We start from the raw sequence: 288,358 nt of genomic DNA, 5'->3' as shown, positions 1-288,358 counted from the left end.
CTTTGACAATTCTCTTGCTTTCCCCATGACTCAGAATCCAGAAACGTCACTGACCTTTTATACACACACACTTATTACAAGCAAACAGATCGCAGGTGAGGGTGGTTACCTTTAGTAGCCATTCAAACCCGTTTATGCCAACTTGTGTGCATGTTATCAGGCCAAAATCTCCAGGGTGTGTAAACTTTTGATCAGGGTCATTTGGGTAGTTTCTGTTGTCATTATGATTTAAAAAGAGTTAACACAGTTGTTTGACAATAAATGGCTTCACCCAACCACTAACCATGAGTGGAAAAAAAAGTTTTTGTGTTATCATTCATATTCTCTGAAAAATGGCCAAAAAATCACAAATTCTGCCAGGTATGTAAACTTCTGAGCACAACTGTATATTGATGTTAGGAGAAATGATCATTTTTACATCATTATTCTCCTTTTCTTTGAAAAGCATTAAAATGATTATCATGTGATATTTGCAGCGATCTGTACAAAACAAGATGTTTTCTTAATTATGAGTATGTGCAGGCAAATTTATTTTGACACACATTTTGCCTTTATCAAATATTGTGCCTCCTGCCATATGAAAATTGCAATTCCGATACCTTGTTCATCCCTAATCAAAATGGTTGCAATTTTAGTTTTTAAGTTACAGCAGTGCAGTGCTCCCATTCTTGTCTCCTCACCTCTGTTTGGTGTATCTCCATCGGTTACCTGCAGAAGATGTTCGGCGTGTGTGTGCATCCGAGGTTTGGGGGCTGGTTTGCCATCAGAGCCCTGTTGGTGTTTGGTGGTGTGACGATGGGCTCAGAGATGGAGCAGCCCGTTCCTCCGGACTGCGTGCCCTCCAGAGAGGGCAGGATTCAGCTGCTGGAGGCGTTTAACTTTCACTGGCAGGTACATGACCTCGGCACCGTCAGCCATAACAACTGTGACGCGCACATTAAACAGACACCAAACTGTTTCATGTCAGAGACCTCCAGACAGATGGCCTTTACATGAGAGACCCCCCATCTGTGGAGGTTTGGTTGTCCCGTGGGCCCCCTCCAGGGGAGATTTAAGCTGTCTGTCCACGCTAACTGTACTGTAGGTGGTGTGATGAGAATAAAGAGTGAAACCTGTGCTGTTATACTATCTCTTTCATGATAATATTAAATGATACTGGATATAAATTTTAAAGCCAGACAGATAAATTAGTCGGCTGATATTATTGGCCAGATACTTGCTTATCACAGCTATATCAATCTATATCAATATCAGTGAATGTGTTACTAGTGTAATTTTGGATTTCTTATATATAAATAAAGAATATCAGCAGATATATTGATATTGGATTGAAATGTCAGGATGCCCTCAAATGTCTTGTTTTGCCCACAACCCAAAAATATTCAGTTAGAGGAGTAAATAAACCAGAAAATATTCAACATTTAAGCAGAAGAAAATTACTTAAACCGATTAATCGATTATCAAAATAGTTGGCGAATACTCTAATGATCAATTAATGATAAATTAATTGTTGCTGCTCCAGACATTTTTTTTGATCCTACGTTGCTAAAATTCAATTCATGTTTGGTTCAGTTGCACTTTCAGTTTCTCTCTCTTATTTTTTTCACAGTACCATTGTATGTTTGAATGGGTTCTCATCATGTGCTTAAATATATGGTAAAATGTTAATCTGAGAACTTTTGCCTCATCAGGACGGCAGCTACAGAGAGATCGTCCGTCCAGTTCAGACATACTCTCAGAAACAGAGTGACTACTTTTCCACACCTCCTGCTCAGCGGTTTGCTCTGCTGAAGACTTGGGGCTTCCTGCCGAGGGAAAATAATCAGACTGATCCGAACTTGGACACACCCAGCCAGTTGGACGGACACGGCTGAAAGAGAAGAACGACTGCAATTTCCATTCTCTGTCTGGGCACAAACCCCCACTGCAGCAAAGATTTAATGACATTTTGATTCAGCTTTGATTGAACTAAGGTTTTGGTAAAAACAAGTAGAGAAGGGATACTTTTCATGCACTTACAAATGAACATTTACCGCTTTATAGCCACTACTGAGTAAAGGCAGCTCCTCTCATGGTGTCATCTCACAGAAACTTGAACATACTCCAATGGATGTAAGCTATAAACCACTGGTTCCCAACCTTGGGGTTCTGACCCCAACTAGGGGCCGACTAAGTTTCATGGGGGGGTCACGAGGCCTTTAAGCATTTAATTCATTCAAACTAAATGAAGTTATTTTTAAAGTTTAGCTTATTATTTAAGGTCACAGAGTCTTCACTTTCTGCTAAACATCAGAACCAAAGACAATCAAACAGCTCATGTAACAGTTCCTTTGTGTCAGGGAGAAGAAAACACTGTTTTTTTTAAATAGCCTATTGTGTATATATGATGGTAAAAAAATTAATTGCTTAAAAAATTGTTAAACATCAGGAAAACTCATCTCTGATACAATATTCACAGGAAAAACTCAGTTTAAAATTCATCCAAATCATTCATTTTTAGTTTGTTCATAAATTGGCTTGAATGTACAGTTTATCAGTTGGTCTGTACTGTTATGTCATTATAGAGTGATCCCTTAAGGGAAAAGTTTGGGAACAGCTGATTTAAATGTTAGTGCTGCTGTAACAAGCCTTGTGTGTTTAAACCACTTGTTCTGAAGAATGCACTTTGTATCCTTGCTGCTTGTACCATACTGTAACACTCAAACTGTAGACAGTGAGGTTGTGACGGTAACTTTCACGCCGTACTTCGTATCATTTAACTCACTCGCTATCAATACGAGAGTCTTCAAGAAACCCTGCATCACCAGCCTGTCTTAAGTTTGTCATCTGTGTATTTATGTGCCTGTACTTTATCACAAAGAGAATAAACACTCTTGCTTTTTAAATCATTTATAGAATATTTCTTTTTGGTTTAATAGTGTAGCCATAGAAGACAATAAATCAAAATAATAAGAAATGTGTGACTCCATGGATCTGATTTAAACGAATGGAAAACGCTGGACTCAGTGGCTCAGGGAGGTGATGCAGCATCTCAAACTTGAGAAATAGACCTTTTTCACAGCAGCCATATTGATAAGAAATAACAGTGCAACAGGTTTCACAAATGATACTAATTAAGGTCCTACTATTTCATATCAGTATGGCTGAAAAAGGCCTATTTGGATTCACATTCTGTGGCTCCTCTGATATCTTAATAAAGAAGATCACATTTATTTATTATCTTACGTTATCTATCTGTGTTTGTAGCCCCTCACAATGACAGGAGCCTTGGGCATTTAATTTGTGCAACAGCCTGTTTGTTAGCATGTGCGCTTATTTTTCATTTTTTCTACATTGTTTGTGTCGTTGTGTGGATGTGGCTTAAAGTTGCCAAGTAATAGTCCTTTGTGTATTAAAAAAAAGAGCATATAAACAAAATGAGGAAATGAACGACCACGATGCTAAAGAGGAAACCTTTAAACTTTAACTAACTTTTCAAGTTAAAACTGTTAGTTCCCCATTTTCCAAGAAAAAAAACAAACACTGGAAACAATTTTGTTTTCTGCTTACTTCCTTGTGGCATGCAGCCATGCAGATATCGTTTGTGTAATTTGAACAGATTTCAAGTATTTCATCTCTGAGATTTCCTTCTTCAACCAACACAGTGGAGCCATCAACAGTTTTAAATGTCAATACTGTGTCCTCTAAATAGAGTTTTAATAACAATTAATGTTTCTACAAATAAATGTTGGTCATATTTATCAGTGGTTTGGTATTTTGTCCATGTTATTACTTCAAAACATTGATCTGTTGTTGATGCATTAGATATATATGATTAGAAGCTGCATTTTTATTTGGTGTTTTAAAAGTATTTGAGTTATCCATCCATCCATCTCATCTGTCTCCAGTATTTATTGGTTCCATTGTTTTGTCCTTGTCTCCAGTTTACCTGCTGACACTCAGCTTGATGCATTATTGATGTGTGCTGCCTCTGCCCCCCCCAGCCTGGTGACAGACTGACTACTTTCAACTGTGACTAACCCCTTTGTTAGTGATTCAGCGCCCTACACAACACTGAGACCCAGCACACACTCAAACACTTTTTCAGGGTGTGACACTTTGATACATCAGTGCTGCACTCTGCACCTTCACTAAGCAGGGAGGGCTTAATTGTGCTCCTCTTCTTCTGTCTAAAGAAGACAAGACAAGACAACAGAATGGCTGACTGCTGCTTTACTTAGACTGTGCTCCCCGCTCAGAGAACGGAAGTTCAGGGAACTTCTCTTGACACAATTCAACCGATCGGAACACCTGCAACGTCACCAGCTTCATTCCTTTGGTCATTAGCCTGTTAACATAAGCAGTGGTGGACAAAGTACTCAACCCCAGTACTTGAGTCAAAGTATAGATACTCCTGGCCAAATATTACTCAACTACAAGTGAAAGTTGCTCATTCACAATTTTACTTGAGTTAAAGTACTAGAGTACTTGGTTTTAAAAATACTTAAGTATTCAAAAGTACGTTTTTAAAAATACTTTAGTATTCAAAAGTACAAATTACAAAGTACATTTTCTAATATCAATACATGCTATATTGTTTTCATGATGCATTTACAGAAGCTTGTAACTCTCTGAAACCATCTAATGATGCACTGACGCTTGTAGAACCACTCTGCTACACAAAGCCTATAGAAACACCTATAAAACATTTAGCATAGAAATACAATCAAAAACAAAAAGGACAGCTGTTGTCATTTTCTGATGTAACTGTATTAAAATCACATCATAAAAGCAGATTGAAGCCAACTGTAAGGAGTTCTCCAAGTCTGTTAAATAACTGAGATTTCTTTCTGTCTTCAGAGGCAGTATATATACATGAATTATGTGGTATTTTTCACCCCGATAAAAACCATCCAACTTTAAAAGCTACCTGGAGTAATTAATAATTATAATAACATCTTAATTTTGTCTTTCTCCGCCTTTCACCATTACCGCTGTTTGTTTGAATGAAAGAGGGAGAGCTTGCTTGTTCTTGTTAGTGCGCCTGGATGTATTTCTGCTTTTACATCAGTCCCATTTGAGAGGAGCTACTGTGATTGGTTTCCTTCTGTGAGGAACACAGCATGTGACCAATTGCATTTTAGAAAAGAAAAAACAGCAACAGCTGACTTCAACGATGTGCTCAGTCAAAAAGTAACAACAACCTTTCTAGAAATGTAGTGGAGTCAAAAGTACAATATTTGTCTTTGAAATGTAGTGGAGTGAAAGTCAGAATTTTCCAAAAACACAAATACTCAAGTAAAGTACAGATACTCAAAAAATGTACTTAAGTACAGTACTCAAATAAATATACTTTGTTACTGTCCACCACTGAACATAAGACCTTTAAAAAATTTGCTGCAACTGTGGAAATTTAACACAACTCGAACAAACACTGAGTGAAACTAAACAAAACAAAAACTGATACAATACAAAACTTATTAACTTAAATGTAGGCAATGTAAGTTGTGAATAAATATGATTTTAATTTACAAGATATATGGTGAATTTAAAAATACATTAATATGCAGATTATTTATAGATTATTATGTATGTACATATATACATATGTACACCTACACATACATACATATATATGATATTTAATGTATCTTGTCCTTGATAATTATGACTGGTAACAAGACATACACTATGTTAAAATGTAAGATCTAAATATAAAATGAATTACTTAATTAAACATTATTTATATCATACATTATTAAATCAGATTTTAATTAGTTAATTAGTTAAATTATCATTTTAAATGACCAGAAATCCAAAAATATTTATTGGATATAAAACTTTGATTTTGGTGCAATAACATATGGTGTTGGGAAAGTTACTCAGGAAGTGTAATAAGTTACTTTTTACTTATTACTCGTTTAAAAACTAATAACATTACCTATTACTTAGTATCAAAAATAATTAGTCACATAAGTAGTTCTATTACATTTGTACCTTGTTGGGAGCTTTGTTGTGCTCTAAAGTTGAACTTCTGATCCTGTTCGCTGTCCAGATGTCAGCTCTGGTGGAAACAAAGTCTACATCTCTGAGTGTGACCTTCAAGTCCATCACCACATATTTTCTCTGGAGGAGCCAAACAAACTCAAAATAACAATAATAGTTCCACCCGCGGAAAGTTCGCCTTTCTCCCTCTCCCTCATCCTCCAACCTTCATTTAGGTTTTTGGCGAGCGTCTGACGTGACCTGCCCTGACCTGCTGCACACACAAGTCTTAGCATAGCCTACCTGGGACAAAAAGCAACTCAGTTAATTGAAATAGTAACTGTAATATAATCTGGAATTGGAATTAATTGGGCTATGGAAATTGTAATCCCTTGTATTACTCATTAGTGGTAAAAGTAATAATAGTTTAAAAAGTATATTACTGAATAATATATGACTGCCCAACACTGCTTCTGGGTAATCTTGCTTGTCAACTTTCCTCAAAGTGAAAACTCTGCACAGTTCATAGTTCCCTTAAAACTGAGCATGTTTTACTCCCTACAGTTTGTAATCTTACTTAACACGGCTGAACACCCTGTGCAGCCCACTCCACAGTGAACTTCCAGGCAATCGGAACGCAGCCAGAATCTATCAGCAGCTCTGCAGTAGAAATTCAATGCAGGTCTAAGCTTCCTGTTCCACCTCTAGATGTCACTGCTCTCTTGATAACGCAGTGCGAGCGAGGTTTTGCTGCTGTCTCTGAAGCATTTTCAACTGTTCAGCGCTCAATAAAGTGAACCACTGACTGCAGATAACCTGCCTCACATCATAAACCATACCATCGACCCACTGCAACCGCTCAGAGAGTCTTTAAGAACTGATCTCGAATGTTTTACTTTCATTTAAGCGGCTTTACTCTCACTCCTGCCTTCTCCATCAGTTCATCTTTTGTGACTTCTTTTTGTCCCACTGAGCGATGTATTGCTTCATTTCACGTTTCTTCCTCTCTCTCTGTGTTACTGCATCCCTCTCCTAACCCCCTTCTCCCTCCCGTTATTCTCTCTCTATCTGTGTACTGAATCAGCATTTCAGAGCACTATGCCGCAGGCCTGCAGAGAGGCAGACCATGGAGTTAATTATACTCCCTCAGACACTCGATCTCGCCCCTATCCCCCTCCTCTGCTGCTCTATACCACCTCCTTCTCTCTGTTCTCTCTCTCAATGTATATGTCCTGAACTCAGTTAACTCTGCAGTTGACTCCCCCCTCACTCCCACCACAAGCTTCTGTAATATTCAACATAACAATCACATCCAGATAATTACCATTAATTGTTTATCTCCTTCCACTGCATTCATATTTCATCATTACAGGATATGATGCATTTTTCAAGAGTCCAAGAAGCAGAATCATACAACTGCACTCTTGGAAATAAAAGTGCCTTTAGTTCCTGGTAGTTCCACTTGGAACCCTTTCAGTGGGTTCTGCCTAGAACCCAACATAAAGGGTTGTACCTTGAACCATCTGTGAAAGGTTCCACCCAAAGTCCCCTATGAGAGGTTCTACAGAGAACCCTTCTATGGTGTAACAGTTCAATTCAGAACCCTCATTGAGGGTTCTATCCAGAACCTTTCCATCCACCCTTTTACTTTATGGTACACAGAACCCTTGACCAACCCTTGATGGAAGAGTTCTTCATGGATTTCAACAATTCTTGAAGAATACTTTCTACCAAAAAGGTTCTTTGGATGCCAAATGTTCTCAGTGGAACCCTTAGTCTCACAAAAAGAATCTTTGAGGAACCCTTTTTTTTCAAAAAGGGTGATAACAAGTATTCACCAAGGGAGTTCTACCACGAACCTTTTTAAATTCTAATGGTTCCATCTAGAAGTCTTCAAGTTCTTCAAGGATTTCAACAATCCTTGAAGAGCACTTTCTTACGAAAAGTGTTCTTTAGATGAAAGGGATTCTTAATGGAACCCTTATAAAGAAATCAACCCTTTCTTCTTCTTCTTCTTCAAAAAGTGTTTTTCAAAAGCAAGTGGTTCTTGGTAGAACCTCAGCCCTTCATCAAGAACCTTTTTGGAACCCTTATTTCTAAGAGTGCAAAAGATGACTGTGTTGTGCTGAAGCACCTTTTTCCAGGCTGTTCACCACAGGAAACATATTTGGCACAAAACTAGACAAGAGCTAAACAGGCACATAAAACTTTGTGATTCTTTGTTCCTCGCTGTTTCTCTTTGCATCTTTTCCTCGCTCCCTTGATGCCTCTGGGAAGGTGGAGGGATCATTTTCTTTGGAGAAATCTGGCAGAGCGCGGAGTCAACCCTCTAGTAGTTCTCCGGGTTTGCTGCAAGCTTTGTCCTCTGAGGTGAGTTCAGGATGCCTCCTCAGCTGTAGCTGGGAATACACTGATATCCACTGTAGTAATTGAACATTTCGGTTGCATGTCAGAGAAGAAGACACAGGGAGGTGAAGGAGGAGGATGCTCCATCTTTTCCCCTCGGTTCAGTTTCCTGCAGGACTCAATTTTCTCCACAGTGCAGATCTGAGCTGCACTGCTGAGTTTTCGTGGTCCCTGTGTTTTTGACTGCAGAGGCAGTTTTGCATTTTGACTGTTGTGGGACAGGGTACCTGCATTACACTGCTACAGACAGACACCAGCACATAAACATCAGAAAATATCCTGTTACAAATTACAAATACTTGCTCATCAAATGTATTGAAAGAAAACACAAAATAGAATAGAATAGAATAGAATAGAATAGAATAGAATAGATCAAACAACAAGACTTCTACCCAGGAGACCGGGCTTTGTGTCCTATGCGGAACCAAAAATTTAATAATTTTGACTTGTAAAGGAGAAATCTGTAATATATTTACTATACTCATTACATTTTGAAATTTCCATGACATGTCATCAGTCATTAAGGAAACATGCTAAGGTGAAACACTGGCTTCTCCAACAACAATGCTACAGCCAGCATGTTCCTTTGAATTTATGTTCCCTGTCAGAATAGTTGTTCTTTGGTTGCCGTTTCACATTTGATAGAGTTAAAATTACTGCCAAAAGTTCACTGAATGAGTATGTGTGTGAGTCGCAAAAATCATCAATGATCTAGAATCTAGAAATCTAGAATCTAAGAATACATATTTATAACCGTTAAAATGAGCAATATGTTAATATTTGAGTAATGTGTTAAGTCTGACAAACAGTGAGACAGGCAGTCACTGAACACCAACTCCAGAGTGTGTATTTTCATAGCAGTGGGCTTTTGTTTTCAGAATAATGGGCTTAACCTCACATAGACAGACAATGGATGGTTATAAACAGTTGATCACTTATAGTGTGGGACTCGTCGTCATCTCTCATTGTCAAAATATGTTGCACTCGTCTTGTTGTCCTGTATTAAAAGGGATTCAGCCCATTAAATATATTTTCTGTGGTAAACCTAACCAAAATGCAACCATTTCACAACGTTAACCACATGTGACATGACTTATGCTGCTGGTGCTCTCTGTCATATATGTCATTTTGGGAGTCAGGCGAACTTATTTTGTCATTAGAACATGTTGGTGGTTTCTAGCTAGTAAGTAGAGCGAATTAATTGTTGATTACCCTTTTTGTCTGTTGTGTTTTATTGCCAATTCAGTAAGCAGTCTTAGCATGGGCTATCAGATCATATTTTAATTATATACTTTTATCTGAGGGAAATTATGCACCAAATATCAAAGCAGCTTTTTTCTATAATCCAGTGGTCATGAGGAACAGGACTTGACAGGATACGTCACATCATTCACCAGCATTTAGCTGAAGACTGTGATTTGGCTAATTGTTGTACAGTTTTTGTTCTATACAGTTCTGGGGGAGTGAAAAAGTGTTTATTTCTTTGCGAATGAGGTGATACAATGTATTGCAAGTATTTCAAATACATCAATACAAGCTCTTAAAGTATATTGTTACAAATGACATCTTATTCTTTTCTGTCCATAAAATAACAAAAGTACACTTAATTGAAATAAACCCCATCTCTGGCTACAGACAATAAACTACAAAACCTAAGTGATTTTCTCCACATAATCCACACTGATACACACAAAAGAGTCCTTACACAATGAACCAAAAAGATGACACATTCAGATTTATGTCATATTTTGTGCTTTAAGAAAACACGGCACTGAGCAGTTTAGGAACTACTGGTCCCACAGCAAAGGCTTGTAAATCCAATAAAAGCTGGCACATGGCTGCTGATCGTAAAAGAAAATGAGTTTAGAATCAGTCTGTTAGGAGGAGCGATGTTAAAAGTCCAACGGGTGCTGCTGCTGTCGTGACAAAAAGTCCTAGGCCAGTAAGGTCTGGGCTTAGTGCCACAACACCTTATCAACCTTATTAAAAAAAACACAGTTATCACCCTTATTTCAAAGTTCAGACCATCATCAAAGGAAGAATCAGGAAAAATCACTGGAGGAGCAGCAAGTTCTGCCATACAAAGTTTGTTGATCTCTCTGGTGTAGAAAAATCAACAAGCATGAGGTTAGACTGAAGAAAGGGGCTTAACGCACTCTATTATATACCATTTTGAGGCATCTGAGAGCCTCCTCCCTCTTTTAATATTTCAACTCACATCCAAACATACCCATGTATCAGGTGTTCTTGTTTTTTGGCCTTGGCCTAATTCATAGCACCGCCATGTTTTTAAAAAAAGCAGCTGACCTGTGGTGTGTCACTTGTCAGAAATGCGTGTCAGATCGAATCGTTCTAAGTAAAAATCCCCTAAGAAAGTACCAAGGTAAGGACAATGCCAAATGAAGCACTACACGGTGAACATCATGATGAAAAAATGTGCCACTACACTGCTCTCTAAAATCCACGCTCCAAAAACAGAAAGACAGTAATGACATATTTGTGCACAGCGAGAATAATCGAGGGCTGAAACTGTTTTGGGCAGAGATGAAAAAAGAAGAGAATGAAATAGAAAAAAAAAAGAGTGGTATTTCATGAGTTGTGGATCAGTGAAGCAGTGTTATCCGCCCACAGACATCAGTTAACAAGAAGAGAGGGGAAAGGCCAGCAGCACACCAGCAACAGAGCAGGAACTGAGCAATGCTGAGTGGGGGGAGGAAAAGTCCAACAGCCAGAGAATTTATAATTTTATACGTGACTGTTTGAAAAAGAGTGAGTTCTCAAATATTACACAGTGATGAAGATCTCTGAGAAAAAGGAGAGAGCTTAATTATAACTCTGTTCTCTTTCTCTATTTGCTGAACCTCCTCTCTCTGCTTACTCTGACAAAACAGTCTCATATTTTCTCACAGAGCCTGTCTCTCTTTCTAAATCACATGGCCTTAGTGTGTGTGTGTGTGTGTGTTTCCAGAGGTTTTAAATTTTTAAAACCGTCTCCTTATCAGTTTCTTGGATTAGCATAATTAACTAGTCCTCCGCCTCACAATTCCCCCTGCAGCCAATCGCTTGTTAGCTCTGGATGCAGAAGCCAATGTGGAGGCCAGTGGACGGGAGTGTGAGTGGTCAGCCAAGGACAGAGGGGTCTGAGAAGACTGTCCGATTATCTTATGATGAGACTTTTCAACACATGCACAAACACTTAACATCTGTAGAAAAAAATGTCAAATTGATTGAAACAGGTGTCTTCTTCTTTTTCAGGTCGTGGACCCCTCAGCTGAGAGACAGATGGAGCCAGGACCCGATATTTTCGAATCTTCCCTCTTTTGCACTCACACACAGCTGCTGTTGTAGTGTGGCCAATGTTAGCTGCATTAGCATCACCCTTTTTTTTTCTTTTTACAAATAGGCACATCACATGAAATTGGGTATACAGAGCCCTGATTTAAAGGCCCACTAAGACAGGGTTACCCCCCTGTCTACAAGCGACATTATTTGTCAATAAGCGACAAATTAAAAAGCAACAGATTATGATTAATTATTTGTAGAGCTCAACGGTGAGGTTCAGGATTTGAAGATCCTGTTCATATTCTGAATAGAGGATTTAGATTATGAGTCATAATTTTGTAACCATCTATGGTGAACTGACCTTGAGCTATCAGACTGTCAAACAATGCTTCTGTAGAAGCCACAAGTCTGTATGATATCAACCTTGTTTTAAGAAAAATTTGTTTGTTTTTTTTGTGGTGTCCTGGAGAATACCCACAATCCTACAGCATAACAGCAAAATGTTGCTGTACACATTTCTAAACACAAACTACAATATATTACAACACTGTTATTAACAGAATAAACACAATAATGATAACAAAAGAAGAAGTGATGTCATTCGTAATGGTTTATGGGATGAGTAGTTCCTTCACTCTTAAAGTAATCAGGTACACATACATTTGCCTTTTTTCCATGTTCCGAATGACTCCAAATGAAACGTTTTATGGTCTTCTCATAGTTGTTTGAATTGATTCCAGGTTTAAAACTTTTAATTTAAGGATTTTTAAAATGTCGATGGAGTGAATGAATGGGAAATTAATTTCCAAAACCAACGCAGCTCAAAACAGTGGGCGGTCACTGTTGAGTTTTATTTGGCTCTGCCATCACAAATGGTTCCACAACTAGACTGGGACTGGACTGTTGCCAAACAACACAAACATTTTCCTAAAGTTAGCTTGCTTGTGTGGGTAGTAGAGCTCACTTTTAGTAGTTCAGATGGATCAGCTGCCTCAAGACTATATTCAGCTCATTGTTCTTAGAAGAATAAATTCTCGTGTTTATATTTTTGAGACTCACCCTAGCTAAACCCTGACCCGCAATCAGCATAGGAGTCAGTAGATAATGACTAAATTTTCCGTTTTGGGTGAACTGTCCCTTTAATCTGACTGGACTCAGGCAGAAATCATGTTCATGAGCGAAGTAACACTAAAGTTTTTTGTGCCAACTTTCTTATCCACGCTCTTATTCATCCATCATATACTGGGTTTTCCTGGATGTTATAAAAGCTAGAAACTAGCCACTAATGTCTAGCAAGAAACACACCATTACCTTGAATAAATGTCGGTTTTCTCTGTGTTTGACCTTTGTTGGAAATATTTGAGATAATGTAAGTGCACAACTGACCAAAATATATAACACGAGTCTTGCATTTTTAGGCATGTTAATGTAGAAAAGTTACTTTTTTTATAGCTTAAAGTCCATCTCTGCTTGTTAGTCATTGTAACATTAATGTAATGGTTATTAGAACACATGTAAAGTGGAGTGATATATTATAGGTCACAGTGCTCAGTGTTTTCTATCCTCATTCCTCCCTCTATCTCGTGAACATGCCAACATACATGTAGTCTGTCAAACAGAGAGACATGACTCTCATTCCCATGATTAGTAACTGATGTGCAGCAGTCAGTGACAGGGCAACTCATCATGGTTGTTCATTTAGTGGAAAATGCTGCAAGCAACCTCCCAGCTACAGGGCTGCTCACATATAGTCTTACTCACTTGCATAATTAAAATGTTGCAATAATTTCTCCATGTGAATTACATAATATATTTGTATGGGGACACATCTGACATAGTTTGTCAATGCTGACCATGAATGAAAAGCATTATTCCTGGTTCTCTCGGGGCCATAGCAACGAAACATTAACCTGACTCCCCATCATCACCATTATCCTATATGAACCAAGCATCAAAGAACAGTGTGACAGTCAGACAGGAGGGAAGGATTAGCCCGAGCTAAGGTTCCCGTTACATAATCCACCCTTTTAGATTAGCTTCATCCCCCTGAGAACGTGACACATTTAACCCTTTGAAAAAGATCCTCGCAGTATAGATCTATAGCAGAGACAGCCCTGTCGCACCTCTCTGCATTGTTATTATTTTAAGTTTGAAGATTACACAAGAGACACAGAAGATGGTTGTCATTTATGACAGGAAGTCTGTTGAAGTATGCACTACATCTTGTGGTTCAGTTACAGCCTGTGGGAGCTCAGCTAGAGTTGTGCCGTGAGTAAATTACTTAAAGTGAGCTTATGTAACTTTGGCTAAACAGTGAGCACAGTGGCCACAAATTAGAATTACAGGATAATTGTAGGGACAACATAGTGTAACAGTAGCAACAAACTGACTCATTAATGTCCTTTACAAAGCAACCTAAAATTAGCTAACATCTGCTAATGTTATCCACCATAAACTGCTGATCATACCAGACCTAGCAGCACTGTGTTAGTAAATCCCCTGAGTTTATTGAAATGAAAGATAGATAAGAGTTAGTGTAAACAGATTGTCCACTTTATATGGTAAATTTTCCATTTCTCCCACTTAAAGTAATTGACCCTTCTTAAATCCTGCTCACTGCTCCAATAACAGTTCAGCAAACTTGCAAACTTGGTATTCGCGGGAGCCTCGGTCAACTTTCTCCTTTTCTGTTTGATCTTTATTTTTCCAGGATGGTGAAGTCATGACCCACCCCTCTCTGCCTCTGACTGGCTAGCACTCGTTGCTTTTGTTGGTTTGGGTCATGTAGGCTGGGTAGTTTTTTTTAATAGGTTTACACATGAGGAGTGTGATTGGATTAGGTTAGGGTAAGAATTATTATGGCAAGCCAGTCAGAGGTGGAGTAGGTCAGGACTTTGCACTCCTGGGGACAGAAATTCTTCCTGTTTCTTGTTTGGTAATGATTGTTGCACATTAGCAATAGTTAGCTCACTTTTTGCTAACATTAACTAAGTTAAGATGTGACTGTATTTTGCTTTTTAAATACAGTTTAACCATCTTCAAAATTAGTTTCGCTTCTCAGCACAACATAACACATAGCATATCTAAGTACAGGAAACAGGAAAGAATAATGTTGACTGAGGTTCTGCCTGTCACTGGAGCCAATTTAAAAAAAAAATATTTAAAAAAATGATTTCTGTATTCACTCATTTTTAAAGATAATGCTGATTCTATGCACATCCAGTACCTGGGCTGAGCAGTGTTCAACACATCTACAAACTGCACACTGCAGAAAAATAAGAAATGCATCCACTGACTGTATATGAGTAGTGAAACACTGCACCAAAACCACACATGTATGCATGAGAAGGCGACTGGTGAAGCTTTGTATGCACTGAACTGACTGAGACTGTTGATTGATTGTTTGTTTATAGTGAAGAAAATACTACAGTGCACTTACAGTCACTGTAGAGGGAGGAGGGCTTTCTCACTCCTTCCCGCCTCTTACTGAATGATTGTAATTAGCTCTAACCCCTGCATGCCTGCTGGACGGCTGGTGGTAAAGCCCCACATGTGCTATGAGCTAATTTACAGCTATGCATTAAGTATTACATCACAGCTGCCGATGAACTCTAAATCTGCCACTTATACCAGATTAGCTCCCCACTACTTTGGCTCTGCCTACGAGAAACTGTGAGGAACTGCATTTACATTTTGTTCTTGATGTATTTCTCTTTCTTTGCCTCTGTCTTCTGTTCTTATACCCACAGAGGATCACTAATGACGTTTTTCTGCTTCATGTCTTGTGGTCTCTTACCTCCCTCCCTCGTTGTTTGTCTCAGTCCCTTTCACTTCTCCTCTTCACAGGTCTCTCCAGCCCCCCAGAGAGAGGTTTGTTGTGTCGTGCTGCTGGGCTATGGAGGAAAATTATGCTCACTCTTGGTTATCATTACCTGTGATTACTCTCTGTGGGGTCTATGGCACTCTCTGTGTGAGGGTGTGTGGGCTCAAAGTAAGACAGAGTAATAGCATGGTTCACAGAGGCAGGGAGGACATTTTTCTTGTTTGACAATGTAGTTAGTAGACTTGGTACACTTTTCCCACTCACTAACTTTAGTCAAAGCGTACTCTACAGCAACAGTGAACATTAAGAACCCAGGTAACACATAATGTTCCCTTAACATTCCTAGGATGTTCCCTCCATGTTGCTATTTGTTAAACCTCCAGCAACATTTTAAGAAAGTCTTGTAAATGTTTTTGATCAACAAAACATTCCCAAAATGTCCCAGTAATGTGCCATATATTTTAGGCAAGTCTCCCACAAAATTATAAGAATGTTGCATAAATGTTTTGGTTCAGTGTATAAGCATGTGAGGTAATACCTTTTACATTACCAGAACATTCCTACAACATTTTGGGAACCATTTTTCTTAGCAGGGAACAGACTGTGTGCAGTGGATGGAACCATTTCAGACTGAACATAAACTAAAAAAAAAAACAAGGAGGATCTTGGGAAATCAGGGTCGAATTACTTACTGGCTTTAAGCATAAAGCATGAAGTGGTATATGTGTGTGTACCATCCACCCACACCATCATGCATCCCATGGTGACCACAGCATTATTATAGTGTGCTGCAGGCTTAGAAAGCAGTAAATATACTCTATAGGCACTTTGTATGTGTCTACGCAAGTTGATGTATTTTTTATGTAAATTATCTCCATCCTGAGAGCTACATAGCCTCTGCATTTTATGGCTACTATCCAGTTTTACTGAGTTGATATTTCATGGACAGGCACATTGTATAGTATGTTATAAATCCCCTTAAATTAAGTAAGTGCTTCTCCTGTTCAGTCTCTGACCTTAAAGTCAGACATCGGCTGGTGTGGAGCAACCGGGGACGGGTGATTTAGTCTGACTGGTAGTTTAGTGTCAGTGAGGAGTAAGTGAGCGTCACTAAGTAAAATATCCCTTGTAATGGAGATGGTCGGAGGTCAAAGCCCCATCCAAGCCAAACACTAAAATATTCACAGGCTGATGTGGATCTGGGAAAACAAGAAGAAGCTGCAGGCTTTGCTTTCAAACCCTCGAGCACCCAGCGCACCTGTCGTCCACCGTTCAGCATCGATAAGTGTAATGGGAGAACAGACAAATTCATTAGGCTCAGATTGACCTGCTATGACGAGCAATTTAGTTTCAAACACAGTTAGGCACCTGCGGGAGAGAGGAAATTAGCATTTTAAATAGGGACGATTATAGGCCAGGCCACTGTGTGTGTGTGTGTGTGTGTGTGTGTGTGTGTGTGTGTAGCTACACACACAGACGTCTCCTTTCTACTCACTTACTTGAGTAACACATCGCTGTGGTTTATGCCATCTGAAATATTGACACAACATAATGCTCTCCTCCCACGCCTCAGCGCTCTTTTTATAAATAGCGTGCCGGTGCTGAACGCAGCTGGAGAGCACTTCTGAGAGCACTTGAATCTGACACAACACAAAGAAACCACTCTGCCCTACTCCTACATTTAGCTGGCAGGCCTCGCAAAATAGTTACCAGTGTGAGGATTTAAATTACAGATGGCTTTGATATGATAGTTACAGCATATCAGCTTTGAAGAGACACTGACTGGAGGAAAAAAAAAAATGATTATGTTAGGATATGGACATGTGGTTTAGTTGATCATTTACTAACTCCAGTGTTGTTGTTTTTGGATGTCAATGTCAGACGACAAATTTGGTCCTGCTATCAGATAAAATTTGGAACAGATATTCATTTCCCAGAAAATTAATCCTGATGACCTTGGTGTTCCCCTGATTCTTCCTCCGGGGCTACCATGAGGCTGACATTTGTGCTCTTGGGTGAAATGTCTTTACAACAATTAGATGGACTGTTATGAAATTAGATACACACATTAATGACCCCCTCAGGGGGAATTATAATTACTTAGGTGATCCTCTGACTTTTCATCAAAACTTTGTTTTTATCACCAGATTACCTGCAAAATTAATAATATTTCCATCAGCCTTTGTGTTTTGTGCTAATTAAAGGTCAACATAAAGGTCAACTTTTTATTTTCACATACACAGTCATACACAGTACAAAATACATCGGGATTCAGTCTCTGCATTTAAACCACCCTGAGTATAGGAGCAGTGGGCAGCCGCTGTGCAGAGCCCAGGGACCAACTCCAGACCACTGACAGGAGAACTGACCTAATATACCTATATTTTTTAGCAACTGTTGGCATGGTAACACAATAAACTAAGATGGTGAACATGGTAAACATAGCTGGTGAAGGAGCAACATGCAAAATATGGCCACCTGTTGGAAGGAAACTCCAAACACATAGGGGGCAGCATGTCACCAGAATAATTGCTAACTGCAGCTCAATAACATTTCACTCTTTGTTGTAAATATCTTTTCGCCGTAGCTAGCCTACTAGCTACTTAGCTGTGCAGCTAGAGGTTCTATTATGACTCAAGCTTGGAGCATCACCGTAGTATTTATTTTTACACCATGGGCAGCAAAACTCTGTCAGTTAACATCAGTCTGGGGGCACAAAGTGACAGGACAGGACAGGACAGGACAGAGCTAGCTGGATAGCATGCTAACTAAGGTATTTCTGCAATATAATACATAGACATCCATGACATAAAGTCACAACTGTTTCTTCATCACATTCTGTTGATAATCTTTTTTTTAACATTATAAATTAAAATTCTGGTCATGTTTTACAAATTGTTCCTTTAAACATGTTAGAATGTTAGAATGTCAGCATATTGATGTAGTATTTACCTCAAACTGCTGCTGTACAAAGTTGCAGACTCTTAGTCTTAGTTAGAAACAGTAGGGTAAACACAGGTGTTACCAACGGTATTGATTAAGTTCCTGTTCCATTTTGTATAGCAGAGCTTTTCTAGTGAGCCAGCATGCAGGATAGCAGCATCCTGACTCGGTTTGACCTGAATGGAACTGACCCTTAATTAGTATTATTGGTAACAGCTGTGGTTTGTAGGATAAAGGCAGTTTAAGGAGTGAATTATGTATTTGACCCTCTCTTTATATGAATAACATCTAGTTTTATGTTTTTTGGTGTGATTTGTTTTGGTGCTTGTAACCTATCAGAGAGTGAGAGTGACTGTGCATATGTATTAGTGTTGAAGGGTGGGTGAGTGTGTGGGGGATATACGACAAGGTTGTACTTACAAAGCAGATTCACTCCAGCATGCTAATGCTCTCCCCTGTGATGGCTCTCACTGCGTTAAATCCATTAGCACTTTTGCTTACAGGCATGACTTATCTCTCTCTTATCATTGGAGTGACGGAAGAGAACTCATCTTTTTGTGACAGGCCAACAAGCCACACTCAAAGAATGACTTAGGATAAATGACTAAGCTTTTTTTTTCTCCTGATAGCTTAATATTGCACCTTGTAAGAGACCTCAGAGAGTGATGTGTCTGACTCAGGCGCTATTTATATGCATCATCTGAAGAAGAGAGATGAAAGATATAGCAAAGCATTTTGCATCTACCAATAAAGTGTGCTTTTAATTTGTTCAAGGAGCGCTTCTTACATCTGCTGAAAAGTGTCAGCATAATTTTAGCGTGTCGTAAAAATAGCTTCTGAGAGTGACACTAACTTCTTTGAAAGCACTTGTTGTTGAATGGATCACTCTGATGATCCTGGATTTCAAACTCGCCATTCTAAGTTCAAAACGAGAAAAAACAGTCAGCAACTACACTGGTGTGGATCTGATGAGAAAGTGGGTGGGGGGTTTGGGATGAAGGATGTTCAGTTCACAGTATTACTTTATGTAGCTAGTTATCTGGCCAGTACTGTCAACACAGAGTACAGTGTCTTCATATGATGTTAAAACAAGTCTAACTATTGTGCACTCACACTTGGCATTAGGGGTAATTGGTTGATACTAAAGTTATTGTGTACAGATACCCAGCACTAGACACTGCACAGGAAGTTCAATATTACAATTATATGTTAACATATGTTTCATATAAAACAGGAAACACTGACAATCTGGTAATTAAAATGGCATGGGACCAATAATCAAGTGTTGAAGAATTAGCACCATGTAAGAGTAGTAAAATATTATTAAAAGTAATGATCCAAAAAGTTTATCATAGTTCTGTAAATCAAAGTTGGGTTTGAAGTCCTCAGAATAATAATTTGAGGTGCAAACAAATTTAGGACTAATTAAAGCCAAGAAGAGACAAACCGGACTGCTTACAGTATCAGAGACAAACATCAAAAGACTACAAACAGCATCACAATGCCAAAACATATGCATATACAGCAAGTGTTACATTTACTCATCCTGAGCTGGTGCATGAGATACTTTGTGTAAAAACTGGTGGGTGAGGTTTTTAGAGGAGAAGAACAAAGAGGGCCAGCACCAGGCACAGACTGAGAGAATCTCCGTTTCCCACAGGATTTAGAAATAAGAAGAGTATCAAGGGGATGGACAGGTGAGAATACATCCAAGGGAACTCCAAACGTCTTTAAGTCAGAACTAAGTCTCAAATAAGAGAAGCTGGGGGTGAGTAATCTTCCTGCCGGTCGTGGCAGTGGAGGATGCTTTCATCATCACCTCAGGAGCGGTGGAGGTGAGCGGGGAGCCATGCGAACCCAGCTTGGACATAAGGCTGCTGCTTTCTGATGTCCACAGGAGGAGAGGAGGAGGACTCTGTTCTCTCAGTTTTGTCTTGTTCTGTAATTTTTTTGTCTTGTTACATTTTATTTTTGTCTTGTTGTGTCTTTTTTGTTTTGTTACATTTGCTGTATGTGAAATACACTGATGGATATGCCAAGGAATGGTGTTTTCTATGTCTTATCTTTTTTGTGTAGTTACATCTTTAATGTAGCTTTTTATCCTGTTACATGTTTTTTAAATCTTGTTTATGTTGTTATGTAGTTTTTTTTCCCCTTGTTCTAACTTTTTTGTCTTGCTCTATCTTTTTCATCTTGATAGTCTAGTTTTTTCATCTTGTTATGTATTTTTTTAAATTGTTATGTCTTTGTCTTGTTATGTCTGTCATGCATGGTATGACCTGATGGATGGAATTGTCTTTTCTTTCATTTAGGTTGAAATCAGTCTTGACGTTGGTAAGGCAGTACACAATTATGCAAAATAAAAATATTCAATCATTCAATCATGTGAAGGTAGAAAGTACAGACATTTGTGTGAAAATTTAGAAAATAAAAGTAAAAAGATGTCAGAAAAATAAAACTTAAGTAAAGTACAGATACTTGAAAAATCTTAAGTATTTGTACTTAGTTACATTCAACCTGACAGAAATAAAAAAAAAAATGCAGTACAATATGTCCCTAAATAATTGTAGATATTTTTCATTTTATTTTGTGTTAGATTTTGCCCTGTTTACTTTGAATTTAATTAATTAGCTGTATAACTGTTGTCTCTGTAATGAAGGAACTACAGCTCTCATTTTGTTGTGCAACCCTGTGATAATAGATTGCCTTGAATAGGAAGGGAGTGAATCCAGGCTGCAGCAAATTGTTGTTCCAAATTGGTGATAAGTCGTGAAGAAGACAATAAATGTTTTTCCGTTTGACGCCACACAGACAATGTGTGAGACATTGTGGGCCCCAGGGGACAAGGTCCTGTAATTGAATGGATGCACAGAGTGAACAATCTGTTCTTTACCACAGAGTATCAGACAGAGGATCAATACAAATTTTAAAAGATCCAGAATGAAAAGCCAGATAATGAAGTTTGACCTTAAACAGGGATATACGACACATGTTTTTTCTTAAGACTCTACAAAAAGTTTCTACAGTAATTGTCCAGATCTTTAGCATTATCACAGAGGGGGCATGAAGAGGAGACCAGTTACTTAAAGGTCCAGTTTGTACATTTTACGGGATTTATTGGCAGAGTGTGGCAATGACAGAAATGGAATATAATATTCAGGGTGTCTTCATTACTATATAATCACCAGAAAATAAGAATCGTTGTGGTTTCATAGTCGTTTATATGTACGGGGGTGCGGGTCCTCTTCCACAGTGGCGACCATATTTCATTGCCATGTTTCTACAATAGCCTAGAATGGACAAACCAAACACGAACCAGGAAGATGACACCACTAAACACCAGTAAATCATACACACTGGTCCTTTACATCTCTCTTAAAAAGACATAGAGATGTCTGTCTTCTCTCTATTACCACTGACCTGGATGACACTCAGCTTGTGGTGATCAAAGCTCTCAAACAATGCATTTAAAAAACTCAACAGCAGTGTCTCTTTCCAGAAATCATTACCCAGTTACTCAGAATAATCCACAGACTTTGTTGTGAGCAGTTTCATGTGGGAACTCCTTTCTTCTTACTTCAGAAAATAAGTAGTTCCACACCAAAACAATCATTGAGGGACAAATAGCATTGCAGGAAAAAAAAAAATGTGTCTTGGGGTTGAACAGCTGTTGAAGCTGTTAGATTTCATGTTGGAGTTTCCAGAGCTGCAACAATTAACTGGTTATTTGATAATTAATTGATGATTCAATTAATTGATTCATAGTTTTGAGTCAAAAAACGCCCAAATTCTGTGTGTTTAGCTTCACGAATGGGAATATGTCTCTTTTATGACAGTCTGTGACAGTAAACTGAATATTTTGGGGTTTTGGACAAAAGGAGAAATTTGAGGACGTCACTATGGGCTTTTGGAAATGCTGATCAATCTAATAAACAATTAATCAAGAAAATAACTGACAGATTAATCGATGCAGCCCAAGTACACACACACACACATACACACACACACACACACACACACACACACACACACACACACACACACACACACACACACGCACACACACACGCACACACACAGATACATTAGGTTCAGGCTGAGTCAGGATTGTCAAGAGCTACAAGCATCTGCTCTTTCTGTCACACTCTCTCTCACACACACACACTCACACACATGCACACACAGTTGTTATGTCAGATCAATAGTGAAGCGTCTTGGTGAAAAGAGGGAGGCCCGTGTGGAGGAGAGGAAACACATATTGAACCGTATCTCTTCCTCTCCCTGTCTTTCCATCTTTTATCTGTCGTATTGATCCAAAAATGGCAGTTTTTAGCTGCAGCCTCCAGCCTGGTATCTGACCCTGCTTTTTCTAAGATCTTCCTCTTTTCCGCTCTCTGCCCTCTCCCCCCTCCCCCCCTCCTGTCTCTCTTGAATTCATTAGAGAAAGTTTATCAAAGCTTTTGTCACTAATTGATGTCAATCATACTTGCTACTTTAAGTGATTTTGCCCCAGAACATAAGCAAAAAAGTGCAGTTGCTTCTTAGTTCATTTCAAGTCATGGAACAGGGATTACGTCATTGTGCTGGAGTGGGAGTTTGTGTACATCCCTTCAGGGAGATTGTTAAAGATAGAAAAGTACAAGGTAGATAGTAGTGAGAGACAGTGTAATCTGCTCTTTGTGTTCTCCTGGGAAGCAATAAAGATCACAGCCAAACTCATCAGCCCACCACAGACCTGGGCAGCAGAGAGAAATGGGCTGGAGCTGCACAGTGCTGGGAGTTTGCTGGTGTCCTCCTGAGACACAGAGGGAAACTTTACATAAGGAGTGTTGAACCGGTTTTTCAGATGTTGCAGCTGACAGATGTGCAGACTCCCTTGTAACATTCGTTAGCCGTGCCTGCTTCACTGTGTGGAGCTTCAGTGATCGTGTGTGTTTCATGCGAGTGGGTTTCTCTCCTCAGTTATATTCAGTGTCTCCTGAGAGGACTCAGACTACACCTTTACCTGGAATAGGATCAAGAGGCCATCCATCACACAAACACGGCTACTATAACCAGGTTCGCAAAGTGCTGAGCCAGCGGTTTCTGAGAAAAGGGAGAATTTCTCCTTTACGTGTGTTTTGACAAAAATGTAAGGTAAGCGTAAATGCTTTACATTTTCCTGAGATTTAGCAGGTGACCCTCACTGCATGTACTTTTTCATGCACAGGGACACTTTTCAATCATGACACCGTCTGTTCCACAATTAGGCCTTTTCGATCCTGTCCCTGTCCTCTATTTCTTGTCCAAACTCTCGTCCATGTCCAGGCCTCCTGCTTCATGTCTGAACCTCGACTCAATAATTAGGGTCCGTCTTTATGACGGCTATATAAACACACTAACAGATGCAAACACCACTTGATAGAATGGACACAGTGGAAACTGGTTATAAAGATGACAAAGTGAATTCTAGATTCCTATAATACTTCTTACAGATTTGACTTTGTCATGAACATTCAAGCTTGTGTTGTTAAATTGTGTTTTTGTTGTATTAAGTCATCCATTATTCCATAAGGACATCTGTATTAAAAAAAATAACCACAAGCGAAATCTTTGAGAAATAGTTTGACATTTTGGAAGATTTGCTTATTGTCTTTATGGCATTGAGTTGGAGATAATGAGAGATGAGAATCCCAAGTTTGATCAGTAAATAATTAGATGAAGCCAGGTTAGCTTAGCTTAGCACAATGACTGGAAACAGGGGGAAACAGTTTTAAATGAACAAAATCTACCTACTGACACGTCTAAAGCTAACAAATTTAAGATATAGTATGAAATTTGGCACCATTGGGCAAAAATCCAGAATAACCTTTAAGCATTTTATATTTCAAATAATCTGAGAGAAAACTAGAATTCTGCGTCCCCTCTTGGCTCTGTTTTCAGACTTAAGCAAATCTAGCCTGTGAAGACAGGGTGTTCCTATCAGCTGTTTTACAAATGCATACATCCCTTCAGATTGGAAAAGCTTGATTAAATGGCAGGAAGTCCTGCAATTTGTGGTGAATTTCCAATAACTCCTTTGCCTACAATGATGTACAGTAAAACACGTGTGTGAGCAGGTCACCGCTCCACATGGAGCTTTAGGCTCAGCATATTTGATGCCATTGCACTTGTATCAACGAGTGGCAAAGAATCATGATGACATTGGGGAATAACTTTGAGTGGGGACGGTGCTGTATGCTTGTGTGTGTGTGTGTGTGTGTAGTGCACTAGCCTCTCATCCCGCTATTAGATGGCATCGCAGCTGCCTCTGAAGCCTGGGCGCTCTGCCCTGAGGCCACGAAGCACTGAAGAGGAGTCTTTAAGAAGACAAGGTGCAGTCTTGGGACTGTGCCCTACACAGCACGAGGTTTCACAAGGCACCCGACTCCTTCTGCTGCCATTTGAGCTTGTAGATTTTGGGGGAGGGGCTTAGCAACACAAGCAGCAGAGAGAGACAGCAGGTTTTTCATAGTCAATTCACCCTTAGGAAGTCGTGACCCTTTTTGCTCTGTGCTCCAGTAACAGTTGTGCTCGGTACCCAGCTGGACCTTGGACAACTTTTCCTTTCCTGTTTCCTGTACCTATGTTATGTGCATGGCACGTCTATGTCAGAAAGGAAACCAATCACATCTGGCATCTAAATGCAAGCTAACTGGCCAGCTAATGTTTCATTTACATTAAAATCCTTGTTAGCTAGTGTCCTGCTAAATTTGGCTAACTTAAGATGTGAATAAATGTCACTTTCGCAGGTGCCCCTTTTAACCATCTTCAAAATTTGGTTTTCCTTTTTAACATAGATAATTCCAGCATATAGGATATCTAAATACAGGAAACAGGGAAGGAGAAAGCTGACCGAGGTTTCATAGCAAATAAACGTTTTTCCCAAAATGTCACACTAATAATTGATTTTACACTTGTGATTTGTCATTGAACTTTTAATTTATATCCTATCCTGCAACAGACAGTGGCTGCTTCCTTACATGCTGGCTCCTCATTCCCGAACCCTCAACTCACTGAGAGGATGTACTGATGTCCTCACTTAAACATGACTGTGGAAATGATTCCAGGATGCGTCAGACAGCAGATGTCTCTCAGTGTGCCAAATCAGATGACCCTTGTTGGATGTACTTTACCTTTTCATGCAGAGGCACTTATTTCAATCATGAAAACCTCTCCTCCATGATGACGTGTTCTCCTTCACAACCAGGCCCTCTCCTTTCCTGAGACCTTTTACTGCAGATGAAGCCATTTCCAGGACTCACACATGTATATGGACACAAAACCCATTCATACAGACGCACAGACACACACATACACACACCTCTCTTTTCTAAACTTTATCACATCCTTGCAGTTCAGACAGAAAATAATACACTTTGTATTCATGAAAAGACCCACATATTGATGACTTCACTGACTTGTTTGTGTATGTCTTTGAAGAGTCTCAGACTGTCAAAACAGGACTCAGAGAATAGTTTATTATGTTCCAAAAGGAGTCCAGTTCTTTGTCTCAGCTAATGTTTTAATTTGACACCTCAATACAGCAGCAGAATAAAAATCATGACACTGGACTAAGAAAAACAGAGAGACGGAGCAGAGAGAGGAGGTGAGAAAGTAAAAGACATGATGAGACCTCATTAAAGCAACGACGAACAAAGCAAGCGTGTGCGCGCTCATGTGCCACTCTGTGCCGCACAGCGAGCATGATCCAGTCATTTTTGTGTGCGTGTGTCTGCGTCAGTGTGCGTGTCAGTCAGAGCAGATCTAGGAAGCCCCTGGGAGGGTTAAGTAGGGAAACAGCAGAGATTGAGGTGGGGAATTCTCATCAAAAACGTCCAAATCAGGAAAGGTGTCGACAAGTGCCACCCTGCGAGGGGACAGAGGGGAACAGAGGCATTGGAGGGGTGTGTGCGCGCATGTGTGCGTGTGTGCACGTGTGTGAGATGGTTCAGTTGGAAGAAAGATGGGACAAATCTCTGACGAGAGGCGACTGCAGTGATGGTGGAGAGGAAGGTAAAATACAAAAGCAGGAGGAAGAAAGTGAGTCACTTTAAAGGGATAGTTCAGATTAATTGACGTAGGGTTGTATGAGGTACTTATAGAGAGTGTGATGTGTGTAGATGCCGATTGACGGGCTGTCAGTTTGGAGAACCAGAGAGGAGCAGCGCGGAAACTAAGCAATGAACTGCTGTGCACAGGGTCACCAACAAATTGTATTTCAGCCACTTAAAAAAAAAAGTCAACCTAAAAAAATCAGTATTAGTTTAATTGTAGACTATATTTAGAATATTTTCACCACTTAATTTTGCCATCAGACAGCCTTTTCTGGTGGTAAATTGCCACTATATAAGCCATATATTGTTCTCTCCAAAGCTACCAAACTCCATAAGAAAAAACATTTGACCTCCAAGAACACAGGAGTTGCTGACCTACTTCCCCAGACTATTAGTTTGTTTGTCTTATTATGTGACTTTGATGAATCTAAACTATATGTTTAAAACATCGAAGTCACATAATACCATAAATGAAGCAAACTAAACAAACTAAAAGATCATGGCAGTGGTAGACCAGCAACTCCCATGTTCTGCAAAGTAAAATGACTGCTTATTAATCGGTGGTTTCTTCTCAGAAAAGGCTATCTGATGTACCCCACTCTGCTTCTCTGAACTGGGACTGTGCTGACTGGCAAGTAGCTCATACAACCACACATCAAATAATCTGAAATAAATAATTATTCCTTTAAAATTACTAAGATTAGCAGTTTATGGAGTGTGAGGGGGGCCTATGTTCATAGATATGTGTCATGATGTAGGGGCTCCTTCTCAGGGGCGAGGTCGTGTTGAGAGGGGTGAGGTGCGGGTGGTGAGAGGGGGGTGGGGGTGGGAGGGTCCTTGGGGGCAGTCCTGTGGTAATGAGCTGTTAGTCTCAGAGGAAGACGAGCTCTATTACAGGAACGCTGAGCTGCTATTCTGAGGTTTAATCTGAGGCACAGCGGCTCATTCACCTTCTCATGCCGCTCAGCACAGATACACGTTGCTCTTCCTTTGAAAACCTGCTGAATGTCAAAAAGAAGAGAACATTGAGAATCAGAATCTGGAAAAGAAATCTGGAAAATGTTCCTGTTGTGTGTCAGATCTGAGCTTGAATGGATGGCGGCTGTCACTGTGACACAGTTTTGTCTGAGTGCGATGTTTCCTTCACATCAGTTCCTCTATTCTCTCCCTGTCAGCCTCCTCTCCCCGTCCTCCTGTCTGTCCAAAGCAGGTGTGGGAATCGTGTTTTATAAGTTTTCTAAATAACACTCACAGGCACCATGCCAGTCCTGTTTCTCCACAAATTCAGAGATTGAGTCCTGGAGGGAGATTCCCCATCAGACAGTCAGTCAGCAGGTCAGTAGGTCGAGCTCAGAAAGCCAAACGTCTGCTGGGGACATTTGTCCATCATTTTCAGTTGAGCTTGGGGCACAAACAGCACTGTGTCTTCTTCCATCATGACTCACTTGTCAGTACAGTGTTCAGTGTTGAGGTGCAACGATTTGCATAAAGTTCTGTTTTTATATCTCAAATACATATTTTTTTAGTAATTCTGTTTATCAGTGGATAGTCTGTTGGGACTAAGGTTTGATACTGAACTTATCAGGCCATTGACCAAATTACATTGGTACGACTGAGTACTGATTTACGTTAAATCAACTAAAACCAAATCTTGGTACCTGAGAGCACATTTGGGAGAAAGAATGAGCAAGAAAGCCTGCAGCTTGTTCAAATCACAAAGAAGCAGGGCAACGGTGAGCCGAAAGCAGCTGCACGTGGTTAAACTTTCCAAACACTGCAAAATTTGCGGTGTGAAATACAAAGCTGGAGAGGGCAATATATATAACCTGTGGGAACACCTGGTCACATACAAAACATATCTAAAAGCTGAGGAGTGTACTATGTTTAATAGCCTGAAAGTCAAACCCCTCATAGCAGCCGCAGCTAACATTAGCATGCCTGCAGTCAGTGCACATTTAAACCTTCATGGATGATGAAATTTTAGGTGAGGCATCTTCATCACCATATTCAGATGATCAATTAATTAGTTGGAGAGAGCTGGGCTTAGTTGATGTTGGCTTAGCATTTTTTTTTTTACTAGCGTAAGCCAACTCACTGAAACATGAAATTCCTTACCTACATGCAATAGCATGTTAAAACAGATTGGTTCAAATGTAAATGATACCCAGTCCTTGATGGGACATTCGCCTTCAGCTTGGTCTTGAGACGGTGAAACCCATGTTAGAAACAGAGATTGTGATGTTCCCAATTAGTGTTTTGGAGACGAAAGACCATATTTGGATGAGAGGGCGGAGCAGGGGAAGATACACATTGTTACGCCTCTATCCTGGATCGTTAGATCTAACTGATTTAGATCCTTGGGTCTAAATGAGCACCTGAGAACACGCCATGGTGGCGACTTGTCAGTCATGTGGGAGAAGATGGTTACACATTTGTAGCTATGATGCAAAAAATAATGTTTTAATACTTTACCATTGTCTGGACAGTCTTCTTCAGGGTGTTGAAGGACACATCACAAGGTAGCCACACCCTACAGCATACCTGATTTATCATCTATTTTTACTTTAAATGGGCTTGAAATTTGCAATTGAGATCATAAACTCATAAAGAAATAGTTTCCTGAGGCCATAACTTCAGTGAGAAGCAGGGTCTCATAAGGTTACATACAGTCAAACTTCTTTATGCAACCAGTGGAGTCGCCCCCTGCTGCCCTCTTATTATACAATCTGAGACATTTAGAGGCGGGAAGAATCTAATGAAAGATATTACTGAATTGCACTATGAGAAGTATAATGTTTTCGGAGCATGACACTATAGCGACTAACAAAATTTCTCTTCTTCTGCTTCAATTTGGACTATTTATTCCTTAAACATGTCTCTTGAGAGTCCTCAAACTTTTCATACTAAATTAGTGGAATATCTTTTTAAACTTAAATACAAATAGAAATCAAGTTAAATTTAATTTAATGCTGACCCTTGATATTATCTTATTTTGTATTCTTTACTTTAGTGGCAAAACAATCTGCAGTAAAAATCATTTATATTGTAAGTTATGTGTTAAATGCAAAACCTGCTGCCGTTGCTGCTGCTGTAGAATGACTGGGAAGGTTTCTTATGAGAGAGCATGAACATGAAGACAAGTTGTCAAAAAAATCAGTCAAATAGTGAACTGACCTCTTTGCAGAAAGAAGAGGTGAATTTGATTTTTTTTTTTTTTTTTCAAGATAGTATGTTCTGCTTTCTAAGCTCAACAAATATGCTGCAAAAAATTTGTTGTTATGATAAAATTGATAAAAAAAAAAAAATGTTTTTTTTTCAAAGAAGACTGCAAGACTTGGGTCTGATATGAAAAAACATAACAAATAGCAGAAGGTGATTTTTTTTTTCTGTAAATATATTTCAGAGTTGTGATCAATAACTAATTTTTTTGTTGCTGCCCAACTCGTTTGGATGAACCGTATCAAAAGAATTTCCAAACAAGCCGAGACGGACAGTCACACTATCAGACATTTTTCTGTCTGAATGGGAAGGCCTGGGCTTCACGGCTGGAGCAGAAAATACAGAATAAAGTCATGATAAGGACTGCTGTAAGTATGCAAGCAGGATTTGATGCATTATTTGGCTTTCTAATTCTTGTAATGGTAAACGGTAAAAGCAGGGGAGGACATTTTAGCTGATTGGAGTGCTTCCTTGTCCTTGTTTTTCTGCAGTGTGACCTGGTGACACACTGAGCTGTCAGGATCGATTGAGAGCTCCTTGGAGCTGGCAGCAGAGACTGGGCCTGGCATTCTGGCATCGGCGTGCCATGTCTGGTCTACCGTCCCTCCTGAGAAAGCCCACAGCCACAGTGACGCACCGCTAACCAAGCGGTGCTGCAGCACGAACACTCTTTACCTACTTTACATCTGCAGAAACACAAGCATAAATGCACATTTTTGCACCATCAGCTGCCATAATGAACCTTCTCACCCACACTCTTAGAAATAAGGGTTCTTCCTGAAGTGCTGAGGTTCTACCCAGAACCATTTGGTTGTGAAGAACACTTTTTTGAAGAAAGGGTTCATCAAGCATTCTTTGTAAGATTAAGGATTCCATTAAGAACCCTTTTCATCCAAAGAACCCTTTTTGGAAGAACGGTTGAGAACCTCGAATAACTCTTTCACCAAGGGTTCTTAAAACCATAATATAAAAGGGTTCTTAGTAGAAACACTTGGGTAGGCACTAGATAAAACTCTTGGAATATAAAAGGAATCTCAGTAGAACCCCCTGAGTGGATTCTAGTTAAAACTCTTGTCATATAAAAGGGTTCTCCATAGAACCCCCTTCGTGAATTCTAGATAAAACCCATGGAAAATTAAAGGGTTCATGGTGGAACTCCCTGGGTAAGTTCTAGATAAAACTCTTGGAAAATAAAAGTGTTGGTAGAACCTCTTGGGTGAATACCACATTAAAAAAATTATGTAATACAAAAGGGTTCTCAGGAGAACCCCTTGGACGGGTTGTAGACAAAACCTTGGAATATAAAAGGGTTCCTTGTAGAACCCCCTCAGTGAGTTCTAGATAAAACCCATTTAATACAAAAGGTTTCTCAGCAGAATCCCTTGGGTGGGTTCTGGGTTAAACCAATACATCATGCTCTCTGTAGAACCTCTTTTAGGGGGGTCACAGATGGCTCTAGGTCTAGGTCTTAGGTTCTAGGTAGAACTCTCTGAAAGGTGTCCAAGTGTAACATTTCAAACAAGGTGTTACTAGAACCCAAAAAGGGTTCTCCAATGGGGATGTGCCGAAGAACCCTTTATGATTCTAGTCAGCACTTTCATTTCTAAGAGTGCACAGTGTACTGGATACACTCTGAGTGTCACTCTTTCTACCTCCCCCAGCTGTGTTTTTTTTTCCCTCTCTCGGCTACATTAAGTGCCAAGTGAAGACGGCTCCACTGCAGTATCTGACCCATCCTGGCAGAGGTGAGGTTGGATAATAAAACCGCTGTTCCTGCCAAAAAGACGAGAGGAGATAAGGGGGGGAGGTAAAACGAAGGAGAGCAAAAGACAAGACAAATATGGAGAGAGAAGCAGAGGAACACCGGGGGCACGGAGGAGGCGGAAAGAATAGAAAAAAGGAAATTAGAGAGGATGTGAGATAGAAAAAGACACTAACAGACAAGAGAAGGGAAAGAAGAAGTGGGTTGACAAGGTTTGAGTATAAGGTTGCAGGTACAGGAGTGTTATGTACCTCTCCTTTCATTCCCTCCCTACCGCCCCTCCATCCCTCAATCCCATCTTCGGTGCCAGGGCGTTGGTGCAGAGGCTAAATCAATCACCTCTCTGCCCTGCTTCCCTCCGCTCCGTCCCTCCATCCACACTTTGTGCTGACAGAGTAGGTGTACTTTTACACAGATCGCTGTAGGACATGGAACACAGGAGAGAGCCAAAGAAGACACATTTCAGAGAGAGTGAAACCACAGGCATCGGTTAAACATCACTATCATTTTTAATAATAGTAAAAGATAAAATGTTACTTAATATAAGTTACTGCAGTTTTTAAATAGCCAGAACCGCGAGTCATACAGAAGCAAGTTCTGTGGAGATTCATACAATAATAGTCTGGGTGTTTTCAATGTGTGTGTGTGTGTGTGTGTGTGTGTGTGTGTGTGTGTGTGTGTGTGTGTGTGTGTGTGTGTGTGTGTGTGTAAGAGTAAGTAAAGCCAAAGATGAGAGACTAGAAAGAGAAGAGCTACTGTAAGTCAGACAACCAGCATTATAGGCCAGTGATTGTTACCAGGCTGTGTGTGTGTGTGTGTGTGTGTGTGTGTGTGTGTGTGTGCGTGTGTGCGTGTGTGTGTGTGTGTGTGTGTGTGTGTGTGTGTGTGTAAACCCTATACAATATAGGTCAAAGACCCTCAGGTGCATTGATGTTTGTTGTAGTGTTTGTGTATGTGTGAGTGCATATGGTGTGTTTAAAGTATGAAAGTGTGTCATGTTCACATAATCATGAAACATCTGTCTCTAACCCTCATGTGACCTCTGACCTCTGTGTCTCTGTGTTGCTAGTCACAATCAGGGTGTGTTGAAAAAGGCGCTTGTTGTCACTTTTCACACCTGATACTGTTTTTATTAAAATCACCAGCCTGAAACCTTTTAAACCACAGCATAAAGCATGAACAAGAACTATAGCTCTGGCTCATTTGCAGAAATGTTTAGCTAATAAATATAGAATTATATAAATACTGTCTTCACTTCAAGTTTTAATCATACTATGTTGACATTTCTAGGAAAGACAACTAGTCTGACAATTATTATGTTTTCTTTTTAGTACAGCTACCTACTGAGTGGCCTGTTACACACACAGTCGTCTCAGCATCTAATGAAAGAAATGTCTCTTTTGGATTAAGTTCTTTGAAAACTCCTCATAAACACAGGATGACCAAAATTAAGAGAAAAATCCAGTATTTTTCAGTCTGGGTTTTATCATTGTGGCCATTTATCTTAAGTTGTGTTTCCATACAAAGTACCCAAAAATTTTAGTCCTAGGAACTACTGTATAAGGACTGAAAGTTTCTCGTAGCCAGTTGTTGTCTATATTTCCATTCTAACGACAACAATGGCGATTTTGTCCCGAGCATAAATGATCAATAAGGCCTGGACTTCGTTGTTAGTCCATCCATCATATACTTTGTTCTGTAATACTGTGTTGAAGTGTTGAAGCACAATGAACAAAACACAAACATATTTTTTTGACTACAGATTTTTAAAACTTGTGGCTGAAATAAAGTGCTCCCAGTCAGTCCCAGAGTAAGAACTTTTTAGGTAACTTTGCACTTGCCATGCTACCGCTAGCTTGGTAGATTCCCATGGCACAGCTGTAAAAACTGAGGGGCTGCTGTTTTCCTAAGTCCCGCCCCTTTTCACTCTGTGATCAAATAACAGTTGAGCAAAATTGCCTGAAAGAACCTTGGACAACTTTCTCCCTTCCCTGTTTATTGTATATAATGTGTTTGGCTCTTTTATGTTGAAAATCCAATCAAATTTTGAAGGTTGTGAAAAGATGGTACTAACAGTTGATGCAGATTATCTAGCTAGTTAGTTTTGCTAACATTAGTTATCAGATGTAACTAGCTAGCTCACAATTTATGCAGATTAGCTCACAGGTAGGCTAGCATTTTGCCAACATTAGCTATGTGACCAGATTTCTAAAATGAAAATCAGGACATTTGTCTTGTCATGTAACATATTATTTCACTGTGCAGTCTGTTATTAATCTACTGTTAAAAACAAGGAAATTTCTGCAGACAGATAAAGCCAAAGTACAGGCTGAATGTCTAAAATTAGCTTACTTGACTTGACTCTAGCATAAAGTATATTGAAATCCAGCAAACAGGAAGAGGAAAGAAGACAGTTGACGGAGTTTCTGCTGCATACCAAGCTTGCTCAGCTGTTATTGGAGCACAGAACAAAAAAGAACAGGACTTAGGAAGGGTCAATTATGACAGTTGCACCCAGGTTGAAAAACACTAGAATCTCCCTTTAAGTCTCACAACCCCTTCAGCATGTCCATCTACTGATTGTGTTGTCCTTTATGGTACAACCATGTAGTGAGTCCCTGCTCTTCTCTTCTCAGGCTCCACTTAACGCCATTCAAGGGCAAGCAAGCAGAGGGAATCCTGCTGACAGCCACACTCTCCTCTGCTCCCACACAATGTCATCTACAGAAGGGCTTTTATGCTAGAAAGTGTGTATGTGTGTGTGTGTTTATTCATGTGTATAAGCTTTCGAAGTGGGGTCACGCTGAAAGTGATGCACACACAGTTGTTGAGTTTTGACTCTTCACCTCACCTGCTTCTACTTGAATATTTCAGACATGTGATTTTCACCTCATATTAATGAATGAGACAAGAGCGTGATCTCTACTACTACTCCGTCCATTGCAGCTCCTGCTGTTAATAGTGAGTACAGAGGACGTGGAGGAGAATCTACAAATATGAACTGGCTCAAAAAGAAAGGATCCACAAAGAAGAAAATGCTTGTCTTTAGCCCTGGAAGGCTGTTTTGTGCTGCGTGTGTGTGTGTGCATGTGTGTGTGCAATGATGGGATGTATTATTGACTTATTGCATTAGATGGTCTCTGTGCTTCATGCTCACGCTCTAACATCGCCCTCAGAGAAATAACGGGATCAGACTGAGCACACAAACTCAAGCACACACCCACACACACCACTCACACACACACACACACAGTAATGGCTGTTTGAACACAAAATGTTTTGTCTCTAGCGTTGCCATTGTGCTTCTAGGGTTTTGTGTTCTTAGTACTATACATTTCCCATTTCTGTCTGTCTCTCTGTCCGTCCCTGCCTGTCTGTCTGCTATCCCTCCTCTCCAGAAGCTCCAAAGCTGTAAGATCCAGCCGGCCAGTCGAGTTTCGAGGACTGTGTGAAGGATTAGTGCCTGCTCTTTGCCGGTGGAGTGGCTGAGCAGTTGGCAGCACAAGCGAAACGACGGAAGGGGGAGAGTGGAAAGACAGGGAAAGTGGAAGGGTGGAGTGCTGTGAGCCAAGCAGGTGGGAGCGGGGTGTGAGGACAGATAAAGAGGGGAAAGAAAAGTTGTCAAGCGAGTGAGGGGAGTGAAAACATTCATGTGTGCATTCACTGAATTCATCTCTGAGCCTCTGCTTCCTGCTCTAAGCCCCTGACCCTGTCCCAGTGCACACCGTTTGTGTAAAGGCGTGTTTTTGTGGTGTGTGAGCAGGGGGTCAAATCTTTGAGTAATGTAGAGCCACACATGACAGACAGATTGTGTCCAATCCACAGGAAATCGATTTATAGAAGTGGACATAGCTGTACTCAAAGATTACCGAGGTCAGTGTTCAGTTTCTCTTTGCCCTGTGTGTGTGTCGGCTTCTCTAAGATTGCTCTTACTATCCTCACAGATTGGAGGTTATCTGTGAAATTGAGCCTCAACAGGCTACTGCAGCAAAATACACACACATACATACCTACCCCTGAACACACACACACACACACACAAACAAACACACAGTACAATCAGAGTATCAATATCAGTGGACACCACTTAAAGTTATAATCCTTAAAGTCCAACTGAAATGAAATTGCATGTCTTTGGTCCACTACACCATACTGTGTCTGCCCTGTAAATCAATTATCCTGTGTTCTCCTTTGATAAATTAATAAATTAATTAATTTGACAAAATGCAGTTACTCCCTTTAAGAAAACTGAGACTTTATCTCGACATAGTCAATCAATTGTGAACATTAGAATTACTTCACTCGAATTTGCAACAGTGACATTTTTCATCGTCTCCGATGTACAAATAATAACCTATCATTAGCTTGGACCTTCACTAAGAAACTACATTAAAATTTCTCAGTTGAAAGACAGAAAAAAATACTTCACACGCAATCCAGTTGTCTAGATGAAAGTCCTTTGTTCAACCCATTCATCCACCACATCCTCCTGTTCATGTAAACTTCTTTGCACTACATAGTAGCTGAAGCTGTAACCAGTACATCTTACGAATGCATACCAACACATGCGTGTCAGACTACGGCGAAAACACACTTTTCTTTATTGTACATTTGCTCACTAGGGACAGTCACACTGAGCCAGACAGCAGCTACACCAGAGCCACAGACTATGACGAACATCCAACATTAGCTTTCCTGTTTAAGTTCCCTTTTTATTTACAATGAACACACATCTTGTCCTGCATCTTAGCTTGTTGAATGTGCAAGCAAGTATTCACTGGCTAAAAGTGCATGGCTAATGTCAGTTTGCAGGCTAAATAGCTAATCAGCTGCTGGTTAGATGTTGATGTGGTCCATATGCTGTAATACCACTAACAAAAGCTGTCCAAGACATGTAGGACAAAGTAAGTTTTGTGTCTCATTCCCCTGCCAGGGCTCAGCCTGCAAACTGCTGTCAATCAACGACAGACACTGACAGGCCTCTCCACAGAGAGAATATTTCTGATATTGTTTGTCTGATATGTATTTCTTCATTTTAATAATAAAAAACTATTACCAGTATATTTTTAAAAACACAGTGACATTAATTTTGACTATAAAAAAAGATTTCAGTTGGACTTTAAGATTTTTGTCCTAGTTGATTTGGCAACAGCTGTGGTTACCATGGTGACATCAGTACTACTGCAAACACTCATTGAAAAGCTTCTCTGTCAGAAATACCAGAAGAGCTACTGCTGTATCTGTTTACAATGCAGCCAAATAAATACGTTTGATAAAGAAGTTGTTCAATAAGCCTTCACAATAAAAGCCACCCCATGTTTCAACAATTAAATGCTTTTAATGTAAACTAGCAGCAGTAGGAAATATTCAGTTAGCATTAGCAGTAACTTAAATACAGCTCTGATATGGTGTTAAGAGAGTGAGGCTAGATAAAACTGAGATAAAATTGCGTTGGATTACATGCATAAATCGTTTTCCTGTGAATCTCTTGTGCTTATAGGCAATCTGAATGGCGGACTCCGCCACTTACAGTAAAAGTTACCATGTAGGAATATAATTACAGAATATAAATATATGGAATAGCTATTGCTAAAAAAAATTATGGCCATATATGTTATCAAAAATGAAGTTTGATTTCTTGAAAATCTTAACAATTAAAACTTTAGGCTGATGAACTGATGACACTGTTAACACCCTTGATGAATGCATTTGATCCAAGACTCATTATAAGCACTTATGTATGTATGTGTATAAGAAAAAGTGTTTTGAGACAATTAAAAGATTTCCAGTACTTGTGGTATAAAAATTCTTACAATATTTAGGTTTTTTTTTTTATTCATGTAAGAATTCCTGTTCTATTGCAGCACAAGAACTCAAATCACTTTCTCACTATTAACAAGTAAAGTCTTAGAAAACTACTTTTCATCCATTCTTCATCCTTATGTTCTTTATTGCTTATGATCCATGATGTACAAAACTAAAGAAAACTCTAAAAGAAACAACAAAGAAAATACATAATAATATACTGTACATCAGCAGGTATATCGGGGTCTGTATCAGTATCAGAAATCCCATATTGGACAAACGCACATACACTCACTCACTCACACACAAACACATACAGTGAGGACTGTTCGGTCTCTGCAGGTCTGTCGCCTTTGAGGACATCTGCAATCTGCAGCTCTAACAGTGAGCCAACACAGCACTATCTCACCTCTAATCAGTAGGCTAACAATGTTTTGTTCTCTGCATAATAATGTATGAATGTACCAGACACACATACACACTCACGCATAACTGCACACACACATGTCAAGAGATGACAAGAGGAGGGGAGAAGTTACAAAGCAGCCCCTCCCTCTTATTCATCACTTGCTTGCGCCAGCCACATCCAGAACACCGCCCTCGGCAATGATTTTCTGAGAACAACATGTCGATTTTTCAGAACTCCTCAGCCTGAACACTTTTCTCCAGCGGGCACGGATAAAAGCTGCAGTGACAAATCCTCACAGATTCACAGTACCACTTTACAATGAGACTACCCTTGTAAATGATTTATGAATGCTTCATAATTAGGTTCTAAACTTTATAAATCATGAATAAACAATTATTAACAAGTTAGAGCATAATTTTCATACATCGATGTGGGCTCACTATTTGTCAAGATACAGTTACTACTTACTACTAAGTACTAAGTAAGTCTTGCTAATGAGTTATTAACATCTGGGATTTAGAGTAAAGTGTACAATGGTGCATGCTGAAAGTATCAAACAACACTGCAAACCATTAGTACATGAATCTGGTACCTTGATATGAAATGAAAACAATGAATATTTTTCAACATGAAACATGTATGTTGAAAAATACTACTTGTATTTTTTACTAGTACTGAGCCCACGTTTATCTGCACTGTTACTTATCTTACTCTGTCTTCTTCTTCTTGATCAGCCAGCATTTATACTTATCATCTTCATCAGATATTTGTTAATAAGTTACTGGCATTTAACCACCATTTAACCAGATTTATTCACTAAGGTTTTGACAGTATAGACATTTTTAGCAGGCACTGTTTTACACTTTATAACGAGGCTCCCTTTTGGCACTTATAAATGTTAGTAAATCATTGATAAATCGTGTTGTATTTTACACATTACAACAAGGCTAATGCGGGTTTGACGTCACAACCTCTGATTGGTTGACAAGCCAGGAACTTAGCCTCTGACTGGTTGATGGACTCACCCCAAGGCATATTGGGATTGCCAGTGGGTGACAACATGCAGACAACAACAACAACAACAACAACACCTGTTTTCAAGACAGCAAAATGGATAAATAATCATTTACAGACATTTGGTGTTAGATTTATCTCTATAGACTCAAAAAAGACCCTGCAGTTCGGGGCTGGATTACAGAAGGGAGATGATTGCACCAGAGATATCATTAAAGGTACAACACTAGCATTAGCATTAGGATTAGCTTAAAGTTAGCCTTTTCTGCGTAGCTTATTCCGGGGCTAATCCTTCACTTTTGGGAATAATAGACAAGACTTTTCCTGGTCTTGAGAAGCTGCAACTTTTGTTATCTGACACACTGAGCATGTACTGTACATTTACAGTCAGAGTGACAACTGTGAAGTTGTGTGCTTCAGCGAAGTCCAATAAAACCTAATTATTTTGGCAGTCACAGTAAACTGCCATTTCACTAGAATGTGTTGCTTTGTCTTGTCAAATAGTGATCCCACACCGATGTACAGAACCTGTGTTGTTACTTACTTACAACTGAGTGTTAAGCCTAATTTATTACCTAATCATAACACATTTATAAATAATTTACAAATGTAGTCTTATTGTACTCCGATGCAAATGTACTGTTTCACTGGCAAACACATGTAGTTAATGTATACGCTCAGTCCAGGCACTGCAAATATCTGTTTATACAGTTTTCAGCCTCTTCACACATGATTACACCCTGCACCCACCTCTTAGATCAGTGATATTTTTACTCTGTCCTGTGTTCTGTCCTGTGACGAATTAACACCAGTATAGCGCCACACAGACACACACACACACACACACACACACACACACACACACACACACACACACACACACACACGCGCGCGCGCACACACACACACACACACACACACACACACACACACACACACACACTCTCTTTTCATCCTTTTTGCACACTTACTGACTCCCCTGTCCTCTGACCTCCTGCTGGTAAAGGACTGACATTTTCTGTCTGTCTGCTAAACAGCTCTATATTTGTCGACAGCGTAAGAAAACTGACATTCAGCCGAGCAAAATAGCTGCTTATTCCAAACAGGAAGTGCTGTGTTTAAGGATATGTTCGGGTATGTAGCGGTGAGGTCATGCTCTTGTGAGTCGAATGTCTTTTTATGAATGTGATGTAACATAAGAAGGATTGACACCAGCAATCTGCGGGTCATCTAAAGCCTGCGTGCCTCTAAGCTTCCCCTTGAACAAATGATCTGATAATGACAGCCTAAAGATTTAACAGATGCATTATACGACCAGGTGTGTGTGTGTGTGTTTGAGTGTGTGACTGCATTGTATGAGAGCTGATGACAGTGTCAGATTGAGGATGGAGGGAGGATAAAAGGATGTAGTGATGCATGGTAAGAGAGACCAAAACAGGAGTGTTAATGTTCTCGGGCCTGTGGCTCTGACTTTAGCTGTGCCCTTGAGATTTATTGTGCATGCGTGTGTGTGTGATAGTGTGTATGTGTATGAAAAGGTGAGTGAGGGATTTATAATCTGTAATATTTATATTTAGATATTATTATATTATTTAGAATATTATTCACATTAATAAATAATTGGCAGCAGATGTAGATGCTGCAGGGTGGTAATTTTCATTACTTTTAATCCATTATATTTTCATCTTTATTGCTAAAACACATACCACCTATTTCAAAAATACACTCATAGGCATTGGAGAAGGAAGTGTCAGGTTTGGATTAAAGAGCAGCAGACCTTAAGAAGATCAACAATGCAATGCAGTCGGCATCTTTCAACCACAACGTCAGATCGGCTGGATCACCAACGTGGACCATCCCAGGAGGAGTGGAGGTGAGCAGGGACAAGAGCCACGCTAACCCTGCTTAGACTTAAGGCTGGTCCTGGCTAATGTCTGGTAGGCTTGAGTGGTATCTATTTTTTTCGTACGTTGTACTTTCCTTACTTTTAACTGGGGTATATGGTATAAGAGCAGCGTGTAAAACTTGTGTAAAGCTCAACTTGACTGTACTCCACTGTACTGTAGTCCTCTACGGCTCAACGTAGGCAGGACAGAACAGGAAGATCTGGTCAGTTTTCAAAATAAAAGACCCCACGCAGACTTGCAGTCACAAAAACAGACAAATGAAGAAACTATTTAACTAAGTAGCCTACAAATCACTGGTAGTAGCACAGAAAAATCAAAGAAAGAGGACCAAGTGAAAAAAAAATTCTGAGCAATTAAACATAACCAGGTGGGCAAAACGCTCTTGGTGGGGCATGCAGCTATGTGGAGGAAGGATACAGAGGGCTGCTCCGCCACAAGATCAAGCTGTTTCACTTGACTTTCAGATCATGCTCAATTTTATGTGAAGATGTCAACCATGTTATCATTATCTTTTTGCTGCTGTTTACATTCAACCTGATGCAAATTAAAAAAATGGACTACTGAATGATTTCTTAGGTGTATGTGTATCTTTATGCATGTCAATAACAGTATATATTGTTTTATTTTCTTTTGGTTTTATCCTTTTCTACTCTTGATTTAATTAATCATCTGTATATATGTGGTTGTGTGTAGCCTGTAATGATAATAAATGACCTTGATGCCTTCTGTGTTTGAGTGACGGAGGAAGTGTGTCTATGAAGATGTGCTTCATCAGGCTCCAGTGCGACAGATTTTGATTGCAAATTACCCTCCTGTAGTAAAAACTCTCTTCTGCATCCACATAAAGATATACTGTCACCATCATAAACCAAGCTGGAAATAGTCATAAACATGCATGCATGTAAGCCCCCCTCACACACACACACACGCTGACACACACACTGCCCTCTGGAGAGTTATCATTTAACCATGCCCATTCATCCGGGGCATTTGAAGACACTCAGCTCAGAAAATGAATAAAAGCCCGACTATCAATCAGTCTTTCAATACAGCTGCTAAGTACATCAATCAGGATGAATTCCCGCTTCTGATGGTGACCCCGCTCCTTCTCCACCCCACCTCTATCCACAGTTTGTCGTTTATCATCGCTAACCACCCATCCGTCCCGTGACGGACACGGCGGAAGCGGAGCAGGATGGAGGAGGAAGGGTTTGGATCAGTCTGGGCTCATGAATCACTCGTCCACACTGCTCACAGAGATGCTCTGTGATCGCTCTGCCCCACTTTAACACACAAACACAGTCACGCATACATGAACACACACACTACTACTACCCCAGAGGAACACTTCCACACTGACAACTGATCTATAGACTGCAGCCTGTATGTGCACGGTAATTGTAACACGAGGGCAACCAAGCGAGGCTTCCAGTCACATAGTGTAGAGTCATCGTTAGCTATATGACTGACTCGCTGACTCTGTCTTCATGTGCAGCCACAATGAACCTGCTCCACTTCTACAACTACACAGGGCTGGAGACCACGTAGAGAAACTGGCTCACAGCACAGGAAAGCATATAGACACAGAAACATGAAGATAAACACACGTACAGTACACACAAGATATGATACAGTCACATAGTGTCACTATAGGTAGACGTCTTCTGCCTGTCTTTACAGGGGAATGAGCTCAAAAAGTAAGTTAACACCAGGCTGAAAAGCAGAGTTTCACTGTCCACTGCCCTCTCTGGTTGAATATGTCAGGTCTGTTTCAGCTCTGATCACATCCTGCATCAATCAGTAAGTTTCCATCCAACTGTTTTCGTGCCGCTCCCATCAAATAACACGTGCCAAACTTGCTCTTGCATTTTGTTGGGTTTGATGCTCAATGATGCTCAGGTTGTCAAGTGACTGTTTTTGTTTGATTCAGAGCGGGTATTTGGTTTGTCCATTCTGGCCTACTACTGTAAAGATGTGGTGGCCCAAGATGGCAGACGCCATGGAAGACAACCCGCTGTTTATGTAGACAGAAAGGTAAAACAGCAATTCTAATTTTCTGGTTATTATACACTAATGAATATTATATTCCATTTCTGCCAATAAATGCTCCTAAATGTTACAGACTTAACCTTTAAACATTGTTAACGACATGCAAGGGTCAAAATTTGTTATTTGAACCAAAATTATTAGTAAATAAAACTGCAGCTTTAATAGCATCTGACCAGAGGATTAGCACCACCAGCTGTTTAACTCAATTCACCCAAATATGTATCGGCAAAAAAAGTAGTGGACGAAATGTGCCATAATTTGCATTTTCTTCTGCAGGAAATTTGGGTAAAATCTGTGCAATATTTGAATGGAAACTTGACTTCTGATGGGTGTGGTCAGAAACGTGCTCTGTTGCACTGGTAACCACACCCAACAGTGATGTCATAATGTACTGACACATCCCAGACTACACCACTACATCACTGAAGATTAAAAAAAACCCACTGGACATCAGCAAAATCAAGATTTTCAGGAGGGTGTTAAGTTGCTCTTTAAAGGTACTCTGTGGAGTCAACAAAGACAATTATGTTTACATTCAGAATTTATCACATAAATGCATTAGTTTGTATCCTTAGCGCCTACAAACTTGCATTTCCTTCCTTGTTATATTTTCTGAATCCTGCAGCAGTTTCTTGGTGAGTTATCTGCACCAGCTGTCAGTCAGAATCGTATCACCAATGTGCTCATGCTACAAATATAAAGGGGACTCACTTATCAAAACATTGCTCCATAGTGCCATTAGTGGTTAAAAAAACTCCACAGGGTACCTTTAAAATTCAAAACTTTAAGGTTAATCTCACCAGCAGCAGGAGAACCAAGTCTCCAGTCTGTTATGGTTATTTATCTTTAATCCATAACAGTGAGTTGTAGACGTGGTTCATTCTTAATTTTTACATTCAAATGAATTGATCATATCCCAAACTGTTTGTGGACAGATTCTGTCTATAGGAGACAACAGTGACTGTTCACTATTTCAAGTGAGTTGCCTTAAGGCATTCAGGAAAATCACATCTTAATACTGAAATGTACGAGTTTTCCCTTTTTATTGTAGCAGAGATAAGGCATCACTCTCTTTGTGACCCCCAATACCTTCTTAAGTGTACTTGTGTGTGTGTGTGTGTGTGTGTGTGTGTGTGTGTGTGTGTGTGTGTGTGTGTGTGTGTGTGTGTGTGTGTGTGTGGCTCACATAACATGTCTCGTTATATTCATCATTTACAGGATGTTAGTTGAGCACTTCACGTAGTTTGCAGGTACATCCGCCCACTCAATAAGACCAGCAGCTCCATAGAGTATTGGTCCTGAGCTGAGCAGTGTGTGTGTGTGTGTGTGTGTGTGTGTGTGTGTGTGTGTGTGTGTGTGTGTGTGTGTGTGTGTTTGTGTGTGTAGTTGTGTGTATGGGGGTTATTGCTCTCAATAATCTCAGAGGTCATTCTGTACTCCTGAAGTGAAGGCATAGTCACCCTTATTGCTGTCTCTGTCTGTCTCTCTTTCTCTTTCACAGCCACACACACATGCTCACACACACTCACACACTCACACACACACACTTTATGTCCAATATGGTGAAGAGCATATTGCGATATCTAAATCTGTAACAAAGAGAGACAGTCAGATCTTGGTTCATTGCTGAGCCTTTGGTCTCAGAGTCCTCTTATCACTTCTGGCTCTTCCTCTCTGTCTTTCCTCCTCTCATGTCATCCCTCCTCACGTTCAGTCCGTCACACCTGCATGCCGGGCTTGCTCAGATCCCCATTCCCCTGGTTCCCTCCTCCCCCGCCACCTCCTCCTCCTCCTCCTCCACCCATCCCTCCCCTATCGTCCTCGTCATCGCTGTCCAGCTCCTCGCTCTTCCTTTTGCTGTAGCGCTCATACAGCACCATGAGCACGCCCATCACCCAGGCTGACACCGTGCCGGCTGAGAAGATGACAAAGCCGATGGCGATGAAGAAAAGGTAGTCCCAGTAACCCAGGCCTTGGTGGCAGTCTGCCCGCAGCTGCATGCCGACCTCCGCCAACCGCTGGCCCGCCAGCTCTGGGGGACTGTGGCAAACTGTCTGGCCCTCGTCTGGAGGTGAAGGAGAGAAATAAGGAGATTAATTAGGAAAGATATTGTATCAAAGAGGTATTTCAGAGTTTGTCCTTTCCTGGAAGACTAAAAAATGTTGATGACGCATCCTGTCAGTCCAGGGCGTGTACTACATTTGCATCCAATGAAACACTTTCTTTCTTATGACGCTGCTGGAGCATGGAAGGAGAATACATCCATTCACCAGAGTGGCTTTGAATGTCACCTGCAGAATGAGGCTCACTGAACAAAAACACCACTTTATAACTTTATTCATGGATTTGAGTGAAACTAGATCATATTTTATAGAGAAAATATCTTCTGTTTTCCCTCTGATGTTCTCCGGCTGCTCAGCCTCAACTCTCGATGACTTAATTTCAGACTTTCCTGATGGACAGATAGCTTTTTGCTTCTCGCTAAAGTAGCTAATTGGGACTGTTAGCTGCCGTTAGCAGGCAAGAGAACCGGTCTCAGCAGCCTCACAGTGAACACGGCCAGTCACCGGGACAAATACAGCCTCTGAGACCAACAGGGAATATAGTACAGACGTCATTTCCTGATGGAAAGTTATCTCTACATGTTACTAAATTAGCACATTGTGATTGTTGCCAGTACCAAGGTTTTCCATTGGAAAGATTGCTTTACTTGTTCCTAAAGTAGCTAACCATGACTGTTAGATACCATTAGCAGGTAATGGAACCAGGCTCAGTAGCTTCCCAGCAAGGACAGCCGATCACCAGGACAAACACAACCTCTGAGACCAACAGGTAATACAGTACTGTGGTTGTTTAAGGAAGTTTCCCACACATTTAGGGCCATTGCCTACTGTAAACGCCAATCAATATCTGCAACAGTTCCCTCCCTAGCTGCCTGTTTTTACAGGAAACACATAAGCAATAAGGTATTTCATGGGAACTTGAAAGGTGAAGGGCAGAGTATCAGGAGAGAGAAGGAGGAAAAAATTTAATTACTCCAGAGAAAAAGGTGTACAACAAACACAAGCCAGGACACACACAGACATACACAAACAGCCGCTAACAATGCAGTGATAACCTTTGTGATAAATGATCCCGAGAGACATTATAGTACTACTCCTCTGAGTAATGTAGGTCTTTGGTGTCTAGGACATGGCAACATTATTATGCTGCACACACACACATGCTGTACACACACATGCACAGAAAGGTGACTAAACTTGACTGCAAGCCTCTGACACATCAACCCTCCCACCCCCTCATGCACATCATTATACACTAACAAATCACTCTGCAGCAGTGGAGAGATAAGGAGATGAGTGTTTTCCCTGACAAAACATCTGCTGCTCATAATGAGGAATATGATAATCAGCCGGAATGACTTCAGACCACACAGGCAGGCGGAAACCCTGGCACGAACAGGATTTGAATACTGTAAAATGTTTATTTATGGCGTTTGATGCTCCGCCATGTAGAGGTCAAAGGTCAGGGATGGCTACAGAAGCCGTTCAGGATTCAGGGTTTTGTGCAAGAACGCTTCAGCTGTGTTTTTCATGCCCTGCTGCGTGTTTCCATTCTGCTATGGTGACTTTGCAGCATTAGCATATACAGTACCCTCACGTATATTAATTAGTATGAATGCAGACTGTTAAAAAGAGATGAGAGGCTTGCTCTGCATGTATCTAATCTGATCAGTAAGAGGAGAGCAGGATACAGCATGCGCTGCTTCCTATCAGTTCATCTCTTGTTACAAGCGGCACTAATTCCCATGCTCCTTTGCTCCCACCCTCCCTGCATGCTTAATTGCACTTGTACTCCCCAAAAAGAGATGAAGGGAAGTTTTTTTTTTTTTCAAGCTGGGAACAATGACAGAGATGAGAGAGCTGAAAGAGATGAGATTTTAATAAGAGTGACATGACAACACACTAAAAAGGAAGAAAGGCAAACAGAAAGTCGCACAGAAAGGAGGAACAATGTGGAAATATCTGCATCCACACACACTCAAAAGGTAGGGATGGATGCAATGAGGCTGACCCCAGAAGATGAGGAAGAGAGAACAGTATCTGGCTGCAGGCCTGTCTGCTGATGGATTATTGCTGTTAACAATGTTAATTAAACTGCACTCATCTACCAATAAAGCCAAAGGTCTGAACATGGAGATGAACGATTGGCGAAAGATGGCGAGAAGTCAGATATGATCTATACGTACTACTTTGACTACTTGCCAGGTCTTCACAAGAGCAGCAGCAGTTTGAGGATGAAGGGATAATTCAGATTACTTGAAGTCAGTAAACACAGTAGAGGATGGTCAACGCATCACCAGTTTGGAGAAGCATCAGGAGTGTAGGAAGCAATGAACTGCTGAGGACAGGATCAGCAGCAAAACATATTCTAGCCACCTAAAAGAGGTCAAGCTAAAAAAAAATGTGTCCATTTAAGCGTACTCTATATTTAGAATATTTTCATTGCTTTACCTTGCTGTCAGACAGCTTTTTCCAATGGGAAACCAAGGCTATGTAAGCCTGATATGCCTCATCTTGGGGTCAGCTTGGGGTTACATTGAATATTAATAGAAGAAAGGAATTTATGAAGAAGGATTTAAGTCAGTTTGTGTCATCTCTACCATATGTAGAGAAACCAAACTGAGTCCTGGGTTTATAAATCATCATTTCACAACGTCATCCTCCAGCTTTTAAACGAATAGTTCAGAATATTTTAAGTGGGGTTGTATGAGGCCCCCCCCCCCAGTTTGGAGAAGCAGAGAGGAGCGCCAGCATGGAAGCTAAGCGATGAACTGCTGTGGACAGTGTCAGCAACAAAAGATATTTTAGATACTTAAAAAAGCCTAATCTAAAAATATCAATATCAGTTGAAGTGTATGCTATATTTAGAATATTTTTACAGCTTTTCTTTGCTGTCAGACAGCCTTTTCTAACGGGAAACCACCCTTATAAAAGCCTGATATTGCTTTCTCAGCCAGACTCCACTGGCAAAATCAGTCATTTCCTCGCATAGCTTGTCTACCACTGCTTCAATCATTTGTTTGTGTGCTTTTTTGTGAATCCGAACTAACCTTTTAAAACACACAAGTCAGATAATAAAACTAACTAAGTAACCAGCCGAGGCAGTAGTAGACCAGCAAGGTAAAATGATGGTAAAATTTCCCCAATGGAGTCTGGTTGAGAGAGAGAACGAGATATTTATCTTATATAACAATGGTTTTCCCCTCGAAAAAGGCTGTCTGACAGCAAAGTAGAGTGGTGAAAATAAATAAATATAGTGTACACTTAAACTGATATTGATTTTTTTAGATGGACATATTTTAAGTGGCTAAAATACATTTTGTTGCTTAGCTTCTGTGCTGGTGCTCCTCTTTGGGCATGTCGACCGCTGTCTACTGTAGCTTATACACTGACATGGTTTAAGTACCTCAAACAACCCCACCAATAATCCATTCTATCCCTTTAAAAGCTTGAGGTAGAAGTTGTGAAATGATGCCTTATGAAAACTAGGGCTCAGTTTGGTGTCAGTACACACGTAAACAACACAAATTTAACAGACTTAAATCCCTCCTCACAAATTCTTAAGAGCTTTATTTTCCTAATAACTGATGTGACCCAGAACTGACCCCGAGACAGACTAGCCTGCTGATTAGATTACGGAGGCTGTCTCTCTGAAAGGGTTAAAAATACTCACTAAGGCTAAACCTGGTGTTTGGAAAAGGTTTTTAAAGCCTGCTGCGGAAAACATATCTGCAGGGGTTTGATAAGGTTCTCGATCAATACTTAACGATCGCCTCACCAGGGGGACTTTGTCTCAGGCCTGAGGAGACACGCCGTGCTGATGCTGTTGTCATGTCTCCGCAGCGACGGTTTGAGACTGTGTTGTGACATGATGTGGTGTGTACAAAGTTATAGCAGGTCAGGATTATGCACACTGTTGACAGAATTACACTGAGTGGATCAGAGAGCTGTTTTAGTTTGTGTAAGCATCTGTCTGTCTGGCAGAAATAGCAGGTAAAGCCAGAGTAGTGGGTTATAGAGTTAGCAGGAAACATTATGCAAGTCACTGCGGTGATTAGTGATTAGTGCTAAGATTACTGACAGTTATTCAGCAGTAACAGATAAACTGAGGACGAATCAGGAGACGCATGTAACACACTCAGCAGACACACAATCTTACCCCAGTTTTAAAGGGATAATTCAGACTATTTGATTTATTGTATGAGATTCTAATCAGTGTTTAACCTTCTGTAGATAGTGGTTGACATGCCCCCAGTTTGAAGAAGCAGATATGAGTACCAGCATTGTGAAGCATAATATATTTTGGGTGCTAAAAAAATGTCCACCTAAAAAAAAAAAAACAATTCCACCATTATAGAAGTCAAGTATCAGTCTTTCCAAATCAACCAAACACCACAGGTCAAATCAGTCACCTTGCAGAACATGGGAGTAGCTGGTCTGCTTCTGCCTCAGTCAATTAGTTTATTTGTGTTAATGTGTAAAACTTTGGTATTAGATGGATAATTCAGAGTCACACAATCCACACAAAAAAACTTACAGATCGAGGCAGCAGTAGACCAACAACTCCTGTGTCCTGCAAAAGTAAAATGACTGATTTTTCCTGTGGAGTTTGGTTGGTTTGGAGAGATCGATACTTGGCTTATGAAATGGCAGCAAAGTAAAGTGGTGAAAATATTGTAAACTTAAACTGATATTGATTTTGAAGTGGCTAAAATACCTTTAGTTGCTGACCCTGTCCACAGCAATACATTGCTTAACTTCTGAGCTGGTACTCCTCTCTGCTTCTCCAGACTAGGGGTGTGCCAACCAACATCTGTTGTAGGTAATGCATTGACTCCCCAGTTCAAAGAATCCAAACTATCCTTTTAACTGTCCCTGATTAGTAGGAAGGACATGCAGAGACTTCCCAAAACTGTCATTTTATAACCTCCACCCCTATCTCCACTCATTTTCTCTCTTTCTTCATGCTTTAAGCACAAAAGGGGAACAAAATATTGTTCCGTCTAGCGCTGATTGTGCACAGGAGGGCACGGAAAAATTACAAAATTATTCACAGGTATCATTATACAGCTTCAAAACAGTTTGAAGTATAAACATGAAGCAGGTCCTTTCCTACATTTAATGTGGAAATGCTCTTTTGTTTCTCCTTGCAGTAGTGGAGAGTGGTTGCATGAATTATTCCCCAGCTGTGTTTATTAGCTGACAGGTCTCTCCTAACACCAAATAATAATTTGGACTTCCATTAGCAGGCTTTATTGGTGCTTCAAGGATTGTTCTCCACCACTGGGAGAGTCAGACGAAGCCTTATTTTGCTGAACGGATGAAACTAATGATGGACGGTGTTTCTTTTGAATCTCTGATTGCAAGAGAAATTAGTTCGGTAACAGTTTCTATCACTCTTTCTTTTTTGAATTAAGGTTTTTATTGTGTCCTTAAGAAAACGTCAGCAGCAACCTAAACCATAGCAAACAGCGTAATAACAGATAACAAAACAGATGTATATTGAACAGCAAAATATTCCAAAAATAAGGGTGTAAGACAATAAAAATAAAATAAATTCCCAGTGTCTACTTCCCTATGATCCTGTTCTCACGTTAACTCACATGGACAGGATGGAGACTGTGTACATAATGTGTGATTATAACACGTTTCAGGCACAATTGGAAAAGAGATTTGCAACACTTTCTATCTCATATTAATGTTCTACATTATAAGAACATTCATATGATATTATAATACAGTCATATGGCTTCATAAAACTCTTCATACATGTTGACAATAGTGCATAAAAACTTATAACAAAGTTTAAAAAATATTATAAGTTGTGGACATAATATATTTTAAGTTCAGCATTCATCATGCCTTGTCCCTCTATGCAAAGTGAGGTACGCAGAGGGTTATGACTACCATGACTTTAGCCAGTTATAAAGACACACAGAGAACTTATTATAGAAGATTATAAATTCTAAGTTTCCGAAATGGAACAAAGCCTTATAAACATGAATAACACAATGTAGCATGACTTAGTGAGCTTTAGTGACAGCACTGTATCAGGTTTTTATTAGCAACTGTATCATGACCACTTATAATGCTTCACAAACCTTGTTATGAATTGTCATGCATGATTATAAACATTTATAAAAAAATTTATAAAGCCTTATAAATGCATTTTAATATCTTATATATATGTGCTTATAATGTGTTATCGACATGACTTTCATAGAAAGTGTTACCATTTGGTCTATTTTTAAACCTAGAAGGAAATGTATGATGACCATTTACAATATTCTATAAACCCATGAATGTGTTTATAATGCATTATATACATGACCTTCATAGAAAATTGTTAATTTGGTCTATTTTTAAAATCCATTTAAAGAAGGAAATGGTGGAGGACGCAAATATCCTTACTATTTTTGTTGTGACAATGTGCTGCCCCAGTTTTGTTCTATTTTTGTTGTTTTTCTAATTGTACATGTGTTTTTTGGTTTCTTCTGTTATCTGTATGAGACACTTTTTTGTGCTCAGATTTGTGCCAGTAGTGTTTTTCTGTATGTTGTCTTTACATGTTGGAAAAAAAAAACTTAAATGAACCTTCTTGTGTCTCTCTCTTTTTTTTATTTGTCTCAGTGCTCTCTGTATTTATTTTTTCCTCATTATTTCCCTTTCTGCGAGGCCCATCGGTTCTCGTGGCTGTCCCTCCGTCACTCTGTCACCATCTGTGGGCTGGATAGCTGATCTGCTCAGTCTCATTACCCTGCCAAGCTTGCCTCAAGCCAGGTGTGAGCATTTTTTTCTTGCGCACATGTGTGTGTGTGTGCGCCGTGAGGTTGCTGTCTATTACCTCTTCCAATATAACATTCGTAGCTGGGTGCTGGAACAGTGAGGTACAGTCGGTGACTGTACAAACACATGCAGCAGCAAACAGGTCCCTCAGGGTGTTTGGGTCTCATCTGTCCTTTCTCTGTCACTGTTTCCTGCACCTTGCATCAATCCAGACTTTTCACACAGTTCTTGGCTGTGTTTTATTGCTGCCTGGTCTCCTCTCAAAGAAAAGTGAGATGACAGCCAAGACAAATCTCTAAAACAACATTCAACCAGAAATTGGCAGCTGTAGATGAAATAATAAAAAAATTTCAAGTCCAGGTTAAAAAACTTGTCTCTCACCCAAGTGTTATTTCTCTTCTTTACTCCTCTTGGGTTGTCCTTGAGACACTTTCTCTTGGGTCTTCACATGCAGCTTAGGATGTCCCAAACTGAACTTCTGGATTAGTATTAAGGCCAGTTAAGCCACATTTTATTGATCGCTGTCACCTATATCAAATAAATCAATCAGTTCTCACTTTGCCTTTATCTCAGTGACATTTTGCAGCACTACTGTTGGTTAAAAGCTGCATTTAAAAGTCCATTTGAGCATTTACATAACAATGCAGGAAGTAATTACTGTAAAGGGAATCTGTGATGTAAGCAGACTATATCCTTTAAAAGTGAGACTAACTTTAGCTAGAGACCTAAACAGCTGCAGCTACAAATGGCATTTATGAGATAATGAGCTAAAATTCTGCTGAAATGCTAAGCTATTGTAACAGCAGCGGAAAAGAGTCATAGAATCAGTGAAGTGACTCAGCGATGTGCCTGCTTTCATGAGGAGTCATCTCGAATCATCTGAAAAATTAGTTCAGTACACCACTTTCAAAGTTGGTGTCTGTCATGTTTACAGAAACATGGTGGATGAAAGTAAATGTTTGGTTGATAATCCACATATTGTATCAGTTTTTGCTCAACTGTAATTTGTTAAGTGTCAGCTGTTAGTCGTTATCCACATAGAGTGACCTAGATTAGTTAGAAAAGTTATTTATTAGCATTAAACCTGATGATAACTCTTAATCACAGGGATGATAGCCTTAATCGACGAAACACCTATATGCTGCAACAGGTACAACAGCATCCCTACCCTTCAGCATCCATGCTGTCTCCACATTACGACTCAACAGTTTGTGAACACTCTGAAGTCGGGAGAACAACTTCCCAACTCAGGAAATGGGACCATTTAAAGGGTCATGTAAATGCACCCCTGTACAGCAATATGTAAGTTTGCTAACTTTAGCAAGCATTAGCCACTATAAGCTACTGGTTATATCAGACCAAGTAAGGCTGTAGCAGTTGAACCAGTGAGTGTTATAGATCGAACAAAGGTTGATGTTACTGCTAATAAATTTAACTTATTATTTGTAAAAGGAAAATTCTGCTATTTATTCCTTCAAAAATGAGTCTCTCTCTTTAATGCATATATTTAGCTGTAAAACATACTGTGTTATAATTGTCCATTCCTTAGTCCCGCCTCTTTTTGGTTTGTGATTTGGTTAAGCAAGCTTGATATCGAGTGGAAGCTCAGTTAATTTTTTCCTTTCTTGTTTCTTGCACTTAGATCTGCTATGTGTAAGGCTGGTCTTTATTGAAAACAAAATCAAATTTTGGAGATAGTGAAAGGATGTTGCTATGGGACCTGTAAAAATTGTCACATCTTAATTTGGCTTATGTTAGTCAAACACTAGCTAAATAGCTACCTAGCTAGCTAATCTACATCAATTGTTATCTCGCTAGATACATCTGATTGCTAACTAACCAGTTAACTAACCAATATCAATCTTTAACTAGCTACTTGGCTTGTGTTTTGCTAACATGAGCTAATTTGTGACTATATACTACCCATCAGTGAAATTTGCCTTTCGTTTCAACACAAAAAAGCACCGGACAAAGCATACATGACTACAGGAAACAGGACAGGAGAAAAGTTGACCGAGGTTTTGCCAAATGCTCAATTGTTATTGGTGCACAGAGCGAAAAGAGGCGCAACTTAGGATGGGTCAGTTGGACTGATTGGGACTTATGGCTGTACCATGTTTGTGTTAAGTGTGAACTGAGCAGCTTATTATATGTGCAACATATATGTTAGATCACAACTAAATATCAGCAGATAACATATGAATAATTATATAAGGTTTAAGATTTGTTTCTCTATCAAACCCAATAGAGGAAAAGGCCTCACACTGCAAATATATTTTTCCTTAACCACCAAACATTTGTTGCTGCACTTTAGAGAGAATTCATGACTGGCTTCTATAATCAGAGATAAGAGAAAATAATTTGAGTATTACTGGAGAACACAGGAGAAGGTGGCAGCCGGGATGATTCACTCTCTGTTCAGTCTCACTTCACCGTCTGTTTCTTTGTCACTCAGTGTTTTCTCACTCATCCCATCACGCAGGGAAACCACTCAGACATCATTCTGGCAGAATGCCCTTGACATTTTCAGTGTTTGTCCTTGTGTTTTTTTCACCGGCCTGATTTCTTTCACCAAATGTATGCCTTGGCACATTTATTTAGGGATCGTAATACTCATGGATTATAATATCTAAGATCTGATATCTAAGGAATTCAAATTTCCTGGAAGTCCTGAGTAAGGTCTGTTTTGGTGTGTCTGCTTATGAGGCACTTAATCAGAGATGCTATTTTATTGAAGTATGCCATTTTGAAAATCTATCTTAAAAATATTTCTAAGAGTCCAAACTTTTTAATCAAGAGTTTGGACAGTGTCTGGTCCAGCAGCTGCCAACTTGAGCTAAAAATGACCCTTATTTGAACTTGCCTTGGCACTTAACATGTCTACAGAGAATTAAAACACTCATAAACTCAGAAGTCTATGCAATTTCATTCTGTAGATACCAATTTAGAAGACGACGAGTACTGCAGGAACTAAACCCCAGGACATTTTCAGGTTAGAGAATGTGTGTATGTATGTAGTTGAGTTAGAAAGGCAGAGAGATAGAGATGTGTGTGTTCTCTTGAATGTGCAGTCTTATTCACTACAGTGGCTGCAGCCAAGAAGAATTCAAAATTTGTTGCATGCTGCATGCTGCACTGCAGTTTCTTTATTCCTCCACCTTAAACAAGCACTGGCAGGGAAATCCTGCAGCATAAGATGGATGCAGAATGGCCCCCACTCTGGCCTCTTATGATGAGGTAGTCTGATCTGAACGTTAATCTTTGGCAACAAATTTATTCTCTTGGCCTGCGCTTAGATACTGTCATCCTGTCAGGATGTCACTGTTGTCTGGTCCCTGCCTTCTCCACTAAAAGAGCAACATCCCTGTCAGCCTGGACTCTCACCAGTTTGCATTCAGAACCAAAAGATCCACAGAGGATACCATTTCCACTGCCCTCCGCTCCATCTTTACGCATCATGAGGAAAACAGCACCTAAATCAGAATGCTGTTTGTCAATGTAAGCTCAACATTCAACACAGTCTCTCCCAAGAAGCTGATTGGCAAAGTGGGCTCGAGTACCACATTCTGTAACTGGATATTGGAATTCCTCACAAAAAGACCCCGGGCAGTTCATATTGGTGGTCTCTGCTCCTTCACTCTAGTGCCCAGAATTGGAGCACCTCAGGGCTGTGTGCTCAGCCCCCTCCTGTTCACAATGTACCCCCATGACTGCAGCCCCCAACATGGAGAGAAGTCTATTGTGAAGGTCGCAGATGACACCACCATCATTGGACTGATTTCAAACAATGACGAGACTTAATTTCAGGAGGAAATAAACAATCTTGCAGAAAAGTCACAGAAAGCAACTTACTGCTCATTTTCACCTAAACTATGGAGCTGATTGTTGATTTTTGGGAAAAGGAGGCAAAGATGCGCACCTCTGTCAACATCAGTGGAACTGAGATGTAGCAGTTCTAGGTTCTAGTAAATAAACATCACAGAGAACCTGTCATGGACATCACACATCTCCACCCTGACAAAGAAGGCTCAGTAATGGCTGTATTTCTTAAGGAAACTTGAGAAGGCAAAATTCATATGCCATGTTGTTAAATTCTACAGATGAGCAATTGAAAGCATCCTGCCCGGAAACGAACTGGCATGGGACGTGCATGGCACGAACATGCACGACCAAGGACAGAAAAAAACGCTACTGTAGGTGATTAAAAGTGCACATCAGAGGTACTCATCTACCAAGCATCAGTGATCCTGCCATCTGACAAGACATACAGAAGTAGCAGGTGCTATAACACCAGTCTACATCTACAGCAGCTTCTTCCATCAGGCTGTGAGACTATTTAATTCATCCTCAGCACTCCTCCAAGTAAAATAATTTTTTATGTTTATTATTATTATTATTTTCATCTCTTCAACCAATCTGTGGTATATAATTTAAATGGTTTTTTTTTTTATGAGCAATAGGACACTACATCTAAATCTTGCTACACAACCCCAGAGATGCGAAAGTACTCATATTCCTTACTTGAGTAGAAGTATAGTTACTTGTGTAAAAAATTACTAACTCAACTTCTTTATTCAAGTACAAGTGAAAGTACAGACACTGAAATGTACTCAAGAGAATAAAAATAAAAAGTAACCCTCTGAAGAACATTTCTACTGGCTGATTCTGAGCAAAGCTAACTGAACCTCACCTCCTCTTGTCTGTTTGTTTGTTTAATCTTTTACGTTATTTTTAACTCTTTACGTCTGTCGTGTAATGATACGCACTGATTGATACACCAAGGAATAATCTTTTCCATGTGTTGTTGTTGTGGTGTTTACTCCAATGCGCCGAGCACAAGATAGCAAATGTTCCCGGCCACAACTTTGTTTTGCGTTCGTTTTTAGACCTCCCACCCGTGGCCACACAGACCAGGTGCAAGTGCATTAGCTATCTTGCAAACTTTGCGAAATGGCAACTGCGCTGGTGTAAGAGCGAATCCACCTGCGCCAAATTTCAAAGTGGGATATGGTAGCTGGAGCGTTGACTTCAGAGAAACAAGTATTTCAACTAAACATGCTTCCTTGATCTCTGATCATGGTCCATTTATGATGTATTCCACTAAATATATCATAGATTTCACCTTTAAATATTGTTTAAATGTATTAATGAATAGCAAAGAGGGGACTACATCTAAATCTTGTTATACAACAACCCTGTTGTGTAGTGATAAACAGATCAATTTGTATCTTGTAACAGCAGAAGAGGAAGCACAGCATGTCGGTCACCTGTGTGTCCTCACTGAGCTAAGTTCCATCTTATTTCTGCTGTGCGTGGCATGATGTCACTGTGTTATGGTAATATTACCAGGGCTGTGGTCAGTGTTGTCAGTGTGACACTATGCGGGTCGTGTCGTGAAGCATGCTGCTGACTGGATACAAAGCCCCGCGGCCCCATGACACACCACAGTCCAGGGGTTATGAGGACAAAAATAGTACTGAAAGAAATAAACAGCAGTAATCAGAGGAATATACACACTTTTCTTACAGGGAGATATCAGAGCACACATCATGAGGATACACACTCTCAGACACTCCAGAGCTTTCCAGGAAATGTGAATATTTTTCCTATTTCATTTAAAAGAGAATGCGCAAGTAAGCAATCCAGTGAGCACAAGTGTTTATGTGCATACATTTGTAAGATTTGTGTGTGTGAGTTGCCACCACAGCGGTGCGATACAGTCTCCGTGTCAAATCATCAGCTGGATGGTTTCCAAGCTCAGCACTGACACACTGACAGAGAGCAGGGCTTATCACCTCCCCGGAGGAGGGGCTAGTGTAGGGCCGAGGATGCTGCTGAAAAACACCACTGACTCTTTTATGAACTTCACTCTGTTTTCCACCGACTCCATCCCTCCTCTCTCTGCCGCTCGATACATAAAAGAGCAACGAGCTCCGGAATAACAATCATTTTCCAGGCTTTTTTGACCGCATTGTGAATGCAAAACACATCCACACTCACACAGCTGTAAAAAAGAAAAAAAAACTAGCTGAATTTATGCATTTCACACACATCCATGCATCTACACAGCGCGTTTCACATTATACACGTTCTGATGATCAGAGCTGTGGGGTATTAACCTGCGAGGCACAGAGCCTGTCCTGTGAACTGAGAACAGAGCTGTTTATAAGCAGATTAATTATGTCAATGCATATGGTAATCAGTATGGTGGTGGTCTCATATAGAGGGGGAGGTGAAAGACACAAGCATCCCTTCATCCCCTCAATCACAGGGGATTAACTAAAGCCTACTGTTACTTTTCTGACTATACAACATGTTTTACATATTAGTGATTACTATATATATATATAAGCATATAAGGAGATCATCATTCAGCCGGACGACCTTGGGTGAAGCCTCTTCAACCACCCGCCATGCCGAGGTGTCCCTGTTTGTCCAGAGCAGCCGCTCTGTAGCTGACCTTGACCTCTGACCTCCCTGTGGAAGCTGGCTACTGAAAATAGGATCTGAGGTATTATTTATGAATACGTATGAGCATAACGAGCTGCCGAGAGAGCCCAGTGAGCATGGATTTGGTGTTTTACTCATCAAAAGACATCTGGAAGTCGACTTTTAAAACAGACTTTAGCTCTGCGTGAAAAAACAAAGTCCTTTCATTCATCATGGAGACAGACTAACAACGCAGCAGGGGCCTCGACGCAGTTATCTAAAAAATATATATAAACAAAAAAAAAAAAACCCACATTGTTGTCTGGAAAAAAGTTGAGCCTGGTTCAACACAACATCATCCTTCAAGGTACTGTGTTGGCCAATCAAATATGTGCAAGTACACATTCCTGGTGGATTACTTTGTAATGATAATATCATGTCTCTACTGTTTACTTCACAATCATCCCATGATACCTTTCCTCTCTCAGTATTAAAAAAACACCACTGCAGCCTCTTGTGTAGTTTTAATGCAGAGCAGATTTTGGTCTGAACATCGGCCCAGAAGTTAGGTTGAGACATTTTTTTAGGCGTCTTCATGTAATAGTTCTGTGTTAGAGGTACTATGTAAAGCCATTTACATGCATTTGTGGCTTTTGCAGTGCCAGTGTGTGAACAGACTGTAATGGAACCTAAAAATGAGACTTACCCTGACTTTCTTGGTTAACAGCCTGTAGACTGATTTCCATTTAAAGGACTGGTGCTTCTGATTGCCTTGCACACTGCACACCGTTGACACGACATTAGCAGAACAGAAATGGCCTCTGCCAAATTAAACAGACAACACTGCAGTACAAGCCTAAATTACTTAACTCATCTATTTACATGATATCAGTCAATCATGTTTGGTCTCATGTGTGTCGTGTCAGTGTTTTGCAAAATGCCCAAAAACACTTTTTTTTGGATTTTGTGAAAATTCCACATGGTACCCGTAAATTTCTATATTTCAGGTTCTACTGTAACAGCATGTGGAAATGCTGGGCTGGTTGCTCAGTTGTTGAGGGGTATTATGTCATTTTCAGTTTTAGGGACACTGAAACTGGTTTTCCTGTATAGTCTATTTGAACTCTTGTTGAGCATCATAATTTATTTTGCATTAGCAATCTAATCATTTCTTAAAAAGAAACAAACAAACAAACACATTTTCTATTTCATTTCTATTTTCATTTGTATTCTATGGAATTTGACATATTTTGTTTGTCTTATTTTAATCTGCCGGTGTTGTAGACACTATTCATAAAAAAAAAGGTGTTTTTTCAATTTCATCATACATGCATGATCAAATATTGACAGAAAACTTCAAAAGTAAATTTTCTCATGGGTCCACGCACTTAATTAGATAAGACATTAATGTTTCCATATGGTTCATCTCAGCAGCTACAGCTCAGTCGACCCCACATCTATTCACACCTCGCTCCTCCCCACTTGCCTTTTGTTGACAATAAGTGACATGAATACATTTACAGCAACTTATTTGTCCATTTGACTGAGCTGAATGGGTCATTTTGTCATCTTTACACAATAACTACCTTGTGCAATCACTTTGAATGACCAAAACAATTTATCATTCAACAATTTCTTAGTTTGTGCTTTTCACTTTCTTGTTTTCTGTTGATTTAAGAATACCTGGCATATGTACTACTTCCATAGGATTGTAACGGAGTTTGTGCTGAAAACAAAAATATGAAACATTTTGGAATCACTGATGTTGCTAAAATTAAGAAAAATAATTGATTTGATTATTGTTTCAGGTTTTTAAGGTTTGACTCCTCTTTTCAATGGTTGTTACAGCCTGTGGTTTTAGTATAAAGATGTTGTTGTTTCATGTTGTGAATCTGATCCCTGAAAAATGTCCAATGATGAAACTTAATATGCTCGATTCAACCTTCTCTGTCATTGTCCACCTGTCCACCAGGTGAGCGTTAGACAACATTTAGTTTGAAGTAAAGTCATTAGAATTAAATGCTGAAACTATGATTATACAATATGAGGTAGACATTTCTCAAATTTTCACTTTTCAACCAAACTTGAAAGACGTCTGCTCACTGGAAGCCTGTCATATAGGATGTAAAGACTTTTCGGGCCCTTTCCTCTCACAGCGCAGCTCAAGTATCTCACCGTTTAGCCAGCTAAACGCATCATACTGGGGTTGGCTAAGACTAAGAATAGCTGACCTTTTCTCCATCACATCCACTAGGGCTGAATAACACACGCCTTCTCACTCCTCTCCTCTCAAATACGGCATTAGTCAGATTACCACCATCCTCTTTTCCATCATTTCTCCATATGATCCCTTCTTCCTCTGGCAGAGAGAGAGTGAAGGTCAGATAGCAACAGCTCTCTTTCTTTCCTTCCTCTTCCCTCTATCGCTCTTCTTATCAGCTTTTATCACCTCCCACTTTTCATTCCCACTCCGGCACGTTCGCATTTATTCTCCCTCTGCGTCTCCCCTTCAGCCCTTTATCAGTCCGTTTCCATCTTCCCCCTCTACGTCCTTCCATTTCTCTCAGTTTTGCTCTGTCATCTTCGCACTCTCCCCTCTTCTCTTTTCCAATTTTATTCTCTTGGCTCGAATATTGGTTCGGACACACACACACACACACACACACTCATGCACACGCAGACTCACACACACCTGAGCTACTTCCCCTCTGTGCCTCAGGTGATCACATCACAAACACACCCACACAAGCATCACATCAATCTTGGTTTCAAGCTCACACCGCAAAATGCACAGACATAAAAATATATACAGGCTACAGTACACAAGTAGGCCAGTTGAATTCGATATGCTTCTCCGCACCAGATGGGTCTGAGGAGGAATCGTTCCAGCTGATAAATAATGTAGCGTCTACCTGTATTAAATTGAATCGATGCCTCCTTGTCATAATGAATGTTTTAATGCACTTGAGTGACAGATCTGGGGCACAGACGATTGGTAACTCCTTTATAGTCTGACGTTTTTTTCTTCTCTTTCTCCGTGTCGCTCCGTTGCAGTCCATCTTAATCTGTTTGCCCAATTTCACAGCCCTCTCTGTCTTATCTCATCTTTTTGTCCTCTGCTCTTTAGTCACGCTATTTCACTCCTCCTCTCATCTCATCTCTCAAGTAATCTAAGATTCACTTTCATTAAAGATAAACCCAATTGGTGCAAAAAAAAAAAAACCCACCTGACTTCTTTCTTTCATTCTTCCTCCCTGTGAACCTGTGCACCTCTGTTTCTCTTTCTCTTTTTATGAATATTTAACTCTTGCCCCGTGCGTGGCCCCTCTGCCTTGGCTCTTTGCCTCTGGTCCGTGAGCCATCCAGGGCAACGACCAGCAGCCAGAAATACTTTCCCCAAACGCTGGAGCCACAACACCACCAACTCTGCCAGCCCAGGACAAGCCACTTATGTGCCGTGTAGTTAGCTGAGGCTCTTGTCAAAATCGACCTACACCGAGTACAGCAGGTCGTTCAACAAGCTGAAATTCCATTACGACAAGACGGGAAAGGTAGGTATTTTCCCCTTGTATGGAGAATTGATGATAGAGGATGTTTAGGTGTCGAGGACAGGAGAGTCAGAGTGTCACAGAGGACAAATACACAAAATTATGTAAAAAACTCTCATGGAAAATAACTTTAACTCTAAAATGACATCATGAACGAACCGAGGTCATTTAAGGAGGAATGCAAACCAGCAGCAAAGGATCCAAATACATTTACCCACAATTTTGACATATTTGTATTTTATTTGAGTAGTTCTAATTTTATGCTACTCAATAATTCAACTGCGTTTCATTTTAAAGCTAAATATTGTACTTTTTTCCTGTACATTTGTTTAACACTATACTATATAACTTATGTACCCCAGTAGTTTCTTAGGTTGGCTCTACACTGATGAACCACAACATTAAAATACTCTAACATGTATTTCTCAGTGATAAAAATAGAATAATATGATATTCTGTACAGGCTTGGGGAGTAACAGATTACATGTAATGAGATTGCACACTCTGTAAGCAAAAGACATGGAAACTATTTCATTACACTTATGGATAAAACCAGCACAATCAGGTTACAGATACATTTAGTAAAAATGGGGTTTACTAGTTGGATTACAGTTTCAAAATAAAGGACAATATACTGTCATGCACCATGCACACACAGTTGCCCATTCATTGTCATGGCCTCTAGCAAAAAAATATTTCACTGGGTGGAAATTTCAATCTTTAATTCAATAAATCAATCAATAAATTGCACACAACAAAGTAAGGAACAACTGGGCAAACTAATAAGGCCAACAACATTTATTTTGATAACTAATTAATTGTTTTGGGTCACTTTATAATAATAATTAAAAAAAATCTAAATTCTGTGCTTTCAGCTTCTTAAATGTGAATATTTTTAAAAATGATAATATTTTTGAGCTGTAAACAAAACAAGACATTTGAGGATGTCATCTTGAGCTTTCATCAACATTTTTCACCATTTTCTGACAATTTATGGATGAAAGAACTAATTGATTAATTGAGAAAATAACTGATTAATCAATAATGAAAACAAACTTAGTTGCAACCCTAAAAACACTGTATTAGGGTAAAGAATTTCACCACATTTTATATTTTCAGAATCCAAAAGTGACAGAAAGTAAGAAAGAAAGTTTTTAGGTAATTAGTAACTGTATCAAAATTAATTTTTACAGCCCTGATTCTATAGTAAAAACACATTATTTTTATTTTTGACACTTCAAGCACATTTAGCTGATAATACTTAGGTGACATTATGTAACATTTTGTAGTTAGAGTACCTTTAGACTATATTATTTCTATTATTTCTATATATTATTTCTACTTTTACTCAAGTAAAAGATGTTAGTTCTTCTTCCATCACTGCAAGGAACTCTGACAATTAGCTTCTTTGACAAATGAATATTCAAAGCCACATAAAACTTAAATTAACAGAACTCCATAAATCTGCTTGATTTAATGTATTTATTTATTTTTTTCCACTGGTGCGCAGAAGTCCAGAAAAAATCTCATGTTTTCCCTACTATGGCTTTGTAAAGTATGTACTTTGTATTTGGAGTCGTGCTTCTGGCCATCTGGCAAGTTTAAGTCCAATATTCACACTCCTTTAGCTCAGTTTTGGCCTCTACCAACTCCTGAGGGAAATATCTGGCTGTTTTGCTAGTAAATGCGTCACTATGTTCACATGGGCCATGAAGTGAACAGAAGTGTTTGTAAAGCTTTTTTGCTGAAAACAGCTGCCTACTACAAATCAAAATTACACTATGAGAGCGGGGAGAGTGAAGAAAACAGTAAAGTTGTGGGTCGGACAGCTGAACAACGAGCTGAAACTCATTAAAAAGGGCTGTAAAGCCAACTTTGGAGCTGCAGATTCAAGTGATAATTCTTTGTAGGTTCATCACAACCAGAGGCCTCTTTCACATTGTTTTTATAACATAAAGTTGATTGATTTTCACCTTTCAACAACACAAAACCACATATTAAAAATCCACACAACACAGTCCCCACACAGCACCAGACAGGGGGAAATGTACCGGTGAGATACTTAAAATTGACTGATACTAAAATAAGAAAAAAACAAAAAGGTACAAGACAATAACAAAATAGATGATAAACAACAATTAATTAAAATGACAGTATTCACATAAAATGTAAAGAAAATCTGACCGATGCCCACAGTACCACTGTTATGACTGTTGGGACAGGTATTAGAAAAATGTCCATGTAATCGTGTCCATATATTTCTTAGCGCGGTGCCATCAGCACATCTGACCTCATAACAATCTTACCAAGACACACAGCAGAGTCTCAGTATATTTATAAATGCACATAAATAAATAGATAAACATGAGCCTACTCTGTGTATTCTGTGAGCCATTCAACATATTACTCAGAAATGTGTGTGAGTGATCATTGTATTTATTATCTTTGTGATGTATTCGTCTCTTTTACATCGTTTTCACATCGTCATTGTAATTATAAGAATGATCAATTGTAGTTAAACAAATTTCTGTCTGTGATTATGACCTAACAGCTGTTACACAATATTTGTTACTGCCCTTTTGAGCTTGCTTTTTTTAATATCATTTGTTAAATGAATGTGTTATTCCCCTGTAGGTCAGGGGGATGTTGCACAGGATCAACATACAACCACTGACCTCCACCCTCCACCAGCTCAGACACAACGCACTGAATGTCATTCAGAATATTTTGTCTTTCTCTCCCTCTTTTCTCGCTGATTTCTTTCCTTTTCTTGCAGTTTGCTAAAGAAACCTGTCCACTCTGTCTGTCTATCATTTCCCATTCTCACTTTCTCCCTCATGTTGTGTTTGTTTCTTATGGACAGGCTCTACTTAAATGCACCTGCCAACCTTGCTGTTTTCCTGAAGCCACGCTTTGACTTTGGTGGCTGCCAGAGTCACATCACGTCAACCTTTCTCAGTGACACACGCCTGACACAAACACAAACACAAAAACAAACTCGGTGACGTATTTGAACACAGACAAACAGCAGCACAAAGAAAAAGTGAATACGAACCAACAAACCGCCCCGTAATTGATGCACTAATTAAATCCTACGCAGTCAGCAGCAATATCAAAGTCTCCTCAATGAATTTCTGTGTTAAGAGGTTGAACGCAGATGTAGAAACAGACTCACTAGTAGGCACCTGATTCATATTCATACTGAGAGTTTGTGACAGCTGGAATCTCTGTACATTAGACTCACAGGCCTGCAGTCAGTTCGGAGGGCATTCATAACCACAGAAACACACACGCTCTCTCTCTCTCTCTCTCTCTCTCTCTCTCTCTCTCTCTCTGTCTCTCTCTCTCTCTCTCACACACACACACACACACACACACACACACACTCACTTGACCCCTTTCACTCTGTTAAACTGGTTACTGTGGTTGTTCATGAGCGCTTTATCAATAAACAACTTGTCAGTCTGAGAGACAGAGAGTGTGTTCATGTGTGCTCCTGGGAACGTACAGTAGTTCGGTCACAATTATAACTTTTTAAAGTATAGTTTGATGTGGACTGTAGATGTAACTTTGTGGTTATCGTAATAAACTGGTATTTTAAAGGTGCAACATGTAAGAATTGAACTGTTGAATTCATACTCCAGACTGATGAGGGGCAGCATGCCTAGCCTTTATCTAGTTAGCAGGCTTGTGGAGTAACAAAATAAAAAAGAACTAATGAGATTACAGATATGTTTAGTGGAAATGGGTATTATTAGTAGGATTACAATTTTAAATACAGGACCATATACTATTATGCACAGTATACACACAGTTGACATTTCATTATCATTGCCTCTAGTACAAAAAAAAAAAAAAAAAAAAAGCTTCACTGGGTCAAAATTTCACAATTTTTTGTCTTTAAATTAATCAATCAATAAACTAAAACAACAAAGGAAGGAACAGGAACTATTAAATTACTAATTAATTAATCATTTTGAGTCATCAGCAAAGTGAGACAGATGATACCTTGTAAACAGTGTGGATATTTTGGTGTAGAAAATGAAAATAAAGTTGACATAGACTGTGTCAGAATAAACAGATCATAATCATTCGACAAGAGCAACGTGTGACCACATCACAGACATTAACCTGCAAGCAGAGCAGCAGCTGCTGCTACCACTGCTAATGTTAGCCACACCGTGTGGCTGGCTGGCTGGCAGCTAACGTCAGCTCTGGGTAAACAATGTGATCCTGTTTGGACTGAAAAGGTGAAGCATTTAGTGAATTCATAATGCACAGCACGAAGTGGCACATCTCAGCAGCATTTAAAACATGATTTGGTCATTGACAAATGAGATTAAACTTCAGTGGACGTCTCTGCAGACTATTATTTCTTCACATTCTGTAGATAATTTCAGTGAATTTTTGTATGTTGTAAACTCACTTTCTTACATATTGCACCTTTAATCAGTACAGGTGTGTGTGTGTGTGTGTGTGCGTGTGTGTGTGTGTGTGTGTGTGTGTGTGTGTGTGTGTGTGCGTGCGCGCGCAAGTGTGTTGAAAACACAGTAGCCAGGCTGTGGGTGTGTTGTGTTGTATCACTTAGGGCTCAAAAGCTCTTCTGTCAGTATGCTTGTTCTGATGTTTTTTTTGCAGAAATGTGTTTGTGTAAGGACCAGGCTTTTGGTTGGATGAAAATGAGTGTGTGCCTGTGTGTGTGTGTGTGTCTGTGCCAGTTTTTAAGTGTACTTCAGCGCTGTCTGTGAGTGAAGGTGGATAACAACTTTGGGGAGCTGCTGTCTTCGAGTAGCCATCCTCTCAAGCTCCTTGTCCCTTAATCTCATTCCTGTTTCCGGTGGACCCCGGCCTTAGCGTCTCCCCTAACCTCCAGACCACACACCGACTCACACACACTTAAGTGCAGTGAGTCACTTGCACACACACACACACCACACATACACGCTGTCCTTAATGGGAGCATAGGAGTCCAGCTTTTTTGAGCACCATCATTAACCATCTGGACTGAGGGGCCAAAGCATACGACGGTGGGAGCGCCAGCACACCCAGGTACACGCTGTGTTTGTGTGTGTCCAGACAGGAGGGAAAAAAACAGGTACAAAAGGACACAATCATCCTCTCATCATTATCTCTGCCTTCAGGACCCACAGAGACAATGCCGTGAGATCAATGGATGCACGCTGACCGCTATTATAAGCAAGGCCACATTGTTACAAGGCCTAACCTAGTTCACCTGCTTAAAGCTAAGCTCAATTAACATTTACGAGCGGAGATCATCTGAGCTTGCCCTCCCTGAGAAGGTCACCAGGCCCATTGTTGGTGATTTCTTGGGTCGCTCTAATTCAGTCCCCTGCTATTTAAGGAACGGGCAGCTAAGGTGGCTTTCCGAGTAACTGTAACACAAATCTGCGGATTTGTTGAAGTAAACTTGAGGCATTATTGAGACGTGAAGGGCAGTTTGAGGGGATTGTGCAGCAGAGAGGAGTGGCCAGGGAACGAAATCTTCAGATTGCTCTGACTCTGAGGTCAAACCATTAGCTCTGGAGTCTGAAAAAGTGAGAGAGAGAGACAGAGCGAAAGAGTGTGCACACGTGGTGGGAGTGCACATGGAAGCGTGTGTGTGTGTATACATATCCGGAAAATAAAGGGAGAGCAATAGTGCAATAAGTGGCCTGCCATCAGGGACTAAATTGACCACGCGCCCGCAATCAAATTATCTAAATGAGCTGATGTGACAATAACAAATGATGAGACCTTGGAGCGTCTTTGGCTCATAGTTTTAGCAGAAAAATAGTTTGTTTACTTGCCAGGAAACTGGCCAGCAAGATGATCCCTCTACCAGAGCCAAACAAACAAGACAAGAGACCACCTGCAAGAGATCTGACTGCTGCCACCTGAACAGGAACATGGCACAGGCTTCTATTATTTTGGCAAAGGATGCAGGCAGTTTTTCTTTTAAACCATTTTTCTTGGCCCTTATTACAGAAACCTCTTAAGTCTTAATTTAAAATAGTAAGAGTCTAAGACAGGGGTTTCCCACTTTTATATTACTGAAGCAGATCTAGCTAAAGCTAACTTTAGGAATCCTATCCTATCTCAGGTTAGAAAATTCTGAACACTCAATCCAACATTGCTTATAGACCTTTATGTCTGCAAACAGCATTACTTATCTCATCTTGCCTAACTCAACAAGTTTTAACCGTTGGTTTTATTTTCATTGGGACAAGCTGAAACACAACATAACTTCAAGGCAGATGATTTAGAGGGTAACATCTGTAAAAACAAAACAAAACAAAACAGAAAGATGTTCTTTTTGGGAAATTTACAACAATGCTAACTTTGGAGATAAACTAAAGAGAGCAGGCGAAGATGGCAGACACATTCTGCACCGTACCCAGCATTCATGGGGTGAAAGCAATAAATGAGCAGCCATATGAATTCAACAAGATAACTAACTCTACTGTTAGTCTACATTAGTGAACCATGCATATTAAAAGGAGAACTGGATACCAAGTGGAGCGGGCCTTTGTTCATTCCCTGATGCTCAGTGGCACATGAAGCCAGCTTCATTCAGCTTCAGTATTGTGTGGCCCATACAGCACACGCAGTAGAGACTTCCTTCAGCCAAGTGGCTAACTTCCAGTTCAACCCTCTGCTAACTTGAATGGAAGTAAAATCATTTAATCATGCTGCTTTTCTAGACTTTCAAAATGTTATCAGACTGAACTGAATTAATCCTGAGAGTGAAACAAATTGTTTTGTGGGTATTGTGGCTTTTAACAAAATATATCCAACATTTTACAGCCACTTCTTTGTCAATAAAAACAAATGAGGAGAGTATGTTTGGGCCACAGTGCATCACGTGATGCTGTTTAACAATTTGGCCATGATTTGGTAAATTATTAATTAATTAATTAATAAGACCATTTCTAAAATTAATTAGGTAACACTACTGTAAGATAGTTAGTGAGTTATATGTACTATTACAGGTAGGAAAGATGAAAGTCAGGACAGCTTAACAGGTATCCTAAAGTTGTGAAAGTTTATTTTAGATTTTTGGGAAGTCTGGATGCCTGTGTGATACACTTTTCCTATCTTAAGTTATGGCAGGAACATTGTTTTAGGAACTGTTCATGTGTCTTTTCCTAATTCAGGTCCTAATCCTAATTATTACAGCTGCCAAACAGTTCTGCAAGTCAGGAAGTTCCTGTAATATGGGAGCTGCCACTGCCATAAAAAGTCTTTAATAGTGATTTAAAAAGTAAATAAGCTCTGTTGTGTTCGTGTGTGTGTGTTGAATCATCTTCCATCCATCCTCACCTTGGAACTTGAAGCCCTCTATCTGCACCCAGAGGCAGAGGTCCTCCGTGTCACAGTCGCAGCTCCAGGGGTTCCCGCTGAGACCCAGAGAGCGCAGAGCCGGCAGGGCGATCAGGCTGCTGATGTTGAGGGCCGTCAGATTGTTCCGGCTCACATCCAGCACCTGCAGAGCCATGTTCTCCGAGAAGGCGTCCGGGTGGATCTCCCCCAGACTCGGGTTATCCGTCAGCCGGAGCATCACCAGAGACGCCAGGGGCCCGAAAGTCCGGTCCTCGATCTGCAGCAGGGTGTTGAACGACAAGTCCAGGTAGGCGAGTTTCCGCAAATTCCCGAAGGTGGACTCGGAGATCTCGGTCAGAGAGTTGTTGCTGCAGTCCAGATAGACCAGATCGGACAGGTAGTTGAGCTGCAGCGCCGGCAGGTCCCCGATGCGGTTGTTGGAGATGATGAGCTGCCGGGTGGCCAGGGGCAGGTCATTAGGGAACAGGGTGAGATCCTGCCCGGCGCACTGGACCACCAGCTGGTCGTCGCACACGCATCTGTCTGGGCAGCCGGCTGTGAGAGCCGGGGAAGGGGTCACCCCCATCACGAAGATAAAGAGGAAGAGGAGCCGGAGGGACTGGGCGCTGGGCTCGGGCAAGAGACGCATGACGAGACCGCCCAGAGCGTCATGAACTCGGGCTGAGCTGGACCAGGACTCCCCGGCGCTCTCCGGGCATCCTGCATGGGTCTGAGGAGCTGAGAGAGAGGCGAGATGGCTGCTCGGAGTGTCTGCTGGCTGTCGCTGCCTGCTCAAAGCCTGGCTGCTGTTTATATCCAGCCTCTTTTTCTTTCTCTCTCAGAAAGACTATCGGTCAGTCACTCACACGCACTCTGGAGAGCGCCACGCACGTCGCCACAAGACATCATTTCAGAAGGTGACCGAGGGACGCTTATCGCTCCGTGGGTGAGAATCGTGCAGCTTACCGGACTTTGTCCTGCATGAGAAGACCACAGAAGCACTGGATGTTGTCCATCACCCCGTCGGTGACTCATCTTCGTGAATTAGTTGTCGCCAGCAGAGCACATTGTTTATTTACTTTCCAAACAAATGCCATGACTTGCGCAAAAAAAAATCCCCCAATCCTAGATGTAGGCTCCCCGAAATCTTCACATATGTCCTTGACTGTGTTCGTCTTGCGCGTGTGAGTCTGTGTTGGACCACTGTCCAGCAGACAAGTCTGGTTTTCTCAGGAGCGCGATGGAAAGTGCGTCCTTCCAGTCAGCTCAGACGGCTCTTAGAGACTGTGGCTCTGTGCTGCGCTGTGCTCACACTCTGCGCTCCCTCCCTCTCCGTCTCTCTCCATCCATCCGCGCGCACTGCAGCTCTGCACACACACAAGTACCGTTTGTGATGTGTGTGTGAGATGGTAACGATGTGATTAGTAATGGTGACGTCACCAGGTATTGCCCTATTGAGAAAACCAGACATCCACAGAGCAGCCTGTCCAGCCACAGAAATAAGGAGTAAGAGGAGGACAGGCAGGGCCGGTCCAAGCCTTTGTGGGGCCCCTAAACAGAGCTTGAGCTGATTGATGCCCCCACACTGCCTTGGCATACGTCCAAGTGCGCCACATGTTTGGACCTATTTTGCAAGTCTTTATTGCAACAATTATTTCCATGGTTGATTAGTTTGTCAGTAATTTTTCTTGATTAATTGATTAGTTGCTTGGTCCATAAAATGTCAGAAAAGGGTGAAAAATGTTGATAAGTGTTTCCTGAAGTCCAAAGTGACGTCCTTAAATGTCTTGTTTTGTCCACAACGCAAAGATATTCAGTTGACTGTCAATGAGGAGTAAAGAAACCAGAAAATACTCACATTTGAGAAGCCAAAATCAGAGAATTTTTAGTTTTTTTTAATTAAAAATGATCAAAATGATTAATTGCAAAACGATTAATTATTGCAGTTTCAATTAATCATTGCAGCTCTACATCCAGCACACCCATTACCAATTTTATCATCATCCCAGTGTCAGCCTGGCATGTTTTAGGCCAATGATTTTCAAAGTGGGGGCCTCAAGAGAGAATTTATATGTGAAAAAATCCACCTCAACCCAGACAGTCCTTCGTACTAACTTTACTAACTAACACTGCCCGCCTTGGAAACTGTGTCTGTCTCCTTTAGCCAAATAGGTCCAAGTAGATTGTGATTACGTGATGTGATTTCAAGCAAAAAACTTGAACTCACATTGTCTTTGGTGCTTTCCACAAGGCACAGTGTGTCTCTGTCACAACACAACCATAAGATTATACAGACAGGAACACTCTGCAGAGCCTTTGTTAGATTTAGAAGTGGAAACTGGCTGGAAACCCCTGGAGAAAAATCACAGATGTCAATGTTCTGATTTATATTTCTGGTTCAGGTTATTGTTGACAACTTAAAATACAGTACAAAGCTCGGGAATTTAATTTCCAATGTTTTGATACACAAGGGATGATTCTTAAATGACAGGCCCCCCCAAAGAAAAAAAAAAACATAGTGGCCTCTGGTGGCCACAGGGGCCCTAAGAAGTGGGTGCTTACTTAGCTTATTCATCAGCCCGGCTTTGAGCATAGCTCTCTCTCTCTCTCTCTCTCTCTCTCTCTCTCTCTCTCTCTCTCTCTCTCGCTCTGTGTGTGTGTGTGTGTGTGTCTGTGCATAAAAAACAAGTCAATCATAATCTTGCCTGAAAGCAGCAGCCTCTTAGCCATGCACAGATTTAACGGGCCTTATCTCATGTGGTCCAGTGGCTAATTTCCCCTCATTCTGCCCCCCCAGCAGCTTGTTGACAGCATAATGCATTCAAATTGGATTCTGTGTGTGCTCACTTATTAATTTGTTGGCATACTCCAAATTTTTAATTTGGGAAGAAAATAGAGTGACACATTCAGCTGTCCACATTTGTGTGCGTCACTCTTTTGTCTCAACGTTGGACTTGGAAGAAGGCTGACAGGATGTTGACTGGCTCCTGCGTCTCTGCTGCCTGCCAATGTCTCGTTATTCTGTCTCTTAGTGGAACAAAAACAGTTAAAGGTAGACTCTGGGTTAAGATGATGGATGAAATTAAGGCTGACAAGTGGTGTGATGGCTGCCATCCCAACCATACTGTAGAGCTGCCATGCTATTATATTGCTGTGTGTAATAAATATGAATGAATTAGTGCGTCTACACAAGAATGATTAGGGATAATTAAAGTCATTAAGAGAGTAAAGATTGTGAGCATAATTATAGATCATTTATTACTAGTTACACTTTCTGTACCATACAGTATGGAAGCATTTCAAGCTTGTTTGCAGGTCAAACAGAAGTCATTTTTCTGTCAGTAGCACTATCACTACAGCAAGATATAATATCTGATATATTTCTCATTTAGACATAATGAAAATGAGATTTGAAGAATAGGTTGACATATTGGGAAATGTTCTTTCTTGCTGAATGTTAGATGGGAAGACTGATCTCACTCCTAGACATGAGGTATCAGTATTTTCATCTTTTTCATCTAACTATTGGCAAAAAATGAATAACTATTCCTTTAAAGTGACATTAAATCAAATCAAAATTACATATTTTCCCCCTGGCTTGTAGTGCTGTTTATCAATACATCTAAATGTTTTGGGTGTGAGCTGCAGAGTTTTGGAGATATCAGATGTAGAGATGTTTGCTTTCTCTCTAGTATAATGAAACTAAAAGGCACATGGCTTGTGGTGCTCAAGGCACCAAAAAAAACAAAAAAAACAAAAAACTGAAAAACTCAAGAGTAATGTCTGAGAAATCCTGACCCGTTTACTCAAGGTAATTCACAGACCTTGTTGTGAGCAGTTTTATATAGGAACAACAGAACAGTACCAAAATGAATACACAAACAAAACAACAGCAAAATAAATAAATAATGAAAAATTAATTAAATTATTAGGTAGTCTCAATGCTATTCCTGTCCCAAAGGTGATTACATATGGCATTCTATAAGAAAATATTACATGCTTGCTTTTTGTTAGGGTGTCTCCAATGCTTCAATTTTCAATTGCAATGTAATAAAAGGTTTCCAAATTGCCTCAAACATTTGTTGTCTATTTCTCGTTTGACAGTTACAAAGTGCACCATTTGTATCAGCTCAGCTTGCTTTAAACTTTGAGCGAGATGATACCAAGCAAAGTACCAGGTACTGTCCTCAACTGTTACCAATACAAAGCCAAGAAAAAGCAAGTCGCCTCAAATACAGCCGTACCATGCAGTGGAAACTTTAAGCATTAAGGGCAGTGGTTCTTTGAGTTAAATGCTAATGATGGCATGCTAACATGCTCACTACTAACATGCAGATGTTTAGTAAAAATAACTTTTATCATGTTCCCCATTTCAGTACAGCAGGGGCTGATGAGAATGTCACTCGTTTTCCAGCTGAGCTGATGATGATGCTTGATGAATAGTCAGTATATATCAGGATATTTAAGTCTGGTCCAAAAAGAAGGATGGATGGACAGACAGACTGACTCACTGACATTCCAAGATAATCAAGACAACTGAATTCATGACAGCTCAATCATTGGACAGCATGAATGTATAATATGTTGATTGTGAAAAGCAGCTCAGCTTTTCATTTCAGGGCTGTTGTGGTCATACAGAGACGTCTATCTTCAGTCTGACGTATCATTATTGAAGGAAACCTCCACTGGGTGCAGAGCAGCCTGGAGGAAAATGAGCCTATTTGATCAGTGTCGCTTTCTGTCGGCCCGTCTGCTCCCTCTGTCACGGGTTTTCTGTCTAAATGGCCCCGCTGGATCGTGTTCGCAGATAACCACCTTGGTAAAGCCTGGCGATCAGAATCATTAATGTAACTTTCCTCCCTGACTGCTCCAAACAGTGTCAGCTTCCACAGGGGCTTCTGTTTACCCATGTGCATGTATGTGTGTGTGTGTGTGTGTGTGTGTGTGTGTGTGTGGAGAGAGAGAGAGAGAGAGAGAGAGAGAGAGAGAGAGAGAGAGAGAGAGAGAGAGAGAGTTTACAGTTGGATACATGATATGTGGAGGTCTCATGTTGTATGATCATGTGTGTGCAGCACATGGGTACGTGTGATACTTGTCTGCATGGATGTTCTCTGCCTTTGTGACAGTGTGTTTGTGAGTGTGTGTGCATGTGTAGAGTGTGTGGGCCAGCAGTGAAACATCCTTATTTTTTAATAAGGGTGTATTCAGTGTCAGCTGTCAACTGCCAGACAGCTGATCTGATCGCTGACCTGAGGGGAGGCAGGGCCACCTCTGCCATCAGAGGTGTCACTCACCTTTGCTTCACACCCATTACTGCACGTCTTTTAGCTTCTCTTTGGAAACACACGGTGAAAAGAAACTATTTGTTTTAATTTAAAAAACTTTAAAACACTGGTGTCTGGGCTGCCTTTATTGAGGTTGATTGGATGTGAAAAGACAAGTTGAGTGAATTTTGTAATGATTTAAAGCAAATAAATTTTTCTAGTCTAAAAAACTTGATTCACTTTTTTTTATCACTTATATATTGCACTAAATGTTACCTATATGTCATTGTCTGGCACAACAAAAACAAAAAAAGTCATTTTGTAGATATTTTCAGGAATTTGTAATGGTATTTCAAAGTTTTTCTTTTCCTAGAAAATTATTCAAAACGTGACTCATCATGCACTTGGGGGCATTTATAAATTTGCACCCAATAAAACGCTTTCTCAGAGTGTCAGGAGAATACATCCATTCATTGGAGCAGACTGGAGTGTGTCTGGAGGCCTCACTGTACAACGGCACAAAGTTATAACTTAATTCACTGAAATTGGATCATAGTTTAAGGAGAAAATATTTTCTGGTTTTGCCTCTGATGTCCCCTGGCTGCTGAGCTTCAAGTCTCAGTGATTTAATTACAGAGTTTCCTGATGGACAGGTGGCTTTAGTTGTGTTGCTAAAGTAGCTAACCATGACTGTTAGCTGCCATTAGCTGGCAACAGAACCAGGCTCAGCTGCCTCTCAGTTAACATAGCCAGTCATTGGGACAAACACAGCCTCCGAGACCTGACACCAACGGGGAATACATCACCAAGGTTGTTTACAGGTTTCCCTGATGGAAAGATAGCTTGACTTGTTGCTAAAGGTGAGTTGGCAAACTGCTAACTGCCGTTAACACGGTTAGCCATGAGCGTGACCTTCAAATCAGACTCCATCACCACATATTCTCTCTCAAGGAGCCAAATAAACTCAAAATAACAATGAAAGTGCGCCTCTCTCCCTCATCCTCCATCCTCTGTTTAGCTTTTTGGTGAGCAGCTGACGTGACCTGTCCTGACCTGCTGCACGTACAAGTCATAAGATCATCTACCTAGATCAAAAGGTAACTCAGTAACTCACAATTACTTGAAATAGTAACTATAATGCTGTAATTACTGCTTTGGAAATTGTAATTACTTAGACTACTCGTTAACAGAAAAAGTAATAACATTACCGTGGTATATTACTGAGTAATATATTACTGCCCAACGCTGTCCGTTGATCTCAGAGGATGTTTCGGTCCCGGTCCTGCCATGTTCACCGGGAGCCAATCAATGTCTGTGACACGTCTCTCCCTTACTACCTGTTTTACAGGAAACATGTATGTAATAAACACTCCGATAGCTCTTTCATGGGAACTTAAAGATATAACAACAACTTTAGTCACACTGAGGAACATTACAAACAAATATGATTTCCATTTTCCTTTTCTCAGTTTGTAATGTTAGTTCTTCATTTCATACAAAGAACTTACAGCCGCAGCTGCTCCTGTTGGAGCGTCTTTGTTCCAGCACTGGCACAAAGACAATATGTGAAACTGCTCCCAGTGAATTTATTAAACTGTGAGGGTGTAGAGACTGAATTCAGTACTACCCATCATGGTTTGGAGTGCTGTCATTACATCACCCACAACTTATCTTTAAGTGTATTAGAGATACAGGAAGTTTCCATAATATCTGTTTTCTTTAAACTATGAAGAAGGAATAATGCCTGCTACGAAGTCTACTGATATGCTGATCAGGTTGATGCTGATGTCTTTGGAAACTTAATTCGATGAGTTGATTGAACTCTGTACATTTAATCAACACATATTTTCATGTTAGAAGAACTAATGCTCATAAGTTTGGAAAAATTTGTTTGTTTGTTTTTTTCAATACATCCTCTTGACTAAATGATGACAAGTAAAAGTTTCTCATACCAGCAGAATATTTTGGATGCAGGCTGAGCTCAGGCCCTTTTTCTTCTTCCATGTGTAGCTATAACTCCTCTTTCCCTTTCTCCTCCTGTGGCTCGGTGTGGCCATAACTCCTCTCCCTTCTTGCTCCACTATCTTTCAGGCTGTAAGTCTGAGGCTCTTTTCTCAGCACATAACCAACTCCATCATTCTAATGTAATTGAACCAAGAGTACGATCAGTCACCCTGACTGCCTCCGTACTGGATGCTGTGGTTGTGTGTGGGTGTGCATAATGCCTATATGCCTCAGTATTACTGTAAAGAAAACTGATCTGAAATTGGTTGAATAAAGGGTATAATTTATTTTGTGAAGTGCTGTGCATGGAGAATTTACTTTAAACATAACTGCACAGTACATGTACAAATCTTAATGGATAAGGCAGCTGATATTGTGTTTGTTATTGTCAACAAATCCCATAAAACGACCTAAACCAATTACTTTCTGGCTTTCCAACCGCATTTATGGCTCTCAGCTTCAAACTAAGTCATTCCTACTGAAGATGTAACTCTTTAAAATCGGTCACAAATACATGTTTGAAGAAGGCTAAATAGTTTCGTAACAGGTGTAGCTACTAGGCACTGTTGTTTTTAGAAAACATTACTCAAACTGGGGCCCTATTTTCTGTTGTGGATGAATACACATTAAGAGAACTAGTGAGTATATGTCAGCAAAATTGTACTGCTAACAACAAGGAAGGAGGAAGATTTATTTATTTCAAATTAAGTTGTTAACAAATATTATATAGTATACTGGTTGAAAAAATAATAAGTCATATAAATAAAAAGAAAAGAAAAAACAGTTTTGCATTGTGGAGTGTTGAGTATGAAACTGGCAATTGAGTATGAAAACTGGCAACTGGCAAGAAGCTGTTCTGTAGTCTGATGTACGACAGCGGACACTTCTGTATCTCTTGTCAGACAGGAGCAGGTTGACTAGGCTGTGGCTGGGGTGGTCACTGTCTTGATATTGTTTACAGTGCCCATGTTTATCGTAATGAAGCAACATGTCAGTTTGTGCATCAGTGCGGCTCACTGACATGTTTCTAGCCATGCTAACAGCATGCCTCAAGGGATGGTAATGTCAGCTTGGTCCACCACTGGGATCAGACTGAAACACAGGAAAACCCAAGAACTTGTCGTAGAATTTGTGATTGGTAATTGTTTATATTATTGTTTCATAATTGTTTAACATCTCAATTAAACTCCATGACCACTGAATTCACCTGTTTTCAGATAAAGCAAATCAGACCACCTGTCCCCTGAGGTCAGACTTAACTCATTTGTCCTGACACCTCCGTTTCCCCTCAGCCAGTGTTTTTTCTGTAGTGGCACACTGGCATTATTGATGGAATATATTTCCCATGATTTCCTCGTGTTGCCATGCAACCAGTAACTTTCTACAAGCTGTCACTGTTAACCTGACAGATTCTTGTTAGGGGGGCACATTTTGACGCAGTAGCCGAAGAGTGTATTAAATGTAGGTTATTGAAAGTGAAACTATTGAAATAGACCTCAGATGGTTAAAATACAGTATAATTCAGGCATTTTATGTTGGGTTCATGGAGCTGCACAAAATGTTTCTAAGGGCTGTTATTGACCTATTGATCCATGGACCACACTATCATCACACAAAATTTAGAATAGCTCCAGACTTATCCTTTAATGTGAAGATTTTTTAAATAATTTATATTGATCAGTAATAAGTGAATATTAATAGGTGGTTGGTTCTATCAGCAGAGTGTTTTAATCCACTCTGTCCTGCTCTGTTCATTTTAGTGGAGTTATTGTAATGTGCTCATATAATGGCAGCCCCGAAATATTGCTCTTTCACACACACTCATAACATACACACACACACACACACACACACACACACACACACAGACACACAGACACACACACACACAAATCTGTATCACCCTGATCATTTTGCAGATGTTCTTTATCTCCGTCACTACTCCTCCCACTACAAACACTCACACACACAGTGTTGCACAACTCTTGTTTCGGTTTCATAAGTAAATTAGCTCCTTACACCAGTTAAAAACAGCCTGGCCTGAGGGATGTGTTTTTTCTAGGTGAATACAGACTGAGCTCAAGACAGAGAACTATCTGTGTTAGTATTACAGTAAAACTGTGTGATAAAACATCAGACACAAAGGTCAAACACACTGTACACGCCCTGGGCACATCACTGTGCTGTCTCGCTCTTTGACGGACAGCTCCAGTAACAGGACGCCACTCACCCCCTCTGACTCATGCCCGGCCTCCTACCCCGTCACCAGGTCTCGCTAACTGAACTCAGCCGCGGGCTCTGATGTGGCTGAGGCTGGAGGGCTGTCTGCTACAGTCTACTCACGACTCCCCCCACCCCCGCTCACTTCACCTCCTGCCTGTGACAGGAGGAGAGCAACAGGAAGGAGAAGGATGGAGGGACTAGTTCATGTGTCTTTGAACTACAGTAGTCTGTCACTGACACTGTCAGCTGAACTGAAGGGATGATGAAGGAATCAGCCAGCACAGACCTGCAGTGAAATGACAGGAGCAGTGGGAGCAACAGGATTACATCCTCCTCCAATCTACCCTCTGATACAAGACTGACCCCCACAGGATTGGAGGGGAAATGTCCTCTGCCTTCTCCTCTGTCCATTTTGACGACATTAAAGGAGAAATCTGTAATATATTTACTGTAATAAATCTTAAAATGACTATGATATGTCATTAGAGATTAAGGAAAAATGCTAAGTTGAAGTACCAGCTTCTCCGACAACAACACTACAGCTGTTTTGTCTGTAACTTGTGCTATTATTCGCCTGTTTTGCATTAATTAGAGTTAAAATTCATGCAGAATGTTCACCAAATGAGAAAATGTCTGTTTATGAGTTGTAAGAAATTTTAATTAATAATCTCTTTGAAGGTGTAGACGTTTATGACGGTTAAAAGTAGCAATATGTTAATGAAGGCAGTCACTGAAGTAAGTATAGAGTGAAATATAAAATATAAAGTGTATAAGTAATGCAAAAAAACAGTGTCTAATAGAATAACAATTGAAGAAAGTTAAGTAAAAATGTTAGCTAAAATAAACTAAATATAAAAGTAGTACTGGCAATGACATTGAAAGTAATTTAGCAATAAACTTTAAATGATGTCAGAGCACTGAAACAGTAAAGTTTAAAGAGACAGTAAAGACTTTCACTTTTTAATAGTTATAAATAACTAGTAAAAAAAAAACACACACACACAAATAGAGAAAATGATATGCATATATTAAACCTGAATGAAGAAAAATAATGAAATGTGCATAAAATACTGCACACAAAACTAAAAAAAATCCTCAAATAATCTGCATTATGTTCAGTTTGAAAATAAGTTTTTGTGTAGGCACATATCAGACAATATATACGTTGATAGCAATATAGACCAATGTAGCTGTGATAGACCAATATCAGGCCAATAATATCAAGTGATATATCAGTTGAGCTATAATGGCCTGTGTGTGTGTCTCTCATAGAGTCCGTGTTCCTGCTGTGACATGTGTCCATCCTGCATGTGTTGTCCAGGGACACACTGGCTGTCCGTCACAGCCCATCAGACTCAGTTTCTGTCCTCGCACTCAAAAGGCCGAGTGTCATCTACCGTCAGTTTTCCATCTCAAGGCACACACACACACACGAGAAGAGGAACACACACCTGCCAGACATCAAGTCTGGACAGCCTGTTCGCATCCAAACTAGAACCTTAGAAACCCATCTGGTGACGCAAATCTGAATGATCTCTCTTTACCTCACAAACGACGCCGTGACAGTCACGCAGTCCTGTCTTTGTCCTTCTTTCATCCTGTTTCCAATCCATCTTTGGTAAGTGGTCAAATCTATAAATATGACTGATTAGAGTGTTTGTATTAATTTATGGTCATAGTTTCAGTTTCACTTGAGCCACTTAACCCCGCTCACCCTCCTGACCCAGCACCCTGCAGCACACAGCCACCCACACTCTACACTTGATGATAAATTTACATCTCACTTACAAATTAATATGATTCACTGCTCAGAGTCACCCGCATCCATGTTAATTAGGAAGAGTAAACAAAGCCAGACAGCAATAAAATGGACTATAAAAATGTGCTCGCTGTGGCAGAAGGGAAGGCATCTGATCAATATAAATGTAATCTGATGTACCTGAATGCTAAAATAACTTTGTAATATTTCAGAAATGGTCAATTTATATTGCAATGTCTGGATGATATGCACATGGATATGCACAGACACACACACGTGCAAAGACCAGGCTCTTTGTTCAGACTGTTGTGCCATCAGAGTCACTGTCTGACTGTGTAATTGCATAACCTGTAAAGACCTGCTCAATAATGCATTGTCAGACTAGACATGGGCAGCCTGACGGAAAACCTTACCTCAACAAGCCGCTTTGTCTGGCCAAAGACCGGACTCTCCAGAGACAGGACACGAGGCTGCATGGAGGACAGTGTGTGTCTCGGATTCTTTAACTATATTTGTGGGGTCCAACAACCAGGGGGCCACTATACTTGTGGGCAACGTTAGAAAAGTACTGAAAATGTGTAATTCATTACATTACTGACATATTACTCAACTACAAGTAAAAGTGCTGGTGTCAAAATAATTAAGTGCATTGTATTTTTCTCAAAAACTGCTCAGAGTATTAGTTACTTTTTGATGTTTGATGCATTTTCAATAGCAGGCATTCAATCAAAAGGGGTTTCTGTTTCTCCAAATCTTCAGTCTAGATTACCAGTAATCTGAATTGTAGGCCTGCTCAGAATTTAATCATAATTTTGAAAGTAACTAAGTAGATTACATGGTGCAATGCAGGGATACTCAGCTTGCTTTGCCTGGATGCCAAATCTGCAATGACAGGAGGCCAGTTAATAAACAAACATTAATAATAATGACATTATTTATCAAATTAAAATGATAAATAAAATGTTATTGCTACATTGAGGTTGACATGTTTTGACTCGAGGCTCACTGACTCATTTGCACAGTGGTTTAGGATTGTTAAGGGGCAGCAAAATTAATGCAAATTCATCTGGCCATGTTTTAACTGAGTTGCTTTTTCTTTATCTTTTTTTTTCTTCTAATTTTTCATTCCCAGAAATCAAGTGTCCCCACAGTTACAGTGAAAACCACCCAATCAACTTATTTTCATTGTGAATTAGAAAATGGTCAAAGGGCCTACCCTACAAATGACTAGTTGCAATTGGTTACTTCTACCCCTGCTTGTCAGGTATCTCTAGCTTTATGGGGGCCAGAATTATGGACCTCGCAAGTTTAAAGGGTTAAGACTTGATATTTAGCATTAGGCACTTAGTTGTGATGGGTAGGGTCAGGGTTAGGGGCTACAGGGAATGCATTACGTCAGTGGTGCCCAACCCTCGTCCTCACTGACCACTGTCCTGCATGTTTTAGATGTTTCCCTGCTCCAGTACACCTGATTCAAATGATCAGCTCATCATCAAGCCTCTGCAGAAGACTGACAACAACCTGATCATTTGAATCAGGTGTGGTGGAGCAGGGAAACATCTAAAACATGCAGGACAGTGGGCCCTGAGGACCAGGGTTGGGCACCACTGCATTACGTCAATGATAGATCCCCACACATATAAAAGCACAGTGTGAATGTAGACGGATTTCACAATTGCAAAACTTTCCTGCTGAGTGAAATAGCAACTAATTTAAGGTAGTGAAAAATCCCCTTTTGCCAAACTATCACACTGAAACTAAGTCACTTCAACATTTCAGGCATAAATGAAATAAATCATGTTTTAGCTCTCTGGTGTCTTGTATGAACCAGTATTTTATTTGAGAGCATTAGTCCCTCCTCTCACAGGAAGGTACCTGCACCAAACTTCCTGCAGCTTCTCTGGAAAAGTCTTCCTGCTTCTAAAAAACTATCCAGTGAAGGAACAGCAGCATGACGGCGCTTATTCGCAGACTGGCAGGGTCCCGGTGCTCATCGAGCTGGTGTCCGGGTGTGATCCTGCGGGAAACCCACGTCCGAACTCCTCCTCTGCTCCCCCGGAACGGAGCGCGACTGCTTGCCGGTGTCAGTCGCCCTCTGACGGCGTATAGCTGCTCACACAGCCGCGGGCAGCACACGGAGGCGGCGGAGCCTGTAGAGGTGGACTTAAAGCGGTTAGAGGGGGAAGACGATGGTAGGGACACACTTCACCATTGTTCAAACCCACACAAGGTTTTCTGCAAAAAAAAAAAAGCTCCTTCTGACAAAAATGTTGCTATTTTAACCCAAAACATGATTTTCTCCTCTCTAAACCTAACCAAGAGGGGCTTTCTGACAGAAAACCTTGAAGGCTAACTTCTGCTCATAATTTAACATACACACGTGAGCCCTCCAGTGACTTATATTAAGGCCTGAAACTCTTTAACTGCACAAATATGTGTATTAGACTTAGGCTAGACTCCACAGGTGCTGGTATTTTATGGAAAATGATTAAAGTGGGATGTTGCATTGAGGGAACTTGTTTGATTGAGGTTTGCTTACGAAAAATCAAGATGTGCAGGAGGACCAGTGGGCCTATCTTTTTCCACATAGTCCTTTTTTTTTCTCTCACATGAAATAGAAAGCCAGAGGTTTATTTCTTTGCAGTACCACAACAATGCCCATTCTTGTCAAGTAAATAAGAACACAGTTGAAACTTACGATAAAATAAATGAATACATAAATGCATTTATAGTATAGACCATATAGTATAAATGATATATACTCTATACTAATATGCTTTCTCTCAGTGAGTCAATTCAATGACAGGAAATAGAATCAGTTAAAATATAGGGCAGCTGTAACTATCTCATTTTTGGCATTTGAATAATTTTCCTGTTGATTAACTTATTAATTATATTACTTATTTAATCACTATTAAGTCGTAATGTAATTGTATCTTTCTAGGTAATAGTTAGGAAATATTAGGGAAGTAACAATACCAAAAACTCAATGTACAATAATAGCATGATAAAAAGTCCAAACAAAGAAAAATGACAACATGAAAAAATATTCTTTATTCAATAATAAATCTGATATGTACAACATTTTTTGTTCAAATGAAATATGTTTTTTTATGTCTTAAAGTGCTTCTTCTTTTCTTCTTTAGTAAATTAAAAGTAGCCAGCCACTGACCAAAGCATTACAAAAAAAATTAGCATGAAGTGTCCCTAACCCTAACCCTTTTTAGATGAATGCTTGAATTATGAATGTGCAATGGCAAAACAAAAACAATGCAGCTGTCAGTAGCCGTCCGTTTATACAATAAAATAGAAATAATGAATTAAAATAATTACCATGTAATATCACAGTACATATCGTCCCAGTCTAGTTCAGTATTGACACATTTTTTTTATTGCGACATTGTGATATTCGACATATTGTTGCATCCCTATTATTATAAGTGCATTTCTGTAAATATAATGCTAAAGGTTAATTATGAAGGTAATCATAAAACATACATTTATGCTAATTTTCCTTTATTTATTTATTCATCTGACAGTAACAGGTTTCCATACTGACTTAACTGTAGAAAGCCATGGAGTTGTGCATAAGGATGGCAGTGGGAGGCCTGAAGTGGGGACATCAGATACTTGATAAATCCACATTTTTGATTGGAAACAGTTGACTGGTTAAAAACTGAGCTGTGAGTTGCTGCTCTCTGTCTCTCCTGTTTCTCCCTCCTCCTCAGGGATAGTGGAGGTGTTGATGAGCCGAGTCAAGGCAAGAAACGCTCTGGGCCATGTGTTTGTGTCACAGGTGAGCAGACCTCGATGTCACAGCTCACACACACACACATACGTACTGCACACTGACTGAGACATTGTGTCCTGTGTGTGCAGATGAGGGAGCTGGTGTCCACCCTGTCCCATGACTCAGCAGTGCGTGCGGTAGTCTTCAGAAGTTTAGTGCCAGGAGTTTTCTGTGCAGGTAAGGTTTCTTTTTCCTGCCAGGTGTCTCGATCTGTAATCACAGCCTGCCTGAATGATGTGTGTGATGGTGTATCGTCATGACAGGTGCAGATCTGAAAGAGAGAGCTCTGATGAACAACACTGAGTCTGATCTGTTTGTTCACGGCCTGCGATCCCTCATGACTCAGATAGGTAAGAAAAAAAGCAAGTTATGTTTAGGGTGAGCAGTTATTTTTCCAAAAGCCAGTGCCTGGTTGCATAAATCAGCGTAAGTGTCAAACTTAAATTTGTCTTTTAAGCAAAATATTTCCCTTAGCTAAGGAGCTCACTTAGGAGCGTTGCATAAAGCATCTAAGGTTGCCAAAGTGTTTGGAGTAAAGCATCGCCCACACCAAGAACTATAACTGGTTAACTGATTATAAGTGGTTTTATGCAACCAGGCACAAGCCATGAGGGTGAAAAATATACATTTGTGAACCTTCTTCTCTTCATCGCAATACCCCCGGCAGCATCGTTGCCCATGCCGACCATTGCAGCAATGGATGGCACTGCCCTTGGAGGTGGGCTGGAGTTGGCGTTGGCCTGTGACCTCCGCACGGCTGGTGAGTGACCTCTGAACCTTCACCTCTCAACTCCGAACAGGATGAGTCAGCATCATGCCTGAGTACATGTGATACTCTTCTTTCCTTCCTTCAGGTGATGTTAATAGGGTATGAGAGGGGATGTCATGTGCTCTTCACAGCTGTCACCAGTCCAGTCATATCAGATCAGTGGTTGGAGGATAACAGCACCCACTTAGGGCCATTTTTGTGGACTGACAACTCCCTTATCCCATCAGTGTAGATTAGAGCAGTGGCTCTCAAACTGGGCATCGATGCTTCCCAAAGGGTCGCAAGAAATACTCTGAGGGGTCATAAGATGATTTTAAAAAGTTAGGAAAGAAGAAGAAAGATTTTTTTTTTTTTTTTTAACAAAATTCAATTCCAAAAAAGTTGGGACACTAAAAAATGTAAATGAAAACAGAATGCAATGATTGGCAAATCTTTCTCTTTTTGGCTGCGTACAATAAAATACAGTGCAGTACAAAGACAAGACAAGCCTGTAACATGTTCCAAAAAAGTTGGGATAAGGGTAACGAAACACTGTGAAAGTTGTGGAATGCTCAAAAAACACTTGTGTGGATCATTCAACAGGTAAACAGGTTAATTGATAACAGATGATAGTAACGTCATTGGGTATTAAAGGGGCATCCTTGAAATGCTCAGTCGTTCACAAGCAAGGATGGGGTTCAGTGTTCACCTTGTCAAAAACTGCTTTGGCAAACAGTTTAAGATTTCAAGAACAACACTGATCAATGCACAATTATAACAAATTTAGGGATTTCACCATCTACACTCCATGATATCATTAAAAGTATGAGAATATCTGGAGAAATCTCTGTATGCGAGGTCATCATTGAATGTCTGTGACCTTCGACCCCTCAGGCAGCGCTGCATTTGAAAAACAACATGATTGCATAAAGGATAGTACCACATGAGCTCATCTGAGATGGTCTGACTACATATCAAATTGGTTTTGGAAATCATGGACGTTGTGACTAAAGGAGAAAAGAACTGTCCATATTGTTACTAGTGCAAAGTTCAAAAGCCAGCCGTCTGTTACTGCCCATGGCATCATGGGTAGCTTGCACGTCTGTGAAGGCCCTGTTAATGCTGAAAGGTGCAGACAAGTTTTTGAGCAACATCCGAACAGCGTCTTTTTAAGGACGTCTCTTTATTTCAGCAAGACAATGACAAGACACATCCTGCACATGTTACAGTGTGGCTTTGTAGTAAAAGAGTTTGGGTAGTAGACTGACCTGCCCGCAGTCCAGACCTGTCTCCCACTGAAAATGTGTGGGAATATGACAACAGAGACCCCTGACTATTGAGCAATTGAAGCTGGATATCAAGCAAGAATTTCGCTTCGAAAACTTTAACAGTCAGTGTCCTCAGTTCCCGAACACTCGCAGGGTGTTGGTAAAAGTGAAGGTGATGAACCACAGTGGTAAACATGCTCTTGTCTCATCTTTTTTGGAACGGGTTGCAGGCAATCAATTCAAAATCAAGGTGTGAAGGTAATTTATGATCATTAGACAATACAGTTTACATAACAAAATGAGAGCTGTGGTCCCTTCATGCTTCACACACATACAATACAGATAAGTTTAGTGAAATAAAATAAAATGAAGCAATTTGTACAGTTATTTCCATTTGTACACATACACACATAAGTTGATAACATAATTATTGTGACAGGCCTAGAAACATGTTAAACAATTTACAGGACATATAGAATATATCCATTTGAATGGCTTATTAATATTACCCTCAGTTTAATCATCACATCCTCTACTGTCCATGAAGAACTGGAACAAGCCAGTTCAGAACATACTGTATATGAAACTGGCAGACTGTAGAATAAGAAGATTTTAATTGTCTTTCTTGAGTGTAATCTAGAGAAACATGTCTTGAAGAAAATGCATGTAAATGCTGGTTTTCTTTTTTTTTCTTTTGGACCATTTCAAAGACTGTAGAGATAAATACACAGCGGTCAACTACTAATCTGTTGATGCTCCGGAGAAGTTGATTTGTTTTTCACTGAGCACCTTTAATGATCTGCTGCTGAGCTCAGGGACTAATGATTGCTGCTGAGGCCAGACACATCTGCCCAGCTGTTCACGCAGCTGAATATACATGTGATTGGTTAAATCAGTCATGGCAGCTCGGCGATTGGCCGAGTGCTGACGAGCTAGGTGAGCAGGTGTTTGCGTCGATTGCTCTGACAGAGGCATCAGTCAGACTTTACGCTCCTCCCCGGCTTAATGGCACTCAGTAGCACACACAGACCTTCAACTGTCCTCTGTGTGTGTGTGTGTGTGTGTGTGTGTGTGTGTGTGTATGTGTGTGTGTATGTATGTGTGTGTGTGTGTGTGTGTGTGTGTGTGTGTGTGTGTGTGTGTGTGTTTGTGTGTGTTTCAGCATATTCGGCACAGATGGGTCTGATTGAGACGACACGGGGGCTGCTCCCAGGGGCGGGTAAGACTCCACAGAGGTCACACAAAATAACAACCTTGCAAATTGTGTAAGTACACTCTGAGAAATAAGGGGTCCAAAGGGGTCTTTCCTGAAGGCCTGGGGTTCTACTTAGAACCTTCTGAAGAAAAAAGGGTTTGCCAAGGTTTTTTTTCTAAGACCGAAGGCTCCTTTTTTGTGGAAAAAACTTTTTTTGAAAGAAAGAGTTCTTCAAGAACTGTTGAAATTCTGGAGGAACTTTTTTATCAAGTGTTTTTTGTAAAATAATGTAAAAGGGTTCTTGGGGGAACCCCTTGGGTTGGTTCCAGATAAAACCTTTGGAATATAAAAAAGTTCTTGGTAGAATCCCCCTGAGTGGGTTTTGGAATAAATAAAGATTTTCAGTAGAACACCCAGGTGGGCTCTAGTTAAAAAGTTTGGAATATAAAAGGGTTCTCAGCAGAACTACCTGGGTGTTTTTTGTTAGCACACAGAAGATGGAAAGAATAGAAGGATAGAACCCCCAGAGAGAGTTATGGGTGAAATCATTGCACCATAAAAAGGTTCTCTGTAGAACCTCTTAAAGGGGGTTTTGTGGGAAACCTTTCATAGATGTTTCTCAGATTAATCCTTTGTCTTGAGCTCTAGGTAGAACCCCTCAAGTGGAATCTTTATAAAAGCTTATAGCAGGAACCAAAAACGGGTTCTCCTATGAGGACAAGCCAAAGAACCCTTCATGCGTCTAGTAAGCGCCTTTATTTCTAAGAGTGTAGAGAGACAAAGCGGCTGTGCAGGAGTTGACCTTGATGTGCTCGTCCTGCAGGGGGCAGTCAGCGGCTGCCGCGGATGGTTGGCATCACTCTGGCCAAAGAGCTCATCTTCACAGGTGGCATTACACAAACGCTGACATGTTTCTATAGGGTGCGCGTCGTTCGGCGAAGGTTTTGTGCATCTCACTCTCTGTGTGTGTTTGTTATCAGGTAGACGTGTGGGAGGGCAGACAGCTCTGGAGATGGGGCTCGTAAACAGAGCTGTAGAACAGAACCAGACAGGAGACGCTGCCTACAGAGAGGCGCTCAGCCTGGCCAGAGAGATACTGCCCCAGGTTAGAATACAAACACACACAGCTCTGATACTGATGCATCCTCCTCCTCCTCCTCCTCCAGGCCAACGACCTGCTCATCCTCCCTCATTCTCCTCCGCTTCCTTCTTGTCCGCCTCTTTTCAATCTGCCTTTCTGTCTTCCTGGTGTTTTCTTCCCACCTTCCCCCCTCTTCTTCCTCTCTCCTTCTCTCCAGGCCTCTGTCGCTCCATATTTCTTTCACTCCAGTTCAGATGCCCGCAGTTGGCAGGGCCAGAGTGGCAGTCAAGTGGAGAAATGGACCACAAATAGCACCACACACATACATGAACACGCACGCACATTAATCGACACGTTTGTGTTGGTGTGGATTCAGTGATTGACAGGAGTTTGCATTGAATGAAAGTGAGGATGGATGGAGGAGATAATCAGCTGTACGAGCACTCCGATCTTTCCATTAGTGTTGGTGTGGCTTCCTGGGAAAATTTCCAGAATTTTTTAAGACACGGAAAGTAGTCTCTGCAATCGACTGCTGAAATGTATGAAGTCCCTACAGCTGAATTTGAGCACTGTTTAAATCAGCACTCCAATTATAAAGTTGGAGGATTTGCAAGAGTCAGATTAAAAATAAAACTAGAATTACCCCTGTGCGGTTGTATGTCTCTGCCACCCAGTCAGGTTGTAGTTTACTTCCATGTCTGTCCAGACTCATATGTAGTGAAGACTTGAAGAAATTTAATAAAAGTTATTAACAATTCTTTCTCCTGTTAAGACATTTGTGGTCAATTTTGCATGTCTGTATTGTTGAACTATGGTCACACATGGTCACAGTGACTTTTGTCCACAAAGATCCAATCAGTTAATCCTCGGGTCCAAGTGGACGTTTGCACCAAATTTGAAGAAATTCTCTGAAGGGGTTCTTGAGTTATTGTGTTCATGAGAATGAATGGATAGACAATATGAAAAACATAATGCGTCTGGTCACAGCTGTATGCATGGAGGCATAAAAACAGTGGCCAAAATCTGTGCTGCAGAGCCAGAGACATCCTGAGCTTTAGGGATCATGCTCCAAATAATCCTGCAGTTTTCATAATGCAACTTTTGCATTTCAGTGAAACTTTTATTAGGTTCCTCCTGCCCTGCAAACACCAACATCTTTCACACTCCACATCCACAGGCTTCCTGTTACACATAGTATGTGTGTTAAAACCTGTTATAACATCACTGTGACGTATACAACTGTTTTTACAGGCTGAGCCGTACTCCTCATGATGAATAAACCGATTATCATGCAACACTGATGTTCCCCTTAACTATGTTTTCAGTTTGTCCACACTGATCAGCCACAACATTAAAACGACTGACAAGTCAGGTGGATAACACTGATTATCTTGTTACAATGGCTGGAAAAATGTGAAAGTGTAAGGATCGGAGTGACTTTGACACATGCCAAATCGTGATGGCTAGAGGGCGGGTCAGAGCATTTCCAAAACAGCAGGTCTTGTGAAGTATTCCTGGTATGCAGTACCTAATAAAATAAGTGTCAGAACACACAGGGCACCACAGCTTGTTGCTTAGCTACAGACCAGTCAGGGTGTCCATGCCGACCTGAAAGCCCCTATAATGGGCGTGGAAGCGTCAGAACTGAACCATGGAGCGATGGAAGAAGGTGGCCTGGTGTTAACAAGGTGTTCACTTGGCCTCCAAATTCCTCAAATCTCAATCCGATGAAGCATCTGTAGGATGTTCAGGAGAATACATCTAATCCATGAAGGCACCAGCTTCCAATTTACAGGACTTAAAGGACATGCTGCTAATGTCTTGGTGCTGAATATCAGTCTTTTCAGGTTTTAATGTTGTGACTGATCGGTCAGTGTATGATGTCTTATCTAACTCTCTCCCATTTTGGTTGTCCAGGGTCCCATCGCTGTACGGATGGCAAAAGAGGCAATGAACAGAGGTGTTGAGGTACATCATGATTCACAGATTAATTTAATTTTTTGCACATCAGTGATACTGCAGTCATTACTGAAATCTGTCTCTTCCAGGTTGACATTAGTTCAGCAATGGCAATAGAGAGGATGTGTTATGCTCGGGTAAGAATTCCACTGCTTACTGATTGTTAAAACACTATAATGTTGTATGATTGTTGTGAGTCAAACATCTTTTTACCTTAACTCTAAAACAACCCATGACATTGATGATGCTTTGTTAGCCATAAAACTTAAGTCTCTCTCTCTCTCTGCTGTTTATGAAACCCTCTGAGGTGGTCTCCAGTAAGATCATCTGCCTTTGTCTTTTCAGGTCATACCCACACGGGACAGACAGGAGGGTATGGCTGCCTTCATCGAGAAGAGACCCCCGCAGTACACTGGGGAATGAACTCTGTGGAGCCATTGAATTTCTCTCTGACACAGACGTGCCTACACAGACGAACACTGGTCTCTGTGACCACACGTCTGATAGGCAATTAAATCCCATTGATTCTGTGTGTGCTCTCTAGCCAGTGTCGATACATTAGTTAAGGTCAGCAGGAGTTCTCAGAAGTTCAAGTGTTTGCTTTTGTGACTCAATGTAATGTGACAAAAAAAGATCAAGTTTTCTACCGTTTTATTTTTTAAATAAAAACACCACACAAGCACCATGTCCAGTTTATGGGAATGTACATTCTTTTATTTCCAAACTTGAAAACGTGACTCTCAGCAGCAACATGGCACAGTCAGAGCAGACATACAGTATCTTGACTTTTTGACTCTTCTGTCCGTTTTAAATTCTTGTGGGAAAATTAAAACTGGACTTCATCCAGGGAGATGTTAAAGGGCCCAGCTAAACAAGCCGACATTATAAGGAGCAACAGAAAAATACAAAAACAGATTCTGCGTCATCTGCTGCTTTTTGCCCTCATTAAAGCAGATGAGATCAGCTCAGGACACATGCATAATTAGCAAGCTCATACAGCAACAGTTGATTTACAGAAAACAATAAGGCCATAATTCACTGAGCAGATGAGGTGAAGTATGTTTTCCCAACAGCTGTTTTAGAGTACCATACAAGTCATGTGACCTGTCACTGTTCCTGCTGAAGCCTCAAAAATGTTTTGTCCAAGAGTCATTGTGGTTATATCGGGTTTGACGGCAGTTTGTGAGAGCGACATTAGTTATGATTGCATAGAGAATGATGATGGAGCCTTAATGAGAAGACCTAAAATGAAAAAGGAGAATGTGGGTGTTTGCCGTTGCAGCAAATTGAGGCTTCTCTGGACAGCAGAAGCGTACCTGGTAACACATTATAGACATATATACAAAGATGCAATGTTGGCCTTTGGCTCATACATCAGCATTGCTGCCATATAGGTAAGAGTCCATCCAGGTAGCGGATCAGTTGCTTCCCCAATTATTTTCAATAAATGATAACGTTGTGGTGGGGATGGGGCATGAACTTTTTTAGGCTTCTAAAGAGAGGCCAGAAGAAGGATGTATTTCAGACAACTGCCACTTTAAGACACTATTTTGTTGTTGTGCTAATTTGTTCTTTCTGTAAACTAATTTCATCTGTGGCAACGTGGAGCTGCTGTCTTTCTTTAGATAGCCATTTGTGCTTAATACAAGCAAGCATTTACTTTGAGCAGAGAGAAGTAGAAAACATTACAGTAGGCAGGTCAACTCATTTAAATTATTAATCCTTTTTTCCCAGTGGACTGGTAAATCAAACTCCATTCTAAAAGCAGGTTTTTTATGGTAGGGTCATATTTTTTCACAGTTAAAAACCTTAGCAACACCATCACGACGACTATTTTCTCATTCAATTTGATCTACAGGCAAAGTCTGCACACGTCATTTACTCAGAAGCATTATTAACTAACTTTAGTACGATGAAGTTTTTGCCACAGACACATACTGACTGGCTGGGTCTCAGTTTACTGTTTTCATCCTCTTTGTGGATGGCCTTGTGCCACACATCTCTTCTTACTGTCCTATTGCTATTTAGAGAACTGCATAAAATCGTAAATATTTTTTTTTTATTGTTTGATTTCCAAAAAGTGATGCAGCAGCTTTTAGGCATGGTGCCGCTAGTTTTTTTCCTATTGGCACAAGGCACTTTAACAGCGCTTGTTTCCACTCAAAGGTGGACATGGTCGCTCTCAAAACAGGGACATGAGGTACAACTGCTCTCATCCACTGGACAGAGAAAGACCTGTAAACAAATTCATGGAAAAGGGGGAGCTGTTTTTTTCTGGATAAAAATCACTGTAAGAATAATACTACTATTACCTATAATAGTAACAGAGTCTTTTTTTTGTACTCCATATGATTCATTTAAACCGGCTGTAAAATAAATGTTATTGAAAAATGGCAGCTCCCCTGTTTACATGTATTTGTTCACAGGCCAGTCTTTTCCTGGTCCAATATGGCAGCTATGTTGATGAACTGCAGCAAGAGGCTGAAGTGGTCAATGTGGCATCTACATATATATATGAGACTATGTGTAGAATCCTGGTGGATTCTTATGTCACATGGTGACGTGTTTCAGAGCAGAAAAACACTTAAATATTTTCCAGAAACACCCCCACTCTCCTTGGGTAAACCCCTTCTTTGTTCTTATCAGAAAACAAACAATAGAACATTTCGTATAGTAACTTTCATGCAGCCCATTTTAAAACAGTTCTGAATGAACGGTTACTTTTTCCTCTTTCATTTGCTATTATGTACAATTTACATACACTCTTTAAGATGCAGCTACTTGTACAGATGTACATACACACATGCTCACACCGAAGTGCCGTCTTTGTCTTTAAGACACTCTGACGCATTGGGAAGCACAGCAAACATACCAATATATACATGAGCTTCTCAAAGAGAAAACAGCTTTAACTCAATACACATGTACATCCATCATGATAATACTGACCTCATCATTATTGCCATTTGTGTCCAGAGCATTTTTTTGCACTTGACCAGACATAATTTATGGTAACATTTCAACTTATCATGTGAATTCTACTCTGAATCTTGTAATTTACAGCACTACTGGGTTTGCCACAGAAACATCTGATTTAGGGGCTGGTAAGTGTTTAGAAAAGAAAATGCACTGGAGCTTCTCAAAGAGATGTAACTTCTCTATAATTTAGGTTTTTGTCTTTAATGTTCAGAACATTTGAACCCACTGAAGTGAACACACCCTTGGCAAGCGTCCTGTCACATCAAATCAAAGGCATTAGCCGATAGAAGACTAAATGAAGAGGAGAGCAACGGCAGTATTGTGGACCCAGCGGCATGGGTTTCAGTGAACAGAACACTGCTACAAACAAACAAGCAGGCATTCCTTAAATGAACAGTACAAGCATTCATACAAACTCCAGCATGCTTGAACTCACAGCAGCGTCATGCGTATTTCTAATGAGCTAATCAAACAGTTCGGACAACCAGAGCCCTCAGTAATGTACAGGAGCCGGAGCTTTTGTGGGGTCAATCCCAAACTGAGAGTTGTGCGTGTGCACACGTTTTTGGTAAGAAAATCATCATGATGCCAATGTCAGACTAACAAGAACGAGCGCGGACACAAACCTCAGGTTGAGATTTGAGCTTAAAACTGACCAACAGTTCTACTCATAATTTAATTTTTTTTTATCACAAGATTAGCACACACAAATATTTTTGTTTTGAAACAAACACAAAGAAAATAAATAAAGTTAGTGTGTGTGCAAAGAATTGCGTAGTCTTTGTCCTGGGGATTCTTGATAAAGTGTGTTTGTGCGTGGGATACACACATACGAAATCCCCTTTGTGGTGGGACCCAGTTGACATCCTCCTCTTGGTCAGCGAGCCTGAATTTCTGAAAGCGAAAATGTAAAAGAATAAAAAAACTCTTCAGCCACTGAGAGACTGATGCAGTGAATCACCACTGGTGCGTGAGTCTTTACCTCTGTGAGGTTACTGAGGCGGTGCCCGGCGACTTGTCTGTGACGGTGCAGGCTGGCCAGTGCGGGCTCTGTGGTTCTGCAGGCTCTCCAGAATGCTTTTAGCCAACTTTTTGACGTCTGCATGGGTCTGTGGGTGTGTGTGAACGAGCTCGAGCTGCTGCAGGCCACCCTCCTCCAACAACATGCTGCAGTAGCGAGCAGCTGCAGAGACACAGAGTGATACAATATCAGATCTGTTAGGTGAATAAATAACTGCTGAAAGGGATGTCAGTAAAGGAATTGTAAGTTGGTAAATGTATAAACCTAGAACATTTGTTTTTTTTTTTTTTTTTTTTGTGTGTGTGTGTGTGTGTGTGTGTGTGTGTGTGTGTGTGTGTGTGTGTATCTATGTCTCACCATTCTTGCTGCAGACATGTTGCATGGCCCAGGCTGCCCACAGCTGGACACCGGGGGTGTGAAAGCACTCAAGCAGGGGAAAGAAGGGGTTAAATGACCTATAGAATAAGAGACATAAGGGATATGTTTATTTTGTACTGTATGTCATGTGTTCATGCAAAGGCTCTGACAGTGTGTTTCTAACACTGGGTTGCATCAACAAAGATTAATTTAATCTAAGATTAGTTCCTATCAAAGTTTAGCAAAACTAGGTTTAAATTAAAAAATCCAGATTTAAAGTTAAGCTGAGCTCTAAAAACTAATATGTTCCAAATCCAACTTAAGTGATGTAAACCAAAATTAAATAGAGTTTAATCAATATAGAGATGCCCATCTGTTTGTTAGCTAGCAAAAAAGCTGCTGGCCTTATTAGCCTACTCATGACAACTCAGCAGAGAACTGCGTTGCTCAATCCATCTCAAAAAAGTACAGTTTAAAGATGTGGTGCAACAGAATTAAGTTCAATCTAAATTTAAAATAAAAACTAAACTGATGTTTAAATTTAATATCTCTTCATTTAAGCTAGTTTAAAGGTTTGATGAAACATAAATAAGCCTGAGAAGAGTATGTTCTGACTCCAATTCAGACAAACTAAAACTCTACACCTCAATATAAAGACATGACATTTTACTGACTTTTTAATGGTGCTCTCTTAACATTTATTTCTAAAAACTGTATGAAAATGAACAATGCAGCTGTTTTTGTGCTTTATTATTACTGTAGAGAAGATGCACCTCACCTGTAGGCCACCATTTCACACTCAGGCGGGGGCCACTTTGTGATGACAGCATGCTAGGGAGACAAACACATGCAAAAAACTCAAACCAAGTTTTCAAAATAACTGCGTACAGTATTTATGTGCTTGAGTTCTGAGCAGTGTTGCTGATTCCTACCAGCTGCTCCAGCAGTGAAGACCGGAGATCGGGGCTGAGTGTCCAGGCTTCCTCTCCTCGTGACGTCAGATGTGCGAGGATGCCTGCAGCAAAGTAGCTGACCTCCACCTCTTGGCTGTGCAGCAGAGTCCTGATGTGGTCCAAGAAGCCCTGCACCATCAGCTCTCCATGCAGCTCCCCAACCTCTGCTATGTTGTTCTGCACAAAAGGTGAAGAGGGAATAATGATGTCTTAATGTTGTAAATTTATTCAACATTGTGTTTTTCTAAAGGGTAATAAAAGAGCAGTAAACTCACCAGCAGCCCGAGAACCTTCTGCTGAATAGAAGATTCATTGGGGAAGGACTGCGGAGAGAGATGGTGGGAGTGGGGGAGGAAGGGGAGGAATGGAAAGAAAACAAGTGAGTCAGCCCACCCCACAGGCATACATATACAGAGCAACATGTGATGAAGCGTGATGATTAACTGGTTCTATGCAGTGCTTACTCTTTATTTACATGCAGATTTTTTTGTTTACCTCCAGAACTTTAATGAACAGGTCCAGGCCCTGATTCTCAATAAAATGGCGGCAGGTTGTTGGTGATTCATCAGTAAGGTTCCAGAGTGCACTCAGTGTAAATTTGAGGGTGGCGTCCACCATGCCCTGAGTAGCCTTCTGACGCACAATGTGGAGCAGTTGCTGCAGGGGGGGAGGAAGAAGCATATTCACTATGAAAATTTGGGTAAATTAGTAAAAGTGGAAGAGAACAGAATGGAGATGAGAATCTTACCTTCACTATGAACAGCTCTGCTCCCAGCTGAGCTGTCTGCTCTGTGGACAACTGGAAAAAGCAAACATCTACAAGCTTAGGAACAACCCAGCAAATGTGCCAAGGATGCATAAATAATACAACACAACATACCTTAGCAGCCAGTATAGAAATGATAGCCACAGCCATCCTCTGCATGTTCTGGTCTTCATGGTTGCAGAGCCACTGCATCACGAGTTTGGCAGCTTCAAACCTTACAAACCGAGAGAGAGCACAACATTTCTACTGTAAACATAGAACATCTTTGACTGATTTGGTTTAAAGTTATGACATCAACTATTTTACTTTTTGGTTTCCTGTTTGCATCCACTTTATTTTATACATTTAGTCGTTTTTTTAAGAGGTACTACGTGCAATTTCCTTGAAAATCCTGTTATTACTGATGCTGGTGGCTGTTAACTGAACTGCTGTCAGCATTCTGTTGCTGATGTTCACATTGCATAAGCTCAAGCGAGCATCCTAGGTGTCTGCAAAAACAGCGGTGTGGCATACGCAAGACTGAATGTGACTAACCAGCATCATGTTGATGGATTAGGTAAGTAAAGTCAGGGCTTCTGTTGTGGTGGGTGCTGTTCATCTGTTCAGGTTAGCAGATTCCATTTCTATGCTAATGTTAGCTAGTGTTGCACTGTAAGTGCTGTAGTGGAGCTGATAAGAGGCAAGTTGGGGAAAATTATCTCTTTAAACTTAAGTTATAATCTGTTAACAAAGTGGTAATACAAATCAATACATGTAAAATGCTTCACACAGGACCTTTAAATGACTGTAACCATTTAGATAATACATTATAACTTCACGTTAAGGTGATATTACAATCATGTACTTACCTGTTGAATGGAACCTCCTGCAAAATGCGATCACTGCACAGAGACAGCAGGCAATTCTTCTGCAGCTATAAACAGAGAAACCAAGACAGGCATCAGTCCAGAACCTGAACAACATCCAACTGCAAAGACCTCACAAAATCTGTTATTGTCCTTTTCTCTTTGTGTTTTGTTACATGGGCCCAGTAATATGTGTATACAAAAAGATTATTGCATGTCTGACTTGGAGCCTGTGCAAGAAGGGATGGGGATCGTGCACTGAAACCGCTAAGAATCGGTTCCAAATCCAGTTCCATTGGAACTGTATGCCTCCAAGCTTTTCAATTCCTTTTAACAATGACAACATGTTTTTCTGCCAGTTGCACATTGCAGAACGTACTCATGTGTCTATGCTGCTTGAAACTTGCAACAAAATGTGAGTTGTTTTTATGTCATAAATTGAGTGTTAAATTGTGCTGTTTAGTTCTGAAGTTGGATGTCTTGTGTGCCTGTTTTCTTTTCTTCTATCTTCTTAGGTCCAGGTTGGATTTGTTGTTTCTGTGTCTGATAATCCATAATCATTCAGTCAATCAATCAATAAAAGTGTGGCTTCATGTAACAAAGAAACATGACAACAGCGCTAGTTGCCTGATGTTTGTAAAATGATGTAACGTCCATTACCGAGGGTAAATATTAGGGTTAAGTATTGGTTCTCCATACCTTTAAGGTATTGATTGAAATAACCCAGTACCAAGTAGTATTGAAACTTCTCCAGCATTCAACCCTTTCAGTAACCAGATCAAGAAAAAAAATGGCTATTCATATTGTTTTATTTGCAGCGAGCATTCTTCCTAAAGATTTTTTCTGTATTTAGTTGTGTGAGCTCTTACCTCCATCCATGGTGAGGAAAACAGAAAAAGGAAGCTACAGTTTTTTTTCTTTGACTGTGGGAAGTTCCCCAACACATTGGAATTTACAGGCTGTCACAATGTCACCACACTGGAAATTTAAACATACTAACTAACTTATGGCATTCACCAATTTTCACGTATTATGAGTTGTCTTTTTTTTTTTTTTTAGATTTGAGCATAATTTACGAGTGGTCCAGACCTGTTGTAGTCATGTGCAGTTAGTCTGCTGTTACTGAAACTGAAGTTTTTCACTTATGACTGCATATTTCATTCATTTTGACTTTTAAAAACAAATAACACTTCATAATTATGTCAACATAATCCTGTTTGACTACACTTCAAATTATAATTGTAAATTTACATATCATAATTTTTTCAATGATCCATTATTACCTGCTGTCAGGTGTATTGGCGATATATCGGCACAAGCAGGTTCATGAAGTCTCTGTCCTGGTGAACATCTTCACTTATTCTGTCCTCTACCATGTCTGTCATGAAGACTTCTCCTGACCCTCTCCTCTCACTGCAGTTATTGATCATCCCTCACTGTGGCGAGTCGTTTTTTCCTCTGAAGTCATTTTCATATCGAGACAAGCAGGACGTCAAACTCCAAACTCGTAAAGTTCTTTGTTCTCTCTGATGCCATTTTCAGGAATGAACACTTCCTGACAAATGGGGCAGGAAGCACAGCCATATATGGTATTATTGGGGCGTTAATTATGTTAATTTACAAGTCTCACAAATATGCATAGGTGGATCATTTACACACTTCAGAGCTTTTGTTGAATCTTATGTGGCATGTTCATACAAGCCCTTCATATGAAGACAAGTAAGAGAAATTTAAGATAAGAATATGAAAACGTTCTTGCATGAGGCTCATTGTTTGAACATGTGGTACTGAAAAAGTATAGATACGTTGATGTTTTTGACAACCTTCAGCTAGACATGGTTTTCCTTTGTGGGATGTTCCAAACTAACTAGGTCAGCACCCTGAGCTGCAGGCCCATGTCACCACCAGTCTTCTACAGTTATCTGTCTTGAAACAAACTTGCTTGGCTTGTCCATTACTGATCCGAACTGACAACATGTCACACGAAACATTTTCTTGTTCTCACAGTTCCCTGTGCTGGTAAACTGTATCACGTGTGAATGCAGGTATATATTTCTTTTTTTGTGTCCAATAGGGCATGCAGTGTTATGCCACTACGACAGTAGTGTGGGCATGAAGCTACCTGTTGGTGGTTGGGGAAAGTCCTCATGGCCTCCAATAGAAGCTGAGTGACGGTACTCAACAGTCTGACAGGCATTCCCGCTGCCAGGTCCTGCTTTGTCAGGTTGAACACACAGGCACTGGCTGCCAGCTGGACATTCAGAGTGGCAGGATGATTCTTCATACCCAAAACTACCAGCTAGAAGAAAAACAAGAGGAAGTGATATTATGTTAAGTGACACAGATCAGGAACTCAAAGTGTGCGTGAGATGAGTTGGGTTATGGGAGTTTGGCACAATACCATAACATCTAGCAGGACCTCAGATATGTTGCTGTATGTATTGTGTAAGTGTGATGAAACAATAGAATGTGATAATCTACACTGTGTTCAGACAGAATAGGCAAAACAAATTTTATCTTAATGGAATGAGAAAAAATACTTAATTTCCAAGACCATAATTTGTGTCTACCTTCAGTATGTCAGGCCTCGGTTTCTCCATGACGTGTGTCAGACTGAATAGATGAAACAGAGCTTCTCTCACAAAACCTTCCCTCTCGCTGTAGCGACGCAGGGCCTCACAGATCTGGGTCTCGTTGGCTTCTCCTGTAACCTGTATACACACAAAAGATAGTTTACTGTCACAAACATAAGTTTCTATGCAATGTTATTGACCTTAGAGGCTCAGGTTTTTTGAAGTGGATTGTGTATTACTTATGGTACATGGCAGTTGTCATGTCCCTAGAACCAGCAGGATTACTGGTGTAGGAAGCTAAGCAATGTACTGTTGTGGACAGAGTCAGCAGCAAAACATATCTTAGCCATCTAAAAAAACATCAGTGTACGCTACTATATTTAGAATACATTTTGCAACTTTACTCTGCTGTCAGACAGGCTTTTCTGAGACTACTGCTGCCTTGATCAGTTAGTTTGTCTGTATTATTGTGTGACTTCTGTGAATCTGATCTAAATCTTTGGAGGATGGAACACAAACAAACTAACCAATCAAAGGAGTGGTACACCAGCAACTCTCATCTATTGCAAGGTAATTACTGCTTTTGCCGATGTGGTTTGGTGGCCTTTAAGAGAGCAATATTTCTCTGATGACAAGGTTAAACAATGAAAATATTCTAAATATAGCGTACATTTCAACTGGTATAGATATGTATGTTTTGCTGCTGACCCGCTCCACAGCGGTACATTGTTTGGGTTCCTACAGCAGGACTCCTACTGCTTCTCCAAACCAGGTGAGTGTCTTCCACCATTTCATGTAGATAATACACTGACTATTGATAAGTACCTCCTACAACCCCACTTAATAATATCTGAACCATCCGTGTGATGTGTACATGCATCTAACCCTACTTTTAGATTTCCTTCTCCAGAGAGGAAGTCAGAAAATCCAGCATCTGTGGCCAGAAGCCCCACAAAGGTCATCCCTGGTCTTTCTTCAACAAATGCCTTCACAGCTGCATCAGTCACCTGCAACATTTACACATGTAGGAAATTACAACTTGGCTCTATAGCTTGCATGCTTTCTCTGCAATCTAACTCAGAAAACAAACACACCTGTTTTCTCCCTGACACATCCAGGGAAACAAGAGCGGGCAGGATCCCTGGCTGTCCAAGCAGTTGACGAGCCACATCAGAGGTAAACTGCTTATCATCACTGATGTCCAGGTGCTGCAAAGGCAGGGTTTTACACAAACACACATCACAATTTTACAAAAATACAAACAAACACAGTACGTGAAATCATGGAGGCAGCGTTTTCTCTAAGTGAAAATCAACTAAAAAGAAACAGGCTTAATAGACAACTTCCGTCCTTCCACGAACCTGCAATACATCCAGCTGGCCTATGACTCCAAGCAGCTGAGCAGTGCTCATCTCCAGCCTTTTCAGCTGGTGCAGTGTTAGTGAGCGCAGGCGCTCCTTCAGGCCCAGCAGAGGGCTCAGGTTGGTAACTGAAGTGTTGGAAAGATCGAGGCTCTCCAGCCGTGGCAGGGAACACACATCGACAAGCCCAGAGTCATAGAAGTCTACGTTGGCTAGAGAGAGGGAGCGGAGACCCTGCAGGGAGCTGAAGCGATACCGGATTGGCTCCTCCAGAGAGGACATAGTGAGACCTGTTAGGACAAGTCGCTGGAGGGACTCCTGCAGAGAGCAAAAAACAAAACAACAGACATGCTGTCAATAAGAATAAAAGTTTACATTTTTAATATCGAGGATGGTTTGACAGCATGTCTGATGACATACTCTTACTTTACCTGACAGTATTTATTGGTGGCAAGACCCTGTAGAATATCAGGAATGGTGAGGTCTGCGTTGACCCTGGCAGCATCCAGCTCCAGCAGTCTGTGAGGGCACAGGGCTTTCTGAAAGGCCTCAGCAGAGATCCGCGCTGTACGGATACAGGCTCGTCTCAGCCGCAGGTATTCACAGTTCCGAAATACACCCACTGTGCTGTCATTCAGCGGACCTGAAGTGGAATGAACTAGAGTTAAGGTTCATTTTTGTGTTCACGCAGGACTGAGCAGCCTGGAGCCTTGCACAATACCATCTCTGTTTAAACAGGGAAGGCTTTTGGTTTAGGTGACAACATACCATCAGACTGAGTAGCTCAAAAATGCCACACATTTTATTTTTTTCAGGATATAGAGGAGGATGTCCAAAATCAGCCAGGGTTTAATTTTCATCAACCGATAGTTGTAATCAGTCATGTTTGTATATGAAAATTCAACAGGCACTTTAAAGGAAAAATTTGGCACTTTTCATATGGATGTCCAGTCAGTGTTGATGGTGACTGTAGTCAATTGGAGCAATACACTCCTCACTGTCTTGTTATATTGGCTGAGAAAACTGAGTTCCCCTGCTGTAAAATCTGTTCTTTTTCCTACATCCAGTGATGTCACAGTGATGTGGTTTGTGTTTAAGAAGAACTAGGGGCTATTTCAGCTTGGATTTCTAGTCTTCCCCTCTGGGTTACCAGGGGGTGTACATTTACCATCTAATTCTCTGCTATGTTTTGACCAAAAGAGTAATAGCTATAGACTACGGTGGTGATACAGGGCAAATATGAGCATGGGCGTCAAAAGATCATATGCAATGGATCCTGATACATGTTGGCACTGCTGAACAGAAGAATGTTTGGTCAATACAGCACACACTGAGGAATTCTGACTACATCATCATTTGTCTGAGACTTTAGATCTCCCCTCAGACTAGGTTTGGAAAAATGCACAGCCCCTACTCTTAACCTTCTGTCTTATTTCACAAAATTGAGCCAAGATAACCTAATATTGCTGTTTGACCAGACAGACAAGTCAGTGTCTAAATGTTTGATCACGCGTGGTTACTACTGAGAAGAATGGAGGGAGTGTATCATTTTTGGTATGGTGTGTCCTTACAAAAATGTAAGTGGTGTGTGGGTTTGTTAGTAGCTGTTCTCATCATGGTTCAAGCAACTGCTCTGGATTTAGAAATTCCAAGACCATCATTAGGCTGCGAGATATCTGATTGTCTGGTATCACAAGACTACTTTTAGACATAACTTCAGACTACACCAAATACACAAAAAGGTCGGTTATATGGCATTGGTTTTTGCCTCTGGAAAAGTGAAATAAACTGTAAAATTCTCCAAAATTACTGCAACCAAATCACACACACATTTAAACTAGCCCGTGTAATCTCCTTTTGATATCCACTCTAATATTTTTTCACCTCCATTCACTGAGCCTCCCTTGAACCCTTTTAAAACCTCTGGATTACATCTCCCATCAAAACTGACTGGACATCCAAGTGCCAAATTTTCTCTTGAACTGGGTAAAAAGACTGTAGATCTTCAATGAAGCGGCGCTGTAGGCTCAGCAACCACCAGCTCTTGACTGTTCAGAAATGTCTTTAGAGGTCCAGGTTTACCTTCAGTAGCCATCTTGGCCAGCAGCTGGTCTGCTAGCTCCTGTGGGAAGAGTACAGCCTCTCTGAAGCACAGGGAGCCATCAGGGCGCTTCACACAGAAACACTCCAGGTTTTGGCTCACATAAGTCAGGCACAAGTCTGTTAGAGCCGCTGGAGAGGCATCATCCTGAGAACAAAAAGGCGATATTTGACCATGGAGATGCATTTAATGCCATTAGGCAATATACATTTTTTCAATCAGCAAATAATGCGACATAAGAAGGACGTTACGTCACACAAATTGCTGTGTAAAATGACAAACTTACCGTGTTAAGGAAACTGCTGGCCATAGCCATGGTTAAATAAAAACTCTAGTTTTAGCTTATGCAACCAAGACCGGTGTAATTTCCACCAAGGAACACTGTCGTGTCGCTCGTTAGCCGTCGAGCGGCTCCGTTTTTAACCGTTTCAGTTCACCTGTGTGACTGCTTGCCGTTATGCTAATCTATGTGGCAGTACGGTAACCAGGAGAGGACGACAAACGGGCACCAACGCACGAATGTTAGCGGCGACAGACACCAGCTAGCTAGCTCACTTGTTGTCGCCTCCGCGGTGGAAAATCGCTCTCCGTGCAAAAATGTCGAAAGCTGTCTGCTGTGGCGGAATTCATGTTGAAAAGATATCCACTAATCACTGTAGCGACAGATAGTCAGACTTTAAGAACCGGTGTCGAACGCGGTTTTCGCAGCAGAGAGTTAGGCTCGGTCTATTTTTGACTAGACTGACTAGACAGACAGTAAACAAAGGTCACAGCACTGGAAGTACATTAGTGAGGGGGCTGGACTACGGAAGCCTGGGAAGGAGAGTCCTACCTAGAAGGAAACTCTAGATTTGAGAAGCTCTCGCGAGATTTGCGGATATTGTTTCTTCATTGGACAAGCTGTACAAAACTATCATGTTTTATGGAGTTACAAGTCTGTGGTTAAATCTGGATAGGTTAAAGGGCAGACAAAAAGTTGGTCAGGGTTTGGAAAAAATCGCGGTTTGACTTAGGTTGATCACTCTCGCGAGATAATTCGCGGGTCTGGGGTTCTCTTTAGACGGACTCAGTGAACGAGGGTTAGAGATCCAGGAAGAGATCTACTGGAGACACACATGAGCATGTTCTTCTGTTTCCAAAGGAACACTATTTTCTGAGTACTTAAAATTCGCGTTTATAGCTTCTTTACCATTAACGGCAATCATCTCTATTGAGATTTGTATTGTGAAGAAACGCTTTTGTAACATCGCTCAGTAACTCACTCACCAAGGTCACAAGTAGTGGATGTGGTGGGAGCTAAGCCTTCAGCACATGTGATTGTAGTAAAGTTAAAAAAGACAGGAGTGCACGCTCAAATATGGCTGGACTTATCAACTTTGAAGATGAGAATGAAGTGAAGCAATTTCTGGACAATCTGGGAGTAGAGTACAGCTTCCAGTGCTACAAAGAAAAGGATCCTGAAGGTAAAAGACCTGCGCTGTTCTCAGACCAGTAGTGCTGAAACTCAGGACACCAGCTACAGATGGAAACTCAATGTTTGATCTGTTTGCCTAATCACTTATTCATGTGACATGTTTTTCTTAGGGTGTCAAAGGCTAGCAGACTACCTGGAAGGAGTGAAGAAAAACTATGAATCTACAGCACAGGTGCTCAAACATAACTGCGAAACAAATGGACATGGGGAGAGCTGCTATAAACTGGGAGCTTACCATGTCACAGGCAAAGGTAAAATATCACTGCAAAGCTTATTATTATCCTTGTTTAGCCTCTCTGCTGTTTGTGGTCATATTGCATTTTGTGTCAAATAAATGTAGGTTAAGGTTAAATGAAGGTTAATTTGATCACAGCTTAAAGCTACAGACGATGTCTATGTTCTATAGGGCTGCAAGTGCCGATTATTTTAGTAATCGATTAATTGATTGATTATTTTCTCAATTAGTTAATTAATAGTTGCTTATAAAATGACAGAAAATTGTGAAAAATGTCGATCAGTGTTTCCCAAAGCCCAGGATGATGTGCTCAAATGTCTTGTTTTGCCCACAACCCAAAGATACTCAGTTTACTGTCATAGAGGAGCAAAGACACCAGAAAACATTCACATTTAAGAGGCTGGAATCAGAGAATTTTGTCTTTTTTTTCTAAAAAAAATTCCTCAAACAGATTCATCGATTATCAAAATGGTTGGCAATTAATTTAATAATCGATTAATAATAATCAATTCATCATTGCAGCTCTAAAGTCATCACAGCTTTCACACAGAAAATGTGTGTGTGAAATAGGGCTGCAATTAATGATTACTTCTATTGGTGATAAATATGCTAATTATTTTTACGATAAGTCATTAGGCGATTGTTTACTGAAAGAAAAGTATTTAAACAAAACCCACTCTTCATGTCAGAAATGACAAGGAAAAGCAGTAAATCCTTATTTATTTAAGAAACTGGAACCAGCAAATGTTGGGATTATTTTGCCTCAAAAATGACTTAAATGACTGATTGATTATTAAAATAGTTGTCAATAATTGTCTTTTGATTGATTAATTGGTTAATCGACTAATCGTTGCAGCTCTATTGTGAGATGAGAGACAAAGATGGAAAGTACTTGAACTTTGCTCAAGTATGCATGTATGGGACTATGACAATAACATGAAATACTGGTGTAATAATTGTATTTGTTATTTCTATTTTTATTTTATGTCTTACTACATTTCCCTTTGTGCTGCTGTGCCAAATCAAATTTCCCCTATGGGGGATCAATAAAGGTACATCTTATCATCTTATCATCCTCTCAGGCAAAATGCATTGTACTTTATGGATGTATTGAAGTTAAGTGGCTGCTTTGCAAGATAAAGTTAAACAAGCAAAACATATGAGAACAAAAAGAAATAGTGGTTTCTCAAAATGTTGAGCTGGTTAAATGATTATCAGAAAACGAATCAAAAATCACTTGTTATCAGATTAAAATACCCAATATTTGCTGTTTCATACTACTAATGTGTAGACTAATCATTAATTAATGCAGCACTTCTAATTAAATCTTTTAATTGTGTCCACTTTTTATTCAAGTGAGGGATTTGACTTCTTTCCACCAGGTGGAGTGACTGAGTGCCTGAAAACAGCCTACTCCTGCTTTCTGCGCTCCTGCAACGCTGGAGGAAAGAAGTCTATAGATGCCTGCCATAACGTTGGACTTTTAGCCCATGATGGACGAGTTATGGACGGAACTCCTGACCTCACAGTGGCGCGGCAGTACTATGAGAAGGCCTGCGCCGGTGGCTTTGCTCCCTCCTGCTTTAACCTCAGTGCTTTGTTCATTGAGGGCAATGCCAAAGGGCTTCCACCAGATATGACTCAGGCTCTGAAGTACGCTAACAGGGCTTGTGAGCTGGGACATGTTTGGGGCTGTGCCAATGCCAGTCGTATGTACAAACTCGGGGATGGGACAGAAAAGGATGAGAAGAAGGCGGAGGAGCTGAAGAATCGAGCGAGGGAGCTGCATGGTTTAGAGAAGGAAAGGCAGCTCAAGTTTGGAGAGTGAATGTGACATTTATACTAAATTATCTTTGTTTTGGTTTGGCAACACATGTGGTGTTCAGTCAGGTTGTTTGTGAGAACAAGTATGTTTGTGCACAGACAAAACCTGTTCAATGTGTTAGGAGAAAGACAGGTTAAAGGTGCGTTTACCTCATTTACAGTCTGCAGACAGTAAATTCAGGGAGCAGTATTCATTTGACTATTTGTGAAGGTAGATTTTAGCAAGATGTATGCAGTGTAATGTAAAGAAATAAAATTAATTGTGATTAATGTACAGTAGTTGATCATTAATTATGCTTTCTGATACTAATTTTCAGTGACTTCCCCAAGCTACCAAGGGCCCCATAAAACGCCTCATAAACTTATGAATTTAACTTAGAACTTAAGTACTTAAGAATTTTTTAAAAACTTTTTGCTAATTAATCATATCTTTCTTTTGGCATCGGAATGCTTAAATTATGAGAGCTATAACTTGGTCTATTCAATGATCTTCCTGAGCATCTGTGGAAATGATTAAGGAAGACAATAGCCAACTAATGTGAAAAAAAGGCTCAGCATGATGTATAGACGCCAAAATGAAGAGAGGCTACCCCACCAGTGCTGAAAAAGGAGGAATCCTCCTCCATGCGCCACCGTAAATAAAAGTTTTAATAAAATGACTAAATCCGTCCCTGTCAAATGTATATATAAGGAAATCAATGCAGACTGCAGGGTCTTTGCAGTTATAGCCACCAGCACACACTTCTAGTGCATCATAAGTGATCACTGAAAAGCATTATGGCAGATGAAGTTATACAGGGCTGTTTCTTGCCATATGCGGACTATGTGTTGTCATAGGGGCCCCAAATCCACCAGGGGCCCCCCAAACAGTGTAATGTACTGATGATCTGTGTTCAGTAGCAGATCTGCCATTCAGTATCCCCACTGCTATTCAAATTATATATGTTCACTGTCCAGAGAGCACATCACTACATCACTCACGTTAGCACACTTATAATATATAATATATATATATAATTAATTTAGTATTTTTTATTACATATTTGTTCCTTGCATTTAAAAAAATAAAATGCAGTAGCTGTCTCATTTTGATAGATGATATAATGCAGATTCTGTAAAAGTTTTAATGATTTTCTTGATGTAGGGGTTTCCCAGTTCCCATTTATTATAATTTTGTATAAGATTAAATTGCTGGGGTCAACTTGTGATTTGAATTCGAGAGAAAATGATCTTTTTCATGCATCTAACCTCCTTTCCATTTAAAATGCAGCAGATGCAATGTATTACATAGCTAAATGCATGTCCATGGACCACTTCAGAAGGCTTGCATTTACCCCACTGTATGGCCCCCATAGGAGTAGCAACGGCCCCTACTACATATATTGTTTTCTGTAGGAAATGTTGTAGATTATACCTTTAAACTACCATCCAAATACTGTAAAGTGTAGTTAAAATAGTGTTGTCAACTACACGCCATTGTCCTAAGAGCCAATGTACCTCTATGTAATTTCGTCATTCATTGTGGCGCACAACTGTGATCAGACCACAAGAGGGAGTCAGAATCAAACACATGAACTTTGCGCCCTTTTCAAACCGCTCTGGGCGCTTCCTTTATCCTGAAGTCACTACAACAGGCTGAGCGGGTATGATACTCCCACATTTCACGATTATTACCGATACCGACTGTATTAGCAGCTTGCAGACGATGTGCACGCAGACAAGGGGTGACCTGTGTTTATAAAGAAGTAGAGTAAGCCGGTGTGTTGAGGATGATGGGCGGACTGGTCCTGCTGCTCGCTCACACGCCGGAAGCTCCGCCCGCCGTGCGTCTCTCTCCTCCTTCAGTCCTCATTCAAAACAGAACACAGCTGTTGTGAGGCTCATCGTCGTGTCCTGAGCGTTAGCCTCAAAACTGTTAGCTAGCTGTCTCCCGCTGGCCTCTGATGAGCCCACTGGAATATCTGAAGAAGGGACAAGAAAACGGCGCACTTCGGTGAGTTACAGAGCAATGCGGGGCTAAAGTTTGTTATCGTTTGCTACATCATGTAGAAAATCCCTCCACAGCCAGTCAGCCATCGAGGCAGCTAGCTAACGTAACGTTAAGCCGCACGAGCGAATTGGATGTGTTCCTTTTTACGTGCAGGATGCTCCGGTATCAAAGTAAATCGGCATCCGTCAAGAGGAGGGGACACGGAGATGGAGGAGCAACTGGGACTGGTCTTGGTTTCACTAATGCAGACTGCCTGACTGTAGCTGAGTGCACAGGTTTATTTTTCAGCCATTATTTTAATTTCCTCCTCCTCCACTCAGTTGAGGATACGTTCGCCCCGCCACACACCTAGAAGAAGCAGAGAGGAGTTTGATATCTGATAATAAATCATGCGCTCCCTCACTAAGCTAAGTTAGCTCACGATTCAAGCTAGCATCATGCTAATATGGAAACCTGAGTGAAAAGAGTGGGGAGAGTCAGTGAGGTAGCAATTTGTGATTCCTCCCGTGCAGTTTTACTTTTGTTTACTTCAGTCGCTTCTGTTCAGGCAGACGGGGGACTTTCCGTCGACCCATTTGTGCTGTTGTTGGCCCGGCAGAGCGTCTTTTACAGCCGTACCCGCTGCAAGAGCTCGGCTCTGGAGAGCTCATTGGCGGTGAACCCCCTGCACAGCTGCCCTCCGGGGAGTGCTTTGGGTGTGGCGTGGGTTCACCCACGAACAATACTGTATACAGACACAGTCTATCTTGTTTCAGCCACACCATATCTTGGTTATCGAATAGTCACATAAGACTAGTCGTGAGGATGTTTTGACTTTTGGAAAGGGGGTGCAAAGGCTCTCGACTTCGATGCCCTGAATTTATATAAATGAGGGAAAGTTTCAGAGCATGAGCTGGAGAGGTTCCTCCCCAAGTTCAGCTGGTAGGTGTTTGTCAAATAAATCACTCAGAATCAGCAAGCTGATCTATTGTGTCTGATAACCGTCTACATCCATTAATGCAATCTAATTTGTTGATCAATAATATCATTTTAAATGAGTGATAGTCTTCAATTAGGCATTAGTTTCTTGTAACTGTGTTGGACACTCAACCTTAGGGTAGGGATGCTCGATTTGACAACATGACAGGAGGTCAGTGGCCAGTTAATAAACATTATACTACTTATTAACTAAATTTGTAACTAGGATTGTTTGGATACATATACCAGAATCAGAAAATGCCTCTGGTACAGTCTGAAATGCTGGTGTTATTATCAGTGAATTCATTTATGTCAAAGTCAGTGGTCTCAGATTCGTACCCAGTATCAGTCGACACGCAAAGTTTGGAAATTGGGCTCAATATGTGGACGGAAAAAAATGTATCAGAACATCTCTACTTGTAACAAAACTAATGTGGTAAAAGGATTGACACTTTGCCTTTATGACATATAAATAAGATATTTTACTGCATTTAAAAGCTGCAAATGGATTTTAGTTGTAAATGCTTTGCATACATTTGAAATTTTTTTATGTAACTTTAAATACAGCTGGAACTTCATCCATCATGCAGGCAATCAAATGTTGGAATGATTCATAAACATAAACAAAAAATAAACTGCTCTCACCAGAGACAGAATGATATGCGCCTTCCCAAATAACAGCCGAGAGAAAGGGGAGTTACTAGTTGATATAAATGAACAAAAAGTTCTCATTGTGAATCAGTATTCAGTTTTAATCTGTATAATCAGTATTTATTTTCTTTGTGAATTAGAAGATGGTTGGTAAACTGGCCAACACCCTAACTGGCCTGCAGACGTTAAGTTGCGTATCACTGCTTTAGGCTATATCTGAACTGTTGTATCACAGATGAAGGTATGTTGACTATTTCAAGTCAAATGAATCTTTGATAATGGTGGTCAGATAACAGTGGTCAGTGTATCATGTCCTGTCACAGTCTACACTGCTAAAACCTTAAAGAGCTGTCTACAAACTTAATGTTATCTTCATTGTTCCCTTAATTTGTGAGGTCAGGAATATCCACAGATATGCAAATACATTGGGAGCACACACACACTTGAGTGGGCCAGCTCTATTAGCTGTCAAGCAGAATTAGTTTTAATCTGAATTCATGCCTTTTTCACTATTAGGCCTGGTCGCCTTTTTTCTTACACAAAGCCACTCTCTGCTCAAACCTCCTATCTAACACCCTCTTTGTCAGTGTCCTGTTTATGTGACGTTGCTGTCGCTCACCCCTCACACCCCACTTTAAACGTCTCTAAAGAATGTTCCATATCGATATTTAGTGTGGTTGTGTGGAGCTGCTGTTCACAACACTTAACATATGACCCAGAGGTCACCGGTTCAGACTGATGACTGGCGTACCTTCACAGTGCCATGGTGTTGCGTTATACGGCAAAGACTGAACCAATCTCATTTGACTTCAGCAGCATCCTTTAACAGTGAAATGGATGCAGACTGGTCATTAGAAGGTGTTGATGATTGCAGTCCCATCAGTTATGAAGGCATTGCTTGATTGAGAGGTTAGATAAAACTACAGTTAAAGTTGAGTCCAAAAGGGGATATGAGACCTAATTATTTCCAAATGCAAGAAGTCTGCTGTCCTCCATATGTCAGAGAAGGAATCTGTTTGGAATTTTTTTATGGTTTTTACTTTTTCTGATTCAGGCTGAACCCAGGAGTTTGTTATTATTTAAGGTATAAACTTAAAGCTACTTTGAGGACCTCTCATACTTTGTTGATTTTGAATGCCCCTGTGGACAGAAGCGGTAGTCTTTCCACTGCAATAACCACAAAATATAACATCAAAAATAAAGTTATCTAAATAAAAATCTCCTCCTGCTTCTTTCTACCTGGCTAACATGCTACTCACTTTAACTTTGCCTGTGAAAGTGTAAACACGGCTTGTTTTTGTTGATTTCAAGAAGGCAGGCATTAAGAATAGCTAAACAAAAAGTCTTCTCACAGATGGTCTTCTTTGCCTGTGTAGGTTATATAAAGGCATCAGTAATAAACTGAGTTGGTTTTATAATCAATTAAAACACCTTGTTGTAGCTTTAAAAGAAATCTCCCAGGATAAGGGCACAATGAAGACCTGAAAGAGCCCTCACTCTGCTAAACATCATGCTGCATTAGCCAAATTTGTCAAAAAACAAACCTCTTAACTATGTATTTATTCATTCGTTATCTGTAATTGCTTATTCTTGAAGGGTCGTGGGGGGGCTGTAGCCTATCCCAGCTGTCACTGGGTGAGAGGCGGTGTACTCCCTGGACAAGTCGCCGGTTCATCTCAGGGCTGACGCAGACAAACAACCATTCAGGCTCACATTCACACAGTTTTAGAGTAACCAATTAATGTGCGTGTTTTTGGACTGTGGGAGGAAGCCAGTGTACCTAGAGAGAACCCACATGGACACAGAAAGGCCCCACCCCAGCAAATCATACCGCAGCCCCCCAGCTGGCTGGGGCATTCAACTCAGGACCCGGTGCAGTGGTTAGCACTGTCGCCTCACAGCAAAAACGTTCAGCATATTAACTATAAGTGCTAAAAATAAATTAAAAAAATAACAAGGTTGCTAAAGATTTATCTCTGATGCAATATATACTGGAACTAATTTGCTCAAAATTTATCCAACGTCCTGCAGGTAACGTGTTCATTATTTGGATTAATTGTACAGTTATCTGTTGTTCTGTACTGTTACTGTTATACATTGAATATTAAATATTCATGAAATGTGTCACTTAGTCAGGGGTTGTCAGTTTACATAATGATAGAAAAGGGGTCCCTTAAGGAAAAAGGTTGGGAACTGCTGTTACAGTACAGAGCACCAGCGAAAGGTTCACCTGCAGGACAGAGGTCAGTGGGTGCAAACGGTACATCTGAAATGTTTACTCAAGTAGTCTTAGTACTGTGGCTTAGGTTTTAATCCAATACAGTATTCAATATTCTATCCAGCGTGGAGATTTGCACTGTTGGTCTTAAGCAACACAAGTCTTGTGTATCTGTACGCCTGTTTACAAGTTCTGCATTGAATTATCATCGTGTGTCTTTGGGTTTATCCTGTTCTTCGTCTCTCTCTTCCTGAAAGCATCACATTGCATATGTGTTGCTTGCCAACAGAAACAGTGTGCATGCCCGTAGGGTACGCCGAAGCTCAGGAGTGCTGTTCTTATTTTCAGTTACATCATTTTCTGTCTAGCACATAATTATCTATGGCTAAATGCTTTGTTGTTGTAAGGATGTAAGCCGCAATGGTTCTTAATTGAAAAGTGTGGTCATGTTGCAATCAGAGGGAGAAAATTGTTAGAGGGCATACCTTTAGAATTGGGATGGGACAATACACATATCTGATACTATCATGATACTTGGGTGCTGATTTCATATGTGTTGTTATTCTACAAGTGTTGTGATTTAGTATCATAATTTATTATGATTTCCGCTCTTTTTTAACACTAGATCATGTGAAAAACTTGAATCATACCCTTCTAGAGATCATGAGTCATATTTCTGAAAACAGTTAATCACATGTTAGGCAGTCTTAGTTATTTATCAAACGCATGCTTTACTGCATATTAAATCGTAAATAAAACACTTTGTAGAAGTAAGCTACATTTAGCTGTTTCTGCTCAGCAAACTGGTGCCATAAGAATACAATGAATAAATTAAGATGTTAAAAATTTTTAAAATTAATAGAGCCCCTGAAAACTGCACACTAGGGATGATGGAACGGTTAATCAGTGATTATTCTGTCATTAAGAATTTGATAGATCAAGTAAAATTTAATCCATGTACTATCAATTAAAGATCGGAAGTATTTTAGATAAGATTTTATGAGCATGCTCATAAAAGTGCATAAAATGCTGTATGTTTCACAGATTGTGTAATGCTGTCGGAGACAATGTAATGTGTTGCTGTGGAAATAAGGCTTTGATTGCGGGGGAAAAACAGTTTTGGTATTGTTTGAGATAAGACCTTGTGTACATACATTCAAAAATCAATTCAGGAATTGTGAAAAAAAGAAACACTTCCACCCTTACTTTAGGATGCACTTTCTGAATCATCTGCTTGGATAAGACACCCCTGAGCGCCATTTGAGCACCAGCTACTTTTTAGATACTATCCCTTGGTAACGCTACATACCACCTCCACCTTCCGGGCGAAGCTAATCCCAGACATGCCTTGTATACGTGGGCCCATCTGTTCAGCACTGTGGTGTAACTGCTCTGTCCAAGGCCTGCAAATGTGATTAGTTAGAGATTACATCTCTGTGTGTGAAATGAAACTCCCCTCTCCGAATCAGAGCCGTGTTTACAAGAGAAAGGGATAAAACACTGAAGCGCCTTTGCGTCATCCAAGTTCAATCCCTGGTCTTTCTCAGGTTATGTTTCTCAGTCCTGCATTACATCACGTTTGCTGCAGAGTTTATGTGAAATGTTCCTAGATGCAGTAAGAGTGTGTCTCTGTGAGTAACAACATATAGAGTGCAGTTCAGTTTTCTGAGCGGATAAGTAGTCATCTTGTCGCCTCCTGAGTGCAATACATATTCTAGAGGCGTTTTGGTCTGCATCAAGCCTTTTTTTCTCTGTGACCTCCAACCACTGCTGTTGCTCAGTTGCCAGGGTAACTTTATGCGTGCGTCTGGCACATCCATTCAGCACAGATGGAACTGCGAAGTCACATGTCGTCACACTCTTCCTCTGATGCCTTCCCAGCCTTGGCTCTGTCACTACAAGTACAAATACAAAGCCAGTTATCTGTGCTCAGTTTTTGCTCTGGTTTTAATGTCGACTCCACAATGTCGTCCAACTTCTCTGTTACTATTGGGAGTAATACAAAAGGTCTCTGCGCCTGACAAGTTGTTTTGGAAAACTGATAAATGCCACTGTGCACGATTGCGTGTTTGATAAAGACTTTTTATATATGAGGTGTCTCTAATGTTGCTGGCAGTTGTGTGAAGTGGGTGTTGTAGATGTGAGCTTGGCTAGCACCTGACTAGCTGACTGTGTGCATGACTGTGAGAAGTAGGAGATAAAAGACAGGGATAATGCTTTCACTCAGACATTTCAGAGGTAGGCACTACGTTTCACTGCGCAGATTGAGCAATATGTCTTTTTTGCTGTTCAGCATTTGAGGAAGTTGTGCAGAACTGCCTCTTCTTATTGTTATGAATGTATTTGTCATGTGGTTCCTGCTGTGTTGCAATCGCAGCTCTTGTTTAGGAGAAGTTAGAGGCCACCAAGAGCAGCCGGACACAGACACAATGTTGAAGCTGTTGAAAACTGTACATATAACCTCGTGACTGATAGCTGAATCCCTCTCTCGCGCACACACACACACACACACAGACAGACAAAAACACAGCCCTCAATAGGCCAAGCAGCGGCAGGAGGCCTGGAGCTTTGAGTACATTTCAGCCTGAATTCAACCACTGATGGGAGTGGCTCACACATCAAGGGCTATGCAATGAGTGGACTGATGCACAACTCTAGTTCCTCGCTTCTCCTTTGTGTTACTCTGCTCTCACTTTCTTTTTCAGTTTGCTTTCTTGTTGCGAGTGGGATCGTATGCTATTTTTGTCCTGTCTTGTCCGCCTGAGTTTTGTACTGTCTAATTATTAGGCAATATCCCTCACAGTGTGTTTAGATATACTACGTACACCAACCCAGAAACCCCTGCTTCCTGCTTCTCCCTCCCTCGTGTCAATTTCTGGGGTCTTTTTAAAATATGTCTGACTTTCACTTGAGATCACTGGTGCCAGTATGATACCAAATGAGCCACACTTTTTGAATACATCAGTATTTTGTCCTAACCTACACAAGGCGTACATTAATCTTTACTGTAGTGTATTTTATGAAGGAAAATTATGATTTAAATTATCAGCTGTATCAGCTATTTTGTATTAATAATCTGAATCTGCTCAGTAATTAAGGTTATAAAACAAATGTAGCCTACATGACTTAAAAGTGAATAAGGAACCAAAATAAAACTTTTGGTATGTGTTTTTGGTGCTCTTTAATAGTATTTAGAGTTGATACCAAGCCCTACTTGTAAACAGATCACCAACAGCTCAGCTCACCCAGCTGATGGGTGTTAGCTGGGATTGGTGCGTGAGGTTGTAGGTGCTTGGGGTCATGTGGTCAGGGGTCAAAGGTGAGTTCAGGGACAGGGCTATAGTAAAAAGGCCCAGCCTTAAAGGCATGCAGAATGTCAGCTATGAGGGTCTCTCGTTCCACCTGACACTTTCAGGCTGGTCTTTTGCTGCCTGTGTCATGTGGCATTTTTAGACAGCATATCTGGAATATTCTCAGCTGAGGACCAAATGCAGATTAGGAACCATGACAGTAAAGATCTGCTTAATGGAATTTGGTAAAATAGCATATTTTATGATTTGCAAATTAGGTGCATTTTAGTAACATTAACATGAGCATTAAAATCATTAACCTGGATTTAAGAGGGGGTCCAGCTTTTGAATCAGGCAAAACTTACATGGTTCAGAAATTGTAAACTAAAGTCATCTGGTGGAAACATTCGATTATTGATCATACAAGTGGGTAAAAAGACAGACCAATTTCTATATATTTCTATATCGTATTTCATGGAGCACCACCAGGCTCTATTCATGTCAGTGTTGATCTGTAGTATATCTTTGCGCAGTCTTTGGAAGTCCACATTTTGGCAGCTAACATGCTGGTACTTTACTAATCAGCAAAACAAGAGAAGAAGATGTTTTTAAACCAATGAAATGACACATACATTTGTACACTTCTGTGATTGGTTTGAATAGTGTTTCAAATGAACCACACCAAGGGGGTAGATGCTCCAGGGTTTGGTTGAACTGGATTAAATAAGGCTGGTGTGAACCTGCCCTACGTGTTGAGGCGGCTAAAAATGCTCAAGTTGTCTCTCAGTTTTATGCAAAGCTGTTGTATTTCACTGCATTAGTTCTGGTGTATCAAGTAAACAACTAGCGACCGTGCATATTTCCAGAATCCATTGCAAAAAGATGTGTAAACTCCATCCTCTGGTTAGGATAAACAGGTCTCTCACCAAATGAGCACATTCACATTCAGCATCATTTAGCCTAAAATATGTTGGAGTCCTACTTCATATAACTGCTGTTCTTACTACACTGGACCAATGCGTACAATATGCTCAGGTGGTTTTAGTAAAATGGGCATCAGGACTGTTGTGGTGTTTTGTTCTACACATTAAGGATCAGGCCACAGTCCTCTTTCTGGCCCAGTTGTATACAAACAGAGAGATGCCGCACCCTTCCACTTCCCCTGCATATTGTCCTGATCCCACCAGTCTGTATCAGTACTGGAGACAAAGCTTTGTGATCCCACAACACAGCCTCATCTATCTCTCTAAAACCCTGAGTGTTTTGGCTTGAGAGTTAAAATGAGAGCCGAGCCTTGGCTATGTCATGGAAACTTGTGAACTTGGTCCTGAACCCTGCCAAAGACAATAGATCAGATACAGACAAACATAATTCCACCTCTTGTTCCTTTTGCTCTCTTGTTCTTCCAACATTTTCCTGTAGCACTCTTTACTTACCCTCAGACAGGCCCGACACAGGTACTCTGTGGGCTTTTTGGCCTATAGAACACAGTACATAACTATGAAGCCTTAGCCTCTGCACCTGTCCTGTTCTTATGTCTCCTTTTTACCATCCATCACCTCTTTGATGAGTGAACAGTGATGATTCACCTCCTAAGCAGATGTGTTTTCCTCTGTCTCAAAGAACTCATTTAGATTTGTGTGACTGAGACAACCTGTTTCCTGTCGCCTTTGTCAGGATTCCCACAGGTCGGGTCTCGACATGCACACAGAGACTTGTACTCACATGCCTACAGTTACACTTTACATCACCAACTGTCAAACCGCCTGTTTAGCCATTTCACTCACACCATTTTTTCATTCAACATGAATGTCATGTGACATTCACAAGGCAGTTAGAGATACAGCACAGACTGTACTTAAAGCAATTCAGATGCAATACTAATAGTAGGGCAGAACAGCTAATAAACAGTGAAGTAAATGGAATCAATTGTGACATTGACATTTAAAATGCAAACTGTTCATAGAAAACTCAGCTAAATATCAAATCAAGCACTTCCTTAACTAACAGCCAGCCCGCTGTAGTGCCAGCCAGTGAAAAAGTTCCCGGATGTTACAGCTGCAGTCCAGATTAAAAGAGTAATACTCAACAGAGAGTTGATGGGGAAACCAAAGATTAGATGTCTGGAGCAAACAGGGTGGAGTTACGCCCTCAAAACAGATCATCACCAGTTGTTTTGAAGTATTTTGGATTTAAGGGCAAGTGATGTTAAACATACGTAATGTAGATTTTGCCGCTATGGGTCTGTCTCATATTAAAACAGTAACAAAATGTATTTGATGACATCTGAAGTAGCGTGTGATCATGACAGTTTTTTTTCCTCACCGTTAAACAGCTAGCATCTGATGAAAATCCTTCCTCATGCTGACGCATCTGAGGTATCCCGTGTTTTCACTGAAGTTATAGCAAATAGCATCTAGCAAGAAAATGCACCGTTACCTTGATTAAGTTACAAATTTCTCTGGGTTTGTTGGAAACATTTGGGATAATGTAAACACCCAACATACGATGTATTTAGTGTTAGACATTTTAATACATTTTCTCATCCAGACTTGTTTAACTTCTGCTTCTGTTTTTCTAACTGCAAAGCTTTACTACTGCAAAGTGTTGCAGTTGTTTGTGAATGCTGTCAATTACAGTTCTTAGAAAGACTGAAAATCGGAATCAGCCAAAATCGGAGTCAGCAGGTCAGACCCTTAAAAAAATCAGAATCAGCCAAGAAAATTGAAATTGGTGCATCTCTAGTTGACATCCAAATTTTGCATACATCTTTAAAGTAGCTCTCAGAATATTTGATAAAGTAAAAATTTCTGTGTATTTCATCAACTATTACCATAGATAATAATGAGATATAACTGAGTGGCTTTCACTCGTGGGACATTGTAGCAGTGCATTGCCTCGTCCCACATTATGTGGCATTTATGCAACATTTATGAATTAATTTGTGTCCTCCTACCATGCATATCAGGAGTTTTACTCTACTCCATTTTATTATTTGATGTTGTGTAAAGTAAATTTGCAATATTCATTCATATTTAGGATTTCTGACATTTCTAATTAGCTTTTGTAAATGAAAATGACTGCATTTACCAGGCTCGGGGTGTGTAAAAGACTGGCAACTGACAAAATGACAAGAACTACCTTGAAAGACTTGATGGACAGGTCTAAGTTTGATTCTACGTTGTACGTGAAAGGGTAACCTGAATATTAATTGTCTTTTGTCTCACAGTTAGAATCTGATAAAGCTTAGAGGGATGGAAAGATTTGTGAAGAGGGAGGGCGACATTGCCGCTGGAAACAATGTCTTTCCTATTTTTAGTCGATAGATGAATGTTTAGTAGCACATGCATCCTGTCTGTACTTGTCCTCCAAGAGGAGTACAGAGGCTCGAACCATTGGTGTCTGTCTAACTTGGGCGCGTTTTGTAGTTTCTGTGTGTCTGTGTGTGTGCACAGACAGAGTAGCCCCTAGCCATACTGCTCTGTGGGAGAGGGAGGGTCAGTAAAGGGGTGTGAGGGGCTCATTCAGGGGGAGAGAGGGGAAGAGGGAGAGGGGGGAGGGGAGCGGTGCAGCCGTTGAAGAGATACAGCTGTTTCTCCAGTCTCAGCTGTTGCTCCTCTTCCATGCAGGCTTGGTTTCTCTCTCTCCCTCTCTCTCTCTCTCTCTCTCTCTCTCTCTCTCTATCTCTCTCTCTCTCTCTCACACACACACACACACACACACACACACACACACTGGAAGAAGCACACAGTGTAACATTGTTCTGCCTTGTGTGAGAAAGATGAAAGAATCAATGTTTCATAGCTGCTATCAGATGGGAATAGTAAGTACGCCATGTTAGTCAGAGAGGGAGCCATGGCCAGATTAGGCAAAATCTGTCTCAGTGTTTTCAAGACATTTTATTGTTGTTTCTTCTTGTCTGTCTTGCTGCTTTTTCTGCATTTCTGTCTCTTTTCTGCCTCTCTGTTTGATGTGTTTTTTCTTTGACAACCTTTTCTGCTTTTTCTCCTCCTGTATCTCTTGTGTTTTCTCTTGACCTCTGTGTGTGTGGGTGTTGTGTTTTATTCCCCCACGTGACCTCTGACCTAGTGAACTCTCAGAGCAAACAACTCTGTGTGTGTGTATGGGTGTAGTTCATGTCCCTCTTTGACCAGCTTTGGGTGACAGCTTGGATGTAGTTTTGGTTGTCTTTCTTGTAAATCTGCTACCAATTATCGATCAAGAAAATAATTAACAGATTAATTGACATTGACTACAAGATACCACAATTTATACTTTGTCAGAACACTAGTGTATATAAAAAACCACGACGCAGAGTTCAAGGAGTTTGTTAATGCTAACCCGGGAAACAGCAACAACAATTGTTACACTGAAAAAGTGAGTAACATCTGATAAAAGTAAAACCTGTTTGTAAAGCCATTGTAAGAACTTAAGTGGCATTATTAATTACTCAGTTCGGTACTTGGTATTGGCAAATGGTTTCAGTGCATCCAGGACAATGAAGACTGAACTGAACTGAGGTCTTCAACAAGCACTTAGATAATTTTTTATAGCCTCAATACTTTCGATGCTATAAATTGAGCTGCTCAAAACAATTACATTCAATGTTGATTAATCTGTTGATTAGTTTCTCGATTAATTGCTTCATTGTTTGTTCTATAAAATGTCAGAAAATGGTGAAAAATTGTTGATCTTTGTCTCCCAAAGCCCAGGATTACGTCTGCAAATTTCTCCAAAGATATTCAGTTTACTGCCATAAAGGACTAAAAAAACCAGAAAGTATTCACATTTAAGAAGCTCGAATCAGAGAAATGTTACTTTTTTCCCTTAAAAAAGTAGTCAAACTGAACCAATTGTCAAAATAGTTGGTGATTAATATTCAAGTAATCATTGCAGCTCTAACTAAGAAACATTTAAGTATTTATTAGGGCTGTCAAAGTTAACGTGTTAGGAACGCATTAACACAAATTACTTTTAACTTAAAATCGGACTTTTACTCCAAGTCCGATTTGAGAACTTTTAAATATTAATTTCATGCCGATTGATCAAAAAAGTGAGGGAGGAGGGATGTGCTGCATAGAGGATGAAGGGAGGGTGAGCAAGTGTGTGAAGTACTGACCGATATAAAAACTTCTTTGAGGATGAATCCTGATTTTTCTGTACAGTTCTGTGATTTAAACTACAGACTTGAATATCTGTCGCTGCAAAGGCCAGACTGACAGACTCTCGTCTCCTCCACAAAACGTTATCATAATATAGACTGAGCTGAATAAAGGACAATATTTTATTAAAGAAATAAACTATTATTATTAATAATAATACTAAAGAAACAAATTAACACATATAAATAGTAACCTTTTCCTAAAATATTGCAGGTTCTATCATATTGACATTTTAAATCTGAAACCTGCACTCTGTCATAGAAACTACAACTGACTATTAAAGTTTTTAGTGCGTTTTGGCCTTAATGTTAAATTGAGCAGGTCAGTATGCTCATTTGTACCTGGATGTCATGTTATTAGTTGAGCTTTTTTTTTTTTTTTGCCAGATGCAGTACTTTTGAGGGTTTTTGGACGATATTTGTCATCCTTTTTGGTTAATATCCCTTTAAGGTACATTTTGAACCAAAAAAAAAAAAAAAATTAATTTGCGATTAATCACAATTAACTACAGACCCTCATGCAATTAATAGTGATTAAAAATTTTAATCAATTGACAGGTATTAATACTTTTGACAACCCTACATTTTTGTGTTAGACATTGACACACTCATTGTTCCTCCTGTCCCTTTCTTTACTGAATCCTACCTCTGCCCTCCTCTGTCGGCAGCGCTCTGTTTGTGTTTTAAGTTGTAATTGGCTGTTTTATCGGCCCTCAGAGACGGGGCGATGCCATGTTAGGGGAAGTCATGCGTTCAGCACTGTGTGTGTGTGTGTGTGTGTGTGTGTGTGAGCGAGTGTTAAGCTGTACGGGAGGCCTGTTATCTCAGTCTTGCTCAGTTAAGCAGGTTCAAAGTGAAGTGACTTGCGTTCTGGATCAAAACTAATCTCACAACTAAATGCTCCAAAGTTAAAATAACAGTATCAGCAACACGGGGCTCTATATTCTTATGTTTTCCTTGTCTTTGTCTTACTCAAATCTTGGCTGCGCAGGTCACACACACAGGATATATGACTAACAATAGCTTGCCTACACTCTGTTTGCTTTTAAAGACACTGCAGACTCTGAGTTTCGGTGTTGGCTGGTGCACTTCTCTTTTGGGTCAAGTATCTGAGCAGAGTAGGCCAACTTAAAAGAGGACAGAATAACTTGTTGGAGGAGGATGAGCTCATTGTTATAGAGACGATATATTTTACTGTTGTATCTGGGGAATGGATGGCTTGACTGATTGTACTAGTAGAGTACAGCAGGATGAGATGCAATCCTTTTGTATTTTTCAGTAGAAGTGCTCCCTGACTTTCTCTAATCTCATTCTACCTCATAAAACTACCTCTTAAAATGTTGTATCTCCAAGTTTGGCTGCATAGTTGGCAGGACCAATGAGCAAGCAGTCCTCCCACACAATGGCATCAACATGTGTGCATCTAGGAGTGTGCTTTGGAGAAATGTTAAAGACTTTATGTCCTTTTTGTCTGGTTGGAGCAGGTGCGTACAGTGGGATGTTTGACGATTAGTCTCTACCTTAGCTAGTTTCCGCTGCCTGGATGTACAGCTTGGCCTTTTTAGAAAGAAGGTATTGTTGTATCCTTAGTGTGGGTGTTAGTGTGTGTTTGCTCTCGCATAATTGTACAGTTTCAGCTTGCAGCATGCCGTGTCTCTTAAGTCAGTGTCTCACTCAAAAGCCCTGAGGCCCCATCCAGAAGCCAGTTGGGGGAAATGCTATGTGTCTGTCTTTGTGGTAGCATCAATGTAAAGGTGAAAGAACCATAGTCTGAGTGGCAAACAGAGATGGAGATGAGGATGTTTTGCTCAAACACTGTCTGTCTGATGACGTCCTGTTGAACTCAAAGACTGGGAAGATTTGTTCTTGTCACACAGAGACACCAGTTGCAAGTTTCGTTGCCAAGTTTCATGTCTGATCCTCTGGTACTGATTTTGGCCAATTATGATTTTCTTGATTTCTAAAGACCATGACTAATTAACAGCACACACAAACATTTTTTTACTTTTCAGTTGTAATTACACAAAAAACAATGATTGTTAAATAACTTGGACGTTGTCTCCAGGCGTGCTCTAGGCTACTCCCACTTGCTCTTTCAACAGGGCTGGTCACAATGCTGTTGAAATCGTGCACCGGAACGACACTCCTGTGAGGAAATAGAATATTTTCAGTTTGCCGAATCAATTTTTTAAGTGCTTTAATATTCAATAATCATGAAAGAGTACATCACAAGAGAGTCAATAAAACAAATGGAATGGTGGTCACATTGACATTTAATTGATGAGAAAAATGTGATGCAGACTTGCACTTGTAGCAGAGAGGGAGGGAGAGTGCCACATAGTATTCTCAACATGATGAAACTAGTCATAAAATCAGTCCAGCATTTGATGGTGTGGTCAGTTATAGCTGCCATGGACAGTCACTGTCTGTGTCACTGTGCACGTGACTTGAACCATCATGTGTAGCATGCGTGTACATTTGACTAGCACAAAAACGGATTTATCAGACATGATGATATTGTCATGGCTGATCACGCTGAAAACTGGCAAATTCACCGGCCAGTTGGAATATAAGGAATAAAAAAATTATATGTATAAGAAAGTAGGTTTTTCTTTTTAAGTGTACGACTCACAAACCATGATAACTTGAAGAAAATCAGATGACAGAACAAAAAGCTGCTTAAAAACTCAACATAAGTTGTTCAATGAAAAATATGATAAGTGTTATAGTGGTTATGATGTAAATTGACCAGCTTATGATTTGACTTGATTTCTATATGGGGACTCACAATTAGATTAAAAAACGGACTCATTCAATTCTTACAGTCCTAACATCAGCTGGAGTATTGGTCCAAACTGCTCTAACAGTTCATGTATGATACTAAAAACTAAAAAGAATGGCTACCAAAACTGTACCCATGACCCGTGACTGCCAGCCTATGTTAAAACCTACATGAAATGACTTCCAGCGACTCTCACCCAACGTTTTCTGTGGCTACCACGATTAAAGCTGCACATTTCAGTGTACTTACTGAAAGGTGTTTTCTATAAAAAACAGCTACAGGAAGTGTTGCCCTTGCATTAACAGCATGCCAACATCACTTATTCTCAGTGGTTTCAACACTTCCTTGTCACTTTTACAGTTTTGTGGTGTTGTTTTTAACTAAATCTTCTCGGTGGTTTGGAAAGAACAGACTATCTGAGTCTAATCAGGCTGCCTGAGATTGAGATAAGCAGGAAACCTCTGAATTAATCTGCTGTGACCAAAACTTCAGATAATGTCTTTACAGTGTTGACCCTAAGCAGTGTGTGTATGGAAAACAGACTCTGAGACATGCAACAGTTGTGCAGTTCATTAGTGACCATGGACAGTTACAGTAATGCTCAATTTTATATTAAAACTGTTATATATTTATCCAACCTGCAGGTTTGTCTAATTGCACCTGATATTTCACAGATTCCTTTCTTGACTATAAAGACCTTTTGTTTAGAATATATAGGCTAAATAGGTTTTCCTTGTAATATAAAATAATTTTTTCTTTTTAAGTCATTGCCAAGTCTATTGACAGTGATGCTGTAAAATCATTATATGTCATGTTCTGGATGTAGTATTCCAGGATACAAGACAGAAAGTTGTGAAAATCTCAGCTGTCACGTCAAAACAAACTGATATGCAGGATCCACATTGCAACCTGAGAGTTGAAGAAGGTTACAGTATTGGTCCTGCCAGTGAAAAAATGGCTCGTCCAGAGCCAATCAGTAGGTTCCTTAGGATAAACAATGAAAGTGTGATTTGATGCATGACAAGTAAAACTAAGCCATTAAAGTTGCAAACATGTCACCAAATGTTTTTTATGGCAATAACAACATACCTTACATATGGCAGATATAACATCCACTGAAAAAATGATCTTTCTTGTGTTTGTGTCTCCTAAAATGTCTGAAACTGACTACACTTAACTTGTATTTGTACAAAGTTTGTTACTAGAGAGATGTTTTGGAGTAGATGTCTGTACACTTCCCTAAAAGCTGAGATTCAAATATACCCTGGGCAAACTAGATATGGTGAACTGAAAGCCAATCACTGTAATGTAGGCAAAAATAAAATCTGAAACCTCTGGTGCAGAGAGTCAGAGAGTGAGAGTAAGCAATAGCTGTGTCTAGGGCTGGGGCGATTCGTCAACGTAATCGACGTCATTGATTACAAAAATACATCAATTTGAATATCGTGTGTCAACATGTCACTATGAACTGCTATGTCTGGTCGGAGCATGGATTCACCCAGAGAACAAGCTCCAGAGAGCAAGACTTGGCACGATCATCCAAAGTGTGATCGTATTTTAGACAAAGATCCAACGTTTTGGCTACACAATATATGAGGATTATCAACACATGTAACACTGTCACTTAAGATAGATTTTCCAGAAGTCTCTTCATCACCCCGTGTTAAAAGTGGTGTCTGCACCGCTGCTGTTAACTTTACACCATGCGTCATCTAATGGTGTTTTTCTGCTGTTTTGTACTTTGTGTTCACTTTATCAGCCATGGATGAGTCAGAAATGGCTAAAACTAACATTTAAGACTGTCTGCAATTCATTTGAGTTTCCAGAGAAATGACATAAAGTATTTTCTTTGGCCCACGCTGATGCAAAAATAATGCCAGTGATTATCTTAACTCCATGTCATAACCAGGTCAAGTTTTAAGTCAAAATACTGATTGTCCAGTTCAGTGAAGGCTTGACAGTAATTAGTGATTCAATTAATATACATCATAATTTCTTTGAGGCCCAGTATGTTTTCTGATCAGGCATCTGACATTGAGTCTATTAAATAGGGTGGGAATTAGACAAAATTTAAAATATGCCATGATTATTATAATGTTCTGTCTTTTTTTCAGGATTATGATTGAATAAAATTGACATATTTATGAGACATGTTTTTGATATGCATTTTAGGTGAATGAATTGTTATATAATTAAATAATAAATTAATAATCAGATTAATTAAATAATAAATAAAATAAAATAATCGATAGATTAATAAAAAAATAGATTAATCATTTAAAAAAATAATCATTAGGTGCAGCCATAGCTGTGTCAGCCACTCCTGTTTACAACCTAACAAACAACTTGAACAACTAAAAGATGCTAACTACACTTAGCATTCTGATTTGTCGGTGGTGCCGATTTTGGTGCACATCTGCCGATTTTGGTGCACATCTGTGTCTGGGTCTGACGGAGGCTCATGTGGCCAAATCTGTCTGATGTTTTATCTAATGCTAAAGCTAGCTGTCTTGATGCACTGCTCTCATATTGGTCAGCCAAATGCAAACAGCGGTGGTTGGCAGGGCACGAGGCCAGATCCTTCTTTCTAAATTTTGTATGCAAGCAGGCCATGTTAAACAAAATTCTGATCATAGCACAGTGTTTTTACATACTTAAAAATGTGTCTGTAAGGGAACTTAAAAGATAAATAACATCCAGTGAAATAAGTAGGCCTTGCTATAAATCAGTGTGCTTCATGACATTGTAATGGTGTAATACATCCAGCAGTAATAAGGCTACCTCAGTAGAAAGTAAAGCAAAATCTCTTCTGTTTGACAAACCTGTCATCTTATAGTATACACTACAGTGTTATATTGCTTAACCCTGTGCTGCATAGTTGGGTGTTATTTCTTTAGTGGGTTAGGCACTACAAGTGACCCTTTTCACGTTATAGACTCTTGATTTAATGTTGGATGCTTCAAGTTGAGAGGAACCAGCATCTCATCGACTCAGCGAAGTGTGTGCTTACCTTCACAAAGAACGAGGCAAGTTGTAGAGGAGTGAGACACAGAAGCAAGCAATATGACAAAATATGACGGCTGAAATCTGCTGGTCCAGATCTCATTTCTAATTGGATAATCTTTGCATCACTCATCTGTTGCTTTGTTGGATTAAAGTTACATTGATGGATCAGTATTTTATTATACTACTGGCCCACTGTGCAGGATTTTCTCCAGGAAGCTGTGATTGCAACACAACTAACACAGGTTCAGCCAATCCACGTAAATTCTGCACAGCCAATCACAGCAACGTTTCTGCAAATTTGACCAATCACTGCAGCTTTCTGTGAGTTCCACAAACCATGGCAGCCTCTTGTGCAAAAGTCATAAATGTATGTTTCAATGAACCGAGTGTTTTATTATTTGCTATTTCTTTGTATTTTTACATATTTTATTTACTCACGGTTACTGAACACAAAGTTTGTCATTGTTATTGACATTTATCAATGATCTGTGCACTTTTATATATTATAGTTTTGGCTCCAAAACCATTTTAATTCTTTTTGTAATACCCTCCAGGTGCACTTCTTCTTTTACAGAAAAGCGCATTTAGAATTTTTGTATTCCTGAACATTTTTGGTATGGTTACTTGGAACCTTCAAAACAGAGTGAGGTTTTTATTCTCCCTGGAAAAAGTAACCTTTGATTTTTTTTTTTTTTTATTGAATTATACCCCCAAAAAACATTTAAATTTAGCAATTTTCACTTCCTACCGCAATTTTTTGGAGTGTTTTTTTTTTTCTTTTTCTGTAAATAAGGCATTCTTGGCTGCAACAGCCCCCAGAAAAGCCTATGATCTCCTGCATGGACTGATTTTTGGCTCTACCCACATTTATCTCTTCACTCACACACAGAATGTCTTCTCTTGTCCCTCACATCTTTATGTTTTTGTCTATATATCTGACATAAAGGGCCACTTTTAGCCTGAATATGTGTTGGCTTGGCCTCTATGAGGAGGTTTTACTGCTGTGGGTTTGTCTTGTGCCAGTCCTCAGAGACTCATAGAGGAAGACATAGAGATCGTATCAGTTTCCTCTAAACATGACTGCTCTGACTGACTGCTCTGATGCCTTGTATTGTTAGCCTGCCCTTTCCTTGTTAATAGTCCGTGCAGGGAATGACCACAGACATCAGTGCTGCTGCCAGCTCTGCACTTCCTCTGCTTCCTCTCTTGCCGCCCCCCTCCTTTCCCTTTTTTTTCACTCCACTCATCTGTCACCACGCTCAGGTCGCCTAGTCTTCGGCAGTAGAGTTGAACTTGGGCCGGGCTGCCTGCCCACTCCCATTTGGGCCACAAATCAGGCTGAAGCCAGCACACACACAGACAGACATACTTACAAACTGTAGGCCGTCGCTCTGCCCACACGTGACAGCCTGCTGCTCTGGGGCCCTGCCACATGCCACTACTCACAAGCCTGGCACTGTAGCTGCTCTTTGGTTTGTTTGATGGATAACCAGTTAACAAGACCAGTTGTGCCATTTTGTTGGCTCTTGGTTGGAGTAGTTTCCTTTATTTATTTATTTATTTATTCAATTTGGTTGTCATAGGTGGGGCTGCGTTGTACATACCAAGTCTGTCTGTGTCACTGTAGGATGTTCTAGGACAAAGGACAGAAGTGGGGACAGGCCTTAACTGCCTGTCTGCAATGCCTGGTCTCTAATTATCTACCGGGAGAGCTGTGGGGATCGAGGGAGAAGGGGAGAAAGGAAGGGAGAGAGAGAGTGTGTGGAAGTGCATCTAAAAAAAGCCTAATCACACCCCACAGAGCAAGCTGCTGCTACAACACCGATTTAGAACTAGTGGAATTTCACAAACAGGGTAGACGGATCTAACTAAACCAGGTTTAGGTGCGTGCTTTACAAGCATCATGTTTTCTCTGTGTTGTTGTCATCTGCTCAGAACAAGAATCAGTTGACCACAATGTTCATCCACACCTGATGACACTATTTTAATTGACCATGAAAATTTGAGTTGTTTGTGTTGAGCAGAAAATAAAGCGTTCATTATATATCAGGACTAATAACATCATGGTGATGACAAATGAAACGGGCTGAGGTTTTCAGCAGCTTGTTTGTTAACACCATGTCATTTTAGTAATGTTGCAGTTATTTTTCACTACTTTGCAAATCTCCTACCTTGATAACTAACACGGTCATTTGAGAAAAAGCAACTCATTAAAAGACAGCATTTCATTTTATCACAGTCCGACAGACCTTGTAGCAGTGGTTTATGTAGTTAAAAGTTTATTAGTTTATTTTTTCAGTTGCTCCCAGAATTCAATGTAATGCTGTTTCTACAACGGTACCTGAGTACCTGGTTTCGTTTGGTCATATTTGACATGTTCTGGAATATCTATAAAAGCATCTTTATCCCTACCCTTAGCTACAGTTGGTAACTTCTATAAAAAATAACTTTGTCACATTTGCTGAAACTGTCACTATGTCCTGACAGTGGTACATAACACATAATATATTATGTGAAAAAATGCAACAGTATTTGACAGCCTAGGAATGAGACTTAACAATTAACTGTCTTTCTCCAGAACTGTCTACCCCGGCTTTAACTAGCAGCCTTCTGTGCACATCATGTGATAAAAAAAAATTTATAAAGGAAGTCAGACAAGCAAAGAGAGGAAAAAAGGGAGGAATTCAGCAGTGCTTGAATTGAGCCTGAACTCATTGTAATAATAATTTTATATTGCTCTCTCCTGATGAATGCAAGTACGCACAAAAACCATAACTAAAAACTTAATCAGGCTAAAGCATAGATGGATTCAGACTGCAAAAAGAAAAAACAAAAAACTCTGAAGAAACTCAATCATCTGATGAAAGATCGTAATTGAATTCAGCTGCTGCTTCAACTTCTCCTGTTCCTAATTTCAGTTATTAGCTGCAGTACAAATTAAACTGAGGTTACAGGTGGTATCATTGGTGGTAACTAGGGCTGTAACTAAGAATTATTTTAATTATCCACTAACTTGCTGATTATGTTCATAATTATTTGATTAGTCTATAATAGAGCTGCAACAAGAAGTCGATTAAAAATGTCTTCTTTTGTCCAACCAGCAGTCCAAATATCAAATACTCTTCATTTACTGTCATTAATGGCAAAGAAAAGCATCAAATCCATACAGAGCACACAAATCTGACAAATATTATCTTTATTTGCCCGTGATGGTAGATAGCAGGGGCATAACACCTATCGTTATACAAAACATCCATGTATTACGCTTCTAATGAGCAGTACAAAAGATCTCAGTAAATACGCATCATACAATATTATTTGTATTAAACTGATATTGATTATATGGTATAAATCTGTGGGGTGCCTTTGTTATTTGCTTTTGTTGAAACCCACATGCAGAACTGTATTTCTAAATTGGGCCACAGAGATCATGTGTTGGAAAGATATGTACTGTATTCTACATTCAAGTTCTATCAGTGAAGGAAATCTACTGAACTTATAGAAAATTATGCATGCATATGTGTTCCACATGAATTTACATTTATTTGCAAACAGAAATAGGTTTCACATGGGATTTACAGTAGTCATACCAGAATATGTTAGCTAAGATAAAAGACCATGTATGCCACTGCTGGTTAAGAGTACTGACACATTACTATTGTAATTCATGGACTGATTATGAGCAAAGAGGGAAAAAATAGCTGCAAATATACTTTGATTCTGAGTAAGATTAATTGTCTGCGCCCTTGCTTTTTCAGACCCTCTATGCCCTTGTGTGCTTGCCCTTGGATCTTCCTTCTAGATCATGCTTATTTCCAGTCACAGACAGGCCTAAATATTCATGAAGGGATGTCTCAGTATGTTAGAGGGTAGAGCACAGTTGGTCCGTGTGGTCCCACTGGGTTCATTACCTATTGATTTTCTAAAAAACTGCTTTTACTGTAAAATGATAAGGCACCATTAAGTTATTTTTTTCTTTTGCATCATGCTGCTGTGATAAATCAAATATGCACAATCTTTTTGTTTGGAAGGATGAATGTATTTGAGACATTGAGGTATCTTCTCACGCTGGACTGTGGTGTAAGCTGTTTGGCAAATCGCAGGATTCCTCAGAATGATAAACCTGTTCTGTGTGTGAGAACTGAAATGGTGAAACAACCTGTTCTCAGAAGGATAGTTAGAGAACCATAGGGCAAAAACCGGTATTTTAAATTAGAGCAAATTGAGCACATGGCTTTTATTTATGGATGCAAGTGTACTTGCCACTGTATGAACTGTTTTATGTATTAGCATCAAAAATTGCTTGTCGTGTTTAACCTTGGGCTGCAACATCTATAAAATGTCAAAAAATAGTGAAACATGTCCACTCCAGCAGTCAGCGTCCGAGGTGATGTCTTCAAATGTCTTGTTTTGTTTTGTTTTTAACAATTAATAGATTATCAGAATATTTTAATAGTTTAATTCTTTTTTACAACTTGGCCAGCTGGGCAAGCAAGTTGCCAGATTTACTTGTCCCGGGTAGTTGTGTCAGTTTTTTTGTTTTTCCCTCTGCTCCTCCTAAAGTTATACTCATGAAAACATTCACTGTTCTGGCCCACACTGCCATGAGGCTGCCTCTGTCTACTTATTGACCTTCAGAAGGATCTGAACATCAGCGGCATGTTAAGTGATGGTGTGAAGGGGCTGTTAGTCATGTTTTCTCGACAGCAAGGAACACCCACACCCACCATTGTCCCTCTGCTGGCAGAGAGCCACCAACATCAGCTCGAACAGCCAACCTGCTGAGTGACAGCAGTGTACATCGAACCACTGTGACATGCAGCCACACGCTGTGTGTATGTGCAGGTTAATAGAGAGTGTGTGTGATCAATCCGGCCCCTCTTAGCTGCAGATCAATAGTGTTTTCCCCGGGAGGCTTGACTCTGGCCAGGATTGGAAATTAGCACCAGCCACCAGGCAAATAATGGTAAAATATGAAAGTTGCTGGTAGACTCCGTCACACTAAATCAGAACTTTCCATAAGTGCTAGCTACCGGCCAAACAGCTTACTGCTCATTTAAGGCAAAATTACTACATTAATTTTTGATTCTAATAAATTCATCTTGATTAACAAGTTGCTCAGCATGTACATTTTACAAACACATATTGAGACATGAAACTTGTTTGTGTTTTGTGTTAGCTCAATTTGACATGTCTGAAGAATATCCAAAATGTTATATTGGCTGTTTATAATATAATAACATTTGATTTAATGCGATGAAGAAACAAAAAAATGATTTTGAGTACATATATTTATATAAATAGGTAATTTACTACAGCTGTAAAGTGCTGGAGAGATTCTTCTGACAATAATATATTTGCTGATATCACAAAAGCTGCCACAATATGATTTCAATAAAACTAAATTCAGGGCCCTGCAGTCGATATCAGATGATATCATATGTTCATTTAACCCATGCAGTTACATTTATGTCAGCTCACAAAAAGTAACTAAATTGTGATTCAGAAAGAATTCTGAAAGATTTCAGTATAGATCGGTATTTTCACTTTGCATCAATCATATTGAATCATTGAACATCGAATTTATATATCGATCCAGATCAATGTATCATTACACCCATAGGTAGATGTTAACTTTTTACAAAGTTTCCAGTCAAGAGCCTAGGGAAAACAAAAATTTCAGTTTGGTCTTTCTGTAACCCCACTGCAACAGGCTCTGCAGAAGACACAACTTAAGTGCGAGTAAGGTGCCTTTTTTGTTGCAAAAACACAACGGGAAAATTGTGTAGTCCTAACTTGTTTACAGGTTTAGCCTAGTACAGTACAGCAGCTCCCCTTCACATGACAATGACACCTGCTACAACATGAAAGATAATTTTACTGAAAGGTAACAGATTTGACTTTGACGGCCCTCAGCTCCCAACAGTGTGAATGTCCTGATTGTGTGTGTACTGTGTGTATTAAAGAGAAGAAGAGGAGGGCACAGCTTAATGGGCTGCCACATCCCTCACTGCTCAGCTCAACACACTGACCTACTTTGGCTCCCTGACTTTGGTGCATCTGCGGCATGCTTTTCAAATGCATCAAGCCCTGTCGCTGCTAGGCAAAACAGAAAGCACGTGTCTGTGCAGTGCATGCATTATAGAGACAGTGACAGAGAGGAGGGACTCTAAGTTTTATCATGAAGCCCTGTGGGGCAAAAGAAGAAATAGATTGTTACTCTTTTTTCAAAGGATTGTGTGGCGAAAAGGCCAGGACTGTCGTACTCTGTTCGTAATAATGAGGTCTACGAGTCTTGCTGTGAGCATAAGGTAGAAGGACATTCATGGTGGTCTCACACACAGTGGGAGCAGATTGAGAAGCGAGGCCTGCAGGGCTGCTATGTGTCAAAGACAGGCCTTCAGTGCTGCAGGCAGGGACCGGCAGAGCTGTTGAAGAGACATAGAACTCTGTTAATGCTGAATGTTACACAAATCTCACATGTCTGATCCTTTATTTGCAGTCCCACATCTTGTGACCTTCACACTTAAGGTACAGTTCTGTAAAGGGACAGACAAACTCTCTCCCTGTCTCTCACACACTAATCCTTTGTGTGGTAGCTTGCGTCTCGTGCTGGGACAGAGATGGAGTAGTGAGTAAACATGCATACACACATACAAAAGTAAATGAGATTAAGGTTTGGTACAGTCTGGTACTCTGTGTCTCTGAATGCCAGGTTCTTACTGCGTTTCCACCATGTACTGCAGGGCCATCTGTGAGGCACTGCCACAGTTTTGTCATGGTTACCGCAGAATGAAAATGTCATTTTAAATCGTATCTCACAGCTGTTTTTACAGACGTTGGTCAAGAGAAGGCTAATGGGAAAGTTTCAAAAGCATTTTTACCAACAGCTGTGTTTACATGGGCCCTAATATTCCACAAATCCTCAGGATAACGGACGGACCAGATCCAACCTGATCTGGAGGAAATTTCAATCAGCTTGAGAGAGGCAGTGTAAACCTTTGATAATCCATTTAATGGGAAAATAATAACTGTGTAAATGCCTATGAGATAATTTCTCTCTGGTCTGAATAAATATATTCTTTCTGCATGTCTGCCCCATGTGACGGTAGGTGACATGTTGCAAATGGGCTTTCTGGAAGGACAGAAACATGGGCAGTAGTGGATACAACTTTTCTGTTAGATATCTTAAAAGATTTAGTGGTTATATTATATATTGTTCCCAGGATGCAATGTGGGTTTGTCTTGAAAATTATTGGCAGAAACACTTCTTTTGTTATATTTCTGGCAATTTAGAAGCTTGAGTGGGTGGAGCCAGTTTGCGCATGCCAAAACAGTTATATTCTGATTAATAAAGTCATGTTGTACACCATTTGAATGGTAATTTGATAGTCCATCCAGATAGTATTTAGTTGCGTAGTGTTTGGCCTCACCTGTGAGTAATGTCTTTGTGATTTTATTGGCATGGTAGTATGTAGTACGAGGACTTAGGGCTGGGCACCAAACTTTGATCCTTTTGTGGAGCTGATCGAATCACTTTAAAATGCCGTTAGATCAGATTAGATTCCATTAGATCAAAGTCATTAAATACCCAAGACAGTTATTAATATCGTTTTATATTTTCCAGTGTTGTCCAAATATTCCATCATTTTCTTCATTTTAATTCAGTTATCTTGGAAATTAAAGTGTGCAGAGTAAAACCGGTTTCTCAATCTGCTCCCAGGGCTTTGAACAGCTTCCTCCTTTGAAGTGAGTAATTTTACTGTAATGTGTAATATAAATATCTTTTTTTTAAATTGGATTTTTATAAAATTGGTTTTGACAACATCATCATCTGTCTTCAAATGTCTTGTTTTTGTCCGACCAAAACTCCAAACTCTAAACAGATTTAACTAGCTAATATTAAGCCAAGACAAAACAGCAAATATTCTCATTTAAGAACCTGGAATGATCACGTTTGGTATTTTAAGAGTTACCTCACAACCTCACATATGACAAAGAACAGCAGCAGATCTTCACAAATGAGAAGCTGTAATAAGAGGATGTCAAAATAGCTGCAGATTAATTTTCTGTAGTCCGACTACTTGACTTTTTTAATTGACTTTTAGATTGTGAATATAAGTGTTACCTCCACTGCTTTAAACACCATCATATACATATATATATATATATATATATATATACACATATATACATGTGTGTGTATGTGTATGTATATATACCTTCTGGAAAATTATTGTCCATTGATCCAAACACACTTCCATTTTAAAGTCTGATCCTCCTGCTGTAAAATGAGGTCGAGGTGAGCAGGATAAGGACAGGAGATGAGCAGCATAAGGAGGACAGAGGACATGCTGAAAGGTGGTGGAGACCTGTTTTCAGGGCCACTGGGGACAGGAATGTACAGGGTCGGTGCAAGATGTGGAATGCATTGTCACATGCACAAATACACCGGCATGTGCATGACGACATGCGAAAACACTTTGCATTGTGCCCTTCAGTAACAAGGCCTGTTAGACTGCCAGCGCTTTTTGTGTTTGAACAGCAGTATGTATGTGAATGTCAAAAAGCTGTCTGGCAACACGAGCAGAGGGAGGGGGAGGCGCCCCGGTTTAGAGAGGCCCGATTCAACAGCACCTGCCACGCAGCATAATGAGTCACATTTAGCTTAACGACAACACATCCTCCGGTACAAGCTCCAACATGAATCATCCCACCTTCTGTCACTCTTCCTCTCTTATATTCTGCTTCCTCCTCTAATCCCTGTCATGTCCTCCTCAAATCTTATCCCAGAGATGCTGAAGCATCATCAGCCCAGCCATCCCAAAACCCACACCTACCCCTTATCACTATGTGCTAGGGTTAGGGTATCATGAGTGTTAATAGTTAATCATGAGTTAATATACTTGCAGAGATTTGTTTCAAAAATTAGAAATAACTAAATAAAAAACAAAACAAAAAATCAAATATACATAAAATGCTATCTATAAAAATAATATCCATCCATCCATCCACTCATCTATACCATTATAGCTCTCCTAGGCCAATATCAGGCTGATTATATCAGCCGACCGATATATCCATCTGGCTCTACTTTTATTATTACTTTTTACAGAAATAACAATCTTAATTTTTTTAGCGCATTTAGTTGCATTTCAAATTTCGTAAAGTGGGCATTAAAACCTTTTGCTTTCTTACCTTTTTAAGTAATGTTCCATTAATTTTCATTGCAATTTTCATATCATTGAGAGCAGGGTATACACAGATATAAGATTAATATAAAGTTTAGTATCAGTTATTGATACCCATCCCTGTTACTCACATGGTATTTTTTTCTGCTGGATGTGCAAACATTCCCCCGGACCTGAACCTCAGTAAGTGAAGCATGACGCCTCAACCACGTGGAATTATGTCACCAAAACAACACATTTCAGCTCTGCTCTCTGTCAGAGGTGCATGGATGTTGCTAAGAGCAAAAAAAAAAAAAGGATGAAGGGGACTCTTACAATAGGAGCCCTGGCTGGTGAAGATTGGATAGGGAGCACAGTGACTCAGAAGAGGGGGGGGGGGTTTGTCTCACTCTGTTTTTTTCTTTTTCTTCTTCTTTGAAGTAGCATAGCTGGAGGTGTGGGTGTCATACTGTAAGGAGCTGCAAAATAATGAGATGTAAACTAGTTGGTCTTATGGCTGACGAGGAAACTCAGACAGAGTGTAAACTGACTAACAGCAGACGGATACCAGAGGGTGTTTACACTGCTCAGGGTACAGACAGACCAACACTTTGTTTTGTGACAATGACACACAGACTATAGACGTCACGTGAACATGGTTTCTGTTACACTTGTGTGCACACAGTTGTTATTTCCATATTCCTTGGACAGAAATGTGCTGCTCGTCAGAGGTGTTGTAAAACTTATCTGAAGTGGAGCACTGGTGGTGTTCTCTTGGTCATATTTGATCTTTAAAGGAATGTATGGTCTTGTGTCAGTAAAGGTTTTAAGTTATCTTTGGATAGTAGAAATCTTAATCCACTGTTTGTTTTGCTGGTGAGCTTTGTACCCCTAACAACCTGGAGGAGATGAGAAGACCTTAGCCCCTTACCTGATGGCTAAAGGCCAACTAATGTCTGCCAGCATGCAGCACTTGGCTACAGCTAGCCAGAGTCCCACACAGTCCCAGTATACAGGCTTTTATCTTGTAGAGTAGTGAGACACCTGCTGGCTAATGTGAGTCTTGTAAATAGTCCCGAGGCAGACAGCTGGGGATTTACACTTGATGCACAATGAAGTCAGCTGCAAACAGTGTGGGGTGTAGAAGACATACACACTGGTAAATCTCCAGTATTAAAGTTAGTGTATAAATAACTCACAAATAAATCACCATGGTCATTAAAGGTATAATATTAGAGCTCATTAAAAATGTCTACAGAATGAGTAGACCTTTGTTGTATATTTTGATGAATTGTGTACTTACATTATCCCTGATGTGTTCAGACTCTTTACCCCCTCTAGCCTAGCTGCTATAACTTCAGAGGAAACATGAGAAACACCAGATGATAAATCAGAGTGAGGAAGGAAGTCAGCGAATATGACTAAACGTAACGCGAATAAATCATTAATACATTATCTTGTATTTGAACACTTTCTGCCTTACTCATGTCCCATGATCCCTCGCTAACTCACAATGTCATCAAACTGTGTCTTTTGCTATTGTTTTATTTGAGAGACCGGTAGCAGCAGAAATGACATGCTGTGCATTCAAGGTTTTACTATGATCTGACATTTTACAGGCCTACACCAAATGAGTAATCATTTAAACCCTCTGGAGTCCTGCATCTTACGGCAATTCAAGTTTAATATGTTATATATTTTAATGTATTTGTTTGTTATTTATAAATATTGAAAATCCCAGTGAAAGTTTACTGTTTTAATGCCCTGATATCATCTTCCATTACATATCTTTGTCATAAACATTTGATGAGCACATTTGAGGGATTGCTGCAATATGGGCGAACATATTAGATTTTTTTTTACCCCCTAATATTGTTATCAATATCAACCTCAAAAATCCAGTATCTGTCAAGCCCTACTGAGAATTTGTTTTTTGTTAAGGTTGCTTCTGTCAAATTGTCACCTTTATTTTTTCAGTAGTGAGCTCATGGTGGCTAAAATTGATGGCTCAGAAGTTGCTGAACTAAAGTTTCCACCAGAACAGATGCTATAGAATCAGATCTTGTGAATGCAATGGCTGCTGGGTTGTTAAGCTGATCAGCTAAAGGATTTTTGCCTATGTTTATTTCTTATGTGTGCGTGGGTTTTCCCTCATGTTCAGAAGAATCATGCTGCCTCCCTTTCTGTCTCTCCCTTTTCTCTCCCTTTTGTTCTTTTCACACAGACGGCAGGAGTCAGCCTCAGAGAAAGACAGGACTCGATAGACAAAGACAGCAATACAGAGCAACAACGGGCTAACCTCACATCCAACACTATGCGCATCTGACACACAACTGGTAAGTATGACCTGGTCTTGACGAGGACGGTTTGATTTTGTTGGGTGTGGTGACAGCACAGGTGTGTCTATATACCTGCAGGGTTGTATGCTAATGGATTTTTTAATCATCTGAATCCAGTTGCACACGTAGAAGCAAACATGACTGTACTTTCCTTATTGTGTTAGACACACATAGGTGTGGACGGAGTACGACAAATTATGTACAGACAGACAACTTTGGTAGTAAAGTTTAGTTGTAGATAAGGAGTTGTAGATGTATTCAGAGTATTTATTTTTGGGTGAAAAGATAGGCACTAGTTATGTGGTACACTTGCATGTCTTACAGTGTGTTCACATTCATCACAGCATTAACTTTAAAAGCCTTTAAAAAATCTTTGTGTGTTAACTGTAGACCAAAACTCCTAAGTGGTATTTTACAGAGAAAGACATGGGTATTAGAAGAGGAAGTACAGTAATTACAGATGTATGACAACACACAGACTCTGACTTGTAAATAGAGGCTGGCTGTTGCTTCCTGTGCAATTATACTATGCTGTCACAAACAATATGAGGAGAGTTGACATGATGTACTGGTGTTTACTCTTGGCTTAGCAGAATGCAACGGTGGAAGGCAGCTAATGGTTCTTAAAGCACAGGCCATTTTAGCTTGAGCCTTGGGCCAGCCAAAAAGACGGACTCATACACACACACACACACACACACACACACACACACACACACACACACACACACACACACACACACACACACACACACACAGAGGCCGGCATTGTCAAGTACACAAGGGATCCTTTGCTGGCATTCAGTATTCTAAGCAGTTCTTTATTTTTCATTACTGTCTCTCTGTGTGCTTTTGGCAAAGAATCATCTCTGAGGTGTTTTCAGTCACAGGCGGAGATGAATATTAAAATATAATCCTAATAAAAAAATCAGCCACAGTAAAATCTGTAAAGGATTTAGTCACTCTGATTCTCCAGTCTCACATTCAAGATGTGTAAAATCATCAGATGCTTAAAGGACCAGGGTGTAGGATTTAGTGGCATGTAGCAGTGAGCTTGCGGATTGCAAACATTTCATCTCAGTCTCCTATTTCCGAACGTGTACTTGGGCTTTTCCGTTGCCATTTCGGGCCATGCCCAGTCAAACCATGCTGTGCTGATTTGCATTGCCATGGGGCCAAAGCGTGCTGGTTCAGCCACCGAGTGAGTTGCAGTGACATCTCGTTCACTGAGGCCAACCTGTTTTGCAAGACTCAACTGGTGTGCAGGAGAGCAGAGAGAGAGAGAGAGAGAGAGAGAGAGAGAGAGAGAGAGAGAGAGAGAGAGAGAGAGAGAGAGAGAGAGAGAGAGAGAGAGAGAGAGAGAGAGAGAGAGAGAGAGAGAGAGAGAGAGAGAGAGAGAGAGAGAGAGAGAGAGAGAGAGAGAGAGAGAGAGAGAGATGTTTTTAAAAGGGTCTGTATTCAGTTCTCAGTGCTTTTGTAGCCTCTAACTGAAACACTGTGGTTTGAAGTTTATGAGGTCTCTGGTTTGTTTTACTGTTTGATGTTTGCTTTTAGCTGACAGGAGTGAAAACCCAACATTTCCTGATTTTTGCTGCTTCATAATAACAAGCTTTGAAACAACAAAATAGTATTGACTTTCATTGAGAAGAATTTATAGGAATTGAACTGATTTGTCCTCCGTTTTATTGCCAATTGAGTAAAGACAAGCACATCATTAGAAAGACACGCCTTCAAGCTGGTATCGAGTCAAGCCAAGCCTGAACATGTGTATGGAAAAGGGACTCAAAAGAACTTACTGGGCCCTCAACATTCACACAAAACACAAAAGGTTGTATCTTAAGATATAGTTTGTTTTGCCTATTCTGGGCTGCTGTACAAACATGGTGGTGCCACATGGTGGATTCCCTGAAGGAGGATCTGTGGCAGACTGTGATATTAACAGACGTACATGGATACTCAGATTATCTTTTCTCAGGTACCATGACCGATCCTTTGTGATGGAAAATATCACAGGTGTCAGGATGGTTTTTAGTCATTTAGAAAAGACAATAAAAACACATCTTGTGCAACATCCAGTAATTGATGCTCATGCTGAAAGTGGTTATTGATTATTTGATTCGTAGGAAAACAAATGTGACTGTGTTGAAAACTGATTTAATCATTAAAGTCATTTATCAAGGAAACAAACAAACAGTTGCCAGTGACAACTTTGAATACGTTTTGTGTTTTTGACATCTGGAAAAAGAGAGTAAGCAATTTTAAGAGTGGACTTGGGCTTTGGCTGTTTGTGTTGTGTATTTTTCATTCGCCTTCATACATTTGATACTTACAGTGGCGTGAATGACATAAGTTGCACGAGAAGTCAGGACGGTTGCAATTGCAACGCAATTTGAGATTTACATGGTACAATAACTGTGAAACTGTTTGGTATGAGCATTTTTTTAAGAACAATTAATCAATTAATTGATTGTTAATCTTGACAATAATCAATTAAGGAAAGTGCTTACAGTTTGCAACCCTCGGACAGACTGAGGAACAAAAACTGCCATACTGGCGAGCTGACCTGTACAATTTTATTAAGTATTAAGTCTATTACCTGTGTCCCTTAATAAATTCAGAGGTTAGATTTAAAATGAGGCGGTTAAATTTAATATATTTCTCCTGGTTCTTATTAAAAATACATCATTAAAATTTATCAATAAGTTGATAACGACTGAAATAAAACTTTATTATAATAACTTTATTATTTTAACTTTATTATAAAAAATCTATTGTGATTCATTTTTCAGTGATATCGGCCCTCTAGCAGCCAGCTTGTGCTCCTCTGAAAATGTTATTGGCAGTTTAAATCTAATGAGAGTGTCTGTTCTGGTAGCTATTTGACACAAATAAAAGAAAACAATTTTTTTTCCTGCGTTTAGTCTGGTCTGTGGAGTCAGTGAGTGGCAGTGGGTCACAGTCTAGTGTCGGGTGTAAGCTGTTTAGTGTTGTGGCTCCAACTGACAGCTGCTTTCTCCAAACCCCTTTCACAGAAGATCTCTTCCTAATGCTTGGCCTAAGCTCCTTCTGTCCTGTCCTGTCCTCTCTCATGTGTCGTAAATGACAGGATGTGAAAGCGCACGTCCGTATAGGTTTCAAAGGCCCACTGAACCTGTCAACACTTTCACTGCCATCTCAAATTCAGTCAGAACTCATTTTCTTTGGCTGACTTCAGTTCAGTAGTTGACTTAAGTATCCTGTAATGATGAGGTGAACCTGAAGTAACACATCTCAGCCAGTAGGTGGTGCTGCTGCTACAAACTGAGTGATCTGCCTTCTGTGTTTGCGGGTGATAATAATGTCCAAGATGTGGGGTAAAATGTACTCACTGTGGCATGTTGTCTGTGTGTTTGTGTTCAGAGGGCCGGACGGGCTTTGCTGCAGCTGAGGATGATGAATGGTCTCCTGCGCTAGAGACAGATGGTGTGGGAATGATGGACCTCCCTAATGGTCAATCAGGCATCTCCACCACCGCTGCAACAGTCTCTGAGGTGAGGCCATACCCACTCACTACACCTTCAGCCACTCTTTTTTTTTTAAAAGTTCATCTTGTTTTCTGACTTTTTACGCACCAAAGAGCTAATTGATTAACCAGGAAAATTATCAACAGATTAATTAATATTGAAAATATTTGTTAGTTGCAGCTTTAATATTCTGTCAACACATTTTCTGTGTCCTTATTTAAGCCTCTCAAACCTTACCTCACTTCTCTCCTCCACTTTATACTCTTGTTTTTATCACCACCAACATCGTTCCTATTACCTTTTTAATTTGACTGTGTGTGTTTGTCTTGTAGAAGAGCAGCAGCTCAGAATCTCTCAGTGATAAGGGTTCTTCAGACCTGAAGAAGAGTTTTGATGCCGTTGTGTTTGATGTGCTGAAGGTCACCCCTGAAGAATATGCAGTAAGAGAAGCTAAAGCGTTAAAGTGTCTCTGCGAGTCTGCCTGTCCTCGTCTGCTTAACCCGCATGTTTGAGTGTTTAAAAATGAAATGTTCACAAAGCACGAATGTGATGTGCTGACTTGAGGTAGGAGGAGATGGGATGATAGAGGAGGAAATGGGGTCAGAGTTTGGATCAGTAATAATTGATGATGTTTGGCAGTGCCAAGCAGCCGCTGATGGATTTCCCCTCAGGCTGCCACTGTCTGCACAAACTTTGCATGGCAGCTATGAACAAGCAGAAATCACATTTCTGTTGAATTTGCCTTACCTGGTTGTGATGAATAATTTTGCTTAGAATTTTCCGATAATAAATAACAAAAAACTTGTTTCTCTTCATCATATCTGTACTTTAATTTAATGCTGTAATGTTTATCACTTGGTCTGCCCCGTTCAACCACAAGAGGGCCTTCTTTATCTTCTTTTCCCCTCCAGTGTCTACATTTCACATCTCTCCACAGTATATCAAGGCATCAAAGGGTGCAGTCAGTAAGAGAACACTGTCATGCCCAACGACTTGAGATGACATAGCCCCTTTAGAAAAATCTTTGTTGTAATTATTAAGCTATTAAGTTTATTGATCTTAGATTTGTCCATTTCTGATTTTTTTTCAGTGTATAATCATGCACGTTAGCGAAATAGACCAAATTAAAAGAAACTAAAATGTAGGTCCTCTGTGGTATCAAGATGTTAGGGAGATTGTACAAAATTTTATTTGTTTATTCTTTGGTTGTTTTTCTTCTTTGTCATCCGAGCACGGCACGTCTAACATCTGTTGTGTTTCGACTCCTCCAGGGCCAGATTACGCTCATGGATGCTCCTGTGTTCAAAGCCATCCAGCCAGAGGTGAGTTGCTTTCACATCAGTGGAGAGACGAGAGGTGTTGACGGCTTCATTTAGATATCGTTTTTGACATAGAGTGTGAGAAATCAAGCAGGACCATTGAGTTAGTTACCACTTTCAAAACGCATTTCATGCTTGGGGAGTGGCAGTCTGAAAAATGCTCCCCCTCATTTGAAATTATGCAAAGAGACCGCACACAAAAGGGAAAGACACTGTGGAATATTTACAAGAACCCAGAGTTGACTCTCTCCATCTGTTGTCATTCTCCTTCCATCTAGTGGCTCTATTCTTTATTGTAAATTTTCCATGCCGTCCCTGTCCCTGTACCACGCTGTGCTGTGAGCAGCTGTGATCAGAGCTCCCACACAGAGCCACATATTATAGCTGTGCAGATAAAGGGCATCTGTGTCTCAAGCAGTCTTACACACCTTGTCCGCTGCCTCGTGATTTTTCTCTCTGTTGGATTGTTAGGCCCGTCTTGACAGCAGTCGTGGATAACCTGTGTTTAAGGTTGGCCGCTGCGGCCTTATAAAAGCAACATACAGACCACAGCACAGTGTGGTGTGGTACAGTCTGCCTCCTACTATTGCATATGTGCAGCACTTGTCTCAGTTTTGGCTAACAGCACGCACAGACACACGCACGAACACACACACACACACACACACACACACACACACACACACACACACACACACACACACACTCACTCCTCTGGCATGATTCCTAGACCTCTGTTTTGATTTGATTTAAATAACGATTGTGTAGCATGACCTTTTTGATTCTTGTAAAGAGTTTGTTGTGTCTGAGTAATGGAAAAGACTAAATATTAAAGTGTTTAAGTAGTTTTCATCAGGTTTCCCCTCCGGAATGTTGCCGTTTCTTCACTCAGAGGGAAGTCATTAACATCGTGTTGACGCCAGCCCCATTGTCTTACACACACGATATGTCAATTTTGTTGCTAGGTTCACCCACATTAGTAACACACAACAGTAACAAAAAATTTGAAAAAAAGTTTGATGATGTCATAAAGTAGTATGGGATTATGGGAGTTGTTATCTTCACTTTTAAACACCCACCATATTCGGTGAAAAACTATTTGACATGACTCAGACAGAAATAACGTTCATGGCGGAGGTGATATTAAAGTTTTATTCACGTTATATTTAGTCATGTATGTCAGCTTTGTTCCTCACTTATCCCATATTTCCCCTGAAATTATAGCAACTAGTTAGCAATGGCAATCACCATTGCTGTATTACCTACAGTAGATTGCAATCAACATGCTCCTAGTTTGAAGAAGTGGAGAGGAGCACCATCATGGAAGCTAAGGAGTGTACAGCTGTGGGCAGGGTCAACAACAAAAGGTATATTAGCCACTTAAAAAAAGGTCCACCTTAAAAAAAACTACATCAGTTTGAGTATATATTCTCACTGCTTTACTTTGCCATCAGAGACCCTTTTCTGACTGGAAACCGACCCAAGTCCCATGGGAAAATCAGTAATTTTGCCTCGCAGTGCAGATGTATTGCTGGTCTACCACTTCCTCAATCTGTTAGTTTGTTTGTGTTACTGTGTGACTTCGGTGAATTTGAACAAATATTTTAAAACCCCAAAATACATAATAACACAAATAAACTAAGGGATCGAGGCAGTGGCAGACCAGCAGCTCTCGTATTTTGTGAATTACTGATTTCGCCCACGGAGTTGGGTTGTTGAGGAGAGAGTAATAATTGGCTTATATAACTGTGGTTTCCCGTCGTAAAAGACTGTCTCACAGCAAAGTAAAGCAGTGAGGATATTCTTGATATAGCGTACTGGTGGTCCTTTTTTAAGTGTTGCTGTTGGTCCCATGCTGGTGCTCCTCTCTGCCTCTCTAAACTGGGGACATCACAACTGCCATCCACTATAGCTAATACGCTGACTATCAATAAGAACCTCATGCGACCTCACTTCAAATAATCTAAACTATCCCTTTAACTGCATGGGGCCAAATTTGCTCATAGGAGACTGAAAGGTTTATAAATAAAAAACATGCTCCTGGGCTTGGTCTGGTCTGCCTGACTGACTGACCGACTGAGTGGGTTTTATAAGCTTAATGAAAATGTGTCCCTGCAGTCCAATGGAGCAATTTGGCAAAGGATCGGGTGCACAGGGGATGTGGTCCCACCTTTTGCTTTAAGATGGTGAGATATTTTTTTTTTCTCTTGAGAGACCTGCACTTGAAATAAAGAGAGTTTGGGGTGGGAGTGGGGGGCTGACAGGAGATGAAGGCTGCAGTCTGGAGGGAGAGAGGGAGCAGAGTGAACAGTGTGCAGAGTGACCCAGCAGCATCCTGGCAGGGACAGAGTGGACTAGAGAGGCATTTTCCTGCTCTCACTGTGCTTTTGTGTCCAAAACCTGGCTGAAAAAAAATTGGCCAAAAAAAAAACAAAAAAACGCTACACTGGTATGACTGAACTAAAACTCAACTAGAGTTTCCACTGCTGTCAGTCTCCTCGCCCTCCTCACAGACACATGATGGAGAAAGCAGGTGCGTGCGTGTGTGTGCGTGTGTGTGTGCGTGCGTGCCTGCTGTTTCACTCGGCCCACTGCCTGAATAGGAAAATATTAAATAACTTGAGTTGTGCAATAATGTTTTTACTGATGTACAGCCCATTTAGCCTTTGAGCACCCTTTAAATGCCATGTTACAACATTTAAATCTACATGTACACAAATCTCTAGCTAAGTAGGACTGACTGATACATAGGGAACAGTAATGTACATAATTGTGGTTCAAGTAGTAGTAGTAGTAGGTGCTTTTTTTGCTTTTATTTATAAAGTAAATGGTGATTGCACAGTGAAATGACAGAAGAATAATGATGTTAATAATGTTCATATCGGTTCCCTATGAGCCTTGCTTTCATCTGTCTGGCATCAAACACGATTTTCCCAGGAAATTTACTCCCGTCTCCTCCCTGAAGCCAACTGCTGCTGTAATTACTTAGTTGTTTGAAGCTGTAGGCTAACGTTACTCCAATGTTATTACAGTGCAATGCACATAATTACAATAGCTTTCAATGTACCTCTTCAGTGCTTTGTTCTCTCATATTTCAAAAGTGGTGTTAATAATTTCTCCGTGGAGCTACGCTCTGAGGAAATGGAAGGCAATCCGGTGTTGTTTACAGGTTTTGTCTTTGTGACAGCAGCACAAACAATAATACCACTTGGAAACGCTAGGGGGAGACTTGAAAAGTTCTCTGTTTCCACTTCACAGGGTGTTTTAATTTAGAACAAATATTTTCATTTTCGAGAGTGGAAAAAAGGCAGAGTGTGTTAGTTTCCATGATGTGATATGTCAAACTTCGATTGGATATGATATCTTTAGAAGAAATTCATGCATTACTGAACTTGGACAGGTTCTTCACAAGGTTTCAACTTAACATATTTTGACTTTCTGCATAATAACAAACAAAAGACGAATCAAATTTTCCACTAAATTGGTTCCAAGTGTTGCTGGTCTGCGGTTGTACTGATTGTAAAATGATTTCATGCTCTCTGAGTGCCATGACAACAGAGTTATCTTAGGTCAACTGAGCTTGCCCTTTAGTCTTATTACTACAAAGTGCAAATAGAGATGTTCTGATGCTATTTTTTTCTTCCCCTCCTTTCCGCAATACCCGAAATATGCTAACTGGCCAATACCGAGTACCAATCTGATACCGGTGTATTTAATTAAAGAAATAACAATTAGCAGCTGTATGCTGCTAACCTTGTGTGGATGTAATATGATTGCTATCATTGTTGTCTGGTCTAGCTCAAGTTAAAGAAATGAACAAATACATAGAACAGAACTTTGCCCTGACTCGGTGCAGATGTTGTCTTTTTCAAGGCGTAATGTTCTGTATCAGCAGTCTGTCATATTTGAGCTGCTCTGATGTTACCATTTTTGCAGTTCCTCCAAAGCTGCAGTAATTTCCATATTAACTGCTGAAATGACCATAAACTAGCTATGATTTGGCATGTTGGTGTCTACATTTTAAGATTTTATTTTTCCCCTCTCCATAAACACATCATAACTGTCTTAATATAATATGAATGTGAGTGTGAGAGAGTGTGTGAGAATGCCATAGAGGGATACTCTTGCACGCTCTTGTTTATAACATTTTTACATGTGTATATGAGGCATAAACAGACATTCTGGCATGAGGTGGAAAAATTGCCCCAGACAGGACCGCAGTAGAACAGAGGATCTCATTAACTCATGTGTTCCAATGCTGACATGGAGCAGATGTATGGAGAGCAGCCTGCAAGGTCTCGCCAAGCCCTTTGGATGAGGAAGAAAAGATAACTGTCACAATAGCAATAAAAGATTACATGGCAACTGTGTGGCTGGAGACACCGAAAACAGTGTGAGGAGATGGTATAAAGCTCTGGCCAGCACCTCTGGGAAGGAAGCGCAGTTCACTGTCCTCTTTTATTTCCAGCTCAAACTAACTGGAGAGGCAAGTATTTCTAAATAGCTCTTTGATACTGGCAAGGCCTCAAGAGAGTTAGATTTGTAAGCTCAGAGCTGAATGCATGCTACTCTGCCACAAAATATAAACACATCTGCTTTTGATGATATGCAAGTGACAGCTCATAAGACATTGCCATGTGTGGGCTTTGCTGAAATTTACTTCCTACACGTATCAGAACCTAGTCAGCACAATACTGCTGGACAGAGTACAAAAAGATGGCAGAGAAACTGACTGAGTTGTTGATCAGAACATCGTCAGAGTCTTGTGTTCTGATTGAAGCCCGGGTATAATTTAGGGATGCAACCGATATGAATATCAGTAATGGGGTCCAATACTGACATAAGGCATTCATTGGATATCTGACTTGCAATACTAATTCGCTTTCAGATCTAATGCAATGTGCTTGACTAGTGTTTTCTATCATGGGCATCATGAATGTCACGGGCCAGAAGCCTACAGTGCCTCACATTACATTACACAAACTACACAAACTTTCCAGACTGCCGTTTCAGCCTCATGTAATTTTACTACGACAACAACTACTATGACTAATAATAATAATAATCATCATAATCATCATAAATAATCATAAGGCACGGAATTGCATCTGAAACAAAGTGGGCCGGTACATCTCTAGTATAATTGATGAGAACACCAGGCATTTTTTCCCCCCTTTTTTTAACGGTAAAATAATCTGTAGCACAGAGCAGACTGATGTTTAATCTACGACCCTCAGATGAATTGCTGATATGTTCTTTGGCTGTTTGCGTGCAACGTGAAATGCCATTAAAATGACAAGATGGATTGTAGAGAAGAGGAGGGGAAGGGATGCAAGGGACTTGTAGTTAAATCTTTTTCTCTCATCTAAATTTATGAGGCAGTGATTACTAATGGGTTGTAGCAGCCGCTGGTTCTGTTTATGTAGAGTGAAGCAGATTGGATAGCTCACTATAGCATGGATAGATCAGCTGAGAGAGAGAAATGTAGATAGTAAAGACGTGTGTAAGTGAAATCAAAAGGATTGTAGGTGGAAAAAAGAGGACATTTTCTCCCTCCTTCTCTCTGTTTTTCTGTCTCAGTGGGCCATTTGTAATTTCATAATCAGACGTGTGGCTGATGATCCACAGCTGGATGTTTATGAAATAGAGACTGAGAGGAAAAGAGAGATTGAGTGATGTAGAGGGACTTGAGAGGGGCTTGAGGGGGAGAGCCTTTGCTTAGCCTTCACCGCCTTTGTTTTTAACACACAGTCATGACAACAGCCAAGTGAGTAATTTAGTGGCTTTGGCCAGAAAGCTTTGCTTTAGCTCGCAGGGAATAGCTATCAGATTGCATTTTACGTACCACGGAGAAGTATGTCAGTCCCTCACGTGTCTGAGCACCCGGTGCCGAAATCCTCTGAACAGATTGAAGGGCTCATGTGAGACGATGATGACTTGTAGTTAGAGGCAGGTAACATTTCTCATACTCAGGACTGTCTTGTTTGCAGGCTTAATGTTTTCCAGCATTGATTGTGAAATAAAAAAAAACATTTATGCAAACATTGTGTTTTCTGTCATTTAGTCTCAGCTCTAAGTGAGATGCACACAAGCTCTTTGTAGAGCCCTGTAGTCTGCACATGGTGTTTTCCTGGTTAAGGGTTTGGACCATAATTGCTCCACAACAAACACAGAAGGGAATCCCACCCACACTACAGCCTGTCAGCATAATGGTCAATACACATTTATCTTGGTGAAAGGTGACGAAAATATTTTTGGACTAGAGACAGAAAATCCACGATGACAAGTTTTCCCTCGTCAAAGGGGAGTACTTTTTTAAACCTGCCGGTGGAAAAATTTCAGAATCTGTCATTGGAAGACTGCAGCAAAAACACATTCAATGACCCATCTATATTTATATTTGTGGTTGTTTTCTTTTGGATTATAGCCATAATTATCAGAGGTGTGGACTGGAGTCACAGGACTTGAATCTCACAAATGTGATTAAATTAGACTTGACTTGATTTAAAATCAAAAAAGACCAGTGACTCTTAACTTCGCTTGGACTGGAGTCTTTTGACTTGAAGAAACCCAACGAGTAAAAAGTATGCCAAGATTCAATTAATTTCCTGGATTAGCTAATGGTAAGACCATTAATTTCCAGCAAATTGACACTTTCCCCAACTCCACTTTGTTTTAATCTGGTAGCGTCCAGTCAAGTTGCAGGAGAAAACAATGAACTAATGTTACGTTATGTTACTGAACTCCAGATGGGAAAAAATGAGACCAAAAATAATTTTCTTTGTGTACAAAAACTATGTGGTGGTTAGTACAAATTGAATTGCAGTATGTAAATGTGCAGATTGAAAATTACAGATGAAGACAACTTCCAACTTTGCTTTGACATTTGAAGTCACACAAGGAACATAAAGTTGAGGCACTGTTGTAAAATGGCATTAAATTTGGTGAAGAGCGTTTTATGACTTGTTTTGGACTTGACTTGAAGTTTAGGACTTAAGACTTCATGGTGGTATAGAGATAAATGTTCATGGGAGCCTCATCATGTTTGGATGTGTGTTCTTTTGTAAACTTTTTGTAAGACTTGACCCCTACAGTGAGGGGATCCAGTGGCTCTGTAATGCTGTGGGCATATTTTGCTGGCACACTCTGGATCTACTTGACCTCTTAGATTGAAGGGTCACTGCAAATCACTACAAAGTTGTTCTGGGTGATCACCTTTATCCTATTATGATGAAACATTTTTGTCTTGATGGACGTGGTCTCCTCCAGGATGACTGTGCCCATCTATAGGGCAAATGGTCTCGCTGAATGGGCTGAAAGTGTGAAAATGATGTGAATCATATGCTATGACCTTTGCAGTCACCAGGTCTCAACCCAAATTAATACTTATGGGAGTTTTTGGATTGATGTGTGATTGATGTGATGAGTTCCAGACATTTGTAGAATCGATGTCAAGGTGCTTTGAAGCTGTTCTTGTGGCATTTGGTGGCCTTCACCTTACTAGGACATTTTTGTTTGTTTTATTTCCTTTAATTTGTCACCCATCTGTAACTTGACACTGCCTTGAATGCAAAGGCTAATGACTTGCAGAACAATGACTTGGTCCCAACTCTGTAAATGATTATAATAATATCATCTTTAGCAAATCCACAATGCAGTCTTCATGGAGGAACATGCCTTGTCTGGTTATACTAGCCAGGACAAATGGCCTGTACTACAATAAGAATCTCACAGACTACATGTACTAAAAAAGCTCCTGGAAAAGTAATTCTTTCCATGGTGTGCACAGCAAGGTAATGGAGGCTGCTGCTGACTTGTAGGTCCCTGACGGAGTCTATAGTTTGGAGCTGTCTGACTGAGACAGCAATGCATTTTACTACCTTCTTTTCCTTTTTTCCTTTGCTCCTTTTGTTTTCTTTTTTGTTCTGCTCCTCTTCTCTTTCTTTTTTTTTAACATTTAAATCTATAAACCAGTGGCACCATGAATTTGACATAACCAGACATTCAGTTTAGATTTCCTCTGTCTCACAAGCTGAAGTACAGATCAGCAACAGACACAACTGTGCAGGTTTTTCATTGCACTCATCCTCCTCTGTATATCTCCACCATCTCCTCTCTCCTTGTAAGGAATCTCCCCTCTCAATCTCCCTTCCTCCCCTCCTCATCTTCCTTCTTTTTCCACCCTGTTCTTCATCTTTATCAGACCTTCCTGTTTTGGCCTGTGGCCTTCCCCTAATATTCCCTGGGATCCCGACGCTTTCAGTTTTCCATTTACAGTGCTGACAAAAACAAAGTGGACTTCTTGCTGAGTTATCTCACATGAGGTCATCACAAACCTGGGTGAATAGATAATGAGATCTAGAAATGGCCATTCGAAGGTAAAGATTACAGATGTTTTGGGTGAGGTAACGTTTCGATGTAGTTGATATTCAGCTAAGAATCTTATTTCTGTTAATATCTTTGGTTGGATCTATGAAAATGCTCCTATTTGTTAACGGTTGCAACTTGTAGGCTAATTAAATGTTCAGCCAGAGTTGACGTCAGTTTTCCTTGACAGGCCTCATGTTAGCTATACATACCCAACAGTGCTGATACGGCCAGCTCCTCGCCTCCCGTAGGACTGTGCTTTAATGAAACTGCTGCTCAGCCAGACCAGAATGTGGAAATGACAGGCTGTCTGTGGTTTGGCGGAGCAGGATTTCTTTTTTTTTTTTTTTTTTACTGCATGCTTTTACTGCAGCATTTATAACCTTCTCCTTACCAGAGCTGCCTCATCAAAGCCTTTCTCCAAAGTCTCAACTGTTGTCAGATTTTTTTTCCCCCTGCAGTTTGTAATGGGAAATTAGTGTGTGAAACGAGACTATAAATGCACAAGAAAAATAAAGGAAATGAAATCCTATTAGTTTCTGAAGAGGCTATGGATCAGTTCCCCACTTTTTCCCCATACTGTACTAGAAAAAAAAAAAAGATACTCAATAGAAGTTATGTATTTGCGAAGTCTCAAGTCTTAATCTTAAAGTCTCAAGCAAGTCCCAAATAACTGTGGTCAGAATCGAGCAAGCTGTTATAAGTCAAGTCATCGCTCAAGTGAGTCACAAGGCAGAAAAACTGATTATCACACCCAAGCTCCACACTTAAATCAGTTAAAATACTGTGAATTATGTTCAAGATTAACGAAAACTGTTGCAGCCTGCCTTATAGGCCTAAAGCTTACTGTTGTTTGACATTTTCGTAATCAGTAATTGCATCACGAGAGTTGCACACTGGAGCAACTTACCACTACTTAGTGCTTATTAGTTACTTCTCCTATAATCAAATAAAGCCAAGTCTTATATAGCTTAAACTTAATGTTAAGCTGTTAGCCAATGTTTGATCAACAAATAAGTTTCCTAAAAAGACACATTCACATAACTTTCTTTGTGAGTTTTGTAGTCAAAGATGATTTTTTTTTCACTGATTTTTGAACTGTCCTCCATGACAACTGCCATGTGCCACCTGCTGCATCCTAAAAGGTTGCCAGGTTTGTACACATTGTACTAAAAATCACCGAATCAAAACAAAATGGAACTTCTCATCTAGAAAAATGCAAATATTTAATAAAAATATCCAAGACCAGACCAGACCAGACCAGACCAGTTCATCTGTCTCAAGTCATGAGTACCAGGTCAAGTCTTGTCAGTGTCAGTCAAGCAAGTCTCTCCTCAGATTTGTGACGTAAGCCCCCTATAAGCCAAATTTTATGCAGGACAGTAAAGACTGAACTGAGGCCTTGAATGGGCACTTAGTTCTTTTCTTTTTTATAGCTTTGGTACTTTTGTCACTATAATTAACAGATATTATAATGCATTACACATGTGGTATTGAAAAAGTATTGAAGTGTCAATATTTTTGACAATCTTACTACACAACACCTGAATAACAAAAGAGCCTAAATGACTTAAAGCCTCACCTTTTAGCTGTAGCTTGACGGACAGATGGATGGATGGTAAGATTAGAGGCCAAGGTGGTCCAGTATTTGATGGTGAGTTTAGGTTGTTGAAATGTTGTGGTCTTAGTTCACGAGGGAGATGTGGGACTGTCTGCATGCCTCTTCTTGGGTGCACTGCCTACCTGGGTGGTCAGGTGGTGGTCCGTGCTGCGAGACACACAAACACACCCACTTCCCGCCCACTAGCTGTGGAACGTCTTTGTTTAACAACCATCACAAAAGTTGTGTGGAAGTTGGAGAGGAAAATGATTGACACGATGGCAGGAAGGAGGGGAGCGCTTATTTGAAAAGGACAGATGTCAAATAAACAATGTGCTCTGCTTGTGAGACGGGCTAATGCCTGCTCCAGCCTGTGACGGGGGACAACACGCTCCAACTGTTAGGAAGCCCCATATAGGCTTGTAAAACTTGTGGGAAGATACTGTTAGGTCTGCTACAGTGTTGTTTTTTTTTAGTCTTAACATTATACCTTCATCTTCTCTCCCCTGTCCTCCTTTTTCCTTTCCTTGTATCCTCATCCTGACTCAGGAAACACTGGCCCCAAGGCATCACCTCGCCCACGCATGAATGTCTGCTTTTAACATCTGTATTTGATATGTTGTATCTTTACCCCCGCTGGCTGCCTCTAATGACTCTGAGACTCTCCCCTGACTGAGCATGACTTCTTTGGAAGTGCGTTGTCCTGATGTGGTCCAGGTCGGGGAGTTGTGAGCAGTTTTGTAGACGTTGTTGCTTCCAGACAGTCAGTCTCACAGGGGGGTATTGTGTGTGTATGTGTATGTGTGGGGGGAGGCTGCAGCCTGATTCAGCTGTTCATATTGTATCCCAAGTCGGCTGGGCTGGCAGGGATTAGGAGGAGAGCTTGCACAACATTTTTCCTACTGTTACGTCAGTGTCCCTGGCCTCTGGACAACCTGCGGGGGCCAAAGGAGGGTCTGGGTTCCCCTTGCCGTGTCTGTGTGGTCTCCGTCTTTACCTCATCACTGAGGTCAGTGACCAAGGACAAACTGAGTCCAGCCTGGTACTCCGAAAGACGTGACTATTTGTGTGTTGTTGAAAATTTTCTGTGTTCAAGTTCCAAAATCACCGCCCTTCCTTTTAATAAGTGTGTAATGAATTACTCTCAGCACTGCTGCTTCCACAGCTGCTGCTGCTTTGTAAGAGTATTAGTAAAAGTATGGGAATTATAAATTAAAAGGAGAATCAAAAAGAAAAGAATAAATGACCATCGCAATTCCTGGATACATGGCTTTAAGCCATGTCCCAACATTACAGCACCGATTTGAGTTCTTACGTGAAGCTTTGCAGCTTTCCTCTGTTTTTGTCATAGTCTCTGTCAAATATACACCTGGAGGAGATCATGCGGTTGCTTGCATGTGTGCATGACGAATGGACCTTGTCCGCAGCTAATCTCAGTGTAATTTTTCTGATCAGTGTAAATTTTGATGCACATCCATGACTGTGAAAGACATCTGTGATTCACAGATTTTGAAAAAAAAAAAACTTTTTTATTCCTCCATGCTGGCGACAGATGTGGCCAGATGCATTATGTTTTGGGATCATTCCATTCATGTGAACTCAGGTGTTCAAGTGTCTCAAGAACACCTTGAGGAAATTTCTTCAAAAAAAAAAGACCACTTGGACTCAAAGATTTTGGTGGTCAGTGGTCACTGTAACCTCGCGTCCATCCCACTTACATGAACATGATATCCCAGGAACGCTTTCTTCAAATTTGGTATAGTTATCCACATGAACCCAAGGATGCACTGCTTAGATATTGGTGGTCAAAGCTTAAAGGTCATTGTGACCTCATGTCAGTACCATTCTTGTGAACGCCTCATTTCAAGAACACCTTGTCCACGTGTTTGAGAGGTCACTGTGACCATGCAAGAATTCATATGCTTATTATGACTGAAATATTGGGGATTGTGTAGGGGTTAATTGAAATATTCTTTGCGAGTTGCCTAGCAGAGGTCTGCACTCTGTTGTGTGCACTGTTCTAGTTGTAAATTCAATAGCTTCAGCTTTTGAGACAGTTTGCAAATAAAATTATTTGTAAGACATGAGATTTGTTCTCAGTAATTTGGGATAGACATTTGCCATTTTTATTATGGGTCTGTACAGTTTAAAAAGTACAAAAAGTAGAGTCTTGTACTTTGAAGTTTTGATTGTTTACATTCTCACCAACATGCATTTCTCAGCAACATGCATTGTTCTGCCTCTAAGGTCGAACAGACTTTCATAAATGCATCTCCTACCACATGAAACATTTACAAAGCCTTTTTAGAATGTTTTTAAATCAACATTGTTTATCTGCTTGTGGTTTATGTGCTCTTTTCTTTTAATGTGGCATTTTTATTCTTTGCACTGCATTCCTGCCACCACCTTTACCCCTCTCTGTAGCTGTGCTCATGGCACACATGTGCCTCTTTGGCTTTGCTGCCTTGTATTTAGCAGTGGGTGTTCGTAAGCATAATTAGTCATCAAACGGTATTAGTTACACTTGTGGTTTTCCTGCTGCAACAGAAAAGTCCACTGTGAGAAAGGTCTACTGGTAGATGAACAGAAAAAAACTATTGTGGGATTCTTTCATCACAACATTATTTTGTACTGCCACTAGTCAACGGTCGTTCCAATCGGTATCAGGAAGGAAAAGATGGTATCAGAACATCTACATCAAAAACTACAACAACATGTACCTTTAAGCAATTAATCAGTTCATCAGAATGTTTTTGGTTTAATTGTTCTTCCACAAAACTAAACCTCAGCAGGAAACAGTGCATGGCTCAGTTGTCTAATAGCCACTGGAATAGTTTAAATCAGTAATGAGTCCTGAGCTTGATACTGAGGCAGAGTGTGTTCCTGCATAGTTATGTAGTCTGTTTGTTTTTGCAGTCATCCATTAATCTGTCTGAGCCTTTTACTGGATCTCATCCTCACCCTTTCTCTCTTTCTTCCTGCTCATCTGCTTTTCTCTCCTATCATATGCCGCTCTCTGCCTCCTCGAGTGAGCCCTGACTAGACTGTTAAGCACATTCAGTGAAATGCTTGCACATACAAAAATCTACTTTGGTTCAATATGTCTGATCTTGTTTTCTTTTTGTGCGTTTTCAGGAGCTGTCGAGCTGTGGCTGGAACAAGAAGGAGAAGCACAGCTCAGCTCCAAATGTTGTGGCCTTCACTCGCAGGTTCAACCAGGTGAGACACGCTCACAGTTTGCTCTTATGTCACACTCAGTGCTACATCATGTCTCCTCAGAAATGAGAGAGAAAACAGTCCCTCGTGCAGCGTTAAAGATTTATGAGTCTTGGTCATCTAGCAACGGAGAGATTGTAGCTCCTCTTTCCATCATGTCCTCTGCCTCTGTCCTCCAACCACTAAATCATCACCCCAGCTCTCCCAGAGGTGGCTGTTTTTGAAGCCCTGCTTGTCATGGCAGCGCCTAATAACCTCCTCCTCCCTGCTAGTCATATACGTCATAAATGTTCCCCAGGTGAGGCAGGTCAGCAGTAAAGCATTTTATTTTGTCCTTTTCTGGTCTTTGGTTTTGGCATTCATGAAGTTATTAATGTGTTTCAGCACGTGTAGGAACATTTCTAAATGTATGCAGGAGTTGCTCAAAGGGTGCCCTGTGAAATCATCAACAGGAAGTTGTGGGTAATGATGTAAGGGGCAGCCATGCCCTTTAATCCCCTTCCAGTGTTTTTGCCAGGCTCCTTTAAGACCCACTTTACTGTCCTTCTCCAGTATAAATATGAGATTATCTAACAGGAATGTGTTGCTGTGGAAACTTCTCCATGTATAGCCGATCGCAAACGGTGATTCAAGATGTTAGCAGCACACATTTCAGCTGCCGTGAGCCAAGAAAAATGAGCTTTTTGGATAATGGGACTTGGACTGGGAGGGCGGAGAGTCCCAGAAAGCTCCTTAGCATGAGCTGAAGCCATATTCTTCTTCCTTCAGTCCTTGTTTTGTTGGCACTATGCTCTGGGAGCCAATGGAGCAGAAGAGAGACGGCCAGTCTATTTAGCAGGCGGCAAGGAGAGAATAGTTCAAAACCCATTATCATCAGTGCACAGTAATCTGTTTTACTTGGTTTTGTGTTGAGGCAAATTAGCAACTTGCATACAGCAGGAAAAAAGAAAATATTTATACTATAAATCAAAACAGCTGCAATAAAGAATTAGTGTTGACTATAACCATATGGGAAAAAATCTATATTGTCACCAGAAGGGAATAGCTATAAAAGACTTACTTTGGCTATGTTTGCATACACACTAATTAACTAAAAACACCACTTCACCCTCCTAATGGTCAGTTACAAATGCACTCTCAGTCCAGTCCAGCAGTTCACTTCAGCTCACTTCAGTTCCAACAACCCAACACAGAAGGAAAAAAGACTCCTGTCACCATCCCCTGGCTCTGGTGGGTCAAACATGTTTGGACATGTCTAATAAAGCTGCCAGAGGGGGTGTCTGTGTTTCAGGTCATTTTCAGGTCATAGTGGTGTTTGACACCAAGATAGTGGGTACGCCTCCAGTATTTCAGGACAGAGAAAACTGCTCATTTTATCATGATTTTGAGACCTAATTTTATTTGCTCAGTGATTTTTCTTTCTTTTTTTAATCATTTGTTCACATGGACAAACAAGTTTATGCAAAGAAGCATCAGCAAGAAGCAAAAAGAGTAGAAGAGTGTGCATGGCAGCATGTGAATGGGAATTTTGCTAGAACATTCATTTACATAAGCCATGTAAAGAACTTTGTAGGAATATTGTCTTTTTTTGGAATAAAGGTGAAAAATCAGAATATTTTTACATGTAAATCTAGTAGGTTGTGTAGCTTTAACAGCTTTAAAAGCCAGACAATATGTCTTAACAGTGTTAAAACGTTACATTAAAGAAATCTTCGCATTATATTTTACCTGTATAACATCATTTTGCGGACAGATGACAAAGAACAAATGAGCATCAGCTTTTGTAAACACTTATAAGGTCATCATCACCATCTTATCCCAGCTCATTGATCGTGCAGTGGTTTCTGGGTCATTCCTAACACATTTCGTTAGGTCTGTAAATTAGATTGCTAACACTGAACACATTGGGGATCAGATCTCACCATCACCTCAAGTCTGTCAGTCAGCTGCAGTCCCCATCTTTGGCCAGATCTTCATCTCCATCCCAACGCTTCCTCCCATCAGGCCATTAAATGGGTTGATCCCCAGCTTGTGGCTGGATCTGTCTGCTTCCGCTTATTTATGATTATTGAAGCAGTGGGGCCCTTGCAGCTCTGTCTGGAGGCCTTGATATGCTCATAAACACAGCACCAAAGACATGATCTCGGCTTCAGGGCGTAATACGAGAAATGTAAAGACAGCGAGACTTTGGTGGATACCACGGTTGTGCAGACAAAGCTCCGAGTCTCACATACACACTCATGAATGCATTTATATAGAGCGCTGCCATGAGTGGCAGTGATCTCATCGCTGTGAAGTTTTGGAGGCCAAGGCTGATGCAGACACAGGCTCTGTAATGAACCCCAGTGGTATAACGATTTGGAGAGACATGCTTTGTCCAGATTGACCTCAGATATCAAGTTAGACCGCTGAGGAAACTAAATGTGAAGCTGCAGCATGTTTTGCTCCCAGATTGGAATCACATTTTACAGTCAATGGAAACTCCTGTCTACTGTAAACTTGATGTAGGAGGAAGATAAGACTTTTTTTTTTAATCTGGAGAGTTGGAACTCACTCAGGGCAAGAGAAGCCAGTTAGGCCTGAGTAATGTAGCTTATAAATCCTACAAATAATATCTCTATTTTCAGGCTATTCTGTGATATGCGGTATTTGTCTCAATAATAAACAACATAACTGCAAACTCTCAAATGGTGTCAAGTCAAGATGAGCTGATTTTATACAATATGATGCATTGTTGTAGACATATTAAGATTAGTTCAAATTAACGCAACCTTAAACATCTACAACAGAAAAATGCAACATAATGCAGGTGTATAATATTTACTTTAGTATGTTAAGAATGCAGAACTTTTATGCGAGTATTTCCAAGCTGGGATATCAGTATTTTTACTTAAGTAAGGACGTGAATCTGACCTTCTTCTACCTCTGGTTACCACAACTGTAGTAATTTTACATCAACAGGAACGTTTTATTTGTTTTCTGTGGCAGCAAACACATCACACAGCAGAAACTATTACACTACAACCTGAGCCACACACTTTATGACTAAATTACCCCTCAGCAGAGACCAACTTGAATATATTGAATATATTTGATAAATCGCCCAGTCTTAAAGCCAGTGGAAGTCAGGGTCCAACATCTATGTATCATCTGTCTGTTTTCATCACTCCCTCATCTTCTTTATGTAGTCTTTCTCATGAAACGGTGAAAATTAAGCACACATGGCCCTGTTTCCTGGAGATACACTACCTGCCTGGATTGAACTTAGTTTGATGTGTGTGTGAATCATGTGTTTATAAGAGAGGACACGGAGACAGAGAGTGTGTTGGATGAATTTATCTCTTCACTCCTCAGCTCCTCACCTCTTCCCCGAAACAAAAACAAGTCCTGGGGCTGTTTCCAGGAAAAAGCAGGCCAAGCCAGCTGTAGGTTAGAATTTGTGCACATCAACAATGTAGAAAAACACAGAGAAGTAGACAGAGCTAATTTACAGACACACACAAGAAGCACACCAAGTGGTTTGTGGCTAGAATGGAGGAATGGTGACCACAAAGTCGGGTAATCGAGCGTATCTCTGTCTAACAACAGAGAGGAATAGGTGTGGAGCAAAGGGAGCGTATATGGCTGCGTTTCCACCCACGGTACCTGGAACTTTTAGTCCCAGAACTATTTTTACAGCAACTAAAAGGTTCTTTCAGGCTGTTGCTGTCTGTGTTCCACTGCATGCCGAAGACCTGTGAAGGCTAAACAACAACAACAACCCCTATATGAAGCGACGGATCAATAAGGCCTGGACTTTGCACTTGGTCCATCCGTCGTATGCCAGATTTTAAAAAGTGGTGGCTCAAGTTCAGTGTCCGGTCAGACAAGTGGGTCAGAAACTTGCCTGAACTTAGTTTTTATTTGCCTCTGTACAAATGATTTTATTTATTAGAGGTTATCAAATAATGCCTTTGATAATCCATGTCACTGTGGTCCTGCATTCCCAGGTCAATCCCTGTTGAAGAGCAATTGCACTGGAGTATGCAGTGAGTGGTGGCATGTTGTTTGAAACCTTTTTCACTGTCATGCTCAGCTTCGTGATTACTTGAATTGTCTCAGCATTAATTTTTCGTAGAAGCACCTGTAATGCCCCGGAGGAGGGTCTGTCTGTAGCCCTCTGCTGCTGTTGGCTTTTAATATGACACTCGAGCGCTGTTTTTTTGGAAACATGACGTGACTTTGAAAACGTTCTGTTTTATCGACCTTCCATTTAAACTTGCAGCAAACTGCGCAATGCATAGTTGGAGTTTACTCTTAATGCCATCCATCTAGAACTGCAACAATTAATCAATTATTAAATTATCGCCAAATATTTTGATAGTCAATTAATTGGTTTGAGTAGTTTTTTAAGAAAGAAAGGCAAATTTGACTGTTTGTACTGTAGCTTCTTAAACATGAATAATTTCTGCTTTCTTTACTCCTTTAGGCCAGTAAACTGAATTTTTTTTTATCAACATTTTTCACCATTTTCTCACATTTTATAGGCAAGCAACTATTAGTTTATTAATTGAGAAAATATTGGCTGATTAGTTGGCTATGAAAATAACCGTTAATTACAGCCCTACACCCAACTAAACTGTTTCCAGGATAATTAAAATGCTCACTTGCACTTCAGCTCATGGACTTTGTTTTCTCACGAGTGTCTGATTGGTACTGTGCTGAGATGAGAAGGAAACGAGATGGTTCACTCCGTAGCTACTTCCATCATCAGCTCCTCGGAGCTATTTTATCACTTTCCAAATTGGGTAAATGAGTTGCTAGATTTACTAGCCTGAATTGGTGTTTCATTTGACCCAGACGAGTGGGCAATCCTTATTGATGATCACTGAATACGCTTAAATATACTCGATAACTTAAATTAGAACCTTGTTCATGCAGTCGAAACAAACCTCCTCCTTAGGCCCTGAGGAAAGATCCTGTGGTGGAAGCACAGCCTAATTCAGAAACTAAAAGAGATAAAAGTGTGTTTGTGTTAGATGGGATAGTAGAGATGGTCAGTCTGCCTGGGACGGTCTTATCAGAACACAATGTGCAGACAGCTGTGGGCTTTGAAAGCCCTCAGAGCCCTGCGGCGTTGAGACTAACTTCCCCTCCCATTACCTCCTCTCTTCCCTCACTCTTTTTCTTTTCCTCTTTCCATTCCTGCTCTCCCTAGAGCTTAAACACTGATTGATTCACTGACTTGTCTGTGTGTGTGTACGTGTAATCAGAACTTTGGCTTACCAGCGTTCCCCCTAAAGAGACAGATTTCCGACATCACTCTCGGTCTGGCCAAGTACTCTGAAGACACACACACACACACACACTGGGTTGACATATTAGGAGTTATGGTGTGTATCTGTTGTGTAATCAGTTGGAATCTGTTTGATTTTCCTCTGAAGCACTTGTTTTTCCTCAAGAGCTAATTTCTAATCGACTTTAATAGATCGTTCCCGTTAGCAGTCTCTCTCATGCTGCCCTGCTCTGCTTTATACTGGTTTTAGCCCAGAGCTGACATGGCCGTCTGCAGGGCTTGGCTCTGGACTCAAAGACTGGAGATTTAACAAGGCAGAACTCCCTGTCTTGCTTTGTACATACCTGAAATCGTCATTGTGCTTTGAAGAATGTAACATATGAAAGATAAATCTTTCTCTGCCATCATTTTTTGCAGTATCCGGGGTCTGTTTTCTATGAGTTTTTGAGTGTTGCCTGGTGCTGTAATCCCTATTCGTATGTTTTTTATTTTCTAGACGAGTTTCTGGGTGGTACGAGAGATCCTCCACGCACAGACGTTGAAGATCAGAGCTGAGGTGCTGAGTCTATACATACGCACTGCCAAGGTACACACATCCACACACAACACCGCATTGTTGTTCTATGTATGTTTGCATTGTGCACACAACTTAATTTATGCTCTATGTACTTCTCATAGAAACTGTGTGACATGAACAATCTCCATGCAGTCATGGCTGTGGTGTCAGCGTTACAAAGTGCTCCCATCTTCAGACTTACCAAAACATGGGCGGTGAGTACATTTACTCTCCTTTGAAGGCATTTCTGGTTTATTAGTGGACCGCTGTTGATAAATTGAGATGTCACGCAGACCTGTACCAAAACACTACACACATAAACAAAGGCTAATTAAAACTTGCAGTGACATGAAAAGATGAAAAGCAGAGTGCAGGAAAAATAAATAGAGAGGACTATTTGCAACATGCTGAAAACCTTAAATTCACCTCATTTCATGAGATATAAAGAGAATTTAACAAACACAAAAGTAAATCATTCCATTTTAAGAGAGATGGCAGTGTCCTAGTCCATTTCTTACTGCTGCAAATTTGTCCCGTACTGATATAAACAGCACCTTCATCCAGATATTAGCTGATTTTTAGTAGCGGGAATCATGGAATCATGAATTACCCTAACATCTGCATTTATAAACTGTTTAAGAACACAGCAATATTGAAATCACATCATTAAACATGATTATTCATTAATTTGAGAACATTATGTGTTCACTGGACTTTTTTAACACGATGAGTTTGAGCTTTATGATTGAGCTGAAAAACAAGAAATAAATTAAACAAATAATATGTTAAAAAAAAAAAACAGCAAAAAAACAAATAATAAAATTAATATTACCAACAATGTTTACGGTGTGTCATGTTACACAGCCAGCCAGCACCGCAGAATCAAAAGAGGCATGACACAATACAACAGTGCACCAGTCACCCTGTGATCCTGCTTGTTTATAATCACATACAGATCTGATAACTTCTTGGATTTATAACACAAAGCTTTTTTTTTTTACTTTCCTGGATTAACGGGCTATCACTTCCTCTGCTACAGAGACGTTAAAAAGATTGCCCTGTGACGCTGTCTGTGGGAAGATTTCTCTCCTCCTGCGTGTCTTTATGCTTCCTGTCTCTCTCTCTCATCTGTGCTGCCTGCCACAATATGAGTAATTACACTTCTTAGATGGTACGCGTTTTACTCTGTCAGTTGGCGACCCATTAACAACAGGTCTGTAACCCATTTTGTTTTGTGGCCTAAGTTTGGGAAATACTGCATTATTCAATTTTAGACCTAAATATGCAGGATATTATGCATCAGTTTCCATTTTAAAAACATGCGAGTCTCTGTTTCAGGGTTCTCACTGAAGAGATTACATAATGACATGATGATGCTCTGATGTAATGATGGAAATTTCTTATACTCGCGTCCGCAAAACCACAGGAGGGATTCTTTTAACCAGTCAGCAAATGCTGTTCCTGGCCAGCCCACCTGCCCCTCCTGAGACAGAAGGGCAGACACTCACACACACACACACACACACACACACACACACACACACACACACACACACACAGACTTGATCTTTTCAGGTATCATTAGCACTTTCTGCCAGTGTCACAACCTATAAAGTTTCTGTGTCAGCAGATCAGATTCACTCTGGTCTGATACTTTGCCACTGCTACTCCTTCAGCCCACAAGCTGACTACTCTGCAGTGCAGCCCTCCTGCAGGAGGAGACTTCTTATCTATAGCTATCACAGATGGACAAACAGACACACACAAGCATGCAAACAAACAAACAATCTGCATTCTTTTGTGCTCTGGTACTGGGACTCAGGCCCCTTTTCCATACACGTGCTGGCTTGGCTTGACTCGGTGCCTAAGCCCAGTATGGCAGGGATTTGAATCTCCATTACAGCAGGGCTACTCGTCTTTAACAGCAGCTGAAAGCGAACACGGAACAGTGACATGAAGCAGAGACCTGAAAGTGCAAAAGGCAGCACAGTCGAAACACTAAACTTCAAGCCACAGAGATTCGGTTAGAAGCTGCAAAAGTACTGAAAGCTGAACACAGACACTTGTAAAACCTGGCTCTCCTGCATACACGAGTTGAGTCTCGCTACACATGCTTGAGTGAGATAGGTGGGGTCGTCACAGTTTGGCTACAGTAGGTGAAAAGTCACTTGGAAGTGGGTCTGACTCACTTTGGCACTACTCCAGAGATGGCTCATCTCTGGTGCGACCCTGCACAGCTCGGAGTGTTTAAACTGGAAATGGAAATGCAAATCAGCACAACAGTGTTTGACTAAGTGTGGCCAAAAGCGTCGAGGGAAACGCTGTACATTTTTGATTGTCCAATTTATAAACACAAGCAACCAACTAAGTACAGATTTCATTCTGCACAACATAACTGCATTTTATTCTACCGTGTATTTTACTTATTTTGCAAATGTGTAACAGAAAAAGACTTTATTATTTGAACAGTAAATGGTTGAGTTGTTTGTACATTTGACTTATTTTTGTATAGTTTTGTCAAAGTGTGAAAATTTCAGATGTTCAAAAGAAAGGCTTCAAAACTGATGGTTTTTCTCTGATGGCCAATTAGCCAACAGAGTGAACACTGTATCAAATCTCACCCTGTGTTTCTCTGTGCCGTTTCTGTCTTCCTTTTTTTTTCTTTTGCTGTTACTATAGTTATAACCCTTTGGTGTATATCAGGTTTCACTCATTAGTAAGTGCAGCTGAGTGAAGGCCACTTAAATTAAGTCATTTGGTTTCGAGACCTCTTTTTTGTTTTCTCCTAGCCTGTATGTGTTGCTAAGTTAGCCAATTAGAGCTTTTTTTTTCTATTTAAAGCTTTTATTCTCACTCTCCCCTTTTTCTGTCCCTCTTTGCGTCATAGCTACTGAGTCGGAAGGACAAGGCGACGTTTGATCGGCTTGACTACCTGATGTCCAAAGAAGACAACTATAAACGTCTGAGAGACTTCATAAGCAGCCAGAGCATGGTCTCATGCATACCATACCTAGGTAACAGACACACTCACAGACCACAACAAGCTCTGATCTTTGACAGATGCCGTACTGTCAGCTTCTTATCTTTATGGGCTGTTACCGGGCAAAAGGTTAACCTGAGGACAAATCATCTGACTTCTGAGAAAGAAACTGCCTCTGCATGTGTGTCTGGGATCATTATCTCATGGATTATTTTGTGCCACAGTCATCAGTCATGATTTATAGTCTCTTGTTTCTCTGTCTTCCTCTCAGTAACAGTTTCCACTGTTGCCTCTCTAAGTTTGTCATCCTGCTTCATCACGTTGAGGAGAGCGAATGTTCTACATAAATTCTGATCTCAAAGTTCCTCTTAGCTGGAACAAATACATGAATCAGTGAGAAATGAAACTTAATGATACATTTCTACATCCTTTCCTTAAATATTTATACCCCACTCTTTCTTTGGCTCCGCAGTGTGACATCACACAGGAATCCCTCATGGGTTTTACAAGGAAAACACTCACTGTGATGTAAGAGTATCGTACACATGTGTACACATGTGTGGTTTTATTGCTGTACTGTTTGTTCTTGTTTTGACTGAATGATGACTGGATGACTTTGATGTTCTTTGCTGCCACAGTTTTTCCTCTTACCATCAGGCTCGTATCATAGCTACTGCTGCGTGAATCAAGCTTAAGACACTCGCATGTACAAACAAACACAGACACGAGCACAAACACAGAGAGCTCAGGAGTCTGTTTGTAGTTAAAGAAACTTTTAAACACCCATTTTCCCCATCGTGCTCTGTCTTGGAAGTCTGGAAGTAATGACAGACTGTGAGACAAATGCAAAGCTAATGCTGTGAAACGACACACGTTTTCCAGTTTAGCTGTATGTCCTCATTGTGTGTGTGTGTGTGTGTGTGTGTGTGTGTGTGTGTGTGTGTGTGTGTGTGTGTGTGTGTGTGTGTGTGTGTGTGTGAATAAGCAGGAAAGACTTTCCGTTTGGTAAGCGTTTCAGTGATGTGTGACTAGTTGGTCATTGTAGGGTGGAGTCTCTTTGTGTCATAAGTCTTTGTACGTGTGAGTGGGATGGTGTTTCCTTACAGCCTAAGCCCGTCAGTGATGCATGCAGATGTGTGATATGTGACCAGCTGGTTGGCCTCAGGGCCGGACTGAGCCAAGTTGGCACATGGGAGGGAAGTTGCCACTCTCTTGTTCTCGGACTCTCTCCTCCATCATAAATCTTCTTGATACCGATCCCGAGAGAGAGTGACAGTGAATGAGTGGGAGACTGCAAGCAGCAATGCTTGTTTCAGAGCATCACTCCCAACACAAGTGCTGTGTGTGTGTGTGTGTGTGTGTGTGTGTGTGTGTGTGTGTGTGTGTGTGTGTGTGTGTGTGTAACAGAGTTATTGTAGTTAGGGTACCTGTTTTTGTTTTTATTTCATTTTTAATTTATTTTTTTTCTCAAGTCCAGCTTAATACTTTTATTTAAGTTAACTAAAATGGTTTTTCATGCCTCATATTAAGTGTGGGTAAGGGGCTTCTCCTGATGTGTTTGTGCATGAGTTTGCCTCTCTGGTCACCACACAATGTACCTGTTGAGGCTCAAATTAAAGTCCCTCAGCAGAGGGCTAAAATTACGCTGTATGTTTTTCTATGTGCTAAATGTGCCACAGGAGAGTTGATGTCTACAAAGTGTATTTGTGTCCTCGTGCCACTTTTGTGACTTCCTATCATGTTTCTGTCTTTGCTCCATTTGCATCTTTTTGTAGGTGTGATTCTTATCATATAGTGATAATAAGGCTGTAGAAAGAGCCTTGTGTTGCTGCGTAAGCACCAGGCTTTTGCTTTTCCACAGTGATACAATTGTGCTAAACTGTGCGTGTGAGACTGCATGAACTCTGACCTGCTATTAGGCTCGGCAGACACAGCCTCCTCCTGTCTGTACTCAGGGCCAGCCTCTGAACTGCTCAGATGAGCTTGTTCCTGTTCTCCAGCCAATCATGCAAGGACAAAGAACCCACAGAAATGTATGGCTCCACTGTGACAAAACAGACACGCTTTAAAGTGTTTCCCCAACTCGTTATGCTTTCACCTTGGCCTACACTGGCCACGTAGCAAAAGCAGCACAACAGCAGTTACCTGCAGTCCTTGGTTTGGCTGTGTACTGCTGTGCACTCTAGTTTTTTGACAGTAGGGGTTTCACAATTCTCTGAATCCACAATTTGAATTGACTTTTGATTTCCAAGGTCATGGTTCAGTTCAATGTAATGTTTAAAACATTTTATTGCATTGATGGTTATGCATTGTGAGATTATCAAGTCTGGATTTGTAAACATCAACAGATCATTGGTTTTTTTTCATCCTGACAGATGTCTTTTACTTTTTATAATTCTTTAAAAAGTCTTCTTGTTTTTCTTTCAATTTTTGAAATTAAAAGCTCATTTCAATCGATTTTTGATTTGATATTGAGAGTGTGACACCCATATTTGATAGTGCTCGTGGCCCAATACATAATCATGTAGTAACTTATGTAAGAGGAGAAAACATTGATTTAAGGCCTAAAAAGATGCTTTGGTTTGCAGTTACAGTGGTTTAAAGGCAAATGTATCTGTTCTATTAGATGAGTCTAAAGCGCAGCTGAAACGTGCTCTCTATAAACAGGGGTTTTGCCATTACACTTCTTTGAATAGTGTGTTATTGAGTAAGAGCTCTTTAATATTTAAGATAGTCCTATCTAATTATTATACTTATCACAGGGATCCTGTTTCAATCATTGACCATTTAGTCTCTGTCACTGGTGAAAGAGTCTACAGAGAGCCACAAACCAGCTCAAGGGCCCTTGACTCCTTCTGCTCCAGCGTGCTGTTGCTATAGTTGTTGAGGTAACGGTGGGACAAAAGCAGCACTGTTTGGACGAACCAGTGTAATGGAAAGCACCGGGGGCAAGGTGTCATATGTGTCAGATCAGGAAGGCCAAGCAACTGAGGGGTTCGTTTCCCTTCTGGTTCTTATGACCTACGCTCCTGTGTGTGAGTACACCTCATCTGACCTGGACTCTTGGACTGCATCGATATACAGTATTTTAAGATGGCTGACAACAAGCGTACCTGCCAGTTTTGTTGGCGCGCTGTGTTGTGTTGAGGGTTTGAGCTTCTCACTCAGTGTTTGCGTCAGACTGCTCCTGTCTGTTATGACTTAGTTTCTCAGAAGGGAGCCGTCTTTTCAAACTACCAGGCTCGTTTGTATTTTCAGGAAAGAAAAGCTCAATGGTTTTATGTGGAAGGAATGTTCCCCTCATTTTTTGCGCTGTCTGTTTTTTTCTTGCCTTATATCTGTGCTTAGCATCTCTCTGGTTATTTCATTTTAGTTCAAATTATTCTACAGCAGCATCATTTAGTATCTCCCCTGTTATCTATTTTTGTCCTTACCTTGCTATAGTCCAATCTGTTTCTGCAAAGCTGTCCTTTCCTTTGCCTACCTTCTTTCTTTATTTCAGATCAAGCATAATGTGATTTTAAATGTTCTTTCACTGTGGTCACAGTTCATTTTCTTAAAAGATTAAATCCATCTGATCTTCTTTAGGGCCTTGACAGCTTGTGTTGCACTCAAGATCAAACAAAATTAAATGTTTTGTTTTAAATTATTATATCAACCTTTACATGGCTATATATGCTCTGCTCATATTTGACAGTTTTACATTCATACTTGAAATAATTTTATCAAAGAAGGAGTCAACATTTTTAACCCATATTTTGCCATTCATTAAAATGAGCTGAGAAGAAGAGTGAAACACAGTGAAATGTTTACAAAAGAATTTAATTTGTCTTGGATGAAAACACGTAGTGTGTGTCACATATTCTCCATCCTCAACTAGACAACAACTTTGGATTTGTTTGTGCTAGCTGTGTGTGTGTGTGTGTATTTGTGTCCTTCTGTTCAAGTGTTATTAGTGTATCTCTACATGGGATAAAAAATATTAAGAATTGCATTGTTACAGGGGTAGATATAAAAATGGCCATGACTATACTTACTATAAATACACTGATAAATAACAAAGAATGGCAGAGTGACAACATTGTGAACATTTGGCCTGAGTAAAATCACACCTCTTAAATTACCTTTCACAAATAAAGCCAAAGATATTTACATACTAAAGCCAGCTCAGCCACATGCACATTGGACAAGCTCATTGTTGCATTGTTTTCTGTTGGGGTCGAAGGAAACCCCAGAAATCCAGACAAAACCCAGAAACAAGTAGACAGTAGGTTTAGCATGGCCTGTCCTCTAACCATTTGATTGTCAGATATTCTAACTGGTAACACATCTTTTAAATTGCATCATTTTTCATCCTGTTAATGTCAAACATCCCCATACATCCATTACCCTTTGATATGGGCAACACTACTTTCAATAAGTCACCATTAGCTGCTCAGAAGAAATCTCATATCTGTAGTAAATGACCATTTCCCTTTATTACATACTGAGTTTCAACAAGAATGAGTAAGATAGGACACTTGAGAGTAATACTTAATGGTCCCAGGGAGCTTGACGGACCATTACTTTCCAGATGGAGAGGTGGAGGAGAGCAGTTACTTAGGGAAGGAAATGGCATCAGTCTGTATCTCAAAGTTAGAGTCAACTTGGGCCATGGCACAGAACACCTGAGTCTTTATTGTCTGGCCGTAAACACATGCCACCGTCTCTTCCTCCTTTGTATTTTACAAGGCACTGTTGTATGATGGTAGGGATTCCTGGTTCTGCCTTTACAGTATTTGTTTATGTGTGGATAATGATTAGGAAGGAAACTGAGGTGTTTTTGAAGGGAACCACAGTCCAAGGTTTCAGTCGATCGGTCGGATCATGAGGCGGCATGACTTGAGGGAGTAGAACCCTCCCCCATATTCTGCCCAGAAGATTCCATCCTGAAATTTGCTGCGATAAACTCCGCCGCTGTACCATACACCGTTCAGGTTGGTCTGGCCACAAGCGTTGTACCACCAGCCACCTTTATGGAAGTGGGCACAATTACCTAGTGGGGTTGAAGAGAACATCATAAAACAATGTGAGTGTGATGGACAGACAAAGACATCAGGAAACATTTGGAATTCATCACGCGTCCACCCTACCAGAAAATGCATCCTTGTCGCGATCAAGCGTGGTGAACTGTTTGCCATTGTGACTGCTGAAGGAGTCCCCAGCGTTGCCCTGGTAGGTGCCGAGCCTCAGCCGATAACCCTCGCTCTCTGGCTCCAGGTGAAAGCTGCTGTACTCTGCGTACACCTTCTTCCCTGTCCAGTCCTCCAGCTCAATCATCAGCTTATAGTCACCCTGTTTGCCCAGGTTGTAGATATTGTCCAGCCCAAGCCAGTGTTCACCGTCAATGTTTCCGAAGCCTTTCTGTAGATGACAAGCACCGCAACATTTTCTTTTGTTATTCATTATCAGTTGTGGGTTTTGTTAAAATGTCAGCACAATGTTATGCAGATAGTCAACATGTGGGTTAGCTAACTGATGAAAGAACCGATCTATCTTTATTCTGTGGTCAGTGAAGGCAAACCAGGTCCAAAAAACACAAACAGTAAAGCAGCAGAGTGATGTTACTTAGATTTCTAGGCAGAGTGCTGAGTTTAAAAGAGTCAAGTGAAATGAAATCAAATCCGCTTCCCAGTGAGATGATAATGTGTTAAGGTTGTGATCTGTGGTTTCTCACTCAAGTCGAATTATCTGAATGACGGGGGCAATGGTGATTTGGCTGTAGTTGCACGGAGAGTTGAACACAGCAAATACAGAGCTGCAGAAAAACACTTCTCTTCCTGGTCCAAACAGCATGCAAGTATTGATTGCTTAATCTAATTTTATGACGGAGAGGAAAACTCTTGCCTTTGGCTTATTTTTTTATTGTTTTGCAGAAGAAACTCGGAGACCAATATTTTTTGTCAGGCTGTTTAACGGTGTTGGGTTTTTTTCTCTTTCTTCCTTCGTCTCTCTCCTGCTTCACGGTCAGACCTCGGATCACATCTCAATTGCCAAGGCTGACACATGGGAAGAAAAGGATGAAGGGATCATTTCCAGTGGAGCTGAGTTGCATTTCCCTCTCAGCTCACAGCTCTGATTGTGTATATTTGTGTGTAGGTCCCTGGCTACAGTTCTTGGCTGTGATTTCAGTGTGAGGAAATCTGCTGCTAAGCTGTTTACATTGATGGAGCAAGTGCTTGCTTAGTGGCCCCAGAATAAACTGCTGAGACTGGGTCAGTGAGGCAATGGGACAATAAAAACTCTGAATACAGCTGTCACTGATACTTAAAAATATTTTGATATTTCCCTCACATCTATCATCTATCCTGTCAAACTAAATGTTCCTTATTCAATGAGTGAGTCACCTCAACTTACCTTGTAGTTCTCCCAGTTCCTGAAGAAGTTAACAGAGCCATCTCTCCTCCTTTGCAACACGGTCCATCCTCCATTGTCCAGGCCATGTTCACACCAGGCTTGGATTAACCGATCGCTGCCATCTGTCTTAAGCAGGTACATCCCACTGGTGCTGTGGCCTGCCTTTCGCACCTGGTAACAGTCCCTGAAGGGTCCTGTGGTAAGAAAGATAGTTATTGAAAAAGAGGAAGGCAAAACAATGGCTGAATAGTGTGCGTTGTGGCTCTGATTTAAAATATTCAACATGTTAAGAAATCTTTATTGCAATATGTTTACAATCCATTGTCATATTTCAGTTTGCATAACAATATCACTCTTAATGGTCTTCAGTATCCAAAGTATTTAGGTAGTAGGTTTAATAGTTGACAATCCTTTTCAGTTCTTCTCATGTCAACAAGAATAACAACAACAACAAAAGCTGCAATGTTAGCCCTTGGGGAACATATTGTTGAAATGAGAATATACCTGCTAATTGGGTTCTTCCATTACTGATACCCATACCAGCAATGGAACATGCCTGTGACACTGCCTAAAGCATGGCATCAGGTATTGGCGAGAACCCAGGTTCATGCACCAATCCAATACCAAAATGGGACCCTGCAGCTTAACAGCAGTGTCCTGTACACTAAATTTTTATGGTCAGTGGGTCAGAGAAACACCAGCTTCATCTCAGCATCAGATTATGTTGCAGTCTGCATTTTGGTAGCCAGCCTGTGTAGTAAGTAGAAGGTCTTTGGACTTTGTGTCATGTGGAGGAATAATCTGGTGGACTGTGCATTTCCGAATCAAAGTTGTTTTAGCAGAGCTAAGGCCGACGCTGCAAGCCTGAGTGTCACTGACTTACCGAGTAACTGTTTTAAGCAAAGTTTAGGTATTGGAATGGGGAAAGAAGAAATTGCATAACATAACATCTCTATCCACTAGTAAAAATCCAGAAATTACCATATAAAATGAAGACATAGTAGACTTTATATTTTGCATCTATCTTTTGTTACTGACTGTTCTCTCCTACTAACATCATCTATTGGCTGGATTACACTCAGTTTTAGCTCCCTGAACAAATGCACCATACTGAGGCTTAAAAAATATGTCTTCTTTTTTATTGCATATGCAAAAGTCATCATCATCAGTCTAGGGGCTTTAGACAGCAGACAAGAGAAAAGGGGAGAGAAATTTGGGAAGAGAAGTCTGTTAGACCCCATGGTTTGAGGGGATGTATCATTGTGGCCACATTCTTTGGAAAAAAGCTTCTTTTTCTCAGACCATCCCAACATCCCACAGTCTCAAGTTACACAAACGTGCATGTGCACACTTAAATCATAAATGAATATTCACCTGGGTTTAGCATTCAAGTGAAGCCGTGCGGTAGCACTGCACCCAAAAGATGAAGCAGCTGAACCCAAACCCAATATATTTCCTCTGTTTTCCCTACTGGGAACATGTATTAAACCAGTATGAACACCAGCATTGTGTGGGGGCCTCCAGGGCCTAAAGGTCCATGGAAGATGGTTTTTTCAGCTGAGTGTAGGAGCACATAGGGACCCAGTGTAATGCCTGAGCACAGATCTCTAAAACTCTCCAGCACATGCTTGTATTTTTCTAGTAATGATATGTGTTCATCTGACCTGTCAGTGAGGGAGCTCTCCAAATTTTCCCTGTTATTGTTTTATGTCACTTTCTTGTAAGTTTCTCCTAACAGAGCTTTCAGGGGTTAAGGGTTAAAAATAAATTGAATCATTAAGCCATAGTAGTTTATAAAGGGATCAGCTAGACCAAGCTGTAGGCAGGCAATGTTTATTTAATGTAGTAAGGGACCTACATGAAAGACAGCCTGGTCATGGCCTTTGGTGGTTTGGTTTTAGGTTGGATGTTTATTTATTTTCCTTTCTGATTAGATAAACACCATATGGGGAAAAGCGTACAGTCACACGTGTGTATTTAACAATGGCAGTCAAGTGGAAAATGAAAGGAAATCGGTGTAGTAAATCTCATGAAGTTATCACGAAGAAGAAATACCCGTTCTTATCTCTAGGAACTGGGTAAATAGGTTTCATGGAGAAAGGAAGCAGAAATATTTTGGGGGTGTGTTTTTCTTTTCCTTAAATGTAAGTGGTGAAGGATGGTGTGTCGGCCACCAAAGCAAAAATGATCTATCCCTGGCTTTCAGTTGTTTGTCTTGGTTGTAGATAAATCAGCGGTGTCCAGACTGAGAGATTTGTTTCGTCCATAGACAATAATTAGATTTTGGCAGTCTGTGAGAGCAGCAGCTTAATGTACTGTACTATAATACATATGAGGCTTTTGGAATTGGAGCTCTCAGTTCTAATGAGGTATGATTGACTAATGCAACATTGAAATTTCAGTTCAACAGGGGCTTTGTAAAGTAGGTGGAGAATTATTTTACACAGCTGGAAATAGCCATGAGAACACTCAGTCCTTTTTGTCATCTACAAGTGGAGGCCCTGCCCTTTTACCTCCCACAACCACTTCACCGCCTTTTCTTTTCTTTCATCCCTCTGTGTTTCCTTGTGTTTTTTTTCTCCATGGAGACTTTCGGAATATGTCTCCCTTTGTTTCTCTGCTTATTGTGCTTGAAATAGGCATTCATTATTAGTGCTTGATGTGGGCACAAGGTGTTGCAAACTCATTGTGCTGAGAAGAGCCTTATTTCACTCAGACTGGTTTCTGGAGGATCCTGGATTGACGTTGGAGACACTAGACTACAAAACAAACCTGCATAATATGACATGCCCAATTTGGTTCTCAAGAAAATCCTGCTAATTTTGTCTCTATCTGGGAACCAATTTTTCAGGTTCAGATCCATTTTATTTTTGGCCTTTATGCTCAGATAATAGTTTAGCCTATCAACTGTTGAATCACACTTCATACCATATAGACTATCTTTTTAAAGGAGAATTTAAAAATATAAATGACTAAATTTATAAATAAATAAATGTAGAAATATAAATGAATGAATTTTAAAATGTTTAAAAAATTGTGGATTTGGAGAATTGTAACACCCACCACCAATACAATAAACTGATGTTTTATTAAAAATGTCATGATTTAAGAGTTAACTTTGGCGTATTGATTTGCTAAATGGTACTTACCCTTTATTCTAATTATTGTAATTATATCTTTAAAGTCTTTGTATGATTTAACCTGCGATTTAGATAAATGATTTAATCAGATATGGGAGAAAGGATTCCTCACCTCAACTTTCCTCTGTGAACCATATTATGTCACTCTACTAAATGACTCCTGTGCAAGTATTCAAGCAGGCTTTCTTTGATTCCCCTTTTTGTCTGTGGGATGTCTGAGAGATGTTATGAATGATTTCATCCATTTCGCCATCTGGTTGTATAACCCCTGTCAACATTCCCCACCATAGTCTAATCGCCAGTCAAAACACAGCAGCCCTGACCAATTTTTAGGAGTCATTTCCAAGAAGCATTCTAACCTTGCAAATTGGATTCATATTGGAGATGATCTCTCTCAGATGTCAGAATTAAGTCAATCTCTGTGAGAAACATACATAGGAGCCTAATCTTTCTCAGAGGACTTTGTCTGATTTGATGGTTTTGTCTTGGATTCTGAGACATGTTCGGCTAGTCCATTGCATGTTTGCTCCATTTGACAATACCTCGCCCCTTTTTATTTCTTGCAAAGACTAAAGCCTTGCAGTAAATATATATTCTCATTCTCCAAAGTCTTTTTAACGATGTTCAAAGAGGCTTCATCCACATCCTACTAATTTAGTACATATGCTCAGTGCAGCGCAGCCAATACAGACGGCCCAGTGGGATTCATAGGAATGTATGATTTCACTGCCTCTGTAGCACGCCAAGGATGAGCCAACTGTGCCTCAGCAGTACCAACTGTTGCAACAAATTAGGTTTTGAATTGCAGTCCTTAATTAATTGTACTTCAGTAGTTGTGTGTGCAATTAATGAGGACTAATTGACTATTTTTGCTCTTTTGCTCCTTCTCTTAAACTCATTTGATTATTTTACAGTGTTCCGTCACTTAATTCCGCATCAACCTCTGCCACTTTAAAATTGGTACATACCATCAGAGGTTAGTGTTCCCTGTGGTGGTGGAGGGTCAATCCCAAATGGGCTTGCTGTAGGGGAGTCCATGCGTGATCCTCTGGGAAAGGGCCGGTTGTTATTGTCCCTCTGTATCTCATTGGTGAAACGATTGTTCACTGGTATATTCTGCGGTACCACCTGTACCAGTGGGGGAACAACGGGCAGCTCGCTGCGTCCCAGTGTCCTCATGCACTGCTCCTCCAGTGCAGAGATGAGAATTGACTGGTTGTTGACAACCCCGGCCATTGTGGCAAACCGGGCCTCCAGCTCCTTGTACCTGGAAGCCAGTCGCATCATCTCAGAGGTCACATTGAGGACGCGGTTCTCCAGCTGGGCCAGCTCCAGGGAGTTGTCTCTTTTCCTGATGATCTCATGCAGCAGCTGCATATAGAGCTGGGTCACCCTGGAGTTCATGTTCCTGCTCTCTTTCCGCAGCAGCTTCATCTCATTCACCAAGTTACCATCCACATCCACCACCAGCTGCAGCGTCTCAATCTCACGCCGCTGTTTGTTGAGCACCTCCCGCACATCTGCAATGTCCATACGGGTCACTCTGTCCTTGTCTGGCTCAGGACCTGTGGTGCTTGCACAGATCGGACCTGATGAAAGATGAGATTAATTTAGGAGATTACCAAGAAACTATTTTGATTTTCAGAACAGCAAAGCATGTTCAAGTGAAGACAGCCATGTGATGAATAACTAACACATTATTGCAAAAACAGTATATTCATTGAACCTGTAATTCTCTGCTCAGGAACAAGGAAGGTGTAGGAGCACTTTTTGGCATCAGGGTCAATGGGGGCTCTTTTACTCCTGTGGAAAGAAGCCTCTCTGGTCCTCCGGGCTTCCCTGGAGTTCCTGCAGTAACTTTCCTCCCAGAGGGAGAGGCATAGCAGAGCACACAGGCTCCACATCAGCCCCTGCATTGCTGCTGGCTGGTTGGATGGATAGATGGACAGCTACCGGAGCTCCCTCCAAGTCCCCCAGGCCTCCCTGCAAGCAAACAAGATCTTAAGAGTTGGGACTCTGAAACAGACATTTTATTTGTTTACGGAGGCTAAGAAAAGGAATGTAAACAGCAGGGGTATTGATCGAATGCTTTTCCAGGGCAGAGGAATTTACTGCCATAAGATTTTAATGAAAAGGTATTTGATACTTTTTCAAATTGTCACAGACAATCAGTATTTGTTTAGGAAAAGTGTTCACCAAGTGCGCAGTAGCAGAGTTGACAGGTCATTCTTCCATATAGTGTTGTTTGTGTGGAAAGATTGCAAGAGAGAACACGTTCACTTTCCAGCCTACGGGTCGAAGTCTGCTTTCTGTCTCCGTTAGTTCCCCTGTTGACAGACACCCCATTTTTCTGCAGTCCTGTTGGTTTCCCCCCTATTAAGAGTTCTGCTATGTCCCTGCTGGCTGTGCTTTATCTTTTGTACCTGCCCCCCAGTCTTACCTCATCTTCTTTACTCTGAGAATGAGATTATTCTTTTCTTGAGCAAACTCCCTTCCCCTTGTCTTGCACTGTATGCACCTTAATGATCTTTTTTCAACTGCAGGAATGATTTTAGTGATCATATTTACAAATCCAGGAACTTTTTAACATGTTGACCACAGAATTCCAGTTCTGGTCTCTGCACCATACTGTAGTTTCTGCCCCCCAAACATGTACTGCTCCTGAATGAATGCAGTCTTACGGACACGCACAATAACTCAGGATTGGTAGAGGTAAATGGCTGATTAGTCTAACACAAGTTATGCGAGCATGCAGAATTGCAAACAGCAGTGGTGTGTCTCTAGTTTTGGGCCGCTGCAATGGCTGACAGTCATTGACCACTGAGGCTTTTGATGTTGTGTGTTTCCTTAGATTTGCCTCAGAAGTTCCATTTTTGATGTGAGAGATGTTGTGATTATTATTTTCTTTTCAAACACAACTAATGGATATGTGGTGCAAAGACAAAAACCCCTTTAAGCCCAGCAATAATATCATAGTCCATCATGATATGCCAACCATGCCATCATATGCCAACTTGGTAGACCTCGCTTAACTCTAGTTGTCACTAGTATCAATATCAGGAGATCAGTGGGATATTCTTTTAAACAACTGCTACATAGCCCACTTCTTAGTGGTCTAGAATTAATGATTAAAAGGGAGAAGCTTGATATCACTTACTTATTATTTTAGTGCAATTGCACACTAAATAAAATACACTTCTCTTAACAACCTTTGAAATGGGCGTATTGCTGCACTGTTGTTTTTAGTCTAACTTTTCTGCTTGTGCATCTTCTTTCCAACAATGGTTCAAGAATCAAGAATGTTCAGCATGCAAAATTACATAATAAACAGTCATCACTTTTAATTCACGATTTGTCTGATCACCACTTAGGGAAGTGATGATGCAGTTGCATCCAGTGGAGATGCAATTGCTTAAAGCGATAGTTCACCCAAAAATGAAATTTCACTCAATATCTATTCACCCCTGTGCTGATGTGAGGATGGATGAAGATCTCCAGTTCACAAAACACTTCACACTTCAGCAGAAAACAGCGTTGTAGCCAAATCCAGTACAATTGAAGTGAATGGTGACCAGTTTTAAAATGTAAAAAAAATCACAAAATGTCTCCATACTGCTCATGTGGTGTAATCCAAGTGTCTGTAAGCCGCAACATTAAAATTTGACCCAAAAAGACGCCATTTACACCATGTTTTTAGCCTAAATGTCAACTGCATCCTCTCAGACTGGAACTGCGTGCACACGTCTGAAGCAGGTACACAAGCTCTCGCCCAAGTGGCGCAGCTGCAGCAAAGAAATGATGTTCCTCTTCTATGTCGAAGTCCTCAGACATTTCCTTCTTTGTTGAACGTTTGCAAAGTCAACTCTGCACGTAACAAGTCACTATTTCTGAGCAGATCTCTCTCTGTTGTCTGAGTAGCTTCCAGGTAGCATGTAAACACAGATGTGAAGGAATCGCGAGATCTTGTATATCTCACGTTGCACTGCTTGGGCGAGAGCTTGTGTACCTGCTTCAGGCGTGTGCACGTGTATTAGTCTGAGAGGCTACAGTTGACCTTTAGGCTAAAAACATGGTGTAAATGGCGTCTTTTTGGGTCAAATTTTAATGTCGCGGCTTATAGACACTCGGATTACACCACACGAGCAGTATGGAGACAGTTTGTGGGGTTTTTTGTTTTCTTTTTTTACATTTTAAAACTGGTCACCATTCACTTCATTTGTACTGGATTTGGCTGCAATGCTGTTTTCCGCTGAAGCTCCTGAACTGGAGATCTTCACCCATCCTCACATCAGCACAGGGGTGAGTAGATATTGAGATATTTCTGGGTGAACTGTCGCTTTAAGGAATGCTTAGCTTCTGTTCTGTTCCCTGAAGACCTCTCTTTCTGCTTAGAGGTCTGACCTTGTTGTCCTCTACAACCTTGCTGGCTACTTGCACAGTGCCCTCCTCAGTAAAACACACTGAACCCTGATTCCGATGAAGCTTCCTGTGAGACGGGTTAAATATCCTCACTCCTCCACATGGTTCCATACATCCAAGTGGAATGTTTGGTAGGAGGTAGTATTTGTGTTTCACTTGAAAGATTTTACAAACGCACACATACAGAGTCTCTACAGGGGTGTTGGAGGAAGGCAGGGAAAACAGTTTGTGCAGAGTTGTCTTCAGCCCTGTCCAATTTGAAGGGTGACTGTTGGCACTCCCCCGCTTCTCTCTCATCCCTGCTGATTCTACTTCTGTTTCTCATCAATGCACAAGCACAAAAACACTCACATACAGACATACACACTGCTCCATTTAACACCGTGGCCTGGACCTGTGCAAGGCCAAAGACTGTCTAGCTCTCTTAATCCACTCCATCACTCTTCAGTCAGTTTTTACTCTGTGCCACATCGTTAAGTCCTACCTCCACCCTAAAACTCAGGCCTTGTGTGTCTTCCATATGACGCCATTGTGGTTCTTTAGGAATTCTGGCAATTCTGTCACTTGGAACAATATGGAGAGGGGACAGGATTACAGCTAGCACTGCAGATCTGTAGCGTGTGCGCACACTTTTCCTGGTATGCGCAAGCTTGTGTGTCCATCCGTATGATTGAGTGCTGTGTGTGCATGACTATCCAGAGATGTTATTCATTTTCATGGTCGTGTGTTTTTCCAGCAGCCGGTGTGTCTGACAGCGTAACCAGGTACTGTATCCTTGCTGACCTCAGTGAGAGCTGCTAACGACTTTAACAGCAGCATCAGCAATATCAGTTCTCATGTGTGTCTTCTCATCCAAGCTATGACTGGCTCTCTGCCGTTACTGTGAGCTTCATAAAGTGTCTATATTCAGCATCATCAATAGTGACATACCCCCTATGCATGAACAGGACAGGCAACACTACAGCTCATCCATCAGCTACCACCTCCCTCATTTCCCATCTCTTTCTTGTCACCCTTTTCCTTTTCCTTCTCTGCCCTTATTTTCCTCTCTTTCCTGTCTTCTGAATCCTGATTTCCTCTTTGTTGGTGATTCTGAGTACAAGGGGCCTAGTCTCTGTCACGGAACCACAGAATATCAAAGACATTCCAGGGAATTCGGAGAGGTCACCAGTGTGTCGTGAAGGTACAAGGTTTACAGTTTTACCCCAGAACAAGCAGAGCGGCTCCTTTTTTCTTCCTCAACAAACCTAAACTAAACACTGCTGAAGTGCTTAGGGATTTGGTAGCTATTGAGCAGAAAACATAAAGTGTCCACCTATGGGAGTAAAACTTAAAGCAGGCCTTTTTAAAGCTCCTATCTGATTTCAATACCTGAATTTGGATATCTACCAATACCAATACAGCACAAGTTCCATCCTTTGGAAGTGGCTTTACACAAGTTGCTGTCTTCCTTTTCTTTGTTTTGAGACAACAGTATTTCCAAACTGTGGACATGTTGAGTTGGCCAAACATTACTTAAAAGTACAGGGAAAACTGGATATCTTTGTAGAACTGTTTAATTACTAATTAATATATGTCTGCTACAACATTTTGGCTCTGGGCTAGGGATGAAAAGATAATGGATTTTATGATAAACCACACGATAAACCAAAAAAACGATTAGTATTACCGATTCAAAATTTCCATTACTGTGACAAACGTGGGTTTGTGTTGTGTCATTGAAAACACTGGCTCTGCAAAGGTCATGATTCTATTTCAAATTGTTTAAAGGTTTTAAATGTAAAACATGGTGAAATGATTTCAGTTGCAAAAACAATGAAAATCAGTCACAGTAATCTTGATATGAAACTTTCATACTGTTTCATGAGAGTGAGGAAAGAGGGGAGTCACTTTTATACAATGCTCAGGTAACCCCCCAGGCTCGGCATTACACATGCGCTTAAAATGTCATTATTACATATTCATTAAATTACCAGAATATGGAATCAGGATTGGTACGTGGATTGGTGGTGTTAGTCTGGTTAAGTCAGTATCTGATACAAATATTGGATTGGAGCAGTACTGATATATTGTGTTTGTTCTGATCTGCACAGCTGCCCTACTTGGTCCAGGGGAGATGGAAGTGGCCATTATTTCGGTAGTAACTCCTATCTGGCACTTCTCAGATTCAACAACAAAACAAGCAATAATCAACAAAAGTCCATACATGACTAACTAAACACCATCTCAACAGGCTGCACAAGTTTACAAGTTCAGTTCATCACAGCACATATGCCATGTGCATTGTTTTATTTCCATTCTCTGGACCAAGGTCGGCTTTTGGCTCACATGTACTGCATGTCTGGGTAATGTGCCTTGGCATGAATGAGCAATGTTCCCTCACATGTTTCTAACTCTTGAGTATTATGTATCTGGAAAAGCATTGTATGGTGTTTCGAAGAAATGTTGCTTACAATCAGAAGCCAGACAAACACTGAGCGATGTACACAGATACTACAGAGACCAAACAAGGGGAGGAGATGAGGAGCAACAGGCTGTTAGGCTGAAACAAAGCACAGAGATTTAAAAGGATAGCCCTCACAGCAGTGGATTAAAGATGGAAGAGACTACTAGCGGTAGAAAGTGGGTCATGGCCCTTTTTCCCTTCCTGACCAAGTCTCTTTTAGATGATTACTCCCATTCCTTTTTTAGTCTTGACAAATTCACACTCTTTTCTCTGCCTGTATCTTTCCATTTAATTACTTTCCTCTCTGTATAAACACCCTCCTCCTCATTTTCCTTCCAAGTTTGAGTACTTCCCTTCCTCTCTGCTTTCTCTGTTTTGTCTCCTTGTCCCTCTTTTCTCTCCAGGTCTTTCAGTTATAGCAAAATCACTTCAGCAGCAGATTGCACAGATATATGAAAGTCACGTACAGATAGCAGAACAATAATAATTTAAACATTTTTTCCCTCAGTATAAATAGGAATTATTAAATGTCTTGTTGGCTGAGATGTGCCGACAAACAGGTCTTGTATTCCATAACATCCGTGTGAAAACCAGTGTGTGGTGGAGAGGATTTGCAGAGGGCCTCTAACTCCGCCTGCCTTATATTTTGGCAACAATATGAGCTTCATAAGTCTTTCTAAGTGCACTGCTGGGCCCTCACACCACTAACTGTTATTAATAGTCAGGAGACATATGACAGTGGCTTTTTAATTGTGCTCCCTCCCCACTGTCTGTCTCTCTGTCTCTGTCGGAGCCATGGTTCATGGTTGTTATTGGAACAGTCTAAGGAGTGACCAGATTTATATGTATCCAACTTCCTTTGCTCTTTTTACCACAAACTCTTTCATCCAACTGGTAATAATTTTCAATTGAACAAGACACAGTGATGTTACTGTTTCAGTCCATCAACCTAGCTCTGTCATCTTCTAAAGGCAAACTGTCAAATGTTCGTGGTTTTTGTTTGTTGTCTCACTACAGTTCAGAGCTCTTCTGTTCAAGACGTACAGCTCCATGACATGAACAGTAGAGGCGATTCTCTGAGGCCTAAGGCTTTGGCTTATTTATCTAATAATAATTAAAGAGCTTAGTGCTGTGTTGACAGATCTCTGGACTGCTTCATGCCACTCACGAATGCACACAGTTATTTTACTCCACGTTTACCCATATTAACACACAAGTTTCGCACACAGGCATACACTAAAAGTGCAGAGTGGTGTCACCTTTGCCCCTGGGTTTGCTCACTGCGATCATCAGCTCAGCTGTGCTCTACAGTGTTGTTGATTGACACAAAGTAAAGCCCACAGCTGACTAAGTATTTAAGATTTGGTTTGGCTTGCTTTAATTAGGTTCACCCAACACTCACTCTGGTGGTGTGTGTATATAGCCAGGACACTGGCTTTTGTCTGCTGTGACCTTCTGTGTAGGAGTTGATGTTGTACAAGACCGCTGTGCGTGTTTCGTCTGAGTAGAGACAGAAATAATCCTTTTCTGCATGTCATCAGAGAGCAAATTATGGGAGAACTCATTAAGCATGATGGCTGCTTACTTTACTGCTAGACAGGAAAAAATTGTTTTGCCTCATTGGTTAAACAGCATAATGGATGTTAATTGCTATCTCAAAAAGACAACAATATGTCACACGTACAGGTTCAGGTTACACTGTATGTACTGGCAAAAACCTTCCTAGCATGCAGATGTCATTTTGTGATCCAAGCCAAACTTATATCAATGATCAGTTGATATAAATTGCTTCCATGGAAAACTGGCTCACTGCAGGTGTCTTTGAGATGAATTACAAAAAAGTCACTATCATACAGTATTTATCATACATGTAACTCATACTTATTTGCCAGTTTATTAGGTACACCTAACTAAAACTAATGAAGTGTACTACAACAGCTGTGATAAGTCCATCCCCCCAAAATGACCATACAGTTGACTCAACACCTTTCTTTAACAGTTTCAACAAAAACTAAACTTTATAACCTTCATAAAGGTTCTACATTAACCATGACCCATAGTCAAAGAAAGCTATCTACAGCCACCAAATATTCCATGTAGGCGGCCCCCTGTGGCCACAAAGTGTTATCCCCTTACCACGAACCACAATTCCCATTCTACAAACACCCCAATTCCTTTGCACCTTATAATTCTGTAAAAACAGTGAACAGTTCTGAACTCTGGCTAGCTACTGATATGTTGGGGCTGCTGTAGGCTGGGTTTACTAAGCCCACTCAAACTGCTAACATGATACTGAAATGAAATTAAAATTTAGGGGTTTATGGAAGCAGCATTTCAAGTGGCCAGAATGATGCATTGAAGGATGTAATGTACTGTGGTGTGTGCCACCAGTTTCCTCAACTTGCTGAGAAGTAGAGGTTGTTTTTCTTCAGAAACAAGGCCTACAGGAAACACATCACAAGTCATAGGGAAAGTGCACAACATCATTGTCACAGTTAAGGAAGGTTATGTCAAGTTGCTTTAAATTGTCTTTATTGTATTTTTTAACACAAGTTAACATAAAAATGAACTTTGGCTACCAAGCCCTGAATTGGCTTAAAGACCTGTGTGTCCCTGAATTGCAGGATGGTACATCATATCTAGTCTTAGAAGTCAGATGTTAAACTTAATGATTTCTGTCTTTCTGAACACTTTTTGCTCACACTAAATATATACAGGTAATGATCTGTTTGTACATTTGGTAAAGTGCACTGGACCATTCGAGCATGTATCTGGTAAGGAACTAGAGCCCATAAGACTGTGAAATTAAGACTCAGGCTGTTTTACTGCCAGAAATGACGTTTGATTGTTGCGTGGGTTATAGAGCTCCTGGTAAGAGTGAGTCTCCTGCAGTGATTTACCAGTTCTGATGAGTCAGTTCTTAGTCTGATGAATTGCAGTTCAACAAACGTGGGGGGAAAGACTTACACAAAATGTATTTATATTTTCATAGCCAATGTATTTCCCAGCCTCAAAATCCCCCAGCTTCCACTCCCCATCTGGTCCTCAGACTTTCCCACAACAAGTCCAAAATGCCCTAAAACATACAACAAATCATCACAGGTCAGAAGAAAAAAAGAGAAAAGTAAAAGCAAAAGGTTGATGAGTGGCTGAGAGAAGAGGGCCTGGATTTGAAAAGTAGCAACAGTAAGCAGCAGCGCTGCTTTACATGACAACATGGAGCTCAGCCAGCTCTACTGTTGGTTCATGGCCAGAGACCGACTTCCTTCAGCATCTCATCCATTCGTGATGTCACCAGCCACCGTTTTTGTCAACGGAGCTCAGTTATATGACTGCTCATACACTCTGTCCCTCAAAAGCACAGATTGGCGCATTCTTTAGTGCTGGATAAAACATTTGGTCATTGAGCCATGGGTGGGAAACAGCTGGCTGAGAAACAATCTAATGAGTTTGGAATAAAGGGTTGAATTGAAATAAGAGCGAAGAAATAGCTAAGATGTGAGGTTATCAAGGACTGGGGAGGTGAAAACAGCATGAGTGGAGAAGCAGTGAAAGTACTGACATTATGAAACAATTAATGAAAACAAACTCAAGAGTGCACAATGGTGTACTTACAATCAGTGCAAGGAAAATCTCATAAAATCCTCATCAACAAAATTGAAGAAACCGTACAGAAATTAAATACTGCTACCAGAGTGGAATAGGAAATAAATTGTGGTAAAGTATTACTGGTGTTTTATATCTTTTCATTAAATAGTGCATGTTGGAAATATTAAAAGGGAAACCATGGCAAATAGAAAGAGCTAGAAGAGGATTTTCTCTACATTCATAACTTGAGCTAGTAATTGGGACTGGAGCCCCTCTAGAGTTTAAAAAAAAAAAAAGCTGAAGAATGAGGTGGAAAAACGAAGACGCTGTGTTAGATTAAGTGGTTCTGTTAAGGAAGACATTAGCCTGTGGTTGAATACAACCAACCTAATAAAACTCCAGAAATGGCTCCTGCCTCTTTCTAGCTGCTAGGGCTGCTATTAACAATTATTTTTGTTATCGATTAATTTGCGGATTATTAGGTAGCCTTCAAATAGTTTCGGGGGGTAGTTGGAGGTACAGTAGTTTGGGGGAATTTCTCTGTTTTTTCCACTTTCCCATTGTCAGAAGCTGATAAATGCCTTTGGAAAGACCTTTTTAAGTATTTAGTGTTGTCTGGAGTTGCTTTAAACAGCAATATTAGGCTATCAAGGCTGAAATGTTTAGTAGGAACAAATAAAATAATCATGATCCCATTATCATGTAGGAATTCACTGAAACTAAGCTAGTAAGTGGTGTGCTTTCATTCAAGCTATGTCTGAGGGGAGCCCACAGTCTCAGACTTCGAGAACCTCTGTTTTAGTCAACAAAATGCTGATGAATTGTGAAAAATGCTCATCATAATTTACATGAGCCCAGAGTGACGTCTTTGCTTTTTTTTTTTGTCCAACATACAGTCCAAAACTCAGACTCTTCATTTACAATAAGAAATGATGCTGGAACCAGCAAATATTTGGCATGTTTGCTTGGAAAATGACTAAAAAGATTGTCAAAATAGTTTGCAATTCATTTCCTTTCAATCGATTAATCAATTAACTAATCCTTGCAGCTCTGTTTGGCTACTAAATTGTCTACCTTCATGATTCTATATGACTGGGGACGGAACCCCCCCAAAACTCCCCGAGGCCCCACAGCGCCCATCTGTTTTTCTTCTTCTGTAGTGAAACTCTAAACATGTGGGCTGATGTTGGGGTCAGAGGTCTATATGTGGGATTAGGGTGCGGCCCCACCCTTCCTCTGCCTCACCACCCCCACAACCGTCCGCTCCACAACCCCTGAAATCAATCGGCCTTTGTGGAAAACGGGTTTCCCTCCTTCCTCCTTTTGCACAACACCCACATAAATGCACAAACACGTCGTTCTTATGTTTGGGGTGTCCTGGGAGACAGAGTTCATATAAGGCCGTCCCTCTCCATCTGTCATACTTTGTCAAGATAAAGACACTCAACCCTCCAACACCTTCCTCCATCACTCCACGTCACTCATCCTTTTACCTCCCCCACTGCAGAACAAACACACTGCCTGCCACTCACCACCGACACAGCTCTGCTTTTATGCACACTCACATTGATACGTGCAGGCATAATATTAATTCTTGCATAACAAAGTCCCAGCTGTTGACATCATCTTAAACTCGTGTCTATCCCAGTAATTTATTACCCAGGCTGACAGGCTGATACTAACTTTGCCTGTTCAGGTGGCTTTTCTCGCTGATTAAATCAAACTTGTAAAGTGACACTTGGATTTGAATGAACACATGCTGCTGGTAAGGTTTCAAGCCTCAGAAAAGAGCAGAAGGAGGGTCAGTGGGAGAGAGGAGAGCCAGGAGGAGGGAGTCTAAAAATTGTTACAGCCTTTATATAAATGTTTGTTTGGCTGGACAGTAAATGCAGTAAATCTGCAGGTTTAGGAGGTTACTTGCAGCCACTCATACTCTTTTCTTAGTTTTATTTCTCCTCTGAGTCACAGCTCACCTTAAGCTCATACCTCTGACTGCACATGCTTTCTATTAAATTCACACACACACACACAAGCATTACACACTCATTGCCCACTGGCTCTACTTGGTTACATGCCTCCACTGCTCCTGTCTGTTTGTGCCGACCTCCTGGCTGACCTCTTCCTCCCTATGGTGACCTGTCCGTTCGACTGTGTCCAAGCTCTCATTAGGGGGATTCTAATTGAGCTCCAGACTGCAGCAGAGACATTTCTTTCTTGTTTTCTCCTCACAGTTAATTTTTTCTAATAAATTGCGTATAAACTACAAGAACCTTCCTCAGGGATAAGAAACCTTTGGAAGAACTCACTGGGTTTCCACCACAGGGAACGGGGTCTAAAATAATTTCTGAAGACGTTATTTTACCCACAAAAAAGTGGGGGTAGTATCAGAAAAGTACAGGAACTTTGGGGGTGGGGCTTGCTGCGCTGAACATATCCGATTGGTCAAGTACTCTGTTTTATTACAGCCACCATTTTGAAAAATCTGCAGCCACAAACAAGTTTGTTTTTCGTCCATTGTGCTTTGACACATCAACATAGGTTAAATAATTAACAGATGGTTTCTGTCCATTACTTTATATGGCATCATTGTTGTTGTATAGCCTTTCCCGAAAATTACGTATAAAAGCAGTCATTTCACAATCACTTTATCATACGTCAGCAAACTAATGTGCCTCATCTTCACCGGTGTTTAGACTGAGATAGACAACATTGGCTGAAGGAACCTTTTAGTTCCTTGAAAAGTTGTTCCTGGGACTTAAAGTTCCAGGTACTATGGATGGAAATGTTGCTGTTCTTCACCCATGTCCAATAGTACTACAGGCTGCCTTGTAGCTCATAATGTAGGTTTTAGAACCTGACTGGTACTGGATTTTTGAGGCTGATAAAGATATTAGGGAGTTAAAAAAAGAATCTAAAAAATATTGATGTATCGGCAGATATTGCAGTGATCCCTCAAACATGGTTATTAAACACTTGTTTCAAAGATATTTTACAGTTTAACAATAAACTCTGTAGTAAACACTCACTGGCATTTTTAATAATTAAATAACTAAGTAAATTAAACATAAAGAAACACAAATAAAACAAATATATGTATATTAAACTTGAACAAAGAAAAAACACGTAAGTACGTAAAATTCTGCCTATAAAACTTAAATTAAATAAAAACCATCTATTGTGTTTGGTCAAAAACCGTTTATATCAGACATCATACAGTATACACTGATACAGCTGTGATAGGCCAATACTGGCAGACAGATATATCTGTTGTGCTGAAGTAGGTTTGAGTTTTAAGAAAATCTTGTGTGTCCAGCTTGGTCTGCTGTGGTTGAGTTTAACCGCATGTGGTCAGCACAGCGAAGCAGCAGCGGTTTCTGGACAAGTCCATGTGTGTATCCAGTGTGTGTTATCTGTGTCTGCTCCTATATGTGTTTTACTGATAAGATCAGCTGAGCTGTCCATGAAGGGTCCACACACAGCCTCAGGTCGCATAGTGAGACACGATTGGCCGCATGCCCATCACCCCAAAAAAACCACAGCTGGCTGGTGCTGGCTGAGTGAGCTATCAGTCTCCTGCTGCGTTACAACATCGGCTGTGACAGGACGGCTGGGGGAGGGCAGTGGTTAACTGGCTCTGACAGCCCACCGTGCACTACCTGACCACTGTTTTATTGGCTTGTCCTGGGACTTTTAAAAACTTTAAATAGGGAAGACATCAAACAGAAATTCTGCTGTGATTTATAGTCCAGTGTGAGGGTTTGGAGAATGGTTAGTTTATGTGTGGATTGGTTGTAATGACCCATTTAAGGCTGAGTTTCAGGTGAACCTGAGGGCCAAGTGCTGCCGCTCCGGCACAGAATGTTCTGGATATTTCTCAGACAGCTGCTCTCTCTGTCTCTTTATCTTTTCTAGCTTTCTTTTTTCTTTTCCAGGCTGAGTTATTGGAGGTATTGATATTGTGATTTATTACTCTTTCGGAAAAATGAGCAAAAGCATGAAATGTTTTCTTAGCCTTTTTCCTCAAGCTTGCTTTTTCTTTTTTTTTTTTAAGCTCAACGGGTGTGTGTTTTTATGTGTGTGCTCAGCACTATCCTCTTCTCTCATGGTCGTTTACAGCATTCACAGATGTGGCTTTGTAGCGAACAGAATATTTTCCACAGATCCCACCAACAGACCAGCACATAAGTGAAACCATTTGAAGATAATTGTGAGTTGGTGATATGGAAGTGCACCAGATTGATGTTGTTAGTGTTCAAAGCCTTTGCTATCATGTGAAGGTTGCGACTGAAGTGTCTAATGTCCAGGGGGTGTATTGGATAGAGGATGTGGTTAGGTTGGATCACATTGTATCATCCCTCTTGTTCCCCTAAACACAACCCTGAGAGGGGCTTGTATTCCATCAGAATCAGTCTGGATTTCTCAAATTACGAATTCTTTACCATGTGTCTGAATGTATGAACACACAACCCCCACATCTAACAAGAAGAAACATGTACTGAGACACGTCACCATCTCGTTAGGTGTAATATTATTGATCTAACCCCCCCGAGTCCACCAGGTTGACTCTGCTCTTTCCTGCACCCCCCAGTTAGCGGCCAGGCTCATATGGTGCTGTATTAGGAAACCAAAAGCCAAGAAATAATAAACAAGCTTGGCTCCACAGCTCAAATCTCTCCATCTGATCAGTTCAGCCTCCCTCAAGTGTTTAACTGGAATGTCCTACTTTTCTTTCTCTTCACTTATTTTTTTTCTCCTTTCTCTCTTTAGCTTTCTGTTTCTCTTCACGTCTGGCGAAAATTTTAGATAAAGTTTAACAGTTGGGGGGATTTCTTCCTGTTACATCTAGAAGGAACCACTGATGGAAAAAAAAAATCATTTAATTGTCTATTAAAATTTACCCTGTACACAATGGAGACAGGGCTGCAACTAACGATTGTTTTCATTATAGACTATACTGCTGATTATTTTGATGATTAATCACTTAGTCTATAAAAAATGTCATCACATTGTAAAATAACACAATTTCCCAGAGCCCAGTGTCATCTTTAAATTGGTTCTTTTGTCTAACCAACAGTCCAAAACCCAAAGACTCATTCTTTTATTATTTGCTGCAAAGAAAAGCAGCAAATCGTTACATTTAAGCAGCTGGAAAAAGCAAATGTTTAACATTTTTGCTTGAGAAAATTGCTGAAACAATTAATTGATTGTCAAAATTTGCTAATTTTCTTTCCACTGACTGCCAAAATCACCAAACACTGTACTTGAATTCACCCCTGTGTTCTGCCCACAGAAATGGCATCTTAAACATTCTTCACATCCCTGACCTGGTCTTATATAGAGAAGGTCATACAGTACAATACAGTAGGTGCTGAATGTACACACATGATACAGTTCTCAGCATGCTGTACACAGTATATATCCCAGGCCTCAGACTCTAGAGGAAAGCCAAAGAAGCGTTGCTAAATGTTTCTGTCTGCAGCCGGAGCCTCCAGTCACGAAATGTCCTAACCTCTCCAACCTCTCAGTCAGAGCTCTCACAGCTGCCCTGACACACATACTCATACACATACCTACACACACACTTATCATGCCGGCATATACACACACTCCAAAAAACAAACTTGGAAACAGGATGAACTCAGGCAACATTTACCTTTTTTGTTACCAGCAGTGGGGGGGTGTTTCCTGCAGTTATAGTTTCACGTGTGTTTTGTGTTGTGTCTTCACCGAGCTGCAGTGCTCAGGATTCATCTCTGTCTTTCTATGTTCCAGTCTTCTGAGGTGCTCCCCTCCACTCACTCCTTCTGTCCTGCAGCTGAAAATCACAATATGAGGCCTCTACTTTTCCCAAAGATGTGCTCCTCCCAGTGGACTCAGCTGTCCTGGGGCTCAGGCTGGGGCATGGTTCAATAGCCGGCCACTTCAACAGACTGAGCTCTGACGACTGATGCCTTGAGTTTTTCACAAAGGATGGGGGAGACTAGAAAGAGGGAGGGGATGGAGGAAGAGAGGGGAGGAGAAGGGGGATGAGGGTGTGGGAGTTTGAGATTGCCTCTTTTTTCTTCCTCTGTTTTTTTTTTTTTTTTTAGAGTGGCCCAGCCTACCTCTGATGTCACTCTGATGGAAAAAAAAAGACAGAAAAAGAGAATAACAGAGCTGCCTCATTAAGTTTCCCATCCTCAACAATGACCATCATGGTTCTTCTTGTATAGAAGAAGTGAAAGGAAACGAGACCTGTTTGAATTCAGAAGTGTTTTTGCTGAGTCTGGAGCACACACTCGAGCTGCTTTGACCTCTTCTTCTTTGATTACAACCCTCAATTCCCCTCCCCTTTTGCTTTCTCCTTTAGCAATTGTAAGAGCTGATTGTAATGCTGCTGAGGTTTCTGAGCAGCTTCCTGTAGAGCTTCTTCAGCTGCGAGAGCAGACAAAACTGATTTGTTACTGGAGCCTCCAGGTGTAGGCTGACTGAGCTTGTCTGGTTTTCGTTAGCTCCTTATCACTGCTGTCATTTACTTTAGTGTGTTTAGGTGTGAGAGACATGGGCAGATATGCTTTTTTTGTTCTGAAATATTTGAAATAGCTTTTTTAGGGTGGGTTCACAACTAAAAGTCCGGTTCCTGAATTGAACCAATGCAAGGATGATACAATTTCAATTTGTGTGCATCATGAAGCACTGCAGAGTTGTGTTCATGTTGATGTTGATCTGAAGCACATATCATCAGACTTTAGAGAATTGCACTTCGCTTCTTCTGGATGATGTGGTACTCTTGGCTTCATCAGACCGTGACCTTCAGCATGCACTGGGGCAGTTTGCAGCCAAGTCGGAAGTGGCCGGGATGAGATTCAGCAGCTCCGAGTCTGAGGCCATGGTTCTCTGCCAGAAAACTGTGCACTTCTCCCTCCGGGTGGGGAGTGATTTGCTGCCCTAAGCGAACGAGTTCAAGTATTTTGGGGTCATGTTCAGGACTGACAGTAAATAGAGTGTGAGACTGACAGGCAGATAGGTGTGGCGCCCGTGGTGCAGGTGTTGTACTGGACCATTGTGGTGAAGAGGGAGGTGAGCTGGAAGGCAAGCTCTAAATTTACCTGTTAAGCTACATTCCAGCCCTCACCTGTGGACATAGCTTTATATAGGTTAAGAGTGAGATTGTGGATACAAGCATCAGAAACCTTTGTATGGTATCTGGGCTCAGCCTTATAGATAGGGTGACACACATCCAGAGAGAGCTTGGAGTAGTGCTGCAGATCCCCTGAGTCAAAAGGTGCCAGCTGAGGTTGCGTCTGATTAGGATACTTCCGGGAAGCCTCTTTCCAGAGGTTTTCTGGACATACCCGGGCATGAGATCCTGGGGTAGACTTAGAACTTGGTACTTGGTTGGAATACCTTGGGATCCCCCAGGAGGAGCTGGAAAGCACTGGTGAGGAGAGGGATAAAATGGATGGATGGATGGATGTGAGTCCAGGTTTGTCCCCTGCCAGTCCGCATTTTGTTAGCCAACATGCTACTACTTCACCAGTCATAATAACAAAAAAAACATTATTTTAACCAGTGAAATGACACGTACAATCGTCCCCCTTCTGTGGCTGGTTAACATGGTGTTCACACCAGAAGTGAACTGCTCCAGAGTTCACTTGACAGCGATATAAGACCACCCCTACGAGGTGGACCAAAGAGCAATTGTTTAGTCTGCACTAGTGTTTGAGTCCAGCGTTCACACCAACCCCAACAAGCCACAACAAGGGGGAAAATGGACAAAACAATGCTAGTGTCAACCCGCCCTTACATAACTGACTAAGAAAAGCAAATGGGAGATGAAGTTTCTTCCATACATTGTGACCACATACCTTCCCTCCTGTCCTCAGGTTTCAAACTTGATCCTCTTGTCATGCAGTCTTTGCCACATGTAAACACATACAAAGTGTCTGTGTACCCTAACCACAGTTACTCTGAGCGTGCATCTGTCTGTGGGTGTTCCAGGCAGTATGGATTTGTGCATGACTAACTGCTGTTATCCCTGACAAGCTCTCAGAAGAGCAGCTACAGCGGTTAAGCCTTCAGGATCCGTCTCTTCCTCTTCTTCTCCCCATCTTTCACTTTCTGCCCTTACAGCTGCGTCTCCGAACGCTTGTGAACTGCTGTTCCTGCTCACAGCATCTCTCTCTCTCTCTCTCTCTCTGATTCTAATCAGATGGTGTTGTGTTTGTGTGTTTATTTGGTATCCTGAAGACAAGGTTTTGGCCCTTTTATCTCCCAATCTGGTCCTGCAGTTCTGTTCTCATTGCTTATTTGTGCATGTGTTTAGACTCTGCATGCACAGTGCTGTAAATACATGTGTATATGTGCGCACATCTGTGACTTAAACACTGTTTTTCAAGGAAAGGAGGTGGGGGTGTCATATAGTCTACTGTGTGATAACATTTCTTACATCTGCACTCAATCTTGGTGTGTGTGAAAAAAACATTGAGCAAGAAAGAGAAGGAGAGGGAAGCTGAGAATGGAAGGAATGGCAGATCATCAGTTCACCTCTGAAGCTTGTTAATCTCCATTTTCAGAATGGTGGGAAGCTGCTCCTGGGTTTGTCTCTTCATGTTAATATTTATGTAATGAGAGACTAAGATTCCCTAACTCTGCTCCAAGTCTGCCCAAAAAAAAAGGCAAGGAGAGAGGTAACAAGGATGGATGAGAGATGGCCTTGAGTTGGAAAGGCTGAAGAGAAGATCAGTGATCCACTCAACACACTTATTTAGATCCATAGGGAGCCGCGGGCAAAAAAAAGACTTGAGCTCAGTATGCAAATAGGACAGTTTGTGCAGGGTTCTTAGTCCTGTCTATGATATCAGAGAAGCAGTCTGCGATTACCAGCTGGTCATCACACCAAGATATCCACAGCTGCTTGGTACTTGCATCATGCATCCAAGGAAATCTGGTCCTATTACGATGTCCAGCCTTACATGTAGTTTTATAATGAGCAGACAGAAAAGTCCTCATGTTCCCCACTGGTGTTTAAAGTAACACCTCCAACAGATGGACTCTGTCCTCATTTGGCTAGCACTGAGGCCCTCGACTCACTAAAGGCTGAGAGCATGAGGGAAGTGTGTGTGTGTGTGGTTCTGCTGATTTGATTTAACACACTTCATCTTTTTTTTTCTGTCTGCTGCTTTATTCCAGGGATGTACCTGTCTGATCTGACGTATATAGACTCGGCCTACCCCTCCACGGGCAGCATCCTGGAGAACGAACAGAGATCGAACCTGATGAACAACATTCTCAGAATCATATCGGACCTGCAGAGATCCTGTACCTACGGTGAGTTCAGACACCCTCATAGCCTTGTGTCTGAATGGTACTGTACAGATAAACTTGCCTTGCCTTTAGAGAGTGCGGGCCAGAGTGAGCTTGACGTTAGTAGAAAGCAAGGCAAGAAGTATGACGCATAACTGAACACATGCTCTACAGAGCTGCCTCTACTCTGCAGTGTTTTATAAGTGAATCAAATCCAGACATCCACAACCAAATTAGTTTCAAAGAAAATGAGCCAGTATATTTGAATAATTGCATATATACACAAAATTATTAGCCCCCCTATGATTTTTTTTTCAAAATTTCCCCAGTGCTTTTTTAACAGAACAAGGAATTTTCAACATAGCATTTCTAAACATACTAGTTTTCTTTAGAAAGCATAAATTATTTCTATTTGCACACAATAACAGAATTATTTCAGAAAAAAACAAAAATGACCAGGGTCACAAAGCAGGAGGAGGATATACAAAGTTATCACAGTGTTTCCAAGTGTCAAGAACTGGAGTGAGAAGTATCATCAAGAAATTCAAACAGCCACACAGTATAGAAGAAGTCTTGCAGAGGTAGGACGCAAAAGATTTCAAAGACTCTGGAAAGAAAACCAGTGAGAGATGTGTCTAAACACCCCAGACCAATTTTCAAGACACTAGTGAATGACTTAGCCAAGTCAGGAATTGTAGTCTCAAGAAGACGATCACTAGAGCCCTGCACAGGAATGGACTGCAAGGATGAAGACCAAGAAAAACTCTACTTCTGCAGAAGAGACACCTTCAAGCCAGACTGAAGTATGCTAAGGACAACCTGGAGAAAGATTATGCATAGTGGAAGTGTGTCCTTTGGTTCAAATGAGACAAAACTAGAGTTCTTTGGCCATAGAGATGTTGCTTATGTTTGGAGAAAGAAGAGAGAGACGTATAACCTAAAGAACACCGTCCCCACAGTGAAACACGGTGGTGAGAGTATTATGCTGTGGGGATGCTTCAGTGCATCTGGAACTGAGAATCTCTACAAGGTGGAAGGAATCATGAAGAAAGAAGGATATGTGAAGATTTTGAAAGACAACCAGCAGCAAAACAGGGTCTGGGTTGTCGCTTTGTCTTCCAACACGCTCCTGGTGAAGAACTACCTCCAGAAGACCAAAGTGAGCATTATTGACTGGCCTGCACAAAGCCCTGACTTGAATCTTATTGAAAATCTGTGGGGTGAACTGAAGATCAAGGTCCATGTCAGAGGACCATCAAATCTGGAGAAGCTTGAAAGATTCACCAAAGAAGAATGGACTGTGATTCCTCAGGAGACGAGCCTGAGACTTGATGAAAACTACAACAAACAACTGCAGGCTGTTATCCAGCAAAAAGGATACACAACTCACTTTTAGCATTAGGGAGGCTAATAATTTTGACCCTGGTAGTTTTTGTTTTTTGTGAAATAATTTTGTTTCTCTGTACAAAGTAAAATAATGTAAGCATCCAAAGTTAAACTAGGATGTTTGAAAATACTTCTAAAAAAATTGAGTTTTCATAGGGGGGGCTTTATGGCTGAAGTAATTTGTTTACATGGACACAGTGAATAAATAAGGCTGCAATTGATTATTTAACTCTTATTCTTATTAATGAATGAGACTAAAAATATGAGACAACAGTAAAATAATATTTATTCAGTATATTAAAGGAAAATAAAACAAGTATAGGTAGCATTGGTTAGTTAACTTGCTGGTTAGTAATTGATTTGCGTGAGCCCCAGTCCATAGCTACAATGTTCTGGCAATAACTTGGCAACTTAATAAACATGATAAAGACACACATAATGTCTAAATGTCTAAATAATAAACGTGTAGTTATTTGTACTCAGATGTCAAATATGGTCTCTCAAAAAATGTTCGTAGTCTATCTGCCAAGTCTGGAGAAGTGGAGTTTTAAAATGGAAAATTTGTAGGAACCCTGCAAGAAAACATTTAAGGATATTTTGGACTTTTTTAATTTGTGGAAAATTAAAGAAAACCCAGCTCAAGATGAGGAGGCACTATACTCAGGATTTGGTTTCATTATAGTGTAGTCTTTTCTGTTCTTGCTTATTATTCAGAGAGCTACAGCTTACAGGTCCTCCAGCATATGGCTTGAAGAAATTCAAATAGTGTTTACATGCAGAGTGAATCAAACAGCTACAGTGAGTATACTGGCACAGAGTTTTGGAAAGAGAACCATTTTTTCTCCACAAACTATTACCAAGCAACACTCGGGCTACTGCATCGACACATGAAGTCATATTTTCTATAGTAACAAATAAAAGTTTCACATTATCAATAAATTGTTATCCTGACTCCGTGTACATTTCTGATCATTTTGTCTTTCCTTCATTCAGATATACCAGTGTTGCCTCATATACAGAAGTATCTCAACTCAGTCAGGTATATCGAGGAGCTGCAGAAGTTTGTGGAGGACGACAACTACAAGTAAGAAATGAAACTCAGAGAAAACACTGACGATAACAACAGCAAATGTTGGCCACCAAACTTTCACCTCATAATTTCTAACTTAGTTCCTGCCAGGAAGATGAAAATATTTTTATTGTGTCCTGTTTTTAATTTTATTGTTTGCCACCAGGCATGTTGCTCATCTGGATTTCCAAAAATCTTCCATCCGTATTATAATTTCTGTGTATGAAGTATGAAGCTGATGGATTCATCAATATTTTTATTTAGGTTGTCACAGAAGATTGAGCCAGGCACCAGCACACCACGAGCAAACGCCTCCAAAGAGGATCTTGCTGGTGAGTTTCCTGTTTAATTTAGAATTAAACTTGTTTTATCGTCTCTTTGTTTCCATTCCTCCTGGTCTGTAACTCTGTCCCCACTCTTACCGTCAGGCCAAGAAGCGTCAGCATCTCCTCTCTGTGGCCGTAAATGTACGATAGCAGCTGAAGGAACCAAAGTCCCGGCCACGCCCCCCTCCCCCAGGAACCTGCTGCCCTATGGACACAGGAAGTGCCACAGCCTGGGCTACAAGTCAGTTTTTGAGTTACATGATGATGATAAAGATGATGGCCTGAAATCCATACAGCAGGCCTTACCAATAATTTATTTAGAAGGGCCAGATTTGAAAAGAAAATAAAGTGCCAAAGGGCCCAGACATTTATAGTTCAGACAAACACCATTTACATTTTTTTTCCACTTAAGTAGATTCCACAGTTGAAAAAAAAAGTGCAAATGTACAAGAAAAAACAACACATCTTTGTAGACCTAGATTAATCAAAACTTGTTATTTTAATAATCTTTTTTTCATACAGTTTGAATCTCCTTAATTCCCTCTACTTAAACAGCCTGATTTAAAACGTTTTAAAGTAATAATAACTGTCTGTCACGTTACACAGGGTTTCCACAGATTCTTAAAGTTGATAATCCAATAATTTGACATTTAGGTCTTTAATTGTCTGAAATACTATTTTGATAAGTTTCTATAGAATGAATCATTAATAGTCATTAATGATTAATTTAGTCATTTACTTTCAGTCTAACTCATGAATGTCTTTTTGGGAAAAGAAATGTATTCATCACAGCAACAACTATAAAATGAATTTTTTCATATCCTTCATACTTTTTTCCCCCTTGAATAGACATGAAAAGGGTCTCAAGTTGCATTAATAATGGTCTTAAAACATCTAACTTGTTGAAACATGCATAAACTCTGTTAACAACAAACATGACCAATGATTTTACTAATTAGCCTACTAATAAAATGCTGATCTCCAAATAAACAATGTAAACACCCATAAACTTAGATGATAAATGTTAGCAGATTATTTAAATAAAATCACAGTGATATATTTGTTTTCCTATTTATAAATGATCAAAGGGCCAGATTGATGTTGTTAAAAGGTCAGATTTGGCCCACAGCCTGCCAGTTGAATAAGCCTGTACAGAATTTATAAAACAGTGTCATGAAGCAAAAAATACTTACCCCTTTCTTTTCTTTTCTTTTATCTCTTTGTCCCGGCTCTGTTCTCCGTCCATATAGTTTCATCCATAAGATGAATACCGTGGAGTTTAAAAGCGCTACGTTCCCCAATGCCGGTTCTCGCCATCTGTTGGACGACAGCGTGATGGAGAGCCACAGTCCCACCCGAGGACAAGCCGAGAGCTCCACTCTGTCCAGCGGTATTTCACTTGGTGAGACATGCATGTGTTTACTTATTACGATGATGCACAGTTTGTATCTTCACTGACGTGTTGTGTATTTTTTTGTTATGATTTGTTTCTGTACACAGGAAGCAGCGAGGGCTCCGAGCTCAGTGAGGAGGTGTCTTGGCCAGCGTTTGAGAGGTAAGGTTAATACGTCCGTGTCTGTGGTACTTTTCCATCACATCCACATGTAAGATCATAAAAATACCCTCATCCCAGATGTGATTGTATAAATTTCAAAGCTCTGGCCTCAAAGCACAGCTATGCGCAATGATCCACCATTAAAACTCACACACAAATGCCCAGCCTCGCTTTGAGCCTTGCAGCCAGGGCCGTCATGCCTCATCCCTCCACTGCTGCTGCGCTCAGATGCTTCTGCTTCTCCAGCAGCCTGAAATGTATTAAGTGCTTAACATTTAAATCCCCTAACCAGTAGTCCCACTGTGCCAACAAGTGTCCACACTCACTAGGTCTAAAATGAAGTTTAACAGCTCAAGTTTCAACTGGCCTGAAAATCATCTTTACCTTCTTTCCAAAATGCCATTTCTTTAAAGGGATAGTTTGGATTATTGTATGCAGGGTTGTGTGAGGTACTTACTGACAGTCAGTGTATTAGCTACAGAAGATGCTGGTCGGCATACCCTAGTTTGGAGAAGCAGAGAGGAGTATCAGCGCAAAAGCTAAGCAAAGGACTACTGTGGACAGTCAGCAACAACAGGTATTTTAGCCATTTGAAAAGGTTCATCTAAAACAAATCAGTATCAGTTTAAGTGAATATTTTAGAGTATTTGCAACACTTAACCTTGCCCTCAGACAGCCTTTCCATCAGGAAACAGCCAAACTCTACTGGCAAACTCAGCAATTTTACCTCAGAGAGCATCGGACTTTTAAAATTCTGAAGTCCGACAATAACGACGAACAAACTAACAGACTGAGGCAGTGGTAGATCAGAAACATTCATATACTGTGAGGTAAAAGTACTTTTTTCGCCACTTTGGTTGATGTGGAGATATTTTGTTGTTTTTGTTTTTGGTGGAACTGATTTTAAGCGGTTAAATACGTTTTATTGCTTAGGACACAGCTTAGCTTCCATGCTGGTACTCCTCTCTGCTCTCTGTTGACCAACATCTACTGTAGGTAATACACTGACTATTGACCTCATACAATCCCACTCGAAATAATCCAAACTATCCCTTAAAGCTTTTGAATGCCCCTGTACACACACTTTCATCAATAACTCCCTAACAAAATGGCCGCTCCTCCATCGAGCCCTAACCCATGCAAGTTGAAGGGAAAAACAGCACACACAGAAACAACACCCACACAGCCTTAACAGTGTCCCGTGCCCCCTATCCCATCCTGTCTTATCCCATTCTGAACAGGACTCGCTTCTATCATTCTCTGGGCCCAGTGACCCGTGTGGCCCGCATCCCCTACAGAGGCGTCCTGAGGCCCAGCAGGTACACACGTCCCGACCGGAAACCAGCCTGACCTCGACCAAAAACCCTCTCTTATCCTCACTTCACGCCCCTCCCAGGGGCCGCTGTGTGCTGGTGCTTATAGTGTGTGTGTAGTGCTGAAATAATCCTGTGGTGGGAAAGAGGTGTGTGTGTGTGTGTGTGTGTATGTGTGTGTGTGTGCGCGCGTGTACGCGTGTGGGTGAATCAGGTGGGCAAAGGAGGGGGTCATGATTCTTCATCTTCTGCTGTGTATCATCAGTCTATAATCAAACCTTTTGCTTTCTTAAATTTCTTGCATGTCTGGCTCACACACACACACACACACACACACACACACACACACACACACGTACTCACTCTCTCTTTCTCTCTCACACACACACACATGCACACACACACACATAGAGCTCATAGTCGACCTGGACTTCTTCTTGTGATAGCTTTCCAAGATATTTCACAGCTTGGAGCTGAAAATGAGTTTCCACAGTCGGCTCCATGTGTTGCTGGAAACAAACTGTTACATCCTCATTCCTGAGGTAGAGAGGAACAGACTCTTCAGGGGTATTAAAGCCAATTCTCATGGACGTTGCATATTAAGCGTCCCTTGTGGTTAGGGATGGGTTTCTCTCTCTGTCTCTTTCCACCAGGCTTCACTGGGCTCCTGCACTGGGCTTCCTGCTCTGATCCTCCAGACAGACACAATCTGCACACCACCTTGTCCATCTCTGCTCCTCCTCTGTGCAGATAGCAGTGTTAAGATTTATACCTGTGAAATTCTCTTCTGTGAAAACAAGACAGGAATAGATGTAGTTTAAAGAAAAAGCACTTTGATGAAGCAGAGTTGAAGGTGGATTTGCAGATTGTGTCTGACTTTTTTTTTTTCCACTACTAGTTCATCTCTGATTTGATCCCGTGTGTATGTGTATGAGAGCATGCATGTTTTCCTGTGTGTGCGTTTGTGTATATAGCCTGTAATGTTTGTCTCTGTCCTGTTGCAGCTCCGCGGAGTCAGAGGAGCTCGCAGTGCACTTGTATCCCGGAGCGGTCACAGTGCAGGGGGTGTTGAGGCGGAAGACTGTGCTCAAGGAGGGCAAGAAACCAACAGTAAGAACCCCCACGCACACTCATGTATACATACAGTGCTTAACAAATTTATTAGACCACCTGTCATAAAAACGAGAAAACATAAATATTTTAGAAATCTAGTTTAGCCCTCTATGTTGTTTTTTTAATTACTGCAAAGTATTACTCCAGCAAGCTGTTGTCATTCTCTGGTTTGTTTATTTTCTTCTCCAAGAGATCGTATAAGATCGAATTCCCCATGTGATCATGTGAGATTGTGCTCCCTCTTGCACATTAATCTAAATAATATCCTGCAGTGTGTGATGTTCCATTATTGCCAGATTTTGTACTGTTGCATGTTTGAGATAAGAGAGAAGAGAATCTTTGAAGTTTCCTGATATGTGTGTGATGCAACCAGGTTTCAAAATCAGTTAAAAATTTTAAAACGCCTGTAGTCTGAGCTCATCATTTGGGAAAGAATAGAAATATAGGCCTGGACATGAATAGAGAGGGCAAGAAAATGTGAGAGGAAAAGTTGGAAAAAGGGAAAAGTGGAGAGGAGAGGAGGCCTGGCAGTAATATGGAGAACTTTTGGCAAAAGTGTAAAAGTTATTTTATAGTTTGTTTTATTATAAAACATCCAGTTTAATTTTCCATTCAAGAAAAGGTATAAAATGTTTGTGTATGCTGTCAATTATAGAAAGAAAACTGGAATCGTTAAGTCAGATTTGTAAGAAATTGGAATGAGTGAATCTCTATACATAACACTGCACGTGCATGTGACCATGTGCTGTTCATACTCCTATGACCATACAGGAGCAGATGGGTAATAAATGCTGTCTGCAGAGTGCAAGATGGGACCTCAGAGACTACTTAACCTGCAGAACATCTCTCTTTCTGTCTGTTCCTTAAACTCACTGTAATTCTCTTCCTCTCTGACCGTGCTTGCATTTTCTTTCCACTGCTTTTGTGTGCCTTGTGCCGCTTAAGGCATTTTTATATTTGCTCTGAGATTATCCTATTCTGTTCTGACTGGAAACAAATCTGGAGCTCTTTATGCAGTTGAAATAACTTAAATCTGTCATAGGTAGTGTGGGTGATTTACGAGCGTCTTTGATAATGTAGCAAGGTCTAAAAAACAAATTTCCCAATCTGGCTGTGCAGTCAGGCAAAATCTTTCCACACCACAAGTATTAATTAGCAGGTTCACTCAGCCCCTTTGTCTTTCACATGCTTTTGCTTCATTTTCTTTATTTTCTTTGTTTTAGTCTTAAAGCTTTCAGTGTTTATGGAACAAGATCCCAAATTCTTTATTCATCCAACCTAGAACAATTAATCAACATATTATCTAAATCATAATATGGCCAGGTGCGATATCCAAGTCACAGGAGCTGCAGTCTTTTGATAGAGGTAAATGTGTCACATCATATGATTATAAATGAAGGATTGTGATGTCTCTGACTACAAATCATATTCATGTAAGGGAGCATGTTTGTCTTTTTAATTCTTCAAACTGTACAGTCTTCTCCTGTGATTCATCATCTCTGCTTTTCTAATCCTGTCCCTTTTTCATGTCCCGGTTAAGGGTTTGTAGCTCACAAAAACATCCCACAGAGTTTACTCATTACAACAATCTGATAGCACACGAGTCGCGTACTGTAGCATTTCACTGACTCAACAAGGCTGAAGTGGAGCTGACGATTCACTGTTGTGCTTCCAGGTGGCGTCGTGGACCAAATACTGGGTTGCTCTCTGTGGAGCCCAGCTCTACTACTACGCTGCCAAGTCCCTGAAGGCCACTGAGAGAAAACATGTAAGTCACACACAGACACACACACTGGTCCATCACCTCGTAATAACTTTTTCTGTGTGGCACTTTTCTAAAATCAAAGTTTACAAAGTGCTTTACATGTAGAGAATCCCCTCACCCCCCAAATACACAGCAATAATAAAAGATAAAAGGTAATATATGATGTAAACAATTACAACTAAAAACACACCGATAAACGGAGATAAGATTTAGTGTTTGTCCAAAATGTAGTAAGAACAGGAGTAGAGGGTAATACAAATGAAAGGCAGTAAAGACTCTTAAGACTCCCGAATAGCAATGAATAGCTGGTGATTCACATAAAACCTTGCGTGTAAAAGTGTGTTGTTAAAAGGGATTTAAAAGAAGCAACAGATTTTGTAAGCCTTATTTCCTCAGGCTGGCTGTTCTGAAGTACGGGCACCCTAATTGAGAGAGTGTTGTCACATTTAGTCCTTTAGTCCTGAGCCTGAACTCTCTGTGGAACAAAAGGGCCTTTCCCTGGATCGGAGGCTGCATTCTTACTCAAAGGTTAACCAGGTCAGCAGTGTTGCTAAGGGCTAGACCATTCAGTCTGAAAGTAATCAATAAAATCTTAAAATCAGTTCTAAGTCTTACTGGTAGCCAGTGCAGATGTGCTAAGACTCGGATCGCAGGTGTTCCATCTGTTTCATTCTCTCAGTGTGAGTGCACATTCATGATGTGCATTTTTGCAGAGGATAATGGAAATTTTGGAGGTTTTACTATGTTTGTTTGTTAAGGCAGATGAGGACATTAACAGATAACTGCACGGAGACACCTGAAAGTCTCAGATCTCGTCCATATACATTGCAGTTGTTGATAAAAGTGACAGTAAATGTACCAAATGAGCCCTAAAACGCTCAGTTTTACAAGGAGACGACATATGATAGCCATTAAACTCACTCTTAGAACGTTTAATTACAGATGAACTCAGGGAGAAACACTTAATTATTCTTCTTCATGTGTTTTTCACTTGCATGCACAGGAAAGGGGATATCATCAACAAAGTTACACATTTTTCGTGCAGTTTTGACATCATTTAAAAACAAGTGGAGTGTGTTCAGTGTGGCTGGCTGGGTGTGTTTGTGTGTGTGTCTGTGTCTGTGTGTGTGTGTGTGTGTGTGTGTGTGTGTGTGTGTGTGTGTGTGTGTGTGTGTGTGTGTGTGTGTGTGTGTGTGTGTGTGAGAGAGAGACTTTGAGGGTAACATTCACTGAAACTACAGGAGCTCAGAGGGTAGCGTGGGGAAGACGTGAGACATGAGATGCTGTGGTTGTGTGTGTGCTGAGGGGACCAGCCGGGGTCTGGCGCAGCGGGGGGACACACAGATGGTAGCACTCATTGAATAATGAGACCAATGACATCACTGCCGTCCTGTGTGTCACTCACAGGGTAATGAGAACCTTGTGGAGTGCACATGCAGGCTCACAGGCAAGATCCAGAGGTCTCTCTCTCTCACACACACACACACGCCCCTTGTATTAACATTTCTTCTTCTTAAAGATCAAATATTTAACACCCAAGCGTCCAGAAATGGGTACTGCAGTCCAAATGTAATACTGGAGTGAGTTGTTTCCTGCCTCCTCCTCCCCAGACACAAAGCTCAGTGTACAGGTTGCAGAGGACTCCAAGACGAGCTCAACATTGTACTTTGGCAATAACAAGCCACATTAAGTTCTACACTGTAAACTCTGTGTTCACTAAATATTCCATCTAGGCAGCTCGCTGTGTTCATCAAGATGTAGTTCCACAGACATCCCAATTCCTTTGTGCCTTTTACCTCAGTATTGTATGCAAAAAACAATATGTTGTGGCTACGGAAGTGTGGGTACTAAGCCTGCTCAAGCTGCTAATGCAATTCTTACAGAAAACTAGAAACACAAAAGGTACACTATGAAAAACAAAACAGCAACAGCAATTTCAGAGTGAATTGCGACTAGACTATGGCACATCTAAGGATGTAATGTACTGAGGTGTGTGCTGCTAGTTTCCTTCAACTAGCCAAGGAGTCTGGGTTGTTCTTCATAGACACCTTCAGGAGACGCAACATCATAATTCATGGGAAGAGTTGACAACACAAGTCTCACAGTCAAGTTAACATCTGGGCCACCAAAGATGTACTTTGGCTTATAATGGCTTTAAGAAGCATACAGATACAACAGAGTCGTCATGAGGAAGAAACTGAATGCTTGTTTCCACCTGTCCTCTGTCCAGTTCAAGTCAACGGCCAGTAAGAGTGTGTGTGTGGTGGGTCTAATGGCCATGATGGCTGACGATCCCGAGCATCCTGATGTCTTCTTGCTGACAGACTCCGAGCATGGTGAGACAACACACACACACACACAAACACAAACACACGAGAAAAAAGGACAACAGAAAAGACTAATACAAGCAAGCCTGTCTGAAAATGGATGCAGTAAAACGGTGAACTGGATTAATGGAGTTTGGTTTATGGTGACATCACCTATACTCTCTCCCTCTCTCACACGCACACACACACAAAATCAGATTGTGTCCATCTCTCCGAACACCTCTGTCTTGAACTTTTCCACTGTGACTTTGTTTTTATTTTACTGGGCGGGCCAAAGTCAAGTGAGGCTTCAGCCATCTTTCCAGAGTGTTGAGAAAGCAGGTGGGAACGAGGGACTTGGCATCTCACGCTGTTTGTCTCCGTTGCCTAGGTAACACTTACAAGTACCAAGCAGGGAACAGGATGAACGCTTTGCTCTGGTTCAAACATCTGAGTGCTGCCTGTCAGAGCAATAGGCAACAGGTAAGGAGGAACACTTGCACACGTGCACACACTAGCTCTTTTTACGCAGAGATCGCACGATACTGTCCAATGAATGCTTATCTCTATACCACCTTTGTTTTTTTACACTGAACCTGAACAACACAGCTATGAAGCCGCCATAGTGTGTAATTTTACACAGCGTGCTGGTGCTGGGGAATCAAACAGAGGTGTGATGTAGTACAACCACTCCAAGTGTGTTCCTGGATAAACGGGCTGTTGCTTCTTCTGCAACAATGAAGTCAAAAGGATCGCGTTATGTGATGCTCTGCCATTTAATAATCGATTCATCGATTAATTGTTGCTGCTCTAATTTGTTCACTGGCAATGGTTTTGTGGAGTGTTCCTAAGCCCATGTGATAATTTATACAATAATGTGGGTTTTTAATGCAGAGCCTTGTCCATGATGTTCAGAGATTTCTGTGGAGTCTCTGAATCTTTTAATGATATTACAGATTGTAGATGGTGAAATCCATGAATTTCAATGTAGAGTGTTAATAAAAACAGGTATGTTTTGATTACTCCACAACTCTTTTGTTGTCTTTTGTTGCCTCTGTCCCAACATTTTTGAAATGTGTTGCAGGTATCAAATTCGGAATGAGAGTATATTGACAAAAAACTATTAAGATTTATCAGTTTGAACATTAAATATCTTGTCTTTGCACTATATTCAATTGAATTTAGGTAAAAAAATATTTGCAAATAACTGCATTCTGTTTTATTTATGTTTTACACAACGTCCCAACTTTTTTTGGAGTCAGAGTTATGCACAGATGATGAAGCAGAATAATGGCACAACAGTCCTGCTCTGAACAGGCTGTCTGAAAAGGGGCTATTGTTCACTGTTTTTTTATATTTCAAACACCTTGCCTTTGTTTTCAGGTGCCAGCCAATCTGATGTCATTCGAGTGAGCGTTGCTGAGAGTGTGACTGAGCAACAGAGAGGGGGATGAGGAGCCAGACGAGGAGGAGGAGGAGGAGGGGGATGAGGAGGATGAGGAGGAGTATTGACTCAGTAATGGGAGCTTTCACTGCCATGAGCCCTGACCGCCGATTCTCCAAGTCTAGCCCCGGCCTCACTGCAGCCTCACCTGCCACCACTGCCTTAACCAGAGTACCGTGCGTGTGTGTGTGTCTGTGTGCGTGTGTGTGTGTGTGCGTGCGTGTGTGCGCACACGCTTGTATACGTGAGAGAGAATGTGAGTTTGTGTGCGTGGATGGAAGTGACTGTTTATGGATGTATTGACTACTGAACAAGGACCTGCACCACTGCTCTCGTCTCCCATTTGCTCTATTTTTTGTTTTTACTGTTCAGCACTTCAGTGGAGCCGTTCGACTTCTCCTCTCCTCTCTCACAGGCAGAAGACATAATCCTCTCCTCTGTTGTTTTTTTTTAAAGGGGATAACTACTTTTTATTTGCTCAAATGCAAGATTTCCGCCTTTTTAATCGGCCGGACACACAATCACAACACGCACACTCACATCGGACTAACCCATTGGACTTTGGAGGGTTTGAAAACACTTTTTTTTTTTTTTACTTACTAAGGTCACACTTTAAATTGTTGGTCTCTTCGTTCACTTGAGTTGGCTTGGAGTCACGGGATTATTTACACAGTCTCTCTCTCACACACACACACAGGCCTGTCTATTTGATTGCATAAACATAAGGGCTCTGATTCGCAATCGATTCCAGCAGAAACAAATCCCACACTTCCTGAATGTGTCAAGTTTTTATTACAGAACGTAGTCCTTCCTGCTCCCTTTTTTGTCATATACTCGCTAAGTGTTCTGTATGTGTGTGTGTATGTGTTTGTATAACTGCAATGGGTGGGTGGGGGTGGGAGGGCAAATGTTTGCTTTAAATGACAGGAATCTTGTCCATGTCCCGCATAGGTACGATAATCCCAGAATCTAAGCTAAGATGTGATCACGGTCGGTTAGATGAGAGTTAATCCTTTTACAAACCTGTATCTTTGTGCTCTCCAGTGTTGTCTGCTCTCAGAGAAGCTGAGGACGCTCAGTTCACCAGACTCACACGCTCACACACACACACACACACGAAACACTAAAGACTTGAAACTGTGAAAGAGTCCATGAAAGTGAGAGCAACGCGAACTCATAACACATGATTTTATCTCCTCTTCTTCTTCATGTTGCTTAATATGGTTAGAGCCTCTGGTCTGGAGCAGACATTCGAAGCTACCTGGAGCCATACAGAGTCTATTTTAAATCTTGTTTGTTTATATTGTTTTGTGTTGTTAGATTCTTTTTCCTATTTGGGAGGGATGGTGCAGTTCACAGTATTACCATGTAGTAGATGATTGCACGTCAATGTAGTTTTGTCTGTTACATTTGAATGTTACATTTTTGTGTTTTCCTCCTTTTTGGAGCAGTTATTTTGAATATTTTCTGTACATGTGAATTTTATTTTATTTTTTTCTATTTTCTTTCTTTCTTTTTTCTTTTTTTTGCCCCTTATTCTATTAACCAGGATCCAGTTCATTTTTAGGCCCTAACTGTATTACATCTGTTTTGGAAAAGCATAAGCACCTTGGTTATAATTAGTGCCAAGTGATGTAACATCACTGTTTTTCTTCAGGTTGAAGAAACGTTAGGACAAACAGAGCTGCGGTGGATTCAGATGTAGGTACAGGCGTGTTACAGTGTGATCTCCACTGTGCATTACACATGTTTCATACACTTCGATAAGCGACAATAATGGGGAACTTTTTGCCCAGTAATATTCATCAAATTCTAATCTCCTTAAAAAAAAACAAAAAAAAAAACAAAACATGTTTACATTGTATGTTTACACAATCTTTTGCCCAAAAATCACAATCCCTTCAATGTTCCACATGTATTTTATAAACCTTAAGAAATGTATTACAGTATGTAGAAATAAGTGTCCCACCTATCACTGGGGTATATTACACTCAGAGTTAGTTTCAGGTTGTTGAAAAGGGGTGATGGGATGGAGAGGCGAACATATCCGTACTTAACTGGATCCCCTCTAATGTGCTTCAGTCAACCTCCTTCTCCAGGCTTATATCCAGGCTCACTGATGCATCACAGGGATAGTTTGGATTATTTGTTGTTGTCGGTTGTATGAGGTACTTAACGGCAGTAGGTGTATTACCTACAATAGACGGCAGGCAGCAGGACCCCGGTTTGGAGAAGCAGAGAGGGGCACCAGCACAGAAGCTAATCAATGAACTGCTGTGGACAAGCAGCCTGAAGGGTACTCCTAAAAAATATCACTTTAAGTGTGTATTAGAATAAGTATTTAGAATATGTTCGCTGCCATTATATAATCCAAATATCACTCTTTCCAAACTCCATAGGCAAAATTAGTCATTTTACTTAGCAGAACATGGGAGTTGCTGGTCTGCTGCTACCTCAGTCTGTTTGTTTGTGTTATTGTGTGACTCTGAAGCTACACGATAACACAAACAAGCTAACAAATTGAGGTGGCAGTAGAATAGCAACTCCTGTGTTCTGATTTTGGCTATGGAGTTTGAAAATATTTGATATTTGGTTTATATAACAGCAGTTTTTTCATCAAAAAAGACTATCTCACTGTAAGGTAAGGTAGTGTCAGTATTCTAAATATAGTGTGATATTGTTTTTTTTTTTGTTGTTGTTGTTTTTTAGATTGGCTTTTTTTTCAAGTGGCTAAAATACCTTTTGTTGCTGACCCTGTCCACAGCAGTACATTGCATAGCTTTGGTGCTGGTACTCCTCTCTGCTTCTCCAAACTGGGGGCAGAAGTACCTCTCATGACCCTTCATCAAATAATCCAAATGATCCCTTTAAAACTGTCCTCAACACAATATACAAATCAACAATTTAACTTTTTCAGTCTGACAAACAACAACAAACTGAGGCAAAGACAGGTTAGTGTCCATAAAGAGATGTCCAGTCCTTTTGTACATTAACCGAAGGAGAGATGTTAGTGGGTGAACCTGTGGAAGAATGAATGAGGAAGCCAAAGACAGGCAGAATATGTAATGAGGTGGTTACTCTAAAGTATGTGTGTGCATTTGTGCGCTTGTGCACGTTTCTATTTTTATAAAACATTGTAATTCAAGCCAGACGTGCAGTCCTTTGAGGCTGCTGAGGACTGTGGGTAACCAGCTCCTGAGTCCTGTGTGTGACTGACCGCCAGCTCACGCTTCTAGGTTAGAGGTGTGAAGAAAAGGAGGACTCATGAGCAGATAAGACATGGAAACCGTACTCATCTGGGTCCACTTGTGGCCTGTGAAAGAGCCTTTTTTTTTGCTGTATAACAGAGCAGAGATTGTTTGAGGTGACAAAATCCCAGAGCTAAAGCACTATGGACACTGATAGTTGCTGGTGTTTGAATCTGATTGGTTGCCTGGGGGAAAAGAGGGTCTGCGAATGAAATAAGTGAAATGAGTGAGACAGAGTTTCTATCTGATGTTAATCGAGAACGATGGAAGAAAAAGACAAGTGTGGATTCCTGATTAACAAGTTTTAAACCTAACCAGACGTTCTTGGAAGGTTTATTTGAATCAATTTGGGTTTAACAATCTTCCCCCTCGAGAAAAACCCAGATCATGTTGAGCGCTTTTTGTGAGGTCTTCCTCACCGTAACTTGAGTTTACATGGTTTTCTCTTTTTTTTAATTTTCATTTCTGTACAGTGTATGGTCAAAATAATGGAAACACATGTTTAGTTTTGTGGTTTTACTCGACTCATTTCTTCTATTTCAAGGCCCATCACTAACATAATGACCCCATCATCATCTAGTCTGGGATAAGAGTGGAACAAATTCAAATGTCAGGCACTCCTCATTTAAGATCATTTTTGGTTATTACAAAGAAACTCGATGCCGTGCTTGAAGAGTCTCTTTTTTTCTGTGGTGAATGTTCATGTTGTTTCCTTTAAATTGACCATACAGACTACAAATGCACAATTTTCCCTGTATTAACTGTGTTTGAGTGAATCTGCTTTTTGATTCCTTTTTTTTTTTTTTAACGGTCATGACAGTTGAGATGAAGGGTTCATCCAGAGGACGTGTTTTTACGACGTGTTAATCCTCTGATGTGGTGGAGAAGTAGAATCAGTGTGAATCTGTGCCTCCCGACAGGCATCATTCACTGTTTACCAAGGACATCGTCAACAACAACAACCTTCGTTCAAGTCGCTGAAGGTGACCAGGGTGGTGTATAAATGACCTTTGACCCTCACCCTTTACCTGGCTCTGTGTGTGTCTGTCTCTGTCTGCCTGTGTCATGACTGTGGCGAGCGCTGTGACCTCACCGCTGAGTGATGCGCTGCCTGGTGTGAAGACTGAGAACCAATAAACACTCTGCCCTTTTTTTACTCCACACATCAGTCTCATGCTCATTGCTCTGTTGAAGAGTGTGACTGTTGATCTGGGACCTGAGGAGGGGGACAGACGTGAGTGTCAGGCTGTGTGTGAGCGAGTGTGTGTTGTATTACACGGCTCAGTATTATTTTAAGAAAGACAATCAGTTCCAGACTTATTCAAGCTGCTTTTTAAGTTGTTGCAGAGCAGCAGGGATGACTGAGAGCTACTGGAACTGTTGAGGAAAGCTGCCTGTGGGGACGTCTCCTGCAGAGTCGGCTTCATTTCTTTATTAGTGTTGCTCCTTTATTCCCAAAATACTATCCAAAATTTTTTTGATTCCTGAATCAGCTCACAAAATCCCAATTAACCCCAGTTACTGTACTTGTGTTGGCTTATTTTCTCAGTCAGTAATTTATAATAATGAAGCATTACTTCACAAGGCTGCAGTTACAATCCCATCCATCACAGTACAGATGTTGGATCTTTAGTCATAAGAGAAAGAGCAGCTGGGGGGTTCATGTGTAGTGAGGGGCCACTCAATAAAGCAAAACATTACTTATTAGGTATATTCAATACTTTGTTGTAATTATATACATATATGTGTGTGTGTTGGTGTATAGATATACAGATATATACACACCGCAACTAACAATTATTTTCATGGTCTGATTAATAGTTGTTTGGTCTATAAAATGTCACAAAATGTCACAACATGGTGAAAAATGTTGATCAGTGTTTCCCAAAGTCCAAGGTGACATCTTCAAATGTCTTGTTTTATCCACAACCCAAAGATAATTCAGTTTACTGTCAGAGAGGAGTAAAGAAACCAGAAATTATTCATACTAAAGAAGCTGGAATCAGAGAATTGACTTTATTTCTTAAAGAATTACTAAAACCAATTAATCGGTTATTAAAATAGTTGGAAATTAATTTATAATAATTGATTAATTGTTGCAGCTCTGGTCAGATTCTCTGTGAAATCAGATTGGGTGCGCCTGGGTTTACATTTTTAGAGGCAAAGTTAGAGGGATAGTACGTTAGCCAGCTAAAAGGAAGCAGGAGGACAATTCTGCTTAAATAATTTTATTTTTGACATTTTGTGGTTATTACAGCAGAAACATGACCTGTTGTCCACAGGGGCCTCCAAAATCAACAAAATATGAAAGTTCCTTGTAATAGCCTTCAGTAAATTATCTGCTGAAGCTAAGGTGTTGCAAGATAAATCTGTTTTCTTGTGAAGGACAGGAGAGAATATTAAGTACATTTACTTAAGTACTGTACTTGAGTTCACTATTCTCTGCTACTCTATCCTTCTGCCATACTACATTTCAGTGGGAGATATTGTGCTTTTTACTTAATATATTTATCTGACACCTTTACTTAGTAGTTGCATCGCAGGTTGAGATTACTCATACAAAATATAACCAACTAATAAGATGTATTTGTATGGATTATGCTACTCTGCAGTATAGAAAGTTCTTAATATGAATGCCACCTTTCCCAGCTGCAACATCAGTGATGCTCTGTGATCAATAATGGACCTTTTTCACAGCAGCCTCATTGATATGAAATAGTAGAGTAAACACAGGTGTTACCAATGATGCTAATTAAGGTCCCATTCCATTTAGTGGAGCGTTTCCAGTGGGCCAGTATGCACCACAGCAGCATCCTGACCGTTTGACCTGAATGGAGTAGCAAGAAGCACAGTGGTGGAGTAATGACGTTGCAGTGTTACCCAGCTGTGTGTGTGTGTGTGTGTGTGTGTGTGTGTGTGTGTGTGTGTGTGTGTGTGTGTGTGTGTGTGTGTGTGTGTGTGTGTGTGTGTGTGGACGCAGTCACAGTGCAGCAGTGCCACCTGGTGGCTGGGTGCCGCTCTCACAAGATGAGGAAGTGTTTGGGAAGTGGACTCGGCAGGCCAGAGGAGGAATCGAAGGAAAAGGGCGGAGGAGAGGGAGCTGCCGGGGGGATTGAGAGAATGATAAGCCATCGGGACTTTTAGCGGCAGGACAGGTTACTATATGCAACTTGAATATCGCAGGACTTTGCGGACATTTGGAAGCCACTTTGCGTCCGCCGAACCGACATATGGCCATAAGGTAAGTGAGCTTGCTGAGCAGCCAGTAAAAACAACAGACGACGTGTTAGCGTTACTGTAGCTACTGGTTAGCGTTAGCTGCTTTAGCTAACCGACACAGACAGACGGGAAGGTGTGCGGCGGTTTGCTAAGCAGCTAGTTAGCTCTTCCGTGAGAGATAAGATCGTATCACTGCAGATGCGGTGATCTGATGAGACAGGAATCATCACCATAGAGAGTCTGTTTGGAGTATCTGAATGCATCACTGAGACGTTTGTGGTGTGTCTGTGCGGTCAGTGCCAACAACCGTTTTCTCAGTGTTGTTAAAAAAAAAAAGCAGCAACATCATGAAAGACCGCCTGTGTTGAAGAAGCGGCGCCTGCGTGGCCAGACGTGTGTCTGCTGAGCTGTATCAAAACCAGCTCAACTGTTATCTACACCGTGTTGTTTGCCTGCTAATGGCTAGCTTGTTGCCGTTATGTCACAGGTTTGATAACTAGGCTGCTTGTTTGGCGCTAACGTGTATCAGCGGCAGCAGAGTCAAACGTGGCAGTTGTGTTAACTGTACCGCCAGCGTGATTCAAAGCTCAAAACATGTAAGGAGGCCCCATGCTTCAGCCCTTTTCTGTATAAAATGATACGTGTAGCCTTATCAGACGGGTGAATTTCACATGAGGCTGTGTAATTACGGGTTTCTGTTTTGCAAGGTTAGAGCAGGCAGGCAGAGGGCTGTACTGGGACCAGCAGCACCTCATCTGACCCCCTCTGCACCACAGCTCTGCATGTCTGTCAGCTCCTTACTGGAAACACACAGGGTCCATAAAAACACAGAGGTCCTTCCAGTGTCAGTCACTTCTGAAATGCTTACAGAACACCAGTTACAATAAAAATGTAGTAACTGTTCTATTAAGTTCATCAAAGTAGTGTAACTTAGTACATTTGATTGCTTTTCTTAAAACGTTTTAGATGGGCCAATAAAGCTGAATAGTCCTAAAAAACATGTAACTTATTTTCATCTTCAATTAATGTGTGAGTTTGTTTGTTTGTTTCTGATTGATCAGTTAGCTGTTTGGTCCATAGAGTGTCAGAAGATTGTGAAAACTGTTGTCCATAGCCCAAAATGACATCTTCAAATGTCGTGTTTTGCCCACAACCCAAAGATATTCAGTTTACTGCCAACTATTTTGATATTCATATCAAAATAGTTGGCAGTTAATTTAATAATCATTTAATCATTGCAGCTCTGGACTGATTGCAGTTATATTACCTACAATTAGGGATGCACAATATTGGATCTTTGCAGGTAATTGATGTGCCAGTATTTTCTATTACTTACTTACTGCCTGTTTACAGTTATCTCATTTGGCTGACTGCAGATGCAGATATAGACATGTATATTTTTTCCCACTTAATGTCAGAGAACATAGTCTCTTCTTAACATGCCTGCTCCTATTATGATAGCTCACTGGCAGATGCAGATGTTTGGCTTTGTTCTTCACTAATTTGTTGTAGTGATTGTGATGCCAGCTTTTAAAATGGAAAATTTAAAATTGAATGTTGAAGCAGTGTGATTTGGTTCATCCTCACATGTTCAACACTGAGCAGTCATTGCAAATAGCAACTTTGCTATCCGTTTCAGACAATTCAAAAAACCTCCACCCCGCAGACATACATGCATCACATGCACATAAAGAACACATCACCATATAGGCCTGTATTAATGTTCATTTCCGGCCAATACTGAAGACATGCCGGGATTATCATGCATCTCCACCTATACTACCTATATTATTATTTTAACTGTAGAGATGAAACTGCATGATTATTTTTTATCTCGAATATAGTGACTAATTGTTAGTATTATCGTTGTACTGTTAAAATGTACTGCAACTGTTCAGAAAGTACTGATACACACACTGAAATCATTTCCCCAAGTTTTATATTGAAAACCTCTCAACAGTTTGAAATGGCGTTGTGTTCTCTGTACTGTCGATATTTTCATGGACGCAAAACAAACCCATGTTGCTGCTACACTGCTATCTATCTGAGACACTGTTGCTAAATTTGGTTAATGCTGGACAGTATTTACTGTAAGTTTTTCAAAGCACAGTCATCAAACACAAAACCAGTAATCATTTTATCCCTACTCACCCGTAGATATTTCCTCAGGTTTGACACTGAACATTTCAAACAAACAAGCTTCATACTGTACAGTAATGTGCAGGCCTTTTTCTGATTTCATAAAGAAAATATTGCTGAGTTTCTGGCATTTAAGGGTGACAACATGACCACCCGCCTTGATGTGGTCAGCTGGTCACTCTTTGCACACCATCCTACCCTTGAATGGGTTGTTCCAGTGGCTTTGCTGACCTGCATTGTCCAGAAATATGCCAAAAGAAGCCAATACTGCAAAGCAAAAGAATGAATGGTATATGCTAACTGTAAGCTTTTTACCAAAAATTATTTGTAATAACCAACACTTTGATTAGTAACTAATTTAATTACATACCATTTCTATAACGCATTACAGTTACATTTTTTGAAATTTAATTGCATGTAACTAACAAGTTGCTTCCCAACCCTAATTCCTTCTTTACCCAAATTAAACGTTTGAGAGGGAAGGATGTTATTAGCCACTTGAAACAGGGAAGTTTCAGTGCTCCACAAGACTCCATAGCTTGAACACAGTCCAGTCCATAGCAGCACATACCATTCATAGCCACAGTCAGCCTTGCTGTTCATTTAGCACACAGTACAAGCATTGTGCTGTGGCGTACTTTTGAATTCACACTCACATTTAAACACAGACGAGTCTGTGTCATTCTGATGTAGTTACATATGCTGGACAGGCTTCAGCTGTGCTGCAGTACTGGGTCATCGTCTGCCCTGAGGGGAAATGAGCGAGAGGGTCAGCAAATCAATCAGTTTTCTCTCCACAATATCATTGACACTATATTTTTCATCTCTCTGTCTATTCCCTTTCCTAGTTCTCTCCAATCTCTGCGCCTCCTCTTCTCTCATGTCTGTTTCTCTCCCTCCAGGTGACTGCCTGTCTGCACAGATTGTAGTTACAGGAGAAAGGCAACAAAGCTCCCATCCTTCGGAAGAGTTTGTCTGACGGGACAGGCGGGTGGGCAGGTGACGGGGAGTTGCAGGGGCCATGCATCAGGGGTGAGGCAGAATCGCTGCGGGGGACACACACAGCATTGGGCGAGGAAGGGGTCGGGGCCGGTCGGTGAGGAGATGAAGCTCAAACAGCGCGTGGTGGTGCTGTGTGCCGTGCTCCTCCTGCTGGGCCTGGCCAAGATCTTCCTGCTGGATGGAGGCGAGGGCTCCACAGCCAGCCGACGGGACCTCAGAGCGTTTCGCAAGGTCAGGGTGTCAACTATTTTTTCACTTCAGCTTGGTTTAAAAAATATATGTATGAATAGTGCTGTCACTGGTGAGATTAAAGGGACAGTTTGGATTATTTGAAGTGGATTTGTATGCGATACTCAGTGTATTACCTACAGTGGATGGCAGTCAGCACGCCCACATGCTGGAATCCATAGCCTTTTCTGACAGAAAAATGCGGTTATATAAGCCAAGTATCACTCTCTCCAAACCAACTAAACTCCACAGGCAAAATCAGTCATTTTACTTCATAGAACATGGGAGTTGCTTGTCTACCGTTGTCTCTACTTGTTAGTTTCTTTGTGTTATTGTTTGACTTATGTTTTAAAAGGATAGTTCAGAATCACCAAAGCCATACAATATCACAAACAAATAGATCAAGGCAGCAGTAGAGAGTTTGGTTGGTTTGGAGAAAGTGATATTTGCCTTATATAATGACAGTTTCCCATCAGAAAAGGCAGTCTGACGGCAAAGTAAAGCTGATATAGATTATTTTTTAATGCTGACCCTACCTACAGCAGTTCATTGCTTATCTTCCATTCTGGTGCTCTTCTCTGCTTCTCTACACTGGAGGCGTGTTGATGGTCATCTACTGTAGGTAATACACAAACTATTGATAAGTACCTCATTCAATCTTTAAATAATGCAAACTGTCCCTATATGAAAGATGGATGCACAAGACTCTAACTGGCTATACACAGTCATACATGACAGTGCCACTGATATGTCAGACATGAATGTATCAATATAATTACACCCAGTGTTATTATCACCCACCTCTAACAGATGGAAGCTGGCCTTTCTCTGTCCCGGGGAGCTCGCCTCACCCACACCCTCCAGTCTCCATGGGAGATAGCAAGTCAGTGGGTGGGCCCAAGAGAGGTGTACCCTGAGGAAACCCCAGAGCTGGCTGCTGTGCTCACCTCCCTCAGCACTGCTCGGATAGAACGAGCAGATGTGGGCTACAAGGGCACACAGCTCAAAGCCTTGCTTGTGCTGGACGGGGGACAAAAAGTCGTCTTCAAACCCAAGAGGTCAGTGCCTGATTGCATAAAACCACTTAGGCTAATATTTCCCTTCAGTTTTCATCTAAGAATGGGAAAATGATTTGCATAAAATCACAATTTACTTCGGATGTTGTAAGGAAAAACCTTTTAAAGGGACAGTGCATCCCAAAATCAAAAATATATTTTTTCCTTTGGTCTGTAGTGCTGTTTATCCATCTAAATAGTTGTGGTGTGATACCATCTGAAGAGATGTCTGCCTTCTCTCCAATATAATGATAGTATAATAGTTAATATAATGATAAATGGCATTCAGTTTGTGATGCTCAAAGCACCAAAAAATACTTTTGAAAAATTCAGCAGCAGTTTCTCTTCCCAGAAACTTTTACCTGATGACTCAAGATAACACAGACCTTGTTGTGAGTGATTTCATGTACAATCTGCTTTCTTTCTTGTGAAAAGAAAGTAGTTTCATACATTCTGGTACGTTCTACCATAGAAAGAAAACACTGGGATACTGCTGTTTTGTTTTTCAAATGTATTGTAGCCATTTATTATCATTATCCTCATTCTCTAAAACTCTAAAATAAACTAGATGAATAAATATCACTACAGATAAGAGGAAACAGATGTATTTTTGATGTTTGTGTGAAGTGTCCCTTTAATCTTTCAGTATTTCTTTATGAGTGTTTCAGTTTTCTTATTTTGTCCTTTCCACCCTCCCTCAGATATAACAGAGACTATGTGGTTGAAGGAGAGCCATACGCAGGTTATGATAGACACAATGCAGAGGTAGCTGCCTTTCACCTGGACAGGTTTGTAAACACTCACTTTTATCCTGCCTGATCTGTTAACGGAGCAGAGGTGTGCAATAATGTTGTCGTATCATGTCCTGTTGGTCTGTCCTCTCGGCAGGATCCTGGGTTTCAGGAGAGCACCTCTGGTGGTGGGAAGATATGTCAACCTGCGAACAGAGATTAAACCTGTGGCCACTGACCAGCTGCTGAGCACCTTCCTCATGCAGGGTCAGTATCTGTTCTTTCATCTTATGTCAAACGTCTCAAATAACTTTCTAGTAAGTTCAGACATCTCGGAGTGAAAGTGTTGTGTTACTATATGAATGATTTCTCTTTGTTATGACTCTGTGTCCACTTTCTTTCTCATTCTGATCTCAGTTTTCACTCTCTGTCTCATTCACCTTTCTTGCTGACATTTTTTATTCCCAGCTATCTCAGTCAGCACACTAAATTTAGATACGCCCTGCCCAAGTACTGTTTAGTGAGGGTGTGACACCAAACAATTAATACAGTACAGTTACGTCAAGCCAAGTCCAGAGACTTATGACAAACAGGTTTGTCAGAACACTTAACAAAGAACCCAATAGAGCTCTGGTTCTCTACTCTCTGGTTCCCCTTAAGTCTTTCTATAGATGTTCTAGAAAATCCTCATATTTGGAGTTTTAAGCCTGGAAGCAATCCCACCAATTATGAGATGAATCATGACCATATTAAAAAGGTCTCTGCACAACTGAATATATGAAGGGTGTGTCGGAGAGAGATTCAACTTGAAGAAAATCAGAAAAGACTCCCACACACTCTCTCGCTTTCTGTTGATTTATTACATATCTGACGTTTCGGTCTGGATGACCGTCATCAGGTGTAATGAATCAAATATGTGAATATATGAATCATGACCAGAAAACATTTGATTCAGAGCAAAAAAAGAGAGAAAAAGGTGAAGGTACAAGACTATGTACATGATTATGTCGAGGAAGGATCTACCCAAAAACTTTTGCAAAAAATACCCTTTCCTTTTAAATTTATTTATTTATTTTATTTATTATTATTATAGTTTCTAAATTGGTATCAGCAGAGTTGTAATCTGTTGTAGCTGTGGTGTGTGTGTGTGTGTGTGTGTGTGTGTGTGTGTGTGTCTACATTACATTCACTGTGTCAAAACAACATGATTGGTACGACTCATGTTAGATGATGTTAGCTACCTAGCTAGCCAGCCCACTAGCAGAACTACCTGGTCATAGTTCATGCAGTAATTGTTTCCATGCTAACAGTGATCTCCACCAATCAGAGAAATTGCTTTTACACTTTAGGATTGTGGGTAGTTTACTTTAGGTTGTGTAGTACTTCTCCATGACATCGCTTATAAAAGGTGATATACAGACTCGTGGCTTCTACATATGGCATCATTTCACAATCTCCTAGCTCGTGGTACGTGTACCTTGGATGGTTACGACATTATGACTAATAAACTAAATCCTCTATTCCCACAACCTGTGCTTTTCCATAGTCTGCATGTCTCCAATATGTGTGTGCCTTCCTCCCTCCTACCAGTCCTAAATTGTTATTGCTGAACACCACCTCTATCTGCCTGTGATAACTGTGCCCTCACAGAACTTAATATAATGTGATTGTATCTGTCAGCTCGTGTGGATCAGAGCATGTGGTAAAAAATATATGCCAGTCTTTGGCGCCAAAGCATGATGAAAAAATATTGCAAGGTGATAACAGTTCAATATCCCTGAAATAAGTACCACATTTGTTGGAGGGGGAATTCCAGCCGTTATACATAGAAATGTCAACTTACCAGTCCCCATGAGAACTGCTCAACCTGTGAAAACAGTTATGTAATATTTTATGTGACTTTCTAAAGGGTGAGAAGATGACCCCCTAATGATGTCATCAGAGGTTATTTTCACAGCTTAGCCTGGGGGGCTACAAAGTTGTTAGAGAAAACCTTTATGGTATTACGTTTCGCTAAATCACTGGGCTGTCCCTTTAACACTCTGACAGAGATTGTTTCATCATTTTTTTTTATCATTTTTCATTCCCTTTGATGATATCACAATATAAATTTGTCTGCTCTGAGATTTTTCTACACTGTTCTATACCGTTGTAGCTTTCCCTTAACTATCTCTGGGTGTATGTGGCCATTATGATGCAAATCAACAGGAGCAGGACTCTATTGTTGCTGGATACCTTCACTTGTTAGGTATTGATATTTAATGTTATTTTATACATGAATTGTTTCTCTCTTATTTATCCAGAAAAGTGCACTGTATCATGATATATGTTGATATTGGAATTTACCTTACATCATTTGAGGACATTTATCTGACCTCGCACATCTCCATCTGGAGCCACAAAAGGCCCACCCACGTAGGCAGTAGTACTCCTTAAGAACTGTAAATAGACTTTGATGTGTAAAATGGGTGGAGTTACCCTTTACAGCAGCAATCCATGGTTTTATGTTTGTTCAGTAGACAGCAGAAATTGATAAATATCTGGTGGCGTTATGTCTAGAACTGCAATGATTAATCTATAAACTGATTAAGATAAGCCTTTCTTGAAAATTCAGGTGCTGCAGCTAGAGATAAAACGGAAGGAAAATTTCACGTCAGCATTATCTGAACTGTCACAGGTGTTGAAACTGTTCAAAAAGTATTGTTACACACCCTGAAATCTAGGGCGGCACTATATGATGGGAAAAAAATATGTGATTATGTTAAAAGCTTATGATATGACTCACGATTAGTTGGAATGATCATTTTTGCATGAAAGTTTTAAGTCACAATGATGTGACATTTGTTTTCTCATATCTGAAGAATAAGATTTGATGATCAGGGTATCTCTGCAGTGCTACAGTACTTCATTACAATGCTGATTTGTCACAGGTTTCTTAATCAAAAAATTGCAGCTTCTGTGATTTTGATATTGCACTCAGGCATATTGCAATTTCAATAATAAATCAACTAATTGTGGAGGCCTACAATTTCAGTAACTTTTATATTTCTTCAGTTTTTCAAAGTTGGGTAGTAATGACAACAATTTTTATCAATTTTATCATGAAACCAGTAATCATTTCATCCTTAGTTGCAGCAGCACAATGACAGAAAGAAGTGCAGATACAAAGATATAGGTTAAAAATAAAATGAATAAAAATAGAATCTTTAACAAAGCAGTAAAACCCAGCTTAAAAATTACAAAACAAGCAGTATACATCCAGTATTAGAAGAGCAACTATTTTGACACTTGTTTAATTATTAAGCAAAAAATACCAAAGATCTGATGGTTCCAGCTTCTTCTTCGTCTTACACTTTAGTGAATGTGCTATTTTGGTTTTATTTGATTTTGGGGTTTGGACTGTTTATTCGATAAAACAAGGTTTGATGCCGTCACTTTGGGCTCTAGGAAATTGTAATGGGCTTTTTCCATCTCTTTTCATCTGTTGAGTGGACCAAACGGTTGATCATTTAATCAAAAAATGATTGACAGACGAAATAAATTTGCTAGTTAAAGCTAGGACTGAACTATTTTGAAAAACTGTCTAATTGCAATGAATTTGACTGATTGACTGAAATTGCAATATGATGTGTGATATTAGGGGGAAATTATCATTTTTACAGCTGAGGACAAAATTATTAGCTGCCCTATGAAATTTAAAGTTATTTTCAAAATTTTCCTAAGTGCTTTTTTAACAGAGCAAGGAATTTTCAACATAGCATTTCTAAACACTAGTTTTCTTTAGAAAGCATAAATTATTTCTGTTTGCACACAATAACAGAATTATTTCAGAAAAAAAACTAAAATTACCAGGGTCCATATTATTAGCCCCCTTGAGAACTGACCTTTTTATTGAGCCATAGCACAAACCACTGTTAAGCAATGATGTGTTTTAACTTTGTAATGCTCAAAGCTTGTAAAGTCAAGTTAAAACTGAGGGTTATCTTCCAGTTTACACACAGTATAAAAACTTCAGCAAGGGTTTGAGCTGTCGCTTGAGAAAGCATCGTGCCAAAAACAAAATAAATCAGTTTAGACTTGAGAAAAAGAATTGTTAATGCTCACAAAGCAGAAGAAGGATATACAAAGTTAACACAGCATTTCCAAGTGTCAAGAACTGGAGTGAGAAGTAGTCCTGGAGAGCTAGTGAGAGATGTGTCTAAATACCCCAGAACAGCTGCCAAGACACTAGTGAATGACTTAGCCAAGTCAGGAATTGTAGTCTCAAGAAGATGATCACTAGAGCCCTGCACAGGAATGGACTTTTTCTTGTAGACCAAGAAAAACTCGATTTCTGCAGAAGAGACACCTTCAAGCCAGACTGAAGTATGCTAAGGACAACCTGGAGAAAGATTATGCATACTGGAAGTGTGTCCTTTGGGAGAAGGGAGAGACGTATAACCCAAAGAACACCGTCCCCACAGTGAAACATGGTGGTGAGAGTATTATGCTGTGGGGATTGAATCATGAAGAAAGGAGGATATGTGAAGATTTTGAAAGAAAACCTCAAGCAGTCATCAGCAAAACAGGGTCTGGGTTGTTGCTTTGTCTTCCAACACGCTCCTGGTGAAGAACTACCTCCAGAAGACCAAAGTGAGCGTTATTGACTGGCCTGCACAAAGCCCTGACTTGAATCTTCTTGAAAATCTGTGGGGTGAACTGAAGATCAAGGTCCATGTCAGAAGACCATCAAATCTGGAGAAGCTTGAGAGATTCACCAAAGAAGAATGGACTGTGATTCCTCAGGAGACGAGCCTGAGACTTGATGAAAACTACAACAAACAACTGCAGGCTGTTATCCAGCAAAAAGGATACACAACTCACTTTTAGCATTAGGGAGGCTAATAATTTTGACCCTGGTAGTTTTTGTTTTTGTGAAATAATTTTGTTTCTGTGTACAAAGTAAAATAATGTAAGCATCCAAAGTTAAACTAGTTTGAAAAAGCTGTTAAAATTTCCTTGCTCTGTTTAACAGCACTTGGAAAATACTTAAAAAAAAATTATTTTTCATACATCATAACTCTAATTTTCATTGAGAAACATATTAAAATGATTATGGTGTGATTTTTGTGAGCATCTGTACCAGACGAAAGAATATGATGTGTACGATAGGACATCTCTGCAGCCCAACAATATTTAATTTAAAATGGTATTTTGACACATTTTGCCTAAAAATTGCACTTCCTGCGATTTGAAAATTGCAGTAGGCTGTTAAATTTTGATTAATTGTTGCTGGTTGCATTATGATTATTTCATATCATTGTAGTTGATATGTAATGAACACTAGTATTAACTGGCAAGGTTATGTGAACATAAATCTATGCTGTACTATACTGAAGTAAATCTGGATACTGGAGTAGATCTGGAGTCCTTGGCTTCATCAGTTGCACAGGTGTGACCCAACAAAATGGATCACCGTGCCGTGTTCTCCACTGAGCGTGGAGAACACGGCACGGTGATCCACGTGGATCCACACGTGGAACCGCTGTACATTCAGTGTTTAATAATCTGTTGAACACACAGACATGTTATGAAGATTAAAAACATTTCAGGTGTCAGCTTTTAGTGTCTTTTAGACACTGTTAAAGTTAAAGATCAATATAAGAACCTGCTCGACTTTGCTGCCTCATTTTTCTGTTTCAGTCCATGTGTCATAATTGTCTAACGTTGTGGTTTTCTCCTCGTCATATTGCAGACTTCTTTTAGCATTTTGTGACTGATTCATTAACTCTTCAGGCCTCTTGTGCTAAATGTGCTGTAAAGCCACCTTCTGCGTTTAAAGCTGTCACTTACCGCCAATCAGTGTCAAACATGAAATGACTCATCTCTGCGAGTATCTTTGCAGTTGTGGGTTACAGTGGGTTGACAGGGTAACACCCACTATCAAAGTAGTAAAGGCAGATGCTCAGATGTGTCAATTCTCAACACAAGTATTATACATAAGGACTTTAAAAGTGTTGTTTCATCTAATACAGAAGACCCTTAATTTTTGATGCATCCAGTTAAAATGTTAAGTTTTGGTTTTGTTTGCGCAGATTTTTAAATATCTGATGATGAGATATCAAATGTGAATAACTTTCTTTGTATATTTGCTAAAAAAAAAGAAAGAAAAGTAAAACGTATTAATTGCCACATAACATTAAATAACTTTAGGCTATCAAATTGGGCTCTGCCAGATAATTAATTTTATATCAAGAAGACAAAACTACTAGCATTTTCTAGAATCTAAAGTTCTCTATCAGCAGGATTTTGTTACTTGGTTTGTCCAAATGGTGAGAAAACTGTTAAAATACCTTCAGATTGGTTGTCTTTCCCACTTGTATATTTAGTTGGTAGATTTGTCTATGTTTATTTCTTCAATTAAATGACAGGGACTGTGAGGCTAGAGTTAAGGACTAAGTTGTTTATTAGATTTATTTCAATCGTACTACATTTAAAAGCTGATCGTTTGGATGGAATGCTGTGCAGATACTTTTTTGGGGACAAGAGCTTAGAGTACACAAGTCGTGTCCAAACGTGATAAATTTGAGAGCTGCTGTAAATTAAATCATGCCTATAGTACAGTAGGACAGAAGATTAAGAACTGTCAGGGAGGAACTTTGCAAAAAAAATGCAAACCGGGACCGGGGTACTCTGTAGAAATAAGTTTCCACATTTACTCGAGGTTCTATAAGAGAAATCTTTGTTTCCAGCTCTTTTCTCATGGCAAGATGAAGGTATGCACCACACAGTTTAAGTCAGCACTCTTTCCCTCACAGCTCGTCTTCTTATTCCACATTTCTCAGTGGCACAGTGCAAACCTTTTCACTCTGCCATACAGCAGAAACTGCAGTCTGCTGTCTGCCTCTGACACCACAGCCCCTTCAGCTCTTCAGTACAGTGAAGTGAAGACCCTGAGGTCCTGAGAACAAATAAACCAGTTAACAGGCATCATTTTTGGGACTGCAGATGGTCTTTTTTTTAATGATTTTATTAATTAAAGGAGAAATATTGAATATAATTACAGTCTAAATCATAAAATGACAATGATGTCATCCTCGACTTATGCTAAGTTGAAATACAGGCTTCTCTGACAGTAACACTACACTTCAAATCATAGACAGTCTATCAAATGTATTTAAAGTATTTTTAAAGTTGATCTATGGCTCCATCTTGCTATTTGGACTGCAGTACACCACTTTCAAACGCTCAGATTTGACATATTGCTCCTTTAAAAGGTTTAGCAATGAATTTGTAATGTGTAAAGGATAAAGTCTGATTCCAATTCTGGTTTCTGTTAGGGCTGCACAAGTAATCAAAATTGTATCGAAATCGCAATATGGGTTTCAGCAATTTTCACATTGCAGGAGGTGCAATATTTTTAAAGTCAAAACGTGCGTCACAACACTTTTAATTAATGAATGTCGAGGCAGAGATATCCTGTCCTACAAATCAAATTCTACAGACTTAAAATACATCTTCATTGGACACAGGTTCTCGCAAAAAAAATCACACTAAAGTCATTTAAACATTTTTTTCGAATCAAAATAAGAAGAATGATCTAAAAATGATTATTATCTCTAATATTGCAAATCATAATGCAATAAGTCAAATTGCAATTATATATTTGTTCAAAATTCTTTAGCCCTAGTTTCTGTACAAGGTTAATTTATTTGTCAAGTTGTAGTTCCTTTATGCTACACAAGAAAAACTTTTTTTTATGGTGGAGTGCTGAGGATGAGTTGAAGAGTCTCTCAGACTGAGAAAAGAAGTTGCTCTGTAGTCTGGTGGTACGGCAGCTGATACTTCTGTATGTCTTGCCAGATACAAGCAGAGTGTATGGGCTGTTGCTGGGGTGGGTACAGCTGGACAGTGACATTTTTGTCCCTCAGCAAATCATTCTGCAAAAAGTTTTTATCTTAAGAGAGCTACCACCTGCTCTGGTGATCACTGGTTTGTGCACATTTGTTTGTGGTTTTTTTTTTAGTCTTACGTGTAGATTAGAGACAAAATGTGGTTGTCCATGCCAGGCTCATGTATTGATGCAAACCGTCAGCCTGTGTGTGTGTTTGAGTCATTATCTGTTGGGAACACTTTTTGTTCGCTCTGTTATTGATTTTTTTTCCCTCAGCAGATGCCTTAATGCTGCAGCTCCTCACAGTGATGTGTTTGCATCCCTCATGTTCAAGTGGATTTATTTTCATGGGTACCTTTTTCTTTCTCTCTCCAGGTAATAACACATGTTTCTATGGGAAGTGTTATTACTGTCGGGAAAGCGAGCCAGCGTGCGCAGAGGGAGAGATCATGGAGGGGTCGTTAACCCTTTGGCTGCCTGACGTCTGGCCATTGCAGAAACACAGACACCCCTGGGGACGCACATACAGAGAGGGCAAACTGGCCAGGTGGGTGCTGAGGTTGAATCCAAAAAAGATCTCTGTAGTTGTGTCATTACCTGTTAAAACCAGGGAAAATTTTGTGACCTGACTGAATTACTATTCACGATGTTTATCAGAAGGAAATGGAAATGTTGTAGTGGTGTTGCTGAGTGTCAGCAACAATGGCAGTGGTGGTATGTCAGGTCCCGGGGTGTAAAGAGACTGGCCTGTGCTTTCAGTAATGTCACTCCACCTACTCTTTTATTCTGAGAAAAGCTTCCAGGGTGGGAGGGTGTCTAAGCCAGACGTAGGTGACTGAGGGGGAATTTGATATGATTATAATCTTATCAGGCCTGAGTGATTAATGATGACTATCATAATTTGTTCACAGTTTGTGCAGAAGTGTGAACATTTCTAGAAAAGCAATAAAAAACTGCACTAGTTTATGTTTTCATTTACCTGAATCGATGGGGTCTGAATCCCTCTCTTTACACTGTGCATTAAGTAACCTTTTAAAAACTTGTTTGAGTTTTCATCCCCTTTGGTTCACCAATTCAGAAGTGTTCAATATTACAAAAGCCTTTCAATTAGTTAAACTGGATCAGTTAATAAAAAAAATGCAACACTGCGAAGGATGCGTCTTCCTCTTATATTTTAGTCAGATTAGGTTCTTGGATGAGATGACTGGCAAGAGGAGACGACTGTATTTTCCTGTTTTCCATGTCATTTCCACTGAGGCTCGATTGCTGTTTCTTGGTAGCCTGTAACTTTGTATTTATAAATACATCATTTAAGTCAGGGGTGTCAAACTCATTTTAGTTCAGGGGCCACATACAGCCCAATTAGATCTCAACTGGGCTGAACCAGTAAAATTAAAACATAATCTATAGATTATTCTGCTGATTAATCGAGTAATCAGATAAGAAATATTGTGTGTTCTGCATTTTTTTTCTATTACATTACTTTTGCTTTATTTAAGAACAATGGTAAATTGGTAAATTGCTAAAGTAAAAATACTCAGCAAAGTAACTTTACTTTTAATGTAGATTTACTTTTACTGTTTTCACTTTACTTTTTACTTTTTTTTTCCAAGTACAAAGGTAAAAGTAAAGGTAGTAATGTCTGCAGAAACCACAAACAGAAGATGGAACTAACTCTTTTAACTGAAACCGTCACCAGAATGTTTTGTTAACATGTTAAAATCACAACATTGTTCTTCTGGAGCAGGACAGACGCTCCCAGACCCCCAGAGGACAGAGGACAGGGGACTGGTTTACCAACATGCCACCTTTTTCTCCTCTGATGAGTTTGCACGCCTGTATTTAGTAATAAAAAAAAATAGTGATAAGAATACCATTAAAGTACAACAACAGCAATAAAAATGTTGATTTTTCAAAAAAGGAAACAATAACATGCACAATTTTAAAATTGTAATTAAGTAAAAGCACTAATACCACAATGTAAAAATACCTAAATAAAGAATGTGAGTATTTTTTCCATCACAGTAGGTCAGTGATCAGTGTTTCAGTGACTCTCTGTGACTCAGTGAATAGTGTTTTATTTATGGCACCGAGACATGAGTTTCTATTTTTGGAGCTGCGCACCTTTTTCGGTCGTGTCTAGAAGGTAACTCTTTATTTGCGAGATTTGTGTTCGTTATTTCTACTAAAATATCAAACTCGTGCGATCTTTCGCGGATCTAGGGTTCCCTTCTAGACACGACCCTCTCTGTCTCCGTCAAACTACAAGCAGACTGTCTGTAAACAGCACGATGTTTCACTCTGCAGTGTTTCACACAAAGACTTTATTTGTGTGGACACCCAGGTTTGGTTTGTCACCAATTTTGGCATTTTTATTTTTTAATCAGTCCGAGAGGACGACGGTATCAGTGATTGATTAGTGATCAGTCTGCCCTCCTCTCCTCCCTCACCTGTTCACTCTGCTGTGAGAAGGTCTGAAAGTTTCTCACAGACAAACACAGACTCTCCTGTTTTACGTATAGGCCTCCTTATACACTTGTTTAATCTTATAAGTGCATCTGGTTGATGTCGATGTCATAGTTTCTGTTGTAATAAACTCCGTCATTAACAACAGTCTCCTCCACACGCAGCTTCTCTGCTGCTGTGAAAACTGAATCGCGGGTGGATTAACATGTAGGGAAAAACCCAGAATGCGAGTTAGATTTAGTCTTTTTGTCTTTATAAACCATCCTGCTGATGAAGAAAGTCAACAGATCAGATACAGACAGAGTCAGAGAATCACTGACCTCCTCTGTGTGTCTGTACTGTGCGTGTGTGTTTGGAGGAGCTGCACTGACGCAGAGAGGAGAGATGCTGCAGCCGTGAGATAATAAATTACATCAAAATTTAAATGTCAGTGCTCATCAATACTCTGATCTTTAATAACCCCCTCATGCGAAACACAGTGTGCTGTACAGGATTGTAGTAATCGAATTACTCGAATTACTCTAGAAATGGTTTCAGCCCTAAAATTAATGTCTTCTCTGTAATTTTCACACTTTGCAAAGTGATCCTGCGGGCCGGACTGGACCTCGGGCCATACGTTTGACACCCCTGATTTAAGTCTTCATCAGGATTTAGAATCCATCAGTTTGACCATTTTATGTATTAATTAGTAAGTGTCTTAATAAAAAAAATCTATTAATTTAACAAGTCTGTAATTAAGTTGTTTCCAAGATGTTTCTACTAGATAATTTTTATTAATTGTAGGGAAAAGGAGAGTGTTGATCAATTCTAATTGCATACTGGTGTTAATTTCTAGCATAACTGTGGCTTGGTCAGTGCATAGCACATCAGTTAAACATGCAAAAATGTAAGATTTGTCTACAGGCAAACATACAGTTCAACATATATAAAAAATAAAGTTTCCAATAATAAATGAATAGCAAATAAGTATTTACTTGAATTTTGAATTTCTCCATAATTAACACTAAATAATATTATTCTTTAAAGGAAACTTAATGGAAATTAAAGAGCTTTTAAATAAAACATAACTAGTTATGTTTTACGCCCAAGCCTGATTAAAGAGCTACACCGAGCTTAAAATACAGGTTTCTGAGCAACATATTTTCAGTATGAAACTGTATTGTTACAACATAGTGCTTTTTCTCCACGTGTTATTTTAAGTCTGGTTGTTAAGCTATGTTGACAAGTCATAATTATTGCTGATAAATATTTCTTTATGTCTAAAATGAGCAGAGCAGGTTCATAATAATAGTAGTGGATTGCATCATGATATTTAAATACAGACCACCAGACATACTTGCCAACCTTGAGACCTCAAAAATGTGGAGGCGGGACATCAGGGGGCTCCTCTGCCAGAAAAATGTAATTTTCAAATTTTGGTTCCTGCATTCTGGTGATATTTAAAAAAATCAAAATAACAAAACAAAAAGTATAGATTTTTTGCAAACAGATGCCTGCAGTTTACCGATAACTGACAAGTATTATCTGGAAAACACAACAGGACCACAGCGTTTACCTGACATGGTTCAATTTCAGATTTTATTACAACACAGAAATTCTTCACAATTTTTTTTTTCTGAGTGTAAGTTAGTTAGGCTGCTCTGTCCCCCTTGCCTTTAAAACGTTTCCTAAGACACAGGGAATTCTTTGCAGGACATCTGAAATTTGCTTAAAGGGATAATTTACCGAAAATGAAAGTTCAGTCATTATCTACTCATCCTCATGCCGACTCAAAGTCTGGTTTTGTTTTTTAATCCACAAAACACTGCCGGAGTTTCACAGGAAAACAGTGTTACAGAATCTCCCGAACAGTGGAAATAAGTGGTGACCAGTTTTCAAACACAAAAAAAAAGACATTAAGACATCATCAACACAATATTGACATCACCAGAGAGAATTTGCCATGACCATGATGATTCACAGCCACTCACACACTGCTGGAGTTTCACAGGAAATCAGTGTTACAGAATCTCCCGAACAGTGGAAATGAATGGTGACCAGTTTCCAAACATAAAAAAAGATCTGGGGGAGAAAAACAAAGACATTAAGACATAATCAACACCATACTGACATCACCAGAGAGAATTCGCCATGACCATGATGATTCACAGCCACTCAGTGGTCATTAATGTGAAGCAAATGCTGACTTCACAGAATATCTGAGGAGTGAATTTGGACGGAATTTCACTTTGAATCTGATTCAGCTTCTTTTTAGTGAGGGCCGTTCTGAGCTCACGCTGAATATGTGGGCAGACTAGCTTAGCTCAGCAGTAATGATGCTCCCCACTGAGCGCTCCTGGCATCATCCAATTTACGTCTCGCAGAAGTTCAGCTGCGTTTCAAACTGCAGAAATTTAAAATTATGAAACTATGCAGCATTGTTAAAGTTTTACACAACCAGAGTAAGTGTCGTCGTAGGATCCTGTTCCTGATATCAGATGCAGATTGCAGATAGTGTGATATTAAAATAAACAAATAGTGGCCTGGTCTGTTCTGTCATCAGAGTATGGCGTTTATTAAGAAACATGCTTGGCTTTAGTTCATGAGTGTTGCAGCTGTCTCTACTGAGTGAAGGGAGGATCATTTCTATAGTGCTTTTCAAAACCAGTTACACTGTGCTTCACAAAATAGAGTACCACACAGTAAAGGGTGCAAAGATAACAATCATGTAGAGACATGAACAAGAAAGAACATTTTAAACTTTTAAAGGAACATTATACATGGAAAATGCAATAACAATGGAGATACAGAGATAAAACCAAATATAAAAGGTTGTGTGCTGGTTTCTAATGGTTTAAGACTTCCTGTGGTTTACAGCTGTGTGTCTTCATGTATGAAACCATTTATTGTAAACAGGGTAATTTTTTTTCAGTGGATTTGTGTGTGTATGTGTCAATCGCCAGGTGGGAGTACGATGAAAGCTACTGCGAGGCCGTGAAGAAGATGCCTCCATATGATGCAGGACCAAGGCTGCTGGACGTCATTGACACAGCCATATTTGATTATCTCATTGGGAACGCCGACCGGCATCACTACGAGAGTTTCCAGGATGACGGCGGCGCCAGCATGCTCATCCTGCTCGACAATGCAAAGAGGTGAGTAATTATGTGAAGCAAAAAAATGTAACATTTTTGTCCTTTATTTTTTTTATTTCTAATATAACAAATCCTTTTCCTTGAAATCGTTCACATTGAGCAGTTTTCATGAACATTTATAACAATAAAAGATCAGTAACACAAAGATGAATCAGTCTATAAATGAACAAAAACTTGAGCAAAAAAGACAAAACCCTTGAATTGTCATCTTCAACCATTTTCCAAACCGCCCTCTGAGGTTTGTCCATGATACAGGTTGTTATAAAACTCAAACTCATCGTTTACCTTAAGTGAAGCATAACTTCTTCACATTGGATGCTGTTTAACATTAAACATTGATAGAGCAGAGGGATTACTGTCTTTCAAATAAAGGAATATAATATTTATTGGAAGTGTAAGTAAATGTCAAGTTAGTTTGTTATTGTTAGTTTGCCCACAGCATTAACATTGAAAATAAATCTGTAATACTGACTTAACAGAAAAATCTGCACTTTATTTAACCAACATTTGGTTCATTAACTAAACCAGGGGTAAAAGTAACTAAGTATATTTACTCATGACTGTAACAAAGTTGTTTTTTTGTGTGCTTAAAAATCAGTAGTTTCACCTAAAGGAGCAATATATAGCGCATGAAAAAATAAATACTGCAGTCCAGATAGTGAGTTGGAGCCATACACTGTTTATTAAATAGGTTATATCCCTATGTTAATATACATTCAATGATTGAAGCGAGTTGTTTCCTGCTGCCCCTTCTTCCCCAGACTCTGGGAAGCTCGGGCTGACTGTAGGAGCACAAGAGGATTACAACATAGTAAACTGATGATAACAAGCGACAGCAAATCTTCCATCATGAGTTGATCAGCTGTTTACTGCTAGTTGTCTGTCAGTTGGGCTTGGGTGGGATTTATCTTTTCATACCTTCATACCCTCCTGACATTTTACTGGGGTATTCGGTATTAGGCAGTATTTGTGTAAAACTTGCGTAAAACTTCACTGCACTCCACTGTACTTAATACTTCCTACAGCTGGAAAACAACACACGCACACACACACACACGCACACACACACACACACACACACACACACACACACACACACACACACACGACAAACCTAACTTCACTGTTCACCTTTCCCCCCGCTCAGTCCACATTCACAGTAACTCTGCCACCAGTAATTAGTCTGCCCCTCTCTGTCTGTGGTGCTGAAGTTACACACTCAGTCGAAAACACATCTCTGACCAGTCGGTAGTCTACAGTGTTTGTTAGCTAACCTTTAACATCTGGACTGAATCTGACAGAATGCAGAACAGTGGCAGAGACATTTTCCTTCTTTTTAATTAGTTGGTCCTGTAACGCAAAGACTGACCCCTGGTGCCGTAAGCTGCACACTCCAATACAGCATCCCAGTATCCATGTAACAGAAAGAGCCCACGTCAATGTGAAGTTAAGCCTATTATTCTAAAAACAAAAGCTCCCTGATCAGCCCATCATTGATGTTGGACTAGCATGTATTTAAATTTAATTCCTTGATCTCTGATAATAATAATAATAATAATAACTTTATTTGTATAGCACTTTTCATACAAAAGGAATTGTAGCACAAAGTGCTTTACAATCATAGAAAAGAGAATAAACCAACACCCACCCCGCCCACACACAGGATCACACAAACCCACACAATCAGCACTCATGTTACATCATGATACTGAGGAAACACCTTCTTGAATTAAAAAGAAATGAGATGAGGAAACACAGGAGATAAATTTAAAACAATAAAAGTATATGTAATAATAAAAACATAGAAATAAATAAATAAATAAATACATAAGATAAAATAATATAAAGTATTTGTAAAATAGAATAAAATGAATAAAATACCTAAAAATTGATTAAATTAAAAATTTAGTTAAAAGCCAGATTAAAAAGGTGGGTCTTAAGTTTGCTTTTAAAAATATTAATATTACATGTTGTCCTCAGATCATATGACGACATATGGTGGTCATTTCAAGATAAATTACAGTAAATGTATCACAGATTTTTCCTTTTATTACTTTTTATCACAAGTATTGTACTTCGCAACATTTCAAGTGGTATTTATGACAGTAATAAATCTCACATGAAAGTGATTCTCTGTGAGATTAAAACAGAGGAAAAGGAGCTAAATAAGCTGCTGCAGCAGAGAAGAAGCTGCTGGTTTGTCTGCAGCTGCAAGAGTCCAGAGGAGACACTCTGCACTCAGCTGTGGTGAACAGACATGTTCTACATGTCAACGTTAACTGGCCAAGTGTTATGGGGTGCACCTGGACTGCACCATCCACTGAGCATAATTAGGCCTAGTCCACATGAACACGGGCATTTTTTTAAAAAACAGCGTTTTAAAAGGAAAATGGTCTCTGTCCAGACAAGCGTTGTGGCACTGTTCCGGAAAATTCGCGTACATTTGGTGGTTGTAAATAACAAGCAGACTGCAATGATGAGGCGGGAGACATGACTGCTGTTCACAGTATCCTAATGCTATTTTCATTTCCAACAGCGTGTTTTTGTTTCTCTTTTCCATCATCACTACTTTTAATGTCCTTTTGTGTCTTTCTAAATTAACATCCATTCTGTTAATCTACAGACTAAAATACTCCACATTATCATAACACAGAGTTCATACTTATAGCCACTTACTCACTTACTCTTGAAGTTGGCCCTATCTTTAAACGGTTTTTGAATTGTACATGTTTTGAAGCAGAATCAGCTTTTCTCTTTATTGTAGGCCTACTACAATATTACAGAACCAATTTAGAGCACATTTGTATCTGGCTACACCGCCAAGCTCTAACAGGGGGACAGTAATTTAGCTGGTGAGATTAATGCTAAACAACACACACAGAATGAACACACTAACAGCAGGCCAACCAAAGCTGTCATACACCCGCAAACTTTTGTCCATCAAAACAAAGACATTATTGACAACAAAGTCAATAAAAGAGTCCTAAATGCTAAATGTTAAAATGCTCACAGCGGATCCTCCAGCTGTGACTTCTGCGTTCATTTAAGCTGGAGATTTGCTTGATTTTAACTGCACTTTCACTTTCACATATATATACCCATACACATCATGGTTGCCTTGTGTATCCTGTGTCCATTCTGAGCAGTAGTTGTGCATGTCCTCAGAAAATGGCGCTACACTACAAAAGTACCTCCAGCTTTACAATCTTGTACGTTTGTCCTGATGTTTTTGATAAGTTTCCATGACACGGTTGTTGTGATTGAACAGTGCTCATTCAGCATCCGTTTAGAAACTGACATCACTGGGACAGAGAAGCTGAGTGGACTGGTTGAAGTGAAACAGAGATTGAGAAGACTGGCAGATTGCACAGAACTCAGAATATGTCATCCAGATATGTGACAACGCCTACAACTCCCTGCTGATGTCGACATCTGAAGAGAGAGTTTGAAGTTGCCTGGTAGAGATGTAATGATACATTCAACTCACGATTTGATCTGATTTCCAATACTGGCTTCAAGATAAAAATTTTCTCAAGATTTTTTTTTGACAGAATGAATTTGCAGACAAATTATGACTGAAAAATTTTCCTGGAATTATTTCTCAGGTAAAAAACACAACATGTCTGAGGTATGGTGTAGCTGCAAAACACAAACTATGCAATCAATGTATGTATATATATATATATATATATATATATATATATATATATATATATATATATATATATATACATATATATATATATATATATGTATATATATATATACATCTGAGGTAAACTACAAAACAACCCATATATCCTCTTCTTAAAAGTGCAACTGAAATTATATTTTATCTTAAATAACAAAAAATAAATAAAAATTTGATTTTTAAATCAATTCCCACATTAATATAACTTAATGAATAATACAAATAAATGAAATCTCTTCAAACAAACAAACTGAGGCTTGCATGTGTTCCTAGTTTGCAGACCTGTTTGTCAGTGTGGATTTTAACAGTTTCTTTGCTCAGGTGGTGTTGACTTGAGCTTCTCACTATGTTGCCAGGAGACAAGCTGCATCATGGTCGTCACCCTCTTGCAATATTTGAATGGAGCCTTAATCTTGTCTGTGATCTTCTCGCCCTCTTCATTTTTAAACACATGGAGTCCTATCTTATGCTGATCTAAAGTGCAAGTGGAAAGCACGAGGCACAATGGATTTAATTTATTCAAGGTGTGTCCAAATCCATTTTTGCCATTTTCCACCAGGGGCTCAGGGGTATCCTACCCTGTCCTGCCCCTTGCACCACCAGCGCACAGCGGGATACACCTATCAGGTGTGCCCAAGTGACCTCAGTAATTCACCAGTGAGTTTAGGCCAACATGCAATAAGCCAACCAGAAAGTCGGCTCTCATCACCTTTAAGAAGCAGGTGCGCCAGGAGTGCAAGCAATGGCAGCATGATGGCGAATTTACCAGGAAGAAACGAAGAGAAAAGATTTTCAAAATGAGGAGACAGATCTCCTGGTTCGAGGAGTGAAGGCGTGAAAATGCGCAACAAATGGAGGCGGCAGGACGTCTCCAAAGCAGCTTCATGTGGAAATAGTTTCGAACCGCAAATGTCATACAGATATGTAGCTGGTTATGTTTTACACTGAAGCAAATTGAAAATCTGTTGTACCTTAAAATTCATTATTATCATTATCATTATTATGCAGCTCTGCTGGCTTAGGAGTGGGGGACAGAGATGGTACAGTGGAGAGGAGAGGCGAACCGAAGCAGCCACCTCAACGGAGCAGCTACACAGCTGACCGTGCTCCTCCTTGCCTCTCCTCCTCCTCCCATCCTCACTCCTCCGTCCCGCTAACACTGCTGTGGGTGTAGGAAATGGAATTTGAAAGTGTTTCTGAAGTTTGAAGTGCGCAAAATTACGCACGGTATATCCAACCAGCTCTGTCAGAAGGGCACACACCTTTTTCTCTCCGGCCAGTCTCGTGCACTCAGATATCAAAGTAGATTACGTGCTCTGCTCTTTAAAAATGGCATCACGATTCATTTTTCATCTCAACCAATTTCAGTCGTCACACATTTGTATCGATTTTTAACTGTCTCATGATGCATCGTTGCATCCCATTGCCTTGAAATGAAGCACTGTGTGTATGTATGCTACCTGTGCTAGGTGAAATATGAAAACATTTGTCTCTCTTTTTTGTTATGGTCCTTTATTTTTGCAGCAGCTTGTTTCTGCTACATTTTTCTAAATCTAGACTGAGGAAGGCAGTTTAATATTTATAACTGATAATCAGTTGTCGTCTATAGAAATGGAATTTAGTGTTTGTTGGACATTAGGGCTCTGTGGTGTGATTCAGTTTATTTTGTGGCCTAAAGGTCATTTGTTATTTTCTTCTTCCTACTTTCTCTTCACAAGCAATTTTATGTTTACTTGAATAAGATTTCTTGAAATTCCTGAACCCGACAGACTTTTTCAGAAGTTCCCTTTTTCATCTCATGTTTGAAATCTATTTCTTGAATTTTCATTTACAGTTACGGTTGGTTTGATTTTCCAGCATGCTGATCTTTTTTTAACTCTCGTCGCCACTGAAACTACTTTACCACTGACTCATGGTGTACAGCTGCTTCCATGAAGTGAGGACATTGAGGCGTTATGCACTCTTTGATGTTGCTTTGTTTCAGTGATCACAACTAGCAGTGGAAAACTTTCCGTCTCACTTTTTAACATTTTTCAAGAATTAATCACAGTTGGCAGGATGAGGTGAAGTATTTTTATTTCGCACAATTCATATACTGATTATTTCATATATTAAATGGAAAAGAAAACAACTAGTTAACATTTAGTTTCACTTTAGTAGCTTAAAATTATTTGAGTTTTCCTTTGTTCACCTAATATTTTGGCACAAGCCAGGGATCCTTATCTAAGAAGACACTGGCGTTTGAGTTATTAAGTTAGTTATCCTTTATTGATCTCTGTAGGAATTTTGGTCTCTGCATTTTAACCCAAGTAGGGCTGCTTTGAGAAAGGAAGACTTTGTGAGAAAACGGCATTATAATGTAGTTTTGTATTGCTGCAGAGATGCCCTGGCCTTACAGACCTTGTTCTCCAGATGTGAGAAAACAGGTTTGTTTGGTAACCTAAAATGTATGTTTTTAATGGTCGGGGGAACCAGGAAAATGCCGTAGATTCTTGTGACTGGCTTGGGTCGTTTCATAACTGATATTTTCACATTATACTACAGTTAGGGCTTGACAGTAAATGTAAAACTGACCAAATCCGACATTCTCAGTGTCTCACCAGTTTTAATCTTAGTCATGCGTTCAGGAGAGTAATTCCTTCAGACGGCCTATTTTGTTTTCTGCTTCAGTGCAACTTAAAGTAAATCAACAAGTCACATTCGATTCAAAATAACAACTGATTGTGTCCTTTGAGTTTTTTTGTTTCAAACAGAGGACGCAGGGTCCGTAAAGTAATCAGTATTGTAAACCATGAGTGCCCGGTCTAACTCAGACATAACCGAACCAGTCTGATTTTGAAAGAATTGCAGCTGTGCAGAAGAGGAACAGCTGGGCACAGGAAGAAGATGCCATGTTGTGTAGGCACACTTTGATGTCACTTAACACAACTGTACAGAACAAAGCAAAGGTCAGTGGAAATAATGTTGAAAATAGGGTGTGTTTCAGACAAAGCAGAACAGTTTGTGCCATCACCTGTAACGCAACCATGTCTTAAGAAATGAGGGTCATGGCCGAAAAAGAAGACGACAGAAGATCTGCATTCTTGAGCTGAGCACTATAATACATACAGTTTCAGAGTTACTGAACTACCAAGCAAAACGTAACAACTTTAATCAATTATATGCAGATTTCGGGCCTGATTTCTACATTTTAATATAAGGATGCACAATGAATTATCAGGCAGTAGTGGCAAATTTATATTATTGTTTAGTATTGCAATAATGAAATTACATTTGGCAAATATCGGCTATAATAATATCTGATTTGACAGATGATGTCAGAGCACTGCTCCATAAGAGCCACAGTATGTTATAAATAAATGAACATTTGAAGAGTCAGAACTGTTCTTTGGTTTTGTTTTACATGATTCCAAAAAAGTTAGTGAATAAAAACATAATCCAATGATTGGCAAATCCTTATCAACCTACATTCAACTGAATACAGTACAAAGACATAATATTTTTTGTTCTTATTATGTGAAAAATGTCCATATTGTGCATCTCTGATTTTAATACCAAAATAACCAAAATGCTTAATAGTAGCGTGGCCTCTTACATAATGTCCCACTTGATCTCAGTCTAATTTTGGGACAAATTGAAAATGTATAACACTTTTTTGGGGGAGGGGACAGCTTGAAGATATGACAGGAAAGGGGGTAGAAAGAGGGGGAATGACATGCAGCAAATGGGCCACAGGCGGGAATTGAGCCAGCGGCCGCTGCAGAGGACCAACAGCCTCAGTACATGGGGCGAACGCTATACCAACTGAGCTATAGGAGCACCCCCAATTTATAAGAGTTTGAAAGTTGATTGATGGATTTGTCTCCAAATATTATTTGATGCTTTTACTAGATTTTTGTCATCCTAATTTTAAAGCTGAAGGTGCACATCAGATCACAGGAAAACTGTTGTTCTAACAAACACAAAAGCCATGCTGCTCAAGCTGTGCAGCTGAAAGAGGACCAATTGACTTTGCTGAGTGTGTGTGCAGTTCTCTGGAGCATTGCTGATGTATCTTCTCCTTATTACAGTGCAGACAGGCTCCCAGCTTCAGTTGCCTTACTTTATTTTTTAATTTAATTTTATGTTTTTGTCTGTGTGCAGCTTTGGGAACGCAGCTCTGGATGAGCGAAGTATCCTCGCACCACTGTATCAGTGCTGCATGTGAGTATTCGGGAAATAATCGAATTTGAATTCTTGATAATCAAATTTGAATTTTTTTTACTACAGTATCTCTCGCTTTTCCTTTCTTTGTCAGGGTGCGTGTGTCCACTTGGCACAGGTTAAACCTTCTGAGAAGCGGCGCTCTGAGTTCAGCCATGCGCCAGGCGCTGGGATTCGACCCCATCCACCCAGTCCTGGCAGAGCCGCACCTCGCAGCCCTGGACCGGCGTCTGTCCGGAGTCATAGCGACTGTCAAGCAGTGTATGGAGGCACAGGGACCCGACAACACCCTAATAGAGGACCGGATGAATCTCCCACATCCCTAGAAAGAAGGGACAGGAGAAAACAGCGGAACAGAAACAGCCAAGACTTTACTTTTCATGCCTGGTGATGGGGATGTGGATGAGCCCTGGTGTTAAAGAAAAGACAGGCAGAGTGAGTAAATGGATTGACAGGGTGGAACAAAGATTGTGTATTTCTTCCCCCATTGTCCTTTCCTTGCTTGTCACTCTGATAAGACCGGAGTGGTGTCACCTTCAACTATTTAAACTTGTTCTCAGGACTGTTGTACTCTATAGGACAGAATCTGCTGTAAGAAACCCCTCCATCTATGACTACTGGCTGTGACGACGCTCCTGCCTTGTGCCAAATTCTCCCTCCCAGTCTTGCCTCTCTTTAGGAGTCAACTTAGGAGGAAGGGTGGAGCTCGGAGAGATGCAGACACTCAAAGGAGCAGGAAGGGAAGGTGAGAACGAGCCACCAATGTCTCAATGAAAGACGCCGTGTTTCAGGCTGTTTGGAGTTTACAGTCCAAGGAACTGAGAAATAAATTCCTGTTGAATTAACAGGACTTGAAATCCATTTTAGAACTGATTTTTTTTTTCCTTGAATTGAACTTTGCTTGGAAGGAAAAGAGAATGAACTCTACTGTATCATTGTGTACATATTTAACTGAGTAGTGACATAGAACTATGAGACGAAAGAATATAAATTTGTGGATTATAATATTAAACTCAAGGGTGCGTGTGCTTGCGTGCTTGCGTGTGTGCGTGCGTGCTTGCGTGCGTGCGTGCATGGGTGGGTATGTGTGGGTGTGTGCGTGGACGAGTGCCATGTTGTGCCGTAAATGAGAAAGCTACTGACATGACAGACTTGAAGTGAGGGGACACTGAGATCAGGTATGTGGGTTCATCTTCACCATTAAACTATGATCTATTTAATTGTGGCTCTGTCAGTCATCTTTTCCCTGTGTTCACCACCAAAAATGCACAAAGTCTATTTCTGAAATATGTGTCAGTGCTACTATAAAAAAATATTTCGTTTGATGTGGTGCGGCGTTCATGTCGGGACTTTCACTTTAGTCTGGCATTTAGTTGCTCATATTTTTATATTAGTCAGATTGGATGTGAGAGATGGTTACAGGTCATATCTGAAACACACTGGTGATAGGTAACGTTAAGTTTATAATTAGCTGTTTTAGAATTCATCTTTTCGTCGTCTCATTTCATGTAAAAGTTTATTTTCATTTTCTCAAATTTAAATCACTTCATATGCACTAAATTTAGCTCAAATTTAAAGGAACAGTTCACCCCGAAATGAAAAAAATACGTATTTTGGAATATATATATTCGTATCCTCTGGCCTATAGCACTATTTATCCACCTAGAGATGTTTGCCTTCCTTTGATTATAATAGAAGTAGATGGCAATCAGCTTGTGGTCCTCGAAAAACTCAGTGTCTCTTTCCAGAAAACATGACTCGGTTCCTCTAGATAATCTACAGACTTTATTATGAGCAGGTTCATGTAGGAACTATTGTCTTTCAACCAAACATCAGTTGTGTCACTGTGCAGGAGGATGTATGCATCTACTCATAAATGAGAGGCTCATTAACTGAATAATGTAACCATTAATGGCAGCCAATATCCACTGTATTGATTTTTGTGTGAATGTCCCTTTAAGGCAGCGGTAGTTCATTTTAGCCACATATTAGTCAGAGGTGCTATAACAGAAGGCCAATGCCTGTGAAATTTTACTTTTTTTTCCATTACTCAAACAGATGTGCATTCCAGTGTCTGACACCGTCTGACTTCCTTCCTCAACTTACATTAGAGGCTGGTTTCAGAGCCATTGTCACTGTGGTTGCACAGCAAAATAAAATCCATGTTGGGTTTTTTTTTTGGATCCAAACTTTGGTGGTTGAGGTGTTTTCAGCTGTGGTTTGAACACCTGTAAGTAATTTGGCAACATCCAGCTGTCTTCTGGTCTGATCCTGCAGTGTTTAATAGACTGAAACACCAGCTGTGTGTAACTGAACATGTCTTTTTTTTTTTGTCCTGATTTTCAACTTTTTATCTGAGACTAATTGTAGATTTGTGCACAACGTGTGGTTGTACATTAGCCACTTCTTTCACATCATGTTGACATGCACACTAAACATGTAGGGGCTTGTAAAAGGATGTGTGTGGGTTGCAGATGATTAATCAGATAGCACAAACTCAAACTTTCCTCATCCTTCTGCTTTTGATGTCTGCGCGTCAGCTGAACTTGAAATACCCAACTTGTCCAAAAGACTCGTCTTGTCCTCTGTCTGACAACTCAGTATTTCTTGAATGAATATGTGAAGCGTTGTAACAGTACTTCTGCTGATGGATTTCCCCATGTAAGTGAGTGCTTCTGTTACAGATCATCATCCACCACAGGAGCTTATCCTTATCATCTGACATTTTCTTCATTTTGTTTGTTGTTAGCCCTGGCAGGAGTGGTGTCATAACTGCAAAGTATATACTCTCTTATTCTCTGGTTTGAGCGAGTGTTGTTGCCTGTGCTGCGCCCACAGAGGGGAAACTTAGCAGTGAAACCATGTGGCAGGTTCTCCCCTTTCCCACATGCAGCTGTGCTCTCAGCTGCCTGCTCATCTTGCTGTCACATTCAGCCTTTCTGTGTTTATGTGCACAACAAACCAGATGATGTAGGACACCTGTTTCATTTATACTAAGCAGGTGGTTTACTTGGGACATGTACCAAAACACTGAAACTAAAAAGAAAAGAAAAAACAAACAAAAAGTTTTTGTGATGTTGGGGCATGTCAGGTCATGTCAGAGTAAAACCGAATACACACAGGGACAGCACAGAGTTTCCTTCATATTGTGTTGACACAGAAACAATTTTTGCCTCTGTAAATTTCATCATGCCATACAATGTGCAGTCTTTTCTCTTTTCACGTGACTGTTTTTACTCTGATCTCAGAATATTTATTTTTTACAAAGTGGAAACAGTTCATTAAAAGTACTATTATTAAGTACTCTTACTATACTACTACTATTAAAAAAAAAGGATTCTGATTATTTGAAGTGGAGTTGTATGAGGTATTTATCAAGTCAGTTGATTACCTACAGTAGATGGCAGTCGTCACATCAGCAGTTTGGGGAAGCCGAGAGGAATACCAGCACAGAAGCTAAGCAATATACTGGTCCTGGTTTGTACTGGTTTAGAATACAGTTACCTTGCTGTCAGACAGCTGTTTTCGGCTGTACGTCTCACTTATATAAGCCAAATACTGCCGTCTCCAAGGCAACTAAACTCTGTAGGCAAAATCAGTAATTTTACTTTTTCGTTTCTGGTCTACCGCCTCGATCTATTGATTAGTTTGACTTCAGTGATTCCAAACTAACCTTTTAAAGCGCAAAAGTCCCACAATATCATAAACTAAGCAGTCAAGGCAGCGGTGGACCATCAACTCCTGTGTTCTGTGAGGTAAAATAGCAGATTTAGCTTAAAGCATAACTTGCAGTTTAGAGCCTCCAGTGAATAAATGTTTAGTGAAATGATGTAGAAACTTGATTTTCAAAAAAAACATTTTTTTGAGAGAGAATTTTACTTCCACATCTAAAAATGACAAACTTGAAGTTACAGAGATCAGGCAGACAGGTCAAATTAGAATAAATGCTAGTTTTGAGTCTGAGAAGGTTGAAAAAGTATATTCTTATAAATATGATGTACCACAAGCTCATGATCATGAGCCTCCTCGTTGTGAAGGTGACGAGGAGCAGAACAGGGTGAGGAGAAATAACGGTCACAGGAGAGAAATGGCGTTATGAGGTGAGGAGAGGCAGTGAAGAACTGGGCAGGTGTCTTGTTGAGTGAACGGCATTAGCTAACAGCTAATCCTGTCTTCAGCTCATGTTCAAGTATCAGATTTTGTCAGGTCTGTCTCACATCACCTTGCCTCCAATAAATCTACACACAGCAGCAAGAAAGAGGGTGAAGGAGAGAGGGAGAGGGATGGAGACTGAAAGAAGGAGGGAGAGATGAACCACAGTTCCCTTATGAACTTTTTGATTGTTAGGTGCTTGTGTGGTCAGTGTCAGCCGGCAGTCAGACAGCCATTTTAGTTAGAGGCAGCGGTGGCGTCCTGCCTCTTCCCCTGTATGAAACCCACCCAGGAGCGAGAGCTAGCACCCGCTCTTCTCCTGTCAGGCAAACCATGGACTCAGTGTCCTGTCAGACAGGAGTTAGGGTTATGCACCTGTAGCATACACAATGATTCGGCATGGTCCCCGGAAAGGGGACAAATAAAAAATATAGGAAAGTATTCTAAATATACCAGACTTTTAAAATGTTTTTTTTTTCCTGAACTTTTTAAACTAGCTAAAATACATTTTTACTGCTGACCCCGTACATTGTAGTATATTGCATGGCTTCCGTGCTGGTACTCTGTCAGTAAGTACCTCATACTTTTCAAATAATCCGAACTGTCCCTTTAACTCATTATTACATACCACAGGCACTAGATGTCTCTCTAGGATAATATATATCCATTATAGATGCCATCTGGGATACACGATATACCACTAAGCATAATGAAGTCACTCACCAATAAATATGACCGACACAGCTGGAGGCCCAACACCTAATGCCTGAGTATCAAAATCTGTTTCATGTGTAGGAGACAAAGATAAAGTATGACTTGATGACTGTTGACTCACTACAAGTACCACACTGTACATTTCATGCACACTTTAAAGTGAGGCAATGAGATAAAGGTAAAAAAAAAAAAAAACAGGTAAATAAGACGGCTACTGTTAGATTTTGCAGGGATACGGCCACCTGGAAATGAAAACTTTTAAGGGAAACTGCACAGAAGAGACGAGCAATACACTGATGCAAGGTTGACTCAATATATAGCAATTAGTTCATGTTAATTTGGTTATTTGTTTACCAAACACTAAAATGTACAGGGATAGTGTTAAATCTAGTTTTAATACTTTTAATATTTATTCACTCTCAAAGGATTGATTCACCAGTGAGAAGTGACCAGTTTTAAAATGTAAAAGAAAGAACACAAAAAACACCCAAAATGTCTCCATACTGCTCGTGTGGGGTAATCCAAGTGTCTGTAAGCCGCGACATTAAAGGTTGACCCAACCATTTACACCATGTTTTTAGCCTAAATGTCAACTGCATCCTCTCACACTGGAGCCACATGCACACGCCTGAAGCAGGTTACACAAGCTCTCGCCCAAGCTGCGCGGCTGCAGCAAAGAAATGATGCTCCTCTTTTCTATGTCGAAGACCTCGGACATTTTCTTCTTTGTTTAAAGTTTGCGAAGTCAGTTCTCCGCGTAACAAGTCACTATCTCTGAGCAGATCTCTCTCTGTTGTCTGAGTCGCTTCCAGGTAGCATGTAAACACAGATGTCAAGGATCTCGTATATCTTGTGTTGTGCCGCTTGTGCGAGAGCTTGTGTACCCGCTTCAGGCGTGTGCACACAGATCCAGTCGGAGAGGCTACAGTTGACATTTAGGCTAAAAACATGGTGTAAATGGCGTCTTTTTGGGTCAAATTTTAATGTTGTATCTTACAGACACTTGGATTACACCACACGAGTAGTATGGAGACATTTTGTGGGTTTTTTTGTGTTCTTTTTTTTACATTTTAAAACTGGTTACCATTCACTTCAATTGTCCTGGATTTGATTGCAACAATGTTTTCCACTGAAACTCTGGGAATGTTTTGTGAACTGGAGATCTTCACCCATCAGCATAGGGATGAGTAGATATTGAGTGAAATTTCATTTTTGGGTGAACTATCGCGTTAAGGTGTTGTTCCATTTAGGTCCAACAGAGTCAGGGTGCTGCTATTGTGCACGTTGGCTCACTGGAAAAGCTCTGCTGCACTAAATGCACCAAGACCTTAATTAATATCAGTGGTAACACCTGTGTTGAGTATTTCATTTCAATATTGCCATTAAAAAAGGTGCTTCCAGGTGGATTTTGTTACCTTTGGTCAGAGCAGGCTAGCTGTTTTCTTTTGCTTGTAGTACTAACCTGAGCTAATGGGACAGGCTGTAGGTTCAAATGTAGTATACAGACCATTGATCATATAAAGAAGGACAACATGACAGCTCCCCAAAAGTCAAGTCAAAACATCTTGATTGCCCCCTTGTGGCTGACTGCAGTATAGGTTATAAACCCCTCCCAATCCATGTTAGCAGATGGGAGACGGTGTAAACCGAAAAATCAAAGTACATGTGAAATATTTTCCTAAAGATGGTTTCGGTCATATTAGGTAGTTCTGATCACACTGGTGCATGCTCAAGTGTTCATTTTTTTCTGATCAGTTTGGTTTTAATTAGTTATTTGATGCTATAAAAGGGGAGGGGTTATGTCATGATTGACAGCTGAGCCCTGTCCAATTGAGTCTGCGGGCTGTGTGGGTGAGAACTTGAAAGTGCGGATGAAAAATGTGGCTGTATCTAGAACCAGTGTTTGGTTTGTCCCTTCTGTGCTACTGTAGAAATATGCAGGCCTCCGATGAAGAGGACTGTGGACTTATGACAGAACTAGACAGAGCACAGTCACTCAGCCCTGCCACCATTTTTTATTTTTTTTTACAGTGGCCACTCACGGTATTGCAGCAAAAAATTCCCCAACAGCCCAAAATGTGTCTTCCTCTGTAGGCCACCATTATAAAAGAAATATGTATAAAACTGTTGACAGGACCCCGCTAACTACAAACTTCTCTCGAGCCAAAGTCAAATCTGTAACGTCATCACAATATTAAGTCTAGCTGGAACTTGCGGGTGAAGGCAAAGGGGGAAACATTACTGCATATATTCAGTGGGCTGTATAACCAGGAAGTAAACCAAGAAGCTAGAGAACTTTTTTGCTTATGTACCAGACAGGTAACTAATTGGACTGAATGGGCGCCATTGTTTCATTCACTATGTAGTTCATTAAAATACATCTAAGTGGAGGACCTATGCACTCTGTAAATATAAAGGTAATGAAAAGAACTATTCTTATTTTCAGATGATCGTACACTAATGAAAATACATTTATGAATATTATATTCCATTTCTGCCAGTATATCACAGTAAATCTAACACACTGGACCTTTATTCTTGACTGGTGACAGTCGCCTTAATTTTTCCTGTAAAAGAATAGCCACAAAAAAAAAAGAAAAGAAAAGAAAACAACTAAAAATCAAAACAAGTCATTGTCACACGACCACTTTGTGTTTGATTTCTTTGAAACAAGTCGTTTCATCCTCCTCAGCAGCTTCACATCTGTCCCACTGATGAATCTTATGAGAACATCATGATGGCCGTGATTGGAGCATACATGATTGTGGGAGGTTTCACACTGTCAGCTCCCGGTGCGCTGGTTTCACTCCTGCATCTCCCTCACATCGTGTGTCTTGTTTGTGTGTGTGTAATCTTACGTGAACGTCGCACCCCCTTCACCCGCCCACCCACTCATAAAAGTCAAAGAGTAGCTCACGGGCCGCGTGTTTCCAGTCACTCCCCTCCTCTCGGCTGGTTAAAAGCCTGTTGAGAGCTGCTGCAGGGCTCACAGCTCGCAACTTCTGATGGACCACAGCAGCAGGAGGAGGAGGGTGATGGATGCTGAAGGAGGTCGCGCGGTCCACGGGGACAGGCGCGCGAGGATGCTGACGGTGGTTGCCGCCCTGCAGTACGTCTTGGTGATCGCGTGCCTTCTCGTGACGTTTTACGTTTATTGGAACTGTAACCGGGACCAGCCGGTGAGTGACCTGAGAGAGATGCGATGTGCACTGACTGTTTATCATCATGAGCACTTTGGTTACTTCTTACGTCAGTTTGTATACGTTTTACCATGTATAGGGGAGGCCTGGGACAACTGTAACATTGAGAAAAAAAATAATTCACACATAATTCACAGTGATCACCAGCTGGGATATGAACATTTATTCCTGGCTGAAAACCGATTGATATTTGGTCTGAGAGTCTAATTTATTTTATATTAGGGATTTAATGCTTAAAGAAATATTGCCTAACATGTATTTACAAGTACTGAGGCATATTGGTTACAGCTTTGACTACTCCAAAAGTCTATGTACAGCGACAAACACAGAAACAGATCAGATGTGGTGGGTGAGTGGGTTAAATACAAGGCTTTCATCTAAGCAACCGTCGTTTAAGTCCTGCACGTGGTATTTCTTTTTTTCTGGCTTCAAACTAAGAAATTTCTATATAGGTTTTTGATGAGGGTCCAAAGTGACATCAGGCTATTATTTGCACATGAATTAATGAAGGAAAAAGTCACTGTTGCAAATGCTGCTGAATTGCAGTATGAAAGTGAACGTTTAATCAAACTATTCAAAACATCTTTTCAGTGGAAAAATGCTCCCTATGACTTGAAATTCACTAGTGAGCTTTTGATTTAAGAAAAGTATATGGAGAAGGGTTGGGTGATATGGATTATGAATAATATCTTTATTTTTAGACAATGCTGTGATGTATGATATATAGCTAGATATGCAAATTTTTCTCCAAAAACATACCATAATTTCTTTCGTTTTTTTTTTTTTTACCTCTTGATATTGTCACAAGTGCTGTATGGTTGACTATTGGTGCTTTCACAAAATATTAATACAATGAGATTCTTGATGCATAATCATCAGTTACATGGATACAATGATTAAGTGAGTAACGGAAAATCATAGAAAAAGCTACAACAGTCTGATAAATTCAGAAAATTACATCATTTTGCTGTAATGTAGCCTTTAAAACCAGGAAAAGACAACACTTATGCCATATCACGATATACTGATATCCAAAATACAACATCTAATGTTATATCACAGTATGATATTGATATATTAATTGCCCAGCTCTAGTACGCACTAATTAATAATACAACTGATATATTTTCACTAATTAGGGAAAGACTGTAATATTAAATTAAAGGCATGAGGTTAGACTGTTACATTTGCTCTGAAAAAAAGTTTAAGCATTTTGCAGAACACTTGGCAACTTAGTGGTAACTACATTTTAATGATTTGAATTGAGCTAAAAGTATATTTTACTTCAAAACATTGACCAGCTGATGAGTCACAAACAAACTTAATGAAATGGTGCAGGACAGACATATTAACAAGGTGCTTACACTGGGCCATGTGGCTCAGGGGCAGCTGTCCCAGTCTTGTTGATTTATTTCAAGAACTCAGTTTTTGAACAAAAAAATAAAACAAAATAGTCCCTCCTTCAAACAAGGAAGAGTTTAACCAGTTGTCCAGTTATTTTTTTTTTAGCTGCTGTGACTTCAGCGGCAAACGTTAGCAATATCAGATAACCACGTTTTTATTTCCTCTGACAAACATCAGACATTGCGTTTCTTTTTTTTTTTCAAAACGCCCCCCTCAGTGCAGCTTTGTTTCATTCATTCTTTTTTTTTAAATTTTAAAACTGAAACACCTTTTTACTTGATGATAAAATTCAAAAGTATCAGATGATAAGGAGTTTATTATAACTGTCTGACTGCTGTTACTGTAATAAGTCATACAGTAACTTTAAATTGTGCTAATGTTACACAATCAGTAGATATTACATTCAAGTTTGCACTGAACGTCGTCTCCCTGCGAGGAAGATTTCTCATACCGAAAATCTTGTCATTAGTGTGGCGGGTGTCAATAAATTGGAGAGTTCATTTTCAGTTAGTGACAGGAGGCCTCATGGGACTGTTCAATATGGGACTGACTAACGTTCTTCAAATGAGCTACTTGTACTTGTTGTTTTCAGTCCTAATATTAAATTCAGAGTCGTATTTGAATCTATTAAAAGTTTGCTTGAGAGTGATGCAGCAGGTGCCGTATTACAGAAACTTCCTAACCTGCAGATCTTATTTTGTTTAATAACCATGGGAATTAGGGTTAGGACCTAATGTAGGATAAAAAGCCGTTACAGATGAACAGCTCCTGAGTCAATGATCCTATGCTAACCTAAGATGGAAAAAAAGTATAGCATGCTAACTTCCCAAAATCTTAAATAAACTCTCATAACTTTGGGATAACTGTTAAGCTGTCCTGATTTTCACTTTCCCGCCTGTAATAGTCACTAACTTACCAACTATCTAACTGTAGCATAAGGTAGCGTTCGCCAACAGTAGTTAACAGTAGTGTTAGCTCACAATAGCTAATGGTAGAATTCACTTACAGTTGTGTTAGCCAACTTGTTTAATCCATATGATTTTTCTTTTTTATTGTTTTTACATGATGGATGCTGGATTCAGTGAGGACTGCGTCTGCTGTCTCAGCCAACTCCATTTATTTTATCTCCCAAGTTAGCACAGTTGTAAATTTCCCCAAAACAATATATTATCTTTCAAATTATATCATTATAATACAGATGAGAACACTTCTAACTCATCTGTCTTGAAGTTAAGTGCCCATCTTTGTTCAACACAGGTTTTAGTATGTTAAAATCAGAAAAAAATAACAAAGTTGTTTATCTCTGTGAGATGAGAAAAGTAGTGGTGGCTGCTAGGTAACAGAGACACTTTTTCAAGATTGTCTCAGCAAGATAAGACAGGGTTCCTAAAGTTAATTAGCACTTACTTCTGTAATACCAAACTGGGAAAAATCCTGAGACTCTGCTCATATAAACCTAATATAAGAAATTTCTGTAAAACAGCCCCCAACTACAGAAATGACACTGTTTAAAAGTCAGTCTTGAGTTTTCCCAGATATCCTATGACCCGGATGACTGATTATCTGCATCTATATCTGCACGGTTACTGTATGATGATCATTTTAATGACTAACATTTGTTCTACATTTAGGCTCTGTTGTTTATCACTGTGATGCTACTCTCACTACAGTTATTAATCAAACGTGAAAGTGAGACTTTCCCTAGTTTCTGCCAGCCTGCCTATTTTCAGACGTGTCACTTAACCACCACAGTATCAAACAAACAAGCTTTGTGCTTCCCATAGTTGAACATGAAGGAGCAGAGTTGTGTGACCTTTCAAAAAACACAGAGCGACATTTATGTCAGAGTCATAATGGCAGTGAAAAACAACTACCATGAAAAAACACATTTTCTAATGTTGCTTTCTGTCTTTTCTTAACAGCCTTTTGAAGACGTACACATAGGATTTGTGGGTTCTCCAGGTGAGAAGCAAAACACATTCTTTATCTTCTGATCTTTATCTTTTTGTTCAACACTTAAGTTTCACAACAAGGTTTTACCAGCTTTTTTTTTTTTTTTTATCTCCTTATCACTTTCTCATGCATGTCTCACCTCCACCTTTCACTCTCCAGACATACCAAGCAACACACTGAAGTTTGTGGACATTCTCAGCAAGAATAGGATGGATGTGGTTAAGTCTAATAATTTAAAGATCTCTGTCAACTGCTCTGGACCCTACATTTTTTTTATGGACACGTGTTTCAAGAGCTTGCGTGGAAACACCACAGGAACACTGCATCTGCTGGTGGCGCGGAGTAAAATTCCTGTCAGCTCCTTCACCCTGAATGCTTCAGATCTGGCCTGCAGGGGGCTCCACAGTATAGCCTACCTCAAGAAGAATGATGAGGTCAGTGTGCAGCTGAACCCCACAAAAGACTTCAAGCTTCTGAATGTGACCGGGGGCCTGCAATTTCTGTTAGGGAGCCGCTGTGAGTACTGATGAAGGCCAATAAATGCTCTCTGGAGAAAAAGAACAGAGACACCTGGAATGTGGAAGGGAGCTCGGCGCTCATGTTCATCTGTCATTGTGAGGACAGACACACTAACCAGGACTCGCACTGACGGCATGACTTGTGCTGACAGACCCTTTTCTACTTTGTTCATTATCTTGCCCAGAGCAACTATACTTGCAACGGCTTTTGCATGGTTTTGGGCAAGAGCCAGACATATGATTTTGGTGGATAGCGATTCACAATTCTCATTTTCTTGACAAACACACAACGATTATTTTCCTTACTGATTAATCAGCCGATTAATCAATTAATCGTTTGGTTTGCAAAATATCAGATAATACTGAGAAATGCTAATCATCATTCCCTCGAACCACGGTGAACTATCAGAATAGTGACAAATACTTCTGATTATCGAGGGCTCTTTTGTGTATTTCAAAACGTAGAAGGCCTAAAACTTTCTGATTACGATCAAAGAGTCAGAATTATTGTGAGTAAGGCTGAGCCACATTCACAGAGGCACCTTTTTCTTTTTTAATTTACCATTTTATAAGCACTCCTACAAAATGAGAAACTGTTAATGGAGTGATAATACTGACTAAGTCCCACCCCTTTTGCTCTGTGCTCTAATAACAGTTGAGCAAACATGGTACCTCAGTCAACTTCCTCCTTTTTGGGCAAAAGCAACATGTATGGTCACATGATAGATGTATAATAGAACCAAGATTTGACAGGACACTTCAATCTGCAAACAAGGTAAATTATGACTTATTCTATGATAATTTTTTTTTGATCCAGTGAGGTTTTATATTTGTAAAGTTTTTCTAGAGTTGAGAAAGGTGATGTGAAAATCTGTGATGTCATCACAATGTAAAGTCTATGGGCTGAGCAGAAACTCACTGGGTGGCCTGCAGAGGAAGCACAATTGCACATATTCACTGGGCCACATACCATAATCTGAGAGCTAATTTTTTTTTTTCTTCTTCTTCTTTTTTGTCCCCCCCATATGTGCCAGGTGAACAGTTCTCACTGGACTTACTGGCCACCATCTTTGCAGCCAGAGTCAATAATATGTCTGTGAGTCACATCTTAAGTTAACTAATGTTAGCAAAATGTGAACTAACTAGTTAATTTTAGTAAAATACTAATCAACTAGCTAGCTAATGAATGATGCAGATTAGCTGGCAAGTTATCTTGCATTTTGCTAACATTAGCTAACTTAAGATGTGAATATATGTTGCTTTTACACGTCCTCCAGCAATGCTATTAACCATCTTCAATATTTGTTTTTCTTTTCAACACAGACGAGCCTAGCACATAGCATATCTAATTACAAGAAGCTTTTCCCCCCTTAGAATGGCAAAGGCATGTCCCACTGTACTCTGCCTCAGATTGTCTTACCCTGATATTCTTACCATAACTTTACCTAATAACACTCCTCATGCCTAACCCTAACCAACCCCAACAAAAAAAACACACAAAGACAAGTACTAAGTACTAACCAATCAGAGTTGAGTGGGGTGGTTCATGACCTCACATCCAGGGGGAAAAATGCATACAAGAAGTAGAAGAGGAGAACATTGACCATGGTGCCAAGCTCGCTCAACTGTGATTGGAAGATAGAGAGAAAAGGGATGGGACTTAGGGGGATCAATTGGTTTTATGCTTTTGAGGGTGCATCCAACAGGTGCCTTTTAAGTTTATACATATATATTTTTATTATTATTTTTTATATATATATATATTTCACTATAACAGTACCAAGTTGTGTTTTACCTAATGAATGTATTTCTTAATGGTGCATTTATTGTCTAGTGAAGCTCTCCACTCTGAGTCTCAAACTTCCTGTGTGGCTCCTAAATGTGGCTCGGACAATGTTTAACTTGTTTGGATTACTGGCCTTGGTGGAGTTTCACACAGCCTCACCGACATGTTTACCCTCAGTGCCTTGGGCTTTTCTTTCTCTGACTAACATGTTGAGTGACATGGCTGTTTTATCTTGGCGGAGTAGAGCTGGTGCTCCTACAGAGTTAAACACACATCAGACTGGTTTGATGCTGCAATCACACAGACACAGAGAGACAGCTCAGGGGAAAGACCAGAGCGGAGCTGAATGAAGTTTCCACTCTTTTGATTGTATCTGCATTCACAGGGCTCTCTGTAATGCTGTTTGGCACATGTTTGTGTGTGTGTATGTATTTCTAATTATGCTAATAGCTATAAACCGAGAACCAAGTGTAAATCAACCTGTAAGTTTTTTTTTTTTTATGTATCAGTGAAGCTATGATATTTTTGTTGAAAAGCCATGCTATAATAATGAATAATATTTTTTAAGTATACTGTAAGGCATATTTTAATGTACTCTTGTCTAACCATAATATAAACAGGTTTACCATCTTGTAAAAGCTTTAGACGATGTCATGTTCAGTGTCATTATTGTCATTATGAATTGGTTGGTTTGATGGTTTTGGTCTCTGCTAGGCTTGGATGGTATCAAGGTACGAAATACCACGGTATTTAGAAATCCTGAAGGCATGATTTTCAATACTGTTAAAAATACGGACTGCTATTAATGTATTAAACTGATGTGGAAATGCGTTATAGTGCACATCTCACACCACCAGAGGTCAGTCTCTATTGGTGCTCCAGACAGCTGGGCTGACAAAAATGGCGACTACGGGTGGTGGGCACATCATGGCCGATCAGCCCACTGATACGTTGGTATCCACTGTGGCAACGAGTGTTATTGGAACAGAGCTATTTCAACTATGCATTATAACGTTAATAGATATATTACTACATGGAATAAACTAGCCATGGGTATCCCTCTTCTTTCACTTCGACAATATCATTATGACCAAGCACCAGTTGACTTAAATTAAAAGATGCTAGCTGTGCCCGTACTTTCCCTCGCCGTTTATCTGAGCCCTCAGGAAAACTCTCAGAAATTTCTCTGTGGCCCACAGAGTGCAAAGTTAGGCTTGAATGTGCAAATGGCAGGTGGGGTGCAGGTGTAATCTTGCTGCAGCCAATCACAGCACATAGGTTCTTTAAAGAGAAGATTCAGGTCGTACGATCCGTGGTCTCAAACTAGCTCAGAGATATGTACCAAAGCACTCATTACCTTGTAAGCCAGGCATAAGCCTAGAGGGGATCATGAGATCGAGTGCTTAAGTACACGCATGCCTGCGTAACCAATAGACCTGGAGATTGCTTGCAAGTCTCTGTGATTCAGAATTCTTAAAAAAAAACCTTGTTTCATGCCTCAGTGCCAGCAACAGCTGTGGCCAGAGGTGTTATAGTTTGTGGTCATCCCATTTTTGTATATGCGATATCTTGAGAACCTGTTGAGGGAATTTATTAAAATTTGGCACAAATGTCCACTTGAACCCGAGCATTAACAAATTAGATTTTGTTGGTCAAAGGTCATTGTGACCTCACAAAATGAATTTTTGGCCACAACTCCAGAATTCAGTCTTTAAGTATTACAAAATTTCCTCAAAATGTCTACTAAGATACTACCTGTGCTGGAGGGTAACTAGTTACATGTAATTAAATTACTAAATAAATGTAATCGTAATCCATTACAGTTACTGAGAAAAAATATGTAATTAAATAACAGTTACTTATTAAAATGTTGGTGAGGTTACATCCAAATATTCTTTTCAAAATGTTTAAAAACACAAACACTGTCATATACCGTATACCCTGGTGAAATGTCATGAAGGTATGAAACACAGATACCATCCAAGCCTAGTCTCTACTATATCATAAATATTAAATACATCCTGTATAGAGAGAATGTGTTTTAAAAAGGGGAACTTTCCACTGAGTGTCTGAAAAAGTTCAAATGCAAAGATGAATATCAGTGATTATGTAAATGATTGCAAAATGAGCCAAAACTTTCTCACAAAAGGGCTGCAACAGTTTCATATGAATGGGAAATAACAAACTAAATAGCACTGTATAATTAATTCAGGGGATATACTGTGTAGCTACCTCATGTAAGCTTTGGCCCTGATCACCACTGGAATGAAACTTTAATAAAAAGAGTTTCCATTTGGCAATACGCTTCTCTTCTTTGTATTCACTTATCTGTCTCTCCCTCCCACTGTTTGTCTGTCTGGCTACGTCGAGAGTCAGCAGTTTCATCATCATTACCTGGCACGTACAACACTGTTTAACCAAAAGTGAAAGTGAACTGAGGAAGGCGTCCTGTCATGTTACACTGGAAAGTGTGGTACTGTTTGACAGTTTGTATTTAGTATCAGGAACCAGGATTAAACGTTGGAGCAAGTTAAAACTTGAACGGTAAAAGTACGTCAAGGGTTTTAATTTTGGCGAAAGCAGAAACCTGTGAATTCTGAGCACGTTACGAAACATCTATTTTTAACTCACAGGTATGGACAGGCATGCTAGAAGACAAAACAAGTTAAGATTGCATTGACTGCTTGGAGTTACATCTATTGTTTTTTGCAAGGACGGATGTGTCTTGGACCACATCCCCAAAGACTATTTCTTCATATCAAAAACAGAAAGTATGGATAAAATGCCTAAAGAAACCAGCAGGCTGGATCCTGAGATGAAAATTTTAATGATTACATGTGACTATATTTATTTCATAAACCTAAGTTATGTATCATGTATTCAATATTATATTAAGACTTCATTATCCAGATAAATATCTTTTCTTCATACCTGAAGAAAAAGAAACAAAATGTGGACTCGCACTGTACTTGATTCCCTAAATTCTCTTGATCAAGCCACAAATCTGTGATAATATATTATACTGCAACTTATCATGACTCACTTGGGTTTAAAATGCTGCAATAATATAATGCAACTCAGGAAAAGTCAAGAATGCTGAGGCAAGACATAACGGAAACAGGATATTTGCTTAGCACAAAATCAAAATTGGCAGTCTCAGCAAAAAGCCGTATCATCTTATTTAAACATTGTAGTGAATAAAGCTGTGACCTAATTCTCCACACGTTTCATCTTTATCAGTTAACAAGGCTTAAAACTACACACACTCTCACCCAGGACTCAACATCATAAACTCTCACTCAGATAAATTATTACAGTGAGCTCAGAGTTCAGCGGCTCTGGTAATGTAAGATCAACACAGAAAAATGTCCCTGACTGTCTTACAAAACACGAGGAAGGGGTTCAATGGTTTTTAATGCTGGTGAGAAAAGCCATCATGGTGACATGGGACAGGGATGACTGTCCTTCTATGTCCATGTGGAAATCTCTGACTGCTGAGATTGTGACTGCAACAAAAGGCACTATATTGATGGATGGACTCATCTTTTTAAGAAACTACTGGAATCTCTGATGTCTCTCTGGGATCTCTATAACCTGGAGTTAATGCATCTCTCTCTATAATCTGGATTTAACTGTGGACCACTGACTGAAATCGGGACAGTGAGCATGAATAAGATCCATGCGCCGGCAGACGCAGGCTGTCTGAGGTGCAGAGGTGTAAAAGATTAAAATGGGCACCAGCTGTACGGAGCCGCAGCAGACCAGAAGTCATAATGTTATGGTGAAGCAGCTGGTTTAGATTTAAATTGTTTTTTAATGTGACTTACAGTAGTACAACAACAACTTCACCTCTGTAATAAAAACACACAGGGAACTATTATTTATTCAAGCAGTTAAAGGCACTAATTTTCTAGCATGTAGGTCAGTCTATCTGGCACTGAATCACGTTTTCTCCACTGGAAGGGTACCTGAGAGGGTACTTTTATTATTATTATTATTATTATTATTTTATCAGCCGTAGAGGCCTCATTTTTTTATTTTCTTCTTTTTTTTTGTCTTTCATGGACTCTTCCTACACCTTTAGCAGTGTGTTTTCCTTTGTATGTATGGTTCTTGAGAAAAATGTAAGAAATGAAAAAAGTTAAAAAAAAAAAAAAAAAGATACAGGTAATTGTTTGCTATAAAAAGAAAAGTTGTGTGGAAAAAAGTCTTACACTTGTAGTCATAATGCAAAAAAACATCACATTTTAATAGTTTAACAAATCTTTTTTTTTGCATTGTGGCTTTGAGTTTTTCTTCCACAACTTGTACTTTTTAACAGTCTGCACCTCTCCAATACTGATGTGCATTCCTCCCTCCCACCCATCCTACATACATAAATAAACACATCAAATTCAGTAAAGTCTTATGTTCTGAAATTAATCAACATTATCAACATAGAAATTAATTGTAATGTTTTCAACATTAAGTCACATTGTCCTTCACACAAAGCAAAGAATTCAAAACAAATTACAGAGACAAAGACAACATGGCTGGTGGATTTTGTCATGTGTAATGTCAGCTAGCAAAATAAATTAAAAACCAATGTTAATCAAGCTAACGTTAGCTCCAGGGGTTGTTAGAAAACACCTTGTCACTGTGTTTTTAATGTTCACTCCTGTAAAATGGGTCTTAAATACACACTTACATTATATGATAAACCCAGCATCTCCTCCGTCTTGTTCTTGTTCTTGTATTGCAGTATAGAGTTAAGTAGTTTTAGTGTTATCAGTATGGTCAGGAAAAATGTGGGAGCAACAGAACTTGTTTGGCTTTTTTTTTACTTTGTATTAGAGAAGTTTTTTTTATAACAGAAAAGACAGCGTTATCTTGGGTAAAGTCAGCTGGGGCTGCTGGAGTGTAAACGTCCAGGACCAGGCGCCACACAGCGTGGAAATACTTCACAGTGGACGGATTAGCGGTGAATAGTCGCTCCAAGATATAAGAAAGTGTAGTACAGTTTGACAGTTTGTCTGCTATTATAGTATCAGGAAGAAGACTTAAAGGCTGGAGCGAAGTTTAAACTTTGCTACAACCAGGGTAAGCAAGTCACTAAACATCTGTCTTATATAATAACAATAATAATAACAATAATGATCATAATCATAATGTTAATAATAATAATAATAATAATAATAATAATAATAATAATAATAATAATAATATCAGTTAAGCTTGTATTAAATGCTTGGAGTTATAAATATAATTTTGAAGAATGATTGCAAATAAATCCATCACTAACCAGTGTTAAGGCTTTTACTACTCACAATAAATGAGTCCTACAGAGCTGAAATAAATGAAAATGATGAAAATAAGCAGTTATGGTGGTTGTGGAGAACTTTCATGTTACGTGGTACATATTTCCTACACATGGTCTGTGGTTTTTTATTTTTCGTTTTTTTTGTCTTGACAACTGCAGAGGAAACATAGTTGTGGGTTTGGTTCCAGGCACAATTAGGGGATATTTCATTTCTCAAACAGATTTTTCTCTTAGACCACATCCCAATCCACTTCCTCTACATAAGCAGGTCTCACAGACAAAATGCCTGAAGAAATCAGATGGTTGGGTCATAAAATTAAGTAGTTATGTTATATTAAATGACTCAGCTGAAGAAAATGAAACACAGCATGGATTCAAACAGTGTGACTTAACACTCAATTCCCTAAATTCTCTTGACCAAACCAGAAATCTGTGAGCAATATGTTGTACTGGAAGTTAACATGACAAAAATGTTGTAATGTTGTGTAACCACGGAAAATCGTATTCATAACATGCTGAGGCCAAACGTAACGGACAGGATATTTGCTTAACAGCCTAAAATCAGCAAAGATAGTCTCAACAAAAAGTATTAAAACATCAGGTCTATGGTAGTATAAGGTGTTTCTGTCCACTCATTACAGTAGTGAACTACTATGCTGCACACATTTCACCTTTACTATTTAACAATGCTTAAATATACACTTTCAGCTATGACCAAACATCATGAACTCTCATTCAGGTGAATGAGCTCAAAGTTCAGCAGGCTGGGATACTTCAGCTGTAAGATACACATGGGAAAATGTGTGCGAGAGATATGCAAATACAATGGACAGAAATTGTTTGTAACTAATTAAGTAAAATCTTTATAGCGTGTGCGTCCTGAAATTAGTCAACATCACAAACATACAAAATAATTATATTATAATAACTTTGTTTAGCTTCACACAAAGCAACAAATTTCAAACAATGATGATAACGATTAAAACTGTTGGCTAACGTAGCAAATTAAAAAACGGTGTTAATTAGGCTGTTAGCTCCAAGAGCTGGTCGAGAACTGACGCGTGTTTGGCAAACATAACATTATCTCTAGTGAATATAGAAAATGAGATATTGAGTTTTAATAAGTGGCCTGAAATTTGGAGGGAACGATCAACAGCTAGCTTACTGTATTCACACGGCAGCCATTTGCCTCTGACGTCACACTCAGGGTAGGAAGTTAAAGTGTTGTACTGCTGTGTTTCAGGCTGCAAGTTGTATAAACATAGGGAATATGCCCAATCATTCTAATTTCACCACTTCTTAATTGACCAGCAACTAAAAAGACTAGGGGACATGAGGCCATATTTCAAGCTAAAAATGGCTGCCATGGGGTTCTGAGTGTAAACCTTGTAAAAACAAAGCAGATAAAAACTGATGTTTATGTAAAAACAGAAAAGCAACGGAACAAGATGTGGACTGAATTTCATTAAAAGCTGGTAAATGTACAGAAGCATGCAGGTTTATCTCTCGAACGTGTTAAGGCTCCTTGCAGATTCTGCTATTGAGGTGATGAAACTTTTTGAGTGTGTGGTCAGAATGTGACCTTCAGCAGGTTGGGACCCTCCAGTGAGGGTTCAGGGTAAATCCCTATGGGATTGACTAATACTGTAACTCCACAATGGGTTCTGATGAACAGCAGTGTCAACTTCCCTTCAGGCAGCCAGCAAAGTGACAGGGGATTACAGTAAATATACCGTAGTTGCATGTAAAATCTGAAATTGCAGGGCGACCACTGGTGACATGTCTCTGTTCTGATACTTGTATGATGGATGCTTGTTGTTGACAACGGTTGGCTGTGGACTGTTTTTGATTCACACAGTGAAACAAAGGTACCACCCATTAGCAGTCATTTCTGTTCCTAGGTTGCTAAGGAAAGATTACGAGCACCTTGTGGCTGGGTCTTTGCTCATGGGACCCGGCCAGGCTCAGCCCAAACGAGTGACGTGGGCTCGCCTTCCCGTAGGCCCATCACCCGTGGGAGGGTTCAGAAGGGGCCGATGCGGTGTGGTTTGGGGGGCAGTCGTGGGCCCCGACGACCCAATCCCAGGACATGGAATCTCAGTAACCTAATCCAAGTATCACAATATTAAAGTAATGTAAACTGATTATGTTTTGGATTACCTCACCCAGTGAAGATTTTTTTCATTAGAGGCCCTGATAATGAACTGACTAAAAGATTAGTTGGTTTCACTCAGACCAGACTAGTCCTATGAAACTCTTCAAGTGTTATAATGTGTACACTGTGCACAGTATTATATTGTTCTTTATTTTAAAATCTATTTTAAATTTGTAATCTCAGTTTTTACTAAATGTAACTCGAATGGAAAACAGTTACTTTTTTTGTATCCTGATTATGTAGTGTCATTGCATCCAACTGTTACTCCCCAAGCCTGGTTGCTAATAGGGGTGCAAATCACACATTTCATCACAATAATGATTCTTTGGACAACAACACAATATTTGCTGATATTACAAAGTCTGCCGTGACCTATGACCAATATCAGGTAATATCATATGTCAAATCAAAAAAAGCAAAATTATGATTCAACACTTTTATGACTGAACTCCTCCAGACATTAGTGACACAGACACACCATCAGAAATTCAAAACAGAAGTGTATCTTAAAGATGACCATATAATTTCATAATTTCACTGAAATCTGCATTGAAGATGATGGTGGTGGGGTGCAGAGTGGCAACTAAAGGTAGATTTATCGCTTATAAAATTAATCACCAACTACTTTGATAATCAATTAATTGTTTTACGTTTTTTTTTTCTTTAAGAAAAAATGTCTAAATTCTCTGATTCCAGCTCCTTAAATGTGAATATTTCTGATATCTTCACTCCACTATGACAGTGAACTGAATATCTTTGGGTGTGGACAAAACAAGACATTTGAGGACGGCACCTTAGACTTAGGGAAACAATGACCAACATTTTTCACTATTTTCTCACATTTTTTAGGCAAGTAACTAAACAAGAAAATAATCAACCAATTAATCAACTCATAATCATAGTAGTAGCGTAGAACATAATCATTAGTTGCAGCCTTAGGTAGACTTTTTAGAAACTTTCTGTACAAAACACCAATTACTTTGAGGTCAGACATGAGACATGGTGCTCAGTGCAGAGCTCATGTCACAGGGCGATGCATTCATCTCAGCATGTTGTATTAAAGGAAAACTTCTACACCAAAAACAGACAGGACGACTCCAATAAACTACAAAATGCCACTGCTAAATATTGATCCCATGCCAAACGGCAGAGTGGTTGAAAATATTTCAAAAATAAAATGTGAATATTATTGCAGACCTAAACTTATTACAGTTGCATTTCTTTCCCTCTGTTGGGGCTGTTTTAAGAAGCAGCTGTGACCACCAATACATTTTTACATATTTTAATGTTTGTATTTAATGAACTATCTGTTCCTGGATAATGTGCTCGATAGTAACCTCTGACAGAGCAGAGGCCACTTTTATGAGGCTTGATTTAGACTCCTTGCAGGAACTGAACTCTGAACCTTTATGGTGATACTGCTCTTGTGTTCTGTGGCCTACTACCCTTACAGAGTGTTGTGAAAACTGGAGGTGCTAACAGGCTAACAGGTGCTCAAGACAGTTTGTTTTAGAGCGCAGTTTGCGATTTCAGGTGTTATTCATGATCATGGAGACACATGACACATCTTAGCACATTAATTTTGCATCATGTGAAAAAAAAAAAAAATTTGGCCATGACTTGTAACACTTACATCAAGTCAGTCTTATGACTTATAGTATGACATTTTCCCTCATTACATCAAATTGTTATGACACATCAGCAGTCAAGTGCACATTTTGATTATCTTGTATGTTTGAAACTGGAGAGTATAATCAAAATACTTGTATTACTTAGTTGGCAAGAGTATGTGGTGTTTTTGGGGAATGGCAGTGTTGGCTGGTTGGTTGCTCAGTCATTCTTCACTCTTCATTCTTGGTCCCCTAATTTCCTCAAGTGCCATCAACAGGTGAAAACGTTCACCTACTCAGTGAAATATCTCAACATCTAGATGGACTAGCACATTTTTTTTTGCACAGAAATGCAAAGTTCCCAGGGGATGCACCATAATGACTTTGGTAATCAAAATAATGTCACCAGCAGGTTGACATTTTGGTTCAGAGTGAAATGTCCTGACAAGCATTGGGTGGACTGCTGTAAAATTTGGTGCAGACATTAATGTTTCTTGCAGGATGAATTCACCCTTCATAATCCCTGCCTATTTTAGCTTTGTGCTCCAGTGACAGTTGAGCATGCTTGGTGCCTCAGCCAGCTTTCCTCTTTCCTGGTTCCTCTACTACAAGGCTTGTCTACACTAAAAAGACATTTTGAAAGACGTTGCTGGGGGACCTGTAAAAGCAACATCTATTCACATCTTAGCTAACGGTAGCAAAATGCAAGCTAACAAGAAATATGTCATCCTGTGGATTTAATACAGTAGATTGAGAGTGTGATTATCTCTTCATGTATCTCTGGTCCCAGATTCATTTCAAAATAGATTTCTAATGCAAAACTGTTTTTTGTCTGTCTTCTTCTTGACAAATGTGAAAAAAGTAAAATGTGTAATTCTAAAATAAAAGAACAATATCTGGGTAAAACCTCAGTGAACAGTAAATGTGCAGAGCCATGCAGGGATGTCTCATAAACATGTCAACATTTCTTGCACATTATCTTTTGGAGGTGATGAAACTTGTTGACTGTGTGGTCAAAATGGGACCTTCAGTGAGGGTTCAGGGTAAATCCCTGTGGGTTTGAGTAATAATGACACTTTGGTTTCAGGTAAACAGCAGTTTCAACTATAACAGATTTCCCTACAGGTAGCCTGCAAAACTAAATATGATATACTGCATGTGGGAACTAAATGCTAATTACAGGCTGGATGATCAGCCAGAATTTTAGAAAAAGAACATCTCTAAACGTACCAGCCTTTTTTCACTGCTAAAACACAGACTATATGCTACACTTCCTTAACATTCATTATAACCCCTGCTGTATTTCTGATTCATTCTGAGAAAAATATCCGCACATTTTCTCAGAATGACTCAGCTCTGCTATAATATTCTTTGCGAACTTTGAAAATGATTTACAGCATTGAAGTGCTGTATTTTCTTCGTAACTTTCCTCCCTATAACTACCCAACACATGGCTTAAATCATGGCAACAGCTGATAGGTTGAAAAACTTGTGCAGCAGATGAGGCCATTTGTAACTGATTATGAATTAATTCCTATAAACAGCACATAAAATCATGACTGCCTTTTGACCAAAATAATTACATTCCTTCTGAAGAAAGTCATTCATTCATTAAATTTCTGTAACTGCTTATTTCGTAAGGGTTGCAGGCTGCTGGAGCTTATCCCAGCTGACATTGGGCGAGAGGCGGGGTCTGAAGAAAGTCAGATCCAGTAAATTAAATAAAGTAGACAAACATGAGGGCTGCAGAGTAGTTGTGGGTTCATTTACGACAAAAATGTTATTCTGTCTATTATGTTGCATTTTCTTGGATGCACCGTAGCTTGCAGTAGAGATGGTAGAGGGTGTATTGCCCTCAGATATGCATTTCAAGGGACAATATGTAAGACCCTAGTGTTCAAAAATGAGTTCTGTAGTCCAAATAGTGAGTTGGATCCATAGATGATAAACTATATTGAACTTATTTAATATATGTTGGTTTGTAAGTTTGTAAGTTGATGGTTTCAGGTAAACATAAGTTTCAACAGTAACAACTTTCCCCACTAACCTGACGCGCCAGATGGCTTGTTACACCTGATCTTGCAACCTTGCGAATCCAGCTGCTTGGCAAGGTAATTTCCCTCCCGGTAGCCTGCAAAACAAAGTATGATATATTGTGTCTGCATATAGGACCCAATAAGTTAATTACAGGTTGCTTGATCAGCCAGAATTGTGAAAAAACAAAACAACAACAAAAAACAATATCTATAAAAATACTAGCGTTTTTTCATACAACTCATTGCTAAATCATAGGCTACATGCTACACTTCCTGAACATTAATTATAGCCTTCATGCTACAGCCAATGTCTGATTCATTCTGAGAAAAATATCTGTGCTTTTCCTCAGAATGACTCAACTCTGCAATGATATTCTCTGGAATCCTATTTAATATATCATCTATGATAAAAGTGAGTTTTCCCCCTGCATGCACCATTCTACGAGTTTAAGCCAGTCATGCCAAAAACAAAAGTTCACAGCTCTGCTCTGACACTATGGAGTTTGAGTTCAGCGACTGCCTGCATCACTGCCCGCCAAACTCCAGTATCATTTTGCTCAATTTAACTGCTATCAACATCTACTCTTTCAAAAAGATTATTTATGATTTCTTATGACAGACACTTACATTACAGTGTACGTTTGCCAATAGTAATAAAAATGAAATGGACAAACAAAAACAGATATTGGAGAACAGACTGGCTGTAGTGTTCTTGTTGGAGAAGTCAATATTTCAATATGAAATGTTTCCTTAATCTCTGATGATATATCATAGTAATTTTATGATTTAGTACAGTAAATACATTTCTCCTTTAAAATGTACTTTTTTTTGCCAAATCCAAATGTAGTGATCTATTTTTAAGCAACTGCACTTTGCAGTTAGCAGTTGTGCCATACAACTGATGACCTTTCCACAGAAAGATATCCAAAGAAAATAACACTGATGCCTTTTGCCGCTGCAATTTGTTTTTCAAATAAAAGTGTCCCATCCTCAATATTAAGGTGCATATAAACAGAAATTCAGCCTGTCTGTGCAGGTAGACAGTTTGCCAAGTGACTTCAATTGGTTGTCCAGGGCTCATGGAACAAGTTTGTTGATAAAAACATTTGCATGATGCCGCACCTATGTGGTTTCATTGACAGTATGTTTGTAACTTCTGCTTTGTTTTCTAATGGCTCTCTGCCATCAAGAACAGTCTGTTAGCAGGAGCAAATTTTCCTGAAACACTACTGTAACCGTAGTCATGCCAGTAATACCAAGCCCTGCATTATTTCCGTGGCAAAGGTGCCATCTTAAAATAGTTTGGAACTTAAAGGTGAGTTCTGGGTAGATTATATTACTGAAACCTGTAGCAGTAGCTGTTAAACTTGTTTGTGGTTTTATTAAATGTCCAACGAAGTGTTACACAGCTCATGAATTTCCAGTAGGAATCTACTACCTCTTGAAGTCAGTAACTCATGACTTCCACAGAAATATATGTGAAACTAGTTGCCACTCTGAAGACAACGAAACTGAGCACACACACTCACACACACACTAGTAAGAGATAAGGAATGCACACGACTGGACTATGTAAACAGATAAGCAGTTTTTGCCTGTTTCCTGTGTCTGTGTTCTCTCAAGTCTTGCACATGTCATCAAACCTGCCCGCAGATAGGACTGAGGCCAACACGGATGAAGAACAATGATGCAAGGACGCCGTGCATGTGGGCGGGACAATAACAGTGATGTAACAGCAGACAGTTTCTCTCATGAAGGAATTTCCTGCTAAATGGGTCAAGGTAAACAGCTAGACTGAAACACAGAGACTGAGACAAAGAAACAGAAAGGTTATTTAAAATACCACTTTCGTGTTTCTTTTTTCATCATGTTTCAGGTTTGTTTTTTTTGTTTTTATTTAAGCGAAGTCAGCTGCACAAATACAAGCGGGAGCATGTGAAGGCAACACATGCTTCATGTGCTAGCCAGCTTTTATCATAAAAAGATTGTGCAGCCTCACTTGTGATGGCGTGAGAATAATGCTGTGTTAGTTGCACTTTACATGCAGTTTCTTGGAGAGAGAAGAGTGAAAAAGCTGCAAATCATAACACACACCAGAGATGACGACACTGTGGCTTCAGGTGTTCATTCATGCTCGCCCCATGATTTAACAGAGGGAAAGAAAAAAGGTCTGCCTCCAATAGCAGAATAATTCTGGTCCGTGCACATACAGCAGACAAAAGACAGCTCAGCAGTTTTAAAGCTACAGTATGTAAGATTTTCACATTAAAATGTCTAAAAAGGCAAGACTTATGTTACATATTTTGTTGAGCTATCGACTTGCATTATCCTCAATGTTTTCAGCAATGGTCAAACCATAGAAATTCATAGTTTATTCAAGGTTCTCTACCAGCAAGGATGTATTTAGTCATTTTGGAGCCAAAGGCAAGCAAAGGCATGAGGCCCTCCATATCCTTTGTTCTCCCCCTTTTTCCAGTCCCTGAATGAACAACCTTTTATTTATGGTGGAGTGTGGAGGATGAATAGCAGTCTCACAGCCTGTGGAAAGAAGCTGTTCATCAACATCCATGAACCCGCGCTACTTCGACTTCAACAATGTCAATGTCGAAGGACTTGGATTATAACAGTTTTTAAAATTATATATTTATAGTTATTGTAATGGTTATTATACTCTATTGTTTTACACTATGATAAAATAAATATAAAATAATATCTTCTTGTTTTTGTTCAGCCTCCTTATAACTTTCAGGGTGTGTTGTTTTCATGTCAAAAATAGTGCATCTGACTGTTGTACTGTCATGCCACTTCTGTTTATCGACACAAACATTATACAGAAATACTGAAAACGTGAAAAATGGTGCAGCCACCCAAGTTTTGTATGTATATCATCTACAGTTTTTTGAAGGAATCGATACCAAATAAGTAGCTTGTGAGAATCAATGTATGAATCCTGCAGAATCAGTCTTTATGGCAGTATTGTGGGATATCCATTTGAAAGGGGTTAGTGTTTCAGATTAAGGGTGAAGTTTGCTCATTACACAACACCAAACAAACATGACTACCTGTCTTCTATTCCAGTTCCATGAGACAGAGACATTAATCAGATGTTTAACCGATCCAGACCTGCGCTCTGGCAGAGTCAGATAAAGCTTGGCATGATCACATAATAAACACAGTGTAATAATTAAACCAGTTTTGCTGTGTGGGTGTCGAGGGATTCCCTCAGTCCTTTCTGTTAGCTTTTTATTGTGGAGGGGCGGGAGTTAACTGAGCATGGGATTCCCACTTTCTCTCTGTGTGTGTGGGAAGACATGAGCTATATTAAGACTCAATCTCCACAACAAGTATCACAGTCTGCATTATGGAGGGACACCAGGCAGAACAAGAGGAGACTCTGATGGAGGTCAAGGTGCAGATGGACAGTTTGGAAGTCGTTCAACAGCCTGGAAGTTCACCTGCCGACCACCGAGGCTGCTTCAAGTGCGTGGTCGCTTTGGCAGCAGCGATGGGACTGATCGTTGTGGCTCTGGTGGCGGGATTTATCCTGCAATTTTCCATGTTCACGTCATCATGCAACCAGGTGAGAAAAAGCTCAGAGCACTGATAGAACTGAGATCTCTGCGTGTATGATGTCTGTCTGTACTCTAATAATGGTTCCAAAAGGGTTCTTCCTGAAGGGCTGAGGTTCTACTCAGAACCGTTTTTTGACAACAGGGTTTGTCATGGGTTCTTTGTAAGACAAAAGGGTTCCATTAGAACCCTTTTCACCCAAAGAACCCCTTCTGGAAGACAGCTCTTCAAGGATTGTCAAAATCCTCAAACTCTTTCATCAAAGGTTCTTTCTACTGTAATATAAAAGGATCGGGGGTTCTAGTGGGGGTTCTAGGGCTCGGTATCAGTTCTCAACATTGTTAAAGCATCTATTGAAATTACCCGGTCCCAAGTACTATCAAAACCTCTTCAGTCAAACCATACCTGAATTCAATTCTTTTGGTACCCAGATCTAGAAAAAAGTGACTATTTGTATGGCAGCCAATCACAGCAAGCGTTCTTTGTAAAGAAGGAACCTTTGAAAAAAGGTAAATTAAGCACTGGTATTGTGATTTTTTAAATTATACCCAGAGATTGTGTGATGAAATCCTAAGAATAAAAAGATTCTCTTTAGAACTCCCTGTATATGTTCTCATAGAACGGTTCTCTGTAGAATCTCTCACAGGGGGTCTGGGGTGAAATCTTTTGCAGTTCTTGGCATAACTCTTTGTTAAGGAATTTTCCAGTCTTAGGTATCATACTAAGGGCTTGGAGTCACTGAGAGACCAACACTAACTTTTAACGGACATAGCGTCCCTCTGTCTTCTGTCAACAAAGAGAACAACCTGATAGTTTTGTGATGTCAGCTAAGGTCGTAAATGTGTTTGTTGTGTCTCTATGAAAGGAGCAGACACAACTGTTGTCACATCACTGGCCTGTGAAGAATGGGAGGAAAGGCCACAGAGCTGTGGTCTCAGACATTGTATATTCATACTTACCATGTTTGGATTTGCAGACCAACAGTCTAATTCAACATGCTGTAGATGTGTTGGGTCTCACCTTATTTAGGCATATATTCATTATGACCTCATTGGTGAATGTTTAAAGACAATCCTGGAGGACCAAAACGCAGGACAAAGCGTGTACTGATTATTCCTTCATTCTCCTTGGCCAAGTATTATTAAACAAATTTCAGTGGAGGACATATTGGACTCCTGGTATACTTTCTCCTTTTGATGTATGGACAAAAAATAAAATAAAATCACCCTCTATGTTAGGTTCTATGTAGGACTCTCTCAAAGGTTTCCAAGTGGAACCTTCTCTTCTACCATAAGGGTTCTCCTATGGCAACAAGTCAAAGAATGCTTTATGGTGCTAGCTGGCACCTTTATTTATAAGAGTGTGTAATCAATCTGTCTGTCTACAGGGTGCTCTGCCACTGAATACTTCAACAACAGCCAACGTAGCTGGTTCTCTAAATAGTAAGCATCTCTTTTTCACTTGCTTCCAACATCCCTATTAAGGTGTTGCTTTGTCAGTGTGCTGATGGAAAAATGTCCTTCTCCTCCACAGAGAGTGAAGAGCTGGGAAGATACGACATCTTCACTGTGGATAAAGGTGCAAAGTACATAATCTACGTGAATGTGGAGTTCTCAGACATCATCAGCGAAGAGGTTGAGCTTGTACAAACAGTAAATGGACGTGACTTGATCCTCAAAACCAAGAATGTGACCCAAAGAGAGGTGATTTTTCTAGAAGAGGTCACACTGGTGGATGGCAGCAGGATCAGCATTTACTTCGACTCTGCCTACAGAAACAGCTCGTTCCGTGTCTTTGAACTCTGACCAGGCTGAAATCAGACTCTCTGAGGCACAAACTGTTGTCAGGGCTCCATTTCCTGTATGTGTGACAAGCTACTGTATTAAGCTCTCAAAACCTGTTGCTGTGATGTTATGCAATTTCTCTGGGTCCACATGTGTGCACTTATCAGGAGGTGGTTTCAGGAAAAGCAGAGCGGCTGTGTTTGCTCTGGAAAGAGTGGGCGTTGTCGCTCTGAAGTCACATGAAGAAGGATGTCTTTATTTCACTAACCAACCAAAGTTATCGGTTGTTTCATCATCATTGTGGATGAGTGATGACATAGAAAAAAAAAATTAAAAATAAATTTAAGGAGAAAGGCCAGTCAGCAGAAGCTGTTCATTTAATTTGAAATATCTGTTTTGACAAGAAATTGCTACAAATTCCAAAGATAACTCATAACTCACTCATAATGCGCTTTACTTCCTTGCTCACCATCATTCTGTAAGAACACATACCACACAAATACTGTTATTCACACTTTCAGAGGAAAAAGTTTCTTGCGCGTAGTCATTTTCATTTCTCTGATTGACTGCTCGTACCTGTGAGGATGTCCAACCAGGCAAGAACCACATGTTTCATTTCCACTTTCACAAGCCAACCAACTCACAGTTTATTATATTAAAATATAATAATTTATATAAATGATGTAAAAACTTATAGAGGTGAACGGTTTTCATAATGTAAAAAAATTGTGTAAAATATCAAATGAAAAAAGTTTGCTTTATGTGAATGATAAAATACTCCAGTTGCTTTGTATTTAGTTGAGTTAGTTAGTTCACTTGTGTTGTGAGTTGAAAGCTGTATGTTGTGTTGATTCTATTTTTCTGATTTTTATTTTGCAATATATTGTGAATAAAATGTAATTAATGTTGAATAATTGTGACTTTTTATTGTTTATTTTGGGAGTTTCAAGGATATAAGTTTTATAATTTTCAGGTGTACTGTATCTTAGTGTATTATTACAATACCCACAGCCCCATATAGCCTACAGTCCTTAGTAAAATTCACATTTCATGTTTCAAAGAACGGTGTTTGCTTGCTGAGCCATGGCAGACAGACAATGACATTTGTACTGATACAGTACCAATGCCGGTTCGTGGAATTTGGCACCAGTACCCAACAGTACCTTTTTTTTGGTACTTTATTCTCTCTGTAATACCAAAAATGTAATTTCTACCATAACAATTAGTCTAAACTTTTCAAGTTCAACATTGTTATTTATTTATAATAATAAATAAATAAATAAAACACACTATTGTGGCATCTATATAGCATGTTTGTCAGGAGTTTCAGACACAGCCAGTGGCTGATTGTTGGTTAACACTAGTGAAAATACTATTCTAACCAACAAACTCATCCAATGAACTAATTAATCACCTGAAGATGTTGATGAAGTTGTCGATGTCTCACTTTGAGTTTTGTTTTCCATGGAGGCTTAGGTTACACTGTTTAGGCGCTGACTACAGGCACGCTAACATTAGCTGTTTTCACAGCTCTCAGGCTATGAAAACATCTGCATCCAACTTTGCTCTCAGCTTAAGTCTGCACACCATGTGACTCAAATGTGTTTTTACACTTTAAGAGCCGGTGTGTAGGATTTAGTGGCATATAGCCATGAGCTTGCAGATTGCAAGATCTTGTCTCTCTCTCCTCTACCAAGTGTGCAGAAGAACCTACAGTGGACACGAAACTTGTGCAAAATGTGAAAGACCATATCTGGAGCCAGTGTTTGGTTTGTTCATTCTGGGCTACTGTAGAAACACAGTGGCCCAACACAGTGACACAACATGGAGGCCTCCATGGACCCTTTGTAGATATAACTAACCCATTCTAAGGTAATGAAAACATGATTCTCTATTTTCAGGTGATCCTGCATTAATGGAAACATATTTATGAATGTTACATTCCATTTCTGCCACATTCTGCCAATGAATTGCTGTAAGTCTTACAGATTAGACCTTTAATGTTTTTTTTTAATCCATTTTTATTGAGTGAAATACATCTGTTCTATTAATTTTCAGGGTTGGTATCACCAGCTGTTCTGGTGAAACATGAGTTTAGAAAAGTATGACTGTAATGCAATGGAAAAATATTTATTAATAATAAATATAATATCATTTTAAGAAAAGGGTGTTGGTAATATTCATATTTATTGTGATTGTGTTGTTTTTTTTAATTTCCTCTATTTCTTATTATGACATTTAGAGTGGTGATGTAATTTTAATTTGATATATTATGATGTTAATATATGTCTATAAGACAGCTAGAAAGCAATTTAACACACCTCATAAAATGCATAAAATATTGAAATTGCAGTTCTGTATTTGCAATAATTCTTCAGTTGAGAAGCTTTCCTGCTGTCAGATATCAAACAATTACCTGTTTCTCTATGACACATTGTTATACGCCCACATGCTTAAACTCCTGCCAGCCAGAGGAAGTGAAAGTTTACATGCCAGCAATCTGTTAGTGCAGCACAACTGTGTATCATCATCATGATGCAATCAATGTCTACAGGAAAACTCCCAGTTCACCTGCCCCCAAGCATCCACCAACGCAAAATCACAATGTTTACATAGGCCTTAAGGGACTTTTAATCCATGCAATTAGTGATATATTTTTCTACCTTAAGTCAAACTGGGAATGAATAATGACCCTGAGGCTTTGAATCAGGGAATTTACTGTGATACTGTACACTGTAAAAAGAAAAAGATGAGAAAAGTGAAAATTTCAAGGCAACTTACTGCTACTTACTTGTATCTTAAACTCAAACATTCAAGTTTATCTAAAGAAGAAATCTTAATCATCTCAACTCAAGATTATAGGTCAGCGAAACTTATTTTAGTTTACGTCAAAACAAAAGAGTTTGAGCTCACAACTCAAAAATCTTTTGCAGTAAGTTGTCTTGAAATTCTGGGTTGTTTCAACTTTTTATTTTCTTACAGTGTATGAAATATTTTGCCAACAAGCAGTCAAGTTAATTTTTATTCAGTGTTGTCCAATGTCACACTTCACAAGATATAGTTCAAAGGTCAGTTCATAGAGATTAAAATGAACTACTTCATGGTCACAGTTAACCATTTTCAATTTTGAAGTCCACAGTTCCAAAAATAAAACTAGCTCACATTGAAAAATGTAATTTTGAATAGAGCCTCTATAGAATAGAATTTGAATAGAACCTTTTAATTTGAATGGCCAGGATAACTTGTGTATATATATACACAACATTTTTTAACAGTTTGACTGCGTTTTAGACGATAAACAAATCTGGGGATGTACCGCCGTTATTATGGTGGTGTCTCCATAAAGCATAAATAAGAGTGAATGCGAGCTGTCATGACAGGGATAAAAATTTCAACTTTCACCTTTACTTTTTGAGTAATGTTACTTTTGACAAAGATGTCAAGGAACCTGTGCAGTTCAGCTGCTCCAACAGTAGCATTAAACTTCAACCTTGGAGAAAAACAGAATGCAAAATACACAAGCCTTTACTGCATGAAGAGCACCGCTGTCTGTGACTACACACTCTACAGAAATTCACTAAGCATTCAGAGGACCACAGAAGTGGATCAAGTATATTAACAGAATGGAAAATCTTGAATACCTATGATTCATTTATTTCTCTAAATATCACACAGTACTTCATCACTTAAATGTGGCAGAGGTGGTCCATTTTTTCTTTATTTCTCCGACTACTATCCAAAGAGTATTTAAGAATGTTAATATTAGCAGGCAACAGCGGACATGGTGTCTAAGGGAAGCCCAGCCCTGTGAGTGATCTCACAGGAGTGAACATTTTAAGACACTATGAGAAAATTTCATGAAAATTTAGCCAATCTTTGGTTTCCTTCTATACACGACCAACAGACACAGAGGACAGCCACTTCAACGTGCCACCGTACCACTGGCGGCGCTGCTCGATGGCGGAACACACAAAGCGGTCGCCGGATTCATCTGTACAGCAGACAGCAACCACACCAACATACTGTTGAAATTTCCAACTAGGAATTTAGAAATTCCATCATTTCAGTTCAAACAGAACGCACCATAATGTATGATGTAGACATAGGAGACAAACATACACCTCGGCTCTATCTGTCCTCTCCTCAGTGTGACACATCTGTCTGCAGGGTGGCCCAGGTCATACACTTCATGCTTCATGATAGAGCTTTTATATCATGTCAACACTTCTGTTCATATTCATTTCGCACATTCTGTCTCTCGCTGTTTCTCTCTCTGCATCACACTTTTTTTTTTCACCAACTGCTGTTGCTCACTCTCTCAGGAACGAACAACGTTCACATTCAAATTCATTAGTTGCAAAATCAATCATTCAGTGCACCACTTATCAAGAACATGAGCATCTTCAATGAATTACATTATTTTTGAGCATTCATGCACAACACTGGCTTTTTTATGCAGTGCCAATTCTAACAGAGGTTATCTCAGGGCTTTTTTTTTTGGTAGGAGGCATTTTTCACCTTTGTTTAATAGTGACAGGCGAAGATATGACAGGAAAGGGGGTAGAGAGAGAGGGGATGACACACAGCAAATGGGTCACAGGCAGGAGTTGAACCAGTGGCCGCTGCAGAGGACTGATACCCTCAGTATCTGGGGCAAACGCTCTACCAGCTGAGCTACAGGGGCTCCCTCTCAGGGCACTTTTTACATTTTTTTTACATAGAGTTTAGACTCTTTATAATACTTACAGAGACTGAACAGTTCTTACTATGAGCAAGCACTGTGCGACAGTGGTGAGGAAAAACTTCCTTTTAACTGGCAGAAAGCTTGAGCAGAACCAGGCTCTGGGTGGTCTTCTGCCTGGATCAGCTGGTACTTCACATACATGTTGTGAGGTAGTTTGTCAGACCACTACTTTTATATGGCAACCATTAAAACAGAAAATAAAATAACGAAGTGACATGCGGAAGGAAAGACATTGAGTAGAATGAGCACATAGAAAACGATAAAGTATGAAAACCTTATTTAAATAAACTGGAAAATACATTCATCTATGTGAAAATTTTCAAAAAGCAACAGTTTTGCTTTGTCAGTAAACTGATCATCAAAATGATTAATTTTGCAGTTAAAGGGTGGAGCTGCATCTGTCGTACCAGCAAAAAAAAGGTGTACTTTTTTGTTTTCTTTCTTGAACTCAGTGAACTTTCAGTCTAAGTGTATTTCATTGTCTGCTTCTGCATTCTGCGTCTAAAAAAGAAGTACTTTGAGACAGATGATTGGTTTCATTTCAGCTACCATTCTGACGGAAAAAAACTTGTATAGAACAATATTAATGATAGCTCTGTTCCATGATAAGGATAGATGATAAAGTTTACATGATAAGGATAGATGAATATACACAACCTTAGTGTCAAGCAAGCTGACTGGTTGTAAAGAAAAAACACATTATACTCAAAATCCATGCAGGTCTCAAAGAAGTTTTCAGGATTAACATTGCATTAGCCTTCAAGCCTGGAGAAGCAGGTTTTAGACTTGAGCGAGCATGCATAATATCAGGAATGGTATGCAGCCATTATCAATGTTTGTGACAAGTGCTGTGAGAAAAATCTTTTTTCCTTTCTAAATTATTCATCATCTTAAAATTCATAGCCTGCCATTACACAGCAGAGCTAACATCCTGCATGACCATACCTGTTACACTGAACAAGTTGAAACTATAAATAGAAACATTATCTCCCTGACTTCAAAGTTACCGTAAGTGGCGAAAGCCTTGCCCGATACACCTACACACATGTGGCTTGTGGCTGTTCACATATTTGCTCAGACTGTGAGCACATGGAAAAAACAAAAAACAAAAAACATGGTGAACTGGATATATGCATTTAAAGAAATTTCAGCTGTCAGGATCTAATCCTCTGATTTACTGAAATATGTTTTCCTTTGTACTCTGATACACTGAGTATCTGAAATATGGGTAATGAAGTCAAAAATTGATCACAGGACAAAAAAAAAGATTGGAATAATAATAAGTTCTGAAACTAGTATGAGTATTGGTATTGATAAGCTAAGAGCCAAAACTGAATCAGTTGGAACTCCTGAGAAAAATTATTGTGTGGGTGGAGTAACGTGATAGTTGGAGATTAGCAAAGATGCTGATTGTGTATTCAGTGTGAATGCATGTAGATTGCACATGGACTTCCAATGTGAGGGTAATAGTGAAACTAACTATCCAATGCCCAAACTCTGCATTTAATGTTTTATGTTGTAGAATGTTTCATCCTACAACACATGGCTCCGTATTGAGATGCAAGATGCAGTTTGATCTATGCAACGTACAGGGAAAAAAAAAAAAGTTATATACAAAAATTATATCCAGTAAAATGGGTGAACGGATAATAAGCCAGAATTTAATAAGCAGCATTGCCCACAGTTTCACAAACAGTCATAGAAAGTTGTCCAGCAATTTAGATCTGTCTCACCATCTCATGGTACTGAGGATGTGAGACTAGGTAAGTTCAGAAAGCGGCTAAGAAAAGTTGTCAAGCAATGGATTACACAGAGAGGAAATACGAACGAATAAAATCAAGAGTGTACACTAAATGATAGGACTGACGAAAGGTTTCGTATTGGTAGAATATGCAGATTTAACTCGGCCAGCTAATGTGATAATGGTTAACTTATGGACACATTAAATTAGTCAGCATTGCCCACAGTTTCATAAAGAGATACAGAAGTGGATCACCATCACGAACATTATCTTTTTTTGCTCACTGTCCAGGAAAATGACATATAACACTAGGACCACCGAGATTCCACGACCGGGTCATTTGTGTCCCTCACGAGCAACAACATCTGTCAGTGCAGAAGTCATTTATAGAAGTCGTATATTCTGAATGATAAGGATGACTTGGCAAAACAACTTTTTCAGTTTATGAAGATTAATTACTGTCACTCAATCATTACACAGTATTAAGTGCTTAGATTTCAGATTTTAGACACTGACATAGATTTTTTTTATGTAATATCAAATGTGGGTTAAGAAGTTCTTTACTGATTACTTCAAAAAATACTATGGATGCATCTGTTTAGTTGTTCATTTGTACATGTGTGATGTATCAATGTTGTATTAGGAGGGGAAATGGACGCATTAATTTGCCTTTTATGCCTATTATGTTGCTGTCAAAATAAAACTAAATTCCGATGCATCTTCTGTTGTTTATCAAGATGCTAGTTCTGCTCACAACCAACCATATTGTTGCTTGTGATCCACAAAATCTGGGGACTGTCATTATTAAGACTGACCCCTGAACAAATACATGTAAACGGAGGAGCTCCAGTTTTTCTGAATAAAAAACACTACAGAGGAAACACAGCTGCTGTAAACTGTGGCCTAAAAATGCACATTTGCAAACTACTGCTCTTAACTATAACTCATATAATGATTGTACCATTTATGAAAATACTTGTCATTACGCACATGTGCAGGATGCCATTATAAAGACGGAAACACACACAGGCTACATACAGGATTATATCTATTGGCATTATCTCTGACATCCTCTTTGCATCTTTATCAGGCAATTGCATCAAACCTCCAACATTATAAACAAGTCTTCATAACCATAACATAACAGTAACAATTACTTTCTCTCGCATAATTATAAAAATAATAATAATCACAGTTTTAAAATATTACCAAATTTAAAATGTAAAATGTACCTTTTTAATGCAAGTTAATAAGTTAAAGCACAGACATACAGAAGAAGGTGAACTAACTGTGAAACACACGGTGGTTTCTGATCAGAGAGACTGTTGGCTGAACAGAAACAGCTCCAGGATTGATCATGCCTGGTTGTTAATCTGGTCTGGAGCAGGCTAGCTGCACAGAATAAATCTCCATGGTAACTGACGGACCACCGCTTTCATGAAATCGAGTCAAGGTTAAGTAAAGCCCTCACAACAACTCAATTAATAAAATCTTTGGGACAAGATTACCCCAACAATTTGTGGCTGTAAAGACAACACTGAACGTAGAATCAGTAGGATTTGTCCGAGCGGTTCATAGACAGAAAGATAGCAGGACATCAAATACTGACATTTTGTGTTGGTAAAGTGTCCCGGGCACAGCAAAATAATGAGAAAACTAAAGAAAAACTGACAGAGGGCAGGGTCTCTACAGAGCCATCACTACTGGGTCGTAGGTAATGACTGACAGTTTATATTAAAAAGTATGTGAAAAAAAAAATTAATGTTGAAAAAGTTAAAAAAAAATTTATAAACCTATCAAAGCAAATTAATTCTAAAAGAGCTTGTCAGAGCAGCCATACTACATCGAACTGCAGTTCTTATGTCTTCAAGTTTGCTTCATTTGTAAAAATAAGCAAGTTTCTCTGTAGCAATGTAACAAAACCAGGTCGAATGTGCTCCTGAAGACGTAATTCAGGACATTTGTGCATATTCATTTTGAAAGAGTACTAGCCGATAGGGAAACTCCAAAATCAACCACTCACTCACACACTCAGTAAGTCAGGGACAGACTTTTTGCTGTGGTCCAACCAAAAATACACTCAGCAAAAATATAAGCGCAACACTTTAGTTTTTGCTCCCATTTTTTGAAGTTGAAGTGAAAGATCTCAGACTTTTTCTATGCATACGAAAAGGTTATTTCTTTCAAATTTTGTTCACAAATTTGTTAAAATCCACCCGACAGGTGTGGCATATGGAGACGCTAATTAAACAGCATGATTATTGCACAGATGTGTACTATAGAAGGCCAATGCAGTGTCTCAGTACAGTATATATGTATATGATATGTATGTCAGTGGGTGGGGTTGGTTAGGCTATGGCGTGAGGACTGGCTGAGATTATCAGAATAAATCAATAAGAGCCAGAGCAGGGCAGGGTGTGACTTTTTCCTTTTTGAAAAAATAGTATCTGTGAAAGAGCCACAGTTCACTTTCTACTTAACTGGCTTTTTTTTTTTTAAACAGTATGTTAAAGTAGCCTTTTACTGTGACCAGTACAAGTCACACCTGTGAACATCTGTGAACAAAATTTGAGAGAAATAATCCTTTTGTGTGCTGCAAAGAAGACTGAGATCTTTTACTTCACTCATGACAAAAGGGAGCAAAAAAAGTGTTTATATTTGTTTTGACTGTATATCCTTAGAGAACACACAGAAGTAGATAATCTGATTCAAGCAAACATAGACCCTACACAGTACCAACAACCAGATAAGCACTATTTAAATTTAGACTCATGACCAATTTGTTTAGTTTGATCTTGAGTAGTCTCCTGTCTCCTGTCTTGCAAGGCAGGCTTCCTTTCCCTCTCACTGACCAGACTTCAGCTTTTGCGTCATTATGATTTTGACATTTTTGGGCCAGATGTGTAGGCTTTATTTCCAATAAGAGGACCTCCACAGGAGGTGTTAAAAATTGAAAAAAAAACATAAAATAAAATAATCATGTGGAATATCAAACCACCTTACCACATCCCCCCCTTCCACCTCTGTGGGCTGACATTTGTGGTCAAAGTCATGTTGAGGTGATGTGTTGTAGGTGAGGGGATGACATAAGACTCCAAACTCTGGTCTGATCACTTGAAAAACTCCAAGGAAGAGTAGGTAAGATGATTCAGACTCATAACATCACTTCTAGTTTCCAAGGGAAAATACCTGTGTAATAAATACAGTATTAATAGATACACAATAAACACAAATAACTTCACTCTAACACACTTTTGCTTCAGAAAATGTAATTAATGAACTAATCATTTTTGTATGTCATTGCTCTGTGAAGCAGAAATGCTTCAACAAATTCATTTGATCTGATTTTTATATTAATTTATGAAATGATAAAGGGGGTCTCTCATAGTGATGAGCCTACAGGGAATTATCAGCTGAATCTGTAGCTCTCGTAGTGTTGTTTCAGTGAATAAAAACACACATTAGCTTTTCAGCACCAAACAGCAGACAGACAAAGAGACAAGCTGGAAATATTACCCTCAGGAGATGGTAGAGACCAAAAACGGAGCTAAAAGACAGTCAATATTTGATTTTTGCAGGAGGGCAGAAATATGACTTACACAAATATCCTGTCAATATTCTTAAAGACAATTATTTTAGTGAACTACAGGTGTAATTTATAATCCAAGGATGAAAAACTCTGTGATTATGTACTCAACAAAAATAGAAATGTAACACTTTTGTTCTTGCTCCCATTTTTCATAAGTTCATAAGTGAAAGATAAGTACAAGAAATATAAGATCTAAGACTTCTGTGCTGTTCTGTGTTCTTTTAAGCATATGCTGTGTGTGTGTGTAAATAAGGACACAGGTCCCTTCAGCTGCTAGGCAAAAAGCTAAATGAAAGATGGAGGATGAGAGAGAGAGAGAGAGAGAGAGAGAGAGAGAGGGAGAGAGAGGCATACTTTCCACTGGGTGAAGAACTGTCATTATTTTTACTTTGAGAGAGAATATGCAGTAATGGAATCTAATTTGAAGGCTGCACTCCATGAGGTAGACTTTGTTTCCACCACAGCTGACATCTGGACAGAAGGAACAAAAGGTTCCTGAGTGTTAACAGTTCACTGGATCAGCAGTTTGCAACTGTGGAGCACAAAAAGGCCACCAACAAGGTACGAAGTAATACTGTATAGTAATATAATGAGTTATGTCTATATGATGGATTATGTTGGCAAAGGTGAAGTTCTCATTAACACTGATATTAACGAATTTGTAGGCAGAATTTGAGAGAAAAAAACATTTTGTGGTCACAGAAGAAGTCTCAGATCTTTTACTTTTGTTTTTGTTTTTAAAAACAAAAGCTTGACTGTTATGTTTTTGTTGAGTATACTTAACTGGCAAAAGTGTCATTCAGGGCCACAGATAATAAGCAATGTCAAAGTAGTTAACCTCCTGGATAAAACTACATAACGTGCCACCAGCAAAAACAGTAATGCTAGCTGATGACTGCCAGCACTTTAAATTAAAATTCTTCAATTTGGATGAAGGATTTGCCTGAATGACTGTTGTTCGGATGCCTGACAAGGCTGTAATTACTGCCTTCTCTCAGTTGGTAAGGTGGCAGTAGCCTGGCATGCTTTAATGTCACAAAATGTCTTAAGGGGGAGGCTGGTGTGGAAGCAGGTGACTTAAACCCCAGACAGTGTGATTCAAGTCTAACCACAACCTACACATTTTTGCTGCTTAGGCTTTGATATTGGGGTGGCAGATCATTTTGATAAAGTCAGACTTGTTCTGGCATGGAAAAATTACCATTTTTTTTTTTTTTTTTTTAATTTAGGTATGATGTTATGATGTCTAACCAAAGTCATAACTTCCTTTTCATGAGAATCAAAACTTAGAAAGCTTGACAGAAACCAAGATCAGAACGTGAATTTAGTCTCAAATACTACACTAATACTACATATATCCTGCGTACATCCTTAGTATTGACTGATCTGTGAGGCTATACTGTGTTGAAATAAATCAACATAATGTTCAGTTTGTCTGTGTGTTGTGTTGCTGCAACACATTCAGAATCATTACCGCTTTTGCTGTTAGCAATTAAAGCCTCTGAAAACTTCCACAAAAATCAGAATGAAAATAAACATTCATAACTGTTAGAAAACCTGGTTCAAATATATCTAATTTTGCTGTTTAGACAGTTTTTTAAGAGTCTGTGGGCTTGTCAGCTTACATTTTATTGACAGCTGCCTCAGGAGTCCCAACAAAGAAGCTAAGTAACGATCTGCTGTGGACTGCTGTACATGTAGCCAGCAGCAAAATGGATTTTAGCCACCTAAATAAAGGACCACCTGACAAAAATCAACGTCGGTTTAAGGGTATACTATACAAAGGACGTTTGCCACTTTGTCGTTTTACAACAGGGAACTGAAGCCACCATCTCTGCTTTCTTTACAAATACCAGACGCCACAGGAGGTGTAAGATTTTTTGTTCGTTAGTTTGTGTTAATGTTTGACTTCAGTGTGATTTAAATTTTTTAACATGCTTTTTCAGGTCTGAACTAACATTTCTCACTGTGGTTCGAGACAGTGGTAGACCAGCAACTCCTGCGTACTACAGTGGAAAATTAATTTATGGCTGTGAAGACAGCAAAGATAGACGGGCTTTACCGACAGCAAACTGAAGCTGCTAACGGCAAAGTAAAGTAGGGAGAATGTTCTAAATATAGCATTCACTCATACCCTTATTGATTTCAGCCAGGCTGAATAACTGTTTGTGTTAAAGGAGTGATTTAACAGCCTCAGCTCCCGTTGTTGACTCAGAGCAGCTGCAGCAGCACGAGCAGACATGTTTTGTTGCACCCACATATCAACCGACATGGATTTTATGACTGGTTGGTGGAATTAATTTCGTGATTTTCATAATTAATCTCAAGCACAAACATGCCCAATTCAAACCCAATACAGGGAAGTGTACAAAAACTTGACAGTGACAATGTTTGGAATTTGGATTAAATCTGACTTCTAATACGTTTTATATGCTTACTATTATGCACTTAAGACCCTAAATTACATGGTTTGGAGACTATAATGGATTTGGGTTTACAGAGGCCTTAACAAGTGTCTCACTTAGTGCCTCCAAAATATATTTAAATAATCAATTTAATATCATAATTGTGCGGCAACCAGTAGACTTCAGCCAGATAAGTATATTGCACGTTTAATGGATGTTTATTGCAGTGGCAGAACATAGAGTTTGGCATTTAAGTTCCAACCTCATTACTCCCCACACATTATGTTTACATGGAAATATTGAGGAGTGATGATACAGTATCTTGGACCCTCTGCTGGAGCCTGCAGGTGGATGCTGGGGTGGTGATAAACAGGCAGTGACACTGATGTTATGCACCAACGGCACTGACAGGCAGAGGGAAATATGGGAGCTTTTAGCAGTTTAAATCGAGTGCCAGACTGGAAAGAGAAGGCTACATTTGGTTTGGCACATTAATGGCTTTAACTGATGACCACGAGTCAACAAGGAAAATCTTTAGTTGGAGGAAATTTTTATATATTGAATGGTTTGATAGTGTAGTGATTCGCACTCTTGCCTCACAGCAAGAAGACTATTGGTTTGATTCCCAGTTCGGACATGACCTTCCTGTGAGCCCTTCTCCACCAAATATGTTCTGAGTCTTCAAGTGGTGCCATTCAAGATCACTGAAATCTTGGTGCTATCCAGCAAACCATCCCGAAATTCTGTTTTGAGCAGAACCATTGTTATCCATAGGGGGCGCTGCACAACGTACAACAACCTGTAGAACATGATATGTCCACTTTGGTTCTCGAGAAACCTATTATTAAAACTGCTATTTTTTGGTTCCAGCTTTGAAACAACTTTTAGCGTTCCAAAACAATTTATTTTTGGTGGAAATGCTCCGAATGGTTCAAAATTAAGTGCTTGAACTAGAACGGGGCCAGCTTCATGTTGGTCGAAACCTATGACCTATGTGAAGTTTGCATGTTCTCCTCCGCTGCACAGTTACTCTCACTTCTCCTAATACTACAATGGTTTAAATGCAGAGACTGAATTTGACCGTATAACCACGCTACAGTTGTATGTGTAACAATAAAGTTGACCTTAATGGAATTTGACTGGCTTGATTAAGATCAAACTGAAATATCTGTGAGAACCTGAGTGCAACTTTATCTCAGATGACATTTAAATGTCGCTGCTTTAACACATTAAAAAACACTTCTTATGAAGAAGATCAATCCAAACATGGTCTGAGACATTAAGTAGCAGTCAGGGGATGAGTTTTCCCTTCTTGTGTATTTGGCAAAGTCTGCGGTGTGCTGCTGTACGTCACAAACCATTTATTTTTCCATTTATACCGCAGTCCATCAGGTTGCCCATTTGATCAGTTTTACATATCCCCCCCACCATGTGCGTGTGTGTGTGTCTGTTGTACATGTAGAACTCGCCTACAGTCTCTCCACCATCATCCATTTCCTTTACTGGGGGAGGTGATGCTGGAACACAGTATATCTTACCAATATCACTGGTCTGTTTTCCGCTGTGACAGAAAAACATCCCCTTCATGAAGAACAGCACACACCACACAGACCAGCTGACTTCCTGTGTAGATGTCAACGCAGGTAAACAAATGGTCCATTCATACTCACCCACATGCACTCGGCTCACTCTCAGATCAAAGACAACTCAACACGCACCATCCTCATATAATGATGTGTTGGTGCACTCATGATAAGGAGATGTGGGATCTTTGATTCAGTGTCACATGCCGGTTATGGTGAAACACTTGCACAATTTACAAAATTATATTTTTCCTCATTTCTTCATACCTCCTGCCCTGTTTGCAGGAACCCTTACTTTCAATAACACATGTGTGATTGTTTTGACAGTAACATTTTATTTGCATGTGACAGTCATAACCACATCATGTCACCTCTTGTGAACTTGCAGCCTTTATGCCAGAGTCTTTGTAATGACATCTTGACAGTGATTCCTGAATAAGACATTCTTTAGTTAAATGAGTTTGCTGTCCTATATAAACGTTCAACGATTCATCCTTTTTATTTACAGTGCAAGGCACCACACTAAACCTCTTAATGAGCCTACATGGGTATGTTTTATCAGGTAGACGTATGTTTTAACACGTTTCTTCATCATCAGTCATGTAAAAATATAGGATTTTCACACAGTCAGAGAAATTTAAAGTGTGCCTCCTCCTATAGTTCAGTTATTACGTAGACGGTTTATCGTAGGCAACTGGACTTGAGTGGGTTCTTGAAGATGGTTCACCTTTCATCCAAGAGGCTTCTTCAGAACTGAGGAAGTGAGGTGATTCTTGCCTACCATGACCCTTCTACAAATGCCATGACCTGGATGAGTGAGAGTCTTCACAGACAGTTCAGTTATTAGTTAAAATCAGCAGACCTGCGGAGTTTATCTCCCAAGGCTGCAGCCAGCGTAACCTGCACTGCACGCTCCATGCTCTTTTATGCTCTGAATTAAGGATTTATTTGGACCAAACCAGAACTGGTGATTGTTGGGGCAGTGGGAGGATGAACTAAGATGTTTTTGATGAGGGTTATTTTGTTCCTGTAAAGGGCTCCTGTGAGTTTGGCAAGAGCAATTAAACAGTTGTTTTCAATTATACAGAACAGATCTTACTCTTAAAATTACAGATGCTACTCTTAAAATAAGAGTAACATCTGCTCTGAATGTTCCATGGGTGTATCTGGATGAGGTGGCTGACAGCACGGCATGGTGCCCTGCATTTTTATCATGTTTCTCCTCTAGTTTTGTGGTATGTGGTAATTTTGAGACTTGGTTTGTAAAGTTTACAGCCTGTTACAGCATTGTTCTGTGGCCAATGATGCAGATAAAAAAACACAAGCTGAGCATCAAGTGCAGCAGCTAATATAAACATATCTATGATTCCCTTTAACTCCTCATTGAAACGTTCTCCCTGTGCGTTTTTGTAAGCTTCTATCTGTTTTATCCTGTAACTGTTTTACATACTGACGGGCAAAGTCAACTATGGGAGCTCCAGTAAATGATCTGAATCGTCGACTATTGGGGGTCAGCCCTAACCTTATTATCAAACTTAAAGAAACAGTTTTAATTTATGTGTTAATATTATTGTCATATGTGGTTGGTTTTAACAGTCCATCACGAGATCATTACAAGTGTGTCATGAATATTTTCTTGACCTCAAGTTAAGTGGTACATTTGGACTTGTCATAAAGATATCATTAAATGTTATATGGCCAGTTGCCAACAGCATACAGTAACAAGGTGATTTAGTTTACAGAATTACTTGACAGACAGACAGACAGACAGACATTGGTTAGCTAGTTTACTTGTTGCTAAAGTAGGCTAAACACTGTCTGCTGTTATCTGTAGCAGGAGTTGGCTAGTTAGCTTGGTTAGCTGTAGAGCTAGCTGCCTAATTAGCTGGCTCAGCCAGGAGCCAAAGCCAGTAAGAAATCACATTAGTATTTGTCCCCCATCATTAAAAAATGGCCATCAACCATCAAGGCCATGTTCGCTGAGAAATCCCAGTCCAAGCAGAGATAGCTTGCTAGCTACATGGCGGGACCCATGCAAAAGTGCTGACCAATCACTACAGCACATGTGCAACTCTCAACAGAGATAAGAAGAAGGTGAGATGTGTCACTAACAATGTCAACTTAACATTAGAAATGACATAATTGACCGAATATAACTTAATGACAGCAGTTATAAATATTTATAAAGACTCCTGCATGTTCATGACAGGTATCATGACATGGTTATAGAGTGTAATGATAATCTCATGCACACCCAAAAATCTACAGAAATATAGGGTTGGCAGCTGACCTATTTATGGCATAAAAGTACAGTATTTTTCTCTAAACTGTAGTGGAGTGGAAGTGCAAAGTAATAAAAGGACAAAAAAATGTCCTCCCGAAATTCCACACTAACATTCTACTTAGTAAGCTTAAACAGTATCTGAGATTTTTAGTATGTCTGAAACTTTAGTATGAAAGCAATGGTATGTTATGTGCACGCTATTTCTGGTGGAATATTATAGTATGCAATCACCAGACACTACGCTAGCACAAATATGTTGTTGGCATGGGTTACCATGGTTACTGGGTCCAACCGGCAAGGAGGCTCTGAGGAAGTGACGTGCAATGTCTTGAGCAGTGCGTCTGAAAAGATACATACTACTGTTTAAATGACACGGTATGTATACACAGGAAGTCAGCTGGTCTGTGTGGTGTGTATGTAAGTATGCTGACCAACAGTATACATTTCTGGAATATAAGGTACAGTATGTGATTTTGGATCAAGCAATCATGTAAGTAATAATAATAATAATCTGTAGCCTGTACTAGAGGCTAAATATTTTAATGGCAGTAAATCTTTTATTTGGGCACATAATCAGAGTAATCAGGGTATTAAGTGTGATACTGATTATTCAGCATCTCAGTCAGTTTGCAGTGTGGGACATTCACTGTTTACAATAACCTGATAGATTCTCGTTTCGTAGAAAAGAGAATGATATGGATGGGGGAGTCCCCACGGGTCTGCTCCCACCTACCACCTCTCACCTCTGTCTGTGAAAAAGTTGTAGATCAGTTTCATTAAAATATAAAAGATTCTATCCATGAAATCTTTTTGATGTGGACAATCAAAAAAAGTACCTCTGTTTGGTTCAGTCATCTTGTTTGTCAAACTCTAAATTAAGGGAAGGGACTTTACCACAACTCTTCAGAGTTTGGACGTGCATGTTTTACATAAAGTCAACACACTTCGGCATTTTATGATTTAGTTGACTGATTTACTTTCAGATACACACAGCAGCAGCATATGTCGTTTGTGAAGGAAGAGCTGCTTCCTGTCAGATTATACGGGTCAAAGAAATCATGCTGCGGGTGACAGCTGCGGGCATCACTGAAGGAGGTAACATCCCCTAATATATGCACAATTGTGGAAGACGGGGAAGGTTTCATTTTTCAGTGAACTGTACTGAAACCTTATGTAACCTCTAGAACACAACAACCTGATACAACATATCAGGATATCAAGTATTTCTCTGTAATATTGAATATTCTTACTTGAATAAGCAATAAATCAAATAAAAAAAAACCTTACTTAGTACTTATTAAAACTCAGCTGCTCTATTTCCTCAGCACCAGGTGGTTTGTTCAGATTAGAAGACATGCAGACATCCCTACAACTGTCATCACATTTATATCATATCTTGCTAAACTAAGAAGAGCAAAAACACAAACACATAAATATGACATTTAAAATAACAGAAATTGGCATGTATGTGTTGCTGATATATATTTACTTAAAAATTTAAATACTTTGTATATGTGAGCTAATGTCATTTTGACATTCAGCACAGGTAAACATGAGCATCCCACTACTATTCTCTCTACTGAAATACATGTACACTTTTACTGTAAATCAACTACAAGCAAGGCAATGCTTTGTAACAAGCTGCAGAGTTGAGTTGCAATTTGAGTGACAGTACGATCCAAACTAGAGGTTTGCATTGTGATTGGGTCCTGTGAGTCCCGCCAGACCCTTGTGGGAGTGGACAGTGAAAAACTGTCAGATTTAGTGCTAATAACAAGGATGGAGTCAACAAATGAAGATGAAAAGAATATCAAGGGATGCAATACAAAATGCACTTCTTAAGCCCCGGACTTAACTGAATCACTCGTTCACCTTAACCACCTCCACCTTCACCTTAGTCTTCTCTTTGATGAAATGATTTGAAAGTTATCCAAAGTTCTGCACAAGTGGAAAATGAGATCAGCATGGCTTTGTAAGGTGGGTGTTAGGAAGCTCAAGATTTATTTTCTTTTCCATTCTTAATGTGTTGTGAACTTGTTACCGCTGCCTCCAAGCTGCCAAAAAAGTGTATCATAAACCCTGTTGTGTCATGTTGGAAAGACCCCACTTTTGCAAGTGTTGTGCATGAACATGTTTAAAAGAGTAGCCTTCATTGAAACTGCTCATGGTTTTGGCGAACGGTGAACTGAACGGATCAGTGTGCAAGACAGAGACAGAGTGGGTGCAAATATGGACAGAAGTTGTGATATAAATCATGCAGCATGAAGTGTATGATTGATACTGCAGACTGGAGTCTGGAGTCTCTGATAAGACTGAGAACCAGACAG

The 288,358-nt window shown here is 40.0% G+C and overlaps 10 protein-coding genes across 12 annotated transcripts in view; 7 read left to right on the top strand and 3 right to left on the bottom strand.

Moving 5' to 3' along the window:
- Nucleotides 1-2,193, top strand: part of mmachc (metabolism of cobalamin associated C) — a 5,728-nt gene extending 3,535 nt beyond the window's left edge. Inside the window, exons 4-5 of the mRNA XM_084722820.1 lie at nt 715-891; nt 1,692-2,193. Of these exons, the coding sequence (XP_084578946.1) occupies nt 715-891; nt 1,692-1,874 (360 nt within the window). The 3' untranslated portion in view covers nt 1,875-2,193. The remainder of the gene's footprint in view (nt 1-714; nt 892-1,691) is intronic.
- Nucleotides 2,194-43,329: 41,136 nt separating this feature from the next.
- lrrc52 (leucine rich repeat containing 52) lies at nt 43,330-70,168 on the bottom strand. The gene is made up of 2 exons (XM_084722818.1): nt 68,805-70,168; nt 43,330-44,723 (listed from the first exon to the last, which is right to left on the bottom strand). The coding sequence occupies exons 1-2, from the start codon at nt 69,451-69,453 to the stop codon at nt 44,377-44,379; spliced, it is 996 nt and encodes a 331-aa protein (XP_084578944.1). The 5' UTR covers nt 69,454-70,168; the 3' UTR covers nt 43,330-44,376.
- An 11,682-nt stretch (nt 70,169-81,850) lies between these two features.
- echdc2 (enoyl CoA hydratase domain containing 2) lies at nt 81,851-91,172 on the top strand. The gene is made up of 11 exons (XM_084722817.1): nt 81,851-82,246; nt 83,783-83,850; nt 83,934-84,021; nt 84,108-84,194; nt 84,512-84,604; nt 87,023-87,079; nt 87,879-87,941; nt 88,036-88,160; nt 90,054-90,104; nt 90,185-90,232; nt 90,441-91,172. Exons 1-11 carry the CDS (start codon nt 82,006-82,008, stop codon nt 90,516-90,518), a joined length of 999 nt encoding a protein of 332 aa, XP_084578943.1. The 5' UTR covers nt 81,851-82,005; the 3' UTR covers nt 90,519-91,172.
- A 1,536-nt stretch (nt 91,173-92,708) lies between these two features.
- On the bottom strand, nt 92,709-103,868 carry zyg11 (zyg-11 family member, cell cycle regulator). Its single transcript, XM_084722816.1, has 18 exons — nt 103,338-103,868; nt 103,033-103,198; nt 101,382-101,593; nt 100,951-101,268; nt 100,684-100,797; nt 100,480-100,596; nt 99,587-99,727; nt 99,139-99,315; nt 97,020-97,084; nt 96,286-96,385; nt 96,154-96,204; nt 95,901-96,062; nt 95,681-95,728; nt 95,385-95,582; nt 95,231-95,283; nt 94,453-94,550; nt 94,057-94,257; nt 92,709-93,968 (listed from the first exon to the last, which is right to left on the bottom strand). Exons 1-17 carry the CDS (start codon nt 103,365-103,367, stop codon nt 94,067-94,069), a joined length of 2,241 nt encoding a protein of 746 aa, XP_084578942.1. The 5' UTR covers nt 103,368-103,868; the 3' UTR covers nt 92,709-93,968; nt 94,057-94,066.
- A 159-nt stretch (nt 103,869-104,027) lies between these two features.
- On the top strand, nt 104,028-106,858 carry coa7 (cytochrome c oxidase assembly factor 7). Its single transcript, XM_084722180.1, has 3 exons — nt 104,028-104,514; nt 104,636-104,776; nt 106,143-106,858. Exons 1-3 carry the CDS (start codon nt 104,409-104,411, stop codon nt 106,586-106,588), a joined length of 693 nt encoding a protein of 230 aa, XP_084578306.1. The 5' UTR covers nt 104,028-104,408; the 3' UTR covers nt 106,589-106,858.
- Nucleotides 106,859-108,317: 1,459 nt separating this feature from the next.
- Nucleotides 108,318-206,714, top strand: ralgps2 (Ral GEF with PH domain and SH3 binding motif 2). 3 transcript variants are annotated; one of them, XM_084722814.1, is made up of 21 exons: nt 108,318-108,577; nt 138,034-138,145; nt 141,548-141,678; nt 141,987-142,091; nt 142,923-142,973; nt 156,073-156,156; nt 161,925-162,014; nt 162,107-162,199; nt 164,872-164,998; nt 194,125-194,262; nt 196,618-196,708; nt 196,958-197,025; nt 197,122-197,260; nt 198,270-198,421; nt 198,520-198,574; nt 199,816-199,893; nt 200,892-200,997; nt 202,676-202,768; nt 204,996-205,101; nt 205,463-205,554; nt 206,455-206,714. In XM_084722814.1, exons 3-21 carry the CDS (start codon nt 141,619-141,621, stop codon nt 206,482-206,484), a joined length of 1,758 nt encoding a protein of 585 aa, XP_084578940.1. In that variant the 5' UTR covers nt 108,318-108,577; nt 138,034-138,145; nt 141,548-141,618; the 3' UTR covers nt 206,485-206,714. The 3 variants fall into 3 exon arrangements, with proteins under 3 accessions (XP_084578940.1, XP_084578941.1, XP_084578939.1); XM_084722813.1 differs by having other exon boundaries at nt 108,322-108,577; nt 141,984-142,091; XM_084722815.1 differs by lacking the exon at nt 199,816-199,893 and having other exon boundaries at nt 108,321-108,577; nt 141,984-142,091.
- Nucleotides 168,769-190,911, bottom strand: angptl1a (angiopoietin-like 1a). The gene is made up of 6 exons (XM_084722812.1): nt 190,607-190,911; nt 176,227-176,483; nt 175,469-176,089; nt 171,361-171,554; nt 170,097-170,367; nt 168,769-169,999 (listed from the first exon to the last, which is right to left on the bottom strand). The coding sequence occupies exons 2-6, from the start codon at nt 176,414-176,416 to the stop codon at nt 169,812-169,814; spliced, it is 1,464 nt and encodes a 487-aa protein (XP_084578938.1). The 5' UTR covers nt 176,417-176,483; nt 190,607-190,911; the 3' UTR covers nt 168,769-169,811.
- A 9,299-nt stretch (nt 206,715-216,013) lies between the features above and the next one.
- Nucleotides 216,014-240,724, top strand: fam20b (FAM20B glycosaminoglycan xylosylkinase). The gene is made up of 8 exons (XM_084722811.1): nt 216,014-216,354; nt 217,162-217,409; nt 218,108-218,194; nt 218,295-218,404; nt 226,386-226,557; nt 231,419-231,610; nt 239,445-239,504; nt 239,599-240,724. Exons 1-8 carry the CDS (start codon nt 216,226-216,228, stop codon nt 239,828-239,830), a joined length of 1,230 nt encoding a protein of 409 aa, XP_084578937.1. The 5' UTR covers nt 216,014-216,225; the 3' UTR covers nt 239,831-240,724.
- A 6,487-nt stretch (nt 240,725-247,211) lies between these two features.
- Nucleotides 247,212-251,833, top strand: LOC146323718 (uncharacterized). Its single transcript, XM_084723206.1, has 3 exons — nt 247,212-247,667; nt 248,660-248,664; nt 250,996-251,833. The coding sequence occupies exons 1-3, from the start codon at nt 247,376-247,378 to the stop codon at nt 251,452-251,454; spliced, it is 756 nt and encodes a 251-aa protein (XP_084579332.1). The 5' UTR covers nt 247,212-247,375; the 3' UTR covers nt 251,455-251,833.
- A 15,742-nt stretch (nt 251,834-267,575) lies between these two features.
- LOC146323717 (uncharacterized) lies at nt 267,576-270,463 on the top strand. The gene is made up of 3 exons (XM_084722179.1): nt 267,576-267,911; nt 269,289-269,343; nt 269,435-270,463. The coding sequence occupies exons 1-3, from the start codon at nt 267,693-267,695 to the stop codon at nt 269,704-269,706; spliced, it is 546 nt and encodes a 181-aa protein (XP_084578305.1). The 5' UTR covers nt 267,576-267,692; the 3' UTR covers nt 269,707-270,463.
- The last annotated feature ends 17,895 nt before the right edge of the window (nt 270,464-288,358 follow it).

The sequence above is a fragment of the Lutjanus erythropterus genome, chromosome 7 (genome assembly GCF_056507025.1).
Source record: "Lutjanus erythropterus isolate fLutEry1 chromosome 7, fLutEry1.hap2, whole genome shotgun sequence".
NCBI lineage: Eukaryota > Metazoa > Chordata > Actinopteri > Lutjaniformes > Lutjanidae > Lutjanus > Lutjanus erythropterus.
This window is presented reverse-complemented; position numbering and strand designations above follow the sequence as displayed.

Excerpts from the sequence above, each read along its gene's own strand:
- LOC146323717 (XM_084722179.1), top strand. The coding sequence starts at position 267,693 with ATGGAGGGACACCAGGCAGAACAAGAGGAGACTCTGATGGAGGTCAAG. Across the intron at positions 267,912-269,288 it reads TCACGTCATCATGCAACCAG|GGTGCTCTGCCACTGAATAC; the intron begins GTGAGAAAAAGC and ends GTCTGTCTACAG. Across the intron at positions 269,344-269,434 it reads CGTAGCTGGTTCTCTAAATA|AGAGTGAAGAGCTGGGAAGA; the intron begins GTAAGCATCTCT and ends TCTCCTCCACAG.
- lrrc52 (XM_084722818.1), bottom strand. The coding sequence starts at position 69,453 with ATGCGTCTCTTGCCCGAGCCCAGCGCCCAGTCCCTCCGGCTCCTCTTC. Across the intron at positions 44,724-68,804 it reads AGAGGGCTTCAAGTTCCAAG|ACGAGGGCCAGACAGTTTGC; the intron begins GTGAGGATGGAT and ends CTTCACCTCCAG.
- echdc2 (XM_084722817.1), top strand. The coding sequence starts at position 82,006 with ATGACGGCGCTTATTCGCAGACTGGCAGGGTCCCGGTGCTCATCGAGC. Across the intron at positions 84,022-84,107 it reads GCCAGGAGTTTTCTGTGCAG|GTGCAGATCTGAAAGAGAGA; the intron begins GTAAGGTTTCTT and ends TCGTCATGACAG. Across the intron at positions 87,080-87,878 it reads GGGGCTGCTCCCAGGGGCGG|GGGGCAGTCAGCGGCTGCCG; the intron begins GTAAGACTCCAC and ends CTCGTCCTGCAG.
- ralgps2 (XM_084722813.1), top strand. The coding sequence starts at position 141,619 with ATGATGGACCTCCCTAATGGTCAATCAGGCATCTCCACCACCGCTGCA. Across the intron at positions 162,015-162,106 it reads TATACATACGCACTGCCAAG|AAACTGTGTGACATGAACAA; the intron begins GTACACACATCC and ends TACTTCTCATAG. Across the intron at positions 205,102-205,462 it reads GCTGACAGACTCCGAGCATG|GTAACACTTACAAGTACCAA; the intron begins GTGAGACAACAC and ends TCCGTTGCCTAG.
- zyg11 (XM_084722816.1), bottom strand. The coding sequence starts at position 103,367 with ATGGCTATGGCCAGCAGTTTCCTTAACACG. Across the intron at positions 94,551-95,230 it reads TGTGAAATGGTGGCCTACAG|GTCATTTAACCCCTTCTTTC; the intron begins GTGAGGTGCATC and ends CTTATTCTATAG. Across the intron at positions 94,258-94,452 it reads ACATGTCTGCAGCAAGAATG|CTGCTCGCTACTGCAGCATG; the intron begins GTGAGACATAGA and ends GTGTCTCTGCAG.
- fam20b (XM_084722811.1), top strand. The coding sequence starts at position 216,226 with ATGAAGCTCAAACAGCGCGTGGTGGTGCTGTGTGCCGTGCTCCTCCTG. Across the intron at positions 216,355-217,161 it reads ACCTCAGAGCGTTTCGCAAG|ATGGAAGCTGGCCTTTCTCT; the intron begins GTCAGGGTGTCA and ends CACCTCTAACAG. Across the intron at positions 231,611-239,444 it reads CTGCTCGACAATGCAAAGAG|CTTTGGGAACGCAGCTCTGG; the intron begins GTGAGTAATTAT and ends GTCTGTGTGCAG.
- angptl1a (XM_084722812.1), bottom strand. The coding sequence starts at position 176,416 with ATGCAGGGGCTGATGTGGAGCCTGTGTGCTCTGCTATGCCTCTCCCTC. Across the intron at positions 176,090-176,226 it reads TCCTGAGCAGAGAATTACAG|GTCCGATCTGTGCAAGCACC; the intron begins GTTCAATGAATA and ends ATCTTTCATCAG. Across the intron at positions 171,555-175,468 it reads GGGAACACTAACCTCTGATG|GACCCTTCAGGGACTGTTAC; the intron begins GTATGTACCAAT and ends TTCTTACCACAG.
- LOC146323718 (XM_084723206.1), top strand. The coding sequence starts at position 247,376 with ATGGACCACAGCAGCAGGAGGAGGAGGGTGATGGATGCTGAAGGAGGT.
- coa7 (XM_084722180.1), top strand. The coding sequence starts at position 104,409 with ATGGCTGGACTTATCAACTTTGAAGATGAGAATGAAGTGAAGCAATTT. Across the intron at positions 104,515-104,635 it reads CAAAGAAAAGGATCCTGAAG|GGTGTCAAAGGCTAGCAGAC; the intron begins GTAAAAGACCTG and ends TGTTTTTCTTAG. Across the intron at positions 104,777-106,142 it reads TTACCATGTCACAGGCAAAG|GTGGAGTGACTGAGTGCCTG; the intron begins GTAAAATATCAC and ends TCTTTCCACCAG.